Raw genomic sequence first — 280,399 nt, 5'->3', positions numbered from 1 at the left:
TTATTCTTCTCCTCCTTCTCCCCTGAGGCTCTTCCACTCCAAGCTGGGTCCTTTTTATTCCTGTCTCTCTGTAAATAGTTAAATTTCATATATTTATGTTGAATCTTTTTATTACTGAATTTATATATTTTATCAAATAAACATTTATAATGACAAATGTCTCTGTTCTACTACACAGCAAATATTGGCACCCGACTTGACACAAGTAGAATTTATTTCATATTATACTAATGACAAAATATACTGATACAGTGGGATGCAAAAGTTTGGGCAACCTTGTTAATAGCCATCATTGTCCTGTACAAATCGTTATTTGTCACAATTTAAATTGTCAGTTAAATACATCATATAGGAGACACACACAGTGATATTTGAGAAGTGAAATGCAGTTCACTGGATTTACAGAAAGTGTGCAATAACTTTACACTAAATAAAGCAGGTGCATATATTGGCAACACATAAAAAGAGAAATAACATAAATATGTAGTGTATATCAATGTGTGTGTCTCCTATATGATATATGTAATTGACATTTTTTACTGTAACCGATTCATACAGGAAAATAATGACTATTAATAAGGTTGCTCAAACTTTTGCATCACACTGGTTATAGGAACATAGTGAAGACAAGTTACTTAAGAGAATAAAGAGAGGTTAGGTTATTTTGGAGTAGAGATCCATTTATTAAGAAAATTTTAAAAAGGAGAAAGTTCCCTTGTAGTTGTGGAACATGGATCCTGAGTTGGGGGGTGCCTTCGTCTGGACGTGCTTCCCATCCAGAGCTCCACAACAGAGGGGGAAGTTCCAGCGCTCCTGGAATCCCTCTCTGATGGACCGCCAGTCTTCAGTTGAAGGCACAGCCGTGAAATCGTCCACTAGACAGTCCCAGATGGCCGTCGCTACCTGGGGGATGATCTGGCTCACCATACCTATGACACCACAGCCATGCTATCATTCAACCACTGAACTGATAACAGCATAAATCGAATTAAATTAAATCGGGACTTGATGAGACCATCTGAGTATCACTAGAAATATTATAAACAGTACCAGTTTGCTATCGGTAAACACCGAGAGCATTCACTGTTAGCATAGCACATCCATGTTAGCAGTGTATAAACGATACACTGCTAACATGGATGTGCTATGCCATCAGTAAACGCCGACAGCATTCACTGTTAGCATAGCACATCCATGTTAGCAGTGTATAAACGATAGTTTATACACGCCGACAGCATTCACTGTTATAGCACATCCATGTTAGCAGTGTATACACGATACACTGCTAACATGGATGTGCTATGCCATCAGTAAACGCCGACAGCATTCACTGTTAGCATAGCACATCCATGTTAGCAGTGTATAAACGATAGTTTATACACGCCGACAGCATTCACTGTTAGCATAGCACATCCATGTTAGCAGTGTATACACGATACACTGCTAACATGGATGTGCTATGCCATCAGTAAACGCCGACAGCATTCACTGTTAGCATAGCACATCCATGTTAGCAGTGTATAAACGATAGTTTATACACGCCGACAGCATTCACTGTTATAGCACATCCATGTTAGCAGTGTATACACGATACACTGCTAACATGGATGTGCTATGCCATCAGTAAACACCGACAGCATTCACTGTTAGCATAGCACATCCATGTTAGCAGTGTATAAATGGATGGTTTAGCATATATTAGCACAGGTATCAATAAAGGACTACCGTATTGACCACTTTTACTAACCTCAGGCAGACGGACAGGCGCTCTGCAGGTGGGATTGAGCGCCTGTAATTGGTGTCTAGGCGGGCGATTCTGGGACCGACACGGGAAAGCAGGTCCTCAAACTGGCCGGGTGACAGACGATGATATCGCTGGAATCTGCCGTCATCCAGGCGCAGCTCCTGGAGCAAATGGTGAAACTCACCAAACTGCTCACGCGCCTGGAGGACCTGATGGACCCAGGTACGGCGAGGACGTCTTTTACGCTGCTGCTCTGCTCTCCACAGTACATAGAGAAGGGAGACTCTCTCTTCAAGCGCTAGCTCGATAGCTGCCATCTTGCAAAACCAGGTCTGGCACAACTCCCTCCCACATTCCTCCCACATTTCCGGTTCACGCGCGTCACGCGCGTCAAAATATCATATTTTGACGCGCGATGGATTTTTCTTGGACACGCGTTGAGACGCGAATGTACACGCGTCAAATTAGGGGCGTTTGGGGCGTTTTATTCGCGTCCATCGCGTTCGGTGTGAACACACCGTTACTCTTGGTGACATCATTAACAAACAAGTCTTGAGGTCGTCCAGCAAAATCACTAGCCTTGGTCACCATGGCCTCCTTTATGGCCTTCATCCCATTGATGATTACTGCTGGTTTAGGGCCAATAAAGATACTGTAGACATCTCCATAAGACTTCCTCAGCTGGGAGGGAAGGCGATAACAAGCACAGGATAAGTCATATGTTTAAAGTGGGCTAAACATATTTGCACAGCTGAGCACATGATATAGAAACATTGCATTTAAATATTACAAAACATACAGAGAGGATAAAATGCATTTAGGGACAAACCTCCTGTGTAGAGCTTTGTGTGGTTCCTAATATAGCAGCCTGCTGTAACATGATCTAAGACCGGGCATAATGGCACTTTTGTGTGATATGGTTATTGTCAGCCAATCAGATGCAAATGTATTCATGTCCAACCAGAAGAGACTCGCCCCTGGACAGTTTGCTTGCTGGCGCGTGTCCTAACCCACCAAAACCTTTTGTCTCCTTTATAACTGCTGAACTATGAAACGAATGAGTGTGTTGTACTAACACACACCCAACATTGTAGAATAACTATCTTATCTGATGCAGTACTTTGGTGAAATATTGGTAGTCTGCTGTTGTTTATAAAAAAAAAACTGTTTTTAAAATAACTTGAAGGACAAAAAATAACAACTTCCTTTCATTCAAATTATAAACATATTTAATAAATATCTACATAAAGATGTTAGAAAACTCCTGTTGTGTAAGAGGTGCAGTACTGCTGGGACGCCAAGTTCATGTTTTGCAATCACACAGAGCAAACGGGTGCACTGTTGTTGCTGCCAGGTAATTTGTGCCCTTACAGCTCAAGATGTTTTTGGTTGTCATTATGTTTCATTCAGTTTGTAACAGCAACGGTTTCATTCATTTCAGGAAAAGCAGAAAAATTTCCTGATGTGTTAGTGTAACGGGTGTATTAAAAAATAATTTATATTTCACCAAAGATCCATCCTGCAGTGTTATCTTGCTCGTTCCCTTTCTGCATTTTGTCTCACAGTTCTGTTCGATGTTTTAGTGTGAATTAGTTTCTCTGTCGAGTACAGCACTTTATTGTAACATGCTAGTTAGCCATCTCAGACCAGAGCATAGGAGCATGCAGGTGGCTTCTCATGTGGGCCGCTATGCTTCTCTCTCCCTTGAAGGTGTTCATGCAGAAGTCCAGTAAAGTGAAGTCGCTGTGCTGTTTTGTTTTTATTTTAAACAGTTCGGGGAGAATAAATCCACCCAGCTGGCAAAGTGAGAGCTGAGTCCTCTGGTCATTCGCACAACACAACGCAGAGAACTAACGGCAATAAGAGTTTAAGGCCAGACCGGCTACATTAGCATCCAGACATTTAGACATATTTAAATGCTAATAGTAGTAATTTCACCAGTGCCATAACAATATGCACCTTAAACAAAATCCTCTTTATTGCAGCATTTTTTTTCTTACCCTTTCGAAGTCCTTTAAAGGGTTCTCCAGGCTCAGCTGCAAAGTGTTGCCTAGCAGGGGCAGGATAGGGGGTCCCGGTGGAAAGTTCTTGGGTCTCCGAGATTTGAGCTGAAGAACAATGAAGCAAACACAGAGCCACAGCAGCACAACAGAAAGGAACATGGTCAAACTGGACTGTACTGAAAGCTGGCTGACTTGCCATTAGTAGTAGCAGTAGCCCTGTCTCTTGTAAGTGTTTACTTTGTCCTCTGAGTCAAAGTTCAGAGAGGCTGTTAAAGAGGGAGGCCATTGGAGTTTTGCAGGTTTTCAGTGAGAGCCACTGTTAAACCAAACCATATGTTTTTGTGTCAGACTTGAGTATTTTCTTTTTAAACTCTGCCCATGTTAAAACACAGAAGCCAGTGAGTTCTCTCAATGCATCGCAGCTGAGGTGAATACTGATAGAGGGGGAGAGCCCGTGTATCTTCCTGTTTCCATGGTAATGTGCTCATTTAAATGATTTTTAGGTTTGTTTGATTGTAAATCAAACAAGATTTGAAGCAAAGTGTTTGAAGCAAACTGCAGTAAAGGCCCCAAATGGAGGACTCACAAGGCAGCAGCAAGGAGCAAAAAACCAAACAGCAAAGAGTGGAATCGAAGCTCTTTAACAAAGGTGCACTAAGGGAGGATAACACTGACAACGAGCACTATTAAACTGAGGCTTTAAATACTCAAGATAAGTGAAGACACTGGGAATTAGACAAAGCTGAAACTACAGCAATGATACACAAATAAAACAAATACAAAACACAATAGAAACATTACTGAACTACATTAAAACGAACTCAATCAATACCACAGACTAGAAATAAAACAAAACTGTGAACACTGAAACATCCCAGAATCCATGACATGAACAGCAGTCCTGTAATCTTCTCTAAGGTGTTATGTATCGGGACATAATTAGAGTAATCTGCGCCTTAACAGGTAATAAACAAACTGGTAAAATTAGACTCATCATACATTACACACGTCATTATTTAAAAATAACAAAGTCAAAATGCAGAAGAAGCCCGAGAAACTAATTTCACCCTTATTGTATCTGTCATACACATCTGTACGAGGTTAGGGTAAGCGGTCATAATCACATGCACCTCATAACTGATCATCAGCGAGTGTTACCATGTTACCATGGTTTCGGCCGGACTGTGAATGGACAGCAGACGGCAGAAAGAAGAGGCCAAAGATGAGCACAGAAGCAGGTGGGTGGAGGAGTAACGATGGGTGGGGTCAAGTACAAACGGGATTTTTTTTATAGGCAGAGATCAGAGGAAAAAAAACGAGTGAAATTAAACTTGAACTGTAACAGTGAAACAGGATGAGGAATTCAAAGTGATCAAAAATTGTGATCAAGTCTGATGGAAACTCCGTTTTTGAAAACTACATCATGAGTGTGATGTTTTTACCTGACCATCCAAAAATAAATTGCAAGATAACGTTTTGACCAGTAAATTGAAAAAAAAATGTCAAAACTCATATATGCAATTTGATATTTAATTTCTTTTTTTATTTGGCACATTTAACTGAGCTTAATAAACAGTCCAGCTTCAAAAGTTTGAATTTTCAAATCTTTGCCTGGAAATTGTTAAACCGGCCAGCAGGTGGCAGTGATCACTATCCAATAAGGTTTGGACTGAAGACGCATGAGGAATGACAACACACAGGTGGAAGGTCAGCAATGCAGACTGGCAAACATCAGGGAAAGACAGTGTTGCAGTCTTAGCAGAGGGCAGTGACACTGTTGATTTAACCCCCAAAAGTTGATTCTGTTCATCTGGATGTACCTTCTTTGGATGAGTGACGAAACGTTTCTCCCACTAAAAAAAAAAGGTGCGTCCAGATTAACAAGATCAACTTGTGATGCTCTTCAATCAAAGATGATCGAGCATGCATCATGACACTATTGGTTCAGGTTCATACGTGAGTTCAAACATTTCTGGCCTCTTAGATTTCTAAATCTAAGTGAATGCATTTAAAGCAGGAACTGCCCACCTAGTAACATGAGTACTCACACAAGCACCACGCTACATCTGACATATATGGTTCCATTTTTTACAGGACATTGTTGAAATTATAAACTATATATTGCAGTTATCCACTTATCAATGATTTTTGAATAAATGTATGATCAATCGGTGTTTTTAACAAACTTTGTTTTTTGTGGAATTCATCAGCAGCTGTGGAGAGATGTATTTGAATATCTTCTGGTTCCAATTTTCCTAACCTGGAAGCTGAGGATGGCTGATTCCTGACAAGGACACCAACCTCAGCGCTTATTGGGTGTTACATCCTCCGTGCAGCCATTCCAGAGAGAACGAGAGAGCAACGACCGCTCATTAACATCAGCCAGAAACCAAACTGTCCCTTCCTGGCAGCCGTGCAAACTTCCAATTAGAAAGTTTGCATTCTCACAACAATGATGTGGTGTGTCATCGTATGAGGATGTTACAGTTTCACTTAATTCTGCTCAGTTAAGTGTTTTGATGATCAAATATGGCAGCTTTGTGTTGTGCTGGAAGTTAAAACTAATTGTCCTCATGAGCACAGCATCTAACAACTCTCCTTTAAAAAATCGACTGAATTTAACTGGACACACTGGTCTCAGTGGGAGTCATCCGTGACACTTGAGAAGTCACTTGGATGAGTGATGAAACTATTTTCCATGGAAACATCCAGAGGAACTGAACTTTTGGGCATATCCTTGCCTATAACTCATTCATCAAGAGATTTATGTACACATTTATTTTCAGTTGTTGTTGCTCTTGGATTAATTTCAGCCTCAGCAGCATCTCTCAGAAGAAAACCGCTGTTAGCTTTCTGCCATTATCAGGCAAAAACACTGGATTCAGGAGGTATTCTCTGCAGTTTAAGACCCAAACTGAACTCGAGCAGTGAATTCAGATTAGACTGGAATTGATAAGATGGATAGAAAAACTGCTGGAGCTGAATGACTGTGGTACATATTACGAAAGAATAAAAACTCGATGTGAATAACTTTACTCTTCTTAAATGTAACTCATAAACAAGTACAAGTGTGCACAGGTTACAGACTTTGTCTACATGTACACTTTTCCACAGTAATTTACATTGTGTGTTAAAGGAGATGGAGATTAGGAAGTAAAGTAGCGGATGTAGGGTGCATCATGACTGAGGCACGCTCTCCTGCACGAAGGCCAGGTGCTGCTTTTCCTGTGTGTGTGACTCAGAGCTGTAGTTGTGCCAAAACCTGATTGCTCATATTTAAACTGCTATAATTTCATCACTGAACTCTATTTGCCATCATAGGTAAAGACATTCCACATAAAAACACAGGCAAACATTGGAAATCAGTTGTTGGCACAACACCGTAACTGTCCTCTCTGGCCGACCTGCTTGTAGTGTCCGTGTGGAGAGTTTGATCGTGTTCTTCCTCTTTTCCCATCTCCCTGCGTTTATTTACGCTTGCGCTCCCGGACATTTTGGACACCAGGTGACCTTTAAACTCGGAAGTGTTCTGGCACTGGAGGCAGCCGTACCTGCTGCGCCGATTGCGATCGTCAGGAGCGCCCTATTTAGCAGTGCGGCTGAGCTCCAGTCGACGCCGGATCGCTGAGTTTGCCCTCGTCAGTACGGCCGTATTAATTGTGTGAAAAAACCTCGCTTATTCGGATTGTCTTGCCAACGTGTGTGTGTTGTTGTGGCACTACGGTTCAGGAGCGGAGTCTGTTTTTCCCGAGAGTGGAGTCACGGACATTCATACCATGTGGAAGGCATTCAGGAAATCTCCTCAGGGAGACACAGTGCCAAAGATTTGTACACATGCGTTTGTATTTTTCACTGTAAGTAAATTCACAGTTTTCTCTCGGAAGAGTCCAGTGTTTGGGTCCACGTCCTCCCCCTCTCCCTGACAGTAACACCCTCCATGACTGTGGGAGTAGACAGATGTGGGTGTGTCCTCACCTCCCAGAGGACTCCAAATTGTCATCAGACAGACCTACAGACACAAAAACATTTGAAACTATAAACAATCAGACTATCAGCAGTGATTTAAATACTTTATGATCTCTGTGAAAATTGACATCACATTTATATATTTACAGTAAATATATGACAGAATTCAGGGCTTTTCTAGGCACCGAGCATACAAAGAAAAGTACTAAACTCAATTACAGATTTTCTTTTCATTATTTATATTTTATTAGTCAATTTCATCATCTGTATCTTTGCCACACAGGTGTAGATACTGTAGGTGCAGTGAATGCTTAAATTGTCTGTGAAGGTTCTCAGTCATCCAGGTCATCATAGTCTAAGGAGCTTGGAAAGAAAAGCGTCTGGACTTCGTTAAGTTGCTTGAAGACGTTTCACCTCTCATCCGAGAAGCTTCTTCAGTTCTAAGGTCAAATGGTGGAGAGTCCCAGATTTAAACCCAGTGGGAGTGACCCCCCACAGAGGGACAAAAGGACCCCCTGATGATCCTCTAATCACCTGAGCCACGGTGTGAAACTGGGTGTGGGTCACAATCAGCCAGAGTTTCAGGTGTGTTCATTGTGAAACCTGGCCCCACCTTATCATGTGATTTCCTGAGGTCAGATGGTCCAGGATGTGAGTGGGCGTTAAGGCGTCTGGGAAGGATCTCAAAACTGGATTATAGATGGCAGAGAGTTGGTGTCGTAAACCCCGCCTCTGTTCAAAGATGGTCGCTCACAGTGGACATAGATGCTTCTTTCACTCCTCTTTCAAACCATCTGTCCTCTCTGTCCAAAATGTGAGCATTGGCATCCTCGAAAGAGTGACCTTTGACCTTTAGATGCAGATGGACTGCTGAGTCTTGTCCTGTGGAGGTGGCTCTTCTGTGTTGTGCCTAGGGCTGCTCAATTAATCGAATTGTAATCTCGATTACGATCTGGGCTTTCAACGATCATTAAAAATGACTGAGCCGATTATTAGCCCCTCCCTCGTGCTTTACTCTCGCGCTGCTCCGTGTGGCAAATCGAGCGCACCTCTCTGCATTTCGAACACGTGTCACAACAATTAAGAGGACCCGAGGGAAGCTCGGAAAGCTAAGCAGAAGTTATTTGGAGAGGAGTGGACTGCCGTTGGTTGAAAAGAGAGGTAAAAAAAAAAAAACTTCAGTGGTGTGGAAATATTATGGGCTCGCGGAGTCAGACGTGGATCAAGTAGACACAGTGTGTAAACTTTGCTACGGTGTCGTAGCTGCACCACAGAGCAACACTGCAAAGCTCACTAAACATAGATGTTTACATTTTTCATTTATTTCTTATATTGCAAACATTTGCACTGTTATCAGTATTTGCACACTATTTTATATTATTTTTTAAAGTCATTATTCAACACATTGTTATTGTTAACCCTTTAAAGCCGGTCAGAGCAGCACGCTCCGTTTTGCGTAACTATTTTTAAATCCCTGTAGAACCGGAACCGCGTAAGCTAGCGCAATAATTTTTTTTGCATATGAAACCGGAGGAGTTGTACCGATCCGATCAATGCACATAAAGCTCCGGGTCCTGACAACATTCCTGGTCGTGCACTGAGAGACTGTGCAGTGGAACTCACTGATGTCTTCACAGACATCTTCAACTTATCACTCATCCAGGCTGTCGTCCCCACATGTTTTAAAGCCACCACAATCATTCCGGTTCCAAAAAAGTCATCTCCCTCCTGCTTTAATGACTACCGTCCTGTTGCACTTACTCCCATCCTGATGAAGTGCTTCGAACGACTAGTCATGCAACACATCAAGACTGTCCTGCCCCCCTCCCTGGATCCCTTCCAGTTTGCCTATCGGCCCAACCGCTCAACCGATGATGCCATCTCCACTGCACTCCACTCGGCACTCACACACCTGGACAAAAATGACTCATATGTTCGAATGCTGTTCATAGATTTCAGTTCAGCATTCAACACTATAATCCCCCAACAGCTCATTCAAAAACTGGTCCAGCTGGGGCTCAACACCTCACTGTGCAACTGGCTGTTGGATTTCCTCACCGGAAGACCTCAAGCAGTACGGGTCGGCAGTAATACATCCAGCACCATCATTTTAAACACGGGGGCCCCGCAGGGATGTGTGCTGAGCCCCCTCCTCTTCACTCTGCTGACCCATGACTGCACCCCATCATACAGCTCCAACCTCTTCATCAAGTTTGCGGACGACACAACGGTGGTGGGTCTCATTAGCAACAGGGATGAGACCGACTACAGAAGTGAGGTGAGACGCCTGGCCACGTGGTGTGCTGACAACAATCTCTCTCTGAATGTGGAGAAGACGAAGGAGATTGTTGTGGACTTCAGGAGAATGCACACCCAACATGCTCCTCTGACCATTGACGGAGCGTCTGTGGAGAGAGTGAGCAGCACCAAGTTCTTGGGTGTGCACATCACAGAGGATCTCTCCTGGACGTACAACACCACAGCACTGGCCAAGAAATCACAGCAGCGTCTCTTCTTTCTCCGCAAACTAAGAAGAGCAGGAGCACCAGCCCCCATCATGTACACTTTCTACAGAGGCACCATCGAGAGCATCCTGTCGAGCTGCATCACTGTGTGGTTTGGAGCCTGCAATGCGTCCTGTCATAGAACCCTCCAACGCATAGTGAGAGCTGCAGAGAGGATCATTGGTGTCTCTCTCCCCTCCCTCCAGGACATTTACAGCACCCGTCTCACTAAAAAAGCCCTTTGCATAGCGGCTGATCCCACACACCCAATGCAAAGCTTCTTCAAGCTGCTGCCGTCGGGGAGGAGACTGCGGAGTCTCCAGGCCAGGACCAGCAGGCTGAAGGACAGCTTCATCCATCAGGCTGTCAGGAAGCTTAACTCCCTCCCGATTCTGCCCCCTCTCCCCTCTCTCCTCCACGGTCTCACTGAACTCTGTCACACACACACAAACACACACACTCTCTGACTCACTCACTGGCCTGCACCAGTTACCAGTCACTTTGTGGAGCATTGGACTGCCATTACCTCATAAGACTTTGTTGTACACTTTCTCTTACCGTACATTACCAAATCTCCATTTGCACTATTTGCCTATTTGCACTACTCTGCCTGGCTTACACTCAATGTCACTTACCCATTATATTGTATATTATATAGCTTTCTTGTTATATGTAAAATTGTATTTATTTAAATTTTTACTTTTTAATTATTCAATTACTATTTACTATTTAATTATTTTACTTGCATTTTTTAATCACTTTTATATTTAAATATATTTAAATGTTCATTTGCTATTTATCTAGGGAGTGAAGAGTAACGCAATTTCTATTCTCCGTATGTCCTGTACATGTGGCAGAATCGACAAATAAAGTTGACTTTGACTTTGACTTTGAGCTGTTCGTAACACTTCCCACATTGAAAAAGAGTCAACGTGAACTATCGAATGTCCGCCATTTCCTGCCCGAAACCTATACTGGTGTTTTTTTTTAAGTCATGTTTGACTCTATGCTTTTCTGAATAGTTTCTGGGATGCTTGGAACTCGAATTGCACTGCTGGAAATAGTTTATTTTGATGCACCTGCTGTTTTCTTTGCAAATTTGCATCATAGGATTGTTTTTTCGTTTTTCCTGCAGTATATAAAAATTGCTGTATCTCCAAAATAAAACTATGAAGACACTCAAAATAAATTTCCTGTTGTTGTAAACTATTTTTTGCAATTTTTTTGTATTTAAAGTTTTGAGGGATAAGCCTCTTAAATTTCTCCAAGTAGAAATATATGTAAAAAAACCAAAAAACGATTTTCAATTGTTTTGTAGTTTACAGCTTACAAAACACGTAGCTGGCTCGTACAGCTGCGACGTAAAATTTTCAAATAACGGGGCTACATTCGGTGATGCTAGCGTTAGCCATGTTAGCATACCTTCAACAGGTGGTCAGGCTGAGTCCACAGGCGCACAGTCAGAGTTTCAGCTCCACGTTTCACTGCACGGTCCCCTCATTCATCACATATCGGTGTCGGGCAGAGTGTAAATCCCGAGGCTGAACGGCCTTTGTGCAAGGACACAGGTGTTAGCAGGGCAAAGCTTTTAGCACAAACAGCAGCATAGAAAAATCCAGGCAGCCAGCCTGTGTCTGTCCAACCAATCAGAGAGCTCGTTACATCGCACCTTGTGGCTAATTCGGATTGCTTCGGAATTTTGCTAATCCAGTAGCTAATCCGCGAGCTAACAGGAAAGGAAAATTGATTTTCGAATGAAGAGTGAGATCGCAGTTTTAGATGTCAGATATAAATCTTTGAGTTTTGAATCTATTTGCTTATTTCTCTTTTTTTAAAATGTACTTAAACAGTCTCTAACTTTCCAGTAACAGAGCTACATTTGAAAAATACATTCGAACCTGTGACATCCAGATCTCAGGTTAAATCTCTGTAGTTATATCTCAGTATACGTCAGTGAATCAGGAATAATGTAAAACTATTTGAAACACCTTTACAGCATACAGAGTTCGGTCACTCTCCCCTGTTGTCTCTAGTGTCAGCTGCCTTTTTCTATCCGGTTGTTCAGTGATGACGCGACGAATCCTACTTCCGGGTCTAAAGTAGTCTGCGTTTAATATGGCTTTTGTGTTGTTAACATGTTTAATGTTATATATTTTCTTCTATTTGATCTCAAAAAGCTCCTAAAACAGTCAGTGATCACTGTTGACCTCCCTCGGCTTTTATTACCACTAATCATTTATTTAAGCTCAGTTTTTAAAACCTTAGGATGTAACTACAGCCCAGCCCATGCAGCAGTATATGAATGACTAACCTCGTATTGTGGATGGATTATCTCAGTTGTTCTCCTGGCTGAAGTTTGGTCCTTTTACAGCATCCTGCCATGCAATTACATTTGTTCCTGACCACCGAGAACACTCACGGTAACTTTTATCGAGTGGAAAAAAAGTTAGCTTGTTTATATTATGCTAACATAGCTGTGTCGCTAGCGGTCACCTAGCACATCATTATATACCAGCTAGCCCAACTTAAGTAACCCTACAAACGTCACTGCTGTTTAGTTTTCTGTCTTCATTTATGCTGGAAGTGATAACAGAGCTGTACGTTTTAATTTGTTTCCAAAACCCCGCAGTCAGGACATGCTATATTGTATTTAGATAGAAGCTAGCGAGCTAACTCCCTGCTAACTTCTAACTCCGTTAAATGTCATAAATTCCGTTTTCATGGATGCCTGGATGTTAAACTCAATTCTTACACCTGGTAGAGCAGAATGCTGATCATTTTATTAAAGATGAAAGACTTTAGACAGTTTTTCAACTCTCAGTAATGCCACAGTGATCGTTTGATATATGGACCTGCAGCGGAGTTTAGACCCAGACACGGCTAGTGACGTCAGACTGAACAACCGGATTTACCCCCCTGCTTCTCGTCTCTGTCCTCTCCCTCAGCTTCTCTTCTGTTGTGTGAAAGCAGGTAGATCTTTTATTCCCTGTAAGGTCCGCAGAGCTGTGTTCTCTCACCAGCTGACTCCCTGACCTGCACTTCATCCACTCACCTTCCATCTTGTATATTTAAGGACCAGCTCAATCATCTAGCTTTACAGCATAACTAATGTCATGTTCGTGTGGAGACTCTGTTATAGTAGTTTGATGTTGTTGTAATTTCCCATTTCCCAAAGCACTTACCTACAGTTCTCTTCATGTTTGAGATCCTCCTTGGTGTTTTCCTGCTAGTATCAACTCTACAGAAACCATCTGTGGAAACATCACTTCCTGAAATATCCAGCTGTCTGCAGTCACTCCACACAACCTCAGCTCAAATCTCGTCTATTCTGGGTTTCTTCCCATCACACATTTTCACAGTTTCGTTTAAAGTTTCATTTGCATGCACTTTGATGCTCACGCCAGAACATCTTCTGTCTCAGACTCATCTTAGAGAAATACTTCATGAAGCAGGGAATGTACTGTGTACGTACTGTATATTTGAAAAAGGACAAATTATATCTAGGAGACTTTTTTCTTTAAAAGCATCAGTGTATTAATAAACGTCGTAATTTGTCCTTTGAATAAAAGTTAAACTGATCTAAAAGATTTTTTAAACTTTTTAGCAGTGGGGGTTTTCCACAGAATTGTGCTGAAATTGGGTGAAAGACCAGTGTGTCACTCTGATAACACTTTGGTGCGATCAGGACACTGAGGTCAGTTAAAGACCTTGGTTTCCCGAACATGACCATCCCAGCATTCCTCAGTTCAGCATCAGACAAACAATGTCTTCCTGTAACTCAGTCTGGATTTTGCTTCTGTTCACCATCGCTGTGGATATTACATCAAACAATTAAAATGCGATTGCAGTGCAGAATCTAAGCGTTAATCCAAGCGCTGTAAGAGAAATATTCCATAAACTGCTTTAAATTTACAGGAACGGGCGTACATGGTCAGAGGCTCAGAGGTAATCAGGCAATGAGTGAGATAGAGATAGATAGAATTTTATTTTGAACATGCAAATATAAGTGAAATAACAAGAGAAAAGAAGAAAACAAAAAAAACAAACTAAAACTTTAAACAACATCAAGTTTTCATGTATATCTCTATGTCTACACAATGTGTGCGCTCGAAAAGGAGTAGGATGAAGTTTAGTGGCAAGAAGCTTCAAGGTCAGATGAGGCCAGCGCCCTTGTAATTCCATTAAAGAGATAAAACTTCTAAACTGGTGGAGAACTCATGAAAAAGTCCATTCAAACATATTAAATCTAAGAAGTGGATTTTCTGCTGTTTTTTGGCTCCACTCAGCAAAATGACGACCCAGTCTGGACTACCAGGTGCTGCTGAAACCACAACAGATTTCAGATCAAATTTTGATATGTCCTGGTGATATTTCCATCAAATTTGCCTCTTTCAGCTGTAAATGAGATGGAGCTGGGCATAAATGAATGAGTCAAGTGGCCGTACACGTTTAACTGACTCAGTACTGAATATCAATACTGTATAAGTGTTAGTGAAAGTGTGTAAGTGTGTGTAGTTTACAAAAAACTAATTCCCATTGTGCGTCATCCTTCTAACACAGTAGTGACACCTCAGGCTATTTTTTGCACTGTGTTCATTGTGTTTGCTTTGTCAGTGCTCTCAGTCTGTCACAGACCTCATTATCAGGCACAGACACTCGGTGGGCACTGAGAAATCTAACACAATGCAGGAAGAGCTCCAGTTGCACCAACACATTCAGTTTCTTCAAACCAAAGTCACAGAGACTGTTTTACATCAGCAGATTAGGACGGGGTCCACGTTTTCCAGCTCCTTTACTGACTCTACAAAATGTAACTGCAGAAACCCCCGAAACACAAATGACTCTTCTTAACCTCCTTCAACTACGTGTTGAACTCATTCAAGATTTCTGGATGTGTGCCTCACTGTTTCAGCAGGCTGACGGGAAAAGCTCAGTGTGAGGAAACCGTCGTGTTGTTGTGACAGCAAAAGAGCCGGTTCTGATGTGGCTCTAAAAGAGAAATCTGACTGTCTGGCTTTACAAACACGTTGCAACATAAGTGCTTCTGAATCAGTCCTCGTCAGAGTGATGCCGTCTCTTTCTAGTTTACATCAGCAGCTCAAAGCACACGTTCCCTCTCATAGAGGTCATCCACCAGCCTGCACCAATTACAACTTACTGACCACTCAAAGAACACCGGAAGATTTAGCATCAGCAATAACATTGGATTTATATGTGTACAGATGTGCATGAGTTATTTTCTCACCTTTTCCGTAACTTTATATGATTTCAGTCTGTTTTCAGTTTGTCCAAAAGCATCAGATATTATAACTTTAAAGTCTAAATTTAGTCCTCACTATATATTCTTTGTGGTTATTCTGACATGACTCCATCCTTACATAGTGTTATTCGCTTATCTAATTCAGGGAGCTTATCACAACTATCTACTTGACTCAGTGTACTTAAGTCACTAAATTAAATCCTACATAGAATAAGGCAAAAGGTCATGTGTAGCTAAAATACGTTAGAATGACTATAAATAGTGTTTTCCTGTTTTTTAGGACAGCAGCATGAAGCTTAAAGCTATTTTTCAGCTTTACTTGAACATTAAAATTCAGCAGTCCGAGCGTGTCAGTGTTGCAGAGGTGCTGACATTTGGTGTATGGGTTAGATAGAGATAACTGTTCAGAGCCACAGACACCCTGCTCTTGAATAATCTGGGTGTGGACATTTGCTAGATGACTAAAGTTGTATTTAGTAATTCAAGAAGGGCAAACTGACCTCAACTTTGTGACTCTTTGACCCAACTTTGACCTTCCTGCTTCAGCTCAACTTCAGATCACAGAGTAAGAAACGTTAAGATAAAGCGCAGGACCAGTTACATACAACAACTTACAAGTTCGCCTGTACGAGTGCATGATTTGACATCTTTTTAAAGACGTGTATCCAGACCAGTGGGCACGTGATCCTGACCACCTTTGTTCTGGTGTCACTTTGGGGTCACTGGGCCTATATTTGGTTAAGACCTGTGTCTGCCTTCTATCTCTGACAGCTTCGATATATTCTGTAATTTCATGATCTTTGTTTAGCACCAGATTTCTTTCTCATCTGCTTTGGCTTCTGCTTTCTTTGCATGGTGTTATAATTCAGCCCACTCTGATTGGTATTTGATGGGTTTTGTTTCCGTTGTGTTTGTTCAGCGCTTTGGTCGACGTGAGTCGCTATTTCTTTATAAATGTGCAGAATGAAGTTTATATTCTTGTTTTTCTCTTGATTTCATTCTATTTGTTACAATGACTAAAGACTCAAGAGAGATAATAATAAAGAGCCTCTGAAGCTTTCACTCATGCCTACACCCACAGAGGAGTGTAATTTTTGGTATGTGAGAGGTCACAGAGGGAGGAGAAGCAGCATGACCGAGTGTTTGGGGGGTGAGTGTGTGTCAGATAAGTGGGAAGTCCTCTCTAGAGCATAAATACATGAGCCTGGTGGACATCGAGCACGAATCTGAGACAGCGTGAAGACATTTGGAGCAGATATTCACAATGGCCAACCACAAAGGCAAGTGAACGTCTGCTGCTGACTGCAGCTATTACTGCTAGTACAAAATTAGTTTGGATTTTAATGTGTGAGAAATGTGCTGACGGGTGAATCAGCATTTGGGTGCTACAGGACTCGTCCTGGGTCCCCACCGAAGGCTTTCACAGCTTTTGAGCAAAACTAGGACAGGAAGGAAGGCAGCTATGCATTGAGAACAAATACGTGTAATTTTGCAGATTATGCAAAGTTAATACTTTGTCAATAATCTGATTTAAAGGGAAGAAAAATCAACAGTTGGAAAAATCATAGGCAGAGCAGCACAGCCGACGTACATCTTGACTATGATCATGGACTTGACTCTTAGCAATGTCGCAGCTTAAAAAAAGCTGAAACTCCCAAGTCTGTAAATGTGTTATTTGGCGATATGACAGAAACCTCTATAAGCCTGATATCAGTGCATGACCGATGTCTGAACTTTCTGCTGTTTGTCTTAGGTTTGATTAGTGATGTGGATCTGAGAAGTCGTGAGAACAACTCGGCACACCGCACCAGGGAGATCGATCAGAAGCGCTTGATTGTCCGTAGGGGTCAGCCCTTCTCCATCACTGTGCAGTGTAATGGCTCTTTGCCCCCCAAACACCACTTGGATCTAGTCCTGCACCTCGGTGAGTACAGGCTGACCAGGAAGGAGCTGTAAAGATAGAAAAGATTAAACTCGAGTCTTCTGGGGAACATTGCAAAGAAAGCATCTTGTTTTGGAAGATTTCTTTAGTCAGTCAGCACCTTATAAGAACTGTAACTCATTAATAAGTCAGTATCAGTTCGTACGTCCTTCCTTATGCCGTCTCAATTTCAACTACAAATTGACTTAATTACATAACAAGTTACAATATTGGTTTTAATGTATATTTATACAGTTATACACAGCTTGTTTGTACCTTTGTAAAAGAAGAAATCTTATACAAACACTGATTGTTAGTAAATATTGTGTGTACAATAGACTGTACTTTTACCTTAAATTTAAGTTTTATATGTAGCAAAACTGGGTCTACACAAGTCTATTGATCGTCAAAGGAGCTTGCAAAGAAAAGCGTCTGGACTTCTTTAAGTTGCTTGAAGACGTTTCACCTCTCATCCGAGAAGCTTCTTCAGTTCTAAGGTCAAATGGTGGAGAGTCCCAGATATAAACCTAGTGGGAGTGACCCCCCCACAGAGGGACAAAAGGACCCCCTGATGAGGTGAAACGTCTTCAAGCAACTTAAAGTCCAGACACTTTGCAAGCTCCTTTGACTATGATGAGCTGGATGACTGAGAACCTTCACAGACATAAGTCTATTGATCCCCAACACTGAACTCCTCCTGATCATTAAAACAGTTCAGATTTATAACCATCACTTGCTGTGTAAAGCTGAACACCTGTTCCATACATGCTGTTGTTTCTGACCCAGAAGGCTTTGTTTGTTTCACCAGGTAAGAGAGACGAGGTGGAGATCAAGGTTCAGAAGGTGCATGGAGCTGGGGACAAGTGGTGGTTTAACCAGCAGGGAGCACAAGATGAAATGCTGCTGACTCTGCACAGTCCAGCAGATGCTATCATTGGCCAGTACAGTCTGGCTGTGCTGCTGATGTCACCGGACGGACGCGTTTTAGAGAAAAAGGACAAAATGAGTTTCCACCTGCTCTATAACCCCTGGTGCAAAGGTAAAGCGTGCGCTCTCTGTGTGTCTGATTGCTTCAGCAGGTCAGACTGAAGCCACTGACACACTCTGAGTTTCATTTGCTTTTTCTGCGATTACGATGAATTAAATTCCACAATAAGCAAAATGATCAGATTACAACTGAAGATTTCATATTAGCAACACTGTCGTGGTCTTTATGCGTTTACCAGATGATGTGGTGTATCTGCCTGACGAGACTCAGCTTCAGGAGTACATCATGAACGAAGAAGGAATAATCTACATGGGGACCTGGGAATACATCAAAAGCATTCACTGGAATTATGGACAGGTAACACACACAAACATTTAAAGTGTGACTGTGCTGAATACATCTGTGTCTGTCAGCCCAGTGGGGTGTGACAAAGCGGGCGAGAAGACCATTTGTCTATATTCTTAGTTAACATTCTTGTTTTGATTTAACCATATTTCACACGTAGTCTGCAACAGGCAAACATCTACTATCCTGGGTTTCTTTATGTTTTGCACTTTTACAGATTATATAATATAACATCTTAGTTTAAATCAATCCCTACAAGTTTGTTAAGTTAACATGTTCTTCATTTCAACTGTTAATTTGTATTGTTTACAACTTACCTTCTTCTTCTTTTACGTATTATTGGCGGTTGGCAAACAACTGCATGGTGCATTACCGCCACCACTGCTATGGAGTGTGGACAGAAATCATGCTCAAAACAAAACAAAAAAAAAAAACACTTCATATCCTCCCAAACAACCTTACTTCTCTCAAAAACTGAAACAATGCCTGATAACACTTATCCCCCGCCTCCCTCTGTAGTAACCCTACAACATCAAGTTTCATATCAATGCTACTGAGATTTCGGACCAACCGTCTCCTCTCTACTGTATATTTCCGACACTGCAAAACAACATGCTCCAAAGTTTCATCCGCTCCACAAGAATCACATTTCCCTGAGGCATGCTTCCCTATCAAGAACGGTGTGGAATTCAAACCCATATGCCCAAATCTCAGTCTTGACACCACCTCCTCCTCTCGCCTACTCCTTCTTGTGGATCTCCTCACTCCCACCCCCCTTTGAATTTTATATAACCACCTTCCCCTCCTGTCTTCGTCCCACTGTTTCTGCCATCTACCCCTCATTTCGAGCTTAATAATACTCTTTACTTCCTCCTGACCAAAATTCACCACCAGATCAACTATCTCATGATTAGTGGCTGCCTTTGCTAACCTGTCCGCTGCTTCATTCCCCCTTAACCCCATAGTGAGCCGGGACCCAATCAAACACTACCGATAGACCCATCATATGTATCCTGACTTACCTTACCTACCTGTCTTCCAGAAACAAAAGAAGGAAATGTAGTTTTACTTCCTGCTTTATAGCTTCTGGGTTCATCTGAGGTCACAGGAAGAGACCAAGTGCAGAAGGGGAAGAACTCTTATAATTTAATAAAGTTGGTTTTAGAGGGTTTATGAAGAAATGGATTTATTGTTGTAATATGTATTGATTACACCATAGAGTTTATGTTGCCAGTAAAGAGGAGCAGTAGAGGTTTGAATATAATCATGTTCATCTTACCTACTGAATGGAATAGTCCAGAGGAGAAATTGTTTGGTTAAGTGGACGATTTAAGCAGAAGAACTCAGGTGTTTCAAGAGAAAGGTCCAGGTCAGTGTAGCTGTGTGCAGTCTGACCTTAATTTCCACTGATTTAAGTTCAGTTATGTTTATTTGAACTGAGTTAATTATAGAGTTGAGTTTCTTATTTGTTTCTTTGTAAATATTGTTTGGGTCACAAAATAAATCACTTGCTACACTGGACAGCATCAGTCTCCTGCACTTCTTTGACCGCTTAAGTCGAGTCCTACCACAGGGGGCTGGTGTGAACTGTCACAGCAGTGTGGCAGAGACTCTCAGGCTTTGGCTGGATCTGAAAATCTGTCAGTTGTCTGGAGGAAACATCTGGATGCGATGTGTCAGAATGTAACCAGACCACACAAACAAAGGCTCACCCATTCACAGGTAGCTGCGAGGGCAGAGAGGATGACTAACAGGCAGACTGTGGGTGTAACAGATGCACACGTACAGTGGGGGAAATAATACGAATCTGTGGAGGGAGCTGAAGCCTTGAGTTGCTAAGGAGCAGCCAATAAACCTGAAGGAGTGTTTCTGTTAAGAGGGGTGGACCAAAATCCCCCCTGACATGTGCGGTTGTCAGAAAGGGTTTCTTCACCAAGTACTAAGTTATAATCTTCTTGAGGATCAAAAGTCATCAGCACAGAATCCAAAACTTATTTCCCCTACTGCACACACTGGGCAGCCGATGGGAAACATTTAGTATTTAGAAAAAGGTTCTTCAGGAAATCTCTTTCCTGTTTTTAGGCGCTCTTCTATGGCCTCTCTCACTGGCGTTCTCCTTCTCCTGCAGTTTGAGGACTATGTGATGGACATCTGTTTTGAAGTCCTGAATAACTCCAACGATGCTCTGCGAGACTCACAGATGGACATTGAGCAGAGATTTGACCCCGTCTACGTCAGCAGGATCATCACTGCAATGGTGAGAAGCATTTCTGGCTTCGGCTGAAAATAATGTTAACGGCTGGAAAACATTTGGTTTCATTTGTGTGAGCACATGATGAACATGATCTGCAGCTCATGAATGCCACAGCAGCGATCCTGAGTCTGATAGGTGAACTCTTGCAGGTGAACTCTAATGATGACAGAGGAGTGCTGACTGGGCGCTGGACTGAGCCGTACTCTGATGGAGTTGCACCGTACCGGTGGACCGGCAGCGCACCGATCCTCCGTCAGTGGAGCAAAGCTGGGGTCAGAGCAGTGAAATATGGCCAGTGCTGGGTGTTTGCTGCTGTTGCATGTACAGGTAACACAGACTTCCCTGCATTCAAGGATAGCTAAATCATTCCTCTAAAAGCATCCCTTCTGTAGCAGTTGTCATTTAAACTACTTCCATTGTTCCAGATCTTCAGCACAAACACATTCACAACATCAGATGTAGAAACAAATCCTTTGTCTCAGTTGGAGCGTGTGATCTTTTCACAGTGCTGCGCTGTCTGGGAATCCCAACACGCCTCATCACCAACTTCTCTTCAGCTCATGATGTCGATGGAAACCTCTCTATAGACTTCCTGTTGGATGAAAACCTGCAACCACTGGAGAGCAGAGGAGGGAGAGACAGCAGCTGGTAGGATCACAGGAACGCCTACGATCAGAAAAAATACACAAATATGGCATTATCTAACGGGAGGTGATACGTTTTCCGTCCTCACGGTTTTAGGAATTTCCACTGTTGGGTGGAGTCTTGGATGAGGAGAGATGATCTCCCCAAAGGAAATGATGGCTGGCAGGTTTTAGATCCCACCCCTCAAGAACTCAGCGATGGTACGGTCCTAACGTTTGATGTTTTAGTCCACATGTTTTTCTGGTACTTTTCTGTGTAAACTCATTTCTGTATTTCATCGTTATGAACGGCTGTGAGGATTGTCACCGCTGCCTTTCTTTAGAGCTAAAACAAAGATGTTGATAGTTTGACTTCCACTTGAAAAAAATACTTTTCAAAACCTTATTTAGTTCAGAAAAGTCCCACCGTTGTTTCCTGAGTGTCAAAACTTAGTTCCAGGTGGACTTGGGTGGTCATCAAACTGAATAATAATTGTTAAAAGTGTTTTGATGTCACTTAGTGATTCTCTACTGATGCAGGAAATGCTTTTAAATAAATGGACGTTTGTGCTTCAGGGGTTTTCTGCTGTGGTCCGTGCCCTGTGACGGCCGTCAGGGAGGGAAATCTGGGAGTGAAGTACGATGCTCCGTTTGTGTTTGCAGAGGTGAACGCTGACATCATCCACTGGATCGTTCAGAGAAATGGCCAACGGAGAAAAGTATGTGTTGTTTTTGTCAGTTTTTCTATCTTCCAACTCATAAAGCAGTAACCACACACACACACACACACACGTTTTTATAACAGATAATCATTTCTAATGGTCTCTCCGACTTCCACAGATCAGAGTGGACCAGACCACTGTGGGTAGGAACATCAGCACCAAAAGTGTTTATGGGGACTTCAGAGACGACGTCACTGTGCAATACAAATATCCTGAAGGTTAGTTGGAAAGCAGAACACACGCAGGAGCATATAAATAACGTTTACATGAGTTCATGGCAGTTCTTCATGAAAACTCTCTTCTCCACAGGATCCAAGAAGGAGAGAGAAGTGTACGAGAAGGCGGGGCGTCGGGTGACAGACGTCCTCAGTGACAGCTCAGAACCAGGACGACTGCAGCTGTCCATCAAGCACGCCAAGCCTGTGTTTGGGACAGACTTTGATGTGATTATTGAGGTATGGACTATTCACACTGCAGCTAAATGAGTGGATGAACTAAACCTGAATTCATGACACAGTCTTTCTGTCAGTAGGTGAAGAATGAAGGAGACCAGGATGCTCACGTCCAGCTGACCATGCTGGCTACGGCTGTTACTTACAGCTCTCTCTATCGGGGGAACTGCCAGAAGCAGACCACCACTGTGATGGTGCCTGCTCACAAAGGTCAGCAGCCTAGATGAGCTCTGACATGTTACAAAGTAACATCTCAGCTGCTCTTGTAATTCTGTAAGAGCTGGATGCTGTTTGATGCTGTGTGTTTGTGTGTTACCAGCTCAGCAGGAAGTGCTGCGTCTGCGCTACGATGACTATGCCCAGTGTGTCTCAGACGATCATCTGATCAGGGTGAAAGCATTCGTAGAGGCTCCAGGCGAGAACGAGCCCCTCCTGTCTGTGACTGACATCCCACTCAGCAGACCTGACGTCTTCATACAGGTGGGAACACCTGTAGAGGTCACCTGGGTTATTATAGTTTTATATTTTCTAACACGTTTTAACTTTTTGTTTGTAAGTCAGAGCTGGTTTGTTTGTCCCAGTTCAGGTTTTTTTGTTTGAAAATCTTTCACTTTAGTTTTTACTAGTTTCAGTGTTGGTTTGAGTCTTTTCAGTTATTATTGTGTGGAGGGGACACGTCAGAGGAAGACTTTGGAAAATCAGTATTCCAGTAAAAACTCTTTGTGAATGCAGTTGATTCGCAGCCTTGTAGACATTCAGTTTCAGACGTTCTAGAACACAGAGCGGTCTCCTCTTTCTCCAGGTTCCTGGGAAGGCTTTTGTTCGTGAACAAGTAAAAGCTTCCATCTCCTTCACCAATCCCTTACCAGTTCCACTGAAAGGAGGTGTGTTCACTGTGGAGGGCGCAGGCCTACTCTCTTCCACTAAGATCCATGTTAGGTAAGTAATGGGTCTGCTGTTTAGAACAAAAGTTTAGCCCACAAAGCAAAGCTTGTCGCGTGTATGAAGAATGAGGCAATGGGTCCAACATTGGGAAAATGTGGGATAAATGAGTGCGTGGGTGGGCGTTGTTACATAGAGACTATAAGTATATACTTATAGCAGCCCTCTCAATCACTTAAAAGTATCAGTATTTTACAATCTGCCTAGCGCAGTAGGGACTCGCTGTGGTCATTTGGATCCCTCAGTGTAATAATACGGTTTTTCTGGGCCAGGACAGAGTTGGTCCAAAGGCCAGTCCTTGAACAGGGATTTTTCCATGTGTGAACCAGTGGCTTGATTGTAATAAACTGCCCTTGTAGGTTATTCCTGATGACTTTAATGTGGCACTGAGGCACAAATACAGCAGTCAGTAAAAAACAAAATAAAGAAGAACACATGCATCTTCTCTTCCAGTGGGGACATTTCTCCAGGACAGACGGTGTCCATTGTGGTGTCCTTCTCACCCATGAGGACTGGGGTGAGGAAGCTGCTGGTGGACTTTGACTCTGACCGACTGAAAGATGTCAAGGGAGTCACCACAGTGGTCGTCCGCAAGAAGTACAGAAATATCTTTGCTGAAATTACCGAATTTTATTAAGCAACCTTTAAATAATCTGAGACGTGTCCTGTGAGCGGATGAGCCATCGAGCAATCCGCATGTATGTGGAATAAAACATGTTCCACATACATCAGCCTGTGAAAGTCCACAAATACATGATGATAAAGCATTAGTTTGAAGCCACTATGTGCCAGGTATGAACATTTCTGACTTTGCATTATCATATTTTGCATTTTGTTTCGGCTTCACTGCGTTAGCGTCTCATTTCTTGCCTTTGACTTTTGCGGTTTGGTTTTTCTGCTGAATTTTGGCGCCTGGCCGACAGTTTAAAGGTTTCTAATAAAGGAAATTCTGTTGTTGTTTGTATTTTTTTTGTTTCTTTTTCACTGTTTGTAATCACAAAGTTCAAATGAATGCACTTTTATAATATTTGTGTTTCAGCCAATATATAAAAACATATACAGAAGTTTTTTCTACCAGTTACTTTATGTCTGTGAAGGTTCTCAGTCATCCAGGTCATCGTAGTCAAAGGAGCTTGCAAAGAAAAGCGTCTGGACTTCTTTGAGTTACTTGAAGACGTTTCACCTCTCATCCGAGAAGCTTCTTCAGTTCTAAGGTCAAATGGTGGAGAGTCCCAGATATAAACCTAGTGGGAGTGACCCCCCACAGAGGGACAAAAGGACCCCCTGATGATCCTCTAATCGCCTGAGCCAAGGTGTGAAACTGGGTGTGGGTCCCAATCAGCCAGAGTTTCGGGTGAGCTCATTGTGAAACCTGGCCCCACCTTATCATGCGAATTCCTGAGGTCAGATGGCCCAGGATGTGAGTGGGCGTTAAGGCGTCTGGGAAGGATCTCAAAACTGGATTATAGATGGCAGAGAGTTGGTGTCGTAAACCACCGCCTCTGTTCAAAGATGGTCGCTCACAGTGGACATAGATGCTTCTTTCACTCCTCTTTCAAACCATCTGTCCTCTCTGTCCAAAATGTGAACATTGGCATCCTCGAAAGAGTGACCTTTGACCTTTAGATGCAGATGGACTGCTGAGTCTTGTCCTGTGGAGGTGGCTCTTCTGTGTTGTGCCATGCGCTTGTGAAGTGGCTGTTTGGTCTCTCCAATGTAGAGGTCTGAGCATTTCGGGAAGCTTTTATTTTGGTATTTCCGTTGATCTGTACAATAAATTTGCATATTAGCCTAAACATTTAGATTTAACATTTAACATTTAGCATTTAGATTTAACATTTAGATTTAACTTTTAACATTTATATTTAACATTTAACTTTTAGATTTAATATTTAACATTTGATGAAAAGTTACAAATATTTTACTAAATGTTGGAAAAAATTACTCGAAAAAATATGTTTTTGTAAGGTTTTGAGCTAAATGTGGAAAAATGTTGCTGTTAATTTCAGCATATTTCACTTTACAAACGGCGTCCCATAGACTGCGGGGCTTTGGAAACAAATTCAAACGTACAGCTCTGTTATCACTTCCAACATAAATGAAGACAGAAAACTAAACAGCAGTGATGTTTGTAGGGTTACTGAAGTTTGGCTAGCTGGTATATAATGATGTGCTACGTGACCGCTAGCGACACAGCTATGTTAGCATAATATAAACAAGCTAACTTTTTTTCCACTGGATAAAAGTTAACGTGAGTGTTCTCGGTGGTCAGGAACAAATGTAATCGCATGGCAGGATGCTGTAAAAGGACCAAACTTCAGCCAGGAGAACAACTGAGATAATCCATCCACAATACGAGGTTAGTCATTCATATACTGCTGCATGGGCTGGGCTGTAGTTACATCCTAAGGTTTTAAAAACTGAGCTTAAATAAATGATTAGCGGTAATAAAAGCCGAGGGAGGTCAACAGTGATCACTGACTGTTTTAGGAGCTTTTTGAGATCAAATGGAAGAAAATACATAACATTAAACATGTTAACAACACAAAAGCCATATTAAACGCAGACTACTTTAGACCCGGAAGTAGGATTCATCACGTCATCACTTAACGACCGGATAGTGGCATTGTAAAGTGCTTTGGGTGCCTTGCCTATATAGCGCCTTGAAAAGCGCTATATAAATCCAATCCATTATTCTCAGGTAGGATGGCCTGCTTTGGAAAGTCTGAGGAACTCTCATCTATACAGTTTTATATATAAGGTGATACTTGGGTTGCTGCCTTCTTATATATGTTCCCTGCTTGCAATGAAACATGCTGGTCGGTATTCTCTTCGTCCGCATGGTTACTTGTTGCTTTCTGTTCCATTTGCCCGAACTGAATTTGGTAAAAGAGCTTTTGTTCGTTTAGCACCCTCGGCTTGGAACAAACTGCAGAAAGAATGGAAAATGACTGAATTCATTTCATTAATTGTTTTTAAATCTAAATTACGAATCCTTGAGGACAAGCCCATAACATGCAACTGTTTCAATTATATCAATTTGTTATTTTAACTGATTTTTAAATTTTTTATTAGAATTTTATTGAATTTTAATTAATTCATTCATTATTTTTTTCATTTATGTTTGCATGTGTGTTGTTGCTGCCTGTGTTTAATTGAGTAATTTCTGTAACTGTGAGACACTTGCTGCTGCTCTTGGCCAGGTCTCCCTTGAAAAAGAGGTTTTTAATCTCAGTGGGATCTTCCTGGTTAAATAAAGGTTAATAAAATAAATAAATAAATAAACTTGAAATGGGAGAGAATACGATTATAATAATATGGGAAAGAAAACTGAAACCGTATAGGTAATAGATAGAGGGTGACTGTGTAACCTGTGTCACGTGGAGTCATTCCGTGAGACGCTTATTAACCAGAATCACCAGCAGAGGGAAGGCGAGGAAACCGGAACCGATGTTCCGCTAAACAGAAAAACGTTTCCGTGCTCAGTCTTTACATGATTTGAGCAAAAAAATTAAAAATAAAATAAAACTGCATGTAGAGCTATATTAACCAGATTTTGTTGACGAGCTATTATAAGTCAGGATGGCCGAGCGGTCTAAGGCGCTGCGTTCAGGTCGCAGTCTCCCCTGGAGGCGTGGGTTCGAATCCCACTTCTGACATCACCTTTTTGTTTGATTGTTACTTCTAAAAATGTTTTACATGTTTAAAACTGTTTCCACACGCTCAAAATCAATGTTCACTACACCACAAACACTATAATACATAATATTCAAATAGATGGCATGTCTCCCAGGGAGAGGATAAGAATTTCAATAATTAATTAATAAAATTTAGTTAACATAAATTTATGGAGATTCTGTTTCTCATTATATCATCAGTGAGAAAAATATTTCTGGCTTTAATGTTTTTTTCTTTGCTTCTTGTTTTGGTCTATTTATGCAGTAATTCTTTAATAGTTGCAAAGAATTAAAATTATTTCTTTTTAATATCTCCATATTTTTCAGTGTATTCCGACTGTTTAATCTTTCAAGCTACGGTCTTTATGAACAGCACAGCAAATAATAAAGAAAGCGACAGAAGAAAAAGCAAACAAAGTATGCTGCAATTTTCAAAAGTCACAAAAATCCTCCTTAACTGACAGATTGGGTTAGTGGATTTTTTGAGTTAAACATTGAAACATTCACAGCATCCATCCATATGTGTTATTGATTAAACTAAGGAATGTAGCGTTGTATCATCCCTTCTTATCAGTCCACAGGGGAAGAACAAACATGTGCGAGCTCCACGCCTAGAGGGCACCACCAGCTTGTGTTGTTTTTTCCTCCCTCCTCCTGGAGTTCAAACACATTAGTGACTGAAGCGCCGCAGGTGAGCAGCCTGCAGGAGCATATGGGAGGTGCCAGGGGAGCAAAAGAGAGCAACCCAAAGCAGATGGGGAGAAGATGACGACGCACTCAATATGTGTGTGGGTGTGTCAGAGGGAAAAGGAGAAGGCAATGTGTAGAGAGACTCACACCGCCTCCACCATTACACACCTGTCAGAGCAGGTGGAGACACTGACAGCTGATACCTGAACCTGGAGGTCTGGCTGGAGGGCTCCTCTTTAACTCAGTGGAGGGTTTTTGTTTCTTTTTTATTTATTTATTTATTTTTGAAGGCATCGGGTTTTGAATGATTCTGTTTTGTCATATTTTTTATTTTTCTTGACTATTTGAAGATTGAGATTTGCTGGTGCCTCCAGTCAACGTAGGGATTCGATTTTTCATCAAAACCTTTTATTGAGAACACTTAAGGACTCTATTATTGTGGCACCTGCGTCTGCGAGAGCTCAGTCATGGCAGACTTCCCGTCCAAAGTTACCACAGAGACCAGCGTCCCTAACTCCCAGAACTCCCACGGTGGGAACAGCATCCGAGGGCTGCCTGGAAGCATATCCTCCAGGGTGGACTTTTCATTTATCCGAAGCATCCCAGCTATGCTGATGATCGCTGAAATTGTATGTAACCAACTAAATGATTACTCTTCTGTCTGTCCTGCACTCTGCTCTGTTTAGTGGGAGGGATGCCTACTCTACTTATTTTATGTTCTGAAACCTCTTGCACTATAAACCAGCAGGGCCTCGGTCCATCTTAGCCATTGTGACATAAAAATATTTAGTGTTCGAACACAATTTTCACACTGAAGATACAAAAGTAAGTTCCTAAAACAGCCTGTAACTGTAGTTTTTAATAAACAACAACAGCTAATTTAACATTTTGAGGGGGTTGTTTTCAATTCAACTTTATTTATACAGCGCCAAATCACAACAACAGTCGCCTCAAGGTGCTTCATACTGTAAGGTCGACCTACAATAACACATACAGAGAAAAACCCAACAATCATATGACCCCCTATGAGCAGCACTTTGGCGACAGTGGGAAGGAAAAACTCCCTTTTAACAGGAAGAAACCTCCAGCAGAACCAGGCTCAGGGAGGGGCGGGGCCATCTGCTGCGATTGGTTGAGGTGAGAGAAGGATTTAATGATAAATGATGGTGTGATTTGTTTATGAATGGCCAATTTAAAATGCTTTGGGGTTGTTCAGCATGGAAAAGCTAATCAAGGTGACTCAACCTCTAGAGATGGACACGCCCCTTATTGCTGAAAAGACTTTAAGTGAATTTTAAAACTGCCTTCGATGCTTTATTTTTAAAAGCACTGAAGATTGTTTTTACTTTGAATGTTTGGAGGTTTTTTGAAGAGTGTTGCATTATGAACATGTTGTACGTTACCTCTGGTGGGAGGTGCTGGAAAGGTCCTTTAAATATGATGCTTATTTTCACCTCCCCTTTTATTGTTGTCAAACTCTTTGTTTTACACAAATTATATTTTTAAAATAATCATTAATTATCTTATACTGAAGCTCGGTGAAGCTCCCGTGTGCCTGAGTGGACTATTTCAAGCATATAAGCCTTTAATGACACAATACAAGAGTAGAAAAAGAAACTTGTCAGCGTCGGTTTATGTTCAGCACAGAGCAGCAACCAAACTAACTAGAACTCAAACATCTGTGAGGGAGACTTTTCCTTTCAGAGGTGGTGGAGATCAAAGCAGAATGTTAGACCTCAAACACAACTCCTTACAAGCTTGAGTGCTCCCCTTACAGTATCTGCTTTATAATTTGATAGTATGACGGTGCTGTTGGTTTATGACAGAACTGCGTTTGCTGAGTTGCCAAAAAAAGTCATAAAAACTTAATAAACAAACACAAGAAGCCCTGAGCTGCAGCTGTTTATCCCACATCGCCTGATGTACAGTGAGGCAATATGCGCGTCTTATCAACCTTTGGACAGCCTGACCCATTTAAACACCGAAGACCATAAATTCCACTGCAGCAAGAAGTGTAATGATCCTTATGGTGGGCTGAACGCAGCTCAATGCAGCTGCAAAAGACTGAACTCCTGTTCACGTGTTTCTCACCTGGGAAGAAACATTGTTAGCATGGATTAACACCCGTGCCTGTCATTGGCAATTTAAACGTTAAAAAGACTAAATGAAGTGATTTGTCTGAGTTAATGATTAAAGCAAAACGTTATTACTTTTCCGTGCTGAGTTTTGCCCGACCTACTACTACAACACCATGAAATGTCAGCAAAAACTGCACCTAATAAAGCCCAGACAGGTGACACGTTTCACAGTCTGAACATTAACAGGGACGCCGCCGTGCACTGTTGTTCCTGCAGTTTTAGTGCAATGCTGGGGAGATCAGTGGAGTGTGACAGGAGGAGCCAAAGACCTCCGCCACCTCTCAGACGTTAGTCAGCCATGTTTCCTTTGCCTAAAGCCAGTACATACCTGAGGGGGGGGGGGGATTGGACCGAGGCTGAGAGCTGCTGTCGTATCACTGTTCACCTGGTACTTCACACAATGAGGTTTATCTGGAGAAAAAACGATTTACATAAGCAGACACCATCATTGATTTCATTTTCCAGGCTCTGTGCCACTTTCTGATAGTGAAGCTTTCCGACTGTGCACCGCACAGTAAAGCAGCATGCAGTCATTTTTATTGTTTATAGATAACCAGGAAGGTTTATGGAGCATAAACGGAAACTTGTTGACACACATTCAAATTCTGTGTCATCTGATTAATGGTGCAGACACACACGTCTTTATCTATGACACCAGCAGTCATAGATAAACGGAAAGAGCTCATCACAGGTTTAAGTCACATGACTGATATATAACATAAAGATATTATATTATAATATAAAGTTATCCTGGATTACCTACACTGTATTCCTTCACTGCTGCAAACTTTTGCTGTACCTTGCGTACTCTGTGTATCAGTCCACATCCTGTCTCCCTTCTCTCATCAACCGGTCGCAGCAGATGGCCCCGCCCCTCCCTGAGCCTGGTTCTGCTGGAGGTTTCTTCCTGTTAAAAGGGAGTTTTTCCTTCCCACTGTCGCCAAAGTGCTGCTCATAGGGGGTCATATGATTGTTGGGTTTTTCCTCTGTATGTATTATTGTAGGTCGACCTTACAATATAAAGCGCCTTGAGGCGACTGCTGTTGTGATTCGGCGCTGTATAAATAAAGTTGAATTGAAAACAACCCCCTCAAAATGTTAAATTAGCTGTTGTTTGACGAGCATTTATTAAAACTGAAACACAGCCTTTCTTCCCAGACGCTGTTTCCACAATGAAAAAACAGAAGTAGTAATGTGAGAGTAAAGTTTGCTGCGGCTGAAACATTGTGACATCATTGTTTGATATCCATAATGTTTAGCACCACCTTGTTGATTTTCCATCTCCACATCAACAACATCAACATAAAAAAACAACAAGTTAGTCTCAGCAATATTTTTGCACACATTTTTAAAAACAAACCTTTTTTCATATCTCCATGACTGCATCTTTTCACCTGTCCTTACTCTGAAATTAGCAGAACACGATTAGTCTCCTGTTTCAGGTCTCCAGGTCCTGATGCAGTATTAATATACAACATGCCCTGCACACTCCATTATAAAATGCATTTGCATAATGCATAAACTCCTGCTGCTGTGCTAGAGCACACAGTTTAACTTGAGCAATGTTTGAACTTTGGCCATTAAACGATATATTTAGAACACTTTATGGTGCAGAGTTGTCCTCTCCACTTCATCCAGCTCGACACTGTTTTGCTTTTTTGTTTTAAATCAAAGGTGAATGCCCTCCGTTTCATTCAAGTTCCTCGCTCATTTTGGTAAACACAGTTTACACAGCAGTGTCACAGCAAACTCCCTGGTCGAACATGTGCATCACAGCTGGACTTTACTGTTTTACTCAGGAAGTTCAAATGATTTCCTCTTCCTTCGGTTCAGAAGAGAAAAGCTCGTTATGATGCAGCCGCTTTGCAAAGGTCTACTTAGGAGAGCGTGCTGTGTATGCATGTGTGTAAAAAGTGAAACCTGACCTGTGCATACATAATGGACTGTCATGTCCTTTCTCATGAGACTGAAGCAGGAAGACATGCGTGCAGGGAAAGAGGGACGCCTCGTGTGTTTTGTACAGTACCTGCAAGAGTCGGTCAGACTGACTTTTAAGATCCCCATGAAAACAGTCTGCCCACCTCAGTGTCACAGACAGTCTGTGGTGCTTATCTGGGCATCAGTGACCTCGTCAAGTGCAGTAAACTCAGGTTACGAGATTATTCTAAAATCTGAGATCTGCTGACGAATATCTGCTGAGCATCGCAAAGCATTTAACAGCTGGTGTTTTCCTCAGAAGTTGATGGTTGAAGAAAGATTACAACAGCCATGTGTACTGTAAATGTTGGTATATATGAATTCTAAGATTTTACTCAAAAATGAACCCATACATAATGGATACAGTTGCTGGAGGTGATTACGTTGTTCTTGCATGCTCCGTCTAACACAATAACTACTGCTTACCTGTGACTCAGCAGATAGAGGCGGTTATCTACCAATCAGAAGGTCGGTAGTTGCCCCATGTGAATGTTAGCCAAGGTATAGAAATGTCTGTTTAACTGGATGGATTCATCGTAAAAAGCACTTTGAGTGCTCAGAGTAGAACAGCACTCCATGAGCACCAGTCACCATTTGTTTGTTTGTTAATAATGTAATAACTGTTTACATAATTTTATTTTTTGTGCCCCCAAACTGATGCACCTGTTGTTTCCTCCCTCTCACCTATTTAGGTTTTTGGGCTGCTCCACTGGGCGCTGATAGCAGGCACCTCTATAGTGGTAGGAGCGTATGGCTGGGTATTGTTTGTCGCCATCACTCTGTGGATCCTCACCACCATCCTCTTCTTCGTCATCCTGTTTGGTGTCACACAAACACTGCCTGCTGTCCCATGGCCCCTGACGGTATGTGAGAGACGGAGGGCAAAGACGAATAAAGTCAAAGAACGTACACAGAGATGTTCCTTGGCAACATTTTATAAACCACCTGTGACTTCGGGCATCATTTCAGTGCATTTAACTACTTAAAAGTTGTTACATTAGAAAAACCAGGAAACAAAGAATTAATTGTACCGCAGTTACAGTATAATGTGTGTCTCCAGCACAACACACCCTGCACACCTCAAAGTGCAGCACACTTATGATCGTGGCTCAAGAGTTGGGAGTTTGCCTTGTAATCGGAAGGTTGCCGGTTCGAGCCCCGGCTCGGACAGTCTCGTCGTTGTGTCCTTGGGCAAGACACTTCACCTACTGCCTACTGGTGTTGGCCAGATGGGCCGATGGTGCTATATGGCAGCCTTGCTTCTGCCCCAGGGCAGCTGTGGCTACACCTGTAGCTGCCTCCACCAGTGTGTGGATGACTGGGTGTGTAAAGTGCTTTGGGGTCCTTAGGGACTAGTAAAAGCGCTATACAAATACAGGCCGTTTACCATTTATGTAAAATAGGAAAATTGTTTGATTTATGATTAGTAAATAACTTAAAATTACATTATTTGAATTAATTACAGTGTAATGATTCCTTTGTTTCCTGTAAAACCGCGACTCATTACATCCTCAGTCTACTGTTAATAACTTGAAATATTTGTATGTGACTATAATGACATCATAATTTTAAATAAAATATGTTGAAGTTCAGTCTACAGGGGAATTACACCCTTAGTCACGGGTTGTATTAGAAACAGTTACCGGTTCCTTGATTTTGCAGTTTGGATGTTTGGTCATCAGTTCTGAGAGACGGTGCATGAACGTCAGCGATACTAATGTGTACTCTCACAGAGCAACAAAAAGGCTGATGAAGTGGTGACGATGACAAGGCTGCAGAAACAGCTCAAAGACAGAAAGAGAAAAAGACGAGGATGCGAAGCCACAGAGGGGCACAGTGTGGCAGGAAGACGGCGAGTCGTTGTGCATTGATGTAATGTGCGTTTTCTCCATTTGTTTCAGGTGATGGTGTATTTTAGCGCAGCCACAGTCCTCTATCTGACTGCTTTCATCACCAACGCAGCTTATGTGACTCCCTTCCAATGGTTCTATGGACATTTGGCAGCTGCTGCAGTAAGTCACCACTCACACTATCTCACAAACTAGCCCAATGTCCAGGGAACACAGAACAGCCTTTTATAACGCACTCGGTGTATTTGATTAGGTGTGCTGCTCGCTAGTGCTGTTAGTGCTGGGAACGACCTTTTGTCTTCAGAAGAGCTTAATTTCTTCATGGCACAGATTCCACATGATGCTAGAAATACTGATCCGAGTTTTTCGTCCACGCTATCACAGCATCACAGTTTCTACAGATTCGTCGGCTACACATCCGTGATGAAGGTTTTCCTCATCACCAAATCGGAAGGCTTCTCTATTTAATGGAGATGTTGTGACTGTGGAGGCCATTCGAGTACAGTGAACTCACTCTCGTTTCAAGTGGACAGTTTGAGGAACAGATCAGTAATGTCTGAAATAATTAAACCAGCCTGTCTGACACCAACAATCAAAGGCTGTCTTGGCGAGGCCTACACGCCTAAACACACTGAGTTCTTGCCAAGTGATCGACTGTTTAGATATTTGCAATAATGAGCAGCTGAATAGGTGTGCCTTATAAAGTGGCAGGTGACTATGACTTACATTGGCAGAAACATCTCCTGTATCAGTGTGTTTTACAGTTCCTCCTGCAGGTCAAAGTCTGTCCTGGTTTACAGCTTTAGCAGAAGCATTGATCACATGATTTCTCACACACACACACTCACTCACACACACACACACACACACACACACTCACTCACACACTCACACACACACACACACACACACACACTCACACACACACACACACACACACACTCTTATCAGAAACTGCCTCTGAGCCACTCCTGTCTAGATTATAGAGGTAAGGTCCCACTAGTACATTGTTTAACCTGCTAAATCACACAGCTGGGCTTGGTATAGATATGAATTCAGAAATATAAACATGACTGTGATTTATGATGGCTGATAAGAATTTCAGACTTTTGCTCAGCTTCCTGGAGTCCCTTCGGCGGTGTAACCGCGTCTCTTCTCATTTTCTTTCGCTGCAGTTCTTTGGTGCTGTGGTGACCTTTGTGTACGCAGCCAGTGCTTTCTTCTCCTACTTGGACTGGAAGGGGGACGGAGGAAACGCCGCCACCAACACAGTGCCGACTTAGGGCTGTGCGGCCAGCGGTGCTGCTCCCAGGAACAAAGCTCACAAAACTCAGATCCTGACTGAGGCAAACCCTGATAATAACCACGAGATGAAATCTGTTCCAGGTGGTTTATTGTTTTAGCCATCCCAGTAATACAGTAAATATACTGTATTACTACTACGAAATGTAATAATCCTAGATTGCATTAAAAATACACTTGAATCATTATGTACATAAAGTTATAAATTTCAGTAATAATTGAACAAAATCTGAAAATGTGAGCAGCATTAAAAGAAAAATAAGCACAGGCTGCATGTGCTAACTACAGTGGAGGGTTGTTTGGTTAGTCTGAGATCACCAGTGGAAAAACCTGTTAGCTAAGGGAGGACCGCAGATCTCGACCTCCAGCTTTGGGCAGTTTGTACTATTCTTAGTTAGCGTATTGTCTGTCTTGTCTTAATGTTGGTTTAAAATGGAGCACTGTAACAAAAAATAATTTCCCCCAGGGATCAATAAAGTATTCTGATTCTGATTCTCTGCTGCATTCTGCATCTACCAACAAGAAGAGGAGGATGAAACCGCTGAAAGTTGGCTTCACAGTTTGGGTTTACTGGGCCTAACAGAGCCTTTTAGCAATAAAACCGCCCATAATGCACCTGTAAGAAAATAATCATGATGCTGACACACTGACACTGGATATTTCTGCATGATTCAAATATCGATCCACAGGCGTGGAACACTGTTTTTGTGTGATTTAAGTGAAAGTCTGCTCCTCTCCTGCTGTACTGTACGTGCCTTTATGAACCACGCGAGTCTTTTTGTACCAAGAGTTTGGACGTTGGTGAAATCCTGCGCTGAGTGCTAGAGCTCAGCTACACACTTCAAATAAACGACTGAGGTTTTTCTTTTGTGCTTATTTGAAAATATCGTTTTGTGTTTGTTTGTTTTTTTACAGACAATCGTAACAACAACAGCATTTCACCGGAGAAATAAATATACTTGGAAAATGAAACATTTCTAAACACGTAAAAACAATTTGTACCAAAAACTAACTGCAGACACACACAATCATTTTACATTAAACGTCACTTTGACAAGTTCGAAACTTAAACACTGTTAATATAATTTATATGTCCATGAAACATATATTAGTTCTACTTTACTACTTTCTGAAAAACGAAGCATGTTTGTTTCACAGCACAGGGACAGAAATACTCGACTTCCTGTTTCAAACAGGCCGTTCCAGTAAAAGCTAAACAGAATCACTGCACACGAGTGAAAGCATGAAAATGTGAATTACAGTTGAAGAAATATTAACTTTTCAAGGAGTCACATGCAGTCGAGTGATTGTTAACAGAAAGTGGGCAAAACCTTCAAACTTTCATGGCAAACAGACACAGAGGCTCTTCCACTGACCCCTCTACATAAAACGCAGAGAAACAAATATAAATTATCCGTTACAGACGGAAGATTTACGTTAAAAGACTCTGAATCGAACACTTTCATTAAGGCCCTGGAACAATTTTCCAGAGATTCACTGAGATTCATTAAAGTCAGCATGCTTGGAGCCTCCAAGGTTCAGAGATGTGACCACCAGTCCCTGACTCAGGTCTGGACACCGGCCCTCCTTTTCCTAGAAACACACAAATACATTCAGCATTAATGTACAGTACCCCACACACACACACACACACACACACACACACACACACACACACACACACACACACACACACACACACACACACACACACGGTTCAAAACTTCATAACAAAGAGCCACGTGTCACAGCTGCCCTGTTATTTAAATGGGGCCACTTTTATAGTTATTCTCCAGCTCACAGAAAACTCACAGCTCTATATTGCAGAAACATCTCCTTGAAAGCCATGAAGTCAGTGAACGTCAGCAACATGTCAAAGATGTCACCTGACACTTCCTCCTTGTGCTGCCTGCAGAGGAAGGAGATAAACTCGTCACTTTTTCAGTGTACTTGTGTGCCACCTTGTGGTCTATTGCAAAATAACATTTCTTACGAGCAACACAACATAACTGACACATGGGCTGCTTTCAGTTCAGGTTCCACTTCTGTCACATCTTACATGAGTAACTCTTTAAAGGTGTCCATGCTGAAGCCGGGAATTCTCTCCATCAGCTGCTGCTCCAGGTATTTTTCCAGCAGGTCAACCTAAATAACAGCCAAGATTCTGCTTTAAGTCAACGTATTTGTAAAAACTGAACATCTCTGTATGACTGTGAGAGTGAAATCTGCCCACACTTACATATTCATTAAAGATGGGCGTGTAGCTGAGCTTGTTCTCATCAGAGTCATCAAACTCACGGTAATGTTTCTCCATGAAAATCTGCTGAATCTGCTGGAAGTCGTCCTCTGAAAGAGAAGCAGTGGACATGTAGAAAGCGCGTGTTCATCACTAACTGGTGGCACTGTCAGTGAACCTACCCATGATGATGTCCTCTATGCAGCCAATAACTCCATCGAAGGCCGTGTCTGCAGCCGAGGAACTGAAGGGAGAGAAGTGAGAGAAATCAGCACAAACTCCACGAGTTCCTGCTCTGTGGTGGATTTTACACAGCAAGAGAAAATCCCAAATGACTCTGAACTTTTGCACCCGTTAAACATGTTTGCTGTACAATCACTCCACCCTGGAAAAAGTGAGAAATCGCTAAAAAGCCCAAAATTACCCTGATATTCATGCCCACGATGAGTGCATCAAATCTGACTTAAAACAGGACGTCAGCTTCCTGCAGACGGTTAGAAAGCGTTTCACAACAACCCACCTGGAAATAGCAAAGTGCTCCTCGTCCGTATCGAACACGTTTACCATGTTGTCTCCACTACTCCGGATTTCTGAGAAGATAAAGCGAGCACACAGGTGAGCACTGCCCTTCTGCTAACACCTGTAAGATAAAACAGGCAGGTAGCCAGCGCTAACGTTCACAACAAACGCAACATCGGCTCTGAAGTGTGTTTCCGTTACTTGCTCTCATCAGAGTCCCCGCGCGAGCAACGTCAGTTAGCCGAGGCGGCTAATCAAAGACGCACGCGGCGTTAAATTGCCGCCATTTCTCATAAGTGAAAAAGTTCATTTACAGAAGTGTCGTGACGTGTTTAACTCACCCGGCTCCCTGATGTCCATGTCGGCTAAACTGCTCACTAGCGTACGTAATCCTGTTACCAAGGAAACGAGTGAACTTTGTGCGCCTTCGTGCTCCGTCGGGTAAAACAAAAACTACCGTATATCGGTTCCCACATTCGAAACAAGACCACATTTATCTGGAAGGGAAACAGCTGGTACTACTACTAATATTATACATCAAAATGTTCACGAATTTTGCAGATTACACTTGTTTGTTCACCAAATCATTCGCCATGAGGACGATTCACGTTTCTTCCATCAGGCCTGTTACTTTTAAACCGTCACCTACAGACGATCATTAGCCTGTTTTAGCGGAACCAGATGATTGTTGGAGCTTAAAGATGCAAAAAGGAAATACGTATAACTCAGATGCTGCCTGACGTCCATCAGAAGCGCTGAAAATCGGAGATCATATACTTTTGTTCGTGCCACAAGAGAAGAGTGAATGAGACGGTGGATCGACCATAACTTTTATTTTAAAGTATCAATTAAAGTTTTATTATTGATATTATTGGAAATTTAAAATCGAAATCTAAAAGGTCATATTAATATCGGTAATATTATGTAAAAGTAATTAAAATCATCTTCAGCTGCAACATTAACGTGAGGTATTAACGAATCTGTAATTATCCTGTAGCATAACGTATTATATTTAAAGTACTTCATGTACATTTTTATGCCAAATCCGACTTCGTAGGTTATTATCATACCAAGCAGGATTAGGACTTTCCTAAAGGAGTTATTAAATACAAAATAACGTTTAAACTGTTTTGCTGTGTCACTTTTCCCCTGACACATCTGTCCTGAGTGCATCGGGCTTCATGTGAGCCTGAGACAGTGCCCAGTGTTTTCTGCACTGTAATTCTTTGTGATAAATTACCAACACACCAAGAGACAAAAACATAGCAATAGATCCCTGACTAATATCCAGAGGAGATGGAGATCAGCTGTTACTTAAAGAGTTGCTGTGTGTGTTTAAAAATGTCCACATTTCACAGGCCAGTGGGTAAAATGATCAGTGAGTGTATCAATAGTTTGGTTTTGTAGCAGGAGTCACACAAAAGAATCACATGAACATACATTTATTACAAATGTCACAATCCAGGAAACAATTCTTCAATAAATCACATCTTTGGGAACTCGGGGAGATTTTCCTTTACAGATGTTTTAAATACATTCTCTCTCTCTCTCTCACACACACACACACACACACACACACAAAATTCACCTCTCACCTCCATGGATAAGGTGCTCCAGGAAACTACAACATAGCAAACAACGACCATACCGGTCTTTTGTCATACCGAGAGATTCTGCTGTTGTCATAAACCGTTCTAGTATCGTGTGAATGATTTTACTGATTTTGTTCATGCAGCATGAAGCATCAACTCCTTCAGAAACTATAAGAACAGGATATATGTAAAATTGCTGTCATTTGAAATGCCATTGGGCGTTTTAAAATTGTACAATACAATTTTACTGAATTATGATTTAACGTACGATTAATTTTGTCACCTGTTTCCAAAATACAAACATAATTCAGTCAACCCAGAGATGCTTCAAGTAAAGGATGGACAGAAAGACAAACACAAAGCAAAAGACAAGAAGAGGGAAGATGAAGAAAAGGGAGCAGGAGTTGTACAGAACCCGCGTTTTTACTCAGCCTGAGCACTTCTGACAAACTTTGCTTTTAACACAAGATCACCAGCAGCGCTGTGACGTGCAGCACGTGAACGATCAATCCACATTTCCTCCTGCAATTCACCGCTCAGCTCGTGAGCCAACATCAGCGTTCAGCCTCATTTTAAGTGACCAACTAAAAACTCTTTTTGTGGACTGAAAAGTGTCAGGTTTGTCATCACAAACCAAAAATCAAACAGCCTCTCAGACAAGCTCGACCCCTGTTCCCCAACTGTTGGCACTAATCAAGTTTTACAGTGTGTGGTGGTGCGAGTACACACTTCCCTTACACTGGTTCTTTAAAATGTGCATTTATAACCGGGAGGAAGAAACCTGACTGCGATCACTTGTATGTGACTTTAATGTAAATTTTAATCCCCACATTCTGTGGTTGCTTTATAAACGAGTAAAGCACAAAAGGGAGGGTCAAATCAATCAGTTCTTATTCAGACAGAAACACGTTATTTCTGCCATTTACTTTCTTTTGTGATTTGCTTTGTAAACTTAATCAGAAAATTGAACTCAAGCGATTAAAGTCAATTAGACAGAGTAGAATCTGAGATTTTAGCCAACAATAGAATGAAAAACCTCCTACTGGGTGATCGATCAGTACAGACGGGAAAGCTGCCCAGGGTTTGAGTGTTGGAGAAAATGAAAATGCTACAGTGAGAACACAATCACTCACGCATCTGTAAGCAAAAAAAGAAAGTAAGACACATTTCAAGTTTGTACCTTCGGTTTAATACTGTACTACAGGCTGCGTTTTCCTCTGTGACCAAGCCCTGTCACGTCTGCAGACGTGTGCATGACGGCGATGGGGTTAAATAGTAGCAGCCTCAGGACTGAAAGCACAAGTGGGGTCCTCGTGATGGAAAGGTTCTTTGTTTTTAAATAGCTTTACACGGGCCTGGAGATAAGAACTCGGTTCTGTCTGTAGCCGAGTTACACGGTCTCTGCGCTTTTATTTGGAAAAAAAAAAAAAGTAGAAAGTTTTCTTGGCCCAGCTTCTGCAGCGAGTTGTCAGAAGGATATAAAAGAGGAGATGTAGATAGACGAGGAAAAGCTCCTGGGGGTTCCAGCTGTCGGTTTTTTGCCCCTCCTCTCATCTCCTTTCTTTCATCTATCCACCCCTCCATTGCCGCCATCTCGTCTGACCAGAATTCAGCGTTCTGCCATCATCGCCACACTGTGGCAACGTCCTCGCAGCCCTGTGGGGTAAGAGGGGATTAGAGGAGGAGGAGGAAGCTAAAGGGCTTGTGTGCCTCCGTTTACTGGAGCGAGCGCAGGAAGTGTGTCAGGAGACGTGTGCAATGAGTCTGACGCGGGTCTGGATGTCGTGGCGGCAGAGGGGGCACGTCTCTAACTGTAAGGCACACTCCATACACATACCACTGGGGAAAAGAGACGGGACAAAGTCAGATTGTTCCTGTTTAAGGAGTGAACAAAAATGAACTTGAGTTTCACAGACGTTTTATTGACAGCAGAAGAACACATACCCATGTCCACAGGGCCGCAGCTCTGTGTCGGCCATGACATCACAACACAGCGTGCAGCAGTTGTCTCGGATGCTAACCTGCCTCATTAAGGCCAGACGCCGGTGTCTAGGAAACACACACACAAATACACACGTGACGTTTCTATACACATGCAGGTGCACCGTCTGCTGGGGTTTGTTCTGTCTAAGGAAAAAGAAGACTGGACACACACACGGACAGTTTTCATGCAATCGTTCCTTCTCTTCACGCCGTCTCCCTTTCCCACAGCGTTCAAAATCGATGTGTGGGGGGAGTGACTGATCAGAGTCATTACACTCATTTAGAGCCATGCATTTCAAGTTCAAAATAATCCCCAATTACCTTACGGTGCTCTGAAACAAGCTGTCTTAACCCCTTTTTTTAATTAAAAAAAATGTTAATTGTTGCATTTTTTGCAAATGTAAAAATAAATCAGTAAATAAAATAAAATCCAGATGTGGAATATGCAACTCAAACGGTTACATTTAGGTTTCTTTTTAAAAGGTCACATTTTATGTACATTTTTAGGACGAACAAGCTAACGTTGAGCTGCTGAAGCTCAGCTGACAGATTTTCTGTGGGACAGCTGCTTAATGCGTCATGCTGCCAGTGTTGGGGAGTAACGGAGTACATGTACCGCCGTTACGTATTTAAAATACAAAATATGAGTAACTGTATTCCGTAACAGTTACCGTTTAAAAAGGTGGTATTCAGAATACAGTTACTTTGTTGAAATAAATGGATTACACTGCGGTACTTTCCTGTTTCATATTGTCGCGGGTCAGGACTGTTTGGGTTTGTTTGACAGCTACGTTCTTTCGTTCCAGGCAGCAGCGTTACGGTTGCCATGGTTACAGGGCGACGCTCTCTCTCTCTGCGACTGTGTGTTTCCTGGGTGAGAGAGCGCCTTTTCGTTGTTGTTGTTGTGCTAAGCTAACAGGCAGAATGCTACAAGCATAGCTCTAAAGAATGTTGCATCATGGGCAGTGTAGTCCGTGCTGCAGGGAGAATGGACTGCCATACACGTTATGTGTCTGTGAGCGCGAGGAGGGAGAAAAAGGCGAGTGGAAAGGTACGAGTTGTCATCGAGGAGAAACGGGAGCTGGAAGCATGTAAATATAATAATAACCACTGCAGCCAAGAAGAGAGCCTGACGAGCCCAGCTGTAAGTAAGCTATTAAGACTCGACTGTACGCCGTGTTCGTGTTTTCCTCCGAAAACAATAAGTTCCGTTGGAGCAGCCTTTCAACGCCTCTCTCTGTCTCTGCTAGCAAAGTTGACACAGACAACAAAGTAAAGCTATTTTTCGGCTACGAGCCGACAGGGACCCCGCCGTATTAGTCAGAGGTCCCTTTACTACAGTTCGGAGTCGCGGACCTTCAGTAACAGTAATAAATCACACAGCAATAGTACATTCACGTTGTTGTAAAAAGCACGATAATATATTAAGTAATCCAAAGTATTCAGAATACGTTACTGTCATTGAGTAACGTAACGGAATACGTTACAGAATACATTTTGGGGCATGTAATCTGTATTCTGTAATGGAATACATTTTAAAAGTAACCTTCCCAACACTGCATGCTGCACACGGTGGTGTGGACAGACGCTTGGTTTTTAGATGCAGCCATTTCTATTGCGTCAGTCTTTCCTTCATTTAGCCCGACTGTGTTTCAAAGAAAAGACAAAAACAGAGGAAATGAAAAGCTGTCCATCCTTTTCATTTGTCAGTCAGTGACAGGACACTATAACAAACACCTACATCGAGTCTTTTCTTTGTCCACATTATTTTGCTATTTTTGTTGATGATGTTTTAGAGACGCGATGATCCAACTGTGGTAACGTTCAAGGTCCCGTTGTTGCAACAGATCGCTGCAAAGTTGAGGGAGGGGAAACAGGAGGACAAAGGAGGGGGGAACAACTAAGCTGTAGTGCCTCTTCACCTCACTGTACAATACCTTGTGCAATACTTTTGTAAATAGTCAACAGTGCAATAGACTCAATACTTGAAATGTGCAATTCACTTGTATTTTTATTTTTTATTCCTATTTATTCTATTTATCCCCTTTGTATATTTTATTTATATTTGTCTCTGTATTTATATATGTGTGTGTGTGTGTGTGTATATATATATATATATATATATATATATATATATATATATATATATAACAATTCTGTAACTGTAACTTCGGTCGTTGCTGTGCTTTTTGGAAGTCGAATTTCCCAGAGGAACCCACCCGAGGGATTAATAAAGTTCTATCTAATCTAATCTTATCTTATCTGACACAGAGGAACATTAGAGCTTTGTATTAAGCAGCTGTAGCCCGTCTCCATCCTGTCTTATTAAATCAGATATGACATCAGGGTTTCGTTTTTGCTCCACTTTCAGAGTATGGTTGCGTGGTTACACTGAGCCAAGACCGAGCATCTGCCCAGAGCAAAGTTTGACGTGTAGGAGACAAATGCACTGAAGATTTTAATGTTACCGTTGAAATAAAAGTGCTGGTTTGATGCAGCCGACAGACTCTAATGAGAGGTTTAAAGAATGATGAGTGAATGAATTCGTTGTATAAAGCGCTTTGAGTGCTCAGAGTGAAAAAGCTATACAAGAACCATTCAGAGGACAGTTTAGTTACAGCAGATTACACACTGCTTTCCCAACCTCTCACAGCATCATCCAACACCACGAAATAAATAAATAAAATATGTCACGGACCTGTTTCATGTCTTACCTGGGCAGGATGATCTTTTCACTGGGCAGCAGTGAAGCAAAGTCATTGAAGGTGCTGAACTTGACAGAAGGTGGGTGACGGAAAGGCTTGGCCCCGAAGTTAAACTCACACTGCTGGTACGACATGAAGCTGGCTGCCGCAAAGAAGCCGGACCTGGCACAAAGGGGAAGAAAACACGGGGATAAATGAGAGAAAATGTGGAGACACAGAACAAAATAAAGAGAAAAATGAGGAAAGGAGAGGAAGGGAGGAAGTGAAACATGACGAGAGGAGATGACAGACTTTGTGTGGACTCACGTGGCAGATGAGAACACCTGTTTCTCTGGCGGGAGCTGATGTCCGTTCAGGTAAAAGATCATCTGCTTTTTGCTGAGATCCAACAGGAAGCCGATGGCATCTCCTAAAGGGAACGCACACGCAGCAGAATGAAGCTTTGGCGTGCTATTACTGTTATCTGTGTGGGATGTGGGCCAGAGCCTGAATGTTGGCAGTGACAGCGTGGGCGCTAAAAATCACAAAACAGTCACGCCGAAATAACAAAGCTATTTCCAAACACTGACACTCAGAAGCATGTCATTATAACACAGGTTTCTTAAAATGGGAACATTTGAAAATGTCATTAAAGTCAGCAAAAAGATGGCAGCAATGTCTGATTATAACTACATGTATGTCAGTACTGCGTACCCTCCTTCCAGCAGGGGTGAGCATGAGGTTTACTGCGAGCGTTGTACCAGATTAGCTGCCTGCAGCCATCGTACGCACACGAGTATTCATCATCTCCTATTCCATAACCTTCCTGTAAAACACACACACACACACACACACACACACACACACACACACACACACACACACACACACACACACACACACACACACACACACACACACACACACACACACACAGATTAGGTGGTGCAGTCAAGCCAAAGGAGAATATCTCATCAGATTCAGAACACTTTGCTAAGGGCAAACTGTAAAAGTGTTCAAGTACATGGTTTAGGAACTTGCTGTCCTTGGTGGCCCATCCGATCTGCATCACCCCCGATGTGATAACCGTCACCTCGTAGTACCAAACGCCCGAATCCACACAGAATGTACAGCGCACGCTCTCAAAGGATGAGGCATCACATCGCGCCTGAAGACAAGAGCAAACAGAAGGAGGTTCAGACTTTTCAGTTACAGTAAAAACTCTGCATCTAATCTGCATTCACACGCAGACTGACCTCGAGTCCAGTCGGGGAGATCTTGAGGTACTCGCTAACATCGTTGCTGTTCAGCATGGCGTTGATATTCGTGAGGTTGACTTTTTCGTAAGTGAACTGACGACCGTCCTTTAGGACTGGATGGAGAAGAGCGGGAGAAAAATGATGGCTTTTCTTTTGTCGGTGACTCAGAGGATTATAATTGGCTCATCTAAGAAACTACACCGGCACAGAACGGGTGAAACATGGGGCTACTCACACAAGTTGTCAAGGCTCCACTGTGCACAAAATCCAACCTGCCTCTTTAGATAGTCAGGATGTTCTGCCCAAGACTCCAGAACAGCCAGACGATCGCTGATCGAAGACTCGGACACAGTCAGCTTGTTCTCGCCTAAGCAAAGGAAACCAGAACGTCTGTGAACCTCGCACAATACGTCACAACCCTGCTGTGTGTAAAAGCATCCCTACACGGGAGGATCTCAATTAGCTGAGCATCAGCAGCTTCAGTGCTGTTTGTGCACCGCATCGAGCTACAGTCGCCCACGTTTCAGGAGCACTCGGAGCAGAATTGACAACACAAATGGGAGAAAACATGTTCAAGAACAAACAGCATCAATAAAACGTGAGCCATTTGAAATGAAGCAAAACAAATCACATGAAACCCTGTCTCTAAACAGACCTCACAGTTCTTTATGCAGTGACTTCAATTAAATATGTAGGGGGCAGCTCAATGCTGACATTTTAGAGAAACTATAAGAAAAGATTTGTAACTGAGACCATTACGTCCTAGTCGTGAAATACAGAGAAGTGGTGGGTTTTAGTGCTATTATGCTTCATCGCTCAGGTAATAAAACTGCTAAACAAAAGCACTCATCTGAATTCTGTGAAACACTAATCGACAGCAGAAGAGCCGTTTACAGCTCCTCGGCTCATTTATCTGATAACACACGTCTTATTTCACCAGCCTAATCGTGAGTCTTCGTTTTTAAACTGGCTTCATATAGTGAGTGAACCTACTTGTCTGAGAGAACTTCTCCAAAGCGATGAGAGCAAACAGCATGACAGTGGGGTGGGCCTCGGAGCTCTGGAGGAACCACAAATATTACACATTCATTTTCCACATATTTCACCAATTAAACAAACCATTAACTTTCATGTTATAATTCAACCTTAACGCTCCCTTGAGTACTTTATAAAAAGTCGCTGCAGTGACGTGATCGCATTCATGTTCGCAGTGGCACAAATACAACCAGTCCAAAGAAACGCACTTATTCCCACTAAATTTGGCCACTTCAATATTGCGTCTGTTGTCTTTGTCAGAAAATGCTGATGTGTTTTGTTGCTGTTGTTAGACCAGCCTGAAATGCGCACTGCAACAGACCCGACTTCTTTATAGCTCTGACAAAACTTGGTGACGCAGTGTCACAGAAAACAGTGCAGCTCTTATCTAATAAACAGCAAGAGCGATCCCAGCAGATGTAGCAGAGTGGTGTCCACATCTTTATAGTCCACCGTCTCTGCCGTGCATCATCGGGGATTGGGCTGCTCGACGTGATTGGACCTTACCAGACTTCGTTTTAAGTAACCTGAAGCTTTCTCACTGTTCTTGCAAGTAGAATGTTACCCTAGGGCTGCTCAATTAATCGAATTTTAATCACGATTACGATCTGGGCTTTCAATGATCATTAAAAATGACTGAGCCGATTATTAGCCCCTCCCTCGTGCTTTACTCTCGCGCTGCTCCGTGTGGCAAATCGAGCGCACCTCTCTGCATTTCGAACACGTGTCACAACAATTAAGAGCAGCAGTCTCCAACCTTTTTTGCGCCACGGACCGGTTTATGCCCGACAATATTTTCACGGACCGGCCTTTAAGGTGTCGCGGATAAATACAACAAAATAAAACTAGTACTGGTACCGAAAAAAAGAAGATTTATTCATAACACACGTGAAAAGACCCAGGAAAACCGAGTTAACGATAAAACGATAACAAAATAACGCTGAAAACCGATAAAAACCCTGAAAACTATACATTTCACACCTGAGCCTCAACTCTCGCGGCCCGGTACCAAACGACTCACGCACCGGTACCGGTCCGAGGCCCGGGGGTCGGGGACCGCTGATTAAGAGGACCCGAGGGAAGCTCGGAAAGCTGAGCAGAAGTTATTTGGAGAGGAGAGTGACTGCCGTTGGTTGTAAAGAGGTAAAAAAAACTTCAGTGGTGTGGAAACATTATGGGTTCAGTCAGACGTGGATCAAGTAGACACAGTGTGTAAACTTTGCTACAGTGTAGCTGCACCACAGAGCAACACTGCAAAGCTCACTAAACACAGATGTTTACATTTTTCATTTATTTCTTATACTGCAAACATTTGCACTGTTATCAGTATTTGCACTGTTTTATATTATTTTTTAAAGTCATTATTCAACACATTGTTATTGTTAAATAAATATTGTCAAATAATCGAGATGATTATCGTGATTATCATTTTTGCCATAATCGAGCCGCCCTAGGTTACCCGGTGTTATAGAGCTCCGTCTGAAGGATAATAAAAGCTCTCGGACCACAAGGCATCAGCAAATTGTAGGCAATGTGCAACAGTGTCATTCGTGCAGCATACCACACACTAAACAACACCGCGTGTCAAGGTCTGCTCACCAGGCTCTCTAGAAGGTATTCAAGGGTTCCAGGGCTCAACAACCCAATACTGGGCAATCCTACAAAATAAAAGGTGTTGTAAGAAACAGGGCAAACGTTGGGCTTTCTTTAGGTTTATTGAAAACATAAAAATACCAAAAATTAAACACAAATAAACCAGAACTGTGGACTGTACCGGCTAGCTTCTCTGCCAGGCATCCCAGGACCGCAGTGGTGTTTCTGTGTTTAGCGGGGTTTAGAGCGTCTTGTTGTGCAACGGCTGAACTCAGACTCAACATGTCCGAGAGTTTCTGGAGAGCATCCTGAACAGAAAAGGAAAACTTCAGCGAGGATCATTCATTGTTTCTCCAAACAACCTAAAGTCAAGCACCACAGAAAGCTGGAACGCTTCTGTTTTAAACATTTAAAAACACTTCCATGATCCTGACAGATGATGCTACAAGGACATAAACCAGGATTATTCCATGCACAGTTGGCGCGGAGCACCCACAATTTCTATTCTAAGATTGTACTGATTGAGTCTTAGGGCCCCGTGATCGGAAGGTCAGGGGTTTGATTCCCCTGAACGGCTACCCTGAGGTACCCCTGAGCAAGGTACCGTCCCTACACACTTCTACCCAGGCGGCCAATGGCAGCCCACTGCTTCACTGAGTGAATGGGTTAAATGCAGGAAGGAATTTTCCCACAGGGATCAATAAAGTACACTTTATTATTATTATTACATGATATTGTGTGAAATATAAGTTCCACTGGATTCACTGCATTTCTGTGGGATACTGTGAGGAGCTCACTCTGTTCAGAGTGTAACGGTACGGCCTCTGTCCCCACATCACTGATCATGGAAGCAGCAGGCACATTTTATTTGTTCAAAGAAGTTTAAAAAAAAGGTTGTGGGTGAAGGGGGGGATCGGAGGGAAAAAACAAAAAAGTTTTAGCTGAATGAGCACTTGTTGTTCTACACAAGATTAATCTATCCTGGACAATAATAACAATAACTGTGATTTCATTTTTATCATTTCTAATTAATAGAAATGATAAGAAATCTACAAAAATAGCTGCACTTCATTAAATCTGTGTGACTTGAGCGAAAATCGAAACTAATGATTTAAAATGCTGCTTCCAAATATAAACGAGCATCATTTTAACTGAAACATATGCGCAGAGAAATGTGAGTGAGCGAGTGTCATCAAAATACAGAAAAGGGGAAAGAACAAGTCAAAGATTGTTATTCTGATTAGAGCTGCAGTCAAACAGAAAGGCCAAGGAACGGCAGATTTAAGATCACATCCATTACTTCCTAGGTTAAAGGTCAGATTGATACCTTGGTGGGTAGAGGACACTCATCCAGGAGAAGTGTGATCACTGCAGGGCCTAGTGGATCATCCAGTGGAATCACTCGTATCAGAGACTGGACAACCTCCAGCCAGCCGTCATCTAAGAGAAAACAAGAAACTTTCAACCGAGATTTTGTATCACTTTTGTTATTTTACACTGTTGGTTTTTGGTAATCTGCCTCCTTGAGAATCAAAAGATTCGTCATTGTCATTAAGCAGTCACCCAACATAATTCTGTATGATAGTTCTCAGCTTAAAACACAGAAAGACTTCAAATAAATAAATACACACAACAGGGAAACGAATAAAGAGGCAGCATTGTAGCCGCACGTTTTAAAGTGCAGGAGTCCAGTGCATGGCCCGAGGTGCCTGCATGCGTGCGTCTGTTGGTTCTTGCTTCAGTGGTCCTATACCGTCCTCCAGAAAGAACAGGGACAAAGTTTATCACCAGGTGGGCGGAGTCTACAGCTAGCTTTCCTTCTGGACATGGCCAGCATACACTGGATCCAGATCTGGGAGAGACCGTCCCATAAAGCCCTATGTTTTTCTCACTAGCCTGGCCAAGTCCTTTCTGTCCTGTTTCATGCAGCTGCCATACTCTTACACTAAGACACAAGATGCTTTTCTATTGTGGTTCTGCAACAATTCGCCAGCAGCCTTGAAGGAAGCCCAGTTAGTTTAACCTCTTAAGCACCCAAATAAGGGTGCAAAAGGGAGGAGATTGCGGAGATCATAAAGCCGCTGGGGGCTTAACAGGTTAAGCTTTCTGGGGAAAAAAGAGCCTTTGCTGGTCCTTCTCTACCAGGCGAGATGTAAATTAAGGCACAGGCCAGGTCAGCCGTGGCATGAATGCCCTAGATCTTACGGTTCTTTACCTGCTCTACCTCACGGTAGTGAGCATGTGGTGTCTTCCAAAGTACATAATTAAAATCTAAGGTGCAATTATTAAATGGTCCCACAAGATTTTGCCTCATTTTCTGATGTATTCAGCTAGAACAGAGTTGCACACAGATGCTGTTTGGATACTGGCATTATATAGTTGACACTCGTGTTCTGTCTGTAGGGCAAACCAGCCGTCATTGAGCCCACACTAGCAAAAGTAGCAGCACACTTCTTGGTCTCTTTTCTGAGACTTGTTTGTTCATTTGTACAAGGTGTATTTAATCTGGCTCAAATTCCATGATTTGCCCATTTCATCTGAATGATCTCCAGTGAGATGTTTCTGAAAGGAGCAAGTATCTGTGGACTGATGAAGCTGGTTGGAAAATTAAAACTAAGAAAAAGAATAAAACAGTCAACACTGTGTGAAATCAATGAGCATGTCTGGGTTGTTTTTCGCATAAACTCTTAAATAATAAATACTAAGTGCAAAATATAAATTCCTTTCACAGCTGCTGTTAAAGCCTCATCCAAGCAAAGCTTCCTCTGCTGTTTCTCTCACAAGGAAAGAAGATGTTTGAGTATAAATCCGTGCTCACCAACATAACCCTCGGTTGTGAGTATAATACGCAGCCTACTAAAGCATGCATTTCCTGCCCATTAGGTGACTCAGTGAGAAATCCTTTCTGTAATATCACTCATGAAAGCCAACTATCTTATGAATAATTTACATTGCTTGCACGTGTCAAACAGAAAGTGACTGGCTAGCTGACTGATTTGCTTCTTGGCTGGACTCAGGGTTCAGGACTGCAAGCTAATACCCAGCTTGGCTGCTGTCAAGCCACACAACACCGAGCCTTGTGAGCGTCAAACACCATATGTGCATGACACCAGGCTTGTGCAAGAATTCACAAGGTACCGCATACACATCCAAACACTGCACGCCTCAAGCAAATGTGAGGGCTTCAACCATATGCACACGAAACCACAAGCACAACAAAAAGAATTCAACAGAAACATCAAACTAGCACAAAATTATTCCATAAATAAAACTCACTAGATTGGGGTAAAAGTGTGAACTCTAATACATTATGTATGTGGGATAAATCACGACTGTGTCCCTTCCCCAAATGATGAACTGCTCCCCTCAGGCTGGGCAAGCTGGAGTACATATGCTGAGGAAGCAACCTTAGCTCGGGACTGCTGCAGTCCCACTCCTCTGCTCACATTCAGTCCACTCAAACCTGATCGTGCAGGTTTTGCGTATTTTGGTCAAAACTGTGCTTACTGTTAACAAGAGATTGCACAACCCAGACCAGTTTTGAACACTACAAATTGCACAATTGAAGCGTGCATGCACACTTATCTGAATAAGGGAGATGATACATCAATTCAAGACAAACAAACGGGGACTGAAAAATGACTAGAAGAAACAGGCCACAACTGGTGGGAGTCAAGCTCATACACTGAGCAGATCTCATCCAAGTGCTAATGCATGGTGTCATCCAACTTTAAACTTAGCAGTGCTACCATACAGGTGTGCTTTCATTATAACCTGAAAATAATTGGATCCACTTGGAAATCCTTTGTGGTTAAGGCGAGATTAGATGGAAAATAGAGGCACAACATAAATGTGACAAACTGTTAGCTGCACTTCCTGACCACTAGCATAATCTCACCAAGACTTTGTACTGGGGAGCAGGTTTAAGACCAGGTAATATCTGATCCAGTGGCACCTTGCATTCGTTTCTCACCAGCACCTCTGTAGGGCAACTCTTAGACGAGGCGAGAGCTGCAGCGCATGTGGGAAAGCTTTAGAAGGATAAAGCCATTGTCACACATACGGGGTCTTTTCTGACAGATAAAGCAAACTCTGCTGCTGAATTGCCACGAAATGGTAACCAGTCAGTATGATGTCTAGAAGTGCGCATTTTAGAATACCACAGGTAAATTTGGAGCAAGCAAGTTTTCAAATAGTCCAGATATATCAAAGCAGAAAAACATCTACTGAGTTCAATGCACTGTAATGATACTTCCTTAGCACTTCTCATAAACAACTCAGACATTGAGCCTGAGGGGGGGGAAGGGAAAGCATATGCACACAGGACTGTTAATTCCTGGAACTCCTCTCTAGTCACTAATAAAGATAAACCCTCTCGATATTAGAGAAATGGGTTCATTTGACAAACCAAGAAATGTTTTTGTCACCTTATCATATCGTGTTTTCATCACAGAGCAAGTGTTCCTTCTTTCACACATCTGATAACCTTTGAACCAACAATAAAAGCTCTTATGTCACACAGAGCCACACTTCTTCACATTTTTAAAGAACACCGACGTGCCAGAGTGGTGTTTGTTTGCTGTGTGGCTTCATGTTTTGTGTTGAGCATGTGAACGTGTTTCAGAGAAGTTTCCTTACCCGTCTCTGCCATCTCATGCAGCGTGATCATGGAGTAAGGAGGCTCTTGATCACTGAAAAACAAGGCAGGGTTTTTTGTTTTACATCTTTTTCACTTTACCCAAAAATAACAAACTTGGGCGTGCACAATTAACACAAATGTAGTGATGCTCACTAAAAGCACTCAACCAGCCAAAGTGTTTGTGACCCTGTGATCACAGCATCTGGAATAATATCAACAAATGACTCATGTCTTTGTGCGTTTCTGTGATCACAGTAATGGATATGGACAACAGTGTTATCCTGTGGAGAGGCTGAAGCGAGTGTATAGTTACGATGTATCTGGTTCAGTGGATGTAACTGATGATAACGCTTCTGTTACCATTACTTATTGTAGCTGATCCCAAAAAAATCAAACCCACTATCACTATAGCCAGCCACAGACTCGGCTTAATTCTCAGATTTCCTACCATTACTTAGTAATACTGCAAGTGAGATGTCCTTCATTAATTAGTCATATTGTTTGCACACTGTTGGAATAATGTTTTAAACACAGCCATTTTCAAACTGAGATTATGCAATAGTATTTTAAGTCTACTTTATTTTGCCAATACATTGATTTTAAGACAAACAGTGAACCTCTAAAACACTGTTAGTCCGATTTTTTGCAGCTTATTGTCGATTCATACATGTACTGTTATCCTGAAGAGGTTTAGTTGTGTGGCAACACGCTGTTAAAACAGATGTCAGTGATGTTAAATGAAAAATCTGGGGAAAAAAAAAAAAAAGGGCAACTGAACAAGTGGCTGAATCAGACAGAACGTGCTGAAGCCAACATCAAACCACCGAGAGGCTGTGATGGAAAATCTGTTCTGTTGCTTTAGGTACAAACTGAGATGTCTGTACAGAAGGCTTTTAAACACGATGAAAGAAGAGTTAATAAAGACACCGTGGCTGTTATTTGGTGTATACTAAGAGACAGTTGCACAGATCTGTGACAACAGTCCCAGTGGACAGTAAAATCTCTCTTTTCTGATTATCTACAATCACAAGGAAATCAGTTTTCCTTGGGAGCATCTCTTCTTATTGCATGAACTTCAGAAACATGACTCACTATACTACGCCTCAAAATGCAAGTTGGTTCTTCAACGACAACAAATACGTGGAGGAGGTGGCACGGGCTTATGGGTTCTACTTATTCAAAGCCACAGGTTCTACAAATTAATGCTTGCAACTGCAGCTCAGGGCTCTTAATCACCTTTGTTTTAAGCAGGCTTTTGTGTGAAAGTATTGATTTTTTTCATGAATAAGCTGCAGCTGCATGCTTTATTATTAATCTTTTCTTTATGAAAGATCCCAATTTCCTGAAAAAAAGAATAACTCCCCAGTTTATTGTTATAATACCACAAGAATAACACTGAACCCTAATTGACACCTAATTGTTAACCCACTGTTAACATTATAGGTTGACGTTATTTAAAAAAAACCAAAAAAAAAACCCCAACAAGAATTAGGATAGACAGAATTTAAGAGCTGTAGACCAAGAACACCCTAAGTTTTCATTTTGTTGAGCTTATTGAATAGTTGTTGGCATTTTCCAACTTACTTGTCTACAAGTGTCCTGATGACAGCCAGCGTGTCCAGCACCAGGCCATCTACATTCTGCTTTTTCCGTCTCGGCTCATGAGGCCCTCGACCTCGACGAGGTGGCCTGACCGGGTCCCTGGGCCGACTGCTCCGAGCCTCTGCGGCGTCAGCACCCACACCTGCACTGTGATCCACCCGCCTAGCTTGTCCTCGGGTTGCTCTCGATGAACCATGATGTTGGTCCTCTAAGTCACTATCTTCTCGACATACACAGCTATTACCCATGGTTCCAGAGTTGGAGACCAAACTGGCAAGTGTTTCCCAGAATGGATGAAGGGACTTTGAGGAAGAGAGGAAGAGCAGAACCTGTACAAGGCTCCTGCAGGCACAGAAAGTAATCCAGGTGGCTACTATCATATCATTTGGAGAGCTTGGTTTTGGGGGGTTCTTGTCCCTGTGGGCTGGGTGGGGCCAGTGCAAAAGACCATACTGTTGCCAAGCAGAGACTTGTGTGGGACTAGTGATAAATGGCTACTAAAATGAACCAGAAAAGGTCTGGTGATGCAGCCAGGAAAGCTCGGAACATCACAGGCAACCAAAGGCTTCAGTCAACCTCTCATCCAGGACTGGATGGATCGCTGTGAAGGCAACACAAACACAAAACAGAAAGCCTTTAGCTCAGCTGCTTACTCAATCTGTCAGTGCCGCCAGCAGCAAATATTTAGACTTGCGGAAACGACACACCCCGTACGATAAATGTCAGCAGATTACAGAAGTTAATTATTGAAATTAAACATGACTCCCCTTTCTCTCAAACAAAAGCGCCACTAAACGACGTTCAGTTGTTTCAATCTATAGCTGTGCTGCTCAATTAAAAAGGCACAGTGTATCACACGGAGCAACTAAACGATGACACATTTTAGTATTGTTGACAAACAAGAGCTTTTCAGTTAGCTGACTTGCAAGCTAGCCACCCACAAAGCAAGCAGTTGTCACGTTAAAAAGGAAACTCAAGTTTCCCGAACTTGTTCTTATCATTAAAAGCCACAATGGTTCCATTTTGAACTAAAGACATACTTACGGTGCTATCTTGTAAAACAAACACCATTCAAAGCGCAGTCGAGCCAGACCAAAGTAGTTAACAAACCAGAAGGCTAACAAGGTAGCTGCGTTGTGTATGAGCTAGCCTCCGAGCTGTTAGCTTCGATAGCTGGACCCTCCTCCGATTCTCCCGTCGGACTACACAAGTTAGGTAACGAGAGGAACAACAAGCTGAGCGTGGTACTCGGGTATCAGGACACATTTACACCACCCGTCTATATTCCGCCGTAACACACCTTCGCTGAAGTAAAACAGCAACACGGTCATAGCGTACACATTTTAAACGACGCTACTAAGGAGAGCTAGCTGGTCGCTAAGTTCCGTAGCGCTGCCAGCTAAAAGGTTGGTCATCGTCAGCTGTGGATGCGAAGGCGAGACTGGAGGAGAAGGGAGGATTTTTCTCTCTAATGTTACGTGAACATAGGAGTTCTGCCTGATGGTTTTACTTTTTCTCTTAAAACGTGTATGAGGAAATAAGAAATATATGAATTAATTTGTTAATTTTAAAAGGAAATTGATTGCGCAACACAAAGTTCAAAGAATTAAAGAAATGGCATGCTACACCTGAGTTCAGTACAGCAGAGGGGGACTATAAGACTAGTAACCTTTAAATTTGTACACATTTTATTCGTTCAGCCTGAAACATTTACTAAAGCGACCTCCCCCCCCCTTCAAAAAAAAAAAGAAAGAAAGATTTCTTTTTTTTTTACTCTCCGAAACATCAATTAAGGATATTTTATCTATTTAGTAATGCCAGATGGACTACCTATGTGTTTATAATTCATCTGAGGTTCAAAATAATATATACATATAATATTAACAGGTTAAGACAAATAAATCAAACGCCTAGGAAAACAAAAACATCAACACACATGCTAAACAATGTCATTTAATTTCACACATGTGCAGATATTGAATACTGCAGTCGTTACATTTGAGATTTATGCTTCTTTTTTTTTTCTCAAAAGACATGTCCTGCAAAGCAGTCACACACCCTGCTGCGGTCCAGGGATGTATTAAAGGAGTAGTTCCGATACATCCCGGTCTTCCTCAGCACTTCGGTGAACCTTTGTGATTTGGGGTGGAAAGTGCACGGAGAGCTTTCAAAGGTTGGAGGGAGGCGACCGTAGTCGGCGGATGTGGTCTTATACATGATGCTTTCGAGCTTTGTTCCCCCTGCAGACATCAGATCTTTTGCTTGTGGAGTAATCACGCAGGTAAAAACTGGGTTTCCGGGACTGGTTGATGTTTTGGCATCTTCTGCCTGCTGCTCTGGAGAAACAGGCATTGTTGATCTTCTATTAAAAAAGGAGGGGGAAACGATTTAGGAGATTATTTACACATTTACATTAAATGGCCTGTATTTATATAGCGCTTTTCTAGTCCCTGAGGACCCCGAAGCGCTTTACATATCCAGTCATCCACCCATTCACACACACATTCACACACTGGTGATGGCAGCTACATTGTAGCCACAGCCACCCTGGGGCGCACTGACAGAGGCGAGGCTGCCGGACACTGGCGCCACCGGGCCCTCTGACCAGGTGTATATGGACTCACTAATGGTCAATGGAGAGTTGCATATAGCGGGTAATAGTTTTACACGGATTTAAGATTATATATATATATTTCAGTGATTACAGTTAAATTATTTTCGAGCATAGAGCGGTCCAGCGATCTTTGTGATTCATGTCTATTCATTTCTTTTAACTTCACTATCTAGCGCTAAATTTCGCGCCACTGGGTTTTTTATTGCTTGACTGAAGCGTTTTTGTTTCCAAACTACGATGTGATTCATATAATTACCTTAGATTCGTGAACTCAACAAAATACACCGACTGGTCACGGGTTGAAGACAGAGAAACATGTGGTTACCATAGCAATGACGACCCAGACGCTTGACCTCACATAATCTCACGAGACTTTCAAAGAAAGCGCGAGAGGATGGGGCTCCGACTCTTTTGTACTGGAAAAAAAAAGACTCTCTGTCATCAGCAGCTGGACATAGTTTAAAGAAATAATTACAGCTACTGACAGATATTGGCCCTGGCAAAAACAAAAACAAACCCAAAAAAACGTAATAACTTGCCTATATTTCCGAACTTTGGTTCAAATCTACCTTAAAATATTTAATAGTATCCCCCAGCTCGCTATACTAATAATTAACATTCAAGTATGAGCACTATTTTCCATCAGGTACCTTAAACACAGCACCACCTTATTCCTCTCTTCAAACATCTCCCTGAACTCATACAAGAGTCTCATATGTCAGATGTAATGCTGCTAACTGCCTCCTCTCAGACATGCTCTGGACAGTCTCACAAGCAAACACTAATCAGAGTAAACCAAGTTATATCACAACATAAAGAGGCCTGATTAGAAGACTGAGAAGAAGAAAAATACAGATTAGATGTGAAAAGCAGGTTTTTTTGCTTTGCTGTCAGAGATAAAAATCAGGCAGTCTGGCGGTCAAATAAAGGAAGACATAAAAAACAACAATAACAAGAAACCAAAAGAAACCACAGTGTGTGGTCACTGTTTGATATTGCATGATCTTAAGTGCAAAATGATCATTGGAGAAAGAGTGACGGTATGTGTTGCTCACCAAAATATAGAACATACCACAACCCATGGGGCACTAAATAACCATAGACACACATGCATGCATGCATGTGGTAGAAGACAGAGACATGAAACTCAACTAATCGTCACTTTAAATATGTGGGAGGGCTGTGACAAAGCAAGGACTTGAATGGTGACTGACCATTTTCTGCATACAGTTTTTGGGTCCCAATGATCAGTGAATCAGGTCATTTAGATAATACTCTAAAATAACTCCTGATGGGCTAAACTTGCCTTCAGGTGGCATACAAGGCTGTATACTGTGGAGCATAAATGCCACGTAGCAGTCTAAATGTTGCTCTTGTGTAAGTTCACATATTTGGACCAATGGCTGTACATAAACATACATATATACTGCATATAATGTACTGCATATATACAATCTGTGGTTTCGAGAAATTGTATTGGATCTCCTGCTAGTACAACTCGTCAGATTCGTATTTTTCCACTGCACGTAAAGGCGCCATTCACTGCGTCATCAGCACGTGACAACGGGGTACGTAGAATTACTGCGACTGCTCTTCTCAAACAGCAACGGCGTTGTTCTCGGACGTAAATCTGGGGTCCTGTTGCTCCCCTGCTGTTGAGGCTAGTTGGCAGCCGGCTGTGTCTCGGCGGGAGGATGGACAGTGAAATCCAACGGGATGGGAGAGTCCTGGATCTCACCGATGATGCCTGGAGGGAAGACAGGCTGCCGTACGAAGACGTCACCATTCCTTTGGTAAATGTTAATGCTAAGGTTGACGTCAACAAGGACCAACGATTACAGGAAGCAGAAATGTTTTTGCAGGATGCTCCCGAGCAGTGCAGTTTATGAGAGGACACTCCATAATATCCAGCTTTTTACTTAATGCCAGTGACTTAGATTAGCGCTTTATTAATCCCTCGGGTGGGTTCCTCCGGGAAGTTCAGTTTCCAGTAGCAGAGCACCGACAGAAGTTGCATATTACAGAGTTCGAGTATAAAATAGAAAAGAATGAGAGGATATGAACATAAGCTTAAATATACACGTGGTTTTGGGGGGGATTTTGCTTTGGTATACTTCTCTGTCCTGTTCTCGGTTTACAGAAGATGACATGCGCATGCTTACCTGCTTTCTACTATATACACTCATTAGATACACCTTGCCAGGGTTAAAGCCTTCAGAACCTCTCTGATTTGTCATAGCGAAGATTCAACAAGATGCTGGAGACATTTCTGAGATGTTGAACCATGTTGACATGATAGCATCACGCAGTTGCTGTTGATTTGGCCGTCCACGATCCAGATCTCCTACTTGCACTACATGTGCCGTGAACACATCGTGTACAAGAAACAACAACATTTTTCCAGTCTTCTGTTCTCAAAGTTTCATGAGCCTGTGTGAATTGCGGCTTTAGTTGACCGGAGCAGCACCCTGTGTGGTCTTCTGCCGCCGTAGTCCATCTGCTTCATGGTGTGTTGTGCGTTCAAAGCTCTGCGTGCTTGGATTGCCTTCACCTTCCTATCAGCTTGAAACTGTCTGCACATTCTCCTCTGATCTCTAACGTCAACAACACATTTTCACCCATTTGTATGTTACCTTAAACACAAGTTACGGTTTTGTGGGAAAATCCCAGCAGATCACCAGTTTCTGATGCTGGTTTGTTGCAGAGTGAGTTGCCTGAGGCTGAGCAGGACAACGGGGGATCGACAGAGTCTGTGAAAGAGCAAGAGATGAAGTGGACAGACCTCGCCCTGCAGAGCCTACATGAGAACACACCGAGCACCGGAAGCTGAAAGACTAACACAGAATCGAACTGTACAAATAAAATGCGGTTTTGACACACAAATGTGCCGTATCTTCTCTGCGCATTGGCCTTTTACTTGGTGGTGAACCATCCATCACTCTTATTGTAAAACATAAACATTGTTTATACTTTATGAAACTGTGATAAATGTGAGCACATAGTCCTCCTGTTTGTGTGTGCATTTATTAAACCACGGCTCTTATTTCTGCAGCGTTATAACGAGGAGCCCTGGCTTTGAACAGATCTAGTCTCCTGAGTTTGTAACAAAATCATCTCACCTTTACCCATGCAGTAATACCAGAGTTATCTTGCAGGTAGTCTGGCCACTGGATGTCGCTGTACTATAAAAGCAGCCAAATTATTGGGGGAAAAGGTTTGCTCTTATGCTTAAACATGCTTAAAACACATCGATTCAACTTTCAGTTTTCTGCTACAGTTGTGTGTGTAACACCAAATCTGTGCTCGTTACATTCACACCAGTAGTACTACTTAACCCTATGACACTGTTGCTAACATACAGTGTGTTATTTTGCTATGCTTTATTATTTTCATCTTCTGCCTGGGTAGTATCTAGCTAGGGCATCTGCATATTTCGTACCGGCTGTCTCTTTCTTCTGCTTTAGACCATTGGCAGCATAATAGCCTGTTAATGTCCAGAAATGGCTCTCTGCTCTGAGCGTCCATCATCACTGTGTCTGTGCTGCTTCTGTCGTCAGCTTGCGAATCTGGTCACGGGGTCCCTTCCCCAGCAGCGCCGATGGGTGTCGGTACGAGCCTCCCAGGCGATCCCAGAGTGTGAAGTATTGTCCGTAATTGTAGTTGAAGTACAGGTGATGATCAACATGGTGAGCAGCGCCGTTAATCAGAAATATCAGCGGGCCTGGAAGGCGGTAGTCTCCATCGTGGATGGAAATGGTCCAGATGTTGACGAAGACAAAGAGGGAGAGGTAAACCACCTGCAGTTTAAAATAACTCATGTCAGCTGAAGCATTTCACAGTTTGAAGACAACGGTGCACTTTCTCAGTTTCAGTGTATCAACATACACTTTGTCCAGTCACTTAGACGTTTTACTGCAGTTTAATAGCAATAACTTAATGCAGCCCTGATTTACAGCAGGGTTGTCAAACACCAGGCCTCGGGGGCCGGTGTCCTGCAGGTTGTAGATCTCACCCTGGGTCAACACACCCGAATCACATGATTAGTTTTAATACCAGGCCTCTGGAGAACTTCAAGACATGTTGAGGAGGTCATTTAGCCATTTAAATCAGCTGTTATGGATCAAGGACACGTCTAAAACCTGCAGGATCCTCGAGACCTGGAGTTGCCAACCCCTGGTTTACAGCGTGGTCCTCCTTTGACCTCAGATCGGGCATGTCAGTATTTCCTAGCAACAGCAGATGATATGCACCTTGTGGAGAGGGAAGATGAAAGGGTAGATGTGGTACGGTAAGCTCTGCAGGAAGCCATCGAGTGGGTGGAAGGCATGGCTGGCAAACGGTGTTGGTATCTTGAAGGTATGGTGCTGCTTATGTAAGTGCTGAGGGGGAGAAACACAAATGGTGTCAAGTCTGAGATTTTCTTTTAATGAGAAGATACACAAGACAAACGAAGTCAAAGCTGTGGAGTTAAAATAACTATAAGAGTAAAAGAATATTCTACATGTTTCCTTCGGCTGCTCGGTGTTTTACTGTGTGCTAAACCGAGCCTGTAACCTGTTTGGTAAAAACAACTGTGAGCATAAAAGTGCTGAGAAGCCCGAAAGGTCATGAAATCATTGTTTCATGGGTTCATTGGTACAGGTGGACCCTTTTATTATAGGAAGCCACCCACTGACAAAGGTAACTGACTGCCTGGGGCAAGTGTAGGTTGGCAGTACAGATGCTGAAGCTCACCTTGTAAATGTTCTGATGGTGCATGGCGCGGTGAATCCAGTATATACACATGTCAGTAAAGAACAAGAAACCAGTGATGCTTACGAACAGTCGTGACCAGCCTGGAGCAGAGACATACATGAGTTTTCATTTTTGCAGACTCTTTGTGGGTTGGTTAGTTTCAGTGAGTTAATCGCACGCAGCCTTAAAGTGGACACGCTCATTCACTTCATACTTGTCCTTAGTGCAGCCACTCGCCTCTCCCTGAAAAAAGCACTTTAAATCTCATCCCTTCACTTTAAGGCAGCTGTCTTTTGATTGGCTGCCTCACAGAAGCACCCGATTGTGCTAAACACAGCTGTGCAGCTGAGATGACCATATGAGGGATATCTACTCACTATACCGTTGTTTACAGCGCTGTCTTCTTCTTTTTTCACTTAAATGACCTCGGACAAGAAAGCCTAATTTCTGCTGTTCAATACTGAAGAAATTTAAACTTCTTAAAATTATGCAAAATTGCAGAATATTTTTCAGGTTATCTGCTATAAAAAGCCAGACCAGGAAAATCTCCCTCATGTTTTTCTGTGTTTTTATTCTCAGTTACTTTCACCCAAAGGCGTCTGCTGTGATGTTCACAATTCTGATGAAGTCTCATGTGTATCAGTGCTGATAAATGATCAGAATTATAATATTTCTGACTGTCTGAGGCTAAGTTGAATCGAATCAGGACTTTGAGAACCAGAATCGAATGGATTATAGAAATCAGTGATGATACCCAGCCCTAGTGAGCAGCCTGGGCCCGACAGAGTGGATGTAGCTGTAATAAGAAAAGATGAAAAGAACTATTGATAACTTTTTTGTTAAGTTAAGGCCTGATCCGTCTGAAATTCATAGCCAGCTCTGACACGGTGTCATCAATCTTTGAATGCTGAAAAAGCAGCAGTGTGTCCAGAAAACACATTATATGCTGCAATAAATGCCCGAGTGTCCCCTCTAACACTGCCTGTCAGCAGCAGACAGCAGCAAACAGGTCGTCAGAGGAGCCGAGATGATGATTAAGTTTAACATTTTCTACAATATTGACAAAGCACTTTAAGCACAAGTTTGTTAGTTAATAATTTAGAAATGAATATTGTCTGTATGGACTCCCCCCCCAAAGAAAGTGCACATGTAAAACTGCGGTGTTAAGCGATGCGGTTGAAAAATTTGAGTGCGCCTAACTTTTGTGCCGATGCGCCTAAATTTTTAAAGTTAGGCGTACCGGTGTGCCCATGGCAAGAGGTTAGTCTAGAGCCCTGATATATATGCCTGCATATATTGTGCTATTCTTGTGTATTGTCTGTCTTTTTTACTGTTTGTTTATAATGGAGCACTGTAATGAAAAATAATTTCCCCCAGGGATCAATAAAGTATTCTGATTTGAGCCTTTAGCCATATATAAGCATTTTAACAGTACATTCATTAAATACAGTAGGCTCACTTGGAGAATCTCATTTTTAGTTTTACATTAACTGGAGCGAACATGAATCGTGTGCTATAATATGTAAATAACCGTTTTCTCACCCAGGGAGTTTTCACTGACGCTGTCATGAAGTTTGCTGTGTCCTCTGACTTCCCAGAAGAAAAGCACCACGGTGGGAAAACTCATCCAGAAGATGGAGACTGTTCCCAGCTGGATCTCCTTTCTTACTTGATGCTGTTAGTGAAGCAAATGCACAAAGTTGGGGTTTAGGACAACCTTGGTTTGGAAATGGTACCAAAGCTGGCTATCCATCCACTGGCCTACCTCAATAAACTGCGGATGCTTCATGAGCACATGGTCAAACACATAGTAGAAATTAAGAGCACCAAAAACCAGGTAAACCAGCAGAGCTCCCACGTTGGTTACCACCCACAGGCTGATAATCTGGCGCACAGCCCAGCTCTCAGGCCATGAGACCGGGTAAATGTAAGGAGTGAAGAAGTAACAGTCAGCTATGTCCAGCACATGATCCATGGCAGCCTGTGAAGACAGTAAATGATGTCCCGTAGTGCTCTTAGCATACATGAGAGAAAGCAAACCAATCACAGCCCGCTTTGCTAAAATTAGGTGGAGTGGAAACGTTATTATGTTTTAGCGAGAATTGAATAGCCTAAGCTCTGTGGTGTGCACAGCACACACTCAGGGCTGCTTCAGCCAGAGCTTTGAAACTGGATAATCTGTATCATTGCTGCTCTGTCAGAGAGCACATGTACACATTTCACATTTAAGTGCATGAAATACTGCAAAAGGAGCAACAATAATAAGACAGTGAAATATAAGTTTGTGCTGGTACAAAATCCAACACTGCCCCTGCGAGGCCGATGCATAAAACACTCAGCTGTTCACTTTTAAATCTTTTATTTGAACTTTTTCGTTACGTACCTGCTCCCCGCGTCCCTGCATGACTACAGAAGTGCTCTCAAGCTTGTTTCTATAGTAATCGAAAAGCTGTTCTGGATCTGTTTGGTTCAACATGAATCATGAGCATTTCTCACACCTACTCACCCTCTTCACTCAGTGACTGAAAACAAACCGTTGTTTAGTGCACCTACTGCAGCTTCATCTCAGCGGTCAGTTTAAGAAAATCCACCTCAACTTTCCAGGTTTTATCTCATTACTATTTAAAAATTATTATTAGTGAAGCGTTTATTGCTGAATTCATCATTTGTGCTGCACTGACCTGCTTGAGGATGGGCTCTGTCACCAGATTAGAAAGAACCTTCCTAGAAAGTTGATGAGTGCTCACTCCTCCTCTCACAGTCTGTCCAACAGCAGATCATCTGGAACAGAGAAAACGTGGCCCATACGGAAAACTGCTCCGCTGCTAACATGGGTTTACCGTGCAATAGGCCGCCGTCTCCACAAACTGCAAGAGAAGCTCCGGTTTTCTTTCTTTTTTCTTTTTTTTGCGAGGTAGTTGACACCGTGTGCTCAGTGGATCCAAGAAGACACAGACATGCCTGTCCAGGTGGAACAAGATCCCAGCATGCTCAGCAAATAACTCAGAGCTCAGCGGCAGGAGCGCTCCTCAGCTGACACCATTTTCTCACAATATCTGTGCTCATTGAATTAAATATTATATATATATTCTACACAGTTGTGAAATGTGCATTGTAGCAACTCAGCTGTATTATCTCAGTTTTAATGCAAAATAAAATCCCTTGCAATGGTCAGCATGTCATTTTTGCGTGTGTGTAGTGGATGTATCCTGTCCCATGCTGGGCTTGGAAGGATCAAATATAGCAGCTCAGCTGTCTGCCCTGTACACACACACACACACACACACACACACACACACACACACACACACACACACACACACACACACACACACACACACACACACACACACACAGAGTTAAGAGAAGCGAGTCTTGCTGGGAGCATGCCTAACACTTTGTTAGAATATCCCATCAGTGTAAAGTATAGTCTGTCTGTCGGCATTACTGACCTTTGACATAAACACACATCTTGGTGGACAGAACATGCAGACAGTCACTGAGTATGAAATTTAAGACAGCGTAATCACTTCTCAGAATGAGCAGAGCAACACTTGCAAAGAGGCTCTGACCAGGACAGGGGATGTTGTTATGCCACTTCCACACTTTCCTCTCCTATAACTGCTCGTTAACGTGTGTCCATCACATTAAGTCAGGCATTCTAGTTCAAATAGAGCACGTAAGGCCACCTGTGCCATTTGAATTTGGGTTGTTGGTATCTGCCTTTAAATATTTTAACACCAGTTACTTGCACTTGCAGCTGAGTTGTTTCATATTATGCATTCTTGTCCACCAGTAGATACACGTGTAACTGTCTCCCTCTAGCGCTCCCGGACTGAAACAGCACCTTCAGGGAGTAATGGACAGTTCTCACATCCAGGGTCCAAAATGAATCATGTACAAAAACAGGAACTACTGCATATTTATCCAAGCAGTGTATTCATAAAGGATGTATGACAGGTTATTTACATGTAAGGTGGAGCTTTTTTCTTCTCTCTTGTTTTACTTTGTGTCACGTTTGCTGTTAAAATGCTGGCTTTTCATAAAACATGGCTAAAATTTCAAATAATGAAAATGTTCTGCTCCTGGCTCTATATCATGTGGCGGGGGTGGCAGAGCAGGTCAGCCACTAATCAGAAGGTCAGTGGATCCCAGGCTGCCTCCTGACTACATGCCAAATATCCTTGGGCAAGATACTAACCCCGTGTTTGTCTACTGTTGGTGGTCAGAGGGCCCGGTGGCACCAGTGTCCGGCAGCCTCGCCTCTGTCAGTGCGCCCCAGGGTGGCTGTGGCTGCAATGTAGCTGCCATCACCAGTGTGTGAATGTGTGTGTGAATGGGTGGATGACTGGATGTAGTGTGAAGCGCTTTGGGGTCCTTAAGGACTAGAAAAGCGCTATACAAATACAGGCCATTTACCACATCATGTTTCAGTGAGGGGATGGCCTTATTTTGATGACATGACTATATTGATGGTGTGATCTCAGTCACACAGCTGTGGCTAGGAGAACAAAAATCCCTAAAAGCAGCTGTTCAAAACTTCTGCTTGTAAGAAGCAGCCAATCAAAAGGACGTAGGCCAAACAGAGGCGGAGTTATAACAGCTTGTTTCAGACAGTGGCTGAAACACTGCACTGCTGCACTGACATTTTTAAACCGTAAATAATGCAAACGTGTTTTTCAGTGGCAGTGTTTCATTTAAGGGTTAACAAAACATGTATGACCCAGCATGGCGTAGTCTTGGGGTCCTGGGAGAGAGAAGGACGTCTGTTAAGTCTAATTGTTGAATGTTGTCATTGGGCTTCTTAAATTTGTAAGTCTGAGTTCAAGACATTCCTTTGATCCTGACCACCTCTCCAGCCACTCTGTGCTGGGGGAGGTTTTATTGTAGAAGAAGCTTCTGTTGTAAGCTTCCTGCTTTTATGACCCTTTTGGTCAGCAGGAGGTCACACACACACACACACACACACACACACACACACACACACACACACACATTCTTGCACATGCATATACGTGCTTACACATACACACATATAGTGCCTTGTCTTAGAAGGGGGTTTTACAGAGGGAGGTGCTTGTGCTGTGATGTGTATTGTAACAGTTTGTCAATAAATAGCTGTGAGGGAAGCTGCTCTTGGAAGGATTTTGGGCTGGAGACAGGAGCGTGGGCTCCAAGAGCTGGTTCTTGACCAAAGCGTCCCTCGTTAGCGAGTGAAAAACCGCTTGAAGATGTTCTGTTATGTCTTGTTTTCTTCATGATGAATAAGTCTCTAAACTAGCCGGGCTTGTGGAAACACAGACCCAACAACGTCATTCATCCTCACAATCACACAGTGACCAGTTTAGAATCACCAGTTAAACCAACAAACCTGTGTTTGGACTTTGCTGCTAATCACTGCACCAACATGTAACACTGCATCCCAGACAGAAGCATTCAATTTGTTCCAAGTCCTATAAAGTGTCCTCTGTCCCCAGAGACATTTTGGTCTGATGACTCTAAATGAAAAGTTGTGCAGGCACAGAAGGTTGTGTGAACATAGCTGGGACTCCACTAGAGTCCAAGAAAACAAAAAGAAACGGGGGAAAGCACAGTAGTTCCCCTCTCTGTTTTCACCAATGTTTTTGGACAGTCAGCTCAGGTAATTGAGTTATTTAAAGTGTCTTCTTCTTCTTGATTTGTAGGTCTGTGTTAGCAGACCGGAGTACTCTGCCCCCTCCCCAACCCTGGATGAACGATAGGAAATGGATGGACTGAATCTAATTGCAGTATTATTATATTATGACCGATTTTTCCCCTCATAATTGCCATTTTCAGCTGCTTCGCTAAGAAGAGTAGCACTCATCTCTAAAGCTCGTTTCGCTCGTCGCTCCCTGCGGTTTACATCGGCTGACACACTCTTTCTAGAAACCACATGTTAATGGACAAACACTCCAGTGACTGTGTCGAGTGCAGTGAATGATGCTGCCTTCACGCTCCCGTCATGGAAAACCTAAGAATTGTAAATACAGATCGTCTTTATAGACAAATAGACATAAAAAACTAAGCAACCAAGTGCGAAGCATCCAGGATTACGGAAGCCGAGATTAATTTTGTTCTGTTCTATTGTACTCACACATACCGACAAAGCACTTCTTTTAAAGCTCGCCTATTCTGTTTGATTCTTTATTGTTGCGCACCGATGTTTCCCCACGGATATTTTATGCGTTGTGCGATTTTGGTGTTTAATTTCTTGTAAGACTGCTATTATTAAAAATATATATATATTGTGTAACAACAATGCACAACAATTTTCTCTGTCCTCTGTGGGGAGACGCGACGTCTCACGTGCCATATGCACACGGCTCGCTGCTGAATCCGGTATTTCCGATAGCACACGGTACGTGAACGCAGCATATTACAATAGCCTGTTTGCTTCGGTTTGCTCACGAGCGGCCGGGTGCAGCTCGACACGGACAGCAGACAGACGCCAGCTGGTTTGCACCGTGTGCACAGCGCCAGAAACACCCCGTGTTCTCCGCTGCAGTTGTTCAACAACATGATGACTATATTATTTTTATTATAAAAAAAATGAGCAAAACTGAGGAGTCACACGATATATTACATGTGTTATTATTTTTTTTAATGAGCGGTTAGATTTGGATTTAGGATATTTAATGTGGATGTTTACTCCCATGAAATGATCGCACTGTCAAAATAATACCGGCATAGAGTGTATTAGTTTCAATTAATCAAGTATGAGGTTAAGTTTGTTATGAAAATACTGAACGGAAATGTTTTCTGTGAAGAATCTTCGCAGATGCTGAAAAGTTTTTTTGTAATTTTTAAAATAATAGTGTTGGTGATCATTCGTGCGCCCATCCACCCAACATCCTCTCATATTAGCTCCAAATGGTTAATATGAGAGTCACTTCCATCCATATAAAACTAAGACGTTCTGATTGGAGACCCGCACTTCATGTAGCCCATTCTACATGAATCAGTGTTGGTGAGCGTTTGTGACCGTGTGTTCACATCTCCGTGTAGCCTGAAGATGTTCTCCTCTGTTTAAATACATGAATTAATTGCATGCTTGAATTTCTCCAGGAGTTGACATTCTTATATAATGTTCAGGCAGCAGGCCATAGATCTGGCTATGAGGATCTCTCTGTTCCCGCTGCTGAAAGGTTGGACCATGCCGTGTGCACAAACCTCTTCGTAATCATTAACCACGTGATTGCGTGTAGCTTGACAGGCGTGTTTTGCACTCGGCTCTGTTGTTCCCAGGACGCTATAAAACAGCCACTCCTACACCGTCATTCACAACATTCACTCAAGTCCCGAAGACACGAGAGCAACGCCAGCATCACTCTGAACGAGCCATCAACTGAGAAATGGACCCCTGCGAGTGCGCCAAGAGTGAGTATTCCTGCCGCTGTTTAACAAGGCTATTTAATGCGCTGCTTGTTACCAGCGGACCACATGAAACTCAACTGACCTTTTTTTATGTGCAGCTGGAACCTGCAACTGCGGAGGATCCTGCACGTGCACAAAGTGCTCATGCAAGAGCTGTAAGAAGAGTAAGTCTAACACCTCACAGCACAGCAAACAGTAATCTGTCGACCTGTTAATGTTACGCTCCTGTTTATCTTCCCAACATGCATAGTGTGAAGATTGTGTCTTATAGTCATGCGCCATTTCTTCAAAATTCCGCATTTGATGCCATTAAAAAAAACAAAATGCGCAGCGGCTCGAATTGCTTTAGTGAGATCTGTAGTTTTCTTTGTGTTCTGTCAGTAATGATGTCTGTCACTGCAGGCTGCTGCGACTGCTGCCCATCCGGCTGCAGCAAATGCGCCTCTGGCTGCGTGTGCAAAGGGAAGACGTGCGACACCAGCTGCTGCCAGTGAGGAGTCTGCAGCATCAGCTCTCTGCTGAAATTATGGAGTCATTTATTTGCCACTAATCATAAATTTACACGTCCACGAAATGGTGACGGATGATTTTGTACTTGTCTTTGGGTGTCTGAAATAAACATGTTTATTGACGCTATGACCTGTCTGGTGTATTAATTCAGCTGATGTCAGTGCATCATTTCACTCTGGTCACGCTCTGTGGTACTTTGTGTAATGCTGGAATCTTCATCTTGGAATAAGGACTAAAATTAAATTGACTCATGATTGCTACTAAACTGTGTGGCCCACTTAAAAGGCTCTTGCAGGGATGCAAAGAAACTGTTCTCAAATCTAAAGTTGGAAGTCCAAATGCATTAGCTGGCGTATTAGCATTTGCAAAACTGAAGTTGTAACTTGAACTGAACAAAAGCTGCTATAAAATTAGTCCAGAACTGTTACACGTGGCTGTGAGCCAGCAGACTGAAAATGTCTGCCCCGTTTAACCAGAAATGGAATTTAAACTTATTAGCCCGTTTGCCTAGTTGAATGGGGTGGGGGCAAATACGTAATATCCTTTTTGCAGGCTCTTGATCCTTTGTCTTTCCCCTCACCTCCAATCATGGCCTGTTACGTGCTGGCTCAAAGAGGATCCTCCTCTGCTCTGTTACTGTAGCCCAAGGGTGGACCGGTGTCCTGCAGGTTTTAGATGTCCTTGATCCAACACAGCTGACTTAAATGACCCCCTCAACGTGAGGCCTGGTAATGAACTGAACATTTGATTCAGGTGTGTTGACCCAGGGTGAGATCTGAAACCTGCAGGACACCTGCCCTGGAGGTGCTTGCAAAGAGCACTATTGTTGTGAGGTAGTGTTACATACATACGTTTAATCTGTAATAAAGTTGTATTTCTTGGTTTGGGGTTGTAATAAAATCTATTTATTTTGAGTTTCGCGGAACGATCTGTGAAGGCGGAACAAATATTCGGCACTTGGGTTTCTCGCGGGAACAATATCGTCGGTGCACACAGGAACTATTGCGTTGTTTCTATTTTCTGGGCAAGTTTGGCTGTAGCGGTGTTTCTGATCCCGTCCTGGTAGTAAAATACACCCACGCGTGTGAACATGCCGAAGGTGGTTTCCAGGAGCGTCGTGTGCTCGGACACCAGAGACCGGGAGGAGTACGACGACGGAGAGAAGCCCCTCCACGTCTACTACTGCCTGTGCGGCCAGATGGTTCTGGTCCTGGACTGCCAGCTGGAGAAGCTGCCCATGAGACCCCGGGACAAAGCCCGGGTGATCGACGCCGCCAAACACGCTCACAAGTTCTGCAACGTGGAGGAGGACGAAAACACGTACATCAAGAGAGCCGAGGGTATCGAGAGGCAGTACCGCAAGAAGTGCGGCAAATGCGGCCTGCTGCTCTTCTACCAGCACCAGGAGAAGAACAACCCGGCCACCTTCATCGTGGACGGGGCCGTGGTCAAGTTCGGGCAGGGCTTCGGCAACACCAGCGTCTACAGCCAGAAGCAGCCCGAGGCTCCCAAGAAAGTCCGAGTGATGATGACCAAGCGGACCAAAGACATGGGCAAGTTCAGCTCCGTCACCGTCTCCACCATCGACGAGGAGGAGGAGGAGATCGAGGCCAGGGAGGTGGCGGACTCCTATGCCCAGAATGCCAAAGTGATCGAGAAGCAGCTGGAGAGGAAGGGCATGAGCAAGAGGAGGCTGCAGGAGCTGGCTGAGCTGGAGGCCAAGAAGGCCAAGATGAAGGGCACTCTCATTGATAATCAGTTCAAATAGTTGGAGTCTGAGGAGACTCTGCCTGGGACTCGGTGTACAGGACTGATGAGTGTAGCAGTCGTATCATAAGAATGTGATCTGGCCTTTAAATTAGTTTGTCATAATGTTTTGTACATACAGGAAAAGACAAAATAAACATTTTTTGTTGTTGGTATTTTTTAAAAAGTGTTTTGTTGTTGTCGTTATCACCAGCAGAGTGCTTTAAACCTCACAGAAGGCTTCGGCTGTTTGAAAGAGTCAGCCCACACGAGGGGGAAAACTTTATTAGCAACAGCTCAATGAACGGAAGCCTGTAGGTAAAGTTGTCACCATCAGTTTTGAGTTGTGTATAATTCAAACCAAATATTTAATTAAAAAATGTAATTTTAAAGCTACAAACACATCAGAACAAACATCGTTAGTTTTTTTATTGTATTATTTTCTTTCGCTCATTTTTATTTGAGCCAGTGAAACTTTTCAGGTTGGACCTGGCAGCAGGTTAGTAACATGATTAGGCACAAAAAGAGGTCATTCCAGAGAGACTGAAGATAGAGAAGAGGGTTCACTACTCTCAGACTTGTGTGTTCAGAATGGGTGAAACATTTAGGAACAACATTGCCAAGAATCTGGGAAAATCTTTGTAGTCAGTCTAGGTCAAATATGATGATTATCCAACTTGTTATCAGTGCATAGTTCAAAAGAAAGCATCTGTAAAGCTGTGGGAGTGTCCAACTCCAGGCCTCGAGGGCCGGTGTCCAGCAGCTTTCATATGTGTCCTTGATCCAACACAGCTGATTCAAATGGTTAAATGGCCTCCTCAGCATGTCTTGAAGTTCTCCAGAGGCTGGTAATGAACTAATCATGTGATTCGGGTGTGTTGACCCAGGGTGAGATCTAAAACCTGCAGGACACCGGCCCTCGAGGCCTGGAGTTCCCCACCCCTGGATTAGAGCATTCTTCCAAACTCTTCAGGAGAGTTCCTTAAATATCTGATCCCACAGAGGAAATGATTGTGTTGCAGCAGTAGGATAAAAAAATAAATAACAGAGTTAAATTAAAGTTCCACAGGCACATGGGGAAGGCCATAAGCTGTCAGATCTTTATTTATAAAACAGGATAAAAAGAAAATAAATACAAGGTTAAGATAAAGAAAAGTAAGACTGACACTGGGCAATAAAGACGTGCAGACTGCATTCAAAAATACAGAAATATAAATATGGAGCAGGTCTGTGGACCTGTCACAGAAAGGCTCTGCTGTCTGTGTGGTGTGGAGCGTGTAAAGCAGGGGTGGGGAACTCCAGGCCTCCAGTGCCGGTGTCCTGCAGGTTTTAGATCGCACCCTGGGTCAACACACCTGAATCAAATGATTAGTTCATTACCAGGCCTCTGGAGAACTTCAAGAAATGCTGAGGAGTCATTTAGCCCTTTAAATCAGCTGTGATGAATCATGGACACATCTAAAACCTCCAGGACACCGGCACTCGAGGCCTGGGGTTGCCTACCCCTGGTGTAAAGTTTGGTGACTTCTGTCTCTTACTGACTGACACGCCTCCAGATTCTGACCAATGATGGTTCGTGTCTTATGAAGCAGCTTGTTAATACACCATGGCTCCACGATTCAGGTGGTAAACTGACAACAAACGAGGCCTTGAACTGTTGAGGAGCCCAAATGCTAAAAAAAGATCCTGTGATTAATGAGAAGATAGAATAACTGGGGCAGTGTCCGACCAGCACACCAGACTCAATGTAGGCCACAAAATACAAGACAAATTAGGAGAACAATGAGTCGCCTGGACTGGATCTCAACGTCACTGACAGAAGAGCCAAAGTATTTGTGGCTTTGGATGCTGATGGTAATGAAAACAAACAGCTTCAAAATAAATTGGAGACACAACTAAAACCAATAACTTGGCTACATTTGCACTTTTCTTCTGTGGTACAAACTGTTGTTACTGAGATCCAACACAGTATGCTTATCATTTTTATGCTTACTGTGATCTTTGTCACTGATCAATGTGAACTGGGTCTTTTTTCATTTGTCCTCACTGGTTGTTTTTCTCTCTCACATCTGAGTTTTTCCAGTCACGAGGTTAACTGATGATCCCTGGGACCAGCGGAAGACTCGGCATAGCTTCCAGATTTCTGTACTTTTGTATTCAAGAGTAATGCAATCCCTGTGCCTCACTTTCTGTGTCTGCTTTTTGTTGTATAATAGGATCATACATATTGTATTATATAACAAAGTAGCTCAAGGCGACTGTGCGCCACATGACCAGATTTCTCCTGATGAAGCCACAGACTGCAGCTTGGAAGCAGGTGTGGATCACCCATCTGATCTTTGTGATTTAACCTGAAGCCAGTGGTTTTGTCCCAAGGCAGCAGCAAAATTGAGATAAATAAAAATCAAATGATGTCAATAGAGTTTAAATGTATGCCTGTTCCCCACAGACAACAGCTGAATCTTGAGACTATGTAAGACAGGGATAACAATTTAATTTTACACAATGGGTCACATGTAGCCTTTAAGTGAGCTGGACCAGTGACACTTTGCTTTCTGTCACTGTACAAACTGCACATCGAATTCATGAGATATCTTAACTGAGGTTTCAACTGCGTGTCTTGTTATTTTTTATTTGATGAAGGACTGCTGCTGCAGCAAATGACTGAAACTTGTCAACATGACTCTATGAGCAAAAGTCTACCTGCCTCTATGCCCACATAGAGGTAGTTCAACTCCATATGAATAGACTGGTTCTTATATAGCACCTTTCTAACTGAGTACTCATAGCACTTTACACAAATTGCCTCATTCACCCATTCATACACTGTTCATGTACTCTTTTTCTATGCTTCTCCTACACAAATTCTATCACATTCATGCAAGCAGCTTGGGGTTAGTATCTTGCCCAAGGATATTTTTCACACAGGCTAAAGCAACCTTCCAAATTAGTAGGTGACCTGCTCTACCTCCTGAGCCACAGCCACCCCAAGTAAGCATTACAGTAACAAAACAAGCATTTTAATACTGAAACTTTTGACAAAGAATACTTCTAAAAGCGAGAACAGCTTTTCATACTGTACACGTTTCTGCCTATATTTAGAAGAGTTATCCTACTACTTAGTGTTAAGATAAGATAAGATAAGATAAGATAACCTTTATTAGTCCCACACGTGGGAAATTTGTTTTGTCACAGCAGGAAGTGGACAGTGCAAAAGTTATGAGGCAAAAATTAGAATACAATAAGAATAAATACAGTACACAACTGTACAGAATAGAATAAAATACTATATACAGTAGAATACAATAAAATAAATATACAATAAGATAAAAATAGAATACAAATACAAATACTATATACAACTGAGTAAAAATACAACGATGACAGAAAGGATTATTGCACTTAGTATTATTGCATATGTATGGATGTGTGTGCTTGATCAGTTAAAGTCTTTATTATGGAGTCTGACAGCAGTGGGGAGGAAAGACCTGCGAAATCTCTCCGTCCCACACCGTGGGTGCCGCAGTCTCCCACTGAAGGAGCTGCTCAGTGCTGTCACAGTCTGCTGCATGGGGTGGGAGATGTTGTATGTATAATAACAATAATAATAATAATAATAATGATGATTATAATAAATTATGACAGTAGGTGACGATATGCTTCGTTAATATTTGAAACTAGAGAAGAAGAAGAACTTCCGGGAGGGATGCGGGATTGTCCAATCACGATCGACTCCAGAAGTGCCGGTCGGGGCAAATAATGTACTTGCGTGCTGAAGAAACGGAGTAACAGAAGATAACTGTAAATACATTCACGCGTGGAGTATAAACAGGACCGTATTTTCTCCCACCTCACACAACAGGTATGAAGTGTAGTTGCTTCCAGCCGCGTCATCAAAATGAACTTTTTGAGTTAACGCAACACTGAGCATATGTAAGAATAATAGCAGCTTAGCATGCTAGCTAACGTTGCACAGTGTAATTCATTCTGACTTGTAGCTACATGTTAGCATGCTAACGAAGCTTAGCCAAAAGGACAGCACTACAATAAAATAAAATGAATTCAAACATGTTTTTATCGTGATTCACATCACGCCACTTCACAGCAGCCGGAATTAAGTTTCATTTGAAACTGTACATTTTTGTTGCTGTTCCTAAATCGAGTTTATAGCAACTAAGCTAACACCACAGCGCTCCATGCGCGCGCTCCAGGTGTTGCTGTCAACTGTCCGAAAGCTCACAGCTGTATGTCCTTATATACATGGGTGTTTATGTTATTCACAGTTTGTATGTTATCGACTAGGCCTAGTCCTAAACGTGTTTTGTTGTTGTTGTGGCAGTTCTCAGCTATATTACGTCTGAAACGTTTACGTGCTCACTTTACGTTTACTTCTGAATTTGTGTAAATCTCCATCCACGCAGTTGAGGAATTGCAGTACATTTTAACCCAGTCCCTTCTTCTAAGGATTGAAAATGAACAACAAATAATACATACAAAACCTTTAGTCGGTGAGGTACAATGTTGATTAGGTTTCTAAAATAACAGCAACATATTTATGCAAAATTGTCCAGGCCAATTATACCTTTTTCCCCCCAAAAGGATGTGAGCACCCTAAAATTATAGCTCCCCAAACCACTGTACACTAGTCATCTCACCTCTGATGATGTTACATGTAAATATCTTCATTTGTTTCTCTATAGCAGCATGGATACAGAGGGATTTGGGGAGCTCCTGCAGCAGGCAGAGCAGCTGGCTGCTGAGACCGAAGCAGTGTCTGAACTTCCTCACGTCGAAAGGAACCTTCAGGAGATCCAGCAGGCGGGGGAGAGGCTTCGATCCCGCACCCTGACCCGCACCTCCCAAGATGCTGCAGACGTAAAAGCGTAAGAAATATAAGATAGAACTTTATTATTTTTCCTGAGGGAAATTCTTGTGGTTTCTGTTATTGCACAGTACTATAAGAGTGGAAACAAAAACACTTAGTAGTCACAGAGTAAACCAGCAAACAACAAAATAAAGCTGAACTATAAAATAACAAGATACAACCAAGAACGGTATGAAATATGAACATCAGTATGTGCAGATAGGCAGAAAATGTCCCACTGTTAATCATAATATTACTGCTACTGGCAAAAATGGTAATTGATAACAAATGAATGGTTATCTATGTGTACAAAGTTGTATAAATAAAGTAATTAGATCCCAATACCAGTAAAGAAAGGGACGGGCTATTAGGGAACTAAATTGGTGGTAAACAGTCACACAAGGCATCAGGTCTAATTTTTAAAGATCAACATGAAAAAAAGAGCCTGGGAAGAGTTCCTTTTTATATATAGTGGTAAGAATCCTACTAATAATAATACACGTTTCACAATAACAGACTTAGTATAACAGACAGATTTAGTATAATCTACTGCAATATATTCTCATGTAAATAAAATGTAAAGTATAAAATCATTTTTCATTTGTTTCCCATTAATCTCTATGATAGACACACTCATTTCTAAACTATATGTTTGGTTTTAAAGATTTAAAGAAGATATTCCTTAATCAATAAGCTTGAGTGATATTTAAAGGATTTAATGTATTAGTTTTAAAACTGCATTGATATTAGATTGAAATTCTCTCTGTGATGTATGTGATGACACCTGATCTGATGCGTAACAGTTCACATCAGTGGTTTCTGTAACGGTGGTAAAGCGTTCTGCGACCTCTTGTGGTCACGTGGAGCAACTACAGTTATTTGTCAGTCAGTTCTTCATCACCTTTCTGTTTCACCTCAGGTCCATCCTCCTTGGTTCCAGAGGTTTAGACATCTTCCACATTTCTCAGAGACTAGAAAGTCTCAGCGCTGCCACCACGTTTGAGCCCCTGGAGCCAGTCAAAGACACGGACATACAGGTAGGGCTGCTCAATTAATCGAATTGTAATCTCGATTACGATCTGGGCTTTCAACGATCATTAAAAATGACTGAGCCGATTATTAGCCCCTCCCTCGTGCTTTACTCTCGCGCTGCTCCGTGTGGCAAATCGAGCGCACCTCTCTGCATTTCGAACACGTGTCACAACAATTAAGAGCACCGGTCCCCAACCTTTTTTGCGCCACGGACCGGTTTATGCCCGACAATATTTTCATGGACCGGCCTTTAAGGTGTCGCGGATAAATACAACAAAATAAAACTAGTACCGGTACCGAAAAAAAGAAGATTTATTCATAACACACGTGAAAAGACCCAGGAAAACCGAGTAAACAATAAAAACGATAACAAAATAACGCTGAAAACCGATAAAAACCCTGAAAAACAGACATTTCACACCTGAGCCTCAACTCTCGCGGCCCGGTACCAAACGACTCACGCACCGGTCCGAGGCCCGGGGGTCGGGGACCGCTGATTAAGAGGACCCGAGGGAAGCTCGGAAAGCTGAGCAGAAGTTATTTGGAGAGGAGAGTGACTGCCGTTGGTTGAAAAGAGGTAAAAAAAACTTCAGTGGTGTGGAAACATTATGGGCTCAGTCAGACGTGGATCAAGTGGACACAGTGTGTAAACTTTGCTACAGTGTAGCTGCACCACAGAGCAACACTGCAAAGCTCACTAAACACAGATGTTTACATTTTTCATTTATTTCTTATACTGCAAACATTTGCACTGTTATCAGTATTTGCACTATTTTATATTATTTTATGACAATCCTTAAAGTCATTATTCAACACATTGTTATTGTTAAATAAATATTGTCAAATAATCGAGATCTCAATTTCAGTGAAAATAGTTGTGATTATCATTTTTGCCATAATCGAGCAGCCCTACATACAGGTACCATAAACTAGCTGCTAGCTAGCTGCTAATGCAGTGTTTTTAACCTAAATGAACTGGTTCACTAGAGGAAGACTCGCTTACTACTGAGAGCACTGAGAGGTATTTTGTGGAGTGAAATAAGAAATATTCCATTGACAGATGGTAAGAAACTAGTACCTAGTCTTTTAATAAGCATGTGCATATTTCACTGCATTTAGAAGTGAGGATTAAATTTGTTTTGTGGCTAAGGTCTGAAAGTAATTAACTGTAGATAATAAGTCTGCATTTTGTCCCCACTGACAAGATAAGCCTGATAAAAACTGAGCAAGTGTGAAGTTTGTTAGTTAAAGGCTGAAAATGTTGAAATTTATAACTGGAGGCTGAACAGAACAAAGATTTAAGAGATAACAGAAATAAGTACACAAAGCCAATGAGTTAATTATTCCAGTGGAAAATTGGGTTTGCTGTGTGACCCACAGGCTCTGTTTTTGTGGACAGTCAAGAAAAATGACTTTCATGGAAAATCTCATTGGTTTCAAGGTCACATTGTGCTGTTTATTCTCTTTAACTTTGAGTTTTGATCATATTTTCTTTCTGCACATTCATTAGACTGTACTTTACTATATGATGACATGTATCATCAGTCACACTAAACTACATCTGTGGAGTTGCACTGAATTAAAAAAGCTTTCACCCATGTAAAAGCAGTGCATGTCACATAATGTATAGATGTGGCTAGGGCTGAACGATTATGGAAAATAATCTAATTGCGATTTTTTGCCCCAATATTGCGATTGCGATGCGATATGCGATTATTTTTTAAGGTATTTGTCTTCTGTATTATTAAACAAAGACAAGCAATACATCATATAGTATGGCCAATACTATATTATTATATTATATATTATATTATATCACTGTGCCATTGAGAGCATCCTCACTGGATGCATCACCACCTGGTATGGCAACAGCACCGCCTACAACTGCAAAGCTCTCCAGCGAGTAGTGCGGTGCTCTGAACGGATAATTGGAGGTGAGCTTCCCTCCCTCCAAGACATCTACAGGAAGCGGTGCCTGAGGAAAGCGGGGAGGATCATCAAGGACTCCAGTCACCCCAGCCATAAACTGTTCAGACTGCTTCCATCAGGAAGGAGGTTCTGCAGCATCCGGTCCCGTACCAGCAGACTGAGAGACAGCTTTTTCCATCAGGCCATCAGACTGCTGAACACGTCATAGACACCTCAGCTTCACTACTGGAACTTCAACATTATGCACTCCATACTGTACAGTAATGCCACTGTTTTGCACATATTCAACTCTGTATATTTTATATATTTTATTATTATTATTATTATTTTATTTTATTTTTTTACTATTTAATTTGTAAAAATGTGTATACACACACACACACACACACACACACACACACACACACACACACACACACACACGTAGGAAAATATTTAGTATACACATCCAGAAATGCATACACTATTATATATTGTACATATATTTATTAGTTTCAGGTTGGCCATTCTTGTATTTTGCTCGTTTGTGTTGTTGTGTTTGCACATCTCTGTTGCTTGTGGGGCTCGCACACAAGAATTTCACTCGCATGTGCTGTGCCAGTGTGCCTGCACATGTGATGTGACAATAAAAAGTGATTTGATTTGATTTGATATTACATTAATTTTAAACTGTTCTTTCCTGGAAGACAGACCTCTGTTATGATGACATGAGGTGATGCATGAATTGATGACTGACATTTTTATTTAACTTCTTCAATCACAACAGTATATTTGAACATACACAATAGTTTATTTTTAGCTTACAAACATCTGAGCATAAAGTGCTGACAAGGAACCCTGGTGTAAACATTAAAATGAAAGTCAGTACAATGTGCAGATTGCAGAAATATACATAAACAAAATCAGTGGCTTTACCACACTCAGTTTTTCGACATCTGTGAACTACTAGACAGTCATTCAATTAAAAAATAATATTAAATAAATAAAACTAATAAATAAAAAATACACACATCTTACTGATCTCTGCAGTCAGTAACATTACACATAAAGTGCAAACATAATAGCAATTGTATAAACACACACACAAACACGCCTTCTGAATCAGAAGGCTAGTTCTGATTAGCGTCACCGCTGTCTCGGTGGAGTTTAATAAACTCGGCCGTCTGCTTCTTGCTATCTAAAATATAACCAGACACTGGTGTAAATTCTCGACTGTCTCATACTTCTGTTTAATAAGTTTTCTGTTTGACGTTTAGTCAGCTGTGTGAAAACCAAGGAGGAACCCACCCGGGGGATTAATAAAGTTTTATTTTATCTAATCTAATAACTTTAATCTCAGCCAAACCGATTTACTCACGAACAAACAAAACACTGAAAAAAGCCCAACAATAACATTTTTAGGTTGTCTAAGTGACTTATATATCACGTTTAACCCGAGCAGCGAAACTCCGCGGTGATCTGAAAATGATGTGCCGGGAGTTGTGCCGTTCTCGGCCGCATCAGTAACCCTCGAGCTCCCGGCTAGCTGTCGAGCTGGTGGGTAGCAGACGCCTCTGAAAACGTCGAAGCACTTTTGCAAATATGGGATATCTTGATAAACCGAGCAGATATTTGATGTTTACACAACTACTTTCTCGCCTGAAAATATGTTAAAAGTTTATTTTGTGACCCAGAAAGATTAGCATGAGTAATTTTAAAACTTAGTAGCGGCCGCCATTGCTGGAAACTGGAGTTTGGCTGGGCCGCGCTATGAATTCTGGGATATGGTAGTAATTTGGACAGCCTTCGGCGCGTCGCTGTGACGTAATCGGTCTACAAATGCGGCCTCAGGAGGATGCAGCCCATGAATTGTATAATATAATCGCAGTATAATCGCAGCCTTTGCGGTTAGAAAATTGCACTTGATCATGTCGCGATATTATCGCAAATGCGATATATCGTTCAGCCCTAGATGTGGCTCTGGAGGTTGTGCTGTGACTGAGTGCGTGTACACGATTGTAGAGCTGAACAGAATTAATAGCTTTTGTGATGGATACATGGTTGGCATGTTGTCGCATTTAGTCAGGCGTGAGGAGGTAGTTGTGTTATGTGTGTGAAACTGTCTTGTAGTTTGGCAGGTTTGAGCGTGAAGACGTCTGATGGATTGCCAGAGGCCATGCTGCTCTAGTAGAAGTTGGTTAGATCTGAAGATTATGCAAGTTATGGAGAAACTGTGATGCAGGGAGGTGGAACAAAGTGAGCTTATCGTGCGCTTCTGTCCTTTGTTTTAGGCTGGAGGCTCAAAGCTGCATTTGCTCCTGTGGTACACGTGAATCTTGAACTGTTTTGACGGTATTGGAGACAGAAGGTTTAAATGTAAAACAAAGGTTCTGTTAGAAGTCTGAAAGTGCAATATCAAAGTTGCCCAGTATTCTTTTAATGTTGAGTACCAGACTTTTTGCTCCCTGAGTGCTCTCTCCGTCCCTTATTCCCACCCTGCTTAATCCTCCTGTATTGGTTACTTATTTCTCTCCACTGTATCTGTTCTCTCCATCAGGTTTCCACATACATGTGCCACCACTCTATCACCCTCCTTTCTTATCTCTGTGGTTTTTTTTCTTCCACTGTTGCAGTCCAGCCTCTTCTCTGTTTCATTGAAATCTTCTTTATTCTTATTGGTCGGCCAGATGTATCCTGGCCAGGGTGGGTTTCACTCACTGACTGGAAAAGCACTTAGCTTCTGGCAGTGTGAGGGTGAACGCGCGCGCACACACACACACACACACACACACACACACACACACACACACACACACACACACACACACACACACACACACGAGCACTCTGCCTCCCTGTGATTGCTCTTCTGGGTCTAGAAGATGACATTGCATTACGTTTTATTTCAGGAGAAATTTTCCACAGCTGTTTCAGACAAACAGCTGCTCAGTTTAAACAGCCACATTACAGGAATTGGTCAGATAAATGGAAAGTCAGCTGAGATAGTAGTGTTGTATTGGCATTTACCTAATGGGCCCTGCGCTGAGCATATTCAGTATAAATAATTATGATCAAAAATGGAAAATTAATGGAGTGCACTGTACAGTTTTTCATATGATACTGATGCTGCTGTGGGTATCTGCTGATGCCAAGTAGTTATCTGATACCAGTGTTAAACTAATAAGCTGTATTCCTCCTCTGGAGCTCTGCTGCTGAGGCATTGTGAGGTAAACCCAGAACAGCAGAGAATTGAAAAGATCGGCTCCGTAGATCAGCTTGTTGAGTCAGGATTGGACTCCAGATGTCAGATTGTTGGATGCATAGACTGCACACAGTAGTCTTTCATATATATGTGTAATCTATAAGCACAATATAGGATGATTTCTGGACAGCCAGGCTAACTGCATAATGGAGCTTAAACAAAGTCTTCACCATCTCCATTAAGCCTCTGTTTAGTGGCGCAGTGAGCCTTTGCCAAAAATAGTTGTTTACTTTGGTCTTAAATCGTAACGTTGTGATGCTCTACTCTACCGTCCCCCAAACTAAAGGTAAATCTAGTCTTTAGCAGCATCAAAAAGATTCATGTTTTAGCCTTTTTAGTTGCTTTACAACAGTTTAAGCTAATCTAGGCAGACCAAGGTGAGTAGTCATTTAGAAAACTGTCTGCTCCCCCATGGGAAATTCTCTTTTAATGAAGATCATAACGTCACATACACACAGTTTGAATTTAATTGCAAATTGTGACTAATTGTGAACCTCATTTAACTGGGCGTGTTTGGCTCCATGACAGTGTGCCAAAAATGAAGCAGAATTTCAGCCAGAATAAGGAAACAACGAAGAAATGTAGTTTAAATTTGAACCATTGAAAAGAGAAACTGAGCTCAGCTTTTTTTTCCCTCCATTTAACTGATGGCAGTCTCAGCCACTTTATATCATCAAGTATACACAAAGGAGCAGAGAGGTTATTTGATCATGATGACGATGATAATGAAGAAGGCATCACCAAGAAGCTGTTTGATGCACTTTGTTGAACAGCTGAAAGCAAACAGCCTTTCCAGAGTATTCTTAACACACAGACTCTACATTTGACCTGCAATTTACGCTCAAATGCACTGATGTAGTCGCTCAAATCTTAGTTACTTTGGAAAGAAAGGTGGAAATAATGTCTACTGAAAAGAAATAAATGGTTTATTCTATAATTACACAGCTGGTGCAGTAACAGGAGTATTCTTATTAAATATTTAATAAAACTCTGAAAGACTGTAGTAGTTTATATTTGCAGTACTTACAACACGTTTTCTCGTCACTGTTACAGTGACAAGAACACTTTCTTTAGGGCCGCGTTCGCTCTTCAGTCATCATCGTTGGAGACTCAAGCCTTTTGTGTGTAAATGCTAACATATGCGTTTGTCATCGCCACTTTCAGGACCTCTGTCACGTTCTCGCGCTGCTCAGTTCAATCTCACACCCAAATGTTCTTCTTTAAGATCAAACACACATTTCAGCACCACCTGTGTTTGTACGTGATGGAGTTACTCAAATGGAAGCATCCCCGAAATCAGTGCACATTTTTGTTATTTTTTAATTAGCTTTGATTAATTAGGAGTGAAGTTTAGCTTTAGTTTACTGTTACTAAAACTTTGATCTTGTTGCTTCCTTTCCTGTCACGATACACTTTATATTAGACTTTTTCTTTGTCACAGTCTCACAGCAGACTATTTGCAGAAGTTATTGTTCGTACAGATGCATTCCTATAACCACACAAAGGATGTAGCCTGTCTATATTTAACTAACACCCCAGATATTATCGCTGCACATGGACAGAGTCTCCGTTTTTACAATCACATATTGTTGTGTTTCATCTGCAGTCTGTCAATGATTTTATTCATCAGCCAACTTTTCATCATCAGTTTAACTTTCAATTTAAATCTACGCTTTACATTTTCCTCGTTACCGTTGCTGACTCACACATGCATGTGCACCCATGGCAACCCTGAAATCAAAGAATGTATCCAAATGTAACCGAGGACCTCTAACGTGTGCCTCGTGCATCATCCATCTGTGCATCCTCGCTCCTCAACCAACCCGACCTCAGTGCGTCAGATTGGGTTTAATTTGGTTTAAGGGGTGCGAGGCAGTAGAGGCTGCAGTTCTCCAGGATAGACGGGACACAAAGGAAATGGAAAATGTGCTGTGTTTTTATGAGTGTGTGTGTGTAAATGTGTGTGTTTGCGCATGAGTGAGCTGGTACATGCCTCTGCGGCTCACACACGCGTGCATGTAGAGGGCAGTGGTGTGTGAATGATGCGCCTGTATATATGCTGAAGCGCTCCTATAGGTTGTGGCCGTATAGCTCGTCTTAGATTTTGGGCTTCGTGGACGTCGGAGCTGCTAGCAGGAATTAGCATGTTTTTAGATTGCACATACTATGGACAACTTCATATTTAGTAAGATTATGTGGTTGGTTAGATGAGGCTGAGTCTGTTCCAAACGTGAATATATTTACATCTCATGTTTAGGGTCTTTATCAGAGTGCAGTCTGCTTACATGTTTTTGTTTCCTGTGTTCCCATCAGTGCTTACAAAGGATTAACAGGAAAGGATTCAAAATCAAAGCAAAGCAGAGAAAGAGAAGAGATCACATGAAAAGAGCAGAAAAATGAAACTGTAGAAGTGAAAGGCAGAGAGCAGAGCGGGTAGAAAAATGGCGACCGGCTTCAATATTTTTCCGTCTCCCTGTCCTTGTCTCACTTTTCACTGTTCCATCTTTCTCTGCCAATGCTCTCTTTCTCCTTTTTCGTACATCGCACTCTTTCTACGTGCTTCTCTGCTTTCATTTTTTCCCTTTCTCTCTTAAATTGCATATTTTCACATTTTTCTGCTTTTTATCCTTCTCCCATTTACATCCTTTCTCTTCCTCTCCTGTTCTTCTGCCCTCCCCAGCCCTTAAACACACACATATCCCTCAGCAGTGATGGCATGCGTTCAGCGGACGCAGTTGGCTAAGCCCAGAGCATCTGCTGAGATACACGAACGCTCCTGACATAGCTTCACACGATGTGTGTGTCTCTCGTGCACAAGCCTCGTGTGCTGAGATTGCATGCCTGTGTGTCAGGCGCTATCGATCGCTGCTGTATACGGTGTCTGAACCGTGTATTTATGAATGAATGTGTAGCATAGATTTGTCTGCACGTGGTTGCGTGCATCCCTGTCTGCTTGCCTGCACACATGAATCCAGTCGTGTGTGTGTGTGAGAGAGAGAGACTATGTGCACAAAACTTCCGGAAGTGCATGGATTAACATGCCTGAAGCTGTTTGTGTGTGCACGTGTGCACTATAATAGACAGACTGCATATAGGAATACCCCCCACGCACCCACCAACCCATCCCCTTTCTCCCCATGTGCCTCCCAAACCCTTCATTAACTAAACATGACCCTTAAGAGCATGATTAGCCTCATTTCGAGACAGGATGTCGGAAGCCATCAACCGAGGGGGAAAAAATCCATTACTATAATTGCATTGAGCTGAAGGAGGGAGGAGAGAAGGAGGGAAGAAAAGAAGGATGCATAGATGGATAAAAAAAGAAGAAAATGAGTGGGACTGAGGGAGGGCCGTCAGAGATGCTAGGACGAAGTGAGAGATGGAGAGAGAGACAGAGGATGGAGAATGGCTGTTTGGGGGGGTGTCAGCTGATGGCAGGAACTGATATTCTATATGAATCCATAGTTCTTTCTCGCGGGTTCCCCCTGTGTCTGAGCGCTCAGTTGGTACAGCCCTCCGACAATAAAACAACCTCCAGCGAGTCTTGATGTGGCACTTTCACTCGATTCTCCGGCTCACGCACCAGAGTCACTGGCCTGCTTTGAACGGGGAAAAGGCTGCGAGCGGACCGCCATGCCGGCTCGACGGGGCACAGGGAACACGCCCCAGCATGGCGGCCGCTGCTGCTGCCCTGGCACAGTGACACGGTGGGATGGAGAGGCGAAGAGACGATGCAAATGTCCTGGGCTGTCAGAGCCCACGTACCTAGGCTCAGACAAAGAACTGAAAACCAGTTTTTTACTTTTCCTTGTCTCATCCTGCCCTCTCATCTGTCTGCCAGACAGGCAGAAAGGCTCTCCTCATGAGTGAGTATTGCATATACATACACGGATACACACACATATACATGTACTCAGTCACTGATGGGTATGTGCTTTGTGCGTCTTACTTTTTGTCATGTCTTCTCTGCTGTGCTACAGTGTGTGCGGACATACATGATGATGGAGATGATTGAGTCATTTGTGAATGTGAGGCACTCTGATCATTTATACTTACATGTTATAAATGTATGTTATTCATTTTCTTTATTTCTATTTCACCACACAGGAAGTGAAAGAGTGAAAGGGTGGGGTTTCTCTCTCACACACACACACACACACACACACACACACACACACACACACACACACACACACACACACTCAGGCAGGCAGTGGTCGGTTCATTCTGTCATGGTAAATGTTTTTGCTTTGGTTCATAATGACTTCCACAGTGAGGCTTTTCCCCGTCAGCTCGTTGAACGTGCCCTTCTGTAACCTCTAGATTCCTGGAAATCACACGTTTCTGCGTCGGCTCGGTATCTTAATATTTTTCGTATAGTGTCATAAGCATGAAGCTGGCTCAAAAGAGTGAAAATTCAGATGTTCTGATTTGAATGAGTATAAAATAAGATTACCTTTATGCGTAGATGGCGTGACTGTCATTAGCAGTGGAGACGGGGGCCTGTATGCCAGCACAGAGATTTAGCATGCGTACAAGTTTGAAGAGAAACCTTTTTAAATATCACATTTATACTGTATGCTAAAATTTAGTCATGTTTCATTTTGGCGTATAGAAAATAATATTTTTAGAGTCAAATGTGCACCGAGCTTTCACATTATCTCCATACTGTCGATGAATTTGGAGACAAAGAATGGAACTTGGATCATTTGTATTTATATTTGAAGGCCGACTTGTCCTCGCCTTTACCTTTCTTCCCACCCCCATCAGTATTTCCTGATTTATCAACCATGATCAAATAATTTTCGGTGGCAGTGCTCCTCTTCCTGTAGAAGCTTCTGGGCTGTCTGGCCAGCAGGCTGTGGGTGTTCACAGCAGGTTGCAGATCTCTGAGGATACACAATACAGGGGTGGGGCAAAAGAAACGTGCATCTTTGATACGCCGATACCCCAGTGCTCAGTGCATCATCGAGTGTGATAAGCACATTTATTAAAATGTGTTTTTTCATCTTTCTTACTTCTAAACGCTTCAGCGTTGCTTTTTTAAATGCGTTTCTCTATTTCATGGTTATTTTTACAGTTTGGGAACAAATACGAGGAGGAATTAAAACATTGGCAGCGATTAGTCAGCGCGAGACGCCGGTGTCTGGGCCTGAACAACGTGCCAGATCTTCGGACTGTGTAGTGCTGATCAAAATTATAAGGAGGTTATATGCGACAGCGATGCTGTGCCTGCCTGCGATGAAGCTTCAAACATTTTAAGGAGCAGTTACGTGAAACTGGCCACCCCCTGTGGTGAAGAGGGAAACAGTGTATCCAGCTACCAGCAGTCCTTTTTATCAGATATCTAACTGCTGTAATATTCATATTTGATTTAGTGATTTATCAACCAAAGCCAAAAAGACAGAAATCATTTGCATGTCAGATAAATGGGATTGTTGGCCTCAGCTTTTGGCTAACTCATCAATTTACACTTGGCACAAAAAGTAATGTATAGGCCAGTGGTTGGCAGCACTGATAATGACATCAGTCACAAATGTTTGCCACCTGCTGAAGGAAAAATGACGAGGCAGTTCCCCCTCGGTGCCCAATGTACCGCCGTAGTTTTAGATGCTTTAAGCCCCGCCCCCTGCCTGTTTCTGTAAGGATCGTCAGTCTCATCGCCTTTTCTCCAATTTACAAGAACACTTGGAGTCATCGCAATCAGCCTCTGATCTGTGAACGTTTCATTCTGTTCTCTTCATTTTTCCAGTGCAGCTCTCCTGCGAGTGTTGACCTGAGCTCTTCTTTGGTTTGAGTGGTTAAATATAGACCTATTGTCAGCCTCTCCTGGGAAAGTGAGACGGGGAAAAAACGAGAGAGGGACAGAGCAGGAAAGGGAAGCTAAGGGTAGCAGGGATGAGCTGCTGCTATAAACGGGCTACGTTGGAGTCGCTTCTTTTCTTTCTTAATTACCAGAGTAATGGTGTTGCATGTAAGTTCACTAAGTTTACCTTTAACTTGGCTGTCAGCCGTGCAAACACCAGTTTTTCAAGTCTTTAATTTGCAGTGGATAATCTGTCATAGATAATTAGATTTTCACACAGTAATACGAGGAAGTAAATGATGTCTTTCTCTGTCACTTTACACTGACCTGAATGAATGCTGTGGCTTAAACTCAGTGACGCGGTACTGACCCGTTTTAGAGGAGACGCGATCCATTACGGTTTAACACGACAACGTCTCTAAAAGTCAACTGTAGCACAAAACCAGATTAGCCACTGGTTATTTTCCACGTAAACTCAAACACCTGCAGCGACTGCAGCAGGAAACGTTTCTGTCCTATTTTCTGACCGACCTCTGCATAGACTTTTTTTGGATCTTGACATCATCTTTTGTGACGGGAACTCTTCTTCTGCAGCTTTGAAGATGTCACAATATAAGTAGTTTCAGCTGTTTCCAAGATGGAAAATATGCTAGTTATAAAGATGTTGTTTGACAGACTGTAGAGTGCCTGAAGCGAAATAAAACCCAAAAGATATCAATACTGCTCCACATGTAGTGTCAGATGTTTAGTGTTTGCAAGCCCAGAAATGATTAACATGGAGAAATACAAATACTGATAATCAGTTACTGACATGTCTGTGGTGGCAGGTTGTGCTATTCATAGTCAAATTTAGCGTTCTGCACATTTTCATCATGCATAGCTAAGCTGTAACTTACTCTTGAAAAGACATTTTCCTAATGTTTAGACCCAAAGAGCCAACAGAGTTGAAATACTGTCATAAATCTACGGAGCTAAATAGTGAAAATGAATATTTCAATGTTTTCAAATTTCTTGCTTTATCTAAGAGTGCACCTACATGGATTTATAGTAGCACGTTCTGTTGGTGCGTGTAGGTGTTTGCCTGTGCTACAACCCACGCAGACATGCTTTGCGGACAGGCCGCAAATCACACACAGGTTCAACTGTGATTGGTTGAAAAGTGAGGTCGTACATAAACGGGAGAAGTGTGAAAAAGCGTAAAGAAAATATTTTCAAACATCGGCATGAAAAGAGCAGCGAACATTTCTCTGCTCTTTCTGTTATAACTTCTCTAGTGTCTGCGCGGGTTGCGTGGGACACTGCCCCCTGGTGACGGTAAACGGCAGCAGCACGTAGACGTCAGTCTGCTAAAGTGTCGGTGGGCTCATCGCAGAACCAACGCCACACCGTGAAAAAGCCAAAAGAGATAAAGTTCTGTGTGCGTGTCCAAGAAGGCTGCAGTATTACAGGAAGTACAACTATACGATTATATAGGGCTCATTTTTTCTTTATAATAAACCTTCTGAACATTTTATGTGTCTGTTTTTATTCTCACTGGTAAAAAGGCTCACCCACAGAGTGGTCAGCAAAAATCAGCACGTAAAATCCAATAATCACTTTCTTTGACTGATCCAGTTCGGATCGGTAACCTGTGGTAAGCCTGCTGTACCTTAGTTGTGAGTTACTTGATGGTATTTTGTTATTGACAGTTCTTCAGAAAGGTGTTCATGCAAATTGCCCATTTAGCGTCAGGCAGAGGTGATGTGTGTGTGAGCTTGTAAAAGGAAGAGGTAGAAATTGGACTGAGCTAAGCATTTGGACATAGACGCACATGAGAGGACCGGAGCGAATTCAGCTTCTTAAGAGCTGAATAAACCGTCCTTGGCTTTGGAAACTAGCTGTCTCTGATCAACTGCTTGCTTTTGGGGGTTTGAGGCTGAATTATCCTGCTTGCTTCAGATTTAAAGTCAGACAATGTCACCAGTAAATGATTATTCTGTTATCTGACAAAGGGAACAACCTTCCTCCAGTCTAAGAAGCTATTATGGCAGGGCTGCACGACTTGCAGTTTTATAAACCTAAAAAAGCAGAATAACTCAAGGTTAGCGGCAGTACTTACCTGCACATGATAGAAGTGCACCTTTGCATTGACAAACGTGTTAATGTAAGCCAAAGCCAACAGGAACATGATGCACAGTGTGTTCATCACCATGACTCCTCTTCTCCCCACATCTGTCTGTGTGTCTGCAGGGCTTCCTGAAGAACGAGAGGGACAACGCCCTCCTGTCCGCCATCGAGGAGTCTCGCCGCAGGGTCGGTATCTGTCCAGAGTCTCGTGGCCTCGCAGTCTTTAGTCCTGCAGTGTAGGAAACTAGTTCACAGGCACTGTTAGAGTAACGCAGGCCTGCAGGGCGCACGTCCGAGTGCGATTATACTTTTTATTCTTTAGATGATTAAAAAAGAAGATGACATAATTAGTCCCAACAGTCACAGACAGTGTGTGTTTGTTTGTCATATACCGAGGTTTACAAAAGCATTCGTTTCACTGTCTCGTAGCATCAGCACATCACAATACCGAACACTTAAAAACGACATTTTTAGTCATTTCTGCTCGCTGTGATCTAAAAGTCCTTCTGGTGTGAACCTTTGGGGAATGGTTCTGAAATGGCTTCCCTGATGTGCAGAGCTAATAGGCCCCGCGTTTAATTAGCTGCCGTTCCCATTATCTGTCTCCGCTCCCCGAGAGAGGAAAGGGACTTATGTGCAAGGGTGGGGAAAAACAAATGCACTGAAGATTAAAAAGAACGTGGGTGTTAGATGTTCCTGCAGATTTTTATCTCGTAGCTTTAGTTTTGACATCAACATGAAAAGCAGGGCAGGCAGGCATGTTACAGTAACCACTGGAGCTGCTGCATGCTGTGTGCTTCTAAAACCAAAAAGGTATTTGGGCAGGAAAAAGCCCCGATAACAGAACGTAATACATGTATAACATGAAACTGCTTTTTTAAATTGTTAAATTACTGCGATGTGTCGCTGACCAGGAACGTTTATACTTACAATTTAAATACAATTTTAATATCTTTTTAGACTTAATGCCGTTTTTAAATTGTTTAAAGCTTTGACCAAGTTAACCCAGTAAATGGTGGCTTTAGTCTAGATTTGCATCTCCCTAAGCTGGAGATTCAATTATCTCGAGTTCCCATTATCTCACTTTGAAGTCTCTGTGGAGGGTTAAAATAGACGCCACCGAGTCCTGGTGGACTCGTCTTCACAGGGATCTGCTGTTAAATCCAGTTTAGTGTGTGCGATGTTCGTCTTACCTCGTGGATGTGGATTAACGTACTTGTACTACAAGGACAAATTATTTTGCTCGTTTCTAGCGCTTCTTATTTTTTGTATGATGGAGCTCAGTGCAGACCCCTCCACTCATCCTGCCTGGCAAATGCATTGTTTTAGCTCCTTCAACTTTAAGGTCATCTTGACTTTAAGCCAACTTATTTGTGATTTGCTACCACTCACAAACGGGAGGGTTTGAGTAGCTGGTGCTTGGGGCAGAGATGACCATGTTAAGGACAATCCCCTGTTTAGCATCTGTAACACAGCTTGACCCCAGTGAACTGTGTTTTTCTGCACGCTCGAATATGACTGGAGGCTTGCTTCCCATCGCCGTTTGTTCAGACGTTCCTGCTGGCTGAAGAGTACCATCGGGAGTCGATGCTGGTTCAGTGGGAGCAGGTGAAGCAGAGAGTGCTGCACACGCTGCTGGGAGCAGGAGAAGACGCTCTGGACTTCAGTCAAGACGTGGAGGTACGGGACAGGGAGCCGTATAGGTGCTCATGGTGGCACCTGCACATTGTAAATGAATTTTGCAGCAGCGAGTCGGTCCATGTTTGTGTCATTTTTAATGCGTTCATGAATCTGTCATTTGTAGTTATGAACAATAAATTCAGAGGTTGTGTCTCAGTTAACGTGCAGGTGTGTCAACAACACGGTGGATTTATTAATCGTGACCTCGTTTGAGTATGAAGGAAACATTGCTGTGTGGAGATCAGAACTGTCAAGTGCCGCATCGTTCCCGCTTCATTAGGTCTTACAGATAGCATCATTTTTGTAACACAGTTAAACTTCTTGGACTGAATATGTCTGCTTCAAAGAGCATGTCAGGGCTGTGACGCCACACACTACCTGTCTACCTGCTCAACTAAAACAAACAAGCTAGCGTTTTCATCTCAGACTCAGAAACACTATTTTTATCATCACCCTGAGCAAGAAACAAAAACAAGACTTTATCTTATTGTGTGGGATTGTGTCCCAGCGTGTGTCGAGCAGGCGGGCAGTAATCAGTCGGGACAGGACGTCCTCCTGTCTCAGACTCTCAACATGCAAAGTAATGAGCAGCAAAAGTTCTCCTGTTTAGACACAAACGTTTCAGCAGCACGCGACTGATCTACTTCTGTCTTTGCTTACCACCTGACCTGCGGTCCATTACAGCCCAGCTTTGTGAGTGAGGTGACCGCTCCAGGAAGAAGTGCGCTGGACAGCGTGGAGGTGGCCTACGGACGCCAGGTGGGTCCCCGATAGTCTAATTATTTTGGTGTGAAAATTTCAGGTAAATGCACACAGCACATCAACATTCCTGTTTTATGCAAATTACCTTTCAGTGCATTCATATTGTGGCATTTTGCACAGCAGGTTATTGTTACTGAAGCATTTTTATATCAGGTTAACGCTGCAAAATCTGAATGCAAATGTTACTATAAGGGAAATACATTTTTAGTGGCACTAAAATGTGTTGTGCTAATGCCTAATAATGCCTGTTATTTATTGCTTTTTCTTATGTAATAAATGCATAGAAGAAGAAGAAACGTGTATTGATTACATACTGGGATCTAATGAAGGGGAAAAGGAGGACATCAGCAGAGTGTGTTTTAATACAAACAGCGCCGCAGAGCTTGCTAGCAATAATAATAATAATCATCTCTAGCTGTGTTCTGTTAAACATGAAGCTGTCGGCCGATGGTTTGGTTGAAACGGGGTTACAGCAAAGCCTGGAAGCTGCAGATCAAACATATGGATTAATTGTTCTGCAGAGGGGGCGCGTGTCCCCGCCCCAGCGCTCCACCCAGCATCATCCAGGATGACCTTCTGTCGCTTCCACTCGCTGCACCACATTTTATTACTTCGACCATGTGTCGACACATTGCGTGCGGCGTCGTTTGTCTGATTTTCGTGATCCTCTTTGACGACCTCGTCAACATTTTGATACTTTTCGTGCTGTTTTTTATTGTGAACCATTTCACTCGGTGGTCGTAAAAAAAGGTTCATTTTTAACCGGAGGCTAAGTTTATATGAAAGTTTTGACATTTCCTTATAAAACGAGCATTTAACAGTTTGTGGACCTGCCTCCGTTTTGTTCTCCGTCAGATCTACATTTTCAATGAGAAGATAGTGAACGGTCACATTCAGCCTAATCTGGGAGATTTATGTGCTTCAGTAGCAGAAAGCCTGGACGACAAGGTAGGAACGCTGATCTCTCACTGATGTATCAGCCTGAAGTTACTTGTTACTGACAGATGTAACAGATTACTCGGTATGAACGCACCTTTCTTTCTCTCTCGTTCCTCCAGAACGTGTCAGAGTTGTGGCTGATGGTGAAGCAGATGACAGACGTGTTGTTGGTTCCAGCCAAAGACACTCTGAAGAGTCGCACTAGTGTTGAAATGCAAATGGCCTTTGTGCGCCAGGCACTTGCTTTCCTTGAGAACAGGTAGCCGGTCCTGTTTTTGTGGATACATGCATGGATCTACAGTTTGCTGAAATTAAGCTAGAATGAACCATAAATATTGTGTGTTAGCCCTGCGACAGACTGGCGACCTGTCCAGGGTGGACCCCGCCTCTCGCCCTATGACAGCTGGGATAGGCTCCAGCGCCCCCCGCGACCCTGAGAAGGATAAGCGGAAGTGAATGGATGGATGGATGGATGAACCATAAATATGAATTCTGTCTTTCCCAGTTATAAAAACTACACCATGGTGACTGTCTTTGGGAACCTCCATCAGGCCCAACTAGGAGGGGTGCCTGGAACATACCAACTAGTGCGCAGCTTCCTCAACATCAAGCTACCAGGGCCTCTGCCTGGCATGCAGGTACCACACGTGTATACACTGTTTAAATGTTTGGCTAATAAAGAAAGCCTGCAACACGCAGCTTTATTTAACTTTCCTACAGGCCTCATCACTTTTTTAAAAATTGCATTGGATTGCATTTTTATTATTTCCACTCCAGTCGTTACCTGAATAACCTTTACCACACTCATTTGCTTTCCTCACTGTTGCAGTAATACTGTCTGTGCAGGGTGACCCAGGCTTGGTGCATGAGTACCTAATCAGAATAATCTGATGGGCTGATCAGAAATGTCATTTATATTTAAGAGTTTATCTTTTCTTTGGCATTCATGCAGTTGGTCATGCACACCTGTGCTCTAAAAGCCAGCGACTGGTAGGTGCAAACGGTTTAATTTCCCACCGTTGCTTCACTGATTCTTGATGAGTCTGTTTGGCTGACAGGTCACATCTGCAGTGCGAAGCTCCGACCGTCTGAAGAATTAAGCAGTGGCTGCAAAATAAATAAATAATACGACCACTCTGTTCAATTTGCACAACAGGACGGCGAGATAGAAGGCCACCCGGTGTGGGCTGTGATCTACTACTGCCTGCGCTGTGGCGACCTGCATGCAGCCATGCAGGTGGTGAACAGAATGCAACATCAGCTGGGAGATTTCAAGACCTGGTTTCAGGAGTACATGAAGAGTCCTGACAGACGGTGAGCTCCGCTCAGCTCATTCTCATCCTCTGCACACAGAGAAGTCCTGAAGGTCAAACCGGTCTTATCGCGCTTCCCGTTTTATCTGGTTTTCCTCTTTAGACTTTCCCCGACTTCAGAGAACAAGCTTCGCTTGCACTACCGCAGAGTGCTGAGAAACTGTGCCGATCCATACAAGAGAGCTGTCTACTGCATGATTGGGAAATGCGACATCAATGACAACCACGGCGAGATAGCAGACAAGACTGAGGACTACCTCTGGCTTAAGGTACCGTTCCCCTGGTTTGCTGTTTTTGGGTTAAAGGCACGATTTCCTGATCCTGGTCGGTTAGAGATCATCGTCCCAGTTTGATATCTCGGGGCTGTGCTGCTCCCTTGCGTAATGTGCGTCGCGTTGTGTCCCCACAGCTGAACCAGGTGTGTTTCGATGATGACGGCAGCAGCTCTCCTCAGGACAGACTCACCCTGCCACAGCTACAGAAACAGCTGCTGGAAGACTATGGTAGGGGACTGAAATTCTCCTTCAGCTCTCGAAATAACTACAAATATATGAACTTGAGTTTCCTGAGAATTGCGGTGCATCACATTGCCTCTCCACCTTCCTCTTTTTCCATTATCTCTTTGCCCGAGCACAGAGGAACAAGCACAGGCTTGCACGGCCGAGCTGTTTGCACCTCCCGGGATGCAGATTTTATTTGGGTTACTGTTTGCTCTTTGCCTCTCGTGCTGTTGTGAGACTGCATCCATGTTTGTGCGGACACGTAGAACGCAGGGTGACGGCGTGCACACGGACGACCGGTCCCTCGTAAGGAGCGAGTCGTCTGAGAAACAAAATCTTAAGTTAAATTTGAGTCCGTTAAAACCTTTTTAACTACATCAAAATGAGTTTCCTTGAGTGCTGGTTTGGTTTAAGCCGTTAAAATGTTCAAACAGACGTATTAGCGATGGTGCGAGCACCTCTGTGCACAGAGTCGAGGTGCACAACCTGTAATGTGTGTGTGCTGGTGACGAATCACAGCACGCTTCAGGATTTGCTTCATCAGGTGATTATTGTTGTCAGCGTCTCGTTGTGTTCTTACATGATGTCAGATTCACAATCTTTAAAACATCATATAGATGTTAAATGCTAAACATGTGAAGTTTTCATCAGTAACATCGGTGATCGTTAAAGAGAAGTGATTCATTTTCCTGTGTAACTAATCGCTCGATGAATATTTCAACTGTTTCCTGCACATGAATATTCTCGCTTCTCTTTGCTGTACCAACAGCTCGAAGTACTACCCTCCCCATAAGCCTCAGCAGCTGTTGCCATGGACGACGAGCCAAGTGTGACTCAGAGCTTCGTCATAGTCGGCAGGAACAAAAGTTCACGAGTCTGTTTGTGAATTGATTTCTTTTCTGTAACCTGGAAATGTGGAAATAGCAGCAGTCGTTCATCTTTGTGCTCATGATGATGAGACTTTCCTGCTTTGGAAGCGCTACAGCTACCTGCATCAAATTAACCAACACCTACCACCACATCTCCACAGGCTTCATCAAACACCGTCAGCAAAGCTCCTCAGCTTAAAGCAGGGAGATGAAAATGGGTCAAACGCCGTTAAGAGTGCCCGAAACAAACTGGGCCGAGTTTATGTCTCACCATAATTAATATTACAGCGAGAGACTCGGGGCACTTTTTGGGGCATGCGTGGTGTTGAGCACGGAGCTGCACACCAGAAAGCTGAGAGCAGCCTTAAAGAGAGCTGTGGGTCAGCTGCTCACGCCTGTGAACAGGCACCAGCAGACACGCTTTGATTCTTCATCCAGAATCGATTTAAAGTAAGACTTCAACATGTCCGGGACACAAGTGCAAGGGCGCGAGGAGGCCTTCCCTCCCACAGACGGACAAAAGCACAGCTTTCTCCCTTGGGTGTTGCCTTCTCCAGGCTGATCCTGCTCTGTTCAGATAAGACTCGGAGCTCTCTCGTACTCTCCCTCTCTCTGTCCATCTCCCATTTTCCCGCCCTCGCTGCTCGGTGGGAAGCACAGCCCGGAGCCTCGTTCTGCTTTCTCTCTCGCTGCCGCTCGCCTCCCTCGGTTGTCTGGCACAGCGTTCCTCGTTGTCCTCCATCTTGCTTCACAGCAGGACACGAAGCCCAAAACCCGTCTTCATTTCTCTCACACGGTGCCGGTGCCAGGCTCGTCTGCTTTCCTGCAGCCCCGTCCTCTATTATCGCCGTCCCACTGATTTTTGTCCTTTCACATTCTTTGCTGTGCATTTCTTCTTTCTCTTTTCTTGTTTGCAGCGCCCTCCCCCTCTCCCCCTCTCCCCCCTCTCACACCCACACTCCTATCTCTCCCCCTTTGTCCTTTTTATTCCCTTCATCTCCCCCCTCTCTCGCCTCCTCTCTCCCTCGCTCTCCCGTTTTGAACTAAAACGCTGGGAGTCTGCGATAAGGCTGTAAAATGGCTGACATGGTCCACCCTGCTCTCCTCCTCAAACTTTCAGCCAACAAGAGGATTAGGAATTATAATTAAAAAGTAAACTTGATGACTAAGTACCTGCACTCAAAAAAACGTCTTTAAATTTCTCCTCCCATGTTTAAAAAAGCCGGACGTGGCCATGTGCACAGCTCTGTGAAGCGCAGAGTTTCTGTCTGAGACGGTGAAACACCCACACAGGTGACTTCCATCCATCTCCGCAGAGTGATCGGAAACGCTCGTTTACTATGTTCATGTGGATGTGAGCAGCGCGACCCGTTTCCTCCTGAACTTGTTTGCAGGTTTTGGTCACAGACACTTGATTTTCCCACCTGCCGTCTTTATTCCGCCTCTTCTCTGCAGGCGAGTCCCATTTTTCTGCGAGCCAGCAGCCCTTCCTGTATTTCCAGGTGTTGTTCCTGACGGCTCAGTTTGAGGCGGCGGTGGCTTTCCTGTTTCGAGTCGAGCGACTCAGGAGTCACGCCGTGCACGTGGCGTTGGTCCTGTATGAGCTACGGCTGCTGCTGAAGTCCACCGGTCAAAGCGCTCAGCTACGTGAGTATCACCTTTATTTTGTAGGGTAATGCACATGCATATTCTATTTCCTGTCGATCTCACTGATCACATCGTCCCCGCAGTGAGCCAGGAGCCCGGTGACCCTCCCATGGTGCGTCGGCTCAATTTTATCCGCCTGCTCATGCTCTACACTCGCAAGTTTGAGTCCACGGATCCACGAGAAGCGCTGCAGTATTTCTACTTCCTGCGGTAAACACATTTCTCGCCCTGCACCACACACACGATATGTTGTACAGCTCCAAGTTTAAATTCATGTTTCTTCTTTTTTGCAGCAATGAAAAAGACAACCAGGGCGAGAACATGTTCATGCGCTGTGTCAGCGAACTTGTCATTGAGAGTCGAGAGGTGGGCGGCCCGTCTTACTCTGTGGTCGAACGTTAGCACAGAAGCTTTGCGCTGGTGACAGATGAGCTGATGTTGAACATCTTAGAAGAGCAGAGCTGGTTCACTGTGATTCCCGGTGTTGTCCTCGTTAAATACGATTGGCTCTGAAACAGCTCATGTGTTTAAAAAATACTTAAAGAATATGAAAAATAGGTATATGTTAAAGCAACGTTTGACAAATGTTTGTAATAAAAACAGGTGTGAGGAGCATGGAGTGAATTTTAGATTCAGAACAATGTGTTGCTCTGTCTGGTTTTAATAACTGATCTCTCCTGGAAAACAAGTTTACATGTGAACTTTGACGATGTTGCATTCATGTATTTATTGTCATGTGGTGATTTGTACTTTGTCCTCTTTTAGTTCGACATGCTTTTGGGCAGATTGGAGAAGGACGGCAGTAGGAAGGTAGGACGATGGACACGTCTCCGATGTCTCGGCTCACTGTCATCTGGTCGATGGTTATTTCTATAACCTGCCTCCCTCACCTACTGTCTACCTATGTCTTCCTCGTCTTGCTTTGAATTTGTCTTCCCTGTCCCTGGGGGGGTCCTTTGGCACGAGTCCCGCATGTCTCAACACGCCCCGTTCAGCAGCACTCGGTTCTGCTGTCTCGGGTCGTCCCACTCACGACTGACAATGTTAAATGCGTCACGGCGCATCGTTAGATGTGCAGCTTCTGTATTAACGGCTTACTTAAAAATATGCATCGACTTATTTTGATGGACAGTCAGACTTTAAGGACGGGTTTTATTTTGTTTGAGTAACACAATAGAACAGAAGGCACATTGTTACTGTCAGGACTGCACCTCTCTCAGCCTCACGCCCGTCTCCCATCCTCTCCTGTCTAGCCCGGAGTCATAGATAAGTTTGCTGGGGACACCAGAGCTATCATCAGTAAAGTGGCTTTGGAGGCCGAGAACAAAGGTCTGTTTGAGGAGGCGGTCAAACTGTACGAGCTGGCCAAGGTGAGCAGACCGTGCACTGCGCAGTATCTCTGCAGAGCTGTCGCTTTGGGATTCGTTCACTTTACGTGTGTCTCTGCGTAGAACTCAGACAAGGTGCTGGAGCTGATGAATCGGCTCCTGAGTCCCGTCATCGCCCAGGTCAGCGCGCCTCAGTCCAACAAGGAGAGGCTAAAAAACACCGCCGTGGCCATCGCCGAGAGGTAAGGACACGGACACGCCGTGCGCTGGTCAAAATCTACACACGCACCTCCGTAACCTTTTCTTTTCCCTCTGCAGGTATCGCTCTCAGGGCGTAGCAGGAGACAAGTCGGTCGATAGTACCTTCTACCTGCTCTTAGACCTGATGACGTTCTTCGACGAGTACCACGCGGGGCACGTCGACAGAGCGTATGATGTGAGTGCAACTCTGAAAATGAACAAACAGACATGAAGGGAGACGCACGCGGCCTCGTCACATTAACGCTGCCTCTCTCTGTCAGGTGATGGAGCGCTTAAAGCTTCTTCCGCTCAGTCAGGACAGCGTGGAGGAGAGAGTGGCGGCTTTCAGGAACTTCAGCGATGAGGTGTCGACTCGGTTCTGGACACCAGACACAAAACCGATACTCAGTCTTTATATGGGCTCCACTTCTCTGCTTTCTCTTTATTTAAATGTCGTTTTGTTCCTCCAGGTGCGTCACAACCTGTCCGAGGTGCTGTTGGCCACCATGAACATCCTCTACACGCAGTACAAACGCCTGAAGGGGGCGCCAGCCGGCACACCGGGACGGCCACAGAGGACCATGGAGGACAGAGACACGGTGAGGGAATGAGCACAGCACTAAAGACGTGTGTTTATAGGTAGATCTGAACCTAACGCATTCTGTTTTTATACAAAGATCCGTTTACTTTAAATATTTGAGCTGATATGAGCACATTTAGTGGCAAACTGAATATATTCATGTGACATTTTTGGCAGAGTTTCTCGTTCGTCCCTTGTCAGTACGTCTCCGTCGCTCCTCTGGATTCTACCTTTTCACTTCTACTTACATCAGACATAGAAAGCCTGGTGACCCAGAAGCTTGCTGACTGCAGCTGGTGTCTACAGAAGGATTTTAGGTTGTGTCGAGCCGGCTAGTCTATGCCCAGCTCGCTGGTTGTTAAATATTCTGTCTCACTGATGCGTTATGTTAACACGCCATCTCTTCTCTGAACAGCAACTGCGCGGTCAGGCCAGAGCCTTGATCACCTTCGCTGGCATGATTCCCTATAACATGGCCGGGGACACCAACGCGAGACTGGTGCAGATGGAGTTACTGATGAACTGAGACGCACACACACACACACACACGATGAGCAGAAACCTCTGGGAAGACCGGCTCATTCACACGCTCACCTGCCATCTTGTTGTGTAAAAGCGGTGGCGTTCATCGCCATGTTGAGCCATACGTTGGTTTTTTTGCTCATCTGAAATCCTGTCAGTCTGTTCTTGTTATTTCCATTGTTTTGTTTCATATTTGTATCTGTGATGATTTAGAATAAAAAGTTTGCTTTTCGTTCGTCTTTTTTATTTTGAAACATTTTATGTTTCGTTACATTTTCTTCCTTTTTTTCCTCATTTGGCTTCATTTTATTTCAGTGCTACTGTCAAAGTTGTGACAATATTATGATATATGTGTTTAATACGGGAGCCGTTACACGCAGGCTTGAGCACATTAGTCATCACGCACCTATATTAACTCGCACAAAGGAAATACTGGAGAACACATCCTGAGAGTGAACTCGTCTAAAACAGAAGGTGCAAACACTTTTGTTTTTTACCCAACAGACTCGAAATGCTCCATGTCCCCCCTGAGGGAATAAATCAGGTGAAATCTAATTGAATCGTCTCCCTGGGAAACAAAACAAGACCGTTCCTCTCAGCCTTACGCAGTCCCGAGTGTCGCAGGCCATAGCCGTGCCGTTTCCACAGGCTGTGGAGCGTCCTGTCCCCTGGCAGATGGTTGGTTGGCTCAAGCTCAGCTATCGGACTTGGGGGGGATATTTCTGTTTCCATCAGAGGGGAAATCAGTGGAACAAAACATTTTACCGCACGCTGCAGAACGAGTGCGTCCTCGTGATGCTCGTTCCTTGTGCGTATTTTCAAAGGAGGTAGTCTTAAACTATTTTATTAGTAAAGAAACCAAAAACTAATCTTTGACTAAAAATGTGGACGTTGTTTAACTTTGTGATACGTTTGTATGCAAAGTTCCTTCAAATCTTTTGTAAGGGCGCACCGTAATCGCCCGGCCGCGCTCCGGCCAGCATTTAGAACAGCATCTTAACCACTCCTGCCTTTATAAGCTACCTGAACTCAGACCGAGCCCCTCCTGGAGCCCCTGTTGAACATTCAGCAGCACAACCAGACATCGCTTGAGGTTTGCTAGAAAAACTGGCCCTCCATCTCCTCTGTTTGTGGCCCACATTCTGTGTCCTTCAGTCTGGCCTGAGAGAACACAGATGGAGGCTCATTCTGTCTCTGCTGCTCCACATAACTGCAGACGGGTCGGAATCACTCGTGGTCACAAACACAGCTGAGCTGAACGGTACAGGAGGCCCACGCTGTTGTGCTCGAGCGTCTTTTTGTCTCGCCTTTGCATTTGTTGTTTTATCGCCTCCTTATGTTTTTCCTGCTTACGTCGTCAGGGCCGCGTTAGACTGTATTGGGCGGTGCAGTCTCTCAGGAAAATGCTCGTGCGTGTTTTTAAGAGCTCCGTCACCCGAAGATCTGCCTCTCAGGTGTGTGTGCCGCAGCTGGTGTTGTGAATCAGGCCGATGACACACACCTCTTATAACCCGGCTATTTCACAACACCAGGGTGGCCCTGCACCGCTGCCGACGAGACGAGGACCCGCTTCAGCCAGACGGAGCAGAGCTGGGAGAGCTCAAGTCTTCAGTCCTACAACGATCATTTGTGTACCGGTACTTTGAAAAGGGAAAATAATGATCGCGTTTTTGTCAGTTAAATCTGCCGAGATCATTTTTTTCTTTCTTTCTTTTTCAGTTATTTTAGTCAAATTCACTCTGATATCAGGTACATCTGCTTGATGAAATCTTCCATAAACTCACCGCGTTGAGCTGTAAAGCATAAGATTCCCTCTTTGGTCCATTAATAAAGTCCAGTATGTTTCTTTTCTCTTTGACTGAGATTATAGTAACACAGTGGATTGTATTACCTACAGCTAGAGGGGAAGCATCAAAGCACAGAACAGATCATTTCAAATGTAGCAGAATGATTCTTTTTCTGCTTGCAAAGACAAGAGCACACATGGCTACATTGTAAATCTAAAGCTAATTACCAACAGTGTAAAAAGAGGACATCTTTGTACTGTAACAGTATTTCATCTTAAACCAAAATGTGACGTGTGCCGAGCCATTATTTATCGGTAATTTCAAAATCTTTGGCCTCTGCTCTTTGCTGGATTTCAGCCGATTTTTCCTCAGAGGTTTTGTAACATCGTGTCACATCTACTCAAATTTGCAAAACTGAAGATTGGAATAATAAAATGAAGTGTACAGCTCTGAACAACCAGAGACAAAGAACCTGCTCCTCGGTGCTGTTCGTGCCTCTGCAGCAGAGAAGGGAGGCCTGGCCAGTGATGCCTGAGAGTATGGACCCCAGCCTCGGGGTGTGACGAGTTGGAACAGAAGGAAATGCACTGACCCACTTATGGCTTCCCTGGAGACACAGATATTTCCAACCACAGGCCCATCATGCAGGAGCCCCACTGTTTTGACCTGCTGACACTAAACCTTCTGTGCCCGCAGTGGTCCAAATATGGAATCAAAGTGGTTTTAGTGATTTTCCAGTGTCCAGATGCATCTGGCTCAAAGTCTTTACTTTACTAGAGAGCCGAACTTTAAGTCACCTGAGTGACTGCGGCGTTTTTACGCATACTGTAAACCAGACCTTCCCAAAGTGTGGGGCCCGCCCCCTAGCGGCGGGGGGGGGATCAAAACAAAACGCTTGGACACTGCTAGCACGGGGGCCACAGAAACGCAAAGCAGGAGATGAAGCGTCGCTGAATATGTTTCCAAACCAACTTCATTCTAAGCCAAAGACTAGAAAATGTGGTGAAGCAACTCTTCCCTTTGGCTTCACCAACCTTTTTAAAAATGTATTGACAGCAATGTTGAACATTATTACACAGGAAAAAAACAAGTACGTGTAAAATAATGACACCGTGACGCCTCTGCCTTTGTAAACAAAGGGACAGTAACTGCGTGTAAACCTGCAGACAGTCAGATTAACAGTATTTCGTCTCTATCATTCTGTGATTCATCTCCTGTAAACAATAACGTGGCCACAGCGTGACGTGAATAAAGGCGCATACCTTTGACGCTGCCTGACCAACTCTGTATTCCTCGTCCACACGTAAACGCAAAAAAGGAGTTTTAAAAAAATCTCCGTTTTCGGTGATTCGAAACGCCGTTTACGTGGACGAAACGGCTGCGTGGTCAAAATCACCCGTGTAGGTGCGGACGCAGCGTAAAAGAGTTAGTAGTTTCTTTTATTACCACCTGTAATTTATTGCAGTTTACTTGTGTTTTTTAATTGTTTACTAAATGTTTGAGGTGTGAAATAAACCGCAATGGAGCAAAATATGAGCGCGTGTGGTTGGAGGATGTGTTTGTGCGTGTGCACGCGCGTGGGGAACATTTTTCTTGTAAAACAAAGGGGCCCAGCAAAAAGGTTTGGGAACCACTGCTGTAAACGGTGATGGGGATGACGAAGCACGGAACTAGTTTGAGGCGGCAATAGCGCCCTCTGCTGGAAACCTCTTGATATATAAAACCAATTTTGTCAGCACATCCACGAAGGAACTAAAAAAAAGATGTTTGTGTTTTGCCTCTTTTTATTTTCTTTCCCTTTGTTTTAAGGGAAACCGTGAAACTATAAAATGTAAATATAATCAATTATCAGAATATTATTTATGTTAATCAATAAAACGCAGGAGATCGACGTGGTGGGGCTGAGTGTTCAAACTTATTTGATACTTTAAACATGACATATTTAGCCGAATTAATTCGCGGGGTTCAAACAGCGGGGTTAAAGCTCCAAAACCCTCCACGGAAAAACACAGCAGGTGTTCCTGATTGGAGACCGGCAGGTGAAGTAACGACGGAGCGGAGAAGGACGTCTCGTTTGACTGCAAATATAACGCCAGCGTGTCCTGCATATACCCACAAATCGTTACTGCAATGAGCTTAACCGGCTTGAAGGTAGGCCCGGGTGAAACAGCCACAGCTTTATTGTCCTTTCGTGTAAAAAAGAAAAGAAAGATGGATAAAAAGAGTAAAAGCGGAAATATCCTTCCTCCAAAATAGCTTCCCGTGGCTCTGCTGCTTTTCCTCGGGTTCACGTTGGACGGAGTTGAGGGTAAGAAGGTTAAAAAAAATGTGAGATGTGTTTCAGCGTGGAGATTCATCAAGTTCGTTTACTGTGTCCTTTCTAAGGAACCTGCAGTGTGGAGCATTGCACCGACCCCACAAGATGCGTCCTGTCTAAAGACCAGAGGAGCTGCAAATGTGCTCTCGGCTTTTATGCTGACAAGTGTGACCGAAGTAGGCTCTCCTGTCTTTTCTTTTATTTCAATGCATTTCATCATCAGTTTTGTCAAAGAGAAACTGAATGCACCCCAGAATTATGCTGAGTTGGGCTGATTGTGTTTAGGGCTTTTGAATTGGAGATTAAATCATAACAAGTACAAAAATGTATACTTGTCTAAGATCAGCTTCTCAGATTGATCCCGGTGCTAATATCTCTTAGAATATTATTTCAAAGCTTGTCATTGTGAAAAATGAGTTTTCGAATCATGCGTTTGGTTTGTGATAGCATGCATTTAGCTGCACTGACACTGTTCTGCAAGTCCTCTTATACCCACTTCCACGTCTTGTTCCAACATAAATATGTAGTGTTGTTTTTTTGGAGGGCAGCCCGTGATAGTCCAATTTCACAAAGATTGAGGTGTTTGGCTCATTATCCCACTGCTGTGTATGAATCCTTATCCACAAACAAGCAAACCAGAGGGTGGAGTGTCTCTGAAGGACGAACAACTTAAGAGTAGCCAAAACGAGCCCAGATTTAAACTTTTCCTCCACCACGTTTCACTCTGCAGTACCCTTCTGCTTCTCCATCTGTTACTGCCACAAACTTGGATCTCCCCTCCCTGGTTCTTCTACTTTAAAATGCTGATATGCAACAACCCACCCACAGCTTTCTCCCGACTAGTGTAGATGCTTCTTTTTCTGACCGCATTGTTAACGGTGCTTCTCCTGATCGCAGGCTCGTGTTTTCTTATGTAGCAAAGTCAATATCTGTGACGTTTCTTGCCGTCTCATTCAGCAAAGCCTGATGTTAATTAATCTAATCTTCTGAAGGTGTGCTAATTTTTACTTGGTGTTTTACAGTACTGCGCACTGCCCCTAAGAAATCTTCAGTCAAATTATGGTTTGATGTGGAAAAACTTTTTCCTAATTTTCTACTAGAAACTTGAGGCATAGTCACATTTGTAACTAGCAAACAATGACAGGGCTGCCTGTCATCTGACGTGTTTCAAGAGGTGGGATATAACCCAGGTTATTACAGTTAACGAAAGTGAAGGAAACGGTTTCCAAGGCCTAATCCGTGGATCGACTTCCTCCGAGGCGTGGACGTCTATCAGCAGAGAATGTCCCTTAGTCTGTAACACAGTCAAATATATTCTCAAGTAACATTCAAGCATGCCATTCAGCGTGTTAGTACGAGCTCGGGAGCAGCTTGGGAGAACAAGAAAACAGAGACTGCTTCAGGTTGTCTTCCCAAATCGACTCAACTTTATTCTCAAGTACAACAGTTTATATAGAGGGTAAAATTCATGAGACAGCAGATTATCAGTTTAAACCAGTACAGACCAAGATAAGGCAGCGTCTTCCTGCCCTTGGGTGAAGAAGCACCCTTTGTGTAGTTTATTAGTTCAGCTACAATTGTGATTATCTCAGCGACATATTTTCAAGGCACAAAACAAAGAGTTCTTACATTAGTGAAATCTGAAACAAACCATCTGGCCTTCAACAGGTGTCTAAAAGATTAAGAAACTAATGTAGCTGAGGGAGTGATCTCTGTGGTATTTCAACCTTGTACCAGCCTGTGATTCTCACACATCAATTCTTGGGTCAAAGAGAAAAATAACTAAAACAAAGGGGCCTTATTGAATGACAGAGTTTTCCTGTATAATGTCACTATAAAACAATATCCAGTAAATGCTCCCATGGTACTAAAATACCTAACAGAAAGCTTGGTGTAAGAAGACATTTAAACTAACTGCAATGAAAACTAGTTTTAAAAACGATGAGAAGTAAAATGGAAACGATGGAATACAAATGAAGTTCATCCAGGCCTTTGAGACAACTGATGTCATTTTGTTTCAGTGTATGCAGTGTTTTCTAATAATGTTGTCTAACGTGAGAAGTAGTGGTCCTAGCCAGTGTTGGTCAAGTTACTTGAAAAAAGTAATCAGTAACTGATTACTTATTTTCAAAAGTAATTAATTACTTAGTTACTTAGTTACTTTTTAAAAACACGATTTACAACCTGAAGAGGTGATAAAGTGATAGATCTTTCAGCCCAATTCTACTTTTTCTACATAATCCATCATACAAAATGTAATCAAATGGAAAAGTCTCTTTTTAAAACTTGTTTTATTAGTTTTAATCTTTTAACTTTATGCATCAAGCAAACATTTAATTATCTGCAACATTCTCTGACTTGAATAAATTAGTTTAACATTTAAACCTGTTTTCTGCACATTCCAGCACATAAAATAAAATATTTTTTGTGTTTACACTCAGTCTTTCAAATAGATGCAAGTAAAACACAGCAGAAAATAAATAACATCAAAGACTCAGCGGTCCTGTTGCTCTATTTTCACCTGTAAAGCAGGAGTGGGGTAGGCGGAGGTTTACCCTGGTGCAGGTGTGCCGCGGTCAGTGGAAGAATCCGTGAGTTTCTCTGTGAGTTTCCCATTACGTCGTAGCTACTCGGTGCTTGTTGGAAGTTTAGGGGTTTTTTCGCTGTAAAAAGAAGTTTTCTTCCCACGCACAGCGGACACTAATGTTTTTGTCACTCTTTATGGAATCAAACTCAAAGTAAGGTCAGTACTTCCACGCTTTAAACGCTGCACGCTCATACTCTCTCTGCACTCGATATATGATCCATTGTTGATCTGCACACAGCTGTTGTCACCAACGTCGCACTCGCTTACGTCACTGTCATGAGACACTCGCAAAAAATCATGGTTTTAGTAACGCAGTAACGCAGCGTTCCTACGGGAAAGTAACGGTAATCTAATTACCGTTTTTGCAATAGTAATCCTTTACTCGTTACTTGAAAAAAGTAATCGGATTACAGCCCATCTCTGGTCCTAGCACAGAGCCTTGTGGGACTCCATGGCTAACCTTTGTGTGCATCAAACTTCTCATTTACACGAACAAACTGGAATCTCAGATGGATGCGATTCACCAACTGAGCCGTTTCCTTTGATACGTGTTTATGTTAGAGACTCGCTGACGTTTGCTTCTTACAGATGCACATCTCAAGGTTATGTGTGGGAAAGACCACATAGCAATCAGAGCAGCGGAAGCTTTTTTCGAGTATCACGGCGTGCCGCTGGAATCGCTTCACTTGCCAAACAAATCTTGTGGTGCTAAGAGAGAGCATATCGACGGCGTCCCCTACTACGTGTTCAGGGTTTCCAAACACAAATACGTGACCTGTGGAGGACTGCCGTTTGAGGTGCAGCTCGAGCACAATTCCTTTAATGTCTGCGCCAGCCTAGAAAAAGATGAGCGCCTCAATGTTTTGTTTCTTTTATTGTCCCCTTACAGAAAAATGTAACTCACATCTGGTTTTCCCTGAGTGTGAGGTCAGACCCTCGGGTTACTGGAAACATCATTAGAGATCCAGTTATCAGGATGGATTTCACGTGCATGTATCCATTCATCAGAAGAGTCAGTCTGCCTTTTTCAGTTTCACCAATCTCCAGGTGAGGGGCGAAATAAACGCATCTTTTCCATCCATGGTACTTCACTTTTCTTTTCTTTTTTTAAGCTGCCTTTGAGCATTGTAATAAGTCTGTTCAATTGATGGACCTCTGAAACCCGTCTGCTGAAGTCTTTGCAATGAGTTAATGATTTTCTGTCCATTGAGTATTCAGAGCCACGAACAACCCGCCTTTCTTGACTTTCTTCTGTTTACCTGCAGCGAGACGGTGATGCGAGTAGACGAACTTGAAGCCAAGATACGGATGATGTTGTACACAGACCACACTTACACTAAACCTTACACAAGCTCTCCAACCATTGAGCTCCGAGACAAGGTGGGTTAAGATTTTAACCAGTCACAGATGAAACTGATGCTTAGACACAAGGATGGACTTTTGGTTCTTTGAAGCAGGTTTCAAATTCACCTGTGCTGTGATGCAGCCTGCCTTTATGCAACACCTGAGCTAAGCAGGTACATGTAGTGCTAGTCAACGTGCACTCAGGGCTGTAGAAATATTACTCAGATTGATTAATAGGGTTTTGTTCATATCTGATGGCAACAAGTAGAAGGGTTTAGTGCTAAAATCAGTCTGTTTGATACAGAGAACTACAGATCCTGAGCACTGTTGCCCGCCTGACCACGGTCTGACTCATGATGCCAGCTGCAATGGTGGTGCCATTTTCCAAGACTGTTGGGTGGTGGTTTTGTAAATGCTGATCTGTTATCTTGGACAGAAGCTGCCCAAGAGCAGTTTGATTATGCACAGGTTACAATGCTGATGTGCCCTGGTTCAAATGCAATAGAATAGCCCTTTACTGTCATTGTATGTGTACACTAGAATTGTGGGTGCTCCACACCAACGGTGCCAGAATGCAATATAGATGGTAGAAAACAGGAATAAATGGCAAACATCACGGGGGTTTCATTGGCATGCTTGACCATGACATGGCCGTGGCTGGGCTCATCTCTGATGCAGATGAGACGGCGTACAGGGCGCAGGTAGAGAACCTGTCCCGCTGGTGTTTAGAAAACAACCTGAAGCTGAACGAACTCATAATGGACTTAAGGAGGCACAGACCGGTCCCATTAGAAGTGGTGGAATCTGTCTCCACCTTCAGGTTTCTGGGCACCCACGTCGCCGTCCATCTCACCTGGACACACAACACAAACGCCCTGGTAAAGGGGGAGGTGGTGTGCAGGGTCACCTCAAACTCAGAAAAGAAGGCTCAGTTTGAGGGGGAGGTTTGCACATCTTGGAGGTAGGTGTGTGTGTGTGTGTGTGTGTGTGTGTGTGTGTGTCACAACGAGTTGGCCGGGCTAAAAGACATATCTGCAGCAGATGAACAATACATGAAAGTCATGTCCTTAAAAAATGGGGGAATCCAGTGAAGACCTGAGAGAAGCATCTGGTTCTTCAGCTGAGTAATTCATGAACCGTTTACCTCTGTGGTAGAGCGGCTGTCATGAAGGCATTTACAAGGGAGGGAAAACCTGAGGTGTGCCAAGGTACACGAACGGTAGCAACAGGCGTCACGGAGCGATGCATCCAAATATCATCAGTCTCTACAGACGAGGTCAGAGCAGCACACCAGGATGTCTAAAGTCATCTGTGAAGCACGGAGGCTGTTATGGTTTGGGTTTCAGTAGTATTGATGATCTTGTCAAAGTCGTTAACGATATGAAAAGTACCATCAGATTTACATTATCATCTGCAAAGCTTGTGATTGGCAGCAGCTCCATTTTTCAACATGAATCCAAGAACTGCAAATGCAGTGACAGTATACATGGTTAGTTGGTGATTGGCCTCCAGATCTTAACGTTACTGAAGCAATGGAACAAAAGGCAGCCAACATCCAAAGAGCAGCTCTGAATGTCCTTGAAGGTTGGTTGACGATGTAGAAACTCTCTTTGCCTCAAATGTTTCCATTTATGTTTGCACGTTTCAATAAATCTGTCCTATTTTCCTAACAAAATATCAAGAAATGAGGGGTTGCTCAGGGCTTTTGGACGAAAACCATATTTCTGGTCCTCCACACCTCACCTGTGTGGCTCTGTTGTCCACAACTGGTTCCCAGCACTGAGTTGGAGAACCACGCGTTTGACCGTTCAGGCTAAATGCTGAAAATGAGGTTTAAAGGGACGAAACGTTTAGCCGAGTTTATGCTCGGGGTGAAATTAGTCCCAGCTAATGTTCTACACACTGATGGTGGCTTTGACTTTGATGTTGCCTTTGTAAGCACGCGCTCCCATTAGAGATGACCTCAACTGGGATTAGCAGGTCAACCCTTTCTCTGCCATCAAAGAATCAAATCAGAAGATTGGGAATTTTGACATTTATTCTTAGAAAATCGTCTTGGTTTAAGTGCCTTCTGAAGAACCAAATATTAATTAAAGTGAATTGTTTTGTTTTGCACAGGTATATGTCGAGGTTACAATGATGGAGCCTGCAGATTTATTTCTGCTCCGAGTAAACGAGTGCTGGGCCACACAGTATCCCCAGCCAAACTCTACAGAGGGATCTGTTCACTTCCTGCTTCAGAATGGGTCAGAACTTCTCTTTGTGTTGTTTCTGGCACGTGAACGATGAACTCCTCACATCCAGTGACTTCTCTCATCCAGGTGTGTGAAGGACCAAACGGTTTCCTTCCTTAATATAACCGAGGGACAGTCTGGACGTAATGGGCAGAAGTCCACCGTCCGCTACAGCTTCGACATGTTTCGCTTCTCAGCAGATCCGCACGACCTCTACCTGCACTGCACCGTACAGCTGTGTGACCTGGACGACCACGAGTCCTGCATTCCCGTGAGCTGCTGCTATTATTATTGAGGGCGATTTAGGAGTGTGTGGACACGATGAAGTGCATCGTTTTTACCGTCTCATCATCTTTGACTTTTCTCAGGAGCATCGTTCTTTTTCAGAATTGTAACTCGATCAGTAAGAGAGAAGCAGTGAGTGCCGACCCCGCTCAGGGTCTCCTCACCTATGGCCCCATCAGGATCGAAGTACCAGACAGATCTCAGTCCAGTAAGCTCCTGTTTCTATATCAATCTTTACACTCTGCCTGCTGCTCCTGTAGCATCAGCAGGTTTCTGCTAATGAGAAACGTGTCCCTTCATTCTCTTTAAATTTCACATTTGTTTCAGGCGTACTGTTGGCGGTGGTGCTGCCCGTAGCAGCTGTGTGGACTCTCGGCTTCTTCCTCGTCATCCTCATCACTGTGGCCAAGGCTGGCAGAAAGAGGCTAGCGAAAATAGAGGAGCAGTGATGACAATGCTGCTGGCAGCACAAATAAAACATTAAAATGTGCATTTTTTTTCCTTTGTTTTATTATTATGACGACCGTAACAAGTGTTCTCACAGACTGTGGGTGTCAGCTGAGGAAAGCATGGCTGCAGAAGGAACTGGTGACCTTTAAGCAAAAATCAAGTTTCATCTAAGATGATGCCTCGTGAGCCCAAAAGAGATTAACTTCTGTTATATTTGCAAAAACTGAGATCCAGACACATGTGGGCTCATCATTAACAAAAGCAACCAGGCTTATGGCAAGTTTGTGAACTGGAGGCTGAGTGTTGTTAGGAAAGCTTAACATTAGAAATGCAATGTTAGATATTTCAATGTCTAATTTTCTCCGTAACTCGATTAATGAAGGCAGCAAATTGTATGGAGATGAGATGAAACTGTCCTGTAGCTTCAAATATCTGTGACGTCACTGCGCGTCACTCTAGTGTCTGGAAATTTTGTTAAAGAAAAAGCGAATTTTAATCGTTTTATTTTGAGGACTTGAAATAACACGACGCGTGTTTTCTATAGTTAAATGGCTGTGGTCACGTGGACCTGCTGCAGCGTCCCATTCACAGCAGCAGAGGGCAGACTGACCATTACCTTGTGTGGCCTTTTGTTGGGGTCAGGTTTGTTGAGCCATGAGGGGGAGGTCTTAACAGGAAGTCGGTAACAGATATTTTATGGCGGATTCTTTTGTCCGATGATGGGCTCAGGCATGCTGCGCGGTTAAAACGTAAAGAAGTCGATTTCTGCAGCGGGGAAAAGTGAAGTTTCTCCCTCGGGTTGATTTTTGGGGGGTTACTGCGGTCGGTTTTTGCAGTAACCCCAGAAACGGCGCAACAAGTACTTTACTTTTCATGCGCTCATTTCGGTGCTCGGACGCTTGAAGTTGTGACTTTCAGCAGGATTTCTCCTCAGCTGCCGATCAGCCATTGTGACCGTCAGAAAGGGGCAAGGACTTCTGCTGCATCAGCTCCGTATGAGGAAACAAACACTTGGATGCTCCGTGAGGGAAGTTGTCCCGGATCGACCAAGAATGGAGTAGAAACACTTTGTTTTCTCGGGCTTTTAAATGTGCCTTAAGTTTCTCAGCTGAACAATAATGGCCCGATAGATCACTTTCCGCAGGAGTTAAATGTAAAAGCATCTGCTTGTCGGAGGAAGCGGCTTGGTTTGATATTTGCCATTCAACAAGTCTTTGCGTCCGAGGGAAGGATGACATCCCAACAAACCTGGGCTCAGATCATCACGTCCGCGTCCTTACTCTCCCTGGTCTTGTGCAGCGCGGTGCCAGATGACCCAGAGGAAGAACGCTTCAGCGCCGAGGTACGCTGAAGGCTCCGTAGGGGGGAGACTGCCATGTTGTTATTTAAATCGTTGTTGCTGCACATTGAAACGAATCATCCTGCTTTCAACAGTCTCACTGCAGAATTACAGATTACAGCGGGAGCTCGTTTGACCTTTGTCCTCTTTCCAGATAACAGCTGTGCAGGTGTGACCGACGTCCGTCAACAAGGAAACGATTAGACCCGAGTGTTTCCTTTGAGTGGTAACAATGTGTCTGAAGCGGCATCTTTAGACCGCAGAGTGAAACTCACCTGGAAATGACTTTGATGTGTTGTGTTACCTGTGATTATTTATTAGTGAGTTTATCCCCCAAACACAACACGAAGGCTAATTAAATGTGTTTTTAAGCTTTTAAAGGTTTAATAGGGACATTATTCAAACTTGTCACGTAAACCACACTGCTGTAGGAAAGTTTCTCTCTGGCAGGTTTGGCCCGTCCGGCTTCATAACGACACATTTGATTGGTTAAGATTTGTCCTGCTAGCAAAGACCCTCTAAGGATTTTCTGTCTCAGTGCGCACGCATGAAGCCGCGTTGCATGTGGGTTTTTTCGTGTTCTCCTGCTGAGGCACATGTTACCTAACATCAGGACCCTCCCCCCACCCATCTGGAGCCATCATCCTGTTTTGCCTGTTCTGTGACTTCGTGGCTCAGTTTCAGTGCCATCAAACATGAAACGAAGAAGAATAATTCACAACATGTGACGCTTCTTTCAGCAGGGACCTCAGGCACTCATGCAGAGCTATAGGTTTAGCTGGTGTACCCACAGGACTGACGTGCAATTTATTTAATGTCAGTTTTCCCGTTTCTGTCCTCTCTCCCCGTCTTGGCTGTCACCGCAGGAACGAAGGAGCAGGAATGTCCTGGTATTAATGCAAGCCATCTGGTTTGTTTCTACTTTCTCTTTCCTCCCGACTCCTCAGATGCTGCTCTTCCAACAGCTGGGGCTGTCACGCTCATGTATACACCATGCATTCCTGATGCACAAGCACAGAGACCTGCTATCTTAAGGAAATCTGACGACCTCTTCTATTTTCCTTCCACGCAGGCATGGCTCCGTAAATTCGGCTACCTGTCTCAAGCCAGCAGGCAGATGTCCACCATGCAGTCGGCTCAGATTATGTCCAAAGCTATCAGCGACATGCAGCGCTTGTATGGACTGGAGGTGACCGGGAAGGTGGACTCTGCTACGCTCGCGTAAGCTCTTTATGTGCTGAGAGCAGTGACCACAAAGAGAGCTCAGGGATATTGTATAGACTTTTTTTTTTCTATTCATTTGCATATTATGAATTCAACGTGTGTGTGTGTGTGTGTGTGGGGGGGGGGGGGGGTGGAATGACAGTTCCAGGCACAAATCCCAAATACGAGCATGGCTTTTCCTTCAAAGATTTTCAAAATAATTTTACTGCAAATTCTCGGCTGGAAACGCTGTTTGTGGTTTTCTTGTCAAGTGTGAAGACGGTCAGTTTGTGTCTGTGTGGTAGATTTGTAGTGAAACTACAAAGACCTGCATCTTAGATTAGCTGTTCATAAAGCCTGGAAACTGAGGGATACATCTGCATCTTCTTCCACTTATCCAATTTACAGTGGCAGGGGGTGGAGCCTGTCCCGGGTATCGTAGGGCAAGAGGGGAGGGTATAATTTAGGACTGCCAATAAACCCAGCCCCTTATACCCACTATCATGCAAAGGGAACATGCAAACTCCACAGAGGATTTGAACTCTGACTGTGAATTAATGGTGCAAAGCGCCACAACACCGCCCACACTTTGCTGAAAAGTCCAGGTTACAGCAGCCGGCTGGGGAATGTTTCCAAAAGTTCCCAAGAGCTGCATCGATATACAGTCAGGTCCATAAATATTGGGATATCGACACAAGTCTAACATTTTTGGCTGTATACACCAGCACAATGATTTCAAATGAAACGAACAAGATGTGCTTTAACTGCAGACTGTCAGCTTTTATTTGAGGGTGTTTACATCCAAAGCAGGTGAACAGGGCAGGGTAATGGGACAGAATAAGAACCACTTTTTAATACTTGGTTGCAAATCCTTTGCAGTCAATCACAGCCTGAAGTCTGGAACACAGACATCACCAGACGCCGGGTTCCATCCCTGCTGATGCTCTGCCAGGCCTCTACTGCAACAGTCTTCAGTTCCTGCTTGTTCTTGGGGCATTTCCCTTCAGTTTTGTCTTCAGCACATGAAATGCTCAGTCGGATTCAGGTCAGGTGATTGACTTGGCCATTGCAAAACAGTCCACTTCTTTCCCTTCAAAGACTCTTTGGTTGCTTTTGCAGTTTGCTTTGGGTCGTTGTCCATCTGCACTGTGAAGCACCATCCAATGAGTTCTGAAGCATTTGTCTGAATATGAGCAGATAATATTGCCCGAAACACTTCAGAATTCATGGTGCTGCTTTTGTCAGCAGTTACATCATCAATAAATACAAGAGAACCAGTTCCACTGGCAGCCATACATGCCCACGCCATGACACTTCGAGCGCCATGCTTCACCGATGAGGTATGCTCAGGATCATGAGCAGTTCCTTTCCTTCTCCATGCTCTTCTCTTCCCGTCACTCTGGTACGAGTAGATCTTGGTCTCGTCTGTCCACAGGATGTTGTTCCAGAACTGTGATGGCTTTTTTAGATGTTGTTTGGCAAACTCTAATTTGTCCTTCCTGTTTTTGGGGCTCACTAATGGTTTCCATCTTGTGGTGAACCCTCTGTATTCACACTGGTGGAGTCTTCTCTTGATTGTTGACACACATGCACCACCTCCTGGAGAGTGTTCTTGATCTGGCCAACTGTTGTGAAGGATGTTTTCTTCAGCAGGGGAAGGATTCTTCGGTCGTCCACCGCAGTTGTTTCAGGTCTTTTGGTGTTGCTGAGCTCACCGGTGCGTTCCTTCTTTTTGAGAATGTTCCAAACAGTTGTTTTGGCCACGCCTGATGGTTTTGCTGTCTCTCTGATGGGTTTGCTTTGTTTTCTCAGCCTAATGATGGCTTGCTTCACTGATAGTGACAGCTCTTTGGCTCTCATCTTGGCAGTTGACAGCAACAGGCTCCAGATGCAAACAGCACACTTGAAATGAACTCTGGACCTTTTATCTGCTCATTGTAATTGGAGGAATGAGGGAATAACACACACCTGACCATGGAACAGCTGAGAAGCCAATTGTCCCATTACTTTTGGTCCCTTAACAAGTGGGAGGCACATATGCAAACTGTTGTAATTCCAACACCGTTCACCTGCTTTGGATGTAAACACCCTCAAATAAAAGCTGACAGTCTGCAGTTAAAGCACATCTTGTTCGTTTCATTTGAAATCATTGTGCTGGTGTATACAGCCCAAAATGTTAGACTTGTGTCGATGTCCCAATATTTATGGACCTGACTGTACACGTTTCTAGGTTAGTCTGGTGAGAATGAGAAAGCTAATCTCATCCAGCTTAATGTGGAACTGAGAAATCCTTTATTGTGCGTGTGCGTGCGTGTGTGCGTGCGTGCGTGTGTGTGTGTGCGCAGGGCCATGCGGCGGCCTCGTTGTGGCCTCCCTGACAGAAAGCCCGAGGATCTGGTTGACAGGAAGAAGCGCTACGTTCTGACTGGGCAGCGCTGGGACAAAGATCACATCACCTACAGGTTTCCAGACCAAATGAAACAATCAGACTGCAATAAATCAAAGTGCTCCGCAGCTCTGATACGATTTTACTTCTGACTTCAGTATAATGGACCAAAACATGCCCCCGTCCCTGGGAGAGGAACGGACGTACGATGCGATCCGCAAAGCCTTCGGTGTTTGGAGACGAGTCACGCCGCTCACCTTTGAGGAGCTACCACCTGGACACGGCGTCAACAGCAGCCAGACGAAGCTCGCCGATATCCTGCTGCTGTTTGCCTCCGGTTTCCATGGTGATATGTCACTGTTCGATGGCGAGGGTGGGTCTCTGGCCCACGCCTACTATCCCGGACCGGGAATAGGTGGGGACACGCACTTTGATTCAGATGAGCCTTGGACACTGGACAACGAAAACCCGAAAGGTCAGTGGGTTTGTTTTTTTCTGCTTATGTGAGAAATTCAACTTAATCTCTGAACAGTCGCCATTTTGGTCGATATCAGCTGGGAGGCAACCTGGAAGGATGCGGTCGTACTCGGTGACCTGACTCGCTTTGACTCCGCAGTGATAAATGTTTGGGCCGAGAGCTCTCAGTGCCTTTTGTGTTCGTTTGTGTGCGCACCAACCACAAAGCAATGTGCATTTTCCTTGTTGTGCACACTCAAAGCAGATGACCCACAGCTACGCCTGTCTCTCTCGCAGGTATAGATCTGTTCCTGGTTGCGGTTCATGAGCTCGGTCACGCTCTGGGTCTGCAGCATTCGGATAACCCCAGAGCCACAATGGCTCCTGTCTACCAGTGGGTCCACACACAGAACTTCACGCTCCATGAGGATGACATCAGAGGCATACAGCACATATATGGTGAGAAGAACGCGCTCTATGGATGTCTTTGGTGATACAGAGTTATTTCTACCAGCATGAGATGTTCTTTTCTTTGGGCTGCAGAGCTTCTAAATCTCTGTATGCAGAAGAGATGTGAAACCCCACAGTGCTCTGGAAATTATGGATATTACTAGAAATGATGCTGATTATCCTCATGGTGAATCCTTGCACAGCGGTCCAGTGCAGTGTTTGGGGCTACTTAAATGCATATTAGCAGTATTTATGGAAAAACACTATTGAATCTAAAAGCAAATGCCCCAAACTTTATTTTGTCTTTCATGATTAACATTTCAAATCTGCCCTACCCCTGCAGCAAAAGCCTTTCCATCTATTCTTGATTGTCCGTGTTGTCGGGCTCACCATCCTCAGAGGGGTGTCATCATCTTCTGTTTCCATGCTGAGCTTTGATCGCTGCACTGTTAGCGAGCCAAACGTCAGTCATCGCTCTCACGTCACATCTGGATCCTTACAGAGGATGCAGGAAGCAGCAGATGCAGAATGTCATGCATTCCAGTATGATGAGCCCATCTTCTTCCTCCTGAATAGATGGCGTTGTTGATTAACAGACGCCGTTTGTCGGCGTATCGCGCTGCATTAAAACCACAGACGTGAATTGTTCACACTTGATGATTTATGAACTTTGCATTTCTTTTGCTTTAGATAAAAACGAGGATTTTCCGCAGGTTTCACGCTTGTTTTGATTTTACATCCCGTGACGTTTGATTCTCTCACATCAGCTGTTTTATATAAATCCGCCTCTGAGTAACAGCTCGGAGCTTTTAGCGCTCTGAGCTGGAGATGGTTGATACAAAACTGAGCTTAAAGCAAGAGCGAACGTTTACCGTGTGGTCAGACACACGACCCGAATAAATCCAAGTGCTGCTCGTTATGGTGTTTGCTCACAGCTTCCTCCTGATTGGCTACGAGTGAATGCTGCTGAGAAGACTCGCTGACATCTTTGGGTTTGGGATGTATTTTGCTTTGGAGCCAAAAATGTTGTAACATCGGCGGGCAGTCAGCCTCGTCCTGGAGCTTTTTCCTTTCTTTGTGCAGAGACGCAGACACGCCCGCTGTCTTCCTGTGAGGATAGCGGCCGACTAGGGTCTTTGTAAATGTGAAGTTTTTATTCCACTGAAACACAGCTGAATTTAAAAGAAGAAAACTGATGACAGTATCTTTGTGCTGCGATGGCCTCAGTTCTCGTTTGGCAGCACTGAGCTTTTGTTGTTTTGCTGCAGACGGTGGATTTCTTCACATACTGGCCTCGATGTGTTCTGAGCAAAGCCTTTGGTCCAGTGTAACCCACGCATCTTGGAGCCCATCAGCTGATACCTATTGCATAACTGACTTTATCTGTGTGTTTTCCTCTCTTAGCAACCAGCAGATTTTTCCAACGAGCAGCAGCAGAGTGACAGTCGGTCACAAAATGGAAAACTGCGTTCGCTCTGCTGCAGAGTATTTAGTCGAAAGGAAGCGAATAAAAGCAAGTATTAATGTCTAATGCCACACAGACTGGAGCCTTTCCTGTTGCCTCTTTTTTCCCCCCAAGGTCCTCCCCTCATCACAGATGCTTCGCCTACTTCTCCGCTCGCCCCTGACGATGAACCCAGCGTCGACTCCCCCACCTCCCCTTCTGTCCCAGAAGAAGAGCCCACCACTTATTCTCCAGCCGATGCCCCACGCGTCCCGACGGACGCCGACCCGGATCCTCCGGCCCAACCCGAACCGAGCCCCGGTCCCACCTCGCCTCCCATCCTCCCTACCTCCTCCACCACCACCCAATCCCCGCCTGTGCCAGAACCCGTCACTCCACGGAAAGACATCCCTCCTCCTCCTCGGCCTCCCAAGCTGCCAGACAACCAGCCCCCTGACATCTGCGATGGAGACTTTGATACAGTGACCATGCTGAGGGGGGAGATGTTTGTCTTCAAGGTAAACAAACAGGGCTTTGCTCACAGCTGCAATGTTCGAGTCATGCGAGGGAAAGTAACTAAGACGTGCATCGTTGTTTTGCTTTTGCAGGGTCGTTGGTTCTGGCGGGTTCGGAGGAACCGCGTCCTCGATAATTACCCCATGCCGATATCTGTATTCTGGAACGGTCTCCCCACCGACATTGACGCAGCGTACGAACGTCACGACGGCAAATTTGTCTTTTTTAAAGGTACGTCACAGCTGCTTATTCCAAATAAAACCAGCCACTTCCACAAAGCGTCGCCCACCTGCTGAGCAGCGAGTGCGTTACGCCTCGACGTTATTCTAGTTTAGCTCTAGTTCCTCATTTCGCGTCCTCTCTGAGGAGCAGCGTAACATGAACTGTTCGATGCAAACTCTGCATTCGTCTCCTGCACAACTTGATTTACAAGGTTCTGAATCACACGGATTTGAGTAAAAAATGTTTAAAACACCACAGAAAAAGAAAAAACTCCCCTCAAAAGAATAAAACATTACGACACGATTGCTGCAAACTGAACGAGAGCACCGAGTTTACATTTATGAATGTGTGTTTGTGAGTTCACTGGGTGTTTTGAACAGGCCTGTGCAGCGTGGCAGCTGTTATTGGCTCCAGCTGAGCCCGGACGGCCTCATGAAAGAGGTGGAGGGGCTTACATCAGCCTCTCTGACTGCGCTGCTCCAGATGTGAGCAGCTGTGGTGCTTTGCTGTGCGTTTTCAGGATCTCTGATCAGGCTCGGACACTTCAGTACATTTTATTGGCCTGGAGCGCAGCGCAGCAGCCTGGCAGTAGAAGCGGAAAGTGGCTGAAAGTGTGTCCAAAGATTAGGCTTAGGAGAGGAGTCAACCCTCACATATGGAAGTCTTGGAAAATGTGTGAATGCATGCCATTTCAACCTCGCCTGTCTTTTCTGCTTTTCTTCTGGAGTGAGTAAACCTGCTGATGTACACCATGTGTGCTGACCATGAGCTTCTTTTCATCTTCCTTTCTTCTCCTCAGACTTACCTTTGCCTTATTCTTCCCTCTGTTGGCCGTGTCAGAAACACGAGCTGTGCGAGAAAGCTCGACTCGGTGTGCTTTTGTTTCTTTGGACAAAGCGTCGTCTCCATCTGTGCCTACAGGTGACAGATTCTGGCTGTTCAGGGAGGCTGACGTGATGCCAGGGTACCCACAGCCCTTATATCACTATGGAAAAGGCGTTCCTCCACACGGGATCGACACAGCGATCTGGTGGGAGCCCAACGGGCACACGTACTTCTTCTCTGGAGACAGGTATGATTCGGCTACACGGAGCGCGGAGGTTTTAACGCCGCGTAGACATCTTAATACGTCTTATTGTCTCGCAGGTACTGGCGATACAACGAGGAGACACGGACCACAGACCGCGACTTCCCCAAACCAATTAGCAGATGGGGCAGGATCCCTCCCTCCCCTAAAGGAGCCTTCCTCAGCGATGATGGGGGTAAGTCAGGAGTTTAAATTGAGCAATTTGCCCGGGTTTTATTTTAGCAGTGGGAACATCCAACAGCTTCGGTTTATGAGAATCACAACAAACATAAAAAGCTTCGCCTTCACTGTTGGAAGCAAGAGAACAGCCTGACAGAGCAGCAGGGTGGAGGTGGAGGGAGCGAAAGAAGGAAAGGTTGGAGGAAGCAGTGAAGCAACAAAGCAGAGAGAGGAAGGAGAGCGCTGGTCTGTGGGTTGGCCCGTCCTTCCTTTTGGAAATGAGATTTGTGTCCGAGCAGCTCTGAATGCACTCGGTAAGAGTCGGATCACATCTCCACCCAGACGCTGTGCAGGCAGCCTGTGCAGCACAGAGAAGAATCTGTGCTTATTCATGCAGCATGTTGTCAATAAGTGCACGAAGGCGACAGATTTCAAAGGATTTATTGCATTTTGGTTTTATTTTATCCAATAATTTGGCAGACTTGACTAATATAGTCAGGCCTGGCTGTCACCAAAGCGGCGCACTGTGTGAGTCTTCGCACACGACCTTTTGAATGTGCAGCGATTCTTTCTTTTGCATGTTTGTCGCACTCGTACGTTTCTGATCATCAAACAAGTTTACAATATTAGAGAAAAGTAACCCGAGTAACTAGAAAAGACTGTTTTTAAATGATGAGTTTATTCATTAGTCCACCTTCTGAAAAAGTTTCTGTTATTAGAATTTGTTTGATGATCTGAAACATTGTGACAATAATGCAAAATCATGAGGGGGAAATACTCTTTACAAAATACAGTTACAGGATTAATCTGCGCGGGTCGCCTCTGCAGGTTCGCTGTTGAACACGACGAGGTCGGCACGTAACCCTGGAAAACCACAAGTTCATGTTTTTGATGATTTGACTAATAAGATGCGATGAGTGAATTTATTTTGGTATCTTTGGACGGAGCCTCTTCCTTGTTTGTGAGAGCTAGCTGTAGCTGTACGGATAACTACGTACATTCACTGCCTGTTAGATTGATCTGACTCTATAATGGTCTACAGCCAGAAAGGCTCTATTCACATGAGGGGGGCTTGCTCCCAAACATCAGCACTGTGCATGCTGTATAATCGGCATCAAGTGAAAATGTCTCCTTTCTTCTCCTCGTGCAGCTTACACCTATTTCTACAAAGGCACCAACTACTGGAGATTTGACAATCGCAGATCCGAAGCAGACAAAGGCTATCCCCGCTCCATCCTGAAGGACTTCATGGGTTGCGTGGGGGTCCCCGACCCGAAGCCCGACGCAGACGCCGAGCCGGAAGACAAACCGGTCGAGCCTTCAGACCGAGGCAAAGACGAGCACAAAGAGCCAGACAGAGACGCAAACTCTGAGCGAGAGGAGACCGCTAAGCCTGACAGCACAGAGGAAGAGGAGGACAAAGACGTGAACGTGGTCGTGGCTGTGGCTGACAATGAATCAAAGGTCATGACCCTGATTATGGTGGTCGTTCCCCTGGTGCTCATCCTGTGCATCCTCGTCCTAATCTATGCCATCCTCAGGACTCTTCAGAACAAAGAGACACCGAGGGCCTTGGTGCACTGCAAGCGCTCGCTGCAGGACTGGGTGTGACGCTCGAGTCGAAGAGAGAGTTCAGGTGTCCGTCGTTCATCTGGTGCAGCCGCCCAGTTTTTACTTTTGGCGTTAGAGGAAAAGAAGCTTTGAAAAAGCTGACGATGGGCCCGTTAGTCATTGGGAGAACTTTCACTGCTCGTGTGACGTGATAAAAAAAATTGTGAATTCAGTGCCTGTGGAGCTTTAGCTCGGCCACAGGTTTTTCTACTGTGCCTCTCTCTGTGCCTTCCAAAAGTCTGAAAAGGTCCCCCCCCCAAAAAACCCCTTTCTTTAAAATAAGTTTTCACCAGGGATGTGTGATTGCATCAATTCCAACTGGACTGAGGACGTTTGGGGGATTATTTGTAGTGTAAATGCAGACCAAGTCTTTCGAGCACATATATTAGAAGCACCGTCACATAAACACGTTTGCTTGCATTAATAAGAACAAGCTTTTTAATGAAGATGCTTCAGCAGCGTTTCTTCTGTTTAGAACAGATCGTTTGCACTTTGCCGTCTCTGTTGTGCTGTTTGCGTCTCTGCAGGCCGAGCTCGTCCTCCAACAGCGCAGGAATGTTCGACAGCTGCGTGTCCATGACTTGCCCGCTTCCCACTGAGCCCATTATGTCTGACCTTTCCTGCACACATGACACACATTAGCTCAAAAACAGCTTGTATCTGCACTGATTTGTGCATGCATGTTCGCTCATCCACCCGCAGCACGTAGCTTTTCTTTTCTTTTCGTGCACAGACACTTAGGCTCCAGCCTCCCCTCCTCCTGCCGCAGCCTCTTGCAGACTGCAGCGCTACAAACACGATCCCAGCGGAGACGTGCTGATATACGGCCGGTGCCGGCGTTAGGATTTATTCGCCTTTTTATGAGCGCTGTCGAGAATTATCGAGGTCTTTTATAAAATCTGCAGTGTCAGCCTGTGGAGAGTGAAAAAGCAACTGTGTCCTCTTTTTATGTCTCTATTGCTTTTTTAATGCTAAACAGAGTTAAAGCTAATTATGTCTACGAGGGAGAGGCCTGAATGGGTGAGGGTCTGGTTTCCATTAAGGCCACATGTTGCAGATTTAGGGCCGTCAGGCATGAGGGGAGGCGGGGGAGTCGGGAAAAATGCAGAAGGGGGAGTTATAAAAAGTGATGGCGGTGAGTAAAGAGTAGAAGGGAAATGAGAGGGAAGGAGATGAGGAGAGGGAGGGCTCTGTCAGTGTTTCCTCAGGTTTCTGCATAAAAGGACGAGCGAGGGAAGGAAGGAAGGAGAAAGGGAGGTTAGAAGGATTTAGAGGAGGAGCAATGCTGGCGTTGTGCCTCCTGACCTACATTGGGCCACTCGAGTCCGCTTCTCCTTTTCAGCTCTTGTTTCTGCTGCGCTCTGTTTTCACGGCTACAGATGACTGTCTGCTTTTCCTCTGCTCGCTTTTCTTTCTTTCACTCATGTATTTTCCCCGGTGTGTTCATTTTCTCCTCCACTCTTCTGGAAAGTCAGCTCAAGCATATACAAGATAATGAATCCACAGAAGCATCTGCAGGACGGGATCTCGTCTTATTGTCTTTCCCGGCTCATCGATCAGCATTTTAAACTTGTTAACCTTTGCATCGAGTTTCGTTGTGACTTGTTTTCCCTCCTGTGGATACTGCGGCGGCGTTTTTTAAAGAACTATATAGATAGTACGGGGAAAGGATTTCTTACTTTTTTTACATTATCATTTGTAGTTTTGCGCATTTTGTGTGCATTCAGATGTTTTGTTAGAGCAGCAGTAGATTTTTTTTGATGATGATGATGATGATGCATGCAGGGCATGTTCGATAAGGCCTGTGCACTCCAGTGTAGAGTACATTAAAGGTTTCACATAAAACTCAAATAAAAAGCAACACGAGTCATCTTTGCTGCTGCGTGTTTCCATGCTGTCTGAAACTTCAAGTTCAGCAGTTTTATTCATACTTTTGGCCACAAGAGGGAGTCGTTGCTCCAGGAAATGGTGGAAACTTGATCTCACAAAACTGCATTTTTTTTCCTACTTAAATCTTTAATATTATGAATGTATGTCGATGTTGAATAATAAGAATCTTTCAAATGAAATATCTTTGTTGCATTTATTTACATCTAAAGTCAGCAGTGACTTTGTAAATCACAACTTTATTTGCGGTCTAATGCAGCGGTCCCCAACCCCCGGGCCTCGGACCGGTACCGGGCCGCGAGAGTTGAGGCTCAGGTGTGAAATGTCTGGTTTTCGGGGTTTTTATCGGTTTTCAGTGTTATTTTGTTATCGTTTTATCATTTACTCGGTTTTCCTGGGTCTTTTCACGTGTGTTATGAATAAATTTTCTTTTTTTCGGTACCGGTACTAGTTTTATTTTGTTGTATTTATCCGCGACACCTTACAGGCCGGTCCGTGAAAATATTGTCGGGCATAAACCGTCCGTGGCGCAAAAAAGGTTGGAGACCGCTGATCTAAACGATAAAATGATGGAAATGAAAACGAGCTCCACCTCTAACAGTTTCACTCGTCTAATATTCGCAGTAAGTAAATTTGCAGTTGTGTAGTTTTTTTTTTTTTAAGCATATGAAATTTGACTTTGATCCTTTTTCAGTGATTTTCTGTTGGTTTGAGTAAAGGACCAAAGTATTGAGCTCTGCACGTGTGTGTGCGCATGAGGCTCCTGCGTGACTTCCTTTGTCTTGTACATGAGAGCACCTTGATGTCAGAGGTAATGAGGATTAGTTTCGTCACAGATCATCCACTCCTCAGCTGCTCTCTCTTTTCCTTTGACTCTCAGATTAACTCAAATATGACAAATCGGGGGGGTGTCCCAGCTGGACACAGCTGGGTATCCCAGCTGGACACAGCTGTGTATCCCTGTGCTCTCTCCTACCTCATCTTTTCCCAAACCAGCCGCCTCACCGGGTCTAATCCAGCTGTTCAATTAGAATTGAGGACAGTGTGGAAGTACTGTGTCCAGCCAAGGCCCAGCTCTGTGTCATCAGCCTGTTTTCTCAGCTTATCTCCTGCTGAGCTGATAATGAGATCTACCTGCTGCCTCCTGCTTCATCAGCACCATAAATGGTTTTCACTCTCAAATGCAGCACGAGGCTTTTTTAAATGGACATTTATCTGAACTGGTGAATGTTTGTCCACCTGCCAGGGACAGTCTGTGTTTACCTGGATGATCAGACCGACGATCTGCTCTTTGAACCAAATGAATCTGATAGCCATAAAATTGCCTCTTCCTGCAGTTGTTCTTTTTCAGCTCCACCTTAGAGCTCGCACGCCATCAGCCGGGGCGACCAACACGCCACGTCTTGTTTACCAGTTTTCTTTTTAACAACGGCTGTCCTGAATCCTCGTTAATCACCCTCTGGCATCGGGCCATGCTTTCTTTCTCATACCTATTTCCCAATCCTCTCATTAGCTTTGTCCACCTTCCTTTCTTTCTGCAACCACTCTTCCTCAGGTTGGCGAGTAAAAATGACACCATAATGCAAAAAAGGCTGAAATATCCCCATTTCAAGTGTCAGTGCACCAGCGTCCTCTACACTGTACACTAGTGATGACCAGAAGCATCTGAACTGTTTTTGGACGCCTTACCTTCGTGTCAGTGTGTTGGATCCGACCGATGATGCCTCACTGGTGGGCGTCGTTTTCATAGATGTGACTGCTTCGATCGGGCTGTGAGTCCCACATGCAGGGCCGGTGTACAGTTTGGGCTCCAGCTGATAAAAGATATAAAATAGTGAAATAGGAAAAAAAGGATTCATACTTTTCCTCATCTTGACCTTATTCTAAGATAAGGAGTGATTTTTACTTCAAAGTCTTCACTGCTAATTCAAACATATTCAGGCATCAGGTTGGGCTCTTAATTATTCAACAAGGTGTTTTCAGACATGTTTGGTTCATACTGTACTGACAGCATCACACAGGTTCTCAGCTCCACATCCGTGATGGGAATTTCCTATTTCACCAGACGCTCCATTGGATTGACAGCCGGAGGCCGTGCAGGCCATCGAGTGCAGCGAATTCACTGTTACAGTCAAGAAATCAGTTTTAAATGATTTGGTTTTGTGACATCTTGTGTTTGTCCTGCTATCAGAAGATGCCCACACTGATCATAGACGGATGGACGTCAGCAACAATAGTCCGCTAGGCTGTGGTGTCCAAACAATAAGGGCAAGAGCGTCCCCACCGCCTTTGACTGCTGACAGAAGTGGATCCATGCCTACCAGTCTGATCTACAGCTGGGATTTTACAAACATATTTAAATGTGATGAATATAATGAAACGAATAAGATTCAGATAAGATTATGAAAGATAACTGCGACTCTTTTCACAATTACTATAAATATTACATCTGCGTGGAACTTTTGAGTCTGAAAATGTTCAATAAACAGAAGTCTGGAGGAAGGAAGTGCCGACAGAGGCCTAAAGACACAGTATGCTCTCTTCATATTTTTACTGATTCAGTGACATTTAGGCTGACAGAGCGAAACTGTTAGACTGCTGAACGAGCTGAACGAGCTTTGCTGAAAAAGCTCGGACGTGGATGGGAAAAGGTGAAAGTGCTCCAACACGGCAACGATGATCAAGCGACTCACTTCATTCGTGGTGTCATAGGTCTCTGTCATGGAGGAAACACAACCAAGTAAAATACATGACGTAACAAATGTAGAGCAACTTAATATAAGAAGTTTTATAAACTCACAGGAAACACCCAGCAGGGCAGTGCAGACTAAAGCTGACCACTCCTCCTCTCACTCCTCTTCCTCCTGTCGTTCCAATCTATGACTGCATCAGTAATACACTTCTAAGCCTGACGCTTTATCCCTCACTACGCACTGACACGATGAAGGACTCACACATGCTGAGCAGCTGAGTTCAGTGACCCTGCAGTGTGGGAGCTTATTTAATCAGCAGAATAGTGAGAACGAATCCAAAATGATCGACATTCCTGTGAAAAGCAAAGATGAAAGAAATTTAGTTACTTTAATAATCAAATTGAATTGAATTCATCACTCGTTTATGATTCAGGTGAAGTCTCTGCTGCATGTGCTCACATGTTTAAACGACTGTGATCTGACAGAAAGGGACCTTTCCCCTTTCTGTTACAAACAATCCCCCACCTGCTGGTTGCTCCGTGTTTTCCCGTGACAGCAGTTTATAGGTTACGGAGAAGTTTCCTCGCCGTTAATCTGCGATTGCTCACGGTCTGGGATTGGGCCTTGACCTTCAGGTGCTGCGGGATAATCCCGTTAGCCCCGCGGGCATCCGCTGTGAAGATCTCAGCAGACCTGCGCCGGCTGTGCCACACTCTAGATCCGTGTACCACCGGCATGCAGAACCACCTGTAGGCACGCAGGTAAGCAACGCAGCTCTGTTATCACGTACACAGTGAAATGTGGAACTTTGTGGGTTACGTAGGTGGTGCTTTAAAACCTGATGGAGCAGACAACCGGTGAAGTTAATGTGGTTTCATTTCCTGTGCTGAGTGAGCGTGTGACCCTCCTTAAAGATCGTTTGAAGCCGGGACTTTAATTTGAACTTTAAAAAATAAAAATCTAAATACAATCAAAGTTAAATTATAATCTTGAACTATTTTCTTTCTTTTTTCTTTCCTTTTTTTTATAAGTGAAGGGACCATTTATAATAAGGATATGAGTTGATCCTAGGCACTGAGGATGACAGTTAGTAGATTACTTGGGGCCAGAGTTGCACTATTTAATGCCACAAATTTGAGAAGAGGCGCCTCTGATCTCTGCTGATGGGGACGACAGCAGCTCACACAGTTTTTCAAAGAAGTCTTCTCCGTGGATCATCCACGAGAGGATTCTTCCTTGAAACGATTCCCACTGCTGAAAACGCGACAGCTCCGAGCGCTGTGAAGCCTTTACCAGACCTTTGTTGTGCTGTATTATGTGTCTAGAGCCAACCTGTAGATGCAGCTGAATGAATGAATCTTTAAGACCGGCCCTCGTTAGCTCACCATCACTGATAGCTGCCCCCTCAGCCAGGCTCGAGTGATGCTGACAAAGGAAAATTAAAACGCATGTTTTAAAAGAACAATCTTGTGATTGACATTTAGAAATAATCCCAGCGTTTGTCTCGTGTCCTGGATGGTGAGATCACGGTGCAGGACATCCTCCGGTTTTCCTGACGTCTCCCCCCTGCTGATGAGGATTATCTCAGTGGGCTGATGAACTGTCACCGAGGACAATATGGATAACTCGTGCATATATGAGTGAGATCAGTCAGCACAGTGGCTCTCCTGGAGGCTCTGAGACACTCCATCTTCAGTCGTGCGCACAGGCCGCTTCAAATGTTCTCGTTCCCACATTTCTTCCTTTCTGAGCGATCGACCCCCCGCGGAGCCTCTCGCTAAAGCAGCTTATGGTTTGCTGCTGCTGGAACAAAGTCCTGCCTCCTAACGTCCTCTAACTCTTGACTTCTGTGTGGGCTTTGCATGGCATGCATGATCCTGATTTCTGGGTGTCTCTCCTGTGAGCTGACAGTGTGTGAGCAACAATGAAGCAGCTGAACGTCTCTTTCAGGCAGCTGAAGAAGCTGCTTTAATGAAGCCACCAGTAAAGAGTTACTGATTTATTATCATTATCATCAGGACCATCAGCCGTGTTTGATGAGCGGCTCTTTAAGAGGCTGACTGTGTGTTTCTGTGTTTTACTTCAACAGGATGTTTAACTGGGTGGTGAAAGTGGTTCCCCAGCCTCCTGATGCTGGGACAGACGATGCTGCCAAGACCCCTGATGCTGTACGACAGCACACACACACACACACACACACACACACACACACACACACACACACACACACACACACACACTCATACAGAGTAATTAACAGTCTATGTTTTCTTTCCTTGCAGCCAACCAAAAATAAAGCGGGTGAGGATTATCTGTAACCTTTTATTCTATTTCCACCTTTATCTTTATACGTGCACATGGATCTACAGCAAATGTCTTTAACTTCTCCTGCAGCTGCAGTGAAGACAGCTGCACTGAAAGATGCAGACGAGGTTTCAGAGGAAGGGTAAATGTTTTTGTCCATCAGCATCTTTGTGTCTCGCGGCGTGCACAGTTGCTGACTTCTACCTGTCTGCGTGCGCATCCTTTACAGCCAAGCGCAGACTGGAGTATTGGGCTGGTTTTCTAATGGGTTCGTCAGCGCGCTCCCACAGCCTGCGGGCAGCCCCCGACTCAGCAGAGCCAACTCTGAAGCCAAGGTAAGTCTGCAGATGACTGGAGTGAGTTTCTGTGAAGTCGTAGTCGTAGGAGATGATCTATAAAACACAGAATCTAAGCTGCTCGTCTCCCTTACGATGTGGAAATGTCCTGAGCACAGTTTAATAATATTTTATAAGGTACATCATCATTCAAGGCGTTTCTAACAGAGCACCTTTTTTCCAACACCAAATGTTCACACAGTTTGCCGGGGGCTCGTGTCCTAAGGAGCTGCTGTAAATGAGGCTAATGAACAGCTTTATTCCAGCGACACTAGCATGCATAAACTCACCACTGTGGCTCCTTCTCATGAAGAAATCCTCACGTGAAGCTATTTTATCAGCTGAGTTTGTGCAGCTTGTACAGTTATTAGTTCAAATTACTATAAGAAAGCAGAAGGACCTCCTCATGATCACCTCGCCAACCATGTGACTGATGAACCAACACACACGAGTGTGTCACAATCATTGCATTTGTTTTGTTGGTGTAAAGATGCACTTTTTCTGAGCTGTTTTATTTAAGGTTCATTTTATTTTCTATTCTTCTCTCTTTGTTTCTATATATTCAGTCCGGAGAAGATGGAGACAGGTACAGTATGACTGAACATGTGCTGAGTTTATAATGAACTCGCATGAAATCAAATGAAATCGTGCCTCCCTGTCAGGTCTGGAGTGATCACCTGGGTCACTCAGGGTCTGACCAAAGTGCTGCCTCAGCCTGACGACAAGTACAGAGAGACTGAGAAGGACTCGAAGGACGAGGAGCACACGGAGGTTAGAAAACAAAGCCAGAGAATATTTAACATTTAAAAAGTGTCAGTTTGTCCTATGAGCACATCGTCTCTGTGCAGCATGTTTGTCTTTAGGAAACGACAACACCAACACTAAACTTACTGAGTGTTTAATGGAGTTCAATGAACAGTTAAATCAGCCACACTGTGAAGCAGCGTGATGCTGTCCCACAGGCTTAAAAGACTAATCGCATATAAGGATCAAGGGTATAAAGGAAGTTGGGGGGTATCCTGTTAAACACCTTCACTGCTATCTAAACCAGGGCACCAACACTGATAAACAAAACAACACCGACATCCTGCACCTGCCATCGTCTCTGTGTTACGGCTTCTTTTAATCTCTTTCTGTCTGCTGTTCCAGGTGTACGACGTAGCCACGATGCCAGGTACGTTCCACAATCATGCAAACACACTGCATGCATGTTTCTAAAATCACCCTTGATGATTATGCAGTGAGTTAATAACAAAATGCATGAATGAAATGTTTGTGGGGGGGTTTAAACTCAGATTCCGATCCACTTCCCCACATCCCTGTGGTGGAGATGGTGTCAGACGACGAGGACACAGAGAGTTTGGCCCCTCACTTTCCTCCCAAGTGAGTGTAAACCACCTCCTGCTCCACGTGCACACATGGCAGCCGTAGCGAGGAATAATCTGCACCGCGTTGTCTGAATTGCTCTCCAAACACTTACAGGCGTCCTAATATTAAATACACACTAATGACACAAATCACCGAGTTAAATATTCTGCAGACGTTCAGGAGGCCCCCTTGCACGCTCTGTTTCAGTGTGGTGACCTGGATAAAGCAGATAGTTCCTCAGCCGGTCATACTGCCCCCTGGTGCTGTGCCCGTGGAACCGTCAACCAAGTCCTCTTGCACCTCTCTGGATAAAAGTAAAGAAAGCCTGAAAATCCCAGTTTAACAGCCAGAAACTGTGACTTTGTTTGAGGATATATTTTTTGTAAAGTGCTTCATGTTGTCTGCTCCACAGTTCTGTCTCCGCCGCCTGAATCGCTCAGTGGAATCTCACTGGATACTGAAAGCAAGGCCTCTGGGTAAGTCTTGAATAACATCCACGTGGATGAAGCGGGACTTGAGAGTGCCTCCTTTTTAGCAAAGCAGCATTTTGGGGGTTGCTCGTGGTAGATGTGTTTGCACAGTGTGCGGCACACTCCTGACACTTGGGTTTCTGCTCCACAGTGTGGTGAACTGGTTTGTGTCAGGGCTGGGTCTGAAGATGCCGCAGCCTGTTTCTCCATCCAAGGATGAAGCTACTGTAAGTTGTGGGGAACAAACAACAAAACCCTGACACCTGATTTTTCTTCTGCCATCTACTGATTTATGTGTCCCCTGTTTCAGACGGTACCTGAACTCATTCAGAAAGGTGAGTTTTTCCTGTCAGTACTTTTGGATCCTGAGCGCCACAGTTCACAGTTCAATCAGCTGGATTACTATTCTGTGTTTTCTAATTCTAGAGAAGAGCGTAGAGTTTGTAGAAAAGAACAGAACAGAGTGAACCCGTCTCATCACCAGTAAAAACTCTATTTTGATTTTGAACAGCTCCTCTGCATCAGTGTGACATTTGCAGACTCTTGCATGCATGCTTTCTGTTGAAGCAGCTTCTTGTTTTTTCCTTATAGTTAATGAAGAGGTGTTTTGGTCGGACGGTCGGAGCCTAACTCAGTCCCTCTTCTCCTTCTGTTTCAGGGGGGAAGGTGCTGCGAGCCCCTTAAACAGCAGGAGGAGACGACTGGGGGATGCTCTGACCCGCACAGATAGACCAATAGGCTCATTGAACTGTCAGCAGACAATAGGGACTATAGGCAGCTGTGAATGAACACACATGAACATAGTAATATCTTAAACTCACCTTACTGTACTCTGTGCAGTTTAATATGAATGTAAACTAAATATAACACAGAAAATGTGTTTTATCCTGTAATACTCACATTTCCTGTTTCATACCGGAGCTTTTAGAAGTCGCCGTTTGCTTGAAATTACTGTAGGCTGTGCACCCAAAATCATTTCAATGCTTTTTTCTCTTAAATGACTGTAACAGTGATGTCCAGTCATGGTTTGGTGATTACATTTGCAGCTCCAAAAACGGGCTGTGACATTACTGGAACGTTCCCTGCGTCAGGGTGCGTCGTATGTTCGTGTTGCCATTTCACTATACAAAACAGCAGCAAGAGACACTGTAACAATCCTGACGTACCTACCATAGAGTTACACACCTTTTTATCCTTGATATGATGATTAAATGGCAGCTATGTTCAGTTATTATTGTGTCTCTAAAGGACCTGCGTATTTAATTTTAGTCCTGTTTCTTCAGAATATTTTGTGTTTTTTTGCTTAAAGAAAGTTGAGCTCAGTTTGGTTCTTGGTCATGTTGCTGTATATTTAAAACTTAACATCAAGCAGAGCCTGCACGACTCAGTGTAAGACGAGCTGCAGCGTGAGGCTGGTTTGATCTGCGTATGTATCTGCTGTGTAGCCTTGAACTGTGAAATGTGGCCTGGGGGTGTGTTGTGATTTAAGAGAAGCACGCTTGTCATGCAAATGAATGTAGTAAACACTGTAATGGAAGCATGAAGTGAGAATAATAAAGGATCAGTGTGTGAACTGATTTTGTGGCGCTTTCATCAATAACACCGATAACTGAGAGGTCTTCGAATCCTAACAACAACAACATTTCCTACCACCAATGAAATCGCAGCTGACGATCCTCGCAGCCCAATAGAATTATAACAGGATTATACTAGTTAAGGTTAAATCCCCCAGTTTTACCAACCAAACAGTTCTCATGCTTATCGCCCTCTCACAGCATCAGCCAAACTCAAACCAGACATGGTGCTGGAAGACGTGGAGTCGGACAACGAGGGCCAGCACAAATGTGCAGATGCTCCCAAAGCTCAAGCTCCGTCCGCATCCCTGGTTCCACCATCACCTGCACCCCAGCAGCAACAGGAAGTGACACAACCCTCACAGTCGCTTTCAGTGGAGTCACAGAAATGCAGCGCCGCCCCTCCGGAGCCACAACCGTCAGAGAGTGCCACAAAAGTATCTCTGGAAGATGCAGAGACCCAGACAGGCCGCTGGACGCCGTTTATTGAAAACATCAAGAAGGAGGCCGAAGGGGTGGCGTTGGCTACCATGGAGGAGCGGTAAGGATGGCGGACAAATGAAGAGAAACAGCTGCGTCCCTTATCAGATACTGAATGTTTACATCCATCATTGTAGCACCTGGATGCTTTTTTAAAGATATTCTCTGCTGTCATATTTAACACCTTAAGACAATGAAAACAGCCAACAAAGAGAAATGAACCTGATTTAATGTGAGGCACGAGATTTTCTTTATCATCAAATGATATTTAGCTCACAGCACAAGCATTTTGTCCTGTTTTCCTTCAGTCTGCTTCAGGAGAGGGTGGAGATGACCCGGATGGCTGAAGAGGTTGCCAGGCAGACAGCTGAGATGGCCGTTAGACAGATGGCCAGTGAGGGACAGTCCATCAAGCTCTCGCTGGGGAGTCAAGAGCTCCTGGAGGAGCCTGAAGCCGAGTAAGACGGTGTACCCAGAGCAAAAGTTTGAACATATGCTCAGGTTAGCTTTGGCAGCGAGAGCCTGTTTGTGATTTGACGTGAGGCTCCATGTCCACTCTGACCAGGCTGCCGGTGCCGCTAGAAGAGGAGAGCGAGGTGGAGATCAGCAAAGCCCCAGAGTAAGAATTCAAATAAGAGCTTCCTGGTTGTTAACGTCGTTGTAGGACTTTGTCTGTGTCACCGTGCATATCATAGTAGTCTTGTGCTGTGCATAGCAGATGTGCATAAATGCTGATGTTGTTGCTGCTGTTCCCCCGATTGATCCAGCAGCTTGTTGAAAAATAAGTAGCAATGCAACAATATAATATACAGGTTACTTTAAGCTGCAGTCAGGACTTTATTAGGTTATTTGATAGGAAATAAAGGATGTTCTACTAATAAATACACATAGAATAGTGTGTAACTGCATCTTCCAGCAACGTCATGCATTTTCATAAACTTTATTACTTTCTATACCTTTGGGCAGTTTAATGTGTGGACGTCTGCAGGCCTGTGCTACCATCAGTTTCTAGCAAAGTGAATTTTATGTCCTTTTATTTATCCGCGTAAAAAGTGATCTTGACATTAAAAATGTGGTTTTTAAGGGAGTTTCAGTTTCAGCTTTCTTTGTCATATGCAAGTTAGCACAGGGTCAACATTGCAATGAAATGTGTCAAGCTCAACAACAAATCTCTCAGCAGTATAAAACAGTATAACAGACTATTATACATATAAATGTACACATGTTTAAATAAAGACATTCTGAGCACTAAACTAAACTTTACAGAGAGAAATAGAAAGTGACGGGTATTGAGGTGTGTGTGTGTGTGTGTGTGTGTGTGTGTGTGTGTGTGTGTGTCGGGGGGGCACGTAATTGCATGTAAGTGGCAGGAGTGAGCAGCAGTACAAGATGGGCAATAGAAGTAGTAACAAATCTACCATAACAGTTTATTATAACGCAGAACAGAGCGCAGACACGGTGACATGTAGCTCAACTCCTTTGTAAATCTTGTTGACTAAAGTCTGTTTATCAATACAAGCATCGATATTGGACATAAAGAAATAAATAATCACTCTCTGTTACGACACTAGCACGGTCATTTTGTTATCAGCAGGTCCAAATCCCGCGGGTTCTCGTTATGTGATCTTTGCATCACATCACTGTGTCGTAGCAACCACAGCTTCCCTTGGCAACAGCGGACCCTCTTACCTCCGCGCGCCCGCCTCGTTTCCTCCTCTCAGCTGTTGCCCCGGTAACCCCGCGCACCTGCTGCAGCTGCTCCGCGTCCCTGGATTAAAGATGGACGGACATATCGGAACAGAACCTTTTCCTCGTTGTTTTTCTCATATTCCTAAAACCACCTGATGCAGTTTATGCGTCTCAGCAGCCGAATTAACGCGTGTCGATGCTGGTGGACATTTTTCTGTCGGGACTAATAAAGGTAAACACAGCCTATTTAAAAAAACGTGACGGTAAAGCTTACAGAGTTTCTATTTATCATAACTAACGTTTTTCATGTGTAAACAGTAACTCGTGTACAGAGTGAGCTTTTCTGCTACAGGTGGTCACAAAGTCGGTAAATTTGTGCTCAAAGAGAGAAAACAGAAGCTGAAGTTTCTTCATCCACAACAAATATTTCTGATATCCAGTAAAAAGCGTGACGGCTTAAATGACTGTAACCTGGTTTATGTGTGTCACGTTGGAACCTGCTGAAATATAAAAATAAATAGCAGGAACCAACTCTGTCATAATTGAAGTCTATGAAATGTGATTTTGCTGTAATCTCATAACGTTAAAACAGAGGAGAACCTCTCCTAAACTTTACGATTAAATTGACTTCCACAATAAGCAGTTCACACACTCAGTTTACAGCCTATTAGGGTCCAAATCCTCATTTGCAGTATGTGTCCAGCTAACAATAACAGCACTGTAAGAATCTGCCAACACAACCAGCTGTGACCAGTGTTGGTCAAGTTACTTGAAAAAAGTAATCAGTAACTGATTACTGATTACTTCCCCAAAAAAGTAATCCCGTTACTTTACTGAATACTTATTTTCAAAAGTATGTTGCATCTTCAAAAAATAAAAATACAATAACTGAGCCTTACACCGGGGTATCGTTGCACTGGTTTACTGAACCTTACTTTCAGGGCATGTACCGAACATGAGCATCCATTTTCTATTGCCTCCTACAGGACACACTCTTCTTCCACTTCCTTACACATTAATGTAACACAGAACTAATACTGCCTCTCCTGGCATTACCATTGTAACAACACATTCATTCTGTTTCTTTCAGAAGATTAACAGGAACTTAGGATGTAGGTATCTATGAATAATAACTATTATGTATACTCATATTTATATAACCACTTATTTCTTGCGATACCACATCTCCTCCCCCCTTAAGTCAACAACTCCCTTGACTTACAAAATAACTGTTTATCTAAAGAATGCTTAACAAACAATCAACATGTAATTAAGGTAACCATACAACCATACAACTGTACATAGGTTTCCATGTTTCTCTTTTTTTTTTTCTAACTAGGAAGGTACGTCCTTCCTGTGAGATCAGAGCGCATTGTTGCTCTATTTCTGGAAGATCTCACACTACCTAACAAAGTCCTTTAAAGTCTCTGGTGGACGTCTCTCTCTCTGGGAACGTCGCAACACGGGTGTCCCTGAGGAGTCTCCGGGAGCTGGAGTCTCCGGAGCATAAGGCAACTCCATTGCCGGAGGTTGTGGCGATGTGTCCAACTCTGATGGCAAGCAGCACTCAGGCACTGATTCTTTGTCAAGCAATGGCTCCACCTCCCTGTCTGGTGTACTGGGAACAGTGTCAGCCACTCTTGCTCTCACCTGATCCACATGCCGCTTCACAGTTTGACCTGATCCAATGGTAACAATGTAAGACACTGGACCCGATGCTCTCACAATGACTGCGGGAATCCACTTCGGGCCATAGGAGTAGTTTCTGATGAAGACCTTGTCTCCTGGTGTGAAACTTCTCAGTCTTTTCTTGGTGTCATGATTTTCTTTCTGTTTCGATTGTTTGTGCTGCACTTTTGTTTTCACATCAGGCATGAGCAAGTCCAAAACTGATCTGAGTCTCCGTGACATCATCAACTCTGCAGGTGATAAACCAGTAGTGGCATGCGGTGTGATGCGATAACTGAACAGAAATCGGGACAGTCTGGTTTGCAAGGTATCACCTTTGACTTTCTTCATCCCCTCCTTAAAGGTCTGGACCGCCCTCTCAGCCAGCCCATTTGAAGAAGGGTGGAAAGGTGCTGATCTTACATGGTCAATTCCATTCTGCTTCATGAATGACTCAAATTCAGCACTTGTGAAGCATGTTCCGTTGTCTGAAACTAACATTTTAGGTAGTCCAAACACACTGAAACTCTGGCGCAGTTTCTCTATAGTTACCTGTGATGTAGAGGATTTCACAGGGTAAATGTCCATCCACTTGGAATGAGCATCCACAATGATTAGAAACATCTCCCCGAGGAAAGGCCCTGCATAGTCCACATGGATTCTGGACCATGGTGACTCCGGCCACTCCCAAGGGTGTAATGGTGCAGTAGGTGGTGACTTGGAGTGTTTCTGACACTCCTCACATGCCTGCACTTCTCTTTCAATGTTCTCATCCATCCCTGGCCACCATACATACGACCTTGCCAAGCCTTTCATCTTCGACATGCCTGTATGAGTCTGGTGCAGGAGTTTCAATATTTTGTCTCGGCCTTTGGTGGGAATAATTACTCGGGCTCCCCAGAGCACGCAACCATCCCTCACACTCAGTTCCAGCTTTCTCTGTCGATACGGCTTTAAACAGGTGTCGGTCTCAGTTGGCCAGGCTTTTAAGGTGTACTCGTGGACTTGTGACAACAAGACATCCTTAGCTGTCCATCGTTTGATCTGTGCAGTGTCCACTAATGTGTCATCCAGTACATCCATCATCAAAACCTGCTCAGCCATCTCTCGCTCAGGTGCTGAGTCTGGTACCGGCAACCGGCTGAGCGCATCCGCGTTTTCATGATGTTTTCCTGGCTTGTACCTGATGTTGTACTCGTAAGCACTCAATGTCACGGCCCATCTTTGTACTCTTGGTGAGCCCATCTGAGGTATAGGCTTCTTTTCATTGAACAGTGAGATTAGGGGTTTATGATCTGTGTAAATCGTGAAAACTCGGCCATACAAGTATTTGTGAAATTTCTTGATGCCAAATATCACAGCTAGACCTTCTTTGTCAAGCTGAGAATACTTTTTCTCAGCAGGAGAGAGTGTGCGTGACATGAACCCCAAAGGTCTCTCGCTTCCATCCTCCATCTTATGTGACAATACGGCGCCTACGCCATATGGGGATGCATCACATGAGAGAACCAACTCACGGTCAGCAGAATAATGAACTAACACCTCTGCTGAGTTCAACAGGTTCTTAGATTTCTGGAATGCTTCCTCTTGTCTCTTTTGCCATGTCCACCGTACCTCGTGTCTCAAAAGTTCATGTAAGGGTGCCAACCGGGTTGCCAGGTTTGGAAGGAATTTGTTGTAGTAATTTAGCAAACCTAAGTATGCTTTCAGTTCAGTGACATTTGTGGGGGTAGGTGCGTCCATGATTGCTTTAACTTTCTTTTCCACTGGGTGGAGCCCCTGGGCGTCCACTATGTGCCCCAAGTACTCCACTTTCTCTTGCATGAAGGCACACTTGCACCTCTTTAACCTCAACCCAGCTTCCTCCAACCGGGTCAACACCTCATCCAGGTTCTGTAGATGGCTTACTTCATCCACTCCAGTCACTAAGATGTCATCTAAATACACTGCTACATGAGGTATCCCCTTCAAAAGACTTTCCATGGTCCTCTGGAATATTGCTGGAGCAGAGGCCACTCCAAAAGGCAATCTGTTATACGTGAACAGCCCCCGCGATGTGTTTACTGTCACGTACTTTTTCGATTCGTCATCCAAGAGGATTTGCTGGTAAGCGTGGCTCATGTCTAATTTTGAGAACTGCTTACCCCCGGACAGTGTGGCAAACAAGTCCTCCATTCTGGGTATGGGGTACTGCTCCAGTGAAGCCACGGTATTTACAGTAAGCTTGTAATCCCCACACAGTCTTATTGTCCCTGTGGGCTTCAGGAGTGGCACTACTGGTGCCGCCCATTCAGCATATTTCACTGGCGAGATGATGCCTTCTTTCAACAGTCGGTCTATTTCCTCGTCGACTTTTGCTCGCATAGCAAAGGGGACAGAACGCGGACAGAAGAAGCGTGGGGTGGCATCACTTTTCACATGAATAGCAGCTTTCATTCCTTTCAGGGTGCCCAACTCCTCTTTGAACACATTTTCATGTTTACTTAACACTTGCTGAAGTGTTTTCTCTGTTGTTTTGACTTGGTGCAGCTTTCTGTTGTTAGGACTGTTTTTCACTTCACCCCAGTCCAATTTAATTTCCTCGAGCCAAGCTCGACCTAGCAAGCTGGGGCCGTCGCCTTCGACCACCACCAGGGGCAGATGTTTTTTCTGCTGCTTGTATTTGACGCTGACTCGTGTTGCACCAATCACCTTAACAGGATCCCCTGTATAAGTTTCGAGCTTGATTTTGATGGGCTGCAGGCTGGGGGGCTTGCTGTCTTTCCCTGTTTCTCTGAATGTTGCTTCGTTCATGACTGTTAGGCAACATCCAGTGTCTATTTCAAAGTTCACCTTTTTTCCAGCAATTTGCATATCCACAGTGTAGGGATCTACTCTTCTTAAGTGTACCGCACTGCCACACCCTAACTTGAACAGTTTTCTTTTGTGCCCTTGACTGCACTTGACACAGTTCAACATAAAAGAGTCATCTTCAGAGCTATCAGTTTTGTTGTTATCTGCTTTCTCGCCCACATTGTGAGTACTGTAGTGTGAACTCTGCTTTTTTTCTTTCTTTACATATGTCGATCCATACTTTTTCTGGTTCAGTTTAGTCTTGCTTTTACAAGCTCTAGCTATGTGTCCCATTTTACCACAAGCATGACATTTTTCTTGTTTGTACTTACAGTCTGCTGCTGTGTGCTTGGTTCCTTTGCAACGATAACACTCTTTATTTTCTGCTTTAAAGGTACGACTCTCCTGTTGTCCTCTAGCGAGACTGAAACATTTTGCTGACGCCCCTGAGGTCTGCAGATCCTGTGCATTTTTATTTGCAGTCTCCATGGCTACTGCAATTGACAGAGCCTTGTCAAAAGTGAGATCTATTTCTGACAAGAGACGTCTCTGAATTCGGTCATCCTTAATTCCGCAGACGATCCTATCTCTCAACATCTGTTGTAACGTGTTGCCATAGTTACAATCCTGTGCCAGGCGACGCAGCTCCGCTACATATTCCATGACGGTTTCATTCGGCTTGCGGGAGCGAGAGTCGAACTTATACCTTTGCACAATTTCACTGGGCTTTGGATCGAAGTGATTTTTCATCAGAAGCACCAGCTCTTGGAAGGTTTTGTCTTTGGGCTTGGCCGGGCTGAGAAGGTTTCGCATCAAGCTGTACGTCGCTGCTCCGACGACACTTATTAATATCGCTCTTTGTTTCTCTGCATCGTCGATCCCGTTAGCTGCGAAAAACTGCTCGAGTATTTCCGTGTACTCATCCCAAGTCTGATTCTTTGGATCGAACGCTACTAGCGTACCAATTGTAGCCATTTCCGCTTCGAGGTCACTGCCTTCTATTTCCAGCCGAAAACTTTTGCATTCTTTGAAAAGCTAGCCAAACCTGTAGCCGACTCCATCACTTTATTTTCTTCTCTTTTCTTTCAGTCCGATCGCCCAAACTCCTTCCCCCTAAACGTCCTCGTCGCCAAAAAGATGTTGCATCTTCAAAAAATAAAAATACAATAACTGAGCCTTACACCGGAGTATCGTTGCACTGGTTTACTGAACCTTACTTTCAGGGCATGTACCGAACATGAGCATCCATTTTCTACTGCCTCCTACAGGACACACTCTTCTTCCACTTCCTTACACATTAATGTAACACAGAACTAATACTGCCTCTCCTGGCATTACCATTGTAACAACACATTCATTCTGTTTCTTTCAGAAGATTAACAGGAACTTAGGATGTAGGTATCTATGAATAATAACTATTATGTATACTCATATTTATATAACCACTTATTTCTTGCGATACCACAAAAAGTAATTAATTACTTAGTTACTTAGTTACTTTTTAAAAACACGATTTACAACCTGAAGAGGTGATAAAGTGATAGATCTTTCAGCCCAATTCTACTTTTTCTACATAATCCATCATACAAAATGTAATCAAATGGAAAAGTCTCTTTTTAAAACTTGTTTTATCAGTTTTAATCTTTTAACTTTATGCATCAAGCAAAAATTTAATTATCTGCAACATTCTCTGACTGGAAGAAATTAGTTTAACATTTAAACCTATTTTCTGCACATTCCAGCTCATAAAATAAAATATTTTTGTGTTTACACTCAGTCTTTCAAACAGATGCAAGTAAAACACAGCAGAAAATAAATAAAGTCAAAGACTCAGCGGTCCTGTTGCTCTATTTTCACCTGTAAAGCAGGAGTGGGGTAGGCGGAGGTTTACCCTGGTGCAGGTGTGCCGCGGTCAGTGGAAGAATCCGCGAGTTTCTCTGTGAGTTTCCCATTACGTCGTAGCTACTCGGTGCTTGTTGGAAGTTTAGGGGTTTTTTTCGCTGTAAAAAGAAGTTTTCTTCCCACGCACAGCGGACACTAATGTTTTTGTCACTTTGTATGGAATCAAACTCAAAGTAAGGTCAGTACTTCCACGCTTTAAACGCTGCACGCTCATACTCTCTCTGCACTCGATATGTGATCCATTGTTGATCTGCACACAGCTGTTGTCACTAACGTCGCGCTCGCTTACGTCACTGTCGTGAGACATTCTCGCAAAAAATCATGGTTTTAGTAACGCAGTAACGCAGCGTTCCTACGGGAAAGTAACGGTAATCTACCGTTTTTGCAATAGTAATCCCTTACTTTACTGGTTACTTGAAAAAAGTAATCGGATTACAGTAACGAGTTACAAGTAACGCGTTACTGCCCATCTCTGGCTGTGACTTTGGTCACCATAAGAGGACAGCTGTGTTCCCTGTCCCTGGGCCGCCCAACAACCCGTTCTCTTGTGCTGTTCTGCAGGAAGAACCAGGAGGAGCAGAAAGCTGAGACTGAGGAGCCCACCGTCAACGAGCCAGGTAGATGCAATTCAAATATATGTTAAAAATGTTTTTATCATTAAGAGGAGTTTCTCTCATTCAGCGTGACATCTTTAAGTAACGTCAACACTCTTCTGAACAGTATTTACAAATGCAGGACATTGTGCTGTGTGTATGATCATAGGTGTCAAACTCTGGCCCACGGGCCAAATTTGGCCCGCAGCCTAATTACATTTGCGAAGCCATACCAAATGACTATCAGAGCTGGCCTACTGGTATTATACAGCTAATGTATATATTGTTTAGTATTAAGCTTTGCTTGTTCCATATTCAGTTTTCCAGCAAAACCTGTTTGAGTCCATAAGAAAAGATTCATTCTTATATCTGGAGGAAGTTTTTTTTCATATTAACGTTAGCCCGCGACTTTGTTCCAGTTTTGAATTTTGGCCCACTGTGTATTTGAGTGTGACACCCCTGCTTATTGGATCTTAGAGCCGCAGGAAGAAGCCTCGACCTCACCGCCTCCGAGCAGTGAACCAGTGGAGATTTCTGAGCCTAAGCCAGAACAAGCACTAGAAGCAGAAACCAAGAGCCCAGAAGCTCCTCCAGAAGCTGAGCCCATCACTGAGCAGCCGCAGAAAAACGAAGACGTCGGTCAAACTGCTAACGCTGACAAGGCTCCTGAAAAAGTAACGTTTGACATCCCGGGCCGTATCACTGCGTTACTCTTGACTCTGTCATGCTAAACTGCCCGACTGACTCAGTACAGCTAAAAAGATTTTTTTTTAGTTACTATCAAGAAATCGAATAATAATGTTCATCGGATAACTGGTTACTAGTTCCCAACTGTTGTGCGTGTGTTTTTGTAGGAGGAGGAAGCTACTGGGGATGACTGCGGTGGTATGTACCGTCTTCTTATTGTCTTTCAGGAAAGTCTCAGATTGCTTGTCTGACTGTAACGCCAGTTCATCTCTTTGGACTTTAAATAGTCGATTCATTCACTGCTTGAGTGTGACTGCAGAGTTCATCTGGAGACCAGAAGTCTGATATTGTCATTCTTGACTGTCTGATTGCCAGCAGTGCCCTTCTCCTACTGTATCTGCCTGTCGCCCTCTCTCTGTAGCTCCAGTCAGCTGCGATGCATTTAAGAGCTGCCTGATGCGCATTCCCTTCACCTCCGAGTGCTTCGACAACATCAACGCATTCTTCAAAGAGAACGGCATCACTCCTCCCCAAATACCTTCGGTGCCTAAACTACCCACCCGGCTCTCTGACTTTACCAAGTACTTACCCACCCTACCCCCAGAGATACGCCAAGAGCTCTCCCAGATCAGACTCACACAAGTTCCCCGAAATATTGCCCAGACTTTCACCGAGCTTTTGCCCCAAAGCTCGGAAGTCTCAGTGGGCCCTAGTCTGTCCGGTATTTCCCAAAGCCTCTCGAACGTCCCGCAGAAGCTCTCCCGGTTTCCAAGCTTGGCGCAGCAGTATTTCACGAACATTCGGAACCACCTCAACAGCCTTATGCCTCAAGATGCCTAAGAAACAACAACAACAGCAAAAACAGAAACAAGACAACAGTCAGCACGATGTAGAACTGAGCCGGCTCGTGCGACACTCCCCTCTCCCTCCTCCTCATCATCCACAGCTGCGATCCCGATCCCCTTCTCCCTCCTCCCCTAACGGCAGCATCCTCGAGTTGCCCAACGTGCCATCCTATCCACGCCTGCCGCCCATCGTCAGCTCCCCTTCCAAGCAACCCAGACCCCTATCACATCAGCTGTCTGGTCTATCTAACCCAGCATTCTTCATCGAAGATGACTCAGACATCTCAGCAATAAGACCTGCAGGTGAATCCACATCAGTGTAGCGTTCACTGTCCTCTCACTCCCTGTACATCCTGAACTCAGTCATACTGCATGCGAGTAAACGGCCGTCTCGTCATATGTGACAGACTCTAAAATCAACCTGGCAGGTATCTGACACTAAATCAAATACGAACCATCAGTAAAGGATGCTTGAGTTCAGATGTTTAGCTCGAGAGTCTGTGCAGGGTAAAAAAGTAGCTCTTTGTGTTGTTGAAGTACATTTTTGTGTCTTTTTGTGTTGCTTTGTCGTTCCTCGAATAAGCTCACCTCTGACCCCGAGTTTGCTCAGATCATAGACGGGTAAGGTAAAGAGCCGCACGGAGCTAAGGTGTTCCAAAGGACTGAAATATACTGATGCCATCTATTTTCTTCATCACTTTGATGAAGTCTGTCAAATGACTGTTGACAGAAGTGTGCCAGTGAATCATGAGCCAGATTAACCAGATTGTTTGGCTTGCAAGATTAGTAAACTAGTCCTTCACTACCAGGGCGTCTATACATGGCCTAGTTCACGCGTGAATCCTCTTCATTAGCCCGCTGTAGGTCGCGACCTTTCTCCCAGCCTGCCCTGCTCCTGCTTATACTCGTGACCTGCTTTGTCTTTTGCTTTACTTGTTTTGTGTTTTGCAGTACTTTCAGTAGTTCGTGACGCTCACGTTGCAGCATCAGTTTTGCCTGTTTGCAGTGATGCGGTTGGCCTTGACTAAATGAAAATAAATGTCTGTTTCTCCAGAGAGCTCCAACATCAGCCTTCGCCCAGCTGTTAATGTAGAGGATGTTGACTCTGATCATGAGAGGGCAGGAGGAGCAAAAGGAGGAGGAGGAGGAGGAGGAGGGGAAGAACAAATCCCCCAAATCCTCACCCCACAGGACCCAAAGCTTACAACCCTCACTGTTCCTGTGACCCCTTCAGGTCGTCAAAGGTGAGCTAACAGGGGATTTATACTTTAAGTCTATCCCATAGGTGCAAAGCCTACGGATGTAACTGCACGTCGCGTTGACGCAGTGAGCAGCTGGAGGGAGGTGTTTCCTTACAGCTATTACAATTGTTTCGGCAAAGCCGAAAAGCTTGAGGGACAATTTAATTTACCTAAAAAACTCTGAAACATTTCACGGCCACAACAACGAGTGACGAGCTGGGAAACTAAAGGGGCAACATTTTCCATTTTTCCATTATGGATGGCTCCGCATGTGAAACGCTGACCTCATAAACACCACCATCCACTGACATGGTTTACACGATTAACACTGCTCTACAAATTCACAGCAGAAGACTGAATCAGCAGTAAAACTGCATAAACATCCATATTTTTAATATGATCACTAACTAAAATAATTATGCTCTTAACTGACTGGCTTCTATAAAACTCGCTGTAAGATTTAATTAAACACTAAATATTTAACGATACGTTGTTAGATGTTATTTTTGTAAGATACACTAAACGATGAAGATAAGAAGCTGTCCTGCTGTCTTTCCCGTGTTGGGAAATCGTGGATGCCGCGTCCTCCTAAAGAGGAGAGCAGCTGTGCAGCTTGTAATCAGATGGTACGGGGGCAGATTAGTGCCCATAGCATGTCTGTGAGGGCACCGTTCATGCTGAACAATATCAATATTGTTGTTTTCTCTGTCTGTAAATGCAGCTTTGGTTGTATGTTATCAACAGACTAGTGTGTGTTACGTTTAACATTTTGCACTCACGTTTTGATCTCAGTTCATCTCAACTAAATATTTTTAACCCTTTTCTCTCTCCTTACGCTTTGCATCTACAGTAAAGGAGATAAAGAGTAAGGATCCTGTTTGAATTGTCTCCTGGGGCTTTTGTGCACGCTCTTCCAACAGTGACCACTTCCACCATGACACTATAGATGTATTTGTGTAGCATATATGCAATCCTGCCATTATATCTCATAACACAGAAATAAGAAGTAGACTCACTGGGATACATGATCTGGGTGCGAGCTTCTCTTTGTCATGTGAAGCATTTTCATCCAAATATTTGTAGCAGCAAAAACAGAAATGCAGTTGTTTCATCATAAAAGGCGTTTGCTGTCAGAATTGTCACATATGTCTTTCATTGTTACATTTTCCATTTTGGAGTGAAATGCTTCACACTTCCTACAGTCTGTTATGCTTTCTGTGATTCATCCTACTGCCCCCTACTGTCCATCTTATTGCTCTGCAGTCTTTCCAGAGTCACTGCTGCTGCTTTTGTCTGTATTTTAGTGTCCTGCAGAACAATGTGTGTGCACTCAGAAACATATCCTATCCTTTCTGCACGTAAAAACTCTGAAAGCTGCCAAAAAGATTACGCACACAAGGAAACGGGCACGTACAGTTTATGCAGAACACAGAAAACAGTTTGTTTTATGAGTGGTTTGGAAAGAGCGCTTCCTGTTTTGTGTTGCTGTGTCTTGTGATGTTCTGTTGTAAACTGTGATGGCACTGTTTCTACTTTTGCACGGCTTTGTGCTTTTGGTTGTTTTCATAACGTAGCAAAAGTCAATAAACAAATGCATCACAATCCTGCTTCATCACTGTGTCACCTGCTGGTCACATTACTGTGAGTGATTTAGACTTCCTTATCTGTGTCCTGGATTAACTCCGTGTTTTTCCCTGCTTGAAACGCCGTTCTTCTGTTTGACAGTAGTGGAAGGAATCGCAGGAGCGTCTGGACAAAGATGTAAGATATCCGATCCTTACTGGTGTCCTGCTGCTTTTTCATCCACTTTCTAATATTTTATCCGTGCACTTTCCCATCTGAGTCCTTGCTCACTTATTTATTCAGTCATCATTTCTATTTTCACAGTCATTGACATGGATAGCTGCATGTAGCTTTTCCATAATCTGCAGTGATGTTAGGCTTTCCTGTGTGAAATAAAGAGAATAATGTGACTAAGGCAGCACAGTCTCAAAGTTGCCCCGTCTGCCTGACTTTGACAGCAGGAGGCTTCATTCTGAAAGCGAGGATGACGATGAAGAGGCAAGCATCCCCGTCAGAGCCTGGCCCAGCCAGTCCAGCCTGCACAGCACAGATGACGTGTGAGCGTGCACACACCAAGATAAATAAGTGACATTTACAATAAGAAAAATCGGCATCATCTAAATAAATTGATGTCTCCGTGTCCAAGTCTGAAAGAACGTCCAGCATCTTCTGCCAGTCAGACCAGCACGGTGGTCAACGAGAGGCTTCAGGAGCTCGTCAGGATGTTTAAGGAGAGAACGGAGAAGGCCAAGGAGAAACTCATCGACCCAGACAGCTCGGATGAAGACAGCATTATCACCTGTGAGTCTCGCACACAAACTGAACTGACACACGTTCGAGAAACAAAAGAAGTCAAAAAGATTTGCCGGTACATTTCAGTGTATGTGGATAGTAGCATGTGTGTGTGGATGTTACGGTGCACTTCACTTCCAGGTACGAAGATCTCGAGCCTTGCACAGCCATGAAAGCTGCCACTCAAACACAAGACTGATAAAATTACATAAAACTGCCCAGTGACTGTCACACACAGGTGAGCAGCTTCTGCCACCCACTCCTCAGCCACCCACAGAGTTTTACCCACAGTGTCCCTCATTCATCCCACTATGTAGTTAAGCCCTTCCCAAAGTAGCTTCCTGTAGGTCACAGTCTTAAAGACAAACAGATAAATCAGTGCTTTGTTTTTAGCGAGGGGGTTTGTTTTACAGAGAAATGTCAGTGTATAAAGATTTGTGACCCCAGGAAGCTGCTAAAATGTTGCAGCCAATGGGATCCTAATAAAACCAAACTAAGGTCTGTGTGCACACGTGTGCCACAAACACCTCTGACAACAGGCTGATCGCATTTTTCTCTTTTGTTGTCACGACAGCTTCTAGTTACATTTAGCATCTGTTATTGTAGCACCCAGTGAGAAGCTGGTCAGAGCTAACCCTTTGTGTCACTTTTACCTGTGCTAAAGTCCAACATGTCATCTGTGGCACCCTGTAAACAGCTGTAGAGTCCTGTGGTCTGCTTACAGGTGGATAAACCTTTAACACTTTATTTGTTCCAGTATTTATATAAATGTCTACCAAATGCTAAGAAGGTAATAAAGCTTTGCTGAATCCTGTCTTGAAGGCACTGTTTTCTTTCTTTTTGGCTCTTCCTTCCTCCAGCTCCTCCTCAGCCTCCAGCTCCTCAGCCTGCTCCTGGAGCTCAGCCGCCAGATGAGAACGAGACGCAAGCAGGTCCGTCAGGAGGAGGAGGAGTAGAGAGCGGAACGGAGGAGGAGCAGCCTGGCCGTTGCTGCAAGGTGAAAACACCTCGGTGGATACGAGCCTGTGTGCGATTCCGCTTCCCCGCCAGCATCGACCCTTTCACCAGTGAGAACCCAGCGAATGCGTCACCCTCTACCGCCTTCAGTGTTGTGCTGGACAGTTACTGGAATCATACCTCACACACACCCACAGGCTAAGCCACACAAATCGGACCAGATATTTCTGAGAAACAACCCCACACGCATTTATCAAGTGCTTTGATTCTTATCTTTAAAGGAAAAGAACACGAGAAACATGACATCATGTGAGGTTTGGGAAAAGGTCAAACGACTGCATTGTCCTGTTTTTACAGAAACCCGTGTTCCAATCATTTACTTTTCTTTGTGAGACTTTATCTTTTCTTATTCTTTTGCATGTTTTCTTTAATAGCACTTGGATCTTGCATGGTGGTAGCTGATGCTTTCTTAGTTACCGATCCAGTCTCTCCTGGTCTACACTCTGCACCTCTGTGAACTGTCCACTCACTTAATTCCCTGATTTCTTCCTCTTGTCAGACCTGATGTACGTGCTCTGGATGTTTTTGGTGTCTCTGGCCTGGAACTGGAACGTGTGGTTCATCCCGGTGCGCTGGGCCTTCCCCTACCAAACCCCGGACAACATTCACTACTGGCTGTTAACCGACTACCTGTGTGACCTCATTTACATCCTGGACATCGCTGTTTTTCAGCCGCGCCTGCAGTTTGTGCGTGGAGGGGACATAGTGGTGAGTGGGTCAAAGGAGTAATGTGGACACTTGTTGTAGTTTAAGAGTATAATTGTGCACATTTTGCTTTTGTTACAGTGTGACCAAAAGGAGATGAGAAAGAATTACATGAAAACCAAACGTTTTAAGGTAAAACATTAAGAAAGTGAGGTACATGTCAAAGGTTGTGTTTTCTTTGCATTTAAAGGGTAGAATCAGTCATTAAAGTGAGATCCTGTCGTCTCACTTTCAGTTTGATGTGGCCAGCCTTGTTCCCCTTGAGCTCTTCTATTTTAAAACTGGCATCAACCCTCTGCTCCGCTTACCACGGCTGCTGAAGGTGAAACCCTGACACCACACACCGAACGTCTCCTCCAACAATCTCACTGCTCGCTCATTTCCTGGGCTCCACATCACCTTTAGTTTTAGGAATCAGTCATTTACAGTTTCGTCACAGTTTCAAATACTAAGCTCTACAAATATGTTCCTTCCATATCTGCAGATCAAGTCCTTCTTTGAGTTCAATGATCGTCTAGAGGCCATCTTGACCAAAGCCTATATCTACAGGTCAGCGTCACACTGCATTGGTCGTGTCCTGATATGTTAGCACTCGAGTGGCAGGAAAAATTGTGACTGCATTGTCCTCATTTCCTTTTTGAAATAAAGTTTTAAGAGACATACAAAGCTACCGAGTCACAGAACCAATCTGCTGTTAGATATGCATTTCATGTATTTTCCTGTGTTTTCCGTCTCTTAGGGTGATTCGTACCACCACCTATCTTCTTTACTGTCTGCACTTTAATGCCTGTCTCTACTACTGGATCTCTGACTTCATAGGACTGGGACTGACTGAGTGGGTGTACGATGGCGAGGGTAACAGGTTGGTGGGCTGTTTTTAGTAGCGGCCATGTGTCTTTTAACCAAATGACTGCTTTGAAGATAAGAACAGAGTGTTTCTCTTCTCAGTTACATTCGCTGTTACTACTTCGCAGTGAAGACCCTGATTACCATTGGGGGTCTGCCAGATCCCACCACCCTGTCTGAGATCATCTTCCAACTCATCAACTACTTTATCGGAGTCTTTGCTTTCTCAATCATGATTGGACAGGTAGGCGCACACGTGCGCCTCATGTACAGTGCCATGAAAAAGTCTTTGCCCACCTTCCTGATTTCTTTTTCAAATATTTTTCTCACACTTAAATGTTTCAGGTCATCAAACAGATTTTAATTTTACACAACGATAACCTGAGTAAGTATAAAATAGTTTTTAAATGATGAAAACAAAGCCAACATCTACCTGCACCTGTGTGAAAAAGTATTTGACCCTTGGTTAAATGATGAATTAACTGCGACTGACAGTTGAGTTCAGTTTCACTAACCGCACCCAGGCCGACACTGGAACGTGTCTGACAAAGCAAAGTCCGCTAACAGAAAGCAGCTCATCACTGCACGATGTAAACAAACATGAAGAAAGTCATCGGCACCTGTCAGTCTGGAAAGAGTTACAGTGCATTTCTAAGGCTTTGGGACTCCAGCGTTAAAGAGCCTGGAACTATGGTGTGTTATGGCCCTGGCCATATTTTGGATCACGTTGGCTGGATTTTGTTCTGTGTGTCCTGTGCCTTTAAGAGTCTCTGCAGGTCCTTCCTGATTGGAGAGCTGGCAGCTGCTGATTGGTTCCATCATCAAGTGGCTGTTTTAAAAACTCTCTCCAGCAGTTGTTCCCCCTGACAGCAGCAGAGCCGTCCTCCGCCTCCAAACCTTTATCTGTGATAAACTTCTGTGTGTGACTTCAGAGAATTGCTAAGTTTTGTATACAGTGTGTAGATGCTTTCACTTATAAAGAGGCTCTGAAGCAGAAGGCGTGGACTGCCTTCCTTCTCTTGTTTATTCAGTTAGGGAGTTAGCAGTAGCGCTTGCCTTGTGTTTGCTAGCACCTCCGTTTTTGGAATAGCTTGTTCTGTTTGTTATTTTGGCCTTTGTTCACCCCGGAGTTAAAGCTTTTGGTTTTTGGTAGCAATAAAACCACCTTAACTTGTAAATTGGCTTCTGGATATGGCTTTGGTATGGAAGCCCGTTTCCGCCACTAAATAAAAACAAAAAAGCTAGTATCCATAACTCGAAATTTCGAGAAAGTAACTCAAAATTAAGAGAAAATAACTCGAAATTTCGAGAAAGTAACTCAAAATTAAGAGAAAATAACTCGAAATTTTGAGTTATGGATCCTTTTTTTTTTTTTTTTTTTAGTGGCGGAAACGGGCTTCCATACTTTGGGGACCGGGCCGGGGTCACTCTCCTTTTAACCCTTATGTTGCGCTCCTGTACTCCTAGACCAGGACGTAACGGGTGAAGCTTCCAAAGGAGTGAAAAAAAGTCTGGATGATTGTCAAGACTTTGGGGAAATATTGTGTGGACGGGTGTAAGACTAACACAGAGCATCATACAAACGGTCCACAGTGGTGGTGGTAGCGTGATGGTCTGGGCTGCTCTCATGATCTGAAACATTTAAATGTGACAAATATCGAAATAGAAATCAGAAAGGGGGCAAACGTGTGTAACATTAAAAGCTTGTGATTGTTTCGGGACACTAATAATCCTCATTTTGCTCATTTGTCTGTCAGATGCGCGATGTTGTCGGTGCAGCTACAGCAAGTCAAACCTACTACCGCAGCTGCATGGACAGCACTATTAAATACATGTCCTCCTACCGCATCCCGAGAGACGTCCAGAACCGGGTCAAAACCTGGTATAACTATACCTGGCAATCACAAGGCATGCTGGGTGAGGAGGACGTGATATATTTGCATTCATCTTACGCATGCAATGTTTCAGTCACACCTGACCCTTTGCTTCTTCCTTTACCGTCCAGACGAGCAGGAGCTGCTGAATCAGCTGCCAGATAAAATGCGTCTGGACATAGCGATAGATGTCAGCTACTCCATTGTGAGCAAAGTCCCTCTTTTTCAGGTAGGAATTAGAAATACAAAATGTAGAACATACTGGTAGGCTTCACTTAATCTCCCTTTTTAAAATACTTTTATGCATCTGGAGAAGTGACGCCAGGTTGTTTTATTTTGGCTCTCCCTCCTGACAGGGTTGTGACAGACAGATGATTTTCGACATGCTAAAAAGCCTGCGCTCTGTCGTCTATCTCCCGGGGGATTATGTCTGCAAAAAGGTACATGTGCTTATTTCTCCATGTTCTGGTGTATGAATCATGTCAAATATTTTCAGCTTGATGTTTTTTGCTTGATCTCTGTCTAATCACCTGGCTCGGGTATTTCACTTGTCTAAGGGCGAGGTGGGTCGGGAGATGTATATCATAAAGGCTGGAGAGGTGCAGGTGGTTGGAGGCCCAGATGGGAAGACTGTATTTGTCACTCTTAGAGCAGGATCAGTCTTTGGAGAAATCAGGTAAAGACGTGGCGCACAATTAAGAGTAAAAGTTTTCAGAGTTACAGTGTTTTCACACATGCAGACAAGCACAGAGCCAAAAACTGTGATGGTCACACTCCAAGGTCCCAGAACCATTTTATACATCAAATCAAACAGTTACACTTATAGAGAAATTCCTCTTTCCTAAATGTAAAAATGCACCTTTCTTTTAAATAATGCTGTTTTTAACCACAGTGCTCTTTGTTTGGTAGCTTGCTTGCAGTCGGCGGTGGTAACAGGCGCACAGCCAATGTGATTGCTCATGGCTTTGCCAATCTATTCATCCTGGACAAAAAAGACCTGAATGAGATCCTGGTCCACTATCCAGAGTCCAAGAAACTGCTGCGCAAGAAAGCCAGGTTGAATATGAATAGAAATAATATTTGTCCTGTATCTGTACTGTATGATTTCCCCTCACTGCCAGCTCATCAAACGCTCCGGTGCTGTCGGCCACCCATCATCAGTTCAAGTAGCTATCAATCCAAAAGCACTTTAAAAAACCCAGCACAGGACCAAAGTGCTGTACAGAAAATCAGTTAAAAACAAAAGAATAACAGAAAACAGCAAAAATTAATAAATATATACAACACATAATACATAAAAATTAAAACAGCCCTATATTAAAAGAAAACAAGCAAGAAAACAACATCTTAGCTCAGAGAGATAAGATGGGGCAAGGCCATGGAGAGGTTTAAAAGAATTTTATTACAGTAATCCAGCCGACCGCTAACAGAGGCGTGGATCACTGTCTCAAAGTGCTGCTGTGAAAGAACTGGCTTTATGTTAGCCAGCTGCCTCAGCTGAAAGAAGCTAGATTTTACCACTGCCTTAATCTGACTGTCAGACTTCAGATCACAGTCCACTTTGACCCCCAGGTTTGTGACAGCTGGTTTAACACACTGGGCTGTGTGGAATCTGCCTTTTTTCTTTAGAGGGACATAGATCTGACAGTCATCAGCATACAAGTGGAAAGCAATGCTGTGCTTTCTCAGTACAGAACCAAGAGGAAACAGATATAAAGAAAAGAGGAGGGGGCCTAGAACTGAGCCCTGTGGGACACCACACAAGAGGGGAGCGGAGGACGACACAGAAAGTTCACCACTCCAGTGCTGTGCCCCTAATGCCCACCCAGTGCTCCAAAGGAGAGAGTAAAAGGATCCACTGTATCAAACGCAGCACAGTCCCAGCATCAGTAGCTAAAAATATGTCATTGAAAACCTTTAAAAGGGCTGATTCAGTGTTATGAAAGGGTTTAAAACCAGATTGGAAAACCGCTAAAACATTTTGCTTTCCCAAGAAGGTATGACTATGCAGGGCAGCTCGAGTTCCCCCTTTTTTCTGCTTACAGTTGTCGTTAGCCGGATTATCCTTGTCTCAAACACAGGAAGATGCTTAACAAAGGAAAGAAACCTGAACCTAAAGAAGAGGCTAAGGAACCCCCTCTGGTACCAGCAGCTCCTGTCAGGGCAGAGACGCCCAAACTGTTGAAAGCAGCTCTTGAGATGACGGAGAGATCGTCGGGACTTAAAGGCGCTTTGGCAAAAGTCAAAGAGAAGACGAACAAGTCCAGCATCTCCTTACAGGTAAACATGCTCAAACCCTGAGCTAACCCAGCAAATCATCTACTTTGAATAGAAGATTTATTTACTCTCCTCTTCCCTTCCCAGCCGTCCATCTCCTCCCCCCTCCCACCTCCATCCCCCGCCTCCAGCTTGGAACCTGACAGGGAAGTGGACACGCCATCACCCATGTCTGCCGGCTCTCCGACATTTCGCTCTGCTTCCCGGTGTCGGTACTCTGCGATGCCTCAGTCACCCTCTGAGTGCCACAGCGACACAGTCACGAAGGAGCCAATCAGTGATGATGAAGGAAACGGGAAGAGGAAAGAAAAAAAGTCGTGATTACTTTCTATTTATTTAAATGTATTTTCAATTGTATAGCGCCAAATCCCAATAGCTGCTGCCTCAAGGCGCTTTAGGGGAAAGACTCGATGATATTAGAGAGAAAACCTCAGTAATCAGATTCCCCCCCTATGAGCAAGAACTTGGCGACAGTGGGAAGGAAAAACTCCCCTTTAACAGGAAGAAACTCAGGGAGGGTCTCAATAGTTTGAATGATCGTTAAATAATAATATCTATAATTATAGCCTAATGCATTTAACACATTGTACTAGTTAAGTTTTATAGCTCATGTAATGTAACAGGAAACTGTCAGTCCCACGATTTCTGGCCCATTTTCATCGTCTGCACTGAGTTTATGTGAGTAAATTCATTGTAGCTACGATGAGTAAATTCTGCAGGATTGAACTTGTTGTCTTTCTGTGAAACAGGAAAGGAGAAAATTTTTTGCTGTTGTTGTTTGCTGAATGTTTACGGATTCTTTTTGTAAACTTGAAAGATGCCTTACATGTCTGACTCTGTTGTGTTGGTGTAAGTTTTGTTTTGAACAAAGATACTGGGTAAGGTTGTAGCAACATCTCCTAACTTCAGCATATTTTACACATTGATACATGATACATGTGTAATTGTAAAGCAAACAGTTTATTACTATGTACTAAGAACCAGCCTACTGATGGAATTAACCTCACTACGGTCGATCTTTTTATGTTTTCTTTTGTTTTGTACAATAATGTAAATATATCTGTTTTTGTATTTATTTAGCTCTCACAGTTTAATTTTAAGTCACTGTGCTGGTTGTGTTGTCACAAGACTGCAATAACTGTAGAAATGCAAAATGCTTCACTTGTGCTGTAAATGCTTAATATAATCGCACAGCAGTACTTTTGTATAGATGTGCTAACTGTAGCCACAAGCCAGCGATCCGTACTGCCAGACCATAGAAAGGAATCATCGACAAAGGCCTGTTTTTTCGAGTAAATTTTATTGAAATAAATGAGTTTTCGTCATATTTTAGCATCTGTTCTTGTCTTTGACTTGTCATAAAGGTAAAAAGAAAAAAAGACCGAAACTAAACAGGAAACAACAGGACGTGAAACCAGTTAGTTCTGGTGGTTGAAACACTAACCACAGACCAGGGCCCTGTTTCAGGAAGCCGGTTTAGAAAACTCAGAGTGAAAAACGATACGCAGGGTTGAGTAACCCCGAACTGTCCAACTCGGAATATTCCGTTTCAGAAAGGCTGATAACAATTAGTTCAGTCAACGCGGAGTTGCTTTAACCCCAAGTGAAGCGCGCGGACGAGGATACATAAAGCCCTGATAAGCGGAGCACAGATTAAGCGAGTCACCATGGAGACGGAGGGAAAGAAGGCGCGGTCAATGTATTTTACAGCGCTTGAGGCCGAAATTCTGATGGCAGCATATGCCGATTGTAGTATCAGGTAAATGTTAAGTGGTAGGAACGTTTCTGCTGGGTTGTTGTTGTAGGGGGGGATGGAAAATAATAAAGGACACTCATGGAGTAATGGCGCGTCTCGTGTGTCTGTGAGTTATGCCTCCAGTCAAATAACATCCATAACCTCAAATAACGGAACATGGTGTCAGAAGACAATTGGAAACGTTAGTTGGGCATAAGTGAAAGGTTTCGGCGTCGGTGCCAGGTTAAAGGTCGGCCATAGAGGAGCTGCGCGAAAAGAGACGTGGCGTCATGAGTCAGTTTCAAGTCACCCCGCCGGAGAAGTTCACTTTTAGGTCCGACGACTGGACCAAATGGATAAAGCGTTTTGACAGATTTCGCATCGCGTCTGGATTGGAGACGCAAGCGGACGAAAATCAAGTGAACGCCCTTATCTACACTATGGGCGAGGAGGCAGAGGACATATTGGTATCCCTGCACCTGACTCCCGAAGAGGCGAGCGATTATGAGACCGTTAAAAGGAGGTTGGATGCTCACTTCGTAGCCCGAAGAAACATCATATTTGAGCGAGCGAAGTTTAACCAGCGCCAACAAGAGACGGGTGAGTCAGTTGACAACTTCCATACTGCACTGCATTGTCTGGCAGAACATTGTGGATACGGGACTTTGCATGACGAAATGGTGCGAGACAGATTTGTCGTGGGTCTGAAAGACAAACCATTGTCAGAACAGCTACAAATGGATCCAGAACTAACGCTAGAGAAAGCGCTTAACAGAGCCCGACAAAGTGAGCTTGTAAAGAAGCAACAAGAGATGCTAAGCACTAACTTTAAAATGGATATTACCAACTCACAACTGAACCGCGTCCATGCTAAACGGCAAGAAGGGGCACATCCCAAGCAGCTGACACCGCTACATAAACAAACCGCCAAAACACAGAAAGAAAAAAAGACACAATGCAGAAGATGTGGAGACATAAAAGGTCACAATCTTCAACAATGCCCTGCGAGGGAAGCCGCATGTAATTACTGTAAGAAAAAAGGACATTTTGCCAGGATGTGCAGAAACAAAAAACTGTGTGAAGTCAATGCTGCAACAGTTTCAGAGAACAGCGATACAGATGATGAGGTCGCTTTCTTGGGTTCCCTCTCTGCGGACACCAAAGAGAGTCCATGGGTAACAGAGATACATGTGGACAAATGCAACACATTCTTTAAAATCGACACCGGAGCGGATGTCACAGCAGTCCCAGAGACTTTCTACACACAGCATCAGTTGGGGAGATTGGATAAGCCCAAAAGGGTTCTGCAGGGCCCAGGAGGAACACGTCTGAAGGTAAAAGGCATGTTCACAGCCACTCTCAGCAAGAACAACCACAAAACCAAAGAAGACATTTATGTCGTAAAGGGTTTATGCACACCGCTGCTGAGCGGGCATGCTGCAGTGGCACTACAGCTGGTTGCTAGAGTTAATCATATTAGCTTAGACTCTATTGACGCTGTCAAACAAGAATTCCCCAAGCTTTTCAACGGCTTAGGCAAAATGGAGGGGGAGTACAGTATTGTTCTGAAACCAGAGGAACAGCCGTTTTCCCTCTCGACCCCTAGGCGAATCTCTCTTCCACTCTTACCAAAGGTTAAAGAAGAGCTGAACAGGATGGAGCAGCAGGGTGTCATTTCCAAGGTGGAGGAGCCCACTGATTGGTGCGCGCCTATGGTGGTGGTTCCTAAGCGCACAGGCAAAGTGAGAATATGCAGCGATCTCACTGAACTAAACAAATATGTCATGAGAGAGAAGCATCCACTCCCTTCAGTAGAACACATACTAGGACAGCTTGCAGGAGCAAAAGTGTTTTCAAAGCTGGATGCCAATGCAGGATTTTGGCAGATTCCCTTATCCAGGGACTCTTCTTTGCTCACGACCTTTATTACACCTTTTGGTCGGTATTGTTACAATCGTCTGTGCTTTGGAATCTCATCAGCCCCAGAACACTTCCAGAAACGGATGGCACGCATTCTTGAGGGTTTAGAAGGAGTCCTCTGCCAGATGGATGATGTGCTCATCTGGGGGACGTCACAAGCAGAGCATGATGAGAGACTTCGAAAAGCACTGGTTCGACTGCAGGAGGCTGGAGTAACATTGAACGACAAGTGTGAGTTCTCCAAGAACAGGATAAAGTTCCTGGGGCAGGTCATTGAGGCATCGGGGGTTAGCGCAGATCCTGACAAGACGCATGCCGTGAGTTCCATGGATGAGCCCAGCAACATAAGTGAGGTGAGACGCTTCCTGGGCATGGTGAATCACCTAGGAAAGTTTCTTCCTCACCTGGCGGAAAAAACGCGCCCCCTAAGAGATCTACTGAAGAAGTCCAACCTGTGGTCATGGGGGCCACAGCAGCAGCAGGCTTTCGACGGCATCAAAAAAGAACTGACAGCACCCCCAGGGCTTGCTCTGTATGATCCAAATGCTGAAACGTGCGTATCAGCTGATTCATCTTCGTATGGCTTGGGAGCAGTGCTTCTCCAGCGGCACGCCGATCTAGGGTGGAAACCAGTAGCATATGCTTCAAAAGCTCTCAGCGCGACAGAGCAGCGATATGCTCAAATTGAGAAGGAGGCCCTCGCTTCAACATGGGCCTGTGAGAGGTTTGCAGAGTTCCTAATTGGGAAAACATTCCACATTGAAACAGACCACAAACCTCTGGTCTCGTTGCTTGGCTCCAAGGGCCTGGACGAGCTTCCACCTCGTATACAACGTCTACGCATGCGATTGATGAGGTTCTCTTATACCATATCTCATGTTCCTGGTAGAGACATTGCAACAGCAGATGTACTGTCCAGAGCTCCTGTATGTGACACAACTGAGGGTTTGCCGGAGGAAGAAATCAACTTGTATGTGGAGTCCGTCATAGCAAGCCTGCCAGCCACAGAGCCACGACTCAGAGAAATCCAGACACATCAGGACAATGACAGCATTCTAAGCCAGCTGAAGAAGTTCTGTGTGGAAGGATGGCCAGATAAGTACTCCATCGAAAGGGTTTTCCAGCCTTATCTGCCATTTTCAGGTGACCTCACAGTCCACAATGGTTTGCTTCTTTATGGGAGCAGAATAGTGATTCCCACATCGCTCAGAGCAGACATTCTGTCTAAACTACATGAGGGACACCTAGGAATAACGAAATGCAGAGAGAGAGCTAAACAATCTGTTTGGTGGCCAGGCCTGAGCAGTGAGCTGATAAAAGTGATTGGGACCTGTGACACTTGCTGCCGTGAGCGGACTAACCACAAAGAAACCGTGCTACCTACCGAGTTCCCACAAAGACCGTGGGCCATGGTGGGAACTGATCTGTTCCAGATAGAGAATAAACAGTACCTGGTCATTGTGGATTACTTTTCCAGATTCTTCGAAGTTGCCAAACTGACATCTACAACATCAGAGGCAGTGATCGAGCACTGTAAATCAATCTTTGCACGTCATGGCATACCAGAGCGGGTTCGCTCTGATAATGGACCTCAGTTTTCGTCTGATTCCTTCAAAAGATTTGCACAAGAATGGGGTTTTAGCCATGAGACATCCAGTCCCCACTTCCCTCAGAGCAATGGGGAGGCCGAGAGGGCAGTCAGGACCATCAAAAGTCTTCTTAAAAAGTCTGGCGATCCCTATCTCGCCCTTATGGCATACCGGGCCACTCCATTGGCAAATGGCTACAGCCCAACGGAGCTTCTCATGGGTAGACGGATAAGGACAACTATTCCTGTCATCCCATCACAGCTACATCCAAGAGGTACGGACACAGACAAGCTCAAAGCTATAGAACAATCATACAGACAAAAGCAAAGACAAAACTACAACCGCAGACACAGAGCACATGATATGCTACAGCTCAATCCTGGAGACAAAGTGTGGGTCTCAGACATGGATACTAGAGGGACAGTCGTGTCCATGGCAGGCTCACCGAGGTCCTACATCATCGAGACAGCAAAGGGCACGCTGAGAAGAAACCGTTACCATCTTACATGGACACCTGGGGCACCAGAGATTTCTGGCGATCCACCAGAGGCTTCACCTGAGAACTCTGTTCCAGCTGCACAGATTGTGTCGGTTCCAGACACTATCTCACAGGAGGCCAGCCAGCAGACTCCTGAAGCTGGGAGCCAAATCCAACCCAGGTCTAGGAGGCCTCCAGCATACCTAAAAGACTATGTTTGCTCATAGGGCTTGGAACTGAGTGAGCACTGGGGCAGAATAATCCCCACACTCAGGCTGAGGGCTGGGTAGTCTACCCCATCCCTCATAGAGACAATGAGAAATAAAGCAAATGGTTGCACTGTTTAAACATGTTGTTTGTAGCTGCACTGAATAGTTCAGAAATGTGCACTTATGCTTAGTGTTCAGAGTTGTATACTTTGAGAGTTTATTTTTGGACATTCTGAGTAGTCTGGTTTGAAACCAAGCTGTTACCAGATAAAGCACAAGGACATAGTAATAGTATACTTTAAAGCGTGCGGGTCTAATCTGTTTTCTTGGTTATATTCCAGCATCACATCCTATTTAGTAGGGGGGATGTAGTATCAGGTAAATGTTAAGTGGTAGGAACGTTTCTGCTGGGTTGTTGTTGTAGGGGGGGATGGAAAATAATAAAGGACACTCATGGAGTAATGGCGCGTCTCGTGTGTCTGTGAGTTATGCCTCCAGTCAAATAACATCCATAACCTCAAATAACGGAACACCGATAACATGCAAATTCCGCGGAAAAAAGTAACACAGCGACAGCTGCAAAAGAAAGTGAGCATGCATGGCAAAACATAGCCGACAGAGTCAATGCGTGAGTGTTAATTTAAACATTGATCTAGGGATTTCCACCCATTTAACACGTTATTTTATCATATGTTATTTTATTTGTTATTTTATACATTTTATTTTGTGACGTGATGTGAGCGCAGGTGCAACCCAACAGGCCCCAAACGTTCCTGGCAGCAAGTAAAAATGAAATATAAAAATATAGTCCAAACAGGTAAGGTGTAATTGTATTATGAGCCATAGTGCTTGGTCTGTTTGTCCCATGTAAATCAATTGCAGTTAGAGGCTACATTAATTTTCTGTCTGTAAGCACTTATTGAAATTATCTGAGCACATTACAAGTACATATTTGCTTACTCTGTATGCTCAAATGTGGCCCGTTATAGCCAACAGAAAAAAAGCGGAGGCCCGAAAAACAGGTGGGGGTCCTCCACCACCACCACTCACAGAGGCTGAGCAGTTGGCCCTCAGCCAAAACAGTGGGCGCCCTGTGGCCGAAGGCATCTCTGCGGGGACATCCTCTGAGTCAATAACCCCGCAAGACACAAGTGCCTACATAAGGGGTAAATTCAAAATAATACATGATGTGCATACATCCTTTCTTCACAGTCACCTTTGCAGTGCGACACATTCATTTGATAAACTCTTTACCATAATGGATTATTTTGTAGTGAAGTTATTTTCCGACTGATTTTGCCGTCCCTCAGCCTTGGTTGTCTTTGAGAGCATAATGACAATGAAGTGTAAGGTGATTGGTATGTTTGTTAATTGCCATTTGGTCCCTTGTAAGTTATAAGTGACCTGTATGAACCTCATATTCTATCAGTTGATGGTGGTGGTGTACTGCATCTGGTGCAGCCTCCTGTTGAGCCAGACCAACATGCAGTTGTGAGTAATACTCCACAGATTATATGAGTTTACAGTAGAACAGCAATGTTGTCTATTTCTTTACTACAGGAAAATAATGAAGAAACATTGACAGCTGTTACAGAGGAGGAAGCAACAGAGACACTTTATGAGGTTTACATCTTTTAATACTTTGTGTACAGGAAACACAGGCGACCAATAAAGCCAGTTGAACAAAAAATCTGTTTATTCTTCTTTCAACATGTTGAGGTGATGGGTCAAAAGAAATGATTGTGACATATGGTGTCTCTGACTGCGCTTCCATCTTGTATGTCCGTGGGAGGGTCAGGATGTTCATGGTTTGGATCACTGCTGATGTCTGGTTCAGAAGGACAGTGTTCTCCTCTAATTGTGGCAATGTTGTGAAGAATCACACATGCCACAATAATGTCACATGCCCTTTCTGGGGTGACCCTGAGTCTTTGCAGGCACTGGAACCGGGCCTTAAGCATTCCGATAGTCATTTCAATTCTGGCTCTTGTCCTGCAATTAGCCAGATTATATCTCTGCTGTGGGCCCGGTTCAGGGTCAGGGTAAGGGGTAAGCAAATAGGGTAAACATGGATACCCCCTATCACCAAGCAAGTAGCCAGTGAACTCTCCTAAGACAGAAGGATACACTTCAGTTCAAATGTCCCTGAAGCAATTGGTCTTTATATATTTTAAAGTATTCTCAACTCACCATGTCCAAATTTTGTGCTCAGTGTACATTCACGGAATATTTGTGAGTCATGGACAGAGCCTGGCCACTTGGCTTCCACATTTGTGATAATGTTGGCAGCATCACATATGATCTTCACAGTGCAGAGAACACAAATTAGCATCCATTACTATAATGAAATAATTTGTTAGTTTGAAATGCTACAGGGAACTATGTACCTGCACATTAATGCTGTGGAAAGACTTCCTGTTCACATAGTCTCCTTCATTTACTGAAGGAGCAATGATTGGAATGTGAGTGCCATCTGTACAGCCAATCACGCCTGGGAACCCTGAAAATAAATGTGCAATTTAAGTAGTAGTCCAAGTATCACCACATCATACATTAAGTTTTGGTCATCCTGATACCTGCAATTTTGTGGCATCCCTCTTTGATAAATCTTGTGGGTCTGTGACCGGGGAACACCACAGACGAGTACAGGAGACGTTTCAGTGCAACTGTAACATTCCTGACTGCCCGACAGACGGTAGCCTTGGAAACGTGCTCAGCGTCACCAATATTATACAGAAAGCTCCCGTTTGCAAGAAACCGAAGTGCAATACAAATAATATGTAATGAACTGAGAGCATGTCCACGATGTGTCACATGAGCAATATATGGCCTGAGGATGTTATCCAAATAAATTATAGATTGTGCTGAGAAACGGTAACGTTCACACAGAAAATCATCAGGAAATGATAAAATGTCCAAACGCGCTCTGATCACTCTCTCCCGGCGGAGAGCTCTGCGGAGAATTTGGGCTTCAACATCTACTGGCTCTTCAAGGAAGTGGCACGCCATGTCTGACACTTCCTACTGTCAGGTTTCCGACAAAGGGGCGGAGACAGTCAGGGTTAGTTGTAGTAAACCTGCTAGGGGGCAGGTTAGCTTCACGGAGTGTGTCGTCATAGTGACTCACTCAGGCTGCAGCTGAACTCGCTTTGTGAAACCGAAAACCCAGAGTTTTCGTTAACTCAGGGTATACTTACTCAGTTTTTCCACTAAACCGGCTTCCTGAAACAGGGCCCAGGATCTGGTTCTTGGTTCAAATCAAGAACAAATTTGACATTTTTACTTGCTGGTGTTTGTTCCAACATATTTTAACTTTACTGATATTAAACTGGAGGTTTGTAGTATTTGTTGGGGGGAAAGGGGCTTGAATGATAAATCTAGTTAATATCTTTGTTTTTATTTTATTTTCTGCAGGTCAATACGTGGGTTAATTAATTCTTAACAGCCAATCCCCACAGTAAAGTTGCGGTCTTCTCTCATACAGGGGACATTTTTCTGCATGAAGTCATTTTAAATGTTTTTGCAAGATTTTCCAAACGTTAACTTTCACTGCGGATGTTTAGTATTTTTACGGCGTGTTATTGACCCACAGTCATATCTGTTCCATTTTTGCACAGATCATCACCTGCATTCATGTATATATCGATCCGCTTTGCACTTTTAAGTTTTATTTTTGTTTATTTAAGTGTATCTTACTTATGTTTTGCACTAAGTACCGAAGCAATACTGTTGTAAACCTGCTCACCATTTGGCAACAAAAGCCTTTCTGATTCGGCTCTAACAGCTAACCGCTTCTTCTGGGCCGCACCATCGTCTGTGTGGGGTAAACAGAACACTTTCCACACATTTAGGTCAAAGCGTCAAAAACAAATCAGATCAAAGCTCGTCGGTACCAAGCGTGCTGGAAAAAACACAGCGCCACGCCCCCTGACGTCATCAGCGCCTCCTCTGCGGTCAGCTGATCGCACCTGAAGGGACTGAGCGTGCACAGAGCCTAACGTAAAGGAGCTTTCAGGGGAACGACAGCAGGTAACGCAGCTTGTAATGAAAGGAAAGCTGTAGCTGTAATTATTAGTTCACGGGCGACACCGTTTCTCTGTGCTGTGGACGCATTAGCTTAAAGGCTAAACGTAGTTCACGATAGCTACTGTTTGGCTAGCTGAGTCACAGATGGTCTGGACGATGGGAGACAGCGATGGGGAGGACGCAGTGGACACTCCTGCGCTGCCCGTGGAGGTGAGTGCAATTCAAACGCAGTGCTCGTGAGCTACAGTAACAGTGTTCTAATGGCAGTCAGCTACTGCGCATGACCTGCTGTACCTGTCGAGTGTGCTCTCGCTGGAGCTGGTTCGGATCGAGCTCTTCGCGGATGTTTAATCTAATCCAGCATTTCTGTCTCAATCTGCAGGTCGTAGTTTACATCCTGAGTTTTCTCCACACTTCAGACAGGAAGGAAGCCTCGCTGGTCTGCCGTAGCTGGTACAGTGCCAGCCAGGACCCCCGCTTCCAGGTCACTCTCCCCAGACCACAACAGAGACGATGAATTGAAAGGTGGCTGCACATTTTAACTGTGTTTTTTTCAAATTGCAGAGGAACATCACCTTCCGCTTCCCGGCTTCGGCCTCGTCCCTGGAGCTCATCAGGGGTCTGGGCCGAAAGCCACGCTGCAGCCTGATAATCAGCCAGCTCGATGGCTTCAGCATCTCCAGATCGCTGCTGCTGGAGGTGCAGTACTCTGACGAATTAAACAGCTCCTGTCTGACACATATTAGGGGTACAGGTGGTTTTTTGTTGTGTTTAGTACCCAAAAATGTCTCAGCATCCATTGCTCCTTCTGTGAAACTATATTCCTGACGTCATGTGATGACAAACCCACAAACAAGCAGTCATACGCTTCCTGGTAGGCTCACATAATTCACACACCTCCGGGCAATGGAAACTTTTTTTACAGTGGATTTGTCTGGACTCTAGTCATCTTAGAAAAACACTAGCATTGTTTTAACATTTTTATATATATCTCAATCACAGCCTTATTATTTTAATTTCCTGTCACAAGGATAAACACGTGACAGGCCATAAATGAACGCCAAAGTTCAGAGCAGCTGTGGTCATTACTTAATAATTCATGCTTATCACAATCATGTGCGTCTGTGTGTGTGAACGTGTAAGCACCGAGTTTCCCACTAAACACACACACCTTTGCTAACCTTCCTGTTTTGTGTTGCTTCCTCCTCAGGTGGGCCTTTGCCTGGGCCCTAAACTGGAGAGCCTGGCCCTGCCTGGAAGCAGCATAACAGAGGCTTCCCTGCTGGCCCTGCTCCCTCGGCTTTCCTCCCTCCGCAGGTTGGACCTCAGAGGTCTGGACAGCCTCTTCATGTCTGGAGCATTCCTCTCCAGGGAGGAGCACAGACAGCAGGTGGGTGGAGACGGGCAATAAACAATCTGAACAATTCAAACAAGAAATTTTTAAAAAATCTTTATTTTTTTATGGTGTCATAAAAATGTGAGCAATCATAATCTGCTTCCAGGTGCGGTCAGCACTGTGTGGTCTGGAAGAGCTGGACCTGTCTGACCTCCGTTACCTGTCTGACCTCACCTTCAACCGGCTGACCGGATGCACGCCGCGTCTCCGTCGGCTCTCGCTGGCTGGCTGCCATATTGCTTTTGAGTTTGACCCGTATCGAGGGTGCCCGGTGGGGGCCGTCGAGGACTCTTCAGCTCTGCTGTCGCTTAGGAACTTGAGGAGGTTGTTGATGGAGCAGAAATCCACCCTCGTAGCTCTGGACCTCAGCAGGACATCCATCACCCCTGAGTCGCTGCGCACTGTTGCACAGGTCGGGATGCTGGCACAGCACAAGTTTCAGCATCACTAAGAATACTTCCACTGAGAGCTGTAATTCTGTGTTGCAGGTTCAGGGTTTGTTTTTAGAGGAGCTGATCCTGCACGGCTGTAAGGAGCTGACCAACTACTCGGTGGAAGTTCTGGTGAAGCACCAGCCAAGCCTCCTCAAACTGGACATCAGCGGCTGCACGGAGCTGACCAGCAGGTCTGTGGAGGCCATAGCGCGAGGTCTGAGGTCACTGACACACCTCTCATTGTCGCAGGACTGGAGGATCACAGAAAAAGGTTCCCCCCGTGCACATTCTTGTGTATTTAACTGAAATTGTCACCCAGTGTGATCATTTTTATATTTGATATTATCTTTGGAGTGACCGTAATCACGATGATGGAACAAACTAAAAGCAGCTTTAAGGGGAAAACAAACGAAATAATCAGCATTTTTCTATTTGAATAGAACTGCAAGTTTATGATGCTCGGTTATTAGTTTCACGCTCGCAGCTCATCGCACTGCCTCCATGTGATTAACATCGTGTTACCAACAGGCCTGTCGGACCTGCTGTTGTTGCCCTCCCTGCGCTCTCTGGACCTGTCAGAGTGTCTGCACATCAATGGAACAGAGATGGTGAAAGGCTTGAAGGGATCCGATGCTGCCAGACGACAGCTAGAGACGCTCAACCTCAGGAGCTGCACCTACATCAGGGTCGGTCATTGTCTGCGTCGCTTCGTTCGGTTTAAACCAGACGGAAAAATCTTAGCTTCCTGCCTTTCTTTTAGGATCCTGCAGTTTTCTTTCTCGCCCAGCTGCTCGGGGACACTCTCTGCGAGCTTGACCTGACTTCCTGCAGTAATGTGACTGACCTGTCCGTGTGCGCAGTCGCCACCTACCTGCAGAAGCTGGTGGTGCTGCGGCTCGGCTGGTGTAAAGAAGTGACAGACTGGGGTCTGCTGGGAATGGTGCAAAGAGCCAAATGTGAGCCTGACGAGGAGACGGTGAGAATCACAGCTTTGTGTCTGTTTTGCTCTAAGCACGTGTGGTTGTTATAATAATTCGCTCTAACAGGGAGACAAGGGGCCCAGGTTCACCCGGACTTTTGGCAACATGGGCTTCTTCAAGCCTCCTCGCTTGCCTTTCGAGGAGCGACCCAAGCTAGTGACTCCGAATGACCTGGAGCAGCTCAGACAGCAGGCTGGAGCTTCTCTTTTAGCTCTCAGCAGGCTGCAGGAACTGGACCTCTCTGCCTGCTCCAAACTGACGGACAGCAGCATCACTCAGGTAGGAGGAGGACGGGCAGCAGAAGGTTCCAGTCTGGAATGCAAAATATTTGAAAAGCTCTGTTCTCCTCTCTCAGGTGATGCGTTTCCCAGATCTCCACCATCTGTCTCTCTCCATGCTGCCGGAGATCACAGACGACAGCTTAGTGTCGACGGCGCGTCACTGCCGCAGTCTCACTAGTCTCGTGCTCAGCCACTGCCCAGGTATCAGCGACCGCGGCGTGGCGCATGCTGCGCCCTACCTCCCCAGACTGCAACATCTCTACCTCTCCTGCTGTAATAACATCACCGATAGGTGATTAGCACACACGCCTCGCAAGTAGCTGCAGCTCATCGGAAAGCCATCAAATTCTTACGCTGTTTGCACTCTAAACCCCGCAGATCCCTGCTCCTCCTGGTGCAGCACTGCAAACGTCTGAGGACGCTCGACATCTCCAGGTGCAACAACATCTCCGTAGCAGCAGTGGACTTCCTCCAGACACAGCTGCCCTTCCTGGAGAATCTCCACTACAAGTTCATAGGTGGGGCTGATCTTAGCCTAAGCCTCTGACAGGCTGAGTGAACATCCCGAGAGGCTGCTGGGACTTGAAAAAGAAGAAAACCTGCTGACTATAGTCTGCTCTCAGCTGAGCTTTTGGCACATGTCAGTATTTTGTGCAAGAGAGGAAAAATACTTTAAAGTTTACAGCAGGACCTAATTATGTCATCTCTCGAGTAAATATCTGCTCCTGTGTGGAGTAGGAATCACCAGTTTGGACCAAAGGTTATTTTTAAAGATTTCAAAGGAAGGCGAAGACGGCAACACACGAGCACCACAGGAGGAAGAAAGTAGTCAGCATTTCATGTATTTACTGTTCGGAAAATTTTATATTTAAATTCTTTGAGGTGCTTTTAAATGAATTACTGCTGTCACAGACGTAGATTGTTGTAGACCGATGCCAGCGACGCTCCATTTCCTTTATTGTTTTAATGCTGGCAGTCTTTGCTTGTTTGCTCAGTGATGTTGTTAAAAGCAGGATGTAGGATGGGACACTTTGATGCTGCTAAAGCTGTGGAGTGAAAACGTTTCCCCGACTTCATCTTTTAGATTAAAACAAAGTAAATCAGGGTTTTAATCACTAATTGCTTTTCAAAAATGATAGAGTGTCAGATGTTCTTGGAAAGGGAGCATCATGCCAAAACTAGCGAGTTTCATTTCCACTCCAGCCCACTGTGGACGCTGTTGTAGCACTGAGACAGAGGGAGTACTCATCATGGACCAAAGTGTGCAAAGGTGTCTTTTATAAATAAACCAAAGTTTGGCTTTTTGCTGTATAAATCAAATGTTTTTATTCATGTGAATTAAATCAAAGCACATGATTCAACGTGGACATTATCCCAGAGGTCAGTGTGTCAGTGTGGAGCAGCTGTGCTGAAACGAAATCAGTCAGTTCCCCAGTAGCTCCTCCAGGTGGCGCCACTGAGTGCTCACATTACAAAACCAGCCGTGGACAAAAAGCATCAGTTTTAAAGTTACAATGAAATTTGATCCAAAAAGCCAAAAGTCATCCAACGCATGTGGTACCGTGTGATTGTGACAGAGGGACGTGTGCCTGTTTGCAACAACGATTCAAAATCATTTAATGCATCTCTGCTCCAGAGCTGCTGAGATCCACATGAAGACGAGTGCCTGCAGGTGCATGAAGCTGCGTAACACTGAACACCTGCTGTATGTCTGATGTGCTGGAGAATAAACGACGTACCGTGTTGTAGTTAATGCCCTCTTTAAAAAAACGCAGTATTCCTCACACACATTTAGAGAATTCAAAAATATAAAATGATTGTAAAACAAGTGTAAAGTACCATTACTTGAGTGGTTATATTAAAAAGGATTGAATTACATTTTGCTCGGTACCTGTGTGAAGGTTTGAGTGCAGGGAGGAGCAGACGTGCGTCACACAAACACTGACGGCGTCTCAACCTTGTTCCTGCTTCACTCGTTTCACTTGGATGTTTAAAATAAGAAAACTCAAGCGTCAAAGTTATAAATCTGCGATTAAGATGACAAGCGCGTGCACGCGCAGCTCCGCCCACACCAACGTCTCGTTTCACACATATTTACACAGTCACGCGCTCATTGTTCCGTCTGGCTGAAGTCGTAGCAGAAGTTGAAGTTGCTCGGAGGTTTGGGAACGACCGGAGCGTTGTCGGGTATGGGAACGTTCTCCAGATCTAGGAGGCGGAGCTTGATCTCCATAGACAGGAGGATCTCCAGCTCACTCCGCATCGATTCGCTGCTCATCTCCCGGCCGAGGAGCACGCTCAGTCCGTCCGTCCACAGGCAGAACTGAAGACGTAGTGGAAGATGGTTAGATTTAGTTTCTTCACCGTATATCACAAAGAAACTGAAGGAGGTAACGGAGCAGCGTTTAGACTCACATCGGTTCTGGACGGGGCGATGAAGTTCAGGCTGTACTCCTCTACGTCGTACGTGATGCTGAATGCCAGATCGAGGACCTCCTACAGAGAAAGCTCAGTGAGACATTCCCCCGTCCACACTTATTATCAATCATCACCAGTAACAAGAATCATTGTTAAACAGAAAGAAGCTCGAGAGCATCAGAGACATCCCAGTGTGCTTGGGTGAGGACTTCACGCTGGAGAGACCACATCTCTCACCTGGCCTGGGAACGCCTCAGCGTGACCCCAGATACCCTGAGTGAGGGAGGTCCTTCTGTGCCCATCGATGGACCTGCATCTTATTTCCTTAAGTCATGTTTAGTTTCTCTCCATATTTCTCCCTTGACTGTCCACACCACCTACAGCAGGAGGTGATCACCATGGTACTGAGAAGGTGAAACAGCTGACCTTATTCTGTTTGCCTTTGTTCTCCTTCATGTGAGGACAGTCTTTACCCGTCAGCAAGCCTTTGATATCTGCGACTGGAACTGAAGAGGAAGCGTCAAAACACACATATGGTTAATATACTTCAGACAATAAAAACCATCTGTCGGAGTCATATTAGTTCCTTCTTCTGTTTTGAATAACAAAGAGTCGTCAGTGCCAAGCGGTAGCTGCAGGTGGCCCCGCCCCTCCCTGAGGAGTCTTCCTGTTAAAAGGAAGTTTTTCCTTCCCACTGTCACCAAAAAAGACTGTTGGGTTTTCCTCTGTATGCATTACTGTGGGGTCTACCTTACAATATAAAGCGCCTCGAGGCGACTGTTGCTGTGTAAATAAAACTGAATTGATCAGCGGCTCAACACACCTGCACTGTTCTGCACTTTGTATCAGGGTTTGTTGGGCACTGATGCTTGATGATTATTAAGATTAATCAATGAGCATAATAAACTGGAATTCCACACATGACAGTTTCTCACAATTTAATTTTAATGGATAAACCTAAGCATGAATATGGCTCGAGCCATTTGGTGTAGAAAAACTGAACTCACTCTTCTCCTGCAGTGTTTCTATTGGTGGATTTTCCATGTCTTCCTCCACATCGCCGTAGTGAAGCATTTTGTGATTGGGCGACAAGCGACAGTACCACAGTTTATCTGAAGAGACAAAGACGCGGGTTAGCCTGACACGCCCAGTCTGCCGTTCGCTGCACGCGAGCCTGTGAGCGCTCTCACCCTGTCTGCGTCGGCTGCTGATCTTCCTGAACATCGTGCCCTGACACAGCCTGTTGAGTCTCTGCTGCCGGATCAACTCGAGCAGCTCCGGCTTCAGCCGCTCTTTGAGTTCACTGGAAAGAAAAGCAGCAAAGAGCTATAAAATTATTCTGAAAACGTCACAAGCAGTTTTCTCGTTGTTCTAAGACATAAATCGTCACTATTGCCCAGATGACATTTATTCAAATCTAATCAAAAATCAAGCAGCAGAACTCTGTTACACTGAGTGTTTAGTGACAAACACCAGTGTGACCTGCTGGTTGCTCCATACGGGTGGAAACTATTTGGAGTCGTCAGCAGAACAGCTGATCGGACAGTTTAACAAACCACAAACTCCGTTTTTATTGAATCGTTTCCAGAATGTGGGGTCAACACACGGGACGCTCAGCCGAACTGTGTGTGGATCACAAACACACTGAACCTGAGCTCGTTTATTTCAAGCTTCTGTTCTGTTACAAATCTGATCTTTGCATGACTGAATCAGTACGGACGGCGTGTAAATGACCTTTAAATTTGGTAAATATTTTTACGTTTGTTTGAAAGGTACTTCGGTTTTATTTTGAAATCCAGGCTTTTATTTTGAAACAGGAAACTGGCACAAAACCGTTAAAGGGCTTGTTAGTAAGGTTTCTTTTAGGATATGGTAAATATTGTGCCTTAAAGTGAAAAATATGTACGTTTCCTTTGCCAATTAGTACCTGGCTGACAGTGGCACAAGGTTTGTTAATGTTTCCTTTAACGGAATAAGTTACGTGCAACCAACATGTCGTTTAATAGAGTTTGTGTTGTTAACCTTGACCTTTATGTGTAGCTGTAAGTTAGTGAGGTGATATAATGAATTGAATGATGTAAATTTGATGTATATGCTATATGTGAGCAGGGGAAATGTGTTTCCTTTAATGTTATGGTATTAATATTGCTGGCTTTGTTTTGCTCCTAGCTCTTACGGTGTCTTCACTGAATGTTTCAATAAAAACATTTCCAATAAAACCTCTGAAGCATCAGTATAAGAGACCATCATTCAGCCAGGGATGCTACACGGCGGGAACTGCAGACCTCGACATTTCTCTGACATGCAGAAAGTAAATGAGTTCAACTGTAAAAGGCAAGAAGTCAATCTGGGAAGCAGTGGGCGCTCATCTGATCCGATGAATGCTGGCAGCTTTTAAACAACCTATCCGTTTATCACACCGCGGTGGGCCTCGGCTCGCCTGCAGTACAGATGGATTTACCATGTGTGCCCACTCGAACGTGACTGTACAACACACTCATCCATAACCAGTAGACCTGGCTCCTGCCTACAGATAGACAAACATCTGTTTATACAGACTATAGGACAGTTGGTGCACATGGCAACTCCTTTAACACAGACCGGTACGCAGCACGTAAACCTGCTGATGCTCACAGCACAGGCGGAGCCAGAGTCTCTTCCTGGTGCAGTCGTTCCGTCTGCCGCAGTTTGAGGATCTCGCTGTAGTTCAGAGCGTTAACTTTGTTCTTGAAGAGCTCCAAGGAGGTCGGCTTACTCGACAGAGTCCTGGTGATCTGCTCCCTCACCACCTGCATCACCTGAGGACAGATATGGGAGCACAGACATGCTGTTGGTGTTTCACGGCTTGGCTTTGACATAACCAGGGCATGTCAGCCTGCCTATTTAACACGTTTGTGCACAATGGTTGAACATTATTCCTTCATGTGGGCAAAAGAAGACTCAGAGCCGCTCAGTCATCAGTGCGATATCCTCTCCACGCACGCGCTCACACGATGGCCTTGCTTGCATTTGTCAAACGGTGCCATCATAACGTCCTTGACCTTAATGTGACTAAGACTAAGGAGTTAATCACTGGTTACAGGAAAGATGGCGGTAAACCGAAGGCCAGAATCACACACAGTGAGACTCCAAGTTGTGTAAATATTTGGGAACGCTGGACTCGCAGCTTAAATCTGATATAAACACGAGAAACTGCGGTTAAACGAGGACAACAAAGAATTTATTTTTGCAGAAGCTGAAAGTTTTCAGTGTTTCTAAGAATATTTGATAGAATTTTTATCATTCTGTTATTGCAACACGTTCTTTATGCGCTGCTTTAATGAGCAGGATGTGAGTAACAGGGACAGCGTTAGCAGTATCCTCGAGCTCGAGTCTCGCGCACCCTCGAGACAAAAACTGCTCCTCAAATTCTTTCACGTTCTTCTATTAAGCTGCTGAATGTTAAACGTGAAGAATAATAGTTTGTTCTTGTCCCGTCTCTTATTGTCCACAGCTCACCTGTCGGTCGTGTGGGGTTCAGGGGGTTGAGGTTAGGAGCAAACCCCCTCGAGCTCTCGGTTTCTGCTTACAGAATAAAATGTTCATGCATCAGGAGTTAGTGAGGGCGGTCTCCACCCAGCAGCTGTCTTGATACATACACTGGTAAGGTCGTCGTCTTTGTGTGGGAAACGGTTCGTGCTGCTCGATGACAGACTGACTGGTTTCTATCGTTACCTGTAAAGTGTTTCTTTAGTTCAATTTTTACTTTATTCTTTGTTTTTATTGAGATGGTGGTCAGACTGAATTGCCCAGCGTTTTCTGAAGCTCCGTGCTTCAGTCTGTGTTTCTACTCGTTAAAGTGACGCTCACACAGAGACGGGAGGTGACCCTCAGGGCAGTGACATACGTGTTAAATCTATGGTTCCCTCAGTCGTAAAAGTGGAAAATCTATATAAAAATCAATAGTGTTAAAAGACCGAGCCAACTCTGCGCTGCTGCGGTCACACCCCCTCACCCACACATGTACGCAGCTGACCTAGATCATTCCTGTTCACGCCCAATTTGATTGACTGCAAACAATCAGCGTCTAAAGTGTCGATAAGCCTCGACTCATTCTCAAAGCTCAGAGTAATCGCTCGGTCTCACAAATGTCCTCCAAGAATGTGAAGCGTGACCAAAGTGTTTGTGACTGCAGACGACAGCGAAGCCGTTTTTGTCCCGCAGCAGTGGAAACACAATCTGTGAAATCCAGACCGTCGTACAGAACACGAAACGAGCGTCTACGGTTTCACAGCGCGGCTCCCCGCTCACGTCCTCAGAGCCAAAATAAACTCATCGTCCAGCAGCAATCACATGACACGGTCTGCGCTCCCACCACTGTACATCTGTTTACGTACAGATGTGTACAGATGAGTGGTAACTGTTCCCACCTTCTATTCTGCCCTTATCTGTATGCAATCTGCTCCTATTGCTCTTCTGATTGATGCAAACTGCATTTCATTGCCGTGTGTTTATACACGTGTAACGACAATAAATCTAATCGACACATTGTAACGATTTATTAACAGCTTCTAGTGTCACACATTGAAAACAAACAAAAAACCTTTTAGCCTTTGATGTATGAATCACTTCTGTACTAGAATACTTCATATTGGCCTCTGTGTTACCAGTTAGTTAAAAACTACTATCTTACCTCCATTCTTCCTCCTCAACAGACAATTATTTTAAAACCCTGGCTTCAATTTTCACCCTCGGTCAGTCGCAGAAACGTGACGGGGATGACGCGGAGTCAAAGTGAGATCACCTATGACAGCAGAGGCCTTTGAGTGTTTGGTAAACAGACACCCCGGTGCTCACATGCACACGCCCAGCCGGGTCCGGCCCCTCTGTCGTTTAGCTCAGCGGGCCAATAGGAGCGACGGCAGCTGTCTCTCTGTTTGGCAGCGTGTTCACGGACGCTAAGTGTGCGTATGTGTGTTAGCGGAGGACGGCTGTTCAGATCATAACACAGCTGGACTGAGGAGATTTCTTAATGTTGGAGGCGCACATGCAACTAAAACCTAAATAAGCGATATCGCCGTCACAGCCTCAGCTTTCCTTCTTCTTTGCTGCTCCCTGTCGAACCTTTTCCTTCTCTCCCTCTCACATCGTTTCCAGAGGTTTTACGTTCCCCTCTGTTGTCGTGTCATTACTGCCGATGCCCTGGGCGCTTTGTTTTCCTCGTTTCCTTCTCCCTCCGTTTCTGCCGTTCGCCGCGGTTCTCTTTGTCCACCTAATGCTGCTTTGTCCTTGCCTCAAAGCACCCTGGGAGGTTGGACACGAGCAGAAACAAAAGGCCAGTCTGCTGGTCTGGCACACAGGACACTGGCGTGCACCGGAGAGGTCAAAAGGTCACAGAGTTCTATGAGCACTGTGTGGATGAAGGATTGTTGAGTTCTCAGTATTTCTCCCAGATGACAGCGCTCTGCCGCCAGCTCGGCTTAAACCACAAAGCTAACTGTGCGTGTGGGGGCGGGGCGGGGAAGGAGAACCAATCCAACCCACCAAAATACAAACTTAGACAAATGTACATTTAAAATTGAATTTAAAGCATTCTGCTTTTAAATTTCAGTCTCTGTGCTTCATTTTTACTATATCAGCATTTTTATTTACTTGTGTCACAGTTCATTAAGATAACTGAGTGGAAACACCCTGTGAGGTGTGATCAAAACAGTCCACCAGTGGGCCTTAATGGATTCAAGGTCTCCCATTCAACCCATGCAAGGTCACCCACATGACCACAGGGATTAAAGTGCAGCTATTCTCAGATCATTCCCCAGAAGTCCAGTTCTGAGCACCTGCACTCTGCGGCTTCTCCACGGACCTTAAATTACATTTTACTGCACACTGGCCTCAATTTTAATTTGGCGGGTCATCTCTAGCTTTGACCACAATTTTCTGCAGCGGTTCGAATAAGAAACATCAACTGAGGGGCAAGATGAAGAAGTGTTGGCTTCCCCGCCCTCTGAATTAGCATTTTTCCACAGCATGTCTTTATCCTGTCTTCCTTCTCTCACCCCAACCAATCACAGCAGATGGCCCCGCCCCTCCCTGAGCCTGGTTCTGCTGGAGGTTTCTTCCTGTTAAAAGGGAGTTTTTCCTTCCCACTGTCGCCAAAGTGCTGCTCATAGGGGCTCATATGATTGTTGGGTTTGTCGGTCTGTGAAAATATTGTCTGACATTAAACCGTCCGTGGCACAAAAAAGGTCGGGGGTCTACGATGCAAAGCGCCTTGAGGAGACTGTTGCTGTATAAATAAAATTGGATTGAATTTTTGAACTCTGATTTCAACTCCCGTTTATTCAGAGTGCAACTGATTTGTATTGTTCGGCAGAAATGGGATTAACTGTGGAGCAGTCTATTCACCACATTTGTTCTACTTCCTGAACAAAAGCTCACCAGAAGAGATCCAGCATAGCTTGCACAAATACCCGCGGTGGGGGGGACTACTTTGGGACTACTGACCTCTGTCTGCCTGACTATATTTAAATAAGGTAACGTTCTTTGATTCTTGAACTTTCTGATGACACCTTGTACTACCCTTGAACTTCCTGAGCCAGCGGTTCCCTCTCTGACTCCTCCGGTCTGCACGATGAAGCATCCTTGGGTTGGACACTGAACCACAGTTTCCTCCGATGCATCCACGAGTGCACGATTGCTAAACACATCACTCGTATGCATGTATGACTGTGTGCTATGAATATAATAAAGTGTTTTGTTCCCGACCACACACATGCATCTAACGTATATAACATGAAGAGCTGTGTTTTCGTTCCAACTCATGGTGCTATTGTGTAAAACGACGAATGTCGCATAGAAGAATTTACAAAAAGCCACCGTTCACTTCAGTTTGGTCACCGGCTCGATTCCACTCATTGTTTTCTGATTTATGGAAGCGTTTTTGTGGTTGGGTGTACCGCAAATGACTCCAAGTACTCCGTGGGAAAGTGAGACTGACTGTCACTGCATTTAGCAAAGATCCCACATGTGGTCGTGGACGGTTTGGATCTGACGTACCCCACGTCACCGGTTCACACACTGCCACAGCCAACGACCAGAGCAAACTCTCCCGTCTATGTGAGAACTGCCCGGTGTACAAGGACTGAGTTCCTTCTAGCAAAGCGAGCGCCTCTGCTGCTGTACCTTGTCAAAGTCTTCCTGTGTGGCTCTCATCTCTTTCCAGGTCTTGTTGAGCAGCTGAATGCAGACGCAGAAAAGCTCCTCCATCAGCCGGTCCTGACTGAAGAAGATGGGGTGGTAGCCGGACCCCGTCTCCGAGGCTGTGAACAGACAAAATAAATTAGAGCTCGAACAAGAGCGAGCAGAGATCGCAGCGCGTAAGAGATCAGACTGACGTGGCTCTCCGATCCGAAGGATTTCACACAGGATGAGCGTGAGCTGGATGCTGCTCCTGGCAAAGGGACACTCGTGTTTGTCCTCTCGACTGCTGTTCTCCAAGACAAACTGACGACAGAGACAGAACAGAAACTAAGCTGAGCGTTTATTATGCAGTCACCTGATTTTTGAGCTCATGTAACAAACAAGCCGCTTGTACTCGATCATTTTTTCATTTAACATGCACCAGCAGAGGTTTTCTATGTCTAACTAAACTGCAGATAAGTCATGCTCACCCTGCTGTAGGCGTCGGGATAACGTGTGGCAAAGTAATACATGGTGTCCAAAGCTAAGAGACCAGGAGGCGTTCGTGACAAGTCCTGACCGGGGTTGCTATTATTCTGAAAGGAAGGAAGACAAAGTGTCACATATAAACGAGAGAAAAGCTGGCAGACAAACAGTTACCGTGTATGATCTCACGCTTACAGAAAAGCCCAGCTTCCTGAACTCTTTAGCACAGAGCGAACGCCGTCGTTCGTGACTCAGACTGTTCTCGCTTTCTGTCTCGAACGCTGCCTGCCTCAGACCGTGAAGGATGTCTCTTTGTTCCTGAGGTGAAAGCAGGCAGACACACAGTGGGCCGTTAGAATCTTTACGTTTCTGAGCGCGACAGAACATTAGAAACGGTATTTTATTCATAAGATTTCAGGATTATAAATGTAAAAACATAAATGTGCAGCCGACCGGGCGTGGCTTTAACATGTCTGTGAAGGTCATCGTAGTCTAAGGAGCTCGGAAAGAAAGGCGTCTGGACGTGAGCCTTACTCTTACACCTGAAGAAGCTTCTCGGATGAAACGTCTTCAAGGAAACTTAAAGTTCGGACGCGTTTCTTTCCGAGCTCCCTGAAACCTGACCCGCTGTGTTGCGGCTCACCTGGCTGCAACAGTCCAGAGGTGTCCTCATGCGGGGCTCCTGGAGATTCAAGGTAACCGACTGTAGGACATAGAGGTAGTGGGCCATCTCGTCTTGGACTGAACCAGAACTGTGGATTATATTCTGCCAGAGACACACATTTGACATGAATACATTTTATATTTCATCATTATTAAAAGAATTTGTGAAACGTGATCGTACACGTGAAGATGATTCACCTTATATATGTACTGGCGGACATTCTTCTTAGTCAGGAAATCAAACATATCCTGTAAAACAAGAAGAGCGCGCGTGTGTCACTGGACTGCAGAGACCTGCTTCTACCACCGGGTGGCGATACAGTGTCGACAGGCAGCGTAAGGCAGGAGGATCAGCCTGAGGGACTTTGACCTCTGTGACGAAATCGCTGCTTGCTGGTACGTGCATCTCTGACTCAACCGCGTTTTTGTTCGCAACTATTTTGCTGATAAGAAGGGTGGGTTTGTTGACCTGATGTAAAAGTGAGGAAGTAACAAAGAGAGCCTGAGAGAAAAGAGCCGAATGAAGGAACCGTTTGTGCACATGGAGAGAGGAGCAGAGGCGCAGAAAGACTCGACTGTCTGCAGACGGTGCCTGTGGGATTCTGACACGCATGAACAGCAACTGTCCTTCACCCCGAGGCACATGTGCAGCTACAGTCTCCTCAGATTATGAGATAAAAACAAAGAGAATGAAATTATTCCAGGAACAAGTGCAGCTCCGTTCTGCTGTGGCCCAGAACTACAGCCACCTTTTACCTGAGGGACGCCTACATCAGCTACACTAACACATACTTTCAGCCCACAGATTCACAAGGTCACATATTCACACAAAGCATCAAGTTTAAATGTTTTTGATCCTTAAAAGCTGTCACTAGGACACATGTATGAGTATCAGTGAAGAAGCACCTGAATCTGACATCCTGCGATAGAAAAGCCAAACTTTTAAGGTTACTGCTGATGAACAGTGTGCACGGTGCTGCCTGGAGGCAGACACCGAGGACGAACTGCGAGCCAAACTAAAACACCTGATCATCTGCAAGCTTTGAAGTTTTACTAGTGTGGAAAAGAGGAAGTGCATGAAAGGTTTGAAAGTAGCAGAGGCACCTTTCGGTCCGAGTCTCCGGCTGTTTGCAGCAGGGCCATGAGTAAGGCCATGGCTTTGGTTTGTATCTGCTGATTTGTCCTGAAAAAGGTTAGAGACACACAAAAACATTATTTTTACAGCTTTGCAGCCACATGGAAATGCGTGCATGCTCCTTTGACAGATTTCAGTTCTCGTATCGCTGCACTCGTGCAGTAAAAACTGGACAGTTTACATATTTAAAACTTCCTGTTACAGAAACAATGCTGTGACCTCGTTGCATTACTCGAACGCGTTTCACGTGACACTATATCTTTGTGCCAGATTAAGCGAAAGCAAATGATGCTGATTAATGATTTTGAACTTTAAGATGCAACAGACACCAAGCGAGTGTGACTTGTTGCGTGATAAACTACTTACACCTGCAGGTGAGCAATGAGCCTCTCCATGGTGATTTCCTGTTTGACCTGCAGGAAAAGGCTGTGGCTGCTGAGCACCATGCTCTCCAGGATGTCCAAGCACACCTGCTGTATCGAGGCGTCCGTCGACTTGGCGTTCACAAAGCCGGCGATCTGAGGGAGAAACGTGAGCTTCAGAAAATCAAACTCGGAAAACGCGCGAGAGGCGTGCGGAGAGCAGCGGGGACCTTTTTGATGAAGACAGAAGAGAGGTTCTCCCATGAAACGATCCCATGATCCATCAGCTCCATGAACCCCGTCAGCGTGTGCGTCATGATCACATTACTCCTGAATGACACAGTAAAAAGAGGCAAGCATGAGACATTCACACGGACACGATCAGTGATGCCGTTGGTGCTTTAAAGTCAGTAACAGTAAAGCGTTGCATCGCTGAGAGCTCAGCCAATCGTGTTGCTGCTACCATCACAGAAAAGAGCTTCAATGAATCAGTCGGTGATATCTGACGAGGATACTAACTCATTAGAGTCTTCTACAATCTTGACCAATAAGAGGTGTCCGTCTCGGCTGATGAACTCCTGAGCAAAGGTCACGTCTGTTGAAACGCTCGCCAGTTCCTTCAGCGAATCGCAGCGCACGCCTGCGTCTGAGCTCTGGATACCCTTGAACAAATCCTCCGCGCAGCGGCCCTGAGTTCATCCACGCCAACGAAACACACACAGAGAAACACACCGGCTCAGAAAAGTCATCCATCGAGCTCTGATGCGACAGTTTAGACTTCTGGAGCTCTAGTTGGTCAGCACGTAGCAGAACGTAGCCTCTCGCTGTGTTAGAGGGAGAAGAAGGTGAAACAGGCTGCAGACTCACCGGTGCCTTGGTCAGACGCAGGATGCAGCCGTTCTTAATGTCCAGACGATTCTACGACACACAAACAAGCAGGCAGACACGGAGAAAAGGTTTAAGAAGAACACCAAACATAATCTGTGTCTATCAGAGGACTGCACATCCAGGCACAGAGGCTCAAGACGTCAACGAGAAGCTCATTCCTCACATTATCAAAGAATGACTCATCCTGCATATGTACTGTTTATTTACCAAAGGCCAAACAGACCAACGTTAAAACGGGGTTAGCGGGCCGTCTGGGGCTCGGGCTGCTGTTTGCACCGTGACCCTGTTTGGCTTTTAAGTCTAGAGCAGAACATTAAGACTGAATGCACGTGATCACAGATGTGACAAAATATTTCAGCCCAAATTTACACCTCATCTCCAATAAAGCGTCTCAGTCCCTGTTCGTCGTGCCACTTACAAATGAGCCGTGCAGCTTTGCTGCAGCCAAGAGCTTCTGCTGTTCTTCTTCTTAACATTTATTAAGCACAAAGTAAAATCTTTGCAATCGAGTCTGTGTTTTGTGAGGCTGCCCCTGGCCTGTGCAGACAGGATGAACCCAGCACGTTAGCGGTTTTTGGTGGTCGGAGAAACAGCTCAGAGAAAACCAACGGGCCCTGCCTGGGCTCCAACCCACCGACCACCTGACTGCTGATAATATTAACATGCACATTTCTGAAGTCTGCCACTAAAAGCAGGAAATAATCAGCACCATTATTAGACCGCCTCTGTTCCACAGACTCCTCAAGAAGCCAACCTTAAACTGAAACATGTGTGTTTAACTACGTGATCACTGCAAAAGCCTGAAGCTTACCATCCCTACGCTAACTGTAAAGGAGCTGCAGAAGCCTCGTCTGCATTTTTCCTGATGGGATGATAGTCTTATCTCAGAGAGCAGGAAAGCTTCAGCAGCAACCTTTCGAGAGGAATCTGAGTGAAGCTTTAGCTTCTGTTTTTCCTGTTTCACGCTCGTCTTTGATGACTGAGCTCCAGGGAGACGCTCGTAAACGCAGGCGAAGTGCTGACAAAGTAGTGATTCACTGATCTAGTGGCAGAGATAGATGCTTATCTCGTAACCATGGAAACATCTGGAAGGCTGACTCGGGTCTGGTACTTGACGTTTTTGCAGAAACCTGAGCCAACGACAGACGTTTTTGTGTTGACTGTTGCCGACTGACCGATTCGGTGATGTACATCTGCACTCCGTCAGCATACTGCAGGGCGTAGTTCTCGGACCCGGGGAGATTCCATCTACACACACACAAACACACACACACACACACACACACTCTTCAGTGTGACCAATGAAGCACGATGATGTCAAGCAAAACAACCTCCATCGCAGACTTACCCGTCGCACACCTCCTTTATCACAGCAGACAGAGGTTTTTTCTGCAGAGACAACAAAACAGCACTTAGTCACACATGCATGCAGACGCAGCATAAAAGACACACACCTGCTGCACAACTACTATGTTTCTCTGTCGGGGAGCCGAATTCATGCTTCAGTAATGACATGCTGTTATGGGATCGCGGTTCCACAACTATTCCCGCTGGCTGGAAACCTTGTTTGCTGGGCAGAGGAAAGCTCGCCGACACTCTGTGAACAATGTTGCCCTCGGTGCCCAGAGTCCTCTCTGTACGGAAATAAAAGCCAGACTACTTCCATGTCTGCCTCTCAGCTATCCTGCTATTAGTGGTCAGCCCTGTGGTTACCCTGTCAAAATGTCTTCAGGTTCTGTGGTTGACCCGGTGGACAGTCTGTCATTAGTGGCAGCAAAGAGGGTCAACGAATCAGATGCGTCTGCTGGAAACGCTCGGGCCAATGGGAAGTTTTCCTGGCGAGGTAGAATTGGTCGCGATTTAAAACGAAACTATTGTGTGTCAAGAAAGGCCCAAAGTAACACTCCTGAATAACTTATTGTGACGGTTCCTCTAAGAATAATCCCGATGAGATTATCAGCTGTTCAAATAGTGGGTGAAAGGTGCTGGCTGGGAACCTGGTTAAGCCTACGCTAGTGTGCAACTCAGAGACCTCACAGCCGGCCCTGCTGTACACTCTAGACTTAACTGTCTTGCGCAAGGAAACAACTTCCCCCAAGTTTCTGGGAAACATATGGAAAACTTCCCCACAATCACAGAAAGCCATCACTGCTATGAAACACTTTTTACTTTAGTCACAAAGCTTTCACACTTTATGGCTCATATCAACACAAACCCCAGAACGAGTAACAAGTGTATTAATAACAACACGTTCACGTGAAAGAGTCACTCCCGAGGCACGAGCAAGCAAGAGACAGACCGCAGAGTCCGGTCATGTGAGTCGCCAACAAGAGCGACTGAAAGGAAGCTGGAAGCTCACATCGGTGCATGTTCACTGTGCAAATTTGAAGTGAAGGCAGACGCAGGGAGAAAGTGGAGAAAGTGAGCTGCAGCTCTTTCCACAGCATCACTGAGAAACGCATGAAAGCGGCGTGACTTCTGTGACATTATATCAACATGTGCTTCATGAAGTTTATGTAGGATGCAGCAGGAAGTGGGAACATTTGAGTTTAACTGTTAGTCTTACATCACGTTTACAGTCGGGAGCCGAAGTGTTATTCTGACAGCTAGTTTAAACATGTCATGTTATAGCAGCTGTTTCAAACCACAGCGGTAAGGAAGTGGGGATCATCACCATCGACACACACACACACACACACCTAAAAGTGCCAGTATTATTAGTGTCTTTCAGTTTCTAGAGTCATAATTAACTCCCCTTTTAAAACCTTTTGCCAAAGCGCTCTCTCCCCCTCTCTCTCTCTCTCCCCCTCTCTCTCTCTCTCCCTCTGAACTGATACAAGCAGGAGTGGGCGGAGCCTTCACAGACGCACGGGCCAATATGGTGACACCTTTTTATTCCCCCCCAGCAAGAAAATGCCCAGCATAGTTCAGATGAATGCACGTCTCTGTGGTCTGGCGTTGACTCATTAGCGTGAGTGCTGCTATGAACGTGCCAGAAAGTCTCAGCACTACTGGACTAAAACCAACCTGGGCAGAATTAATCGACCAAATTACCTGATGCAGCCTGACTGAAATATGTCACAACCTGGAGTCCAATCAGAGCCTTCGCATTTTGACCAACTCTCTGATGAAATGTGTTCATAACGGCTGCAGAACAAAGTGGTTCAGGTTCCCCTGTTTGATTCCACCGAGCAGGTTTATATTCACCACGATGCTGACGGTGCAACAAACTCAGAGGTGTAAAATGTGAGCTGAGGGTCACAGCTCTGCCAGGTCCTCATGCGCCATCATTCCTGCACCATCTCATCTTTTCTCACACAAAAACTCCCAAAATGCCAGAAACATAAGATCAGGACACTCTTCTAAGTTGTCCCGTAGCATCGAGAGAGCGACGACGTCACTACGAGCCGACTGGTTACAGTGACGAGCTCGTTGAACCTGTCTCACACAGAAACAGTCAGATCACACGCATTAAAGAAAGCTTAGTTCAGTCCTGCTGCATCAGACGTTTGCACGATCGCAGGGCATTGTTCACGGCTGCGGTGCACGTGTGAAAACGGCTTTCAACTCTACCAAGACAAGTAAATTGGGTAAGATGCTCCGCAGAGGGAAACAAAGTCCTCTTGTGGTTTAGAGGTAGATCAAACGTGACATCAGAGAAGCACATCAGACACTCAGTGTGACAGACTAGGTTATTTTAACCAACCAGAGCGCGACGGACGTTATCAGTTAAAAGTGTGCACGTTGTATAAATGTGTGCATTACCTGGTCCAGTTGTATGAGCTGGGGGTAGGCCCCGGGCATCTGGATGGCTATCTTCACTATGTCCTTCTGCTGCGGCATGATGGCACCTCTTGGTTACACCGCTATTCAGCTGCTAACGGGAAAACAGAGTTATTGGGCACCTGTGGGATTTATATGAAATACATTGAGTCCCATTTAAGAACATATATAAAAACCATGTGACCAAAATGGACTCGAGTTTGCACAAAAAACGAGTCTCCGTCATTTCGACAACAGAAAGGTGGAATAAGAAAACGAGAGCTGACAGTCTGTAAATCTGATGGCTGCCTCGCGTTGATCCAACAACCGTTTTACACGTGAAGCTGCAGAACACGGCGGTTCCTCTTTCACGGTTTATTTATGGAGTGCTGAGTAAAGCTGAAACAGGTGACCTCCTGCCCGTACAGGCACCTCCAGTCCTTCCATCGTTCTTCTCACTTCCTCCTCGGCTCCGATAGACTTTTCCCAGAGGATAAAGAAGAAGCTGCTGTTGCGCTTCAAACCCTTCCTCGTCCTCCTCCTCAGTCTGTCGACACATGGACAACACATACAGTCTGATGTTGAGTCTTCTGTGCGCTCACTGGCTCGGTGTGATTAACAGCCCAGCCTGTGCTCGATCTCTTGGATGCTTTTTGCATTCTGTCACTTCCAGCCTCAAAAAGAAAGCTCGCAGTTTTTAACAAAGCAACACTCCCACTGCTGTCACAACAACCGCATGCTTCGAGGCCTCCTCGCCTCCCTGAGGCGCCGTCTGAGAAAAAAGGGCCGTTTTAAGTGACGATAAGAATGCAGCCGATACCTGGATGTCACCTCTCAAACATCCATCTTTGTTTGGGGGTAACTGACATGGACTAGATGGAAGGAGAAGTCTGAAGGGCCAAACCTGTTTGGGTATGTTGGATCTGGTGTGGTGCCAAAGGTCAACTTCCCTTTGAAAATAAAGTATTAATCTTAATAGAGATTTATAGAAACTGAGGCCTACTCAGCTTCTGAGTGACCGAATTCAAAGGCCAACCTGTCACGCTACGGTTTTTATTAACAATAACTGAGAGTACCTGCGGTTTTTGAGCTGTCCAAGCTGCTTAATGAAGAATGTGAAACTGAGCCCATGTAGGCTACTTGCTGTGGTTACTGCTTTGGCTCAAAGAACTAACCAAACAAGTACACATGAGTTGCGTCATATAGTACAGCTTTGACTACACCAGTTTCCTAATCAGCCTGCAAGTGGAAACTGAACTTAATTTCAGGTCTGGGTGTAAAATCCAACATTTCAATAAAAAAATGACGAGTACATCAGTCAAAGAAAGCGCTGTAAAAGTGAAACTTGGCACAAAGAGTCTTTCAACCCCTGAAGAAGTTCCCTTTTTCCTAGTAAGCACAATCATCAGGTCAACACTGACTAGCGTCGTGATTTACAATAATAGCAGGATAACGATGTTGTGATGATAAATACAGAGAGGATGGCACTCACAGTAAACACGCTACCTGCTTGGCATCATTTACGTCATCAAATATAATTGGGTCACTTCCTCTCAAATCAGCCAGTTTTTAGATGATTTCTGCTCAAGCGTCTCCACTTGGCATAAACAAAGAGACAAAGAGCAGAAGTTCTCTGGGAGGAAATGCATGGCTGATGCCAGAGCTCAGGGATAATGGCCAATGCTTCCAGCTGACAGAAAGGCAACAGTAACTCAAACAACCACGTCACAATCAAGGTAAGCAGAAGAGAGTTTGTGAACGCACAACACGTCGGACCTTGAAGCAGATGACGTGGCGCTCCTGTCAGGTAAGAACAGGAAACTGAGGCTGCGGCTCGCACAGGCTCACCAAAGCTCGACAACAGCAGATTGGAAAAATGCTGCACGGTCTGATGAGTCTCAATGTGGGCGATATTTTCGGTAGCATCGTCTAAACGCCGCAGCAAGTACTGTAGCAGACCACGTCCAGCTCTTTATGACCACAGCGTACAGGTCCTGTGATGATCGCTTGCAGCAGGACATTGTGTCATGTGTCAAATCATTGCAAGCTGCTTTCTTGAACATGACAGTGAGTTCAGGGCACCCAAAGAGCCCTCACAGTCACCAGATCTCAGTCCAAGCACAGCGTCGTGGAGATGTGGTCGAAGGCGACACTCGCATCATGGATCTGCAGCTGGACCAAAACCTCAGGAGTGTTTCCAGCTCCTTGATGAATCTTTGCAGGCAGTTCTGAAGGCACAAGGGGCTTCAACCCAGTACTACTCATCTGACACTGTGGCACTGTACAAGGATAATCTGTAGACCAGAGCATTCAGAGCTCACAGCTTTGCGATGCTGCTGTCGCATCTATAAGCAAACTATACGATCTATCAGAAAGAAGGAAATGAGGTTGTAGACAAATGTGGCCCGGCGACAGGAATAGAACACCACAGTACAGTTCGTCTAGATCAGAAGCTTGAACATTGATATAATCTGAGCAGACTAGAGCTCACCGTGGCCTGACCAGGGCGGAGATCAGCCTGCATTCCTGTCGTCCAAGAAGAATCAACTTAAGCTAATCCTTTAAGCATTTCCTACAAAGTATTTTTAAAGTGTCTGAATTGATTTTATACAGCTTTACACTTAATGCATTAGTGGTCAGGAACACGACGGCAGAAATACAAATTAGAATAAATTAAAACCTCTCATTAATAGAAGTTACCATTTCTTTAGGGGAACTAACGTCCCCAGACAAGGAAAGATGAACTAAAAGATGTTTTTTGCATTTTTAACTAAACCCAACTTGCTTGTATCGAAAGTTAAAAAGCTGCTGATCAGCAAAACTGTGTAAGCTGCCTCATTTACTCAGGAACTCAGGAAAAGAGGGAAGCTTTCATGTGAGGCTCCAGAGGTTAACCACCAGTGCGTGCTTGCCTCAGTCTGTACCTGTCTGTGCCTGTTCGTGATGCCCCCCAGAATTAACCAAGTGGAAGCTGAAACCACACCCACTGTCTGGCTTAAAACAGAAGAGAAGTTGAGGTTTAACTTTAGTACTCTAAATGTAATGATCCCAGTTAACAAAAATCCTTTAATAACCTGAACAACTGGTCAAATAAGAGATTAGCCAATCTTTAAAAGACACAAAAAAGCCGAAGCCTCAGCAGTGTAATACATATGGATCATAGCTGCTTCCATCTGACAGCCAAAGACAAGACATGGTTCATTTTACAGGCCAGCAGTTACTCAAACCCAATTATGTGTAAATCAAAGAAGAAGGAGAAGAAAAATCAGCCTTGCTGGGTTCAATCAGATACAATTTTCTGCTTTTCTGAACGGAAGTTGTTAGAAATGCAACAACAAACAGGTCGTTATAATATGGGAAGTTCTAGCTGCTACAATAGACGAGAACTCAAAGAGTACATCTCTGTGCACTCGCTCACTGTGCAGCTGAAACAGGTGGAGTTTGAGCTGCGCACCATTAAAAGCATAAATGCATTTAAAGGAGATGATGTCAGACAGATTAGAGTCCCACCACATTCAGCTGTCACCGTCTATATTCAGTGAGCAGTTTGCTTAGTTAGGCTTAAAACCACAAGCAGGCTCAGAGCTTTTGTTAGCCTGCAGATCCTGTGTGTGTGTGTGTGTGTGTGTGTGTGTGTGTGTGTGTGTGTGTGTGTGTGTGTGTGTGTGTCTGTCTGTCTGAGACCCCCTGGACTGGCAGACCCCCCCTACCCACTGTGGAAGTGTGTATGTAGGGAGGGAAGAGCTCAGCTGCCTGAAATTCCTGACATGACAGAGTCGCACATACACTCGGTAAATCTCAAATGCTACAGGTTTCCAAGAAAAGGGATTTATATGGTAGAGAAAACTGGAAGCTGCCTTTCTAAAATAAAAATAAAACACAGAAACACTTATATTCGGAGTTTTTCTTATAATAATTATGAATAAGACAATTGTGCTTTACATATAGCACATGTCAGTTAAGTAAAGTCATGCATCAAGTTAGCAGCTAAACAATGTTTTAGTTAAAGTAAACCACTCAGTGCAACAAGTTAAAAGTGCAGCTAATCTGATATGAGCGCAGCCACAGCGTGTTGGAAACAGTCAATGTGAGCACAGCTTTCTTTTTCCCTGAATGCCTCCTACCTGGTATGAGAAGACGAGTCAAGAGCTACTATCCTGCAGGAACCGCCGCAGTCGGACCGAGAAACATTTGCAGCTCCTTTTTTACTCTTCAGGAGGAACCGAGTCGGTCCGCGGAGGTGTGTTCCCCTACAAAAACATCCGACCGCTGACAAAATCTGTACCAGCGTCTCTGCAGAAAGTTTTAACTGAGATAAGTTGACCTAAAAGTTCCGGGTCGGCTGGAGTCTCTTGGTCGAGCGTTTTTTTTCTGGGTTTTTTTTTTTTTTTTGGAGTCAATCGTCTCTGATTAACAGAGCAGTTTCCGATTTGGATTTTCACAATAATACCCCTCCCGCGTTTCACATTAATTGAACGTTTAAATTGAAAATAAAACTAGAGATAAGGAAGAGAAAAATTAAAATGGGAACAATAACCAACGCCATATTTTATTTTATATTTTGCTACTTTATTGTCCATGCAGGAAACCTTTGACCGTCACATTTTTTTTCTTTCGAGCGATACAGTGCTTTTACTTTGAAACACAAACGACATACATACCGGAGGTGTCGTTGCTGCTTATGGTGACTTCTATCATATTTCTTTCACATTTCTTCACTAGCACATAAAATTGAATTCAAAGTTCCGGTGGCGTACAGCTGGTTGCAGCCGCCCCCTGCTGTCGCCTCATTGTCCAGCAGAAAGACTTCTGTATGTATCAGGATTAATGTCAGAAAAAAGGGAAGCAGAAAGACCTTCCTGTCCTGATAAAGTGCTATCAAGATATTATGTTCCCCTTATATGCGAAATACTTTCTCCACAGATTTTCTGCCTTTGTTTACAGATGGCAGTAAAATTGACACGAAATGCGAGGAGGAAGATAAGCGGGAGTGAGAGCCAACAGGAAGCTCATAAAATGGGATGTATGTTTATCAAATGGCTGCTATGACTCAGTTTCTCTACTTTCATCACAATGTGCAGAAGCTTTAAAGGCCATATGGCAGATACATAATAGAAGGATACTCTATGCAGATGGTCCACTATGTGTTGACCAGTAGTCTAAGAGCCTAATCCCAGAATCCCATTACTTTTATCCTTCAATAGTTCCTCATAATCAGGTTACCAGTTACAGTTGGAATAAATCAAGTGTGTACAGTAAGAAACGACCAGTAAGTAACAAGCCACTCAAAAACATGCAAATAATATTTAAGTGTTTATTGTGTTCCATTTGATGCAACTACAGCTTAGCAATTGTGATCCTGTTAAAAACTGACTGCATACTCGAGTCTTACATGGATACAATTTGTTCAGCGACCACTGCTGGAACCCCGGCAGCTCACGACACTGTCCAAAACACGAAAACTGGATATCGACCGAAGAGAGGATGAGTAGCAACCAGTCTGTCCACAGTGACGTCAAAAGTGCAACGACGGGAAAGGATGCTTTGCTGAAGCAGGTTTTGTCGATAAATTTCTTGAGTAGCTCAGAATCAGTGGCAAGAATCCTGTAATAATATATCTAGCTGGTATAAAAAATAAATGCTATTCTATACAAGCAGTAGAGGGAGATATACACAGCACATACTGTACAAACACACGTCTTCCAGGGTAAAACAGGATGTTACACATTGAAATGATTTTACAGAAGAAAGCACTTACGTGTTCTTTGCGCAGAGAGAATAAACTAAGGTGAAAGGTGTAATTTAGAGTGATGGGCAGATTTTCTGCTTACAACAAAAACCATTAAAACTACAGAAAAAGGGATCTGTGCCACATATACACTTAAAAAAAAAACAAGGATAATTCAAGAAATACACGTTTCACTGCAGCAATAAAAAAGTACATCAAAAATGCCTTTTACATACAAATGATGCCATTGATATACATACGTTATGAGTGAAAGAAGTCATTTTGGAAGGAGAGGGGAGTTTGTCCTCTGACAAACAGGAGTTAATGACTAAAGTGAGCCCGATTTTCTTAAAAAAGGAGAAAATTGCAAGTTTAGAAGCACTAGTACCAGCTTGGAGTCAGTTATACAGCGAAGTTTGCAGAAGATTTTTGATTTTAGCAAGCACCAAGTTTTACCGTTTAATTAAATGATGTTTTTTGGTCCATGATTCCTTGTATCACAAATTTAAATAGGCTTAGTTTTGCATTAAGATCATGAAACTGGTACAAAAAACACTCAAACTCTGAAGGATTTGAAAATGTCCCATTATGCTAAAGAAAGCAGTTCATATAAGATTACATGGTATGATTAACTGAGTGTGGCGACTTGGTTTACCTGCAAATGATTTCTCTGTGAAGTTCTAATGCGCTGGTAATACAAAATATATATTCTCTATGTACATGAGGACAGTGCATTTTAACCAGCTCTGTTTGGACTCAGTGACGTCATGCATGAACTTAGCGTGCCATGACTTTTAACCTGATAGTAAAAGGTTTCTCTTAAATCCCGGAGACTTCTGACTTAAGAGATCGGTCTATACAAAAACACACTCACAGACACACAAGCTCGCTCGCATCAAGTGTGCCCACGCAGCCGATACACAAACGTAACCCCTTATGATACATAAAAATCCCCCAAAAATATAATTCCGACTCTTTTTTCCTTGGAAAATCGGTAAGTAAAACGTTTTGTTCTCGCCTGCGTTTCTTCAGGAGGCGGCACATGGAGCTGCTATCAGAGCTCAGCTGGAGCTCATCGTGTCAGTGCAGAGGTGCCCCTAAATGCTCCTCAGGTGGGGATGGCTGTCCTGCACCTTCTCCCGCCTTCACCGTCACGGAGAGGGAGGGGCAAAACTCTGATAAAATGAGGGTCGATTATATTTGGGCCAACTGTTTCCTGCTCTGACGACAATCTCGGAGGTCAGAGGTTGAGAATGGGGACGTCAAACAGGTCACACAGACCTTCTGTCTCGTCCAGGTTGTATATGTAGTCGTGGTCACTGGGTGGAGGTGACAGGCGAAGGAGAGGAGAGAACACTGGGGGTGAAAGAGAGAAATACATGAGACCTATTATAGAGAACTGAGATCAGGCACCTTACAGCGTGGTATAAATTAGAAATACACAAGCAAATCATTTTTTCCAAAAATCCTTCACTGCAATTTCCTTCTTCTCCAACAGCTCGACATTCAATTCCAAACAGAACGCAGATATTTGTAGAGTCATCTCAGCAGTTGAGCTCTACTGGTTCTCGAGGGATAAATGATGCTTTCGTCCAAATGAGCCCAAACACGTTCGGGCTAAGATTTTCCTGCACAAACGCTCCACTTTGGAATCTTTCTGGGAATATCTGAGAAATACAAATATCCCAGCTCGTCTGTAAGCAAACATACCTTCTGATGACATCAAGTCCTCCAGCAGGTCACCACTCATGATCTCTGTCAGAGGAACAATAAAATCAAGAAACATTTTTAAAGCACCAAGTCTGCAGGAGAATGAAGACAAGTGGCCTGCATCAGCAGAAACGTTCCTAAGGAAACGTCAACTTCTGCAAGAAGCCAGAACGTCAGGATCTGGTAAATATTTCCAATGCACTCGTTCAATGTACAGCAACCAATAATGTAGCTACGTAAGCTCAGGAGAAGTTTACCTTTTGTTGGGTCAAACATTTCAGAGAAGTCCAGCACTACAGAGAAAAGACAAAAACAACCAAAAAAATAAATAATAATAATAAAACAGTGTCGCAGGCAACTGTAACCAAACCTTTATTAGAACAGGGGTAACACTCACACTCAGATGGACCTGACTTCATTGGTTCGAATCCTGCAGAGGCAGAAGACGACGCGGGACCGTCCAGAGAGGCGGACGACTGCAGCTGCTGAGTAACTGCAGCGGGCGTTTCGGTTGTTGGGCTGAGCGCTGTGGTGGCTGTCACCTCTGAGATAAAGGCAAGAATCACACAACAAAAACATAGTTTGACATAATGTTGGACAAAATGTGAACCACGATAGGAAACGGTGTGGGTGTTGAGAGGAAACGTTCCAGGCGCCATTTGTTACAACCAATTTTCCCCGTGTGGGACAATTAAAAGATTACTCGATTCTCCTTACCCGTTGCTGTCTGGATGGCCGATGTGATAGGAGCTGTTTTTGTGGGAGGAGCAACAGCTGTTTTAGGGACCTGCAGAGGAAACAAACAAAGGTGGTCCAGTACTCTAGTATAAGATCACTGTTCTTATTATTGGCACTTCAGACTCACTAAACAAAGAGAAAATGGACCTGTGTGGTGGCAGTGGGCAACTGGGAGGTAGGTGTTGGAGCTGGGAGGTTCTGTAGGACGTCATCTGGAGGAGGAACGGGCAAAACAACGGGAGAGGCACTGGAGGGGTCTTTATTGACCAATAAAACTTCAATGGGACCAGATGTACTTTTAAGACGGATCTGGTATTTTCGCTGTCCGTTGAGAACCTGCACACACGCACAGTCGGAGACGTGAGCGAAACAACAACCGGACCCGAGAGAGGAAAATCCACCACAGACGTCACTTACAGATTCTGGTATGGGCACCTCTAGCTGTGTGCCTATTGGAGCACGGATGGCGAGGAGAGTGTCACCTGTGGAAGGAGGTGGCGAGTGAGAACAGTTGCTTTGAGTGAAAGAGCGAAATGCCTGCAAATCCAAGCGTGCGAAACAATTACCTTTAAATGCTCCACAGAGATCTTCGTGCTTTACATAGGCCATAGTATGAATGTGTTAAGTGCAGCAGCAACCACATCTGGCACACAAACTCAAGTGTTCTCAACAGCACACCTTTGTACACAAACACTAACAATGACTGACAGACATTTAATGAGTATTTGAAAGAGTTCAAGTTTAAGCTTGAAAGAAGAAACCTTTACATCTGTAACTAAACTGCATATTTATTAGACGCCCTCAGAAAGTCCCCGAACACCTTGTGACATCATTAGGAGAATTTCCTCAGACATTAAAAGTCACGGAAGAAATGCTTCACCTGTAGTTCATACTCTCTGAAGACCTTTGAACACTAATATAGAGGGTTATGGTTGTCTTTCATTATGCTGCAGCTCACTGTGCAATGCAGACACGAGTCCGACTGTAGTCCAACCTACCAGTCAAAGGTTTGGACACGCCTGTTCAGTTCATGGTTTTTCTTTATTTTTACTACATTTTATATAAATACTGAAGACATCAAATATATGAAGCAAGACTTATGGAATTATGTAGCAAAGGAAAAGCTGATAAATAACTCTAAATGTGTCTTATATTTTAGATTCCTGTAAGCTTTGTTGACAGCGCTGCAAACACTCGGCCTTCTCTCAACGAGCTTCATGATGTCGTCACCTGAGATGGTTTCACTCCACAGGTGTGCCTGTCAGCGATCATTTGTGGAATTTGTTGCCTTGTTAATGGGGTTGAGACCATCAGGTGTGTTGTGCACAGCTGACAGCCCTATTTGACAACTGTTAGGATTCATATTATGACAAGACCCAATCAGCTAAGTAAAGAGAAACAACAGCCCATCATTACTTTAAGAACTGAAGGTCAGTCAGTCCAGGAAACACTAAAACTCTGAATGTGTCCCCCAAAACCATCAAGACTACGATCAAACTGTCTGACATGAGGACGCCCAGGAAAGGAAGACCAAGAGTCACATCTGCTGCTGAGGATACGTTCATCCGAGTCACCAGCCTCAGAAATCATTAACAGCAGCTCAGATTAGAGCCCAGATAGATGCCGCACAGAGCTCCAGTAGCAGACACATCTCTACATGTTCAGAGCAGACTGTGGGAATCAGGCCTTTATGGTCAAATAGCTGCTGAGAAACCACGACTGAGGAAAAGCAACAAGCGGAAGAGATTTGTTTGGTCTGAGAAACAAGGAGTGGACGTTAGACCATCTGTGGTTTGGTCTGATGAGTCCAAATTTGAGATCTTTGGTTCCACCTGCCGTGTTTTTGTGCAAAGGTGAAGCATGGAGGAGGTGTGATGGTGTGGGGGGGCTTTGCTGGTGACACTCTTGGGGATTTATTCAAAACTGAAGGCACGCTGAGCCAGCACGGCTACCACAGCATCCTGCAGCAACATGCCATCCCATCATTTATGTTTAACAGAGCAATGACCCCAAACACACCTGCAGGCTGTGTCTGGGCTATTTGACTAAGAAGGAGAGAGATGCAGTGATGTGTCAGATGGCCTGGCCTCCACAGTCACCTGAACCCAGTGGAGATGGTTTGGGATGAGATGGAGCGCAGAGTGAAGGCAAAGGGCCAACAAGTGCTCAGCATCTCTGTGAACTCCTTCAAGTCTGTTGGAAACCATTTCAGGTGACGACCTGATGAAGCTCACGGAGAGAAGGCCAAGAGCGAGCAAAGCAGGAATCAAAGCAAAGGGCTGTTAGGAAGGATCTGAAATATAAAACATGTTCTGAGTTAGTTCACACTTCTTTCCTTTACTACTTAATTCCAAGGTGTTCATTCATAGTTTTGATGCTTTCAGTCAGAATCTACAATGTAAATAAAAATAAAGAAAAACCATTAATGATAAGCTGTGCCCAAACTTTTGACTGACAGTGTATGCCAATACCCACAGCTGAATCACGTCAGATCTTTGGCATTGCTCAGAGTAACATTTATGAACCTGCAGCATTATAAACAACAACAAAATAAACTATCACAGCTATGCAGATGACACACAAATATATATCACAATGTCACCAGGAGACCGAGGCCCTGTACAGGCTCTTGGTAAATGCATTGAGGAAATCAATGACTGGTTGTGCCACAATTTTCTCCAGCTAAACAAAAACAAAACTGAGGTAATAGTCTTTGGCGCCAAAGAAAAACGATTACAGGTCACCAGAGAACTTCAATCTATACATCTAAAAACCACAAACCAGGCGAGAAATTTGGGTGTAGTGATGGATGCAGACCTAAACTTAGAAAAACACATTAAGACAATAACAAAGTCAGCTTACTATCACCTCAAGAATATATCAAGGATAAAAGATCTGATGTCTAAACAGGACCTGGAAAAACTAGTCCATGCATTAATCTTTAGCAGGCTTGATTACTGTAACAGCATCTTTACAGGTCTACCTAAAAAACCAGTCAGACAACTACAGCTCATTCAGAACTCTGCTGCTCGAGTCCTCACTAAGACCAAAAAAGTGGACCACATCAGTCCAGCTCTGAGGTCTTTACACTGGCTGCCTGTCCGTCAGAGGATAGACTTTAAAGTTCTGATGCTGGTCTATAAAGCTCTGAATGGTTTAGGACCAAAATACATCAGTGACCTCCTGACCCAGTATGAACCTTCCAGATCCCTCAGGTCATCTGGATCCGGTCTTTTATCAGTTCCCAGAGTCAGAACCAGACACGGAGAAGCTGCATTCAGCTTTTATGCTCCTTATATCTGGAACAAACTCCCAGAAAGCCTCAGATCAGCTGAAACACTCAGTTTATTTAAATCCAGATTGAAGACTCACCTGTTCTCAGCTGCATTTGAATAAAGCACCAAATCCACACTTTAAGCTTAAATTTCAAAACCTACATTTAACTACTGATTTTATCGACTGTTTTTTTTAATCAATTTTAAATCATGCTTTTTTTTGTTTTTGTTTTCAATGTCTCTGTAAAGCACTTTGAATCACCTTGTTGCTGAATTGTGCTCTATAAATAAACCTGCCTTGCAGTACCCACTAGTTTATAACTCTCACACAGGTATGCACTAGATCTGACACTGCTCTAATTAAATACTAGAAAACACAAAATGTACAGCTGCTGTTATTGTGTGTGTGTGTGTGTGTGTGTATATATATATATATATATATATATATATATTTATATTTCTTCATACATTCTTATATAGTTCTATACTGTGTATTGTGTATTTTGTTGTACAGTTATTTTATTTTTTAACTTTAATTTTTATATTTTATTCCTTCCTAGTTAAATTTACCCTTTTTAATTTTCATATTTATTTCCTATCTTATTCATAGCCTTTTCATTTTTTTCTTTAGGTCACGAGCAGTCGTCCAAGCATTTCACTACATATCGTACTGTGTATGACTGTGTACGTGACAAATAAAATTTGAATGTACAATCTAACAAGCAGCTTCAATAAAGCCATCGTGTTAAAGCATCCCTGACCACAGGACAGACCACTTCCAGCTAAAACCCACAGACTGTGCAGTGAAGGATATGGGCTGTTGTTGGAGTCATCTGTCACGTTCTTGATGCTTTGCTGGACCCAGACTCTCTGCTGGTCCAGCTCGTGTTCCCGAAGGGCCAGGTCATCGAGCTCCGCCTTCAGATCAATCAGCTTATCGGCTATCTCTCTGGTGTTGCACCCTGGACCAACACCCCTAAAACACAACGGTAATAGCACGTTTCTGTACAGAGAGGAGATAAAGACGCCTTCATGCACACACAAAACTCTTGGCCACTGATCATCTGTTTTTTATTAGAGCCTGGACTCTCAGAGTCACATTAATTTGCCCGAACCTGAAAGATTTGAAAATTTCAGAAAGTTTACTTATGCGTAATTAAAGCTTTGATATTCTTTTCTCTCCTGAGTAAACTGAAATGTTAATGTATATTATTATAATATATTATTATAATATATCCTAGAAGTTGCAGCTACGGTAGACGGGGTCTTTCTATTTTTCATGCGGTGTTATTGTAACTCAGGTGGCATTTATAGTGCATATGGTCTGTGGTCAGTCCTACAGCCCTCGTGATTTATGCAAACTGAAAGTCTGAATGTGCACTTTTCAGTTCATTAGTCATTTCTGTCCCGTTACCATGAAGCTAACGCCATGAGAGCATCTTCCATGAAACGCAAACATGCAAAGAATAACACCAACAGGCACCACAGTCCTCAGGTTCTCACCTACTGCCCGCCTCTCTCTGCATCTGTAGCACATGCCTCTTGTGCAGAGTGGAAGGTTTGGGAGTGATGCAAGTTCTTGCAAAACATTTATGGTTTCAAATAGCTTGTACCATCATTACCTAAGCACATCATCCTTCTGTCATGAAAGCCCTGTCAATCACTTGAAGAACAAAATGAAATGTGGACTTACTTCCATTGAATACTATTTTTGGACTTCTTCTCTATCAGCCCAATACCTTCCAGCACGTTAGTGATGTCATAGATACGCCGTTTCTGACGCACAGCCAAGGTGTCTGCCGCCTGAAAGACAAGAAAAATTCATTTAAAACACAGACGACAGCACTTATGTAGCTAACGCATAGACAGGGACTGTGGTATCTAGGCCAACAGGTGCCCTGCAACAAAAAACTTTTAAAGTCACACCAAAAATGGTGGCATAATTTTAACTTCCTTCCTTTCTAGCCCAAATCATCTGATGTGCAACATGCTAACATTAACCATATGGCAAGTGCTGATACTGTAAGCCCACGCGTTATCGTCAGGGCCTGTGGCTAAAGTGGACTCATGGAAGTTCCTTAATGACAGCTCTATTTGAAAATTCACGTAACATAAATTCATATACATTCCCAACATAAAATGCTTCACCCTGCAGCACGCAAATGGCCTTTCAATTATTTTATTTATTTATTTCTTTTCAGCCTAAAAATCAGGGGAGAAAATTGTTTTTTGGCACCAAACTAATTTCTGTCAGTTTTTTCGTAATGGCTCCATATCTCAATAACAGGATCCCTGGAAAAATGAAAAAAAGTCCTTTGTTGTGTGAAAGTTACAGAGTATAACTACACAACTACAGAATGAATCAGTAAATTTGTTTCATTATCATAGCATTTTTGCACTACCTCCAAGCACTTTGCTCTCCATTGTGTGCCTTTCTATTGTTTTATTTATAGACTGTATACATCTCTTCTGTTTGCCATTTATTCCTGATGTCTTTACTAACCTATACATAATTTTGTTGTAAATGTACAATGACAATAAAAGGGCTATTTTATTCCATTCTATTCTAATAAACTGCTGAAAATTAAAGTTGAGGAGACAGGGAGGGGAAAAAGAGGGTTGGCACTTTATCAGCATTGCACAGTGCAGCTGCGAGTGTCAAAAGCTATGAAGCCAATCTATCTGCTAAGACCCAGCAGCCACTGTGATACAGTCCAAGTAATGCTTGGCTGGTCAGGCTGCCTTCTGGTTCACTGGTTTAAGAAAACATGAATGGCAGTTTGTGAAAGGCTTCTATTTATAACACGAGCTGAGAAGTTTGGTAAAGTCTGGTTTTCACTTTAAAAACACGTTTTAAACTTTACGACTTTGAAGCCAAATAGTATAAATAGTACAATATTAGACTTTTCAGACTGTAGTTCTATTTATAAGTGTAGAAGAGCACAATTATCAAGTACCCAGTTACTTATGGTTAATCTAAAAGCAGCTCATTGTGTAATATCAGAAGCGCTTATAACAAGGACGGTGACTGAATGCACTGTCCTTTAGGACACATGCTCTCCGAGTAGCTGCGGGGAAACTAACACAGTGAATGCATGTCGTTAAGTGACAAAGACGTTATCAATCAGAGAAAATTTGTTCATGTGTGAAGATGCAGCAGGGTCGAGTCAAAAGAAAGCGACAAAAGCTGACCCACTTTTTAAACTTTGAATCTGCAGGGGGCAGAGTCTGAAAAGTTGACCGGTGTTCTCAAAGTTCACTTGTTGTCTTTGCTCAGTTCTCTAGCTAAAAACTTGAAAACAACATTTAAGTTGCGTTTGAAAGTAACCCGGGTGTATTGAAACTGCAGTGCCACGAAAGAAAACCGTTCGAATTAGCCTGTCATACAGCTAGGCTAGGCTAACAAGCTAGCGAAAGTGTAACGACAGCGGGCAGGCTCCAAATGACATGTGCTAGCTAACAACAAAGACCCCGGGTTGCATGCTCACAGCTTTTAGGTCCAGCACCCCGTCCTTCGCCTCCTGTAGTAAAGTCACAAACTTGGTCGTGAGCAGCCCCAGGCTCTTTTCGTGCCTGCTCGGGGTCTGCGGCTGCAGCGAGTCCCCCACAGCTACCAGGTCGCCTCTGTTACTGGCCGACTCCAGCTCCATCATCACTCGGGACCAGCTCCGTACTTCCCCCTGCCTCCCCGACCAAAACCAGCCAGCGAGCCCAGGAAAGCACGCCCAGTCAGATAAGCAGAAGGCCGGGATAGCGCAACGGCTTTCAAATGTGCTGGTGTAACCCGCGTTTCTCCAATTTATTGCCCCAAATCAAGCCGAACAGGCTGAACACGGTAATTCAATGAGCGAACAGTCGGCGGAGAGCCGTTGGCCACGCGAGGTATGACGGGACGGTTCAATCATTCAAGGGAGTGTCTGCGAAAACTCCATCGTCAAAGATTGTGGAATAAAGCGACAGCGCCAAGACTTGTACAGTCATTACATTGTTTCTAGTGCGCCGTTCTATTGTTCGCAATTAAAGGTTAATTTGCAAATTCTTTTCGCTGTTATTTTCGTTTATAGCAACAACACTGAGTTTTTCCGGATTAATGTAGTAGTGCTAGTTTCAGACGCACCCTTACTGACTCAAACTTGAAGAAAACACACGCACGCGTCAAAGCACGTACACGCCTAAGCTAGCTTGCGTGCGCGCGGGCAATTACTTTCTAGGATAGTAGAGTATAGAGTATTTAGAATTATTTAGAATTAAGAAGTCCTTTAAAACTACACACACACAAATATCTTCATATACGTTATATAAATAAATAGTATAAGTTGCCCCACAGACTGCACGACATATTTTTAGTCTGTATATTAAATGTACAATCTTGTGTTTTTTATATATTAAACGCGCTTGTACACGTATCAGTGATTCATATTCTAGTATTTATAATTTGACTCTTCATGGCACCTGACCAAATTCAAATGTTTATCTGCGAAAAAAGATCATGCGGTTGAAAACATTAGGGAAAGGCGTGGTGTACTTCTCCTTTTTTGTCGGCATGCTAGTTTTGTACACTGCAGATTGTTCATTTGAATGTTTTGGTTTACCACCAACTTAGACAAGCATCTTACACAAAGTCCAAGCTGACGTTTATAGTCGTGTGAAAATTTTTGTTAATCCCTTCCTGATTTCTTAGTAGTAAATTCAACAAAATCAGTGTTTGAATGATTAATATTTTATTAAGGAGTAAAAAAAAAAAAGCTATCCACGTCCCTCTGTATATAAAATAAAATAAAATAAAATAAATAAAAAATCATTCTCTAATTCCCTTGGCTAATGAGAGTCATTATCTACAAATGGAGAAAACTTGGAATAGTGGTGAAATGCAGGCCCTAGTTAAGATCGGTGACCACCCGTTGCTGATCAAAAGTAAAACAAGAGTCATCTCACCACATTTGGAGAAAAAAAGACTGATGAGACAAAAGTTGAACTTTTTGGAAGGTTTGGATCATAAAAGAGATCATCATACCACCCATTAAGCGTGGTGGTGGTAGTCTGTTGGTCTGAAGCTGCTTTGCTGCTTCGGGACCTGAATTACTTGCTGTAAGTGATGGAACAATAAATTCTCTCCCTAAGGCAAGGCAAGGCAAGTTTATTTGTATAGCACAATTCAACAACAAGGTGATTCAAAGTGCTTTACAGAGACATTAGAAACAAGAACAAATAAAAAGCATGATTTAAAATTGATTAAAACAAGCAAATAAACTAACTAACTAATTAACAAGCAAACAAACAAACAAACAAAACAGTATATAAAATCAAAACAGATAAAATCGAGGAAAAGTGTTTGCCCGTCGGTTCATGTTATGAAGCTCAAGCGCAGTTGGAATTCGCAGGGGAACAATGATCTGAAACACACCAGTCAGTCCACCTCTGAATAGCTCAATAAATATTAATATACTGAATATTATATAAATAATTATTCTTCTTGGAATTATTGTTAAGAGAAATAATAGATTCCTTTTGGCAGCTGATATATAACCACGCCATCCAGCCGACACTATTTTAAACCAGCAGGGGGAGCTAGTGCCCAAGGGAAAAAATCCCAATAAGTTAAATCTTTCAAGTCAGCAGATTCGTGACGGTAATAACGTTTTTAAAAAGTCCAACACTAAAAAATATACAAAAATTAAATTTGATCAGAGCTGCATACAAATGTGTTATCAGTGGTGACCCAGAGTTGAAATATAAAAAATTATAAAAATAACCCCCGAGCTTCTGCGCCGCGAATCTGCTTCTGCTGTCACATGCAGTCAGCTGACTGCGAGCTCAACGATAAACAGGAAGGCTACAGGAAATACCGTTATTACATTCATCCAGACGCAGGTAATTTTGAGTTTTAGAAAGGTTTTATGTTCATCACATGATATTGAAAAAATAATACTGTGGCCGTCTTGTCAGATTTGTGTTTTGTTATTTTTATTCTGTTTATTTATTTATTTATTGTTAGATATGTGGTACTTTAAGTTGTTAGCCGCACTGCTAGCCAACGTTGAGATTCACGTTAACAAACTGAGCAGCTATTTAGCAGGGATTAAGTTACAAATATTTACGGCCTTTGTTGTAGCTCGTGAATACCGTGTTTTTGTGCGCAAACATCGGTTGTGTCACAGATTTGATGCGACAGTGTAAAAGTGGCGCAGCACCGGAGGCTTGAATTCATTCATGGTTTTCTGCTATCTTGTTTTGTTTTTTCAGCTGTGACCATGAAGAAGAACAAAGCCAAGGCAAGCAGCAATACTGAGAAGGAGTTTGTGTTCGAGTTCAGGGCAGGTAAACACAACTGTGTCCTTAAAGTGCCCCTGCAGCTTCCTGTGCAGGAGAACATCAGTGACCTTCACGGACGCCTGATGCTGCTGCACAAAATACCCTGCTACTTAGAAAGTGGTGAGATTGTTATTCTTTCCCCTTCCCTGAGTATAACCACGGCCCTAACTGTAACATAAGACAGCTAGAAGCTGCACTAAAGCATTCGATTACAGGAGCTTGTTACATTTCTTGTACAAAGCTACAGAGTTGCACTTTCCACTTTGCTTGCACAGACCTGAAAGACTTTCTTTTTTTAAATATCTACTTTGTGTCCTTTGTTGCTCTAGAACTGAAAAACTCACTTTCCAGTTTCGTTGAGAAGGAGACGATTCTGGATTATGACAGAGAGGCAGAGCTGGCACTGCAAAGACTCACGACAGGAGACGTAGATGTAAACAAGCTCACCAGTGCATGGACCAGGTCTTACGTGGAGGTAATAACGCATTTCATTGTGCTTTTATCGTGTTAAACACAGCACTGTGTGAACTAGGGCCTGGGTTCGAATCCATCAGCCACCTGGGGCCTTTCTGTGTGTTTGCTTGGGGCCCAAAGTCCAAAGACGTGCACGTCAGGAAAAGTAGGTGTGAATGTGAGTGTGGAGTGGGTGTCTGTCTCTGTGCGTCCACCCTGTGATGAACTGGTGACCTGTCCAGACGCCTGGTACCACACAGCAGAAATTCGCTGTATCCATGCACCTTAACGGTGAACCCTGAGTTTTCAGAATTAAGGAGGTGGTTCACTTCTTACCAGTGGGGCAACGCTTGAAAACCTAACATGCTCTGGAGCAGGTATAGATTAGAGATCAGCAGGTACACGATCACCTCTTACTGACTAATCGGTTCTCCAGAAATTTCTGAAAGATCCCTTTGGATGGAGAGTGGGAGTGTCTTAAAGTTTTTGCCTTTCTCTGATTGGCATCAGTAAGAATCATAGATTCTTAGATGTAACTTCCTTGATTAATTCTTTTAAATATGAATTTTATGGATAGTTCAGAGGTCAACCTTTCTGAAAATCACCTTTCAAATATAAACCATAGGTGGCTCTTCTAGGAGGCTGAGGCTGGATTATAAGTTTTACTGCCTTAGTTGTTTGTACAACCTTACAGCAAGTTTCTGTTTCTAATGTTATCTATTTTAGGCTGAAGGATGTATAATTTTAATGAAAAACATTTAACTTCACACACGATATTTTATTAACAGTTACAAATCATTTGTCTTAAAGTAAAGTCTTGTTTGGTGCCTAACTATAACTAACCATAACTAAGGCTACGTTCACACTGCAGGCGAAAGCGCATCAAATCCGACTTTTCTGACCCTCTGCGACCATCTGTCCGATCATGGTCTGACAGTGTGAACGGCACAAATCCGATATTTTCAAAGCCGATCTGGGTCACTTTGGTATGTGGTCCTGAATCCGATACATATCTGATGTTTCAGAAAGCGACTGCTGTTTGATGGTCATGTCGCATTAAATCCGTCTTTTACGTCACTGACACAAGACAGACGCCATTATCAGCGCCGGAGAAGACATCGCGAACGCTTCCTGACCATCCGGTGTAGATGTCAGTGAAACTGTTGGGAAGACAACGTGAACATTTTATTTGTTCTGTATAATCTGCAGAGTCTGACAGAAATCTGCAGCTAGAAGCAGCGCTCCTCTAACACAGCAATCAGGGTCATTATTAGGCCAAATGTAAATAACAAAATAACTTTATAACTTAAAGCAAAAGTGGGAAACGTAGAGTACGAAACAAGTCTTTATATTAAGGCCATCAGTCAAACAATGCTGTTGCTCTGGGTCTAAACAGAGCGCGTCGTGTGTGACGTCTTCTTTTGCGCACGCGGCCGCTTTGAGCGTTCACACTAGAGCACGTTTGCTGTCGCATTTTATTTGTCGTGTGAACAAGCAGACAAAAAAATCTGATTTGATCAGAAAATTGGAGTTGAGCATTAAGACCTGCAGAGTGAACGTAGCCTTAGTTACAGAAAACATCTTCCATAAGCGTCGCTATTGTTATATAACACTGTGTGTTTAAACTGTAACTTCAAAATGCCATGTGGCCGTTAGAATAAAGAATCGTGCTGCGACTGTCTCATTCAGTGACACAGGAAACAGATTAGATTCAATACAGAAATTTGTAAAACTGTGTGGACAAATGTTTCTGTTAAAAATATCTGTTAATATTATGGACGGTGCTTTTTAAGCTTGGCAGGTATTCCAAAAATACATTTCATGCGCTGGCTGCCTAACAGACCCTGATAAATACAGCTCCATGTTTCTGCAGCAGCACAGCAGCGTCCTTGAACACTCTCACTAACTTTGGAGCGGTCATAGATCATTAAAGTCATTTAAACAGAACTGGAGCAGTAATTGATTATTCATGAGTTCTGGACCCCTCGAAGAAAAACCCCCAAACAAACAAACAAAAAAAATCTCATTACATGAGCCCTCACGCTGTGTTTAATGTCTCTCGCAAGCATTTTACTTGGTTACTTTGATGCATTTCCCACCAGAGATGGGATATATTCACATGCCCGAGAATTGAGTCATTACTTTTGTGCTGTGGATAAATACAAACAAACACAATTGTGAGAAGCAGACTTTGTGGTTTCGTGTATGGTGTGTTCACTGAGACATTTCTTTAAACCCAAATGCCTCGCTTCATGTTTAAGGAAGGCCGCTGAGATCAGCTCCCGCTGCACTCGCACATTTAGCAGTTTGCCTGCAGTCCCGCTTGCACGGAGTTTGTTGCCTAAACATTCTCGAGCCTGTGTAAATGAGGGGTGTTCACACTGAAGAGTGCTGTTATTTTGCATTTACTGGGTCAACTGGCCTCGTATGTTTTGCAGGTCATAACACAGAAACTGCGACTCTGTATTTTGCCTTCTTTGTTTGGCTACTTGTGCTGAAAATAAGCTGCTTGCTTACTGTTCTTGTTCACAGTCTGATCATGGTTAAGCACTGTACCTCCACCCTTCTTTAACTGCTTACAACTGTCGTTTCACAAGAAGATGTTTTGCTTCCTGCCGTCACTGTTGCAGACGACGCTGGAACATGCGCGGCCTGAAGAGCCCAGCTGGGATGAGGACTTTGCCAATGTGTACCATGAACTGATCCACTCCCCCGCCTCAGATACGCTGCTCAACCTGGAGCACAACTACTTTGTTAGCATCTCTGAGCTCATCAGTGAGAGAGACATGGAGATTAAGAAGCTTCAGGAGAGGTTGGTGTTAGGCAGCATTTGATTGGGATCTTTGGATTTCCTGAACATGTTTTTCTGTCTTATTTCTAAATATTTATTGCCAACAGTTTTGCCTTTAGTTTGTTGGCCAATGTTAGTTCTCAGCCCTCCCCTCTTACACAACTATTATCAAATAGATCATCATCTCAAATTTCTTCCATGGACTAAAATTAGGTCAGATCTTTTTTTTCCCTTTAAGCAACCACACTTAAGATGATTTAATATCTGTTTCCTACCACAGAGATAATTTTTATCATGTTTTATGAATGTTTATGTACTTTCCCAACAATCTGTTAAAAATCAATAAATGCTTTCCTGTTTTGTAGGCAAGCGGCAGAAATGGACAAAGTCATGCATGAGCTGGGAAACACACTGAGTGACCAGGATGTGAACGCAGTAGCTTCTCAACACTTTGATGCACAACAGGTGAAAGGAAGCTTGAAAGGAAGTTTGTCTCAGTGTTAATAGAAGTGTTGGTTAAAAAAAGATGATTTCACCTGTGACATTTCAGGAGATACAGGTGGTTTGTTTTTCAAGTAAGCTTTTTGTTTAAAGCCCTGAATGTTTGACATTGTCATCGATGAACAGGTACTCGAAAACAAGTGGGCAAGCGAGCTTAAACAAGTGACGGGCATTCAGAAGCATGAATACCAAGACTGGGTGGTCAAACTGCACCAGGACCTGCAGAAATCCAACAACAGCAGCAAAATAAAGTGAGTTCTTCTCTGTGTATCTGTGTGTGCACACTGCAGTGCAGCCTGTCTTTGTGTTTGTTCTTTGATATATGAAACCTCACTTTCTGCTCGCATTTACCCGAGCTAGCCTTTTCAGGTGTGTGACAATACTCTCATGGATTTCGAGGTACAACAAAATCGTGGCTCAAGAGTTGGGGGTTTGCCTTGTAATCGGAAGGGTCCTTGGGCAAGACACTTCACCCGTTGCCTACTGGTGGTGGTCAGAGGGCCCGGTGGCGCCAGTGTCCGGCAGCCTCGCCTCTGTCAGTGCGCCCCAGGGTGGCTGTGGCTACAACGTAGCTGCCATCACCAGTGTGTGAATGACTGGATGTGTAAAGCACTTTGAGGTCCTTAGTAAAGCGCTATACAAATACAGGCCATTTACCAAAAACAGTCGATTCGAGATGATAAACACCAGAGTCAGCTGCTGAGTCTTACTCTTTCCTTTAAAGGAGAAACCCTGCAGTGAGTGCAGCATCATTATCTGATATGTGCTGTGATAATAACACTGGTTAAACAGGCTGATTTCCTGGGTTTAATGCTGGTTTATGAAATTTTACACCGGACACTGGTGAGAATAGTTAATGCAATGCACGTGTCACTCGTGGGTCTGTTTCTAGAATATATTTCTTAAACTTGATAAACAAGGCTAAGGTGTGCGTTTACCTGCCACGGCAGAAGTAACTTTTTTAGCAGATCCTGGGATCAAACTCTTCACTTTACTAACCTGTATAACCCACGCCCACTCGCCCACTAAACCTCAGCTGCAACTAAAGCTCAAGCTTTTTATAACCGTCGGTTCCATAAAATGATTTCCTTGAATCCGCAGACGTGCTAAGGGTTGGTTTCTCGTCCCTCTCAATTTTCCAGCGAGGAGATTAAGGTGCAGCCCAGCCAGCTGTCAGAAGCCGCAGATTTGGGTGCCAGGATGTTCGAGGAACAGCCGCAGCTGGAGGAGAGTTTCACCATACACTTAGGTACTTCACATGCTTCCACAGTATTTGTGCGCAGATCAGGGATCGCTGTTACAGTTAACACAATAAAAATTTGCAGGAGCGCAGCTAAAGACGATGCACAACCTGCGACTGGTCCGAGCAGATGTGCTGGATTTCTGCAAACACAGACGACACGGCAGCAGCGGCGCCAAGCTGCGGCGGCTGCAGACGGCTCTTTCGCTGTACTCCTTCTCACTGTGCGGTCTGGTGCTCCTGGTCGATAACAGGGTCAACTCCTACAGTGGCATCAAGAGAGGTCAGGGAGCACGCGGTGTATAATGTAGTTACATATATGTATGTTGATTCCTGCTTTTACCTGCAAAGAGTGGTTTTTGGCTGTAACGTGGATATTTTGTTTCTGTTTACCTTCTCTTTTCTTTTACTGGGAGAAGCCAAACTTTAAGTGTTTTATTCACTTACTGTGGGTTTCATTTAACTTTAAGTTTGAACTTGAGGCTAAGCAGTCATTTGGTTCCACTGTGTTTGAGTTCATCTGGGGCCTGCTCTATGTCAACCCACAGACTTTGCAACTGTGGCAAAGGAGTGCACAGACTTCCACTTCCCCTGCCTAGAAGAGCAGCTGGAGGAGGTGCAGCAGGTGGTGCTGTACGCCAGAGCCCAGCGGAGCAGCAAGCACAAAGACCAGCCTGGTGAGACATTTCGCTCAGCCTGGAGGTCCCGAAATCTTGGGGAATAAATTTGATTATTCTTGATGCTATGGTTGGTTTTTTATAGTTTCAGCCATTCTTCAGGAAAACAAGATGTTTATCTCCTGTTTTAATACCATAATATAACATATGAGTAAAATTCAAGCCTTTCTCAAACAAACAATAAAATAAAAGTTATAGGACGCAAGTAAACGCGTATACTTGCCTGTACGAGTCTGGCTTTTACACGAAGCTCACACTGACAGGCTCCTCGTGGAGCTGGGACATTTCAGTGTTATGCTAGCAGTATGAGAGCGGGATTAAGCTGTCAGGAAATAGAAGATGTTGATTTTATCACAGCATAAGTGATTTACTGAGTAGAGGTGTACACATACAGGCCCACTGGCTTCCAAGCCTGTCACAGATCCACTGCTAACACTTTTTGTCCCTTTGACATAGTGTGATGAGCATTGTTCCTGCTGATTTGTGCTTTATTCTGCAATCCTGTATCCTTACAGAGACTCAAAAGAACGGCGGTGATGATAAGAGCAAAAATGTTGAAAGAAATCCCTCGAATATCTTACCAGGTATTAAGAAAACAGTTTGTGATTATCCAGCAGATTATTTCTAGAGCATCATTTTATATTTTAACTCTGTCGGCGACATCTCTTCCTAAAGGTGAGTTCTATATCACGCGGCACTCCAACCTGTCGGAGGTCCACGCCGTCTTCCATCTGTGTGTGGATGACAACGTCCGATCAGGGAACATCACTGCCCGGGACCCAGCCATCATGGGCTTGAGAAACATCCTCAAGGTGTGCTGCACTCACGACATCACCACCGTTACCATCCCTCTGCTGCTCGTCCACGACATGTCCGAGGTAAGAAGACGCTCTCAATGCTTGCATGAGTGCAGCTGCAAGAATAAACGCTTGTAAACTGCATATTGTAATATAATAATCTTAGTGGAGCAAATGACTGCAAGTTTATTGGACCAGCAGACGTCCAGGTATTGTGCCTTCACAGAATCTGCTTTTTCCCCATAAACTGCACGAGTACACAAACTGATCAGATTTCTCCAAATAGAGAAAGGATCAGGAAGTACAGTACGGGTAAATGGTTGAGCCGGACAGATCCATTGTTGGGTTATTAGACATTTCAGGGTTGCCGTGGATGTTTGATGTTTGAGGGCAGGGATAGCTCAGTAGGTAGAGTGGTGGCCCCATGATTGGAAGGTCGGGGGTTCGATTCCCCTGAACAGCTACCCTGAGGTACCCCTGAGCAAGGTACCGTCCCTACACACTGCTCCCCGGGCGCCCAATGGCTGCCCACTGCTTCACTGAGTGAATGGGTTAAATGCAGAGAGGGATTTTCCTCACGGGGACCAATAAAGTACACTTTCTTCTTCTTTCTTCTTGATGGTTTAGTTTGGGCAAGTAGAAAAAAAGTCTCATTTGGAGTATTCCTGTTAGATCAACCTGAGTATTTGTACTTGTATCATTACACTGTAATAAACTCTTCAAACTGTCATACCTGTGATTGAACGTTAATGATTCAGTTGTATTAAAAAGTAGAGAATTGAAACTTTAGTGATTAATGGTGCTGAGAAACGTTTTCAAAGCGGCCGATGTTGATGGGAGGCGTTTGAGTTCAGCCGGCTGGGGCTGAAACGTTCGTTATTCGATGACTCTGGTCTTGGATTCGTGCTTTATTGCCTTCTTTCTTTTCTTGTGTTACCTGTTTGAAGCTCTACTGTCAGCTATTTGATACAGGTGGGGGGGAAGCAAAAGGGGTTTTGAGTAATCAGGATCGGTTCCCAGAAAAACTGCTATGAGTGCATTGTTACTCAGTGATGTTGTAACAGGGTACGTCACAAACTGTGAGGTTCGTCTGTGGTCTTGCACTTGCGTCAAACCCCAAAACCTGATGGCTGTGCAACTTTCCCGACTGTCAGCACCCAGACTGACTTTAAGCTTGTGCTTATTCCTGTACGGTAACGTCTGACTCGTTGGACACGAACTGTAGATTCAGACTACAACTTTATTTGGGTCACCGATCGTACAGAGCACATACGCACAGCGACAGTCAGTGCTCACATGTTTGGGTCAATAACAGAAAAAGCCTCGACGTGAAGCGAGCGGACACTTCTAGTATTTTCCTGTGAAACTTCTTGTATTTAGTCTGTTACATTTGTTTCTTTGTTTTTAATCACATTAGATGTCCTTTGTTGGTTATTTAACTGAGTAATGTTACCAATAATAACATAATCAGTTCAACAAGCCTCTTTATAGATGCCTAATTTTTCTTCTGCTGCCTAATCAACAGTCTTTAGATTCATAAAACTAAAGTTTTGGAGCTCTGGAAGCCTCGAGAAGCAGAGGATACTTGATTGAAGGCTTCTCATTTCAAAACTTTCCATCTGCCAGCTTCTTTTTCAGGCATTTCCCTTTTGAGCACAGATGTTTGCCTGTTTGTACAAGTCTATTGTAGTGTTACAACAACTGGTTTAGTTTGTCTACATGAACTACAGACCACAGTCCAAATCCAGCACGGCTGTTGCTCTTGTTCTTATTTTGGTTTTTCTTTTTCCTTTGAAGTTTGAGGAAAGAGGTTCACATAATAAATGCTCAGTGTCACTATAATATATGGTTAAAGGTTTGTGCAGATAAAACTGAAAACTGGGTTCATTTGGAGCCACTTTGCAGACGTTGACTGTTTCACGACTGCTGTGTTCATTTTCCTGGCTGTAAGAAACACTTTTGTTCTTGCCTCAAACTGTTTGGCAAACGCCACAGTCGCCTTCAGTGCTCCTGTTTACGCTTCAGTCCTACCAAAAAGCTGAATGAATATTCAGAAATCCCTCACTAAAGCCTGTGCAGCTTATCCAAATACAAAACGTACAAGTAAACAAGAGTGTGCGTTGTGGCAAAGACTCTCTGTTACACTCCTTGCAGTGAGAACAGGTAGTTTGCAAGATGAGATCACTGTGCACAAACTGCAGCGGAGTACACTCAAAGCTGAAAGGAAATAGAAGTGTTTGATTTAGCACAAAGAACATTTTGACAACATCAGTTTAGACATAGTTGCCTAATAAGAAGCTTTGGATTTGACACAAAGACGCATCATATAACAGGTTCTCTCTGCTCTGTAGTGTGTAGGACGGCATATTGTAGAAACAGTATCTGTGTACTAATGTTCTGTGACTTTAACCCGTAACATCATTCACCACCAACTCGTTTGCTTTTCTTTCTCTTATCATGTTTGAACTGTAGCACAGATATAAGTAATACGAGAACGTTAAAAATGTTACAAATTTGAAAGAAATGAAAGAAGATGCCAAAAAGTCTTTTGAAACATTGTTTCACATTACAAAAACTGATCACATTATTTTTCCTGTTTGGTCTGTGGAGCTCGTACGCTGCAGGTGATGGTGGTGCTACATGAAGTCTTTGAAATGAAGTCGTACGTCAGTCTGAGTTCACCGCCGTGTGTCTCATTTCACACCAACCTTCCTTCTCTGTTCATTGCAGGAGATGACCATACCGTGGTGTCTTAAAAGGGCGGAGCTCGTATTCAAATGTGTCAAAGGTAACATGGATGTTATGCATAGCTGTTGTTGGTCATTTGGTGGGTTTTTTCTTGTTTGTTCAACCGTCTGTCAAACATAAATATACAGAATCCTTAATACTGTGTTACTTTATTATGTATTAATACACAATAATTGCACTTAACATTGCATGCAGCAATGTAAGAATGAATGGTGATATTCATGCTAAATTTTCTTTGCAGGTTTTATGATGGAAATGGCCTCGTGGGACGGCGGTGTATCACGCACAGTCCAGTTTCTAGTGCCAAAGGTGAGATCAGTTATTCAGGCTTCAAAACGTGTACCTGTGGATACACTGCTGTTCTCTGAGTGACTGCCTTCCGGCAATGCTTCATGCTTCTTTTAAAGAATTGTATACTTAAGGCCTCGCACGTACATAATGTAACAAAAGGCACACCTGGCCTTGCAGTGCATGTCTCCGAGTGCACACTACGAAGAGTTGACTGCTTGAAAAGCGTGCCATAAATCATAGATTACAGAGCTTTAGGATATTTTAGCTCCATATTTGCACTGCTGTGATAAAAGAAAGCTCAGAGACTCAGTCACATAAATGTGTGATAAGCAATGGGATTAGTGTGCAGCTTGCCAACACTGAGGTGTAATCACTTTCACTTTGTTGGAAATCCAGGTCTTATGTTAATTTGTTATAAAGGAAAGGGAAAAAGATTCGGGGTTAACTTTGAAGCGAGGTTTTCTGTTATATTTTGATTTAAGCTTGCCGTGCAGGATGAATCACGGCCGTTACTATTTGCGAAGCTATACGTGCAGAGTTTTTGCGGTTTGTCAGGAAGGCGGTGGATCCTATAGAATGAGCTCCCGCTGACAGGATAAGATGATAAAACGAGTGGCATCAAAGGACTCTGACTGTACCGGCTTCCTGTCAGCTACATGCTCAGACACCATTCAAAATAGCAGCTTCTGAAACGACATTGTTGTCTGCGACTCAAAGAAATACTGTGTCTAAATATAAGCCGTGTGTTTGCGGGACTGCTTCTGCTTTAGGATTACTTAACATTCTTACTTGACGGGTGGCAGTGCTTAGAGTGTGTCCCCTGTTCCAGTCACAGCTGCTGAGCTCACTTCATTTCAGGACGCCACAGAGGCTGTTAATACTTGACTGGACGCCAAGAGTTCAGCTGTACTTTTGTTTTTTGAGGACTTTAAACAGCATCTTTCCATTATCACAGCACGGGGAGAGAAGATGTTTCCGTGCAAACCGCCCACTAACCCTGGTCACCCCTCTGTGTGTCTCTTTGTACTGACAGACTATCTCAGAGGAAATGTTCTACCAGTTGAGCAACATGCTGCCGCAGATCTTCCGCGTCTCCTCCACCCTTACTCTCACCTCCAAGCACTGATTGGTTGCACCTCAGGTCATTCGGGCAAATGAAGACAAGTAAAGTCTTGGGTTTTTGTGTTGTTTTTATTAAACTAGGATGAATATAGAAACTTTGTGACATAGATAACTTCCATTTGTTTAAAAACAATTAAGTTATGGTGGCATTCAGTGCAAAAGAATTGATGAACTATCCTATTATTGCACCTTCCAAAGCTACTCACTCTGACTGGAAGAGGACTGGATTCACTGGCACGCTAAAACAGCTGCTGCAGTTATCATTTAGTCTCCAGGGTGTGGTTCTGGTGACAGCGTTTTATTACATTAGCTGCCAGCACTGCAGACACTTTCCTTTAAAGCTGCAACTTTGTTCACATTCAGCTGCTTGAAGTCGGTAAAAACGAGACAACCAAATGTGTAAAGTGGGCTGAACGGTAAAAAACTTGTGACTCTTCATGTTGTCATATCTTTACTTTTTTCTTTTTACAGTATGTTGATTATTGCAGGAAAAAATCACCAATCTGGGCTCAAACTTGAATGCTAGTTTTGCTGTTGTCATATTTAATTCTTAAAGAATTTCTTGTGGTGACAGACGATCTTACAGTTCAGCCATCGAGTGAGATTTAGCAGCATGATGTCGTGGTGCTGTGGCTTCAGTGACATGGACTTGGCTCTTTTAGTCCTAGTGACAAATTGCATTGCTGCTCATATGAGCGGTGTGCTTGTGATTTTGTACTGCATTGCAGACAGTTGAGGCGACTGCCGCTAACTCTCTGTGGGAGTGTGAATGTGTACGGTCCCCCTCCCCCCTCACCTGCGTAACAGTAGATGGCACTGTTCCTAAAGACAAAAATGTGAAAAAGAGTAACTGTACTTGAACGCTTTGCTTATCGGAGGAAACGTTTTGCCTATTGAAATTCATCTCAATCTATTCTAAGTGAGGGAAACGGCACTGAAAGTACAGCTCGGTTGTATTTTATGTTAAACACTTAGATGTGCACTCTGTATATTTACTTTATCTGTGTACATTTTTTTATGTTTTAATAAAGTAACACTCTACACTGATGTGGTGTATTCCTCATAAGCCTCTGACAGACTTCAGCACTGGAGGATTAGTTTTTCTGTGCCCCCACCCGTCTGCCAGAACTGATGCACTTCTAGTGAGTTCGTCTCCAGGCTGTATTTACTCTTGATTGGTTATCCACGGGGACCTAATCTCCCTAAAGTTAATAATCCATGTCATTCATTGGAATTACATTCCTTCACGTCTAATGGTTGGCCTACGAGCCATTTCAGACAGATAATCCATTTAGTTTCTCACAAAGTTTGCCACTGCGGCATTCAGTGGTGACATTAGGCTGATTAAAAGAGTTGACAGTGTAGCAATCAGCTGTGCCCAGAGAGAGTTATGAGATTTTTGAATGGCGCTGTGTTGAAACTTGCAACTGTTTTTATCATGCAGCCAGGCTGAGAAGCCACAAAGCTGTAAGAATATGTGTTGCAAAGTGTTCAGCATTCTCAGGATTGGTCTTGGAGGCTTTGATTGTGCACAAGCTTAAAATGCATGAAAATTTACACACTCAAGCAAGTGTGTGTGTGTGTGTGTGTGTGTGTGTGTGTGTGTGTGTGTGTGTGTGTGTGTGTGTATATATAGAGTCCAGGCACAGAAATGAGAGAACTGCTGAAAGTACTTTTGCATACATTCAGTAAGCAAATAAAATGTATTTTTAAATGAGCTTTCAAATACAACGTTGCCCAAATTGCTGTACAAAGTGTGTGTACAGTCACAAACATGTAATTACATGCATAAAAATGCATCATTATTTGATGCGATAACAATCAGAAATATTATTTTACACTGGTATTACCGGTGATTGGTAATGGATGATGTAATATACAATCCTCTGCAAAAGTAAAAAGTCAAGTAAAGGTGTAATTTACATAAATATCACTTACTGTACTATACCCTTTATCTTACGGTCAATTCTTGCTGCACAGCAATAAGCACCACGTGTCATACTGCGTATGTGACAGAATTTGAATTTAAAGGGTAAGTCAGCTGTTACACGCAGCTTCTCCACAGTTGGTTGGAAATGGCAAAAATTAAATACAATTTATATACAGAAATTTTAATGATATGAAAATGCTAACAGACAAATGCTGAACATGAAAACGAGCAAACCCGAGAGCGCCAGTAGAAAAATCATACGTCACAGGTGCTGCTACCGGAAGATGCTTTTTTTTTTTTGCTTAAAAAAATAAAAACGTGAATATCTCTTGTGAAACGCTTTAAAAATAACAGCAAAGAATGTATTTGTTATTTTAGGTCTTTGATTAAATAAAATAAACGAAATCTTCTTTTTGTGTGGCGTTTTTGTTTTATAAATTGTCATTAACGTGTTATTCTAGTTTTTGCTACATTTATTTCGAAGTTCCAAACCGGAAGTTACCGCTGTCGCTGCCACTGGCTTGACGGAGGTTGTCACAGCTGGGTAGTTGGCTCGCTACAAGTTAAGCAACAGGGGCTGTCGGGAGCGAGCAAGTTGCTGCATGGATTTCTCGGAGCTCCGCGGAACTTACGGTTAAGTTTGCACCCAAACGAGTTGTTAGCGCGATTCTGTCTGTGTTCAGTAAGGCTTTCGTGTGTGATACACATCTATCACATGTCGGCTGCTCTATGTGCTGAAACTTATTCTTTGTATGTGGCTGCCTTGCAACGTTGTTCACCGCGTCGAAACTGCAGACAGCGGCTTTAAAATTTGACCCAAGCGTCCCCGAGTCGTACCACGCCGGAGACCGTGATACAGCTGACCTGGAAACGGAGGTAGGTGTGAGGCGGTGTGTGCTCGAGCCTGCGGCTAAAAGGTGTGCGGTTAGCCAGGGTTCAGCAGCGTGGTGCTGTCCGGAAGTTTTTTCCACTCTGCGTCGCAGACCGCCACTTTGCCACCGGGCTCCCTGGACACCGATGCCGTGCCAAGTGCCGTGGTGGCAGTAACTTTACTCTCTCCCCGGCCGACACAACGCTGCGTGTCTACACCAAAACCTTCGCCGTAAGCGTTTGGCGCTGTGTTGACGAGACCCCGCTGCTTTGACACATGGATGGATGGGGGAGGAGGCGTTTGCGGACACCGCCGTGTGGAAAGTTACGAAGTATTCCAGCTGGATGTGGCATTGGCTGGTAACGTTCAAAAGAATGACTCCTGGGCTTTGGTTTTGTTCTCGTTACTCCTTTTTTAATGTCGCGTGTGTGTGCGCGCGCTACAGAGTGAGGTCATGGACCGTAAAGGCACTCTAAAAGCTGCCCTATCATATTAAGACAAGTCTTGTATGGACAAGTGTTCTCAGCCTGAAACAGATGGGATTTTCCACAGTGCGGCCATCAGCTTGTTGATGGTGACTCTCAGGAACTAGACGTGTGTGCTTTGATTTATCAGCTGTTAAGGCTGAAAGCCTCACGAGCTTTCCTCTTTAGTTTCCTGTTTTTCAGCCATCATTGGATTTTGATTCCTCGACTTTTTGTTTTTTTGTTTGAACAATGTTATCACACTTTTACAGCCCGCTAATAGTAATTTCTTTATCTAAGGAATGTAGCACCAGGAAATTAAGCAACGCTTTATACCAAGTAAACTTCTTTGGTGCTGAAAGTTTCCACTCGCATGTTTTTGGGAGGTTGTGTGAGTCTGGTTTCTTGGAGAAAATTCAAGGTTCAGAATCCACATGAGGAGGGCAGAGGATCAGAAGGTTAAAGCGCTCTAACCCATGACCGTGACTCTGCCGTCACACAAAGACCTCTTTCCGCTTCTTGGGCGCGTTAGGTCTGGTAGTCACTCCGCCTTGGACACTGGACTCTTCTCTTTCATCCTGTCACACGTCATTTCTGTTTCTTTGCTTTTAAAACGGCATCAAATTAAACTGCGTCCACGTGTGCGCAGCTTATTGCCACATAAGGGTTGTGAAATAGTAGCGGTAAATTCTTACTGCTGCACTGACATCACCCAGAAGTTTGTCTGCTAACGATCAGTGGCAGGCTGTCGTCACGGTTGACCGGCTGGTCTCAGAGCAGTTATATTCTTAGTACTTGCAACTTTCTTATTTATTTGTTGCCCCCAGGAAAGCTTTGCTCATCTGCTCCACCGTGATAGAAACGCTTCTCCATGCCACGACCAGCTGGCTGTTCTCTAACTGCGCCCTGACAGTCTGATATCCCCCCAAAGCCAAGCGCAAGATAATCGCCCACCGTCGAGGACACCAAGCTACTTAGGCAGACTGAAGGCTTTGCAGTTCTAATCGCTCGTAGGCTGTTTAGCTCCGGCTTGGTGTGCTTTCTGTTCTTCCTGTGTGTACCTGGCTTTTCAGCTCTTGCATATGCTTTCAAAGACGAGTGCTGGATTACGTGGTGGGTGTGATACATATATTTATTTCCTACCTTTTTTCTGATGGTTTGAGTCTGAAAAGCATTTGCTCGAAGGCGTTTTGTTTCCCTTAAGCTCTGTCCTCTTCAAAGCATCGTGTGCTGCCTGCAGTCACAGGTACAGTCTGAAATCGTCCCTCACATCCGAGGAGACGCTCTGGGAAAGCGTTGTTATGTGGATGTGTTTGCTTACAGCGCCTGAAGCTCTGTGTGTTTGTATCCCAAACTGTTTTTCGATCGTTTCCAGTTCTTGCTTTGTCTCAGTTTTGTCCATTATAAACAGGAAAATACAAACCTTTTGATTTTGCAGGAAGTTGGTTGAAACCTTCATCTAAGTTGGGACTAATAGCCTGGGGGGGTTCACGTCACTGAAGCCGCACTGACAGGATCCATGCTGGCGCTCTTATTTGTCTTATTTTCTTTGTCTCTGCATGAATTTGTGTATTGTGTAGTTGTCTTCACACTCATGCCACTTACACCTCGTACATTTACTGCTAAGTCCCTTAAGTACTAATCATTGTAAAAACAGTGAGCTCATTTGTTGAAACAGGAGGGGGCAGAGAAGTGGTAATGGCAAAAGAAAGTTGATGGGGAGGGAGGGGGAAGTGTGAGATTTTTCTCCCCCCTCTTTCATTTGGTATGTGTTTCTCTGGAGTACAACAACCACCAATCAAAAGCGAAGCAACACCTGCTCCTAGACTGTGAAAATCGCACAAGTGCTGGAATGCACATCGTTAGGCCCCCGTAACCACTAACAGCAGGGAAAAGGCTGAATATTAAGGAACCTGTCTGATTCCTGCATCTCTCACTGACAGGAAGCAGAGGAGCTCAGAAGTGTTTCCCAGCTCTCTGCAGGCACCGGGGTCAAAGTCCAAACTGCTTCCCTGTAATGGTGCTCCCCAGCGAGCCGGGCCAGAAAGAAAGACCGCATACAGACTACCTTAATGGGCCCGAGTTACAGAAAAGACGGCGACTTTCCCTCCAGCTAGGAATGTCACCTTTGTGACATGGTTATCATTCAGCCCGTTCACTGTGTTTCACATTACTGCCGCTTCCTCTGGGATGTTGCTGGGAACGTTTTTGCAGCACGTTTGTTTTATCGTCCTCTTCTAAGGATCCGAGTCCTCTCGTGACCTCACTCGGGAGTGTAGCCGGATTGACTTGATTTGAGAAGGTGAAGACATATTTAATTCAAGCATCTAGGTTATCGATGCTCTTTTAATATCTTGTCTGATTAAAGGAAGGAGTATTCCCTGTCTTCTCTCCGGGCTGGCATGGAATCGCTCCATGCCGGAGTGTGTGGGTGCACTGGCACTGGTTCAGTTCTCTAGTGGCTTGCTTGGCCAAATGCTTTTCTCTTTAATCCTAATTTGCTGCTCAGTATTTTTGTCATTCAGATTCACTGTGAAATATGCCAACTGTATGGCTTTTTTTAGTGAATTATGGAAACCTAATTGTGGCTCTCGCTTCGTATATGGCAGGCAAAGCACAATTCTCCTGATGCCTCCCTTTCCTGAGATGTTGTGAAACATTAGATAAAATTTAAGCCCTTTTTTTTGTCCTCTCATAATGTCATTATATTGACTGCTGGACAGTTTTTGTGCCTCCTGCGATTTTTCACCACAAACTGCCTGTCATGTCTAAGTTGTTTCTGTTACTCCAGTCCCCTCTCAGGCCTCTGTGTTAATCTGATGGGGCCATCTCATTTCTGGGACACTGGTCCTATTTCCCAGTGGGAGTCTTAGTGAGATTTCCTTTTTGTCTCGGATCCTGTTGATTGATAGGAATGATCATTATGTTAAAGTAATGTTACTCATCCTTTGTCAGCTGAACAGGAAACACAACAACGTAGCGCTAACCACCCTTTTAACCTTTGTGCGTGCATGTTTGTGGACGGAACATTTTCATGTAATATTAATGTAAAAGTCTTGCATTGTGTGTCTGCATGTCAAAACTAGGTTTCATGTTCCTGCTTGCAGATGTGAAATTAAGTCTTGTTAGGAAATGAAGGAATTCTGTGCACTGACTCTCTGGAGTTTTAACTCGAGCCTGTAATGTGACGTTATGAATTTGTGTTGCATGTTGGAAGTTCCAGCTTCGTTCTATCGCGTTGAACTTTACGTCGGCCTGTAGTGGTATCTAATAATAATGTGTGTAATGTGTGTGGGGTTAGCTGAGGTGCGACACCGTGGGGTGCAGCTGTACAGATGAGTTAAGACCAGTGTGTGCACAGTCGTGATCCCCCTCATTAAACACAAATTGGTGCACTTGGAAGCTTGACGAATATTTTTATTATTTTTTCCTTTGCTAATCTACTGAATGAGTCATCGCTTGTATTGTCAGAGTCAGGTAGTAATGGGAGTTGGGAGCATGAGTGCACTAATCAGACAAAAGGACTCAGACATGAAAGCCTGCTTCAAATCTTCTGCCATTAAGGTTAAAAAAATCGCTGGTTCCTGTCCGAGGAATCGTAGTACGTCTGCACGACGCTGCTTTAAACGGCTTCATGTTATATCACATGTTGAAATGCACGTTTGTGCTCAGCTGTAGATTCTTTCACCTTCTGCATTTCTCATTTAAACTGTTCACTGAGCTGGTGGTCGTTTGTCTGAACACAACTTTCTATAATTATATCACAAAGGTGCCAAGTCTAATAAATAAATCCTGTAGTGATGTAAATGGGCTGGTTCTTATATAGTGCTTTTCTACTCTGTTGAGCACTCAAAGGGCTTTACACAACTTGTACATTCAGCCAAGCACTTTTTTCTACTCTTATTAAAGTGCTTCCTAACTAACATCCACACTCCGATAGATGCAACATGGGGCTAGTATCTGCAGACTGGAGCAGACTGGGATCGAACCACCAACCTTCCTGTTAGTACCTCAGGTGGTAGACCTGCCACCCTGTGTCATGTGAGTCGGAGAGAAACCACGGTTTAATGAAAGGTCTTCACTGAGGAGTCCACGAATGTCTTCACGTGGCAGTACCATTAAGAAAAGGATTCCCCAACTCGTTGGTGCAATTGACCTCGGCCCCAATGAAACTACCTGAACCCCCCAACACACTCGGTCCAGGTGAATGTCACTGATATTGACACCCACCCGGTCTGTTTGCCATTTCTTTCTAACGCCTCCTCTGCCAGCTTAATTTCATTTTCTGACTTGACTTAGTTCTGCCCACGTGGGTCAGGCGTGAGCGAGGCTGCATGGCATTGAAGGCAAAACAGCCTCAGGTCTAGCTCTCATGAAATAGGCGAACAAACGCTTAACAATCACTGTTCATGATTCCCATTAACAAGAATCACAGCTATGACAGTTTATGGCTGCTGAACCGCAGACACAATCTAAATCGGACCCTGGAGCAGGGATAACACAGCCTCCTTAGACATTTTTCCCATGGTGATAAGGGCTTGGCCAGATGTTCGTGATACTTACTCGCACTCTGCAAAGCAGGAGCCCCGGCGAGTGTGTGTGATGGCGGGTCTATATGGAGCATGTCTAGTAAGGCGTTTAGTGTGCCAAATTATGAATGAGCCTGCTGCCTCCTGATAATTTCTGACTTAAACTTCCAGGAAACTCCGTTCCACAGAGACACTGAAAGGCTTCCTACTTGATTTTGTCCATGTTTGAAGTTGGGCCCTGTGAACGGGGAAAACGGCGTATTATAAGACACCACAGTGTTCTCTTTCATGTAGCGAGCTGAAGGGGATGCTATTGAGTGTTCGAGGGAGACCTTTGATATGTGAGATGCTCTGTGCCTTATGAAAAGAGCCAGCTTATGATTTGAGTCAGCGTGCATGTGAGTGCTTTGATGCCTGTTTTCTCGCCACACCAGTGTTTTTGTCAGAAACGTCCACCCTTGTTGATGCACAATGTCCTGTTTGTGAGCTCGTTTCATAACGAGCGTCCCGACTGAACTTTGGAGGGCACGATTAGAACGAAGGAAGGAAAGATTTCGCCTGATTGCATGTTTCTTTTGTTAGCAGGGATATTTTTCTTGTCAAGTCGACGCCGGACATTTCTTTTTCTTTTTTTCCTCCCCAGAATATATGAAGTCGCCTCTCGCTCTTTAGTCATCATTTAAGGTTTGGAAAGTAAATAGCGATGCTATAAAAGCCTGCCTTTTGTGTAATTATGTTTTTATGCTGCTCTTTTATGTTTGCACAGAAAAGGCTATGTGATTACAGTTTTACGGCACAGTGCTTCCTGACTACGGCTCCATGTTTATTAAAAATGATTTAAACACTGTGTGCGCACAGGATTAATCGTATGTGGAGAGTGATGGTTTGTCTGTGGGTGCAGAGCTGCAGAGACGAGGGACTTTGCCCTTCTCATCTATCTTTACCATCTGGTTTGTGCAGCATTTGACTGAGGCGTTAATCATTACACCCTGGGGCCACTGCTGCTCCTACAACAGCTGGAAAAGGGAGATGGACCTGTTGGTGTCCATCTGTCCTTTTGTCTGTCAGTCCTCGGTGGACTGCTGCATTAACTGTATCCCCGCAGCTGTAGGTTCATGACCTTGGCGTTCCTCGCAAAACTACCACAAAGTTTTTGAAAAAGCTGGAAGGAGCTTCCTGGTGCTCTGTCTCTCAGCCCACGACTTCCTGCAAGTCCGTCACCGACTCCATCCCAGCATTTAAGTATGTGGACTTTCCCTTTTTTTGTTGACTGTTAAAAAAACAATTGCACACTACAGAAGCAGTTAATGCTTCCTTCCTTCTGCATCCTGTGCTTGCGTGCATCTTTAGCCACTAAAACAAGAAATGCATCTGTAATGGTTCAAAGCAACATATAAGTAAGAGTTATTGTCCAATAGCTGGACTTTAGATACTAGTCATTGTAAAAAGTACAACCTGGAAGACTGCTTCACGTGCTGTACGTGTTCAAGAACGAAAGTAAATGAATGCGAAGATGACACTTTGTTTTTAAGGAAAGATGGTGAAGGGTATAATTTCACTAACACCACTGTTGCTACACTTTTGCACTGGCGTGCTTTAAGTACGCTTTTTGCAGCCTGGTTGAAATTCCTCTCTTGAATTTAGACTCGTGTGAAGCCTCTCCATCCAAACGCTGCTGTGTTTCTGTCCTTTTACAAAACTAAGCCTAACTATGAATGATCTGTCGCTCTCACCAGTACTGTGTCCCATTCTCTGCTCTAACTTTGTGCCCACAGTAAGGCATGTCCTCAGATGAACTGATAAGTAGCACAATAAATAACAAAGCAATAATCCTCATCCTTGGACGTACTTCCTTCCAAGCTCACAGCACATCCCAGAGCAGTGACCAGCTGCAGACGGTGGATTTAGTTCGACCCTGGGACGAGAGAATCGAGGCAGCTGAATGACATCGAGAGCGGCCGCAGCAGCAGCTTGACCAGACTGCCCTTAAGTAAACAGGGAGAGGGACGGACTGGATCCAGCTGGTTGGCGCCGACTGATTCTGATTGCAAATCGATTTTGATGTAAGAAAAAACGTAATTGCAGAATATGAACTGAACTCTGGATGTGATCTTCCTGCTCGTTTCAGTTGTGCAGTTTGTGGTGGTCTCAGGGTCGTTTTTGATGGTGGATTTATTAAGATGCATTTTTCTATGGATGAATCGTCACTTTATTAAATACAGTGTATAAAGTTCAGATCTGTTTGGATCCATCGCTACTCTGCTGCTTTTCTGTTCTGTCTGTTCACACAGTAAGCAAAGTCTTTACCAGTGCTGTTTTTGGCTGTTACTTATTTAAACTTTTTAATTGTTACACACTTGCTCTGATTTCTTTGAAATTAAATCCATGTTTAAAAGAGCATCATTAAATCTTTCAGTTTTCCTTCTTGCATGAAAATGTGTCTTTTTTCTTTTTTAACTCGAAAAAACCTGAAAAATAAATTTTTGCCTCTCATGTCATGAAATTCTCCAGCACGGAAACCTTTTTCCTTTGGGTGTCACGTCTCTTCTCAGATGCAGGAACTGACATGAGTAATTGTTCTTTTGCGATATGCGATTGGCCTTTTAATGGTATCCAACATTATAATGTAAATGTTGCCATACGTGGCAGCTGGGACATTCTGTGGAAATGAAACACTGGTGGGAGCTTTGAGAAACTACACAGATCTGGACCAGCTATGCTGTCTTAGCTTTGGCGATGTTAGCCGTCTAGTGTTCTTAGATGGGAGCAATGCTTATCCTGAAGACTCTACACGTTAAAAGCTACCGCGCATTTATGGACGCTCTGTGGTTAAACATCAGCATCGCGTCTTTACTTAAAGGTTAATTTGCTGTGCGACCACACAGTGACTGATCGATCCCTCCCATCCTTCGTGCGATGTATAATGTGGGTGACATTTAGGCTTTGTTGGGTACCTGCTGCTACACGCCAAGAGCGGTGGCCCTCCAGATCTATTTCTGAAACAATGTTTTGGGCGCCGTGTGTCATAGCCCATTATGGCCACTTTGGGTTTGACTGGCACAGGAGGAAGCTGGGTTTGTGGAAAAGGCTACTGTGGAATTAAATCTTTCTCGGTCAGCTCGGAGCGCTCGTGCATTTTTAGCCAAAGCTGCAGATAGATGTAAAAAACTTTTGTTAGCGATTCGAGCAGAACAGCAAAGGGAGGGAAAAAACCGTTAGAGATATGCAAAGTTTGCTTTATCATCTTGTGGAGCGATAAATTCATTTGTTTAAAGAAAAAAGTGTCCGGTATGTTTGGACCTGGGTTGGAAGCCTTTCTCCCTCTCTGTGTTTTGCTACATTTTCTCTGGTGTTTTTCATTCCCGGTTAATTATTACACCACTTGGATGGTGTGCTTTCAGCCCATGCGTGTTTGCACTTTGGGTGGGTAATTGCAGAGTAATGATGGTCTACGTTTAGCAGCTATTTTAAAGAAAGGACACTGTTGGTGTGCATTGTGAGGAGTTCTAAATATATCTGAACCAAGAGGACAAAATATTTTGTTTAAGTCGGGACAGAAGCTGAGTAAGTGAGGCCAGGCCTCTTTCCAAAATGGGATTTTCAAAATTGTCTTAATTCCAGGGAAGCCGGTCCTGTTGCAGAGGGAAGTGCTGCCAGCAGCCATTCTCCTGCACTCTGCTCTATTGATCAGGCTCTGCGCTCCAAAAATGGAGATTCCTTAAAGTCGCTTGGAGTCTAATGACATTACTGTTTTAAAAGCTTTTCTGTGGAGGGCTGGTCTTGGCTTGCAGGCATTTGGTACAGACATGGCAACTGGCCGGGTGGTCGCCTGATCATGTGTTTCCCTGAAAATGTGCACTTTGTGTGTGTTTGTCTACTCAAATAGGCTTTTGCTGAGCTGGTGAAGCAAGAAATATTAACGAAATCCACAGACAAGTAGTCATGCAGGGGTATGAGCTCAGCTAAGACTGGGCTGGTTGAAAGGTGGTAATAAGAGAGGGCGGGAGAGCTGCCCCCTGACCTGATAGGCGGCTGAACATGATACTGGGTCAGGGGGTATAATACTCAACTTTTAGGGAGTGGTTATAGACGGTGAGAGAGAAGAGCTGGGGGAGTGGCTTCATTGTGGGGCTGTTAGATGATATCAATTCATTCTTTGTTTCCTAAATGCCTCTTTTGCTGTGCGTCTCTGTTAACACTACATCTCAGGTTTTAGTTTTTGTCTGAGAAGCAGTTTGGGGACAAACCCAAGCAGACAAAGACCAGCAGGATTCCTCAAGTGCCTTGGGATTTTCCAAATTCCCACCTTATAGACTGAGACACGGAAAAGTGGAAGGGTGGGAGAGATGCAAAGGAGGTGGGCTAAATAAGAGCGGCGGGAACAGGAGACATGGGAAGAGGCAGGATAAATAAGTCCCACTCTTGCTAGAAGCAGGTGGTTGGAAGCATCAGTACAGATGAGCTTTGTGAGTCACAAGTGTTGATCAGACAAAGCCTGCAAATAGCTTTTAAAATAGGTTAGATGATGGATTTTTCAGCAATACACGTCTACAGATGGACCTTTTTAGGTTTTTCTCCTTTCACTGGTGAGTATAATTTTGCCTAATTGCTACTCTTTTATGGCTATGCTATTTTGCTATTACTGCCCTTTTTCATGCATTGTTACCTGGCCTTTCCCGGCCAGGTGGCAGCGAACACGTCTTTGGGGCTTCTAGTGAGTAATATTGGTGCTTTCACCTCTGAATGACAGCTGGATTTGTAGATGCTGTTAATAGCCTGGCTGAATGTGCTGTGTCCATGTTAGTCTGTGAAGTGAAACTGTAGCTACTGTTTGGCTAATGGTAGCTCTGCTGCACTGTAACTGAAGTTATGCTGTTGACTGAAGGTCTCGGTGACCTTTTATGATTTTTGAAGAACATTCTTTTATTAAAATATATATTATGTGCAGCAAAGGGCGCAGAGTTACTTAAATGTCAAACGTTTCAAAAGTGCGTATCCTCTGAAGTTACTTCTGAACAACAGGATCTTTGCCCTCATGTAAAATTAAGAAGAAAGAGATTTGACTTGCTACATGAAACTTTGTGGATCTGCAGACGATGCAGCTGAAGTCAGTTTGGTTCCTGTTTGTTTTCACTTTGACTTGTTGGTATGAAGGATGCCGTTGTTCAGCGGGAGGTGTTTTGCACTCAGGAATCTTCTTCTGTCAGTGACGCTGGAACTCAACATATCAAGTTTGTGGGGTGTTTTTTGTTTTGTGTAACCACAGGCAGCCGTGGTGCCATCTATAAATGTCATCCCTCCAACACCTTTTGCACTCGTGTAGCCACATGTCATCCCACTCCCACTTCTCTTCTTCACTGTGGGAATTCTCCAGTCACTGGGATTTTCCTGGCTAAGTTCAGACGGAACACGGCAGACCCCATCTGATCTGTGTCATCACACTTCCAGTTCTTCAGCAAACTGTAATCTGGACGTTTTCTGCATGCGGGTTTAATGTTACACAATCATGTATTTTCACAGAAACTGATTCTCACTGATGACCTCTGTGCCAAATCCGAGGACGTCGCTTGTCTGTTTTTTTTAGAGTTAAATTGTGCAAGAAGTGCGCTGTCTGTGTTGACATCTTTAGGAAGATAGCTGGCTCTGACTAATGGCGCTACAGCTTGTTCTATAACTGATAACTAGTGATCACTGCTGCAAAGGTTTCCACTCATTTTTAAGCAGATGAGCATTGTGTCTGTAACCTTCTCCATCTTTAACGTTTGCTTTCTTTTGTTGGTTTTTTTTGTCACTTTTTGAAACGTGCCACAAAGCTCTTGTTTTCAGTAGCCATTTTACCACGATATTCAGCAGCTGCCTAATACACAGGTGCATTTCTATTTTATTTTTTCATCCATAATTACAGGCTTTCCATTTTGACTTTTAAATTTACATTTACATTTGTCAATTAAAAAAATCTAATATTTGCATGTAGGTTAAAGTGTTCATACATGACATTAAAATTGTAATTAAACTTTAAACCAAGTGGTAAACACTGGGCACTAATGCAGCGATGCAGTGGAAAAGCTGGAATAAAGTGCGGATGTAAAAATCAAGATGAAATCAAGATGTTTGTAAATCTCTTTGTTTACACGATGCATCGCGGTCGAACGGGAAAAACCCAAATCTGCTAATTACCTGTTAATGAAACCTAATTACAGCATGACAACAGTATTAACTGAATGTAAACACGCCTGATCAAGATTAAATGACAACACATTAGCGTTTGGATAGACTCCGGTCTGACTCCAGTCAGAAAAGCTTTTCTGACTGTAATGGCTTTGAGAGGAGACGTTATCAGCCTCAGGAGGCGTCACAGCTGGACGCTCACGCACTTCTTTGTTTGGCTGTTTCTGTGAGCCGCTGAGATAACGGTCACCTCCCCGAAGCATAGCTGGTCTCCTCCTCTGGACACAGGCACAGCCTTCACCCCCAGCCTCTGACTGACACACACACACACACACACACACACACACACCAAGCGAACATGGCAGGAATGCAGGCTAGGTTAGGGTGCCATGGTCAGAATCAGAAAGGGTTTTATTGCCAAATGTTGAGCGGGTTTACAACATTGCTGCGGTGCTTCAGTGCGAACATAGTGTTATAAATTAAGCTTAAATAGACATGAAAATAAAAATGAGAATAAGAATTAAAAGTGCTAAGTAGATAGATATATACATGATATATACATGAGTGCAGGTGGTGATCAGTGCCAAACATGGAATGATGCAGTGAACACAGTGTAGGGTCATGTGTTAGTGGTGGGAACAGTCATACGTTTATTGTTCATGTGTCCAACAGCAGAGGGGAAGAAACTGTTCTTATGGCGAGAGGTTCTGGTGCGAATGGACCGGAGCCTCCTGCCTGAGGGGAGCAGGTCAAACAGACTGTGTCCAGGGTGAGAAGGGTCAGCTGAGATCCGAGCTAGAGCTGGGCGATAGAACGATAACGATATGTATCGCGATATAACTTTTACTCGATAGAGAAATTAAGCTATCGCGATAGACCTCGCCGCTCTTGTCCTCTTAAAAAAAAAAAAAAAAAAAAAAGGTCAGCCAATCCAAATTCAGTAGCGCAGAGCCGAACCAATCACAGCCGCAGCGTCACGTCGTGTGACTTGTTACGTACAGCACAAGTGCCAAGCCGCACGTGTGTTTGTTTGGGAAGCAGCCAGCGGGTAATGGAGGAAATGAGTGTGCCGACTAGAAAAATCAACCGAGCGTGACCGAAGAGAAAACAGATGATGGTTCCAACGCCGGAGAGATTGTCGAACGGAAGAGCCATAGAAGTTCCGTAGTGTGAAGGTATTTCGGTTATTTCAAGTCTGACAAAAACAGAGTAGCGCGCACTGTAAATTGTGCCGAAAGCAAGTCTGGAAATACAATAAACTGGTGCATGCGTCACACTGTGCGCCACGTTATTGTTTCGGTGAAATGAATTTCTACAATACTGTTAATTCTACTCTCTGCAGTGTTTAAATGCTTACATATACACACAGTTACTGTCCCTCCACACATACGACTCGGTTCTGCTTCTATGCCCCAGCTTTGTTTACTTTTTCCCACCGAGGCTTCTAGACTTCTGATTGGCCAACATTTCTGCACGGTTAGGAATCTAGCGCCACCTGCTGCTTTGGCATGTTCATAGCAGCGTTTTCCTTCATTTCTGCCTTTATGTGTGGACGGGATTATTTTTTAAAACGAAAACCGAAAATCTCCGTTTTCAAAAATACCCGTGTACGTGTGGACGTAGCCTCAGTCTCTGACTGGAAGCGCTAATTCGTCATTCGGCTTTTGTCAGACTAAAGTAACTGTTAAAACTGTTTGAAAAGCTCAGCTATACAACAAGGAGAGATTGAGAATTTCCTTTTAGTTCTCAGTTTATTTGATATTGACAAAAGTTAGTCAGTTTTGTCTGTTCTTCTGTAAAACAAACTAAGATTTATTTTTAGAATTAATATTTTGTTTCTAAGTGGAATTGACAATTTAGTCTGTTTCGTTTGTTCTATTTTGAAACTTAAACGCTTTAGCGGCTGCCTTTTGTGTAGTTTGCAATATTTGCCTTTATCTATCTGAAAAAGTCTCATGTTCCTTAAGTACATCTACCCTGTTGAACTTATTATGGGAAATAAATATTTAAATAAAAACAAGCTGCTGATTATTTCACATTTTACTTGTGAGCAACGGCACATTTAAATCTTACAAATATAGTTATTTGGCTGATATCATGATAGATATCGTTATCGCCTGAAATGAAAAAAACATATCGTGATATGAAAAAATCTCATATCGCCCAGCTCTAATCCGAGCTGCACGCCGCAGTGTCCTGGAGGTGTACAGGTCCTGCAGAGATGGGAGTCTGCAGCCAATCACCTTCTCAGCAGAGCGCACAACACGCTGCAGTCTCTGTTTGTCCCTGATAGTGGCTCCAGCGTACCACACGGTGATGGAGGGGAGGTGAGGATGGACTCAATGATTGCAGTGTAGAATTGCATCATCGTCCGTGTTGGCAGGTTGAATTTCTTCAGCTGCCTCAGGAAGTACATCCTCTGCTGGGCTTTCTTGATGACGGAGGTGATGGTGGGCTCCCACTTCAGGTCCTGGGTGATGGTGGTACCCAGGAAGCGGAATGAGTCCACAGAGGTGATGGGGGTGTCAGTCAGGATGATGGGGGGGAGTGGAGCTGTGTGCTTCCTGAAGTCCACAATAATCTCCACTGGTGTGTGATTGAGCAACGTCCCTTTAGTGTGTTTCAGCTGAGTGGCTGTGCTGCCCTTCCATCGAAGCACTTGTTTGTTGTTTTAGTTTGTGTTTGGTGGTTATCCTGGGTGGGGGTACGCTTCAGGGTTTGGTGGGAAACTGTACCCCGCTCTGCTGCCTACCCTTGAGTTTGCGTTTAAAGTTGCCTCGAGCCCGGTACACCACTGAAGACCAGACAGGTAAAGTTTTGTTGTTGTTTTTTTTTTAGTATTTTAGGCTGGGAGTTGCACATAGTAAACCAGTGGCACCAAACTTCCCATATGGAGAGAAGAAAAAAAAAATCATAGATGGATGGATGGATGGATGGATGGATGGATAGATATAGAAAAAAACACCCAGCACGCCCCTGCGGGCGGTTTATCCTTCAAGCTCGGGTCCTCTACCAGAGGCCTGGGAGCTTGAGGGTCCTGCGCAGTATCTTAGCTGTTCCCAGGACTGCGCTCTTCTGGACAGAGATCTCCGATGTTGTTCCCGGGATCTGCTGGAGCCACTCGCCTAGCTTGGGAGTCACCGCACCTAGTGCTCCGATTACCTTCTTCTTTCCTTCTTCCTGATATTGCTGTCATTCGGAACCGCTACATCGATCACTACGGCCGTCTTCTTCTGTTTGTCTACCACCACTATGTCCGGTTGGTTAGCCACCACCATTTTGTCCGTCTGTATCTGGAAGTCCCACAGGATCTTAGCTCGGTCATTCTCCACCACCCTTGGGGGTATCTCCCATTTTGACCTCGGGACTTCCAGGTTATACTCGGCACAGATGTTCCTGTACACTATGCCGGCCACTTGGTTATGGCGTTCCATGTATGCCTTGCCTGCTAGCATCTTGCACCCTGCTGTTATGTGCTGGATTGTCTCTGGGGCATCTTTACACAGCCTGCACCTGGGGTCTTGCCTGGTGTGATAGACCCCAGCCTCTATGGATCTTGTGCTCAGAGCTTGTTCTTGTGCTGCCATGATTAGTGCCTCTGTGCTGTCTTTCAGTCCAGCTTTGTCCAGCCACTGGTAGGATTTCTGGATATCAGCCACCTCCTCTATCTGCCGGTGGTACATACCGTGCAGGGGCCTGTCCTTCCATGATGGTTCCTCGTCTCCCTCCTCTTTCTTGGGTTTCTGCTGCCTGAGGTATTCACTGAGCACTCGGTCAGTTGGGGCCATCGAGAGAGAGAGAGAGAGAGAGAGAGAGAGAGAGAGAGAGAGAGAGAGAGAGAGATAGATAGATAGATATATAATTTTATAAAGTTTGTATCTGTCTTGTGTGAAACTTGTATGAAAAGCATACAAGGGTGAAAACAGATATAAGATCCCTTGAAAAATTATATAATGAAACTTGTATGTTTTGGATACTTACTAAAAAAATATATGAAAGTGGCCACTTTCATGAGTAAATCATGTATGTTTTTACTATTTCTTTTCCATATGGGTTGGCAAGAGGTTTGAGACCATTCATTAATTATGGTCTGTAGCTGAAGCAGGTAGGTCGTTTTTAAGTTGGCATAGTGTGTACACTGTGTGCGCATCTAATGTCAGTGTTGATGGATGCTAATGACATCCTCATGAGGTGAGTGTTTTATGCTGTGACCTTTAGTGTTGTGGGGAATATGGCTACTTTTGTTGGATCACTTGTGAGTGTTGTTGGCCAGGTGATGGCAATAACACTGAGGGGTGCTGAGCCACCCTTGACGTGGTCGTCGTGTGGCCATAGCTCTCCATTTGTGGGTGGTCACTAGTATGTTTTCTTTACTGAACCTTGTGGATTAAAGTAAGTTGTTGTGGTATAGGGCCACTCGTATGTGACCATTTGTGTGGTGGAGAGAACAGATCACTTGGTTGTGATTATTTGTTGCTACTTTTGGTTTTGTGTTGTAGCAGGTCAGGTCATCATTTTGGGTTTGACTGTTGTGTGGCAACTTCAAATCCTCATGCAGGGGCATCCATGCTTAAAGATGCCAACTATAATGTGAACACTGTGCTTCTGTTAGCTTTTACTTTTATTTCAGGTTTGTGGGTCAAGGACCTGAAGGCTTCAGAGGGGCTTGTAATAAATTTAGGGGTCCTAGAGGAACCCTTTTGAGGGAGGAGGTGTTACGTCTCTGCAGCCCCTAATCTCCTCAATGTTTTCAGCTGGTGCTAATTGGCCACACCTAGTCAGGTGTGGATAAAAGCATACCTGATGCAAGCTCCCAGGGAGCTCACTTGTCTTTGCCTTGGTGACAGCAGCCATTTTAGCCAACCTGGTTTTCCATTCTAAGATAAAACCCATACTCTGATATTCGTCTCATTTTTTTATGTTGCGGCTTTGAGCCGCGTCGTAACAGTGTGTTTGTGAGACCTCACTCTAGCTGTGTGAATCATCTTTGGCCTCGGTGTGGTGAGCACTGGTGCTCTCCTCCACTCTTTCCATGGTTGGATCTTACTGGTGTGAAGATGCGTTCCTGTGCTGGGAGGGAACGAATCCTAAAAAGAATTCATAGTGACGACATATTTTGTTCCTAGCAGAAGAAATTAGTCTCTTATTAAAATAAGTCTTGAAGGAAAACCTACAGCGTCGTTCTCTCACGAGCTATGAACCGTCTGCTTGTCATCCTTTCAGTCTAGACTCTTCTGAGTCATTGTCCTAATTATGTGGAGATTTGAACGGAAAGAATTTTATTTTTACCCTCTAGAAATGAGACTCGGTTGGCTTTCCAGCTGAAATATAAGATGCATGTCCCGTACTCACATTTTCTCACCAAACCAGCATTTTAAAATAACGGTGATTGACTGTAATTTTTACTCAGGCTGCACAAAACTGGGGGGGTTATTTGCACCAAAGCTTTGCACTTGTTCCTTTTTTAAAATTTTAAAATTGCATAAAAAGAAGAGGTTGGTCACAGGATTTGCAGTGAAATGAGGGTCAGAGTTGGGAACAGGCTGAAAATCCAAATCAAACGCAAAGAAGTTGGAGAATGATGCCGGTGGATTAGCATAGCTAATCTGGATGACAACACCCGGTAATGCTCGTTGAAGAAGGGATGAAAGGAGGTTGTTGTAATCGCATAGAGTATCTAATATCTCTGATGTCTTGGAATAATTGTTTACACGAGATATGAGCTGGGCGATGTGGACTAACAAATCATATTTTGGCATTTTAAGGCTCGACGATTCATTTCAGCCGGTTACGTAAAGTGGTCTCAAACTTCAGTTCTAAGACTTTTAGGCCTCTTTGGTGAATTCAGACGTTTTCCCTGGTTTATAAATACAGTGAGTTGTACTGTGTGCTGTAAATTGTACATTTTGAAAGCGTTTGCACAGCTGTGCTGTAGCTTCACGTCCGACCTGATCGGGTGTAGCTGCTGATGTTGTGGTTGTATGTGCAATATTTGTTAGGTCATACATATTAAAATATGACATGCTTTTTTTTTTTTTTTTACTTAGACCTAGCTAATACTGGGTTGGCCCTCCTTTGCCTCTTAATTCTTCACAGTACAGAAGAGTATCCTGTTGTTCACAGCTGGACTGTCGTTTAACAAATGCAGCTGCGTGGCATCACTAAATTTGCAGCCAGCTAAGAATAAACTTGCTTGAGAATAAACTTGATTCCACTGCTGTCGAGTTCTTATTTTCTGAGGTGCGACTGCAGGAGGAAGACTGGGCTGAATGGAAAATGTCACTGACGCATCTGTTGCTACACAGCAAACGGCTCACAGACTACACATAGTCTGGAGCAAGTGCCGAGTGTGGGCTCGCTGTCAAACTGTTGGATTGCAGCTTAAAATTCGAATGAACTGACTGTGGTATGTTCATTAATTTATAGGTTTACAATATCATTTACTGCAGATGCTTGAGCCTGAGGTGTACCGGACATGTGATTCGAAGCGATGAGAACTCTGTAGCAAAAACGGCTATGAGGATCGACCCAGAAGGACGCCGGCCTCGAGGCAGACTGAAGAAACGGTGGATGGACAAAATCAAGGAAGACATTAAGACCGTCAACGCATCGCCTGAGGACGCCTCGGACAGAACCAAATGTAGAACCAAACCTTTGCCGAAGAGCAGACCCTGCACCAGCGGGAACAACGCCAGGATGAAGAAGAGTCTCATTTACCCCCTGGAGACAAATTAATAATGTATGCTTATGCACATGCTGAGGGAAGATGCAGACGTGGACGGTTGGAGAGGACTGAATGAGCGGTCGCTCCCTCGTACTCACCTGTGACGCATGTGCAGCTGGTTCGTAGTAACATAAAGCTCATACATGCACGTCACCAAATCCATAAATGGCACGCAGATGTCCGCACGACCCTTGCACTCACTGTGTGGCCACGAACTTTACGTGTCTCTGACCCTAGCGGACCTGTGAAAGGCTTTGGTTTCGCGTGCTGAGTGTTGAAGTCACGCAAATCAGGAAGCCAAAGCAGCTCAAATGCCAGTTAATGTGCAAAGCAGCAAAACCATCTGAACTGACGTGTAAAGAAGAGATTGAAGCATTTGTTTAGTAAAAGTATGTTGGTTTTTTTACTTGATCTCATCTTGGTGCACGTTTTGAATTCCTAAACGGGGATGGTAATCCAATAATTTGGGTCTAATTTGGCCTCTTGATACTTGTTTCTGTAGAGATCCCATGTCTGATGGGAGCCCACCTCGAGGACCTTCCAGGTGTAACCTGTTTGTTTCCTTTTCACCTGCTACTTTTAGAGAGAGAGAGTGCTCCTCTCTAAGCAGCTTCCAGGACCAAGTAAAGGTCCAGCTTAACTTTGTCTTGTTTTACAGAGAGAGCCATAGAAAAAGGTTTGCTGGCCAAACAAGCGGTCTGCATAAAGACTGGTCTTGCTTGTCTCTCAGTGCGGACGATTGGGTCCATTAATGTCCAGGAACCGGAGAGGCAGAGCGGCTATAGTGCTGCAGCCATTCAGCGTGAGCCAAGCAGCCAACCAGAGCCTCCTGCTGTTTCTGCAGCCACGGCCTCCGCTGTGTTTTTGGCTGTGATGTCATCTCAAAACAATTCCTTCCGCTCTTCTCTTACAAACCTTGATATCTGCTGCGAGACCCTCCGCTCGTACCCAAACATGCTTCCTGTATCTTACCGTCTATAAGAATCCTGCATCAAAACATTTAGTCTGGAGTTAATACCTCCCTCTATTAAATTACTCTCCCTGGCACAATGTATACAAAGGCTGTTTTGTATTCTAAGAATACCACTCGGAGTCATTAGGGCTGATTTTTGTGAGTTGGGAGGGGGCGAGGCTGAATAGGAATTGGTAATGGAGCAAAAGGAGAGCTGACAACAGTAAACCAGCCTCCATCTCCTCGCCGTCACCTGTCTGGCTCCGGTTGTGTTATTTGTCAGGTGAGCAGCAGGAAAGTCATTTGTCTAACAGCCTAAGCGTGCCTTTGTGTCTCCGAGGCTACGTGAAGATGAAGGTCATGACTGCAATGCATTGTAGAGTCAAGTGTCATTAAGTAAGCAGTGGAGTGTGTGTGTGTGTGTGTGTGTGTGTGTGTCCTTTGTCCCCTCTCCCTAACATGCAGACTTGAGAGCTTGAAAGCTCCGTTCTGCTTTAAAACGGCACCACAAACGCTTTGTTAGCTGTAGAGCTACAATTTACAATAAACTGACCCTATTTTTTTATATTTGACTTTAACCTCCTAAGACCTGAACTCTTCCACAGCAGCATTTTTAATTTCTCCTTGATATTTGGGCAGATTGGGACCTAACGAATGTAAAAAAAGAATTACCAGATATATATATATATATATATATATATATATATATATATATATATATATATATATATATATATATATATATATATATATATATATATATATATATTTTTTTTTTTTTTTTTTTTTTTTACCTTATTTTTGTTTCTAAGAAAAATGAGAGCCACATATGAGGATATTCGTTTAAAATTTCGATAGAACAGTAGCAGCATAATGTCCTCGTAAGTGGATATCAGGCCCTTATAGAGCAAAATTAAGTATTTTGGTCTAAATAACACAAAATGGGATGTCCACATAGGTGGACGCAGGTCCTAGGAGGTTAAGGAGCATGAATGAATGTCACTCTGCACTGCTGTCTTGCAGTCCTTCTTTAGTTCGACACAGTTTCATTTCCAAAACACTGTAATCTGACGCGCATTTGGGAAAATCAGATTTCTGTACTCTTGCCACTTTTTCAGTCTAACAGAGTCAGATGGGGCTGCGGTGGAAGGCGTTCACACCGAGAACCATAAAGATGTCAGAAGGTTCCTCTTAGAATGCAGGTCAAAGATAAAGCTGACCTCAGAGGAAGGATGAGGAAGAAATCCACACACACACACACACACACACACACACACAGAATGTTGGTAGGGGGTTGTAGTGGCCAGACAGGCCCAGGGGCAAAGGCTGATCCCCTGATGAGTGTCTTTCAGTGCGTCCAGGCTGGGTGGGAATAAGATCTGACGGGTGTGAAATGGACCTCTCTCTCCCTGTGACCCGGGCGCCTGATTGGCCCGGCCTGCTAACACTGTTGCATTGTCCTTCAGATTCTCAGAGAGCCTCTATATCAAAAGTGTCATAATGACAAAGATGGGAATGTATGAATGCCTGAGGAAGTCTTGCAGTGGTGTTGATAGCATTCAGTTAATGTCCCTGATTTGTAATGATGTGAAAGGCATCAGAGATTTTAAATGGACCTCTTAGCTAACACCTTATACTATTCAAAAGCCACTGGTGGGGAAAATGGCTTGGCCACTATTTTATGTCTTTATCAGCTGTTTCAAATCAAAATCAAATCACTTTTATTGTCACATCACATGTGCAGGCACACTGGCACAGCACATGCGAGTGAAATTCTTGTGTGCGAGCCCCACAAGCAACAGAGATGTGCAAAATACAACAACACAAACGAGCAAAATACAAGAATGGCCAACCTGAAACTAATAAATATATGTACGATATATAATAGTGTATGCTGTATGTTTTGTTGTTTGTTTGTTTTTTAAAGAGGTTTTTTGGTTTTTTTTTCCCACCCAGCAAAGTGGAAAGTCCTTGAAATACCGACTGAACCCATCTGTGCTTAACAGAGTCTCGTCTGAGATGATCACATCCATTTTGTTTGCTGGGAGTGAACAGATGGGCAGCATTGGCAGATAAATGTCACACTAAATGCAAATATAGCGCCTTGTTTTTGTGGTTGTGGCTGTTCTGACCATTCGTGCTCTGCCCCTCTGCTTTAACAGAACACACCGTCTCATTGGTGGATGATGACGACAGTGTTTCTCTTGGTTGTGTTTTTGTTTATTTTCTGCTCCAGGAAGCAGTGCGATCTGCACATGGATGTTCATGGATGGCAGTTTTCTATTTAGAGGACTTTCATCAATCTGCCTCTTCTGCTGTTTCCAGATATTTCAGTTTATGTAAGATTCTGCTTTTGGTTTTCAGACTCAGTTCAAAACACTGAGAGACTGGTCGCCTTATCGGCATGTTCGGGTGAATGATTGGAGCACTTTCAGGTATATGGAGTGAATACATGCTGTTTGATTGGGAAAGTGAGAGTTTCACGAGGCTGTTATGATTTGACTAGAATTAAACAACTTTTAAAAACATGTTGGAGAACGTATGCTTCAATGTGTGTTTGGGTCGTCTGTCAACGTGATCAATAAGGATACAGTTGTTGTTCTTTTGAACCTAAAAGCACCAACTTGACCAAACTGTCGATGACGGTGTTGTCAGTCTGCCTCTATCTGGCATCACATTGGATCCTGTAGTAGTGTCTGGCATGCTGAGCCCATATACCGGGGTTGGGGAACTCCAGGCCTCGATGGCCAGTGTCCTCCAGGTTTTAGACCCGTCCTTGATCCAACACAGCTGATTCAAATGGGTAAATTAGCTCCTTGACATGTCTTCAAGTTCTCCAGAGGCCTGGTAATGAACTAAACATCTGATTCAGGTGTGTTGACCCAGAGTGAGATCTAAAACCTGCAGGACACCGGCCCTCGAGGCCTGGAGTTGGACACCCCTGCCATATACAGTCAGAGCATTATCATTCCCAACGCGTAACATACTGATGATTTGCCCCGCCCCTGGGCGTCACATGCTAATGCGAAAGCTGCTATTCCAAGTCCTTATGAAACGCTCTGGGTTGTCAGTTGAATCCAACAGAAAGCCGCTCGTGGCGCTAAGGCACGCTCAAGCAGAGACTCCAGCTGTCCATTCGCGTAAGCTTAACGCTACTACATCGTGTTTTCCAAAGTGATTCAGGATCAGGACGTGAACAGATTTAACATACATGACGATTTGTTAGGTTGATTTTCATGTCACATGTAAAACACATGTATAGGTTCATTCTGACCCGTCTCACGCCTCAGAACGCGTAACGTGCCGACAATTTGTCTCAGTCGTCGTTATGTTAGGTGATGGGATGACGTGTTGTATACGTTACAGGTGACTCGACTGATCATCTTGCCTGATCCTTTCTGCCCAGCAAAGATCTTTTATTGCTCATTGAGTTCAACAATAATCTGCAGAATATGTGACTAAAGCTCCAATCAGAGCTCAATAATGCAATAATGACAGTGTAGGCTCCGGGAGGTGTGGGTGCTAATACTGGTGCTCCTGTCAAGTGTCGTGGTGAGGGATAGTAAGAAAAGAGAAATTCAACTTTTCCGAAAGCTAATGGTTAATTTTTTTTCTACATCTCTGGCATATTTTAAAACGAGGCGGAAAAAAGTGAGCAAGGAAAACAGCAGAGAGTAATTTGCATAGCAAATGGTTTGCCACGTTGCTCCAGCTGACTCATCTGCTTTCCCTGTTGTTGTTCGTGCTGCCCTGAAGCTGTTGGTGAAGAGCTCAGAGAATCCATCATTGCTTTTTGACTTTTGCTGCCATTTCTGTGTCTTTGGAACATATAATGCAACCTGTTTGAGGTTGTGTTCTGTTACAAGGATGCTGATAATCCCCTGTGTAACCTGAAGCCACTGACATCTGTGGCTTTACAGGTGTCATCCTGTGAATAATCGGTTTTGCTCAGGTTTTATTTCAGCTTTAAAACTGGTAATTTCTGCACGATGGTCATGATGTGACTGTGCACTGAAAGCTTTTCTTTTGCTCTTCAGATCCAGAATGCTGAGAAGAGGATGAATCCTCCAGGTCATCTGAGACATCAAAGTGTCTTTGCTGCTGTCCCTTTGCGACAGTCCTCAGGTCCGACCGGGGCACCATCTGCTTCCCCTCATCCCCCCCTTTGTCCCTATCCAGATCCTTCCCCCCTTCCCTGCCCCCAGTAGTGACCATCCCAGAGGGAAGGAAAGGCGACCCAGCCTCTGTAAATATGCCTGGATGGAGGTCTCATTGGCGTCTTGTTCTCCTGAACTCCCTGACCTGTGGCCTGGAGATCTGTGTGGCAGCTGGGATCACATACGTTCCTCCACTGCTGCTGGAGGCTGGAGTAGAAGAGCGGTACATGACCATGGTGCTAGGTAAGCTAATTACTAGGCCTTTTCGGCACCTCGCGGTGTGGGTGTTTGCATGCACTTAAGCCTCACTCTCGTACACGTATTCATGCTCTCTCGTCGTTTCATCTCTTTCTGTTAAACATGAAAGGCAAAGGTGGGACCGCCCACCCTGCAGGTTTCAGCTGCGTGTCCTGTCTATCTCCTCGATGGCTGGTTCAATGACGATATGTATTTTAAATAATAGTTTCATGGTATAATTGATACGTTAGACACGAGAGCTGGGAACCAGAGTGACTAATAATGAGCATTTCCTGTTTCCGAGTGTCTTTGACAAAAAAACCCAAACAAACACAAAGACCAGACCAGTATAAAACATTGGTTTTTGCCTTGAGCTAGGCCTGGCTGGTTGGCAAGGACCGAATAGGAGACTGTGCTCGAGTCCAGCGGTCCAACCGTTTTAGCGCCATGGACCGGCCTTTAAGGTGCAGCGGAAAAATAATAAAAAATAAAATTATACGACCAAAACAAAAACTGTGGTATTTTGTAAATATAATAATAATAAAGGCGAATTCACTGTGTAATTGTGTAACTTTATTAGCGGCGATAAAAACCGTGAAAACCATAACTTTCACAGCCCGGTACCAAACGACTCACGAACCTGTACCGGTCCGTGGCCCGGGGGTTGGGGACCGCTGGTCTAGTCCACTAACTCTGAATGACACATTATCTCCAATAATAATATGATATATAGTATATAATTTATATAATAGTACCTGGGTGTTTCGGCCCAGATATACTGTAAGGAAACACTGATCAGCGATTCTGTGACACTTTATACGTTGCAAACTAATAAACATAATTTTTGTGCATCTGCAGGAAGATCAAAAGGACAAAAAGCAGGGTTTCTGTGAATTTCGTAGGTTTTGCTGTAGTGTAAAGCTATCGGCATTAATTTTTGCAGAAGCACTGTATATAAGATCCAGTGGCAGCTAAATTTGTGTGTCACAGTGGGGGGTGTAGCATGGGAGTGCGAGTACGCGTCGGGGCAGCCATCTTCCATTTAGGTCATAAAAACATAATTGAGGTCTTTATGGAGGTAAGTGGTCAAATCACCTGTTTTGTCAGTGTGGCAATCAGGCAGCAGGGAGGAGAACTGTGGGAGGAAGAGCCACGTCCTCCAGACCGTCAGACACACAGAGCTGCTTCATTCAGTGTTTGGAGCCACTGTAATGTGAACATATTAACCCAACTTTGTTGCTTACATGAAAATACAGTAACGAGTTACAAGTAATGCGTTACTGTAATCCAATTACTTTTTTCAAGTAACGAGTAAAGTAAGGGATTACTATTGCAAAAAAGGTAATTAGATTACTGTTACTTTCCCGTAAGCACACTGCGTTACTAAAACCGTGATTTTTTTTTTTTTTATTTTTTTTTTTGCGAGAATGTCTCACGACAGTGACGTAAGCGAGTGCGACGTTCGTGACAACAGCTGTGTGCAGATCAACAATGGATCATATATGGAGTGCAGAGAGAGTATGAGCGTGCAGCATTTAAAGCGTGGAAGTACTGACCTTACTTTGAGTTTGATTCCATAAAAAGTGACAAAAACATTAGTGTCCGTTGTGCGCGGGAAGAAAACAAGCACCGAGTGCGCTACCAGGGGAATGAGAAACTCCCAGATTCTTCCACTGACCGCTGCGGCACACCTGCACCACGGCAAACATCCGCCTGCCCCACTCCTGCTAAACAGGTGAAAATAGAACAACAGGGCTGCTGACTTTATTTATTTTCTGCTGTGTTTTACTTGCATCTATTTGAAAGACTGAGTGTAAACACAAAAACCATTTTATTTTATGTGCTGGAATGTGCAGAAAATAGGTTTAAATGTTAAACTAATTTCTTCCAGTCAGAGAATGTTGCAGATAATTTAATCTTTGCTTGATGCATAAAGTTAAAAGATTAAAACTAATAAAACAAGTTTTAAAAAAAGGCTTTTTCCATTTGATTACATTTTATATGATGGATTATGCAGAAAATAGAATTGGGTTTAAAGATCTATCGCTTTGTTACCTATTCAGGTTGTAAATCGTGTTTTTTTTTTTTTTTGTTTTGTTTTTTTTTTTTTTTTTTAAAGTAACTAATTAACTTACTTTTGAAAATAAGTAATCAGTAAAGGAATGGGATTACTTATTTTCAAAAGTAATCAGTAATTAGTTACTGATTACTTTTTTCAAGTAACTTGACGAACACTGCAATTCACTAAAGCATAATTGGCTTTGCCTCTGGTGCTGTATGTATTTGAGGCTTATTTGCTCACGCCGGTGTGTAAGGACCTTCCCACCACAGGTTTCCAAAATGCCCACTGGACCTGCAAAATGTATAAATGGAGAGCTGGAATTTCCCCACCGGGACTGATTTCATTGAAAGTAATTAATAGGTTGTGTCACGAGTGTAGGGTTCGGTGATCTTATTGCCTATAACCGATACCGTTTCTGGTGTGAGGCGTGATGGCGACGGCTCAGTAGTGCAGAGTGGTAGACAAAAGGCCATTTCTCCAAACCCACAGTTTCTTCAGCTCACACTCATTTCGAAATCAAACTAATAAACAGTGATGACATGCTTGTGTTTCCCCTTTGATGATGATGACGGTAATGGATGTAACCGCTCTTCACACAAACGCGTTCTTTCCAAAAGGGTGCAGAGGTGTTTCAGCTGTGTTGGGTGAATGTCAAGATGCTATTATTAAATTATAATGAGGCAAATTACATTTAATGTGGATCTATTATTAACGATAATTTGATTTGAAGCATTCTCTTATTCTTGGAACACGAGCTAAAAGTTCACCTTGATTGGCAGCCGGTTGGTAATCAGTCCCTGAGATCGTTAGCACTACCCTTTGAGGAGTTCTTCAAATGAATACATTTATTCACAGGTCTGAGGCTGCGTCCACACCAGCACGGATAGATTTGACAACTGTGTTTATGTCTGAAAACGCTCCACACTAGCATTTTCAGTCGTTTTCAGAGTTGTGCGTCCACATTGAAAAGGCCGAAAACGCTGACGTTCCAGTCCTGCGCATGCGTGAAATGCAAGAAGATTCGACCTGCCTCATTTCTGTCTGCTGCTTATTTACTTTCCGGCTCTTTGAAACGTCGCGGCAGAATGTCGAGGAAAAGCACCGAGTTTGTTAAATGGACTCACAATGAGGTGGAGTTGTTACTGCGAGTAACACAAAAGTACAAAGTTGCAAAAGCGAGTGAGAATTAAAGAATTTGAAGAAAAGCTCTCTGGAGCGCGTGCAGACTGATATTAAACTCAAACAAAACAACTGCTGTATAATGCCCTCCGCTATCTTTGTTTAATTAGTCACATGACTGCATCACATGACTAACATGCGTCATCGTTTTCGATAGTCTCTGTTTTCGCTGTCCACACTGCAACCGTTTTCAAATGTATACGTTTTCAAAATGCTGCGTTTTCCTTGAGCGAAAACGCCGTCTCAGCGTGGACAGGAGGCCAAAACGGAGAGAAAACGATGTGTTTTCAAATGCAAACGCATTAGTGTGGACGTAGCCTGAATCGTTGGAAGCTTCAGCCAAAGGTGGTGAAGCTGAAATGGACCAAATCCCCTGCGTTACTACATCCCAAAGGATACTCTATTGGATTGGCATCTGATGGCTGTGGAGGCCATTGGAGTGCGGTGAACTCGTTGTCGTGTTTAAGAAACCAGTTTGAGATGTCTGAGCTTTGCGGGATGCTGCTTCATCCTGCTGGAAGCCATCAGAGGATGTAGTCGGTGTAGACAGGGTCACCAGCAATACTCAGACCATTACACCAACGGCACTGTTGATACAAGGCTCCATGTATCTGTGCTTTAATGTTGTTGACGCCAAATTCAGGCAGAAGTCAATACAACATTTTCCCAATCTTCTGTTGTCCAGTTTTGGTGATTTGAACTTCAGCGGGTTGCCTGCATACCATGTTGACCATCTGTATATGCCTAAATACTATGAGTTGCTGCCATGGCATTGGCTATTTGGATATTTGCATTAATGAGCCGGTTCGGTGACTGCGCTTACAGGGAAGGCCCACTTTAGTTGAAATTGTTCGACATGTGGACTACGAACTAAAAACGAGTTCATGACCTTTAGTCTGCAACAGCGTTTCGGTGGGTCGTACGTGACAAAGTAACATCCCCACTGAGGAAAAAGAGACGATCACTGTTATTCACTTTACCTGTCTGATTGGACTGTTAGCATTTGTACTGTGTGCTAATATGAATAGTTGCTTTATCCTGTAAGTGCAAATGGCATTCCCGTGGTCCTCACTGCAGGCGTCTGTTTGAGACGTTGCCTTGTGACTGTACTGATGATAGATATAATTCCACCGTAACAAAAGGCTCAGAGTGCACAACAGAAATGGCCATTCAGCTGTATAAAACAATATCCCCTCCTACTCTTGCACTTCTCTAACAGCTGCTTGTGATATGAAGAAAAATGATTTCACTGTAGCGTTGCTCTCAAACACGCTGCACTGTAAGCCAATCTGGAAATGGCTTTCAACCTAATTCCTATATGCTTGTATTATAATGGAGTGCTGGGATGTTATTTGAATGAAGATGGATATCGTGTCTTGGGAGGCTTATAGCTAATTTCCCCAAGCAGCAGTGTCAAGTTCTCCGATGGCTGCTGTCTGCTGTATCTAATAGCCATTTGTGGTTGCTTCATCCAACAGTAATTACTTTCTTTCTCTAGTTTCTCTTACTGGGGCAGAGAGCGTTCTGCTTTTTAGCATTTAATCGTAAGTACGTTTAGTTGAGCACATGTGACGCTTTTTTATTCATTGTATTGGCTATTTTTCATAGCACACATGCGTGTTTCTAAACTGGAGTTTGCATTGTGTTTAGGAGAGGTAAGAGTGAGTGGGGAATGTGTGATGCAGTGACACTTCCAGCTGTAGATGATAAGGATTGTTTTGAGGGGCCTCCACAGCTGCAGAGGGAGAAATGTGATCGAGGGTAGACTCGCTGGCAGCAGCGTATTTGTTCTACCTGTCTCCATTTCCCAGTTTAAGTGGCTCCTTTCAGTTCATGCTTTTAAGAATTCTCTTCATGTTTCACTTTCTTGTCAAACTGCAGAAAGAGTGCAAATTGATCTTGCTTGTGTGTCCATGTTGGGTGGCTGTAGCTCAGGTGGCAGAGCAGGTCAGCCACTAATCAGAAGGTCGGTGGTTCGATCCCAGGCTGCATCCTGGCTGCATGCCAAATATCCTTGGGCAAGATACTAACCCCGTGTTTGCCTACTGGTGGTGGTCAGAGGGCCCGGTGGCGCCTGTGTCCGGCAGCCTCGCCTCTGTCAGTGCGCCCCAGGGCAGCTGTGGCTACAATGTAGCTTGCTATCACCAGTGTGTGTGAATGGGTGAATGTAGTGTAAAGCGCTTTGGGGTCCTATGGACTAGAAAAGCGCTATACAAATGCAGGCCATTTACTACTTTTTGAACGTTAGTCTCTTTGGAGACAAAGGTGCCACCGTTGGTAAGAAACTCACAGGGCGACTTCAGAGCCATTAGAGTCAGGCGAACTTGGGAAAAGTGTTCCCACGTTTGGGGCTCTGTCGTTTAACATCCACTTTCCAAGTCTGAGGCTCCTTTCTGAGAGCCTGTCTGCATTTCTCAGTGGGTGATGGCCTTTACGTTGGGGATGGGCTTAATGGGGACCAAGTCAACACCGATAATCAGACTTGAAACGAGCGTAAACTTAGACGCTATTTGCAACCACCCTCCAGGTGCAGGGCACAGATCCACCAGAGCTCAGACTTTCTGCAGAAACTGGAACTTGCGGTTAAGCTGGATCAGTTTGGAGGAACGAGCGCGATGACCTGTTTCTTTGGTGGTAGAATTGATCTTTTCGGGTCTTTCTGACCTTAAGTTTCTTCCCCATATTTGCTGCTTTACTTTTACGCCGGACTCTAACACACACGTGTCACGTTAGAGGTGCTGCAGAACAGCGTTCATGATTAACAGGCTTCTGTGTATTTTTATTTTTCGTGCGTTCTGTAAACACTTAAATGAAGGACAGCGTGGCCACTGGGCACGCACGAATTCCTTTTGATGAGAAATGATGTAAGAGTACTTCACGGGGCACCTTCTTAAATGTCAAAATCTAGCCCTGAGATCTCATCACATTAGATCTTGTGTGGACCAGCGTCTCATGGTGTGTTCTAATTAGCCAGACCCAGCCACGTGTGAAGGATGACTGCTACCTTCAGGCAGCGAGCCATCTGTAGGAACCGTCACCTCAGCAGTCATTAATGATGGCAGAGACGCATGCAGTTCACCCCTGAGGTCGATAACAAAGAATCTAAGGCAACCAGTAAAAATCTGGCTCCATTCGACCAGTTCTAGTATCTTTTAACCATACTGGTGTTTGTGGCAAAGACATGTTTGAGTTGATAGGGATTGGTTTTGATTTTTCCGCCACATCGACATCTGTGAATACATGTTTTCCCCAACATTGTCTGTGTTTCTTTATGCTTTGTCTTTGCATCTTATGGTTTGTTAGTATGATCTCTGACTTCTGTGTTTGCCTGGTTGTACCTGCAGGCATCGGGCCAGTGCTTGGCCTGTTGTTCATCCCCCTGATCGGCTCAGCCAGTGACCAGTGCAACAGCAGTTACGGCAGGAGGCGGCCTTTCATCTGGCTGTTGTCGATGGGAGTCCTTCTGGCGCTTTTCATTATTCCCCACGCTGACGTCCTGGCAGCCCGCGTTGCATGGGGTGGCCGCACGCTCCAGGTGTGTGAAATGTTTGTTTGAATTTGAGTTTTTCAGACAAAGGGTAAATTCTTCCCGAGAGTTTATTCGTTTGAAGACTGTGTCCTCCATATAACCTTGCGTTTCCTCCGTGTTCCAGGTGGGCTTCCTGATCCTTGGTGTTGGGCTCCTTGACTTCTGTGGACAAGTTTGCTTCACACCGCTGGAGGCTCTTCTGTCAGATTTGTATCGGGATGAGGAGGACTGCAGCCAAGCCTTTGCCATGTTCTCCTTCATGGTGAGCTTGGGAGGCTGTGTGGGTTATTTGCTACCTGCGCTGGACTGGAGTCACGGCCTCCTCTCTGTTTACTTGGGAGGCCAAGCAGAGTGCCTCTTTTCCCTCCTCATCCTCATCTTCATCTCCAGTGTGCTAATCACCATGAAGGTGTCCGAGGAACCCTCTTGTGCCAACAGCGGCGCGGGAGAGTCGGGATCTCTACTGGAGCCGGGGACCGGTGTGATGGAGGCCGGCCGGTGTGGCGTGCCACGCTCGTGCTGCTACCTGCTGAAGTGCAAGCTGAGGCTCCTCAAGTCTGGACCCCTGATGTGCTTACTGAGGACATGCTGGTCCATGACGCCGGCCATTTACAGGAGCTACTGCCACGTTCCACGGGTGATGAGGCAGCTGTGCGTGGCTCAGCTCTGCAGCTGGATGGCTGTCATGTCTTTTATGCTTTTCTACACAGACTTTGTGGGTGAAGGCCTTTATGAGGGCGTGCCCAGTGCATTACCAGGGAGTGTGTCCAAACAAAGATATGATGAAGGTCAGATTCCTCTTTTTACATTACGTGCATATGATGTAAGATTTATGTCTTGCATCTTTATAAATGTGTTTGTAGCTCTAGACAGCATGGCATTGCCAAAAAAAAGTCCTAAATGCACAAATAGCTGATTACCGGTGCTCGTTGTGCTAATCGGATGCAGGACGTGTCCTCCTCTTTTTGTCATCGTGGCACACAGCTGACCTGGAATCCCGTGTATCTGTTATCATGCATCCGTTTCTGGTCTGTCTCAGGGTATCTGATATAGACAGAAACGATGGCTGAGACTAATACACCGATACAACACTGCAGATAGGATTGTGAGCGTTTTGTGAAGTTTTACCTTTTTTTATTTTTTTTATTTTTTTTAAAGCATGTCAAGTAAATCCACTCCAAAATTTCAGGTATTGTGCTCCACTCCTGCTTTAGGGCTGTGCGATATGCCGAAATATATCGGATGACAATATAAAAAAATGTATTGTTTCATAATACAGTCTCGCTTTTATTTCTTGCTGTCGTAAAACGCCATTTACTGCAATATTTCTTCATTGTTTTAGATGACTGTTAGCAACAGTCACTGCGGCACCACAGAAAGACCAGCCAAACACATCGACAAGCTCGTTTCTAAACGAGGGGCTGCGCTGTGCAGAAAACTGCAAATTACGCAGCAAAAGGGTCCCCACCACAGAAAGCTGCTGAGCTGTTTGATTGGACCCGAGTGACCAATCATGCCAGGCAGAGGCAGGACTTGGTGCCAACCAACTTTAGTTATTTTTATTTATCAAACATTTAATTTACAAATGAAATTTGAATTAATTTTAGTTTACTTAATTTGACAGTTAAGCCATGTAACATTTTTTCTGTTATAGCCTGCTATTAAAACTGTCACCATCATCACCCACAAATATATTATTTACTTTAAGATCATATAACCATACAAGCCCACACGTCTGGGTTTGTGCTTTTTAATGTGCAAACGTTTTCCTAAAGTGCAGCTGTGCCCAGAAAATGTTATTACCTAAAACAAAATGCAGCAAAGCAGTAATGGAATACATTTTCATTACCTCCTCTCACTACAGCAGGGATAAAGATTTCACTACTCAGTTTTTCTAGTCAGTCAGTCAGCCACCACATGAGACAGCCACTGGGGGGCGTGATGATCAGTCTCCATGAGGAAGTGGCATCAAAGCAGAGATGATATCTGAAGGATTCAAATGCCACTTCATTGCCAAACACTCATTTCTACCATCAAGTACCTCACCTCTCTGCCCAACATCTTTCAACAGAGGAATAACACTGGCCTCCCTCTTTGTAGGAGGACCGCATCTCTGCAGGATGAATGGCTCGATGAATGCTGTGGAGAACAGCCTGGATCTCTGAATGCTCTTGTGCATTTCTCCATTACCTTAGTACCTTGTTAGGGGCTAAATTCTTGGTGAAGTCACTCAACTCTCTGCAAATGGGGGGTACATTTTCTGTACCACCCAACCAGGCATATGAAGCCTTTCAGCTCACCCTTCCTCTCAGTGGAACAGGAAAGGACTGGATAGCATCCATTTTCCCAGCTTGTAGCTTGACCCTGCCTAACTAACAACAAAGCTCAGGTACTCTATGGGTACCTGTGCAGCGGCGAGGGCTGATGCCCAACCCAAGAGGCTTTATGTTGTAGGATTTATTTACTCTTCCCAGTCCCAACTGTACACCACCACATCATCCAGATATTCTACTGAAAATTCGGACATATCGCTCAGCAATTCAGTCACTGAAATGTGGCTGGCGCCCCCTGGAGGCCAATGATATAACTAAACGGGTACATACCCTCGAAGGCTGTGAGTTCTCTTACCTCTGGTGCTGAGGCCAGCTGCCGATATCCTTTAGTTCAGAGTAGAGATGGCACGATACCACTTTTTTATGTCCGATACCGATACCGATATCATAAATTTGGATATCTGCCGATACCGATATGAATCCGATATAGTGTTTTTTAATCAACAAAACTGTTTTTTTTTTTTAATATCTTGCTGCATTTTGTATAAGTTCATACTCAAGTTTAAAACAACAACTACACTAAAGCTATTCTGTTATACCTGTATGCAAAAAAAAATATATTTCATAGTTCAGCAATACTGATCAATCTAATAAACTTAAACCTACACCATCCTCCCTATTCTGGTATTTTAAAGAGTACTTAGCATAAATATTAAGCAACCTAACTAATAGGGTTCCAACTCCCAGCAACAACAAAAAAAAATAAATAAAAAATAGGGAACCACCCCTCACGCTCCACCTCATGATGCTTAATCGACGTAATCAACCTTAATTTGATGCAGTGTGGAAAAAAAATGCACAGAAATCAATTATTTTTCAAGAAATATTAAATAGATTCAACATCTTTCTTCAACAAAATTGCAGACTGCACAGATGGTACCTTCCCAAAGGAAAAAGTACTATAGCTTACTAGGGTATATATATTAGACTTAATAGTCACTATATACAGTAATTGACTTCTATTCATTTTACATCAAATTAAAACTTTGCGTGTCAGATAATTATTTATTAAAAGCTAGACATTTTAAATGAGAATAAGAAAGAAAAGTATGTCTTTGTGCCCCCTTTTCCCTGTTAATGCCCTATCGGCCCCCCTGGCTAAACTTTGCTAGATCCGCCCCTGCACAGTTACAGCCGTCAGCTACGTAGAAAAAGATCCTCGAGTAGAAAGTAATATTAAATACATTCTAACAACAGCTGATCAAGCTTAAACGTGCTGCTGTTGTTCAGCCGCTGGTTTCCTCTTTCTGGTGCAAAGTGGGCCAAAAACAAACTAGAGTCACGGACTCGCGACAGAAAAGCTGATCAGCTGATCGTTAAGCAGTTTCATGATTGAAGTCGCAGCAAGAAGAGGCAGTCGCTCCATATATCGTTTGTTAAGCTTAACGCAGGAATGCTTTACAAACATTCAGAGATGGACTTACACACGTGCTTTACTTCTCTCGGGGATAACTTTGTCGGAGATGAAATGCCGGGTTGCTAGCGAAGCTCCACATGCTATCCAGACCACCGACAGGTCCCGCATGCCACAGCCGCTCTATCACGTGATGCATACTGCTCCGACGTGCTAACGTTCTGAGGCGAGTTACGGCGTGTTGCAAGTTTTGTGAGGCGCTTTCGTGATATTTAATGGATCGGATTACATTTTTTATTTTTCTCCGATATCCGATCCAGTAATTTAGGTCAGTATCGGACCGATACCGATACGTAATATCGGATCGGTCCATCTCTAGTTCAGAGTGCTGATGTGTTTAGGTCCAGGATGTTTTTCCTAACAGATCATCGATTCCAGGCGTGAAGCACGGATCAAAGTCAGACATGGAATTTAAATATCTGAATTCAATACAAAATCTCTGCATCTTTCTTTGGCACCAGATCAATAGAGCTGCACCACTCACTACTGGAAACGTCAACTTTCTGCAGCACTGGTACCAATCACTCTGGAATCCTGTAGCTTCTCTCCTGAACGGAGCGTCTTCCAGCTGACTTGTATTTATATCTGGACAAGAGCCGTAAACGCTGGGGTCCCACCAAAGAAATCTGGGTGTAAGAATGGTTTGCTGCTGGGGACGGGACAAATGAGATGGGTCAACTGAAACTGCCTCTTCTTGGCTCCATGGGGAGATTTCTTAGTTACCTCCTCGTCATTTACTTCACAAACCAACAACTGACGGTGTACAGACTTCTGACAGTCCTGGAATGTAATTTGGTGGATTCATCCAGCCAGAAAAATGTATACCCTGCGTTTGACCTCCACCCCGCCCCCCCTGTTTACCTACTTGGTTGAGTAAAGTAGGTCAAAGCGGCCTATTTAAAATAACTTGAAAGTACATGTTCCCATACTTTTTGGCAGATTCCCAATAAATATCAAATAAATATTTAAGAGTTCTCGCACAAGTTTTTGCTTCTAAATATGTGTTTTCTTAAAGTACAACATTTTATCTGAAGCACAAATATGCTCAGAAAAATGACCATTATGACCTTAAAGAAAATATAATTTACTCTAAACCAGTAAGAAATCACCTGTTCACTACAGGTAGCTAAACCTGTCTAGCTGTCCTTCCGACACCGCTACCATATATACTATAAATGTATCCTTAAATCTGGGGATCCCCCCCCCCCCCCCCCCCCCCTTTACCTTTTGCCCTCTCTCATTTGACATTTTTATCCATCCATCCACATTCTTTTCATACTCCTCTTTGTCCGCCTCTTTCATTCTTTACTTTGTTTACTTTCTAATTTTCTTCTGTTCCTAGTCCCGGTGCTTGCTGGACCATGAGGAATGTCACACTCAAAAAGCATTAATGTCAAGGAATCGGCACACAAAGAGCGTGTTCATTCAAGTCAACTAGACGGCCAAAGCACACATATCTGAGGTCTGAGTTTCATTTGTTTAATCCGAAATGCAGCGACTGTTATTACGCCACATCCTTCTGTCTGCAGATGTTCCTCCGGATGACGGTGATCTTTGTTGATTACAGTTGCATGGCCCCCTTTTTTTCTTAAGAGTAACCACTGTGCATTATCTGTAACATCTGTACCACAGAAAGTTGTCTTTGCACAGTACAGCTGAATCAGCTGTACTGTGCAAAGACAACTTTGCACAGGTCGCATCAGAGCATCAGGCCGTATAGTGTGAGACCTGCATCGTGACCTATGAACTTCTAACCCCTGCGATTTAATTGTACAGTTTGAGCAGGAGCTGAATAACGTGACTGAAAAAAATCGCAGTGTTTGCCCAGCTTAATGCAGACTGTTTAAACTAAACAAGCTGCTGTTTCACATAATAAACCCTGTCAGCCGCAGTATTGCCTTCTGTTTTAACAGTTAAAGCAGTAGAGACGAGCTGTTTGCATGTGCGTGGAACTCTAGCATCATTAACCAGGTTAGCTGTTAGCTTACAGCTCACGCTAGCTAACCAGCGAGCAGTTAAAAAGACAGCCGAAGCTGCACAAAACACTCACAAACTTATCTCACTACAACGTAGCGCCGAAAACATGACTCGCAGCTCGACACAGCTACTGTAACATAAGACTGACATCCAGCTAACCACAGCTAAAAGATATTTAGAGAAAACTTACTCAGGTTACACGAGCTGAGTTGTTTCACGCTGAAAAGTTGTTGTTTTGTTCTCACTGAAGACACCGACGCTGAAGACAGAGCTGTTCTTTTGTGCTGCTTTTAAGCGAAACATCCTTTGTATGTGAGGCCAAGGCTGTTCATCCTCTTCAGCTCTAGCGTAGACGACTGGCTCTGCCATGTTTTCATGTTTCTTCTTTACGTGTGTCGCTACTTTGAAACGCTTGGGCCGCTCTGCCCGCCACAGTTTCAAACTGGTCATGTGACTGCATGGCCACATCTGATTGGTAAAAAGTTACCGGAAACTCCACTGGCAGCATGTTATCTAATGTGTTAAACTAATTACTTTTTCAAAAAGTAACGAGTCGAATTTTGCAAATGTAGCGGAGTAAAAGTACCGTTTCTTCTTCACAAATGTATTTAAGTAAAAGTAAAAAGTATCGTGCAAAAAAGGTACTTTAAAAGTACATTTTTTTCAAAAACTTACTCAAGTAAATGTAACAGAGTAAATGTAACTCGTTACTACCCACCTCTGCAGCTGATTCAGTAGCATTCTGGCTCCCTCCCTTATCTGTCAGGGCTACAGTTTAGTGCTCATTACATGTGGTAGTGTTTGAAAATGGAGCTCATTAACTTTGCTTTCCAGGAGTAATATCATAAACATACTCTTCCATGTTAAGTTAGCTGCTGCTTGCTATGCTACTGAACTTGACCCTGACTGTTTACCAAGAGCACCTGGAGGTCAGAACCACAGCTGGGAGAAATAAATAAATAAATAAAGACATTTAACCCTTTAAAGCCGGTTGGAGCCGGTGTTCTGCACGCTCCGTTTTGCGTAACTATTTTTAAATCCCGGTAGCACTGCAACCATGTGAGCTATCCATCCATCCATCCATCTTCATCCGCTTATCCGAGGTCGGGTCGCGGGGGTAGCAGCCTAAGCAAAGAGGTCCAGACCTCCCTCTCCCCAGCCACCTCCTCCAGCTTATACAGGGGAACACCAAGGCGTTCCCAGGCCAGCCGAGAGATATAATCTCTCCAGCGTGTCCTGGGTCTGCCCCGGGGCCTCCTCCCGGTGGGACATGCCTGGAACACCTCGCCCAGGAGGCGCCCAGGGGGCATCCTTGCCAGATGCCCGAACCACCTCAGCTGGCTCCTTTCGATGTGGAGCAGCAGCTGCTCTACTCTAAGCCCCTCCCGGATGGCCGAACTTCTCACCCTATCTCTAAGGGAGAGGCCAGCCACCCTTCGGAGGAAGCTCATTTCCGCCGCTTGTATCCGCGATCTCGTTCTTTCGGTCACTACCCACAGCTCGTGGCCATAGGTGAGGGTAGGGACGTAGATCGACCGGTAAATTGAGAGCTTCGCTTTTACACTCAGCTCCCTCTTCACCACGACTGACCGGTGCAGCGTCCGCATTACTGCAGCCGCAGCCCCAATCCGTCTGTCGATCTCCAGCTCCCTTCTCCCATCACTCGCGAACAAGACCCCGAGATACTTGAACTCCTCCACTTGGGGCAGGAACTCATCCCCGACCCGGAGTGGGCACTCCACCCTTTTCCGGCTGAGAACCATGGCCTCAGATTTGGAGGTGCTGATCCTCATTCCCGCTGCGTTACACTCGGCTGCGAACCGCTCCAGTGCGAGCTGGAGGCCCTCACCCGATGAAGCCAACAGAACCACATCATCCGCAAAAATCAGAGATGAGATTCTGAGGCCACCAAAGCGAAAGCCCTCCGCCACTTGGCTGCGCCTAGAAATCCTGTCCATAAAAATTATGAACAGAACCGGAGACAAAGGGCAGCCCTGGCGGAGCCCATCACCCACCGGGAACGAGTCCGACTTATTGCCGGCAATGCGAACCAAGCTCTTGCAACGGTTGTATAGGGATTGAATGGCCCGTAGCAATGGGCCAGACACCCCATACTCGCGCAACACCTCCCACAGGACGCCCCGAGGGACACGGTCGAATGCCTTCTCCAGGTCCACAAAACACATGTAGACTGGTTGGGCAAACTCCCATGCACCCTCAAGTATCCTCGAGAGGACAAAGAGCTGGTCCAGTGTTCCGCGACCAGGACGAAAACCGCATTGTTCCTCCTGTATCCGAGGTTCGACTAGCGGACGAACCCTCCTCTCCAGCACCCTGGCATAGACTTTCCCGGGGAGGCTGAGGAGTGTGATCCCCCTGTAGTTGGAACACACCCTCCGGTCCCCCTTCTTGAAGATGGGGACCACCACCCCGGTCTGCCAGTCCACAGGTACTGCCCCTGATCTCCACGCAACATTGCAGAGACGTGTCAACCAAGACAGCCCTACAACGTCCAGAGCCTTCAGGAACTCGGGGCGGACCTCATCGACACCAGGGGCTCTGCCACCAAGGAGTTGTTTAACTGCCTCAGTGACCTCGCCCCCGGAAATTGGTGGGTCACACCCCTCATCCCCAGACTCTGCTTCCTCCCCGGAAGACGTGTCAGTGGGATTAAGGAGGTCCTCGAAGTATTCCTTCCACCGCCCGACAATTTTCTCAGTCGACGTCAACAGCGCTCCGCCAGCACTATACACAGTGCAGGTAGAGCACCGCTTTCCCCTCCTGAGACGCCATGTGAGCTAGCGCAATAAAATTGTTTGCATATGAAACCGGAGGAGTTGTACTTGCATCTTATGCCATTAGCTTGTCCTAAGTCACAGTTTCCTTCCACATATAGCTTTGCAAAAACTGCATAAAAAGCACTTGCAGCAACAAAAACATAATATTCCAGAAACACGCTTTGCCGATCCGATCAGCTGTTTGTAACACTTCCTACACTTCCGCCAGGACATGGCGAACCATCGCATGTCTGCCATGTCCTGGCCAAAACCGGAAGTGACGTCATTTTGCGGAAATGTAGTTTTTTACCATCAGGGCCTCATGAGCCTATACTGGTGTTTTTAAAAGTTATCTTTGACTTTATGACTTTCTGTGTCGTTTCTGGGATGCTGAGGACTCATATTGCACTGCTGGAAATAGTTTATTTTGATGCACATGCTGTTTTTTTGCAAATTTGCAGTATAATATTTATTTTCGTTTTTCCTGCAGTATATAAAAATTGGTGTATTTCAAAAATAAGACACTCAAAATAAATTTCCTGTGGTGGGAAACTATTTTGTGCAACTTTTTTGTATTTACAGTTTTGAGGGATAAGCCTCTTAAATTTCTCTAACTAGAAATATATGTTAAAAAAACAAAAACGATTTTCAATTTTTTTGTAGTTTATGTAATTACTATGCACTTAATGCATACATATTACGGTATTAAAATCTGGGCTATAATGGTTGTATTGATGTACATCAACTTGAAATGCTCCCAAAAATGGCTCCACAGCATGTAAAAATATAATATAAGCTCTGGCGGACTTGGTTCTATGGTAGGTCTTAAAGGGTTAAGCATGAGAAACTTGGAAGGACAAACTGGGAACATAAAAAGCAAGTCCTTTTTAAAATAAAGTCTTACCACTGACTGTTTTTGCCCTTCTTTCCTTTTTCTGGGCAGCAAATCTCATTACTAAACAATTCTGAGAATCTTTATAAAGATGGAAATGTTTTCATTTTAATATTTTGAAAGCGAGAGGATGAAATTAAATGGGCAATGCTATTATTAGAAAATTATATTTACAGTGTTTCTAATCATTATATACTGCTTTTGAAAAACTGTCTACTGTGACCTGTAATATCAAGACTTGTCTCTCTGGTTTTAGATGCATCACATTGTTAAAAATTTCCACTTATTGTTAACATTATTTAAATTCAATTCAGTTTTATTTATACCGCGCCAAATCACAACAACAGTCGCCTCATCGGAAGGTAAGGTAAGGTAATCGGAAGGTTGCCGGTTCGAGCCCCGGCTTGGACAGTCTCGGTCGTTGTGTCCTTGGACAAGACACTTCACCCGTTGCCTACTGGTGGTGGTCAGAGGGCCCGGTGGCGCCAGTGTCCGGCAGCCTCGCCTCTGTCAGTGCGCCCCAGGGTGGCTGTGGCTGCAATGTAGCTGCCATCACCAGTGTGTGAATGTGTGTGTGTGTGAATGGGTGGATGACTGGATCTTAATGCGGCAAATCTCCGTTAGCGAGTTAGCACGAATTGTCCCCGCCGTGTGGCTGCACGGCGTTGATGCGTTAGCGCGGTTAGGTCGTTAATGCATTAGTCCCATGCAGCCCCATGCACGGGGCAATCCGCGCTAACTTGCTAACAGAGATTTGCCTTCCTTTCATACGCCGATGACTCCCAGATTTATTTCCCACTTAAAAAGATAAATGGCTTCTCAGTAGACCCGCTGCTCAGATGCCTTGATGATATAAGGGCCTGGATGGCTTTGAACGTTTTACATTTTAATGAACAGAAAACAGAAGTGATGGTTTTTGGTGGCGCTTCTGAGGCCACTATTATAGATCTTGGTTCACTGGCACAGTATGTTAAACCAGTCATCACTAATCTGGGAGTTAAAATAGAGGCAAATCTTAAACTTGAAAGCCAGGTCAGAGCTGTTGTAAGATCTAGCTTTTTTCATTTGAGGGAATTAGCCAAAATAAAGCCTATCTTATCGAAACAGCATTTTGAGACAGTAATCCATGCCTTTGTTACTTCTAGGCTGGATTATTGTAACGCACTTTATTTTGGGGTTAGTGATGCGTCCATTAGGCGCCTGCAGGTTGTGCAAAATGCTGCAGCACGTCTTTTAACTGGAACAAAAAAGTTTGAGCACATTACCCCAATTTTAATTTCACTCCACTGCTACCTGTATATTTTAGGATTGTTTTTAAAATTCTCTTATTTGCTTTTAAATCTCTTAATGGCCTGGCCCCCCCTACCTCTCGGAGCTACTACAACCATATACCGTACACCTCCCCGTTCCCTTAGGTCCGCCAATCAGCAGCTCCTTAAGGTACCAAAAACTAACTATAAATCTAAAGGTGATCGTGCTTTTGCTGTAGTTGCTCCAAAGTTGTGGAATGATCTGCCCTTGCATGTTAGGCAGGCCTTTTCTCTCTCTGAATTTAAAAGTCTTCTTAAAACATATTTATTTGCTGAAGCCTTTGGCATTGATTAGAGGGGTTGACTCAATTTGTTTTGACATGTTTCAATTTATTTTAGTTTTTTAGTTATTTCTTTTATCTTATCTCATTTTAATTTTCTTTACTTATGCTTTTAGCATGTACAGCACTTTGTGAACTCTGGTTTTATGTTAAAGTGCTTTATAAATAAAGGTGGTATGGTATATCAAACATCCTTGAAAGAGTAGATGTCAAACAGCTAACAGATCATCTGCAGAGGAATGGTTTATTTGAAGAGTTTCAGTCAGGTTTCAGAGCTCATCACAGCACAGAAACGGCTTTAGTGAAGGTTACAAATGATCTTCTTATGGCCTCTGACAGTGGACTCATCTCTGTGCTTGTCCTGCTAGGCCTTAGTGCAGCGTTCGATACTGTCGACCATAATATCCTATTAGAGCGATTAGAACATGCTGTAGGTATTACAGGTACTGCACTGCAGTGGTTTGTATCATATCTATCTAATAGACTCCAGTTTGTGCATGTAAATGGAGAGTCCTCTTCACACACTGAGGTTAATTATGGAGTTCCACAGGGTTCAGTGCTAGGACCAATTCTGTTTACATTCTACATGCTTCCCTTAGGCAGCATCATTAGAAGACATAGCATACATTTACACTGCTATGCAGATGACACCCAGCTCTATCTGTCCATGAAGCCAGATAACACACACCAATGAGTTAAACTGCAGGAATGTCTTAAAGACATAAAGACCTGGATGGCCGCTAACTTTCTGCTTCTTCATTCAGATCAAACTGAGGTTATTGTACTCGGCCCTGAAAAGCTTAGAAATATGGTCTCTAACCACGTTCTTACTCTGGATGGCATTACCTTGGCCTCCAGTAACACTGTGAGGAACCTTGGAGTCATTTTTGACCAGGACATGTCCTTCAACACACATATTAAACAAATATGTAAGACTGCGTTCTTCCATTTGTGCAACATCTCTAAAATTAGAAATATCCTGTCTCAGAGTGACGCTGAAAAACTAGTTCATGCATTTATTACTTCCAGGCTGGACTACTGTAATTCATTATTATCAGGAAGTCCTAAAAACTCCCTGAAAAGCCTTCAGCTGATCCAAAATGCTGCAGCAAGAGTCCTGACAGGGACTAGAAAGAGAGAGCAGATTTCTCCTGTTTTGGCTTCCTGTTAAATCCAGAATTCAAAATCCTGCTCCTCACATACAAGGTCTTAAATAATCAGGCCCCATCTCCTCTTAATGACCTTGTAGTTAGAGCAGGGCGATATGGCCAAAAATATTTATCACCATATACATTTGAAAATTTGTGATAACGATATAACTGACGATATAATTAACACGAGACAAAATACTTTACGACTCCACAACTTTATTAGTGCAAAAAAAAACCCATCAATGTATTTTCACTTAAACAAGCAACTGTTTTTTATGTGCATTAATGTTATATAAAAATGTAACAGTGCAAATTCCTCGCTGACAGTTTAACCAAAAGGCGTTTCCAGTGGAAACTGGCCGACATATCCTCAGCATAACCATGTATAATATCCACAACACTTAAAAAGAGGTTATACACACACAGTACGGTAATATCATGTTGAAGCACAGTACGTATCACTCCGCAAGGCTCCGCCTACGATAGCCGTAATGCTCCCACAATGCATCAAGCGGTGCGGCTTCGTAGCTCAGCAAAGTCGCACTGAAACATTTGACAGATTTTCGAGCGCCGTGCACATAAAATCGTTTCCAGGTCAGTAAACACAACCAGAGTTCATACATAAGGCACACGGGGTTATAAGGGGCTCTGTCGACTTTCAGAAAAATTCAACGATCCGCTCTCGCGCTTCTCATTCTGCGTCACCGCCATGTGCGTATGAAAACAAAGGCACTGCACATTTTACCCATATTTTATCACAATATTTCATTTTCTTATCGTTGCCCAACATTATACCGGTATTACCGTGAACGGTATGATATGGCCCAGCCCTACTTGTAGTAATAATAATAATAATAATAATAATAATAATGGATTGGATTTATATAGCGCTTTACAATACCACTATTCATTCACTCTCACATTCATACACTGGTGGAGGCAGCTACAGTTGTAGCCACAGCTGCCCTGGGGCAGACTGACAGAAGCGAGGCTGCCATATCGCGCCATCGGCCCCTCTGGCCAACACCAGTAGGACCATATCACCCTATTAGAGCACTTCGCTCTCGCTCTGCAGGCCTACTTGTTGTTCCTAGAGTATTTAAAAGTAGAATGGGAGGCAGAGCCTTCAGTTTTCAGGCCCCTCTTCTGTGGAACCAGCTTCCAGTTTGGATTCAGGAGACAGACACTATCTCTACTTTCAAGATTAGGCTTCAAACTTTCCTTTTTGCTAAAGCATATAGTTAGGGCTGGACCAGGTGACCCTGAATCCTCCCTTAGTTATGCTGCAATAGACGTAGGCTGCCGGGGGATTCCCATGATGCATTGAGTTTTTCCTTTCCAGTCACCTTCCTCACTCACTATGTATTAACAGACCTCTCTGCATTGAATCATACTTGTTATTAACCTCTGGCTCTCTTCCACAGCATGTCTTTATCCTGTCTTCCTTCTCTCACCCCAACCAATCAGAGCAGATGGCCCCGCCCCTCCCCGAGCCTGGTTCTTTCGAAGGTTTCTTCCTGTTAAAAGGGAGTTTTTCCTTCCCACTGTCGCCAAAGTGCTTGCTCATTCGGGGTCATGATTGTTGGTTTTCTCTGTATCTATTATTGTACGATCTACTGTACAATATAAAGTGCCTTGAGGCGACTGTTGTTGTGATTTTGTGCTGTATAAATAAAATTGAATTGTTATGGTGTTAACGTCATTTTAACGAGATTAACACTGACAGCACTACTATTAACACATAGTGAGTGAAGAAGAAACACCCAGAACCCCCCAGCAGCTTGCACCTATTGCAGCATAACTAAGGAAGGATTCAGGAACTTTGACAATAGTGAGTAAGATTTGCTGTTGGTCAGCCTGTGACACCCCCTCCAAACAGCCCATGCCTTGGGTCAGCCTGTGTGTGTCTCTTTTCAGCATTATTCTAAACTTGATGCTGTGTAACGATTAGTCAGACCAAACTAGGTGTCCGTGCTGCAGAGTTCAGCAAACGTCACTCCAAGGCACTTTTTTTCACTAGAATGCTTTCTAGAAGGAGTCAGTGCAGAATATTCGACTGCAGCTGATGACATAAATCCATCTTTTATCGTCCTTCACTCGTTTTGCTCGTTCTTATACTTTCTGGACGCTGTTGTTTCTTTCAGGAATCCGTATGGGCAGCATGGGCCTGTTCCTGCAGTGTGCTACCTCAACCTTTTTCTCTCTGGTTATGAGTCGTTTGGTTCGGCATTTGGGATCCCGGTGGGTTTACCTGAGCAGCATGGTGAGCTTCACAGTCTCCGCTTTGGTCATCTGCCTGTCCAAAAGCGTCGTCTTGGTCACTGTAATGGCAGCTCTCACTGGCTATGCATACGCGACACTGCAGACCCTCCCTTACACACTCACCTGCCATTACCACAAGGAGATAGAGGTAAGTATAGAAGTAAGAACTGGATATTCAAAGACATGTTTTAGATGATTACAGTCAATGATTCCTTTCTCATTTCAGGTCTACATGCCAAAAAGAATAACCAAAAGCAGACATAAAAACGGTGTAACAGCCATGCGGGACTCTGTGTATTTGACTCCTGTGGAAGAGGAGGGTGGACTGAACCACCAAACGGGGCCTCCTTACAGGCACGCCTTGTTCAGCCAGGACAGTTACGAGTACTACCCCGGCCCGCAAAGCCAAAACGGTTCGTCTCACAGCGCCAACGCCCCCGAGCAGGACGAAGCCGAGTCGGGCTTTGAGAAACGCGGTGTGGGCTTGGACTTTGCCATCTTAGACAGCACCTTTCTCCTCTCTCAGGTTTTCCCCACCCTCTTCATGGGCATGATTGTTCAGTTTGCTCAGTCCGTCACTGCCTATATCGCTTGCTCTGCCATCTTTGGAGCTGTCGCCATCTACCTGGCCAGTCAGATTGTCTTTGACCAAAAGGACCTCAGAAACTGAGTGATGGGATCGCCAATAATCAACCCTTCAGGTTCCACGAGTGGTACTCGCTGCACTACTGTTCCCAGAAAGCCTTTTGCTAGTAACATTTTTTTGCTTTCAGCGACACTCTGCATTAAGGTATATCTGTTAGCGTGTGGCGTGTGAAACTGGCTTACCGAAGATAAAGTCAGGAGCCGTTTGCCGTGTTATAGCAGGAATTATCTGCTACCAGAAGAGTCACCACCTGCTCAGGTCCGATGAGGTACAGTGTGTACTGAAACCTATTGAATTCAACAGACGTGTCTCTTTAAAACTGTCACGGCATAATTTCTGTCCACCTTTTTCCTCAGGTACCTTCAAACAGATTTACTGTACAACCCGTCAACCTCGAATACACCAACTAACTTTTCTGAATCGTATTTTTTAATTATCTTAAGCTACGGTTTTACACAGTGCAGTCGGTTTTTGTCTTTGCTCACTCGTCTTCACTGTCACTAAGGCATTTTCCATAATGGTCATCTTACATAATGACATTTAAAATTAAATTAGGTGAGCGTGGGGGGGAGTCAATCTAATGCAAGATGGCAGAACAGACAAATTGGTTTCTTCAGAAATATGCTACTTTATTCATTAATTTGAGAGCCTCCAGAGATGGTCTTGCCAACTCTGTATGATCTCTTATTAGACCGTCCCTTCCTGCTAAATGTCATCATCTTTCTACTTTATAATCGACCTTTTTTCTGTCAAATGTGCTTTCGTCATTACACTTGTCTAGTCTCCACCATAAGTAAACTAACTCCATACGTGGGTGGGGTACATATGGGGATGTGGTAGTTCTGTTGGGCCATCAGTATCCATTTCTCCTCCTGGGATTGGTCACGTCCAGGAGGACGATGGCATGTGGGAGTCACCGAAAGGTGAAAATGTGACTCATTTTCTTCAGTCACAGCATCTCATCCTTATTTAACACCTATGGGAAATTTTGTACCAGTGGTAGACGGCAATCGCGTGCACCGTCAGGGTGTTTCATTCCTGCTGTATATTTCCAAAGATTTGGAGCGGCAATGCCAAGGCCTGTTCTGGCCCAAAGCCTTATTAGGAGACCTTTTTTTCTTTCAGCAGTCAGTGAGCTATACTCTGAGTCTCCTCTTATCCCTCCCTTCCTCGTCTAGTGCCATCTTTTAGTGCTGTTTACTGCGAATATTTGCATACATTTTTACTGTATAATCCCTATGGGAATTTGTTATGCAACGTGCTGAAGTGAAGTTTCTGACTGTGATGATTTAGCAATTAGGCTGTTCAGCTGAATGGGAATATCGCATCAAATGTCCTTTGTGTAGATAATCAAGAGAGGTAATCTAGACTAGTGGACTGCTTATCCTGTCGAGTAATAATAACACACTTTCCCCGTTGCCTAAGCCCCGTTTAAGTTTTTTTTTTTTTTTTTTAAATGACAATCTAGGACATCCAGATGGGCTTGTTATATAATCCCAGACGTGAACGGTAAACACGCAGAGTGATGTCTTATGGATGCCCACGTCATAGCAACCGTTCTGGAAAACATCTCCCAAAAAGTTATGCAGTGCATGTCAACATTTGGTTACTGAAAATCATGCAAGCAAGGGCGATGGAGGCCGTGCGTGTTTGTATGTATGCATAACATGGAGGACAGATTGCAAGAAGTCATGAGTAAGTGTGAGAGTAATAGTTGGTATGACTCAAATGCAGTTTTTTGTTTCTTCTCTTGCTGCACCGACAGCAAGAGGAAAGAGTAGCCTGAATAATGCTTTACATCACGGAGCATCATCTTGGCCAAATGATGAAGAATCCATGTTTGTGTCAGTTCTTGCTGAGAATTTGTGTTGAGTCCTTCTTTTCTGATCCTACACAAACTGTTCGGTTGGTACAACAGAAGGATCCTATTTCCTGCATGGAAGACCAGAGAATTTGTCATGTTGACATTACTGCCAAGCAATCGACTTATCCTCCATGTCTAGCATTAACTGAAAGGTTGTTTTACAAGTGCCTGTACATTTTCCAAACATGTTTTGTACATATGTATTTATTTATTATGCTTCTATTACAATATAGCATGTATTAAAACTATTGGACTTTTTTTTTCGGCATCTGTCACAGGTGCAGGGGTGAAGGCTCTTTCTGTGAAAATAAATTATTTGTATAGATGTGTTATAGAAGCATTCATAAAGCTGTAATTTATTTTAATATTACCCATTTCACCCCCTCTGTTGGCTTTGGGGACACTGCAGAGCTCGTTGCTGAGGTCTGTTAAGCCCTTTACACAAGCGACATGGTTTGAGTTTCTTTTTCTGTTTTCATGGTTCATTTAAGAAATCGTGTCCTTTGTCAGCAGTGATTCGTCGGGTCATACGTCTCATCAGTGGTCAATAAACAGTTTCCGTTAACTGCAGTTGTCTGTAACTGGATGAGTGGAGATGTTCTCCTTGTATTAAAACAAAGTGACTTAGTGATTTAAGGCCAGAAGTTGTTTTTGATTTTCTGTTTTATCACATGACTTCAGCTACTTATTTCAGAGTTTATATCATTTTCACTGTACACCTGTCAGGCTGTGTATAAATGTGCAGTTACCAAATAGATTTTATACAAAATAAAAGATCTGCGTTTTCAATGAGGTGGTGTCTTTGGTCCTTCATGCGACAGTGTTTAAAAATCAAACATTACATGACAGAGGTCAGAAGCGTTTCTTTAATTAAATCTGAAACAAGTTCTGGATCATTTATTTAAATGAGCCGTTTACAGCGTCCACAATTCTGCCAAAGCCGAAGCTTAAAGACTCTACATGAGCGCTTCAAATGAACTTGGAAATGGTGCCATCCTTTGGAAATCTTGGGGAACTGATGTGTGCGAGAGAGCTGTTGGTGCGCAGCTGCGTTGGGCTCACTGACGCATGGGCATACTGTTGGTGGCATTATCCATTACATGGAAAAGACGACAGGCTTTCATGTTACACGGAATGGCACGCCGACAATGTGCGCCGTTTCGTGACGGGCCTCTCCAGTGCTCCTCGTAGTTCTCACGAATGCGCCGTGAGAAATGCACGGCTTAGGGTATACGTGGAAAAACCTGACATGATTAAAATGACACGTTGGGCCTCCGTTACCCGGTCGTGCTGTTGAGTTCAGAGGCGCTCAGTGTCTTGTTCAAGGTCAGGGGGGCGGATGCTAGCCTGCACTGAAGGCTTGAACCTTGATCTTTGCCGTTGATTGGTGCGAGCTCCCCGCTGGCTCTCTGGCCCAGCTGACATTTCAGTTTAGGCTTAAAAAAGCCTAGATTTGCTGGGGAAAAGTCTTAAACGTGGCAGGAAAGAAGAGCGACCAGCACAAGAGCCCTGTCATTGCTCTCCGGTGACAAGTGGGCCTGTTTTTACACCTTCCTTCTAAATAAGGAAGCGATCGGGTAGACATATGACCACCGACCCAATTTGGGAGCAGCCCGAGTGCCCGTCGCGTCCCATACCGCGGAACGCCAATAAGCTTTCTTCTCTTCCAGTTAGGCAGAAACAGCAGCTATCCCCCTCACATCTCCACAGACCTGCTGTTTTTTCTGCCTTTGCAATAACCCTGCGGGTGAAGTCAGCATGATGTCATCTAGGGATGCGATAGTCTTGGCGAGGTTGAAGGGTTTTTGGTGAGCGCAATATTCTGAACTCTTACCGAGAGAGAGAGGCTGTCAGAAAAGGGAGAGAGAGAGTGAGTGTGTGTGTGAGAGAGAGGGGCGCGGGGGAGCTGCAAAACATGGTAATCACCACCACCACCACCAACATCACCATCACCATCACCTCCAGCTCTGCCGCGCACTCTCCCGTCTCCTCTCCTCGTCTGCACCGGGGCTTGCGTTTCATGCCCAAAGCACTGATCTGTGCTCCAAAAATAACCCTCAGTCAGCATGCCGAAGGAAGCAAAACAAGAAGAGCGGTATTTTTAGGGTCATTAATTTTGACCACGTGGCCCGAAGGTAAACCGGATGGCCGTTGCGCAAAGGCTCCTCGTCAGTATGTCCTGCGAGGCCGGCACGCCGCACTGGACGCTGACCGCAGTGGTTCTCCTGGGCTTTCTGCTGGGGATCGTGTCAGCGTACCCTTTACCGAGCAGCAGGACAAATGCAACTTTACTGGAGAAACGATGGGAGACCCTCTTCTCGCGCTCTGTGCTCGGGATCTCCGGAGAGAAACCGGAGCTGAATTGGGAGAGTGACTATCTGCTGGGCATCAAAAGAGTGCGGAGGCTCTACTGCAACGTGGGCATCGGGTTTCACCTTCAGATCCTCCCCGACGGCAGGATAAACGGTGTACATAATGAAAACCAGTACAGTGAGTTATATCTCCACCAATGTAATGCAATAGACATAAAAGAGAGACGGTCAATAAGCATGGATCTGCGATGAGCAGGCTAGTCTATCCCCTCTATTCATTTGCATGATCGCGTCTCATCCGAGTCGGGGAGAGAACTGAATTTCTTCCACGGCAAAGACAAATCTGTTAAAGCACGTATCCATCAGTACTGAAAACCCCTCTTCCTCCCCCTCCTCCTCCAGCTCAACCATGTCACGAATGTATGGACGCTTTTAGACACAACTTATTTTTACGCAGCCCTCTGAGGGCGGTCCGGGAGACCAATAGCCGTGCACGCCGTGCAATTAGGACAGCTATTATTGCGATAACCACAATGCGCTAAATTAATGCGCCTGGATGCAAATGGAAGATGGGGTGAAAGATGCAGAACAAAGGCTCGGCATGCTGCGCAGCAACCTGCAAGGTTACACCCATAGACGCAGAGAAAGCACAATGCTACAGTGGCAAAACGCACGCACTTAGCCAGGATGCTCCTTTGGTATGTACCTCACTGCTCACTCTAACGTAACGCATCTTTGTCATGTATCAGGTCTAATAGAGATCTCGACGGTGGAGAGAGGAGTGGTGAGCCTATATGGAGTGAAGAGTGAGCTGTTTGTCGCAATGAACAGCCGTGGGAGGTTATACGGAACGGTAGGTATGCACAGTATTTCGTTTATTGTTCAGCACTGTTGGTTAATTGGATCCTGAAATCAGGACGCACTTGGAGCTCGATCCGCCTTTTTTCTGTTTGCCTGTCATAAATTGGAAAGAGACTCTTGCCTTATGTGGCTGCAGGGGAGCTGCACGCTACGGCCTGCGAAACCTATATTTCAGTTTCATCAGGAATTTCTAAAGCTATATTTAAAGCAAGTGTGCGAGGCCTGTTGGCCGATGGGTAAATAATGATGAGGTTAACAGATGAGGGATTTAGATCACAGGGCTGTACCGTGTGTGTGTGTGTGTGTGTGTGTGTGTGGGTCAGAGAGAAAGAGAGCAAGAGGAGGAGGGAAACCCCCCTGGTGACAAGAAACCTGTCAGCACAGTTGAAAATCGATTTTAATGGCAAATGGCGCAGCACACACATGTTGAGAGGCACATGGGCAGCACCTTCCACAGGCCTCCATAATCCTGCCCTTCAAACATGTTCACTTTATTTCTCTTGTTAAACATTTAATTCTACAAAAGACAATCTGTTCTTAAGAGTTTCCTGGCAGTTATTACTCATGACTTTGTTTGCTTGTTCTCCTCAACAGCCTTTGTGGTCTTTTGAAAATATGGATTCAGGATCCAATAAAACAAAATGACTCAGTGTTTTAAAGGCGCTGAAGATGCCTTGAGGTAGAGCAGGTTTTCTTTCAACATGGCAAGCAAGGTGACACATGGAAACCTCTGAGTTTCATCAGGGTTTTTATTGATAGCTGTCAGCTCAAGTCTTGTATTTGATATATTTTATATCCTCTGATTCTCTGAGGTTGAGCATTTTATTGCCTGAGGACCTCATCAGATGCTTTATAATTCTTCCTTTTAGTGTTTTGCAACTCCATCATCTCCTCCATTGCTTGACTTGGATAACTGGAGTACTCTGGGTCTTAATCAGAGTTTCAAGCTTGTGCATCTTATTATTGCCCAATGACCTCACATTCCCAATGTGATGGTAGCTAGAGCACAGTTTACATTCCTTTTATTTAGTTCGTCACTGAACTCCTCATCTGCTCAGGAAACACGTGCTTGTTTGAGCTGACGTGATCGGTTTGCTTTTAAGCACATTGATGACAGTTATTAGCTCCGAGTGGTGCGGGAAGGAACATTATGTTTAGTGGAGCCCTGCTGACACATGAATGTGATTGTGGAAAACATATTTGACAGACAGAATGTGAATCACTTATCTGGTCATGAGTGATGAAGCGTTAGCTTGAGAGCATGGTGATGATCTGATAAGAGACTGAATTAGGCCACATGGTCTCTGATGGCGAGTGTGACAGTTGCACACTGTGCAAGTCATGCATAGCCAGCTCAGCACAGCAGAGAAGGGTCAGATATTTCACAGTGTCAGATATTCAAAGACGAGCAGTTTTGTCTCCAAAATTGTTCTTATTTTATTTATTTGAGAATATTTGCTGGAGGTTTTAGGTCTGAAATATTGCATCTCAGAAAGCAATACTTGCAAGATTTGGAGTTAGATCAGATTGATAGCAGAAAGTAGGAGCAAGGCCTAGTATGGGTAATAATAAAAACCTGAAACCTTCAATGACTTATTGAGTTTTCAAGTTACCGGCTGACATTAAAAAAGCTCCGCTGGGTGGTTCCACAGAGCTGCAGTGGCTTTTCATTTAGTCAGGACAGCATTTTGGAGTAAAACACGTTTAATTCTTTATAGTTACTAAACACAGTCAGGTGGAAGCAGCCCCTCCCTGAGCCTGGTTGTGCCGGAGGTTTCTTCCTGTTAAAAGGGAGTTTTTCCTTCCCACTGTCGCCAAAGTGCTGCTCATAGGGGGTCATAGTTCATTGTTGTAGGGCCTACCTTACAGTATAAAGCGCCTTGAGGCGACTGTTGTTGTGATTTGGAGCTGTATAAATAAAATTGAATTGGATTTGACATAACTGTTTAAAGTAAATCCAAAAATCATTTTTTGAGTGCACAGCATTGCAGCGAAGTAACACAAACAACTGAAAAAATGATTCTTTAAAACCCACAACAGTGAGATTTCACTGTTTTTATTACTGTTCATTGCTCACAGTCTTATTTAAGCTTCAAACTTGTGTCTCTGTCCTGTCTCTTTGTCGCCTCCAGACAGTCTTCCACGACGAATGCAAGTTCAAGGAGAGCTTGCTCGCGAACAATTACAACGCCTACGAGTCTCTGGTTTACAGAGGATCCTACATCGCACTCAGCAAGCATGGCCGCGTGAAGAGGGGCAACAAGGCCACAACTGCCATGACTGTAACGCACTTCCTACCCCGAATATGACGAGCAAAAAGTGGCAATAACAAACGTATTTGCACATGTGGATTATCTCCCAGGTAACATAAATACCGTATACTACATACAAACACAAAAAAGACAAAAATGGACTATAAAATAAAGAAACACAGTTATATCTGATAGTATTTATTCAAACTTTATATGTATATTTGGGTAGTTTACTTTGTATTAGAAATGATCAAAAATGCCATTCTTTGCTGCTTTTGTGATTTTCATCCTTTTATGATATGAAGGGCACGGAGAGGCGTCGTTTGTCCCCTCTGGTTTTATGGGTGCTTGCTGGAATTGGTTGAGTTTTTGTCCTGTCGGTGGATGACAGCTCATCTTTTTCAAATGGATTTGTTATTACCTCAAAGCACCGTGTCCCAAGGATGTAGAAAATGTGTGCATGAAATTTTTACACAGAAGAATGCCTGTTTACTTCTAAGGTTTTTTTTGTTTGTTTTTGTTGTTGTCGTCGTCATCTATCAAGGACTATAGACATTTCCCACCCGTTGCATTTGCGTGTCTCTGTCACGGTCAGGGCAACTAGAGCACTTGAAAAAATAACGGTTGTTTTCTTCTTGCTTTGTCATGAGGTGGCGGTGCCTTGAATTCCTTCTTGCGGCCCCCCCTTACCCTTGCATGCGAGAAATGTGGTGCTCAAGTCAGAAATAGGAATGATACGCAAGTCATCACTCCCTCAGACACCACTGGGGGGGCTTTAGCCCAATTCCTAGAGGGCCAGAAGTTTTTTCACTTTATTTTCTTTCCATAATTAGATCAATTTAGTAAGCGAGACTCTACGCTGCACAGGACCCAGTGGAGCCTCTTGTTAAAAAGGAAAGCTGGATTTGGAGTCGCCATCACCTCCAAGGGAGCTTTGACAATCCCGGGGTTCGTTTGAACAGTTTTTGTAGCCGGATCATCAGTCCAAACTGAAAATGTGAATGTTTATGCATTGGCTTTCATCATGTATGCGGATTTGCCTGTTTTCTTCCTTTACATGGCGGAGGGACAGAATATCATAGACCTAACACTATGACGCAAAATACCCTCCATCTCTGCCTACTGTACATTTCCCCCGGTTCAAGTCGGTGCCGTCTGTTGCATCAGGCCTCTTACTCTACACTGCAAAGTTTATGTGACGATGAAGTTGGTTAAAGCAGCATGCTGAGTAAAATTACAGAGCAGGCACGGTCTGCTGCTTTAACTCGAAATAAATCGAGTGAAAAGCGACATTTACTCTCAGTTCAAGATCCTGGGATTTGCAAACGATCCTTACGGTGTCTCCGTTTTTGATATTTAGATAAAGCGGATCGTTTATGACAGAGTTTTTATGCATTCTTCAGATTGGTCACTGAGTCTCACAGGAGAGCGCCGAATATGAGCTGAACCAAAGGGTTACGTTAGTGATGTACATTCAGGCTTTGCATATACAGCATATCATACTTGAATTTAACAACCTCTCATGCTCCTCTTTCTAATACTGTAATTTTCCATAGTAGAAACGAGAGGGCACAAGAAGCAAACAAAGCAAACGATAGCTAAGATGGACAGAGGAATCACTGAGTGTTTAAGTTGACGAACATGTGGATAATATCGGGTGAAATACCTGCGTGGCAGACTCGTGGGTCTCCTGTTAGTTAATCTTAGACTGGACGGTCATCGCAGGGACCTGAGAATCCTGTGCATCTGAGCCATTTTTGCGCAAAGGTCAGAGGCGTGGGCGATTTGCCCTCTGTGTTATTCGTGTAGCTGCGTTTCAGCCACGTCATTTTTGCTTTCTAAAGTTTAAAACCTGTTAGGCCATTTTCCTGATGAAAACAACGACAGTTCTCTTGTAATGTGCAATGAAAGTACTAATGATTTTCGCAACTTCTCAAGTATTTTAAATGCTGGAAGGAGGTGCTATCAAGCTGGCTTTGACCTTCATTATGCTACGAGTATAAGGCCAGCTCGGTGAAATATGATTAAAAGGAAGTAGCGAGGCACTTGTAGATATGTTATCATATTTTACCTCATGCCCTTTTAAACACTGACAGAATGTCTGTGAGCAATGGTTTATGCGCCCTTTAAGCTCCAGCTTCTGTCTAGTAGCAGAGACGAATGTGTGCGTAAGCACGTATGCATGTGTCCGACTGAGCACACTCCTGTCCTGTTCTGTTTCAGCCAGAACGACTGTAGCGATGATCAATTTACCTTAAGTCGGGAATGACGAGGCATTGTCCAGCCGTGCAAACTGACGCACGGTAGTAACGGAGAGGACAAAGATGAGAGCGACTGGAAGCAAAGCCAGTGAGTTGAGGGATGCGTGCAGCAGAAAAGCGCTGACTGTACAACAGCTATGTAGCAAAAGGCCTCGTGAAAAAGAATCAAACGCTTCCAGGAGAGGGGATGCTTATTTCTGAATACTGTGATCCAAGAGAGCAACTTGAAATGCCCAGGATGTCATGTGTGTATCTGAATACACCACTTATAAGTGTCTGTGGGGGATTTTGCCTTGAGCATCTTATTTGTCATTATGAGCGATCAGCCATCGAAGCAATGATCACATGTAGCTTTTTCTCTTGGCTGACCACATGAGGAAAAGGTCAGAGAGCTATTTTTGCTAATTTATCCAAAATATATAAAAGGTGCGTTTTTAATGGAGCGCAGAAGCAGTTAGCTGACGCGAAAGAATAAAAGCACGTGGTTTTGATGACGAGTAGTTTCTGTACGGCCCTGAGAGACACTGTCAGCACTGCAGGAACAGGAACGCCACAGCAGTTCCTCCAACATGATGCTTTCTGTTGAAATCGATATTGTGCACACACCAACTAAGCTTGGTTTTTACTTTCTAAGACTAAGGAAACATTTACTGTCGCAATTGTACGACTTTTGCATGTTGCTGTTCAGAGGCATAAAAGGTTGTATGATACCGCAGTAACGGAGAAAAGGTCCTTAACCTTTACTTCCTCAAGTCCTCATTATGCATGTAGTGTTCTGAACGGACTAGGTTTGTCTTACCCCTTTGATTAAGGATCCGGATCCAGGTCTGGGTTTTGCCATTGCGCTCATTATATATCTGTTCAGCTGGTTTCAAAACGTGTCGGTTCGTAGGGAACCGGAGGCCTGCGGGCGGCTCTGGGATCAGACTCCCGGTGTGCCACCGGCAGCCTTTGTGTTTCTCTCTCACTTTTCTATTCCTGCACTGAAAGGAGAGTACTTCCTCCGAGTCCACCCCCTCTTTTTTAACATATACCTCACCTTCTGCCTTAGTTCCGATTATTGAAATGATTGTAAATTAGTTTGAAACAACAGACTTCTCCAATCATTTGTTTCTGAAAAATATGATGATGAGTAAGTAAAATAATATATTGCAAATGGTTTTCCTTTTATTTTTGTACGTATGTGCTGTGCACAGCAGTCAACTGTATTCCTGAGACGATAATAAAATACGTTTTTGTAAAATCTGTTGCGAATCTTTTATTTTATTGTGTCTAAGTTACTTCACACGCGCATGACAGGAATGACGGCAAAGACCAGAAAATCCGAGAAAATCCGAGTACCAGCGCAAATGTTGAACCTGCAGCCAAAGTCTTTTTCATGAGTCAGTATGTAGCGCCCCCTCCTGGTGAAGAGGAAGGCACACTATGTATGTTTTTGGTTTTTTGCAGGTGTGGAAGCGTAGTTGCAAAGAAAATGGGTCAAGAATACAGCAGCCCTTTATGTTGATCTCATTTAAATTTTAATCTGAAAAAATATCATTTTTCTCCAATTACAATATAAGCAAAAACAAACACTAGCATCAGTTTGAATAGTGTGTGATTTCATTAAAGGCCATACAGTAACATGAATCTTCATTTTCCTCATGAATATGTGACATACTGCTAGTTTATATAGCTTCTGCTATAAATATATGCCATATAATCGCAGATCATCTGCACAATTTTCAATAAACATTACATTAGTATTCAAATGTAATCTTCCTTTGATGTTTGAGTTTGAAAGTTTTTTTCCATTTTAAATAGACATGAATAAGAACGAGGCCAGGCTTTCCAGGAATAATTACAGGGCGGGAACTCTTGTAAAAGATAACGAGAGCAGCGGAAGTGTGTGCAGTTTAATAATAAGCACAGGATAAATCATTTAGCCTGATACTGTGACGCAACAGAGGGCCAGTCATTAAGAAACGACCAATTTTAGACGAATCTAATTGATCTTTATATAACGCTTTCATAAATGTTACATTTCTAACAACACGTGAGGTCAAGTAACAAGAAATATGAGCAAAAATTGTGAAAACCCGTCATTAATGTCAAAGAATGACCGTCAGTCATTTCTTCTTCTGCACTTTCTTATCTCTAGACTTTAAGCTCTGTGCTAGATTTTGTTAGTTAAACTTGAACACATGAGAAATTTTACTTCCACGTAGGGGAGAAAACTGTTTTTTATGCATGTGTGATGCATCGTGTTTCCATACAGCTTACTTCAATTGCATCTAGGCAACCCTTAACTGCTGCAGCCAAGCTTGGAGTCATTTTGGTAAATGAGTTAGCCAGTTTATTGACCCTCTGTTTAAATAGACCCGTTGGACTTTCTCCTCCTCCAGTAGCGGACCACATACCATCCTGAACATTCGTGCTTTTAGAAGGCCTTTAATTGCCATCGATCATGCAACTGGCTTCCTTCTTAGTCATCCTGATTGCTGGACATGTGTCTGTACCAGTGGATTGTAGGCCAAGGCTCCAGGATTCAGAACAACTAGCTCAACATCAGCAGGGTCGATTGAACGCGGCAACAAATGCAGATCCATCTGCCGGTATGGGACGCTTCTACTCTGTGCTGAATGGATCAATGAGACACAGCATTTACAGCGGCTTTCTGGGTAAGTCTGCATATAAACACACAACTGGAACCGCTTATACAGACAATCCTCTGCAATAATAAAGGAAAATGTTAAGTATGACCGACTTTGCTTACTTGATTTTGAAGAGGGTAAATATCAGCTTTGGATCTGAAAGGAAGTTCAGGAAAATCAGAGAAAAACTGAACCAAACAAAACAAAAAAGAAAGTTTGAGATTAATTCTGTACATTTATAAACTTCAAAATATATTTTCAAATTTAAAAGCAGAATATTGTTAATCAAATAATTTTTCTTGTTACATTTGTTAATAGAAAATGTGCTTTTTTTTTCAGTCACTTTGCCTGTGAGAACAGCTTCCAGCAACTTTGTGTCAATATTTGATTTGAGAAGAAAACATTTCATCTGCATGGACTTTAAGGGAAAGCTGTACATATCTGTGAGTATTGTTTTAGATGTTCTTAGTTTGAATGAAGTCACAAAGTGCCAAAAACAGACCATAAACATTTTCTTTCTACCAAACAGAGGCAAAGGGACAGAGAAGACTGTCTCTTCCAGGACATTTGGTTAGATTTAGTAAGCCACCATCATGTGTTTTACTCTACAAGCGGGAGAAGGCTGCTCAGACTACAAGGAGGTCATCTGCGAGTGGCACATGGCGAGCCGCCTGAACACTACTTAGCCCCGCTGAAGAGGCTCTTGAATCCCTCGGTTAAAAGACAGAGAAGGAGCGAAGAGGTGAACCCCTCTGATCCTTTACGAACAGAAGCAAATCCCTCACGTTCTGGAAAAGATCTCAGAGATGCAGATCACGTTCGGCCTGAACAGGCTCAGACAGGCGCTGTGTCTAAAGAGACCATCGCCTCCTGCGACGACCCCCTGTCTGTCTTACAGCCCAACGCGCCTGGAAGCCCTGTGAAGACTAACATTGCAGACCAAGCCTAAGTCGCGCAGCATCACTCATCCATAGAAGATATTTCCCGGGATAAATCTGGCTGACCATTAAGAGCCATAGAAACCTTAGTCCCTTATTTCTAGACCTGGTTGAAAAGGTCTGAAAAGACCTGTTGATTAGAGGCCAAACTGACATCTAAACTCTGCACAGTCGTCGAGGCTGAAGTCGGTTCCAAAGCAAAAGTTTATTGGACACAGATAACAGCCGTTGCTTCAGTGATGCACATGCAGGTGTCTGTTTTTGTTTGTTGGGATGTGAAATGGTTGGACAGTAAAACAGTGTCTGCTTCAGGTCCACAACTAGAATTAGTGGATTGTCTTTTTCAAAATATTAAAACACATCTATGCTATTTATATATGCATATATCTACACGTAAGCAGGTTATGTCTCGGTGTCTGATGCATGGTGTGTGAGCTTCTCACAGGGTGGGCAGCATGTCAGTGCTGCCTGACAGTAACAGTGAGCGGCTTTGAATCTGCTGGTCGTCTGAGGAGTTTGCACCGTCCCAAAAAAGGAAGATCACGTTTCTAATGAACTCAAACGGTGCCTTTGCACTTGTAAAGTCATGCTTTGCTGGGTGGGGAGATACTGACCTTCCTGGAGTTTTTATGGAGCTAACCCTTTTGTATGTACTCATAAACCAAGTTACATCACAGGGGCTCGTGCAGGTCTCCTGTTTGAAGATAATGGTCTGGGAACACTCGACATAAGTTTGGTCCAGTTTGCTGCTGTCCTTTAACCTCTTTGGTGAGGAGAATTTGAACCTCTGGGTCAGATATGTCAATATTTGTTCAAATAATTGTTTAAATCATCCAACAACTCTTGAAGTGTTGCTGAAAAACAGCAACAAGAACAACAAAAAGACGAATGATGCTGTTGTGACTGGGAAAAAATATCTCCTGTATGCAGCTTCCATAAAAATGTCAAAAATGTATCAGGTGCTGGACACCAACAGTCACAGCAATACAAACGTATTTATTTATTGAGCTGTTTTAATGACGTCCTTGCTCGCCTACTGTTTTATTATTTATATATATTGGTTGGTGTATCATTTCTGATGTTAATAAAATAAATTGTAAGTATCTGGAACATCTTTTGCTTCTTGTTTTAAGCAGAAGATGAGTCATTTTCAAACGCACGGCTGAGACATTTCTCATGTGCATTATTGTCAGATTACGTCCTCCTCCTCTAAGATGCCTGTCAAACGAAAATAAACGGGATCTGCAAACGTGGAAGTCCCAGTTAGCTGAAAGCATTTGAGTGATTTAAGATTAAAAGACTCTTTTAAAATCTTACTGACAATAAGTGTCACACAGTTCTCATGAAGGCAGCAAAACCGAACAAAAACAACTAAAATGACCTAAATAATGAAGCCCACTTACAGGAATGAAAATTAAAGGTACGCAACATGAAAAGATGAATAAATAACAACCAGCTGAGTTTATTGAAACGACTTTATCAGGAAAGAACCATCACAGGTGCAAACGTACATTTTTACATCAGTAAAGCATTTCAGTAGTCGCACACGCCACAGACTCCTTTAGCTAAGAAACAGCAGCTTTTACTCTAAATAAATGTGTGGACTGAAAAACAGCCACACAGAGTCCGTTCACGCGTTCCACAGTTTAATGGGCTCGTAACATTCGTCCGTCCTTGTTGACTCAAGTGTTAATTCACAACAATGGGAAAGGAACTGATTTCCAAAGAGTAAACACTACTCCGAGTTCTTGTGCAGATTTCTGGACCCCTACAGGAGAAATTCAGAAACGAGGCCTCGCTAAACCACAGAGTCGCCCACGTATGTAGCAACGAACAGCCAGACAATAACAACGCGATGACGAAATTTCCTGCAACACAAACGATCCGAGGCTTTAATTACTGTTTAAACGAACCCTAAGAAAAGGACGTAACAGGTCACGATCTGCGTTTCACGTGGTCCCCTCTGTGGATAAAAACACAGCGGATCCCTGATAATATGAACTCGTCGTCTTGTTTCCTCACGGTTATTATAAACCGACAAAGGCCCGTGTTCGGACTCAGAGAGAACACGTGTGCTTGATCAGAACCCAGAGGTAAGCGGCAGTGCAATTCCTCCACAAAGTAGCGCACCACCACGCACATGTAAGCCCCATGGGTGACCACCAAAGCATGGACGGGGATATCCTTGACCCCATCGTCGGCCTTCCCCTCAGTAGGAGTCGTCTGTGACGGAGCAGGTAACGACGAGTCGTCCTGCCCTCTCTCGCTGAAGTGTTCGGCCCCAATTTGCTGAAGCATTTTCTCCAGAAACTCTTTGAACCGCATCTTCACCTGAGCAGAGCAAAAATCTGTTATGAAAAGTTCTCCTGCTTCTATTGTTGTACATACTGTAGAATGAGACCCAGGCTTCCTACGGAGCTGAGGGATAAAGGTTAAAGGTCGTTTTATTCATAGTCACGTCCTTTGGTATAAAAACTGCACATCTTTCTGATGCAACAACCTGCAACTTGTTTAAAAAAGGGAGGGAGCAGGCCTTTTGCAGAGGATTTGAGTGCTCCGTGCTTGTGTCAAATCTATATTTGAAGATCAGCGTCACCATCACGATGTGCTGGTCACGTCCTGGATTTGACCAGAGTTCATGTCCAAGCTAGAACATAATGGACGAAGTCTGACGAGGTATCTTGGAAATAGAACATCCTTCCCTCCAACAACCCCTCCTCCTCACATCCTGTCCTCTCTCTCTCTCTCACACACACACACACACACACACACACACACACACACACACACACACACACACACACACACTCAGTTCAGACATTCAGTCATGCAAAGAAGACAATGATATGCTAATCATAACTTTATAGAGCTAGGAGGTGAATGCTTCCTGCCACCTAGTGGAAGTATGTGTACATTACACCAAGATACCTGGTATCAATCCAGAGTGTGCGGAAAGATTTAATTTTAGTGTAATATGTGCAAAAGATCCCACTTTAGAAAAAAAAGCTTAAGTGGGATCTTTTGCATCAGAAACATATTTGAAGGAATATATAAAGGAACTGGGCAGCACGGCGGTGAGCTGGTTAGCACTGCAGCCTCAGTTCTGTGTCTCTCTCTGTCTTTGCTCAGACCGGTGACCTGTCCAGAGAATAGGCTCCAGCCCTGAACTGGATGAGCGTTAGAGGATGGATTGAAGATGAAGAAGAGAGCAAACAGAGATACGAGGAAACTCAGGAAAGAAATAATCTACAGACAATTCTGCGATGGAATCAAAATGTTGTAGTTCGTGACCTGTGAGTACTTCGAACTCGAGACTTCATTTTAATCTTAACTAAACAACTGTAAAACTTTATGGCTATATCGTGCTGGAACCAAGTACTCAAATGCACCTTTGTGACTGATCTTTATACACGATGTGTTACCAGGAACCACATTAACACACAAACATGAAGTAAATAAATAAATAAAACCAGAGGCCTGTGCTAAGAAGCAAGATTTCATATTATATGGGCAACGTCAGGGCTAACCCTGGGTTTTCTGTATGTCCACGCTAACCTATGCTAACCTGCTCCAAAGCAGGTCCGGTTGACCAGCTGACCAATCGATTCTCTATTTGCATCACTGTGAGGGTCTAAAGTTTTTCAGCAGCATCTAATATCTTTGCATTTCCCTGTTGAGCAGTACGAAATATACATTCTTAGATAGAGCTTATTTTTTCCTGTTGGCTGCAAACAGTTTTACAACTAAAGCATGAACACATGATCCCATCTATTTGTATCCCACTTGCTGTCCTTATATCAAATGTGCGTTTCAAACCAAGGCTGCAGCTGAAAGGATGAAACATTTATTTAATCAAACAGTTGATTATAATCCATCATATTTTCCCATGTTTTGATGACTAACTCAGCACTATTAATACTAAAGTGCTCTTCCACTCACGCTGCTGTGCTGTGTTTAACTTCTTCATGTTTTTGCTATTATATAATTCTCTTTGTAAAATCAGCTGATCAACTGCTGGTATTCTTATGCATAGCTGTGATTGGTCAGATGCTGCCAACACCACATCTTTCATGTGAATGCGGGTGGGAAACCCTCGGTAACTAAAGGAGTTGACAGCCAGCTTTGTGTGACCGCTTATCCTTACTGCCGATGATAGCGTGTATCCAGATAAAAGAAAGATACCCTGGGTATGTTGAGCCGCTCTATGGTTCAGGGGTCGGGTTCAAAAGATTACAGATGTTATTAATGTCACATAAATAACAGAAAACCAGATAATCAGCAGGGATGCAAGGACCTGACATCAATAGGGTGACTTTTATGGCCCGTGTTTATCACCAGTGCCACATCTGTTTTTGAGATGAAGAGTGGAAAAACAATAGAACTGTGAGTGTTTTTCATCTTTTTGTTTTTAGCATTTTGTTGTTTCCCAAGAATAAAAAGAAAGTAAATAATTCAGTCTTGGCAATAGGCCTGAATATTATTTATTTTTTATATTATTTTCATTACCAGTGATCCAGAATTTTACCAAGACTCTCTCCTTTTACAATAAGACAACCTCAGCCTCACCTGCTCCTGCGTCTCTCCTCCCGGAGGTGTGAAGCCTGGAAACGTCTGACCAGCCGCCTCGGCCATGTCTTTGACGTCCTGTAACCGCCTCCCTTCAGCTATCCCAAAGCTCTGAAAGATCAACTTATTCATTGGCACGTAAACATCTGATCAATAAGTTTTCTCGTAAGTTTTGAGGTCACTCGCCTTTTCTATAAGCAGAGGGTCACACACCATTTCTAGAGCGGAACAGCTGCTGTTGTGCTTCATTATTGTTTCGGTGGTCTGGATGGAAAAACAAAAACAAAATGTAATCTGATTACAGAGAGGAGGAGGGTGGCTTTTATAAGTCTGCCACGAGTACTCAGTCAGAATTACATAAGTGCTCAGTGTTCAAAGGTCCGACTGCATTTATCTTCTAACTGAGCCTTCATTTAGATCTCATCTCCACACCTGTGAACTTTTATGACACACAGAAACAAATCCACAGACTCACAAGATAAAATAAATCAATCAAACTGGATCTTTTGAAAGGCCAGACGCTTTTTTTACACTGCTGTTGTATAAGGTTCATAGTTTACCTGTTTTGCCCGCAGCATGTTGCTAACAAACACGTTGGTGAACTTGACATCGGCGAGGTATCGCCCTGCAGCTTCTGCCTGCTGCAGCCCAGCCTCAGACAAAGGTGCGTCTATAGCCTGGCCTGGGTGGAAGGAAAAGGGGAAATTAGAATAAAGCAGCTCCCTTATTCTATTTTTTTTTTACCCAAAACAAGTAATTTTATTCTAATGAAACAAATATTTAGAATCATTCTTTACCTTGCAGCAGACCATCTTTGTTGTACTGAGTTTCCCCACTGTAGGAAATAAATGACAGGAGATAACACTGACAGAGTTTGGTGCTCAACAGGCACTCGTTTGATTTCACATCTGTTACCACATGAATGCAAATCTTTTATTACGTGTTGCTCACAGCCATGACGTTCTGTATGCCCAAAGCTGTACTTATACTTTTAATGGCGACTGGCTACTAACACGTCTTTTTGATGATTCAGTTATTTTGAATCACTTAATCAAAATGGCCAAAATAAATGCATAAATCAACAAATGTCAGGATAAAAAGAAATTCACAAGTTCTCAGTTACAGATTGAACCCCAGTGACACGCAAACTGCAAATAAATTACAAAGACAACAAACATTTGGAGTCTGCACTGCTAATTTTGATTTTATTTTCATGGTATCTTCGGACAATATGTGGTGTGTGTAAGTGGTTTTACCTTTGACCCACAAAAATCCGTTTTTTGTTTTTGTACATGAATGAACCTTTATTGTTCCGCGTTTATTCTGCCCCCTGGTGGCCATCGTGAAACGTCGCACAGACTAAACAAACGGTACAAACCCGCTGGGAGAGTCACAGTCTTATCATATATTCTTATCATATATTCCTCGTTTCAGCTTAGAAGCCGCTCTCCGTGAACTCCGGTTAAGACCACGATAGAAATAAACAGTCCGTCACTGCTACACGTTTTAAAACCCCTCCAAACACGACAGACTGAAGTCTGTCAAAGTACAAGTCGCGCTCCTCGGAACCCTGTGGTGCTGAACTTCATATATTATCGTCGGATGAACTTACTGTCGAACAAGGGTCAGCCCAAATGTTAGCGTTTTCATGCTGCGGAAGGCAGAGACCGGGTAAAGACGCATTACTCATTGCACGAGTCTCACGGTGACGGAACATGGGAACACTGGTTTATGGCGTCAGGGGGAAATTACAGCTGCCCACAGAAGCGCATCACCCCCACAGATATATTTAGCCCGACACCATCCACTGCACGCTTGTAGGGTACAGATCTTATTATGAAGATGAACTCTGGAAAGGTGTCGACACACCTGTGATCAGTCACTGACTACGACATCCAGGGGAGATTATTTGAGCAGCTACTGAGATTGGGAGTTTTTCTTAAAGAGAGTCCAGGTTACAAAAGATTTAGACGTGCACATTATACTACTACACAGGTAGCTTATAGTACAAAAGTTGTTTAATCGAAATATATTTCAAGTACCTAAAGTAAAGCTAAAATTACATAATAGTAAATAATAAGAAACAAACAAACAGGATGTTTATCTGTTTGTAGGATATCAGTTATTTCTGGGGCCACATGCAAATCGGTCATATTTTCATGTACACGTGGAAGTTGTCAGATTCTGC

General features: G+C 43.8%; 22 protein-coding genes and 2 long non-coding RNA genes across 50 annotated transcripts in view; 15 read left to right on the top strand and 9 right to left on the bottom strand.

The window, feature by feature from the left end:
• Nucleotides 1–564, top strand: part of LOC309710142 (uncharacterized protein) — a 2,559-nt gene extending 1,995 nt beyond the window's left edge. Inside the window, exon 4 of the mRNA XM_082539396.1 lies at nt 1–564. This exon is cut by the window's left edge and continues 303 nt beyond it. The gene's annotated coding sequence lies outside the window, so the exon portion shown is untranslated.
• The window catches only part of LOC309710133 (cytochrome P450 2F3-like), a 24,479-nt gene extending 10,753 nt beyond the window's left edge, over nt 1–13,726 (bottom strand). The window contains exons 1-5 of one of the 12 annotated variants that reach the window (XM_082539381.1): nt 12,212–12,237; nt 11,887–11,943; nt 11,640–11,767; nt 3,745–7,756; nt 2,263–2,425 (exon numbers count right to left, since the gene is read on the bottom strand). In XM_082539381.1, coding sequence (XP_082395507.1) covers nt 2,263–2,425; nt 3,745–3,906 — 325 coding nt within the window. In that variant the 5' untranslated portion in view covers nt 3,907–7,756; nt 11,640–11,767; nt 11,887–11,943; nt 12,212–12,237. The other 11 variants (XM_082539380.1, XM_082539383.1, XM_082539382.1 and 8 more) reach the window with 11 other exon arrangements.
• LOC309710148 lies at nt 660–2,206 on the bottom strand. The gene is made up of 2 exons (XR_014277662.1): nt 1,748–2,206; nt 660–929 (listed from the first exon to the last, which is right to left on the bottom strand). It is a non-coding gene; the product is annotated as an uncharacterized lncRNA (long non-coding RNA).
• tgm2l (transglutaminase 2, like) lies at nt 12,548–24,688 on the top strand. Of its 2 annotated transcripts, none has more exons than XM_082539369.1 (15): nt 12,548–12,637; nt 17,231–17,401; nt 18,207–18,437; nt 18,625–18,743; nt 20,860–20,988; nt 21,135–21,312; nt 21,492–21,633; nt 21,727–21,830; nt 22,185–22,327; nt 22,449–22,548; nt 22,640–22,785; nt 22,863–22,992; nt 23,102–23,262; nt 23,585–23,721; nt 24,178–24,688. In XM_082539369.1, the coding sequence occupies exons 1-15, from the start codon at nt 12,598–12,600 to the stop codon at nt 24,359–24,361; spliced, it is 2,115 nt and encodes a 704-aa protein (XP_082395495.1). In that variant the 5' UTR covers nt 12,548–12,597; the 3' UTR covers nt 24,362–24,688. The 2 variants fall into 2 exon arrangements, with proteins under 2 accessions (XP_082395495.1, XP_082395496.1); XM_082539370.1 differs by lacking the exon at nt 12,548–12,637 and adding an exon at nt 15,725–16,757.
• LOC309710151 lies at nt 17,346–19,974 on the bottom strand. Its single transcript, XR_014277665.1, has 3 exons — nt 19,049–19,974; nt 18,622–18,703; nt 17,346–17,427 (listed from the first exon to the last, which is right to left on the bottom strand). It is a non-coding gene; the product is annotated as an uncharacterized lncRNA (long non-coding RNA).
• A 3,404-nt stretch (nt 24,689–28,092) lies between the features above and the next one.
• On the top strand, nt 28,093–35,348 carry pllp (plasmolipin). Its single transcript, XM_082542570.1, has 4 exons — nt 28,093–28,720; nt 32,899–33,069; nt 34,108–34,218; nt 35,232–35,348. Exons 1-4 carry the CDS (start codon nt 28,559–28,561, stop codon nt 35,337–35,339), a joined length of 552 nt encoding a protein of 183 aa, XP_082398696.1. The 5' UTR covers nt 28,093–28,558; the 3' UTR covers nt 35,340–35,348.
• A 148-nt stretch (nt 35,349–35,496) lies between these two features.
• Nucleotides 35,497–38,857, bottom strand: arl2bp (ADP-ribosylation factor-like 2 binding protein). 2 transcript variants are annotated; one of them, XM_082542572.1, is made up of 7 exons: nt 38,315–38,424; nt 38,115–38,184; nt 37,777–37,838; nt 37,598–37,704; nt 37,418–37,503; nt 37,171–37,267; nt 35,497–36,951 (listed from the first exon to the last, which is right to left on the bottom strand). In XM_082542572.1, the coding sequence occupies exons 1-7, from the start codon at nt 38,322–38,324 to the stop codon at nt 36,853–36,855; spliced, it is 531 nt and encodes a 176-aa protein (XP_082398698.1). In that variant the 5' UTR covers nt 38,325–38,424; the 3' UTR covers nt 35,497–36,852. The 2 variants fall into 2 exon arrangements, with proteins under 2 accessions (XP_082398698.1, XP_082398697.1); XM_082542571.1 differs by lacking the exon at nt 38,315–38,424 and adding an exon at nt 38,455–38,857 and having other exon boundaries at nt 35,503–36,951.
• Nucleotides 38,858–39,539: 682 nt separating this feature from the next.
• Nucleotides 39,540–56,127, bottom strand: rspry1 (ring finger and SPRY domain containing 1). Of its 2 annotated transcripts, none has more exons than XM_082542568.1 (15): nt 55,545–56,127; nt 54,483–55,101; nt 52,898–52,950; nt 49,587–49,699; nt 48,441–48,567; nt 48,266–48,324; nt 46,625–46,691; nt 45,867–45,998; nt 45,629–45,744; nt 45,397–45,540; nt 45,087–45,198; nt 44,700–44,802; nt 44,403–44,555; nt 41,650–41,754; nt 39,540–41,544 (listed from the first exon to the last, which is right to left on the bottom strand). In XM_082542568.1, exons 2-15 carry the CDS (start codon nt 54,878–54,880, stop codon nt 41,448–41,450), a joined length of 1,779 nt encoding a protein of 592 aa, XP_082398694.1. In that variant the 5' UTR covers nt 54,881–55,101; nt 55,545–56,127; the 3' UTR covers nt 39,540–41,447. The 2 variants fall into 2 exon arrangements, with proteins under 2 accessions (XP_082398694.1, XP_082398695.1); XM_082542569.1 differs by having other exon boundaries at nt 55,801–56,127.
• A 2,551-nt stretch (nt 56,128–58,678) lies between these two features.
• anapc13 (anaphase promoting complex subunit 13) lies at nt 58,679–60,118 on the top strand. Its single transcript, XM_082540335.1, has 2 exons — nt 58,679–58,907; nt 59,819–60,118. The coding sequence occupies exons 1-2, from the start codon at nt 58,809–58,811 to the stop codon at nt 59,942–59,944; spliced, it is 225 nt and encodes a 74-aa protein (XP_082396461.1). The 5' UTR covers nt 58,679–58,808; the 3' UTR covers nt 59,945–60,118.
• An 83-nt stretch (nt 60,119–60,201) lies between these two features.
• LOC309710661 (lathosterol oxidase-like) lies at nt 60,202–65,229 on the bottom strand. Its single transcript, XM_082540333.1, has 5 exons — nt 63,614–65,229; nt 63,391–63,523; nt 61,849–61,949; nt 61,365–61,493; nt 60,202–60,911 (listed from the first exon to the last, which is right to left on the bottom strand). The coding sequence occupies exons 1-5, from the start codon at nt 63,872–63,874 to the stop codon at nt 60,642–60,644; spliced, it is 894 nt and encodes a 297-aa protein (XP_082396459.1). The 5' UTR covers nt 63,875–65,229; the 3' UTR covers nt 60,202–60,641.
• A 3,883-nt stretch (nt 65,230–69,112) lies between these two features.
• On the top strand, nt 69,113–69,879 carry mt2 (metallothionein 2). The gene is made up of 3 exons (XM_082541839.1): nt 69,113–69,246; nt 69,342–69,407; nt 69,646–69,879. Exons 1-3 carry the CDS (start codon nt 69,222–69,224, stop codon nt 69,735–69,737), a joined length of 183 nt encoding a protein of 60 aa, XP_082397965.1. The 5' UTR covers nt 69,113–69,221; the 3' UTR covers nt 69,738–69,879.
• Nucleotides 69,880–70,532: 653 nt separating this feature from the next.
• steep1 (STING1 ER exit protein 1) lies at nt 70,533–71,675 on the top strand. The gene has a single exon (XM_082540334.1). It carries the CDS (start codon nt 70,844–70,846, stop codon nt 71,519–71,521), a length of 678 nt encoding a protein of 225 aa, XP_082396460.1. The 5' UTR covers nt 70,533–70,843; the 3' UTR covers nt 71,522–71,675.
• A 3,533-nt stretch (nt 71,676–75,208) lies between these two features.
• Nucleotides 75,209–101,089, top strand: nup93 (nucleoporin 93). 2 transcript variants are annotated; one of them, XM_082539368.1, is made up of 22 exons: nt 75,209–75,361; nt 76,203–76,382; nt 77,283–77,400; nt 90,601–90,663; nt 92,029–92,157; nt 92,842–92,916; nt 93,775–93,867; nt 93,978–94,117; nt 94,364–94,496; nt 95,015–95,172; nt 95,275–95,440; nt 95,581–95,674; nt 97,996–98,187; nt 98,271–98,397; nt 98,481–98,553; nt 98,953–98,997; nt 99,441–99,557; nt 99,639–99,757; nt 99,834–99,951; nt 100,037–100,120; nt 100,226–100,354; nt 100,751–101,089. In XM_082539368.1, the coding sequence occupies exons 2-22, from the start codon at nt 76,204–76,206 to the stop codon at nt 100,859–100,861; spliced, it is 2,463 nt and encodes an 820-aa protein (XP_082395494.1). In that variant the 5' UTR covers nt 75,209–75,361; nt 76,203; the 3' UTR covers nt 100,862–101,089. The 2 variants fall into 2 exon arrangements, with proteins under 2 accessions (XP_082395494.1, XP_082395493.1); XM_082539367.1 differs by having other exon boundaries at nt 75,210–75,361; nt 76,200–76,382.
• Nucleotides 101,090–102,376: 1,287 nt separating this feature from the next.
• zpd (zona pellucida glycoprotein d) lies at nt 102,377–111,901 on the top strand. 2 transcript variants are annotated; one of them, XM_082542835.1, is made up of 10 exons: nt 102,377–104,795; nt 104,901–104,952; nt 105,030–105,137; nt 108,137–108,345; nt 108,438–108,595; nt 108,814–108,928; nt 111,011–111,138; nt 111,214–111,397; nt 111,514–111,619; nt 111,739–111,901. In XM_082542835.1, exons 1-10 carry the CDS (start codon nt 104,775–104,777, stop codon nt 111,858–111,860), a joined length of 1,203 nt encoding a protein of 400 aa, XP_082398961.1. In that variant the 5' UTR covers nt 102,377–104,774; the 3' UTR covers nt 111,861–111,901. The 2 variants fall into 2 exon arrangements, with proteins under 2 accessions (XP_082398961.1, XP_082398962.1); XM_082542836.1 differs by lacking the exons at nt 102,377–104,795; nt 104,901–104,952; nt 105,030–105,137 and adding an exon at nt 107,126–107,704.
• Nucleotides 111,902–112,538: 637 nt separating this feature from the next.
• On the top strand, nt 112,539–124,604 carry LOC309712195 (matrix metalloproteinase-14-like). The gene is made up of 10 exons (XM_082542834.1): nt 112,539–113,203; nt 114,273–114,421; nt 116,749–116,865; nt 116,948–117,264; nt 117,543–117,704; nt 119,275–119,657; nt 119,748–119,886; nt 120,799–120,949; nt 121,024–121,139; nt 122,274–124,604. Exons 1-10 carry the CDS (start codon nt 113,093–113,095, stop codon nt 122,732–122,734), a joined length of 2,106 nt encoding a protein of 701 aa, XP_082398960.1. The 5' UTR covers nt 112,539–113,092; the 3' UTR covers nt 122,735–124,604.
• Nucleotides 124,605–127,949: 3,345 nt separating this feature from the next.
• On the top strand, nt 127,950–155,708 carry LOC309712194 (uncharacterized protein). The gene is made up of 38 exons (XM_082542833.1): nt 127,950–128,075; nt 129,404–129,482; nt 129,597–129,615; nt 129,709–129,760; nt 129,848–129,953; nt 130,520–130,539; nt 130,616–130,724; nt 131,103–131,127; nt 131,249–131,336; nt 131,529–131,635; nt 131,710–131,797; nt 131,943–132,018; nt 132,102–132,126; nt 133,567–133,906; nt 134,154–134,303; nt 134,411–134,464; nt 142,498–142,553; nt 143,007–143,203; nt 143,384–143,414; nt 145,116–145,305; nt 146,153–146,167; nt 147,028–147,063; nt 147,324–147,422; nt 147,512–147,666; nt 148,518–148,724; nt 149,174–149,382; nt 149,461–149,511; nt 149,615–149,701; nt 149,864–149,928; nt 150,119–150,241; nt 150,328–150,469; nt 151,983–152,142; nt 152,231–152,328; nt 152,456–152,539; nt 152,657–152,775; nt 153,009–153,155; nt 154,181–154,379; nt 154,464–155,708. The coding sequence occupies exons 2-38, from the start codon at nt 129,405–129,407 to the stop codon at nt 154,695–154,697; spliced, it is 4,041 nt and encodes a 1,346-aa protein (XP_082398959.1). The 5' UTR covers nt 127,950–128,075; nt 129,404; the 3' UTR covers nt 154,698–155,708.
• Nucleotides 155,709–163,764: 8,056 nt separating this feature from the next.
• Nucleotides 163,765–168,609, top strand: fbxl9 (F-box and leucine rich repeat protein). Its single transcript, XM_082540490.1, has 11 exons — nt 163,765–164,543; nt 164,716–164,817; nt 164,898–165,032; nt 165,544–165,723; nt 165,836–166,141; nt 166,218–166,434; nt 166,692–166,849; nt 166,924–167,139; nt 167,210–167,422; nt 167,499–167,716; nt 167,803–168,609. Exons 1-11 carry the CDS (start codon nt 164,478–164,480, stop codon nt 167,969–167,971), a joined length of 1,980 nt encoding a protein of 659 aa, XP_082396616.1. The 5' UTR covers nt 163,765–164,477; the 3' UTR covers nt 167,972–168,609.
• Nucleotides 168,610–168,724: 115 nt separating this feature from the next.
• elmo3 (engulfment and cell motility 3) lies at nt 168,725–188,683 on the bottom strand. Of its 2 annotated transcripts, none has more exons than XM_082540488.1 (21): nt 188,421–188,683; nt 184,300–184,411; nt 181,883–181,923; nt 181,710–181,782; nt 180,514–180,564; nt 180,166–180,335; nt 179,877–179,976; nt 179,651–179,802; nt 179,254–179,332; nt 178,348–178,398; nt 178,130–178,252; nt 177,682–177,804; nt 177,492–177,596; nt 177,216–177,324; nt 177,004–177,140; nt 172,477–172,640; nt 171,033–171,145; nt 170,850–170,954; nt 170,269–170,348; nt 169,840–169,920; nt 168,725–169,747 (listed from the first exon to the last, which is right to left on the bottom strand). In XM_082540488.1, the coding sequence occupies exons 2-21, from the start codon at nt 184,375–184,377 to the stop codon at nt 169,535–169,537; spliced, it is 2,148 nt and encodes a 715-aa protein (XP_082396614.1). In that variant the 5' UTR covers nt 184,378–184,411; nt 188,421–188,683; the 3' UTR covers nt 168,725–169,534. The 2 variants fall into 2 exon arrangements, with proteins under 2 accessions (XP_082396614.1, XP_082396615.1); XM_082540489.1 differs by having other exon boundaries at nt 184,300–184,408.
• A 913-nt stretch (nt 188,684–189,596) lies between these two features.
• Nucleotides 189,597–199,652, bottom strand: e2f4 (E2F transcription factor 4). Its single transcript, XM_082540666.1, has 11 exons — nt 199,236–199,652; nt 197,441–197,550; nt 196,563–196,723; nt 193,039–193,083; nt 192,890–192,954; nt 192,620–192,808; nt 192,452–192,521; nt 192,132–192,278; nt 191,992–192,027; nt 191,735–191,779; nt 189,597–191,380 (listed from the first exon to the last, which is right to left on the bottom strand). The coding sequence occupies exons 1-11, from the start codon at nt 199,398–199,400 to the stop codon at nt 191,265–191,267; spliced, it is 1,149 nt and encodes a 382-aa protein (XP_082396792.1). The 5' UTR covers nt 199,401–199,652; the 3' UTR covers nt 189,597–191,264.
• A 1,872-nt stretch (nt 199,653–201,524) lies between these two features.
• ferry3 (FERRY endosomal RAB5 effector complex subunit 3) lies at nt 201,525–213,726 on the top strand. 2 transcript variants are annotated; one of them, XM_082540036.1, is made up of 14 exons: nt 201,525–201,618; nt 201,991–202,179; nt 202,389–202,534; nt 205,143–205,324; nt 205,669–205,768; nt 205,931–206,055; nt 206,947–207,053; nt 207,130–207,327; nt 207,593–207,721; nt 208,237–208,305; nt 208,397–208,599; nt 211,249–211,306; nt 211,508–211,575; nt 212,591–213,726. In XM_082540036.1, exons 1-14 carry the CDS (start codon nt 201,540–201,542, stop codon nt 212,681–212,683), a joined length of 1,746 nt encoding a protein of 581 aa, XP_082396162.1. In that variant the 5' UTR covers nt 201,525–201,539; the 3' UTR covers nt 212,684–213,726. The 2 variants fall into 2 exon arrangements, with proteins under 2 accessions (XP_082396162.1, XP_082396161.1); XM_082540035.1 differs by having other exon boundaries at nt 205,113–205,324.
• Nucleotides 213,727–215,135: 1,409 nt separating this feature from the next.
• Nucleotides 215,136–263,180, top strand: LOC309710509 (solute carrier family 45 member 3). Of its 7 annotated transcripts, none has more exons than XM_082540043.1 (7): nt 215,200–215,242; nt 215,405–215,485; nt 238,355–238,717; nt 245,297–245,487; nt 245,606–246,269; nt 259,761–260,026; nt 260,105–263,180. In XM_082540043.1, exons 3-7 carry the CDS (start codon nt 238,570–238,572, stop codon nt 260,546–260,548), a joined length of 1,713 nt encoding a protein of 570 aa, XP_082396169.1. In that variant the 5' UTR covers nt 215,200–215,242; nt 215,405–215,485; nt 238,355–238,569; the 3' UTR covers nt 260,549–263,180. The 7 variants fall into 7 exon arrangements, with proteins under 7 accessions (XP_082396172.1, XP_082396166.1, XP_082396169.1 ...); XM_082540044.1 differs by lacking the exons at nt 215,200–215,242; nt 215,405–215,485 and adding exons at nt 217,065–221,715; nt 222,334–222,536; XM_082540040.1 differs by lacking the exon at nt 215,405–215,485 and having other exon boundaries at nt 215,152–215,242.
• A 785-nt stretch (nt 263,181–263,965) lies between these two features.
• LOC309710744 (fibroblast growth factor 6-like) lies at nt 263,966–271,301 on the top strand. 3 transcript variants are annotated; one of them, XR_014277790.1, is made up of 4 exons: nt 263,966–264,878; nt 265,450–265,553; nt 267,694–267,923; nt 268,647–268,678. XR_014277790.1 is itself a non-coding variant. In XM_082540487.1 (3 exons), the coding sequence occupies exons 1-3, from the start codon at nt 264,533–264,535 to the stop codon at nt 267,868–267,870; spliced, it is 627 nt and encodes a 208-aa protein (XP_082396613.1). In that variant the 5' UTR covers nt 263,966–264,532; the 3' UTR covers nt 267,871–271,301. The 3 variants fall into 3 exon arrangements, 2 of the variants coding, with proteins under 2 accessions (XP_082396613.1, XP_082396612.1); XM_082540487.1 differs by having other exon boundaries at nt 267,694–271,301; XM_082540486.1 differs by having other exon boundaries at nt 265,450–265,557; nt 267,694–271,301.
• Nucleotides 271,302–271,742: 441 nt separating this feature from the next.
• Nucleotides 271,743–274,378, top strand: LOC309709796 (fibroblast growth factor 23-like). The gene is made up of 3 exons (XM_082538623.1): nt 271,743–272,734; nt 273,047–273,150; nt 273,237–274,378. Exons 1-3 carry the CDS (start codon nt 272,521–272,523, stop codon nt 273,654–273,656), a joined length of 738 nt encoding a protein of 245 aa, XP_082394749.1. The 5' UTR covers nt 271,743–272,520; the 3' UTR covers nt 273,657–274,378.
• A 724-nt stretch (nt 274,379–275,102) lies between these two features.
• On the bottom strand, nt 275,103–279,957 carry tigara (TP53 induced glycolysis regulatory phosphatase a). Its single transcript, XM_082538582.1, has 6 exons — nt 279,824–279,957; nt 279,009–279,046; nt 278,772–278,893; nt 278,398–278,475; nt 278,212–278,322; nt 275,103–275,976 (listed from the first exon to the last, which is right to left on the bottom strand). The coding sequence occupies exons 1-6, from the start codon at nt 279,892–279,894 to the stop codon at nt 275,581–275,583; spliced, it is 816 nt and encodes a 271-aa protein (XP_082394708.1). The 5' UTR covers nt 279,895–279,957; the 3' UTR covers nt 275,103–275,580.
• Nucleotides 279,958–280,399: the final 442 nt, after the last annotated feature.

Source organism: Aulonocara stuartgranti (genome assembly GCF_965226115.1).
Source record: "Aulonocara stuartgranti genome assembly, chromosome: 7".
Taxonomy (NCBI): domain Eukaryota; kingdom Metazoa; phylum Chordata; class Actinopteri; order Cichliformes; family Cichlidae; genus Aulonocara; species Aulonocara stuartgranti.
Note: the sequence above shows the minus strand (reverse complement) of the source record. Positions and strands in the feature narration are given on the sequence as shown.

Coding starts and splice junctions, on each gene's coding strand:
- tgm2l (XM_082539369.1), top strand. CDS start 12,598: ATGCAATTACATTTGTTCCTGACCACCGAGAACACTCACG. Junction 22,549..22,639: donor GCAATACAAATATCCTGAAG/GTTAGTTGGAAA, acceptor TCTTCTCCACAG/GATCCAAGAAGGAGAGAGAA. Junction 22,786..22,862: donor ACTTTGATGTGATTATTGAG/GTATGGACTATT, acceptor TTCTGTCAGTAG/GTGAAGAATGAAGGAGACCA.
- pllp (XM_082542570.1), top strand. CDS start 28,559: ATGGCAGACTTCCCGTCCAAAGTTACCACAGAGACCAGCGTCCCTAAC. Junction 28,721..32,898: donor TGCTGATGATCGCTGAAATT/GTATGTAACCAA, acceptor TCACCTATTTAG/GTTTTTGGGCTGCTCCACTG. Junction 33,070..34,107: donor CTGTCCCATGGCCCCTGACG/GTATGTGAGAGA, acceptor CATTTGTTTCAG/GTGATGGTGTATTTTAGCGC.
- arl2bp (XM_082542571.1), bottom strand. Junction 37,839..38,114: donor GAGCACTTTGCTATTTCCAG/GTGGGTTGTTGT, acceptor CTCTCCCTTCAG/TTCCTCGGCTGCAGACACGG. Junction 37,504..37,597: donor CGCCCATCTTTAATGAATAT/GTAAGTGTGGGC, acceptor GCTGTTATTTAG/GTTGACCTGCTGGAAAAATA.
- rspry1 (XM_082542568.1), bottom strand. CDS start 54,880: ATGATAGTAGCCACCTGGATTACTTTCTGTGCCTGCAGGAGCCTTGTA. Junction 45,999..46,624: donor GGAGAAGTTCTCTCAGACAA/GTAGGTTCACTC, acceptor TCCTTTGCTTAG/GCGAGAACAAGCTGACTGTG. Junction 44,556..44,699: donor CAGGTGTTCTCATCTGCCAC/GTGAGTCCACAC, acceptor CCTTTGTGCCAG/GTCCGGCTTCTTTGCGGCAG.
- anapc13 (XM_082540335.1), top strand. CDS start 58,809: ATGGACAGTGAAATCCAACGGGATGGGAGAGTCCTGGATCTCACCGAT. Junction 58,908..59,818: donor AAGACGTCACCATTCCTTTG/GTAAATGTTAAT, acceptor GGTTTGTTGCAG/AGTGAGTTGCCTGAGGCTGA.
- LOC309710661 (XM_082540333.1), bottom strand. CDS start 63,874: ATGTATGCTAAGAGCACTACGGGACATCATTTACTGTCTTCACAGGCT. Junction 63,524..63,613: donor AGCATCCGCAGTTTATTGAG/GTAGGCCAGTGG, acceptor CTTCACTAACAG/CATCAAGTAAGAAAGGAGAT. Junction 61,950..63,390: donor CGTCAGTGAAAACTCCCTGG/GTGAGAAAACGG, acceptor TCTCTGCTCCAG/GCTGGTCACGACTGTTCGTA.
- mt2 (XM_082541839.1), top strand. CDS start 69,222: ATGGACCCCTGCGAGTGCGCCAAGA. Junction 69,247..69,341: donor CCCCTGCGAGTGCGCCAAGA/GTGAGTATTCCT, acceptor TTTTATGTGCAG/CTGGAACCTGCAACTGCGGA. Junction 69,408..69,645: donor ATGCAAGAGCTGTAAGAAGA/GTAAGTCTAACA, acceptor CTGTCACTGCAG/GCTGCTGCGACTGCTGCCCA.
- steep1 (XM_082540334.1), top strand. CDS start 70,844: ATGCCGAAGGTGGTTTCCAGGAGCGTCGTGTGCTCGGACACCAGAGAC.
- nup93 (XM_082539368.1), top strand. CDS start 76,204: ATGGATACAGAGGGATTTGGGGAGCTCCTGCAGCAGGCAGAGCAGCTG. Junction 93,868..93,977: donor CAGAAAGCCTGGACGACAAG/GTAGGAACGCTG, acceptor TCGTTCCTCCAG/AACGTGTCAGAGTTGTGGCT. Junction 94,118..94,363: donor CTTGCTTTCCTTGAGAACAG/GTAGCCGGTCCT, acceptor TGTCTTTCCCAG/TTATAAAAACTACACCATGG.
- zpd (XM_082542835.1), top strand. CDS start 104,775: ATGAGCTTAACCGGCTTGAAG. Junction 104,953..105,029: donor CACGTTGGACGGAGTTGAGG/GTAAGAAGGTTA, acceptor GTCCTTTCTAAG/GAACCTGCAGTGTGGAGCAT. Junction 108,596..108,813: donor TCAGTTTCACCAATCTCCAG/GTGAGGGGCGAA, acceptor GTTTACCTGCAG/CGAGACGGTGATGCGAGTAG.
- LOC309712195 (XM_082542834.1), top strand. CDS start 113,093: ATGACATCCCAACAAACCTGGGCTCAGATCATCACGTCCGCGTCCTTA. Junction 120,950..121,023: donor TACTTCTTCTCTGGAGACAG/GTATGATTCGGC, acceptor ATTGTCTCGCAG/GTACTGGCGATACAACGAGG. Junction 121,140..122,273: donor CTTCCTCAGCGATGATGGGG/GTAAGTCAGGAG, acceptor CTCCTCGTGCAG/CTTACACCTATTTCTACAAA.
- LOC309712194 (XM_082542833.1), top strand. CDS start 129,405: ATGTTTAACTGGGTGGTGAAAGTGGTTCCCCAGCCTCCTGATGCTGGG. Junction 149,512..149,614: donor TGAAAACCAAACGTTTTAAG/GTAAAACATTAA, acceptor TCTCACTTTCAG/TTTGATGTGGCCAGCCTTGT. Junction 149,929..150,118: donor ACCAAAGCCTATATCTACAG/GTCAGCGTCACA, acceptor TCCGTCTCTTAG/GGTGATTCGTACCACCACCT.
- fbxl9 (XM_082540490.1), top strand. CDS start 164,478: ATGGTCTGGACGATGGGAGACAGCGATGGGGAGGACGCAGTGGACACT. Junction 165,033..165,543: donor CCAGATCGCTGCTGCTGGAG/GTGCAGTACTCT, acceptor CTTCCTCCTCAG/GTGGGCCTTTGCCTGGGCCC. Junction 167,423..167,498: donor CGGACAGCAGCATCACTCAG/GTAGGAGGAGGA, acceptor CTCCTCTCTCAG/GTGATGCGTTTCCCAGATCT.
- elmo3 (XM_082540488.1), bottom strand. CDS start 184,377: ATGCCGCAGCAGAAGGACATAGTGAAGATAGCCATCCAGATGCCCGGG. Junction 179,333..179,650: donor CTCATTGCTCACCTGCAGGT/GTAAGTAGTTTA, acceptor AACCTTTTTCAG/GACAAATCAGCAGATACAAA. Junction 172,641..177,003: donor CACAGGAAGACTTTGACAAG/GTACAGCAGCAG, acceptor ATCTGTCCTCAG/GTGATGCAGGTGGTGAGGGA.
- e2f4 (XM_082540666.1), bottom strand. CDS start 199,400: ATGATGGAGCTGGAGTCGGCCAGTAACAGAGGCGACCTGGTAGCTGTG. Junction 197,551..199,235: donor GGGTGCTGGACCTAAAAGCT/GTGAGCATGCAA, acceptor CTTGTCTTTCAG/GCGGCAGACACCTTGGCTGT. Junction 192,279..192,451: donor GGCCATCCAGACAGCAACGG/GTAAGGAGAATC, acceptor CCTTTATCTCAG/AGGTGACAGCCACCACAGCG.
- ferry3 (XM_082540035.1), top strand. CDS start 201,540: ATGCAGTCAGCTGACTGCGAGCTCAACGATAAACAGGAAGGCTACAGG. Junction 207,328..207,592: donor CTACAGTGGCATCAAGAGAG/GTCAGGGAGCAC, acceptor GTCAACCCACAG/ACTTTGCAACTGTGGCAAAG. Junction 211,576..212,590: donor TCCAGTTTCTAGTGCCAAAG/GTGAGATCAGTT, acceptor TTGTACTGACAG/ACTATCTCAGAGGAAATGTT.
- LOC309710509 (XM_082540040.1), top strand. CDS start 238,570: ATGCCTGGATGGAGGTCTCATTGGCGTCTTGTTCTCCTGAACTCCCTG. Junction 245,488..245,605: donor GGGGTGGCCGCACGCTCCAG/GTGTGTGAAATG, acceptor TCCGTGTTCCAG/GTGGGCTTCCTGATCCTTGG. Junction 246,270..259,760: donor CAAACAAAGATATGATGAAG/GTCAGATTCCTC, acceptor TGTTTCTTTCAG/GAATCCGTATGGGCAGCATG.
- LOC309710744 (XM_082540486.1), top strand. CDS start 264,533: ATGGCCGTTGCGCAAAGGCTCCTCGTCAGTATGTCCTGCGAGGCCGGC. Junction 264,879..265,449: donor ACATAATGAAAACCAGTACA/GTGAGTTATATC, acceptor GTCATGTATCAG/GTCTAATAGAGATCTCGACG. Junction 265,558..267,693: donor GAGGTTATACGGAACGGTAG/GTATGCACAGTA, acceptor TGTCGCCTCCAG/ACAGTCTTCCACGACGAATG.
- LOC309709796 (XM_082538623.1), top strand. CDS start 272,521: ATGCAACTGGCTTCCTTCTTAGTCATCCTGATTGCTGGACATGTGTCT. Junction 272,735..273,046: donor CATTTACAGCGGCTTTCTGG/GTAAGTCTGCAT, acceptor TTTTTTTTTCAG/TCACTTTGCCTGTGAGAACA. Junction 273,151..273,236: donor AGGGAAAGCTGTACATATCT/GTGAGTATTGTT, acceptor TCTACCAAACAG/AGGCAAAGGGACAGAGAAGA.
- tigara (XM_082538582.1), bottom strand. CDS start 279,894: ATGCGTCTTTACCCGGTCTCTGCCTTCCGCAGCATGAAAACGCTAACA. Junction 278,894..279,008: donor CAAAGATGGTCTGCTGCAAG/GTAAAGAATGAT, acceptor CCTTCCACCCAG/GCCAGGCTATAGACGCACCT. Junction 275,977..278,211: donor GAGGAGAGACGCAGGAGCAG/GTGAGGCTGAGG, acceptor TGCTCTGCTCAG/GTGAAGATGCGGTTCAAAGA.